The sequence below is a fragment of the Pygocentrus nattereri genome, chromosome 3, assembly GCF_015220715.1.
Source record: "Pygocentrus nattereri isolate fPygNat1 chromosome 3, fPygNat1.pri, whole genome shotgun sequence".
Lineage (NCBI taxonomy): Eukaryota > Metazoa > Chordata > Actinopteri > Characiformes > Serrasalmidae > Pygocentrus > Pygocentrus nattereri.
The window spans coordinates 30,436,232-30,691,211 of NC_051213.1; the positions used below are offsets into that span (position 1 = coordinate 30,436,232).

The window sequence follows — 254,980 nt, forward strand, 5'->3', positions numbered from 1 at the left end:
GGCAAAGAAGAACATTGTGTTTTCCTACCACTAGTTAAGACCACCCTCCTTGGACATAATTACTGCAATTAACAACTAACACTACACCAGGGAGGGTGGTGCATCCCAAGAGCCACTTTGAATGGCCACACCCACTAAGGTTCCCCTAAAACTCTACACACTGCGCATCACTCACACTTCTGAGATATCAGCTCTTCCCACACGTGGTACAACATTTCATCGTGCATCTGGAAGTTGTGCCAGCCAGTATAAAGGACCTTAGCAATGGTCCTGTGTGGCATCACAACTCAGTTTCTGGCCCACCTGGAGCCACATGCATGCTCAAGAGAGCTCTGCGTCCTCTTCCTGGGCGCGGTGGAACTCACAGCTTACAGGATCAAGTCTGCTGGGTGGAGACTTGAGTCAGATGATCACTGCTTGTGATCACTGCTTGTAAGCCAGATATCTCTCAGTGGGTGGTTGACAAATTGACAATCTGGACTGGGCTGCCAAGCCTTGCCATGTTGTTTCCTTCACCATCTTCCCCAGTCAGCCAACTTACTCTCTGCTAGCTGTATCCATCCAGGAGGGGGCAAGCACTGTGTTCAATACACCCTTCTTCCTCACCACTCCATAAGTCTTCCTCGCTACCTGCCTTGGAGTACATTGATATGCTGCTCAACTTCTTTCAGTTTGCCAGCTGTTTCCCACTTCTGACACCAGTGGTGCAGAAGAAGACATGTAAAACACTGCATGTTCAGACAAATGCTCTTTTATTTAATAGGCACTTCAACGATGAGCCACACAAGGAGGGAGTAATGGACATGACATTCAAGAAGGGTAGATACTTCCAACCACTAGTTAACTGCAAAGCCCATCCTCATTGGACATAATTACTCCAATAAACACAACTGCCACTAAACCCACAACAACAAGTTTGGTTTTTGTGTGGCACATCTCAAGAGTCACTTTGCATGGCCACATATCATAAGCTTCCCCTGGCAGTGCAGCCGTGCCAGACAGCATAATGTGATATTGCATAAGTGCTTTTTGTGCTTCTGTCTCTCAAGGATAAGAAAGGACCACATGGAGTGAAGAGAAAAAAAATGACATAGATGAAAAGCAAATTGCAAAGGAGAACATAACAGATTCCCCAATGTCATATTATTTGCCATTTAAAAATGACTTCATCCTTATAGACCTTATAGCCTTTCAGAGACACAAAATATCCTGAATTCAAATTGATTCCACAACTGAAAAATGAACAAGATTTTAATTAATGTCAGTTACAGTGCCATCTATTGGCACCATCAAAGATCCATCAAAATGTGCTCTGCCGCTAAATGCTCTTGAAATAAATTATTGGCCTATTATACAGGCTTGAAATGCAATACATTTTGTTGGAAATTTACAGTTTCCATTATGTCAGTATATCTTATTAATGAGACTATTCTGAAGATGTGGTGGCTTTGCATATTACAGCTTGTACATTCAGCTTTAAGGCAAAAAAATAATGAAGACTAACATTCAGAATAACATAATTAGGGCTGTTTGAAGTACTGCAGGGGTTCTTGTTGCCTACATTTCATCACAAGCATGATGTATTTCAGTAACCTAGTTTGTTTTAGTATGATTAAAACTGGTAAAGTTTTAATCATAAGGCAAATATGCTCTATAAAACAAAGAGGTGATACTTCATAGGCAAACATAGCAAGACTTCCCTGGTATTGTTTAAAACTGTTGTTATGGCAATATAGAAGTAGTTCTCGAAACTCTGTTGACCAATTCATGGTAAAATGCAAGCCATCTGCAAAAATCTGAAACTATAATCAGAGACTGATCTCAGCCACTTTGCGACATCCTGCAGCTCACACTAAATCAAAAATATGTGACGACCATTTCTCTGAGGTATGTGTTTCTCCACTGCCACTTATCATGGCTGCTATAACAAAACTTTAAAAGAAAAGGGAAAAAAGTTCCCTGACAGAAGAAGCCTTATAGGGAACTTTCTTCATAATTCAACTGCTGAGATGTATACAAAGTCTTTTGATTTGAAAAGGTGCTTTGTAAAAAGACTTACTGACAACAATGCTTATAGGAACCATGGGTCAATACAAATATTCCATTTTATTTACTATCCAAAACAAACCTACGCACGCCTTCAGTTCAGTATATGTGATGCTGATAATGAATAAATAGTGGTAAATCCAAGAAAAAGTTTCATTTGGGACTATTTGGCTCATAACACCCTGCTTGTACTTCTCCATTATGAATGTACTTTTAAAAAACACATTTAAGATCAAAACTTTAACTCAACTGTCTCATATCAGGCAGCATACTTGTAGGTTTTTCATATGTTGGGGACCTTTTAGAGGCATTAAATGCTTCAGATATCTGGTTTCTATCACTACCACTTTTACCACAATTCTGACATGTGAAGTTTTTTAATGACATATATGTTGTAACAATTTAAACTCCTAAATTACCTGAGATTATCAGGATATCAGTGGTCTGTAATCCTTGTTTAAGTAGTTTAAAATCATTAAGAGTAGGACCAGAATTAAAAATGTAAACCTTGCTGGAGGGTTAATCTAGAATTCAGTTTTTTTAAATGATTGATTTTATGCAACGGAGAATTAGGCAGCTAGGGTACTTATTTGTAGCCTGGAACCTACTTTCATACGGCCTTCCTCTTCTATTTTTGAATCTCTCTCCCTTGTTCTGGTATACAGAAGTTGGTGTAAAAAAAAGGTAGTGCCCAGTCCTGCTCCTGGAGATCTACTGCCCTATATAGTTCAATTCCTCCCCTAATAAACACTGCTTGAAAAAATATATTCACATGCTTAGATGCTCGTGTCTCCTGAACTGTTTAATTAGATGAGGCGGGTGTGTTAGATGTGGGTCGGTACTAATTTCTGCAGGGAGGCAGATCTTCTGGGCTGGACACAAACGCCCTGATTTCTAGGTTCTCATCCCACTCTTAAAGGGGAATTCCACTGATTTTTAAAAACAAATCTGCATAATGAAATTGTTCAAATGTAAACACAGTCATTGGGTCTCACCAACTGTTTCACCAACCATTCTTAATAAACAGTTTCTTCTGAAAATCCATTTACACGGTTTTTACGAAGATTCGCCAATATTTTCAGATTTGGAATTTGCTCTGAAGAACAGAATCAGCACACATTCAAGAGAACAGACGTGCGAATAATTCTGCAGCTTAAGAACACCCTACATCAATCTGACATAGACTTCCTCAAGAACAAATTTAAGAAAAAAACTTAGTAAGATATTGATGAATGAGGCCTACTGAGAGTAGTTTGATGTGAAATGCTCCATCCACTAAAATCAGAATTGGTCACAGCAGTGGTGATAGGAACCAGATGTTCAAAGCGTTTAATGCTTCACACAGAAAGCTATTACAGTAAACGGTCACAAATATGTTTCCTAAAGCTGGGGTAATGTTTTTGGTAAGGTTTTGGCCTAAAACCTACTTTCTCAAAAGCATTCATGGCAGAGTGATTCATAGGCCTTTGTAAGGAAAGATAGTACCCAAAGAAAACTTATTTTTCTGGTTTACTACTAATTTACTGTTATAAGTGTTGCATGTTGTCATGACCCACTACTGCCTGGTGCTGACCTCTAGAAGCCTGTGAGGCGTGGCAATGCCAGGAGGATCAGGGGATCTCTGGAAAGGGGGCTACTTGCGTTGTTTATGTTGCTCATTGATTTCAGGTATGGGTATGTGTTTACTGTGTTATTCTGGGTTGGGGGATGTGGGTTGTTAGCGTGTTTTGTGTGTGTGTGAGGGAGTGGTGACTGTAAGGGTGAAGCGTATAGCTGGTGGTGGCCTTCCCATGTGTGCAGTGCTTTGAATATTCTTTTCTGCCCTGGTGTATAATAAAGAACACTTTCTGTGGTGGACTCATGGCCTCCAGAGTCTGAATCCACACCGACGACACAATATAAAAACTCAAAGGACACGTGTCAGTTCAGGTGTTATTTTGAATAACAAATCAAATTTGTTAAAAAGTTGTGTCTATCCAGTTTGTTTCACCACCATTGTGAGTTTATAATGCAAACTTTCACATCAAACCACTCTGAATGCCTCTCATTCCATCTCAACGCCTGAATTATATCAGAACCACATTGTAGAGGGACGTGAAATGCTGCGGTGTGCTCAGTGCTGAAACTGAATAAAATGCATACTGAAGACTGCAGTGTTCAACGGTGTTATTAGTAGGTTATTAGGATACATTTTATGAGAGCTCATAAAACAGTGTACTTGTAGTGAGTTACAGAGGCCATTTCTAATATCATGAGCCAGACAGTCATAAGTCAAATTCAGTGCATCACCTGCACGCCAGCAGCTCCTCGGTCGACAGAGGGGGTTGCAGGTTCATGTTTCACTCAGCTTACAGCCTGTCTGGAAATCTGTGGAAGGCTTCTTTCTACTGGGGTCGCGAAAGCACGTTCAGTGCGCTTTTAGAACACTTTTACCACTATCACGTAATATATTTATAAGGATATTTATAAAGAAATGTATCACAGTTTGCTTTATATATTACCCAAAGTAGGATTAAGAGTTGCTATTGAATTCAGACCTTAACTACTGTATGCAGACACAGACTGTTTCTCAGTTTCCCTCAAAAACTCGCCTACAAACGGCCAACAATGCGCTAATCCCATTCAGGAAAGCATAATGAACGACTAATCGACGTCAGCGTCGTTAGACTGCGACCTGGGATACCTAAAACTGCTCTTCCACCGAGTATCGGCGCACATCCCAAACCCTTCACACGAACGCTAATCATTTAGCTAACAGCAGCTTGGCGAGTTTCAAAAATCAACACTCGCTCGATGTGACGCTAGACTAGCCTAAATGCCTGAAATCCATAAAGACGGGTCCTAGATCATACTGCGCTGTACAGTTTCAGCGCTGCATTAAATCAGAGAGCTTTCCACTAAACTAAGACGTGATTTATTTTAAAATAAACTTTTAAATGACAAAAAAACTAAGACAGCGTCTGTATGAGTCGTAAAAGACTGTTGAAAACAAATGATAGAAGGCGTTACCACGGCAGCGCTATTTTTTCTACACCCGTTTTCGAAGGAAGCCCACCTCCTTTGCGGGGATTGGCTGGAGCTTCACTCTCGCAGGCGCTCAGTCGTTCGGAGAAAGAACTACTGTCCAATCGGTAAACGGAGGGGGTGGGTCTTTCCTGAATACAGGTGCGAAAAAACAGCGCGTATGGATTTGGTTGCATTTTGGGAGAAGGTTGGCAGGGGGACTGGCAAACGTTCAATCTGCTCATAAGCGCCTGTAATAGACCGACACTCTTTTTCCCACATTTGGACTAAATTAACAGCTGTAGGCTAAAGACGACCGCGTAGAGCATTTTCGACGAAGACAACCGCTGCCCACCTCGGTTGTCAGATCACAGTCATAACTTAGCTGATGTGCCGGAGTCTGTATAATTTGGGATTTACACACAGAGGACCAATGGGACAGCTGAAGCGAAGGTAGCCTCGCCAGAGGTCTACAGCAGGCCCGGTTAATAGGGGATTTTTAGGCTTGCCTTGTGTCTTTTTTCTTCTTTTTTATTTTACTCACTGTTTTTTTTTTCTTCTTGAGCTACGATTGGATGCGCTTGAAACTGAGATTTAAACTTGCTACAGCAACTCAGCACCTCGTTTATTTGGACGGAATGAATTTCCACAGAGGGGTCCACATGCCCTTAGGCTGCTACTTCTACCGCTCAGTGGAAATGTCTGAGGTCACTCAAATATAAGGCTCGCTTTGGATGCAAAGCTCTTAATAAGAAGTTTCACACGTAAGTACCCTGATCCATTGACTCTCTCTCTCTCTCTCTCTCTCTCTCTCTCTCTCAAATCTGGAACCTTCTCTACAGAGATCATACAGACCAGGCCTGTTTAGACGAAGCTTAAGTTGTCTTCTTATTCGCCAGCTTCTCATCAAAACCTTGCTTTCCACCTTAAATGGTGCTGCATTTAAAGTGGAGCGGAGGACTCGAATAAACTTCAGCCTCGTGTTGTTTGGTGAACTGACGGTCACAAAGTTGACCCACAGGTACATCTGCGTTAGCTGGGCGGTGTGTTACTCGAAGCCAAAATTATTTTCATGGACACGTTTTTATTATTTCCTCTACTTCGGTTCTTAACTGTGTGAAATTAGACAGTGCAGTGCTGTACTGAAAGTGGACCATGGCAGAAGAGCTCTGTGCTTCACTCTGTGTGTGTGTGTGTGTAGCTCTGTGTGTGTGTGTTGTGTGTGTGTGTTGTGTGTATGTGTGTGTGTGTGTGTTGTGTGTATCTGTGTGTGTGTGTGTGGTGTGTGTGTTGTGTGTATCTGTGTGTGTGTGTGTGTGTGTGTGTGTGTTGTGTGTATCTGTGTGTGTGTGTAGCTCTATGTGTGTGTGTGTTGTGTGTGTGTGTGTTGTGTGTATCTGTGTGTGTGTAGCTCTGTGTGTGTGTGTTGTGTGTGTGTGTGTGTGTGTGTGGTGTGTGTATGTCAGTACTTCTCGCTCATGTTCACTACTAGTCTGCACAGCTGATTGTAGATGGAGTCATGTTGGCGAGGGGGGTATGTAAAGGGGGTGGGGGTGGGGGTTATACAGGTCTCGGACCCTCTCTAAAGCAGCATTTGTGTTTTGTTTTTTACTTGAATTCCCGTGTCGTCAGTGCAGGGACGCGCTCGCCACACGCGCTCGTAATTCTTCGAGCGGTTTATGTTTGTGTCGTTTTTATCGTCGCGGACGCTGGAATGAGTTTGGATGGGATTGAGTTTTAGCGCTTCATCAACAAACGAACACAACAGAACAGGTGTGGGAAGGGGGGGGGGGGGTGCAGGGTGACAGAGAAGAAGAAAGAGAGGGAGAGAGAGAAAAAAAGAGGTGGGGGGAGGGGGGGGGTCCTGTCCAAGGTCCTGAAAGCCAAGACATTGCAAGGAGTCTGTAGTGCTGTGAAAAAAACGATTTAGTCCACGATGTCAGACAAATGAGGACTTTTAAAAGAAGTCTACTAGATGTGTATGAAAGTCAGACAGACAAATATCATAATACAAAGTCGAATAAATAGGCAGAAAAGTCAGACAATAACGGTCTAAAAACTACCGACGTTTCCTTGCTTTCTTCTTCATAACAATACTGAAAAAAAACTTTACTGAAAAATAAAACGATGCACTGAATTCACTTAATTCAAGTTTGTGTTGATGCAACATATTAGATTCATGAGGAGATGATGTGCACATTTGAGTCAAGCAAATTCAGCCTATTACTTTTTTATTGAAGGTTTAAAGAACATCAGATAAAATGAGAACAATTTCACAGTGTAAAGTTAATAATAATAATAACAACAACAATAACAATAATAATAATAATAATAATAGTAATTCCTGAATATGGGAAGAGCCACAGAAGTCTGTTATGTAGTAACCCCTTTCAGTGAGTAAGCAGTATCTGTATGTTGTTGTATTCTAACCCCAGACTAACATACAGATAGAGCTTCACAGCCTTCGCAAGGGGAATGAAATCACCTGCAGGCAATACTGTAAAGGCTATGAAGTTCAGATGATATCTTGTATAACTTGTGTCTGTCTGAGACAGAGAGCGATGTGAGTATATGTAGGCTTTTATAATCTTTAGTGATATGCTGCTTTGAACACAATGAAGTGTTTTATTATTGAAGTCTTAAGTCTTGCAAGCATGCCAAGTCAATATATTCACCTAATTCACTTAATTAAGTTGGAAATAGCATCGTAAATCATAGTGGTCAATAGCTGATTTATTGACCGTAGCGATCGCTTCAGTTGTCTTTACTGTTAACTACTGCACAGATGTTGGACGCAAGGCTGGAGCTGGTTTTACAGTCATATGCAGACGTCATTACATGTTTTGTTGATACGTTAATATGTCCTCCACATGGAACACACTTAAATATTCTCTGCACATTTTAGTGCACAGTTTTATTCTTTTTGCTAAGTTTAACATATTGGAATAAAAAAATAAAAATATAAAATGTGCCATAACCTTTTCACAGGCAGAATTTGCTGTGTTATTTTGCCCCCCAGTATGTTAAATTCAGCAGATAAACAGTAACAGTGTGTGAAAATGTGTTTTCTGTATTTTCATTTAGAAAATGAATAAAGTCTAATTTGACTGAGGGCGCCCAAACTTTTGCATACAATTGTAAAACACATGTTGTGAGCACCTGGTATCAACAGAGCAGACAGCAAGGCTGGCTTTTATTAAAGATTCTTAATTTTAATGACTTCATTTTGGAATTTTGCACATATTGTTTATGATGGACGTGTCATTCGTGTAATGCTGAGCTGAATCTGAAAGCTGCTGGTCCCGACAGTGTGTGTGTGTGTGTGTGTGTGGGGGGGGGGGGGGGGTGACAGTGACAGTTGGGGTCACCTTGGAATCATTATTTGTTTTGTCACTCGTAATTTATTTATGACAACTGCCTTAATGTCACTGCCCCAATGATCCTCTCCCGAGGCAGTCTGAGACCATTTATTTTTCCTGCATGGAAACCTTCATCGTACTCTTTTAACTGTATCAGTCTCTTCATTTACCAAACAAACTACATAAGAACAATAAGAGTCTCTGAGTGTCGCCTCATGTTCATGACGCTCTACAGTCCTTATGCACAGCAGAGCATCAACGCAAGGACACATTGCCAACTTTCTCTTTCAGATTTGACATACAGCAGTGAAGTGCATGGCACAGAAATGAACCTGAAACTACATGTGTACACTGCTTTTAGTACACATGCAGATAATATACAGCAATCTGCTGCTGAAGGTCGGAGAAGATACACAAGCTGCCAGTGGACTTGCATTTTTTTAATACTGAAAATCAGTTGCTGTTGAAAATGTTTTCATGCATACATTACTTTGATGCTTTATGCGCTGAAAAAGACAGAAAGGGCAGGAAGCTTTTCATGTAGGACTGTGAGGACAGGTAATGGTAGGATGGGCAACATGATGATATGTGGTCATTATTGTGATACATTATGTCACGGTACTTTTTTGAGTATATCTTTGGCATTATCAGTACTTTTAGAACATCGAGCAGCTACATGAATGATAGAAAAATCTGATACAGACCTATTACAGAGAGTTTATAAACAACAACAACAAGTATGTAGTAACTGCTGCACTAACAAAAGATCGCTCAAGGGCTCCTTTAAATATACTTAATGTGCACATTGGCTCCACATGAACTAAATATGTTACATCAGCAGAATTACTATGTGTACGTACTTCATTTAACTTACTTTCAGTGCACATTTGAGTCATGTAAGTTCAGTTTTTCTTTACTAGATTCTAGTGGTGTCTCGTTCTATACATTTTTTTGATAGAACAGACACACAGTGTGGCCAACAATGTGTACCATGTACCAAGTATCTCCATAAAAGAACATTTCACACAATGTAAAGGACAGCTGATGTGCTTAAATGATGCAGAAACAAAAATGGAGATACTTGTTTTACAAGATGTTAATTTTAACATTTGCCATTTTCTTTTGCCATTTTTTCCTAACTGCTGTTAACTGCTGTGGACAGCTGAACACAGTAGGAGGGGAAAACTGACTGCCAACTCTGTTACATCAGCTAGCAAGATGCCCATGGTGGCTAGCATCACACTAAATTATGGGACAGATGAAGGGCCATCCTACCCACTCAGAGAAAAGCTAATTGTGTTGTCTTGGACTTTTGGCCACGGATGGCTGTGGCATCACTTGGAGTAAAACTCACAAATTAAAGTATCTCCAAACCTTCACTTTACATCAAAGGAAACTTTATTCACATTAAATTTAAGTTAATGTAAAGGAATTTTATTCCGAGCAGTTTTGGAGCATTTCTATTGGTCCATTCATTATGAAAATTCCACACAATGTAAAGGAGGTCATCTGTGCTCAAATGATGTGACAAAGGAGAAATTTAAGAAAATGGAGATACACGTTTTTCTTTGGGCAGTGACAAAATACAACATTTAAAACGAAGGCTGTGCTTTATAGTGTGTTGATCCAATGCTCTAGCCCCAAGCTAACATTCCAGTAACAAAGTAATAATACGATACACCCATCCATCCATTTTCTAAGCCGCTTCTCCGTCAGGGTCGCGGGGGGGTGCTGGAGCCTATCCCAGCGGTCATCGGGCGGAAGGCAGGATACACCCTGGACCATCGCAGGGCAGACAGACAGACACAGACAGTCACTCACACACTCACACCTAGGGGCAATTTAGCACGTCCAATTGGCCTGACTGCATGTCTTTGGACTGTGGGAGGAAACCGGAGAACCCGGAGGAAACCCACACAGACATGGGGAGAACATGCAAACTCCACACAGAGAGGACCCCAGTCACCCGGCTGGGGAATCGAACCCAGGCCCTCCTCGCTTTGAGGCGACGGTGCTCACACGATACAATACAATACAAGATAATAAGTTGCTACAATTGGTAAATATGTCAAGTGTTGATTGGATGTCTGCCTTTAATGTCATCTTTTCATAATCCTTTTAAAAATATAGCATATTTTACTCTAATGGTACTGCATCTTTATATATATTGTTTATTGTGGAAAAAACCTAATATTGCAATATTATATTTTCTCATGTCCTTAATGAGCATGAATATATTACATTTATACCTCACTGTTGACACTGCATTCATTGTTTTTGACAAACTCTTCATAGCACAGTTCAGTTGATTGTTAGTCAGTGTTGTAAACAAAGTGACTTCCCAGCAGTAAAAGCACATGTCATGCTTCTGCTGTCACAGTATTGACCACTGGCCCCAAGGTCATGCAGAAAATGATCTCTTGAAAAGGGCCTTTTTCAGTCATTCAAGGAGAGCCTTGTCCTTATACTCAAGCAAGGGTGCATGACATTTGTCTGTGCATGAGCTGAAAATGACAAATGATGGGTGACCTTGTCTCTCTCTTTAACCCGAGATGACCAGCGGTGTCTAGGGGTTTGTACCCCACTCTAAGTTTAGTTACTGTGCCATTTTGATCAGCGCACATAGAAGCTAAAAGGCAACATTAGCGAATGGCAATCCACTAATCTGGACTTTGAATGGAGCCTCAAGGGAGTGTGGATACAAGTCTCAGGCCCTCCTTTATCTTGCTTTATTGATCTGGCTTTTCCAGTACTTTTCTGCTGAGGCCCTTTTTGTTGGTGGCTGATGCACGAAACAGATGAATAACATCCCAGGTGGGAATTGGTTAAATTATAAATAACAGCATGGGACAGAACTTAACGTTTTGTACTTTTCCTCCAGTACCCGGCACAACAACATTGTATGTAATCGCTTTAGTAAGTGGATTGCTACGTCTTAGTGGTGCTGTGTTGTAGCAATTGGGACACGCTTCAAAATAAAGGTGCCAAAAAGAGCCCTTTATAGCAGCGCTTTTGGACAGTGTTCTCCCACTATGGCCCAAGAGGGCCCCCTGCCCTGCACATTTTAGTGTTTCCCTGCTCCCAACACACCTCATCCAGCTAATCAGCTCATTAACTTCCATTTGCTGGGTTAAATTGGTAAATGGAAATGCTAAAACTGGGAAAACACTAAAATATGCAGGGTAGAGAGCCTCTAGGACGAGAGAGAACCAATTTTGTTTGACCAAAGAAACTTTTAATGGATCTTCTTTTATAAACAAATTCTGCAAATGAGATGTGCGAATGCAGAACCTTTTTAAAGTGTAAAGAACCTCCACATAATGAAAATGTTCCATACTAGAGATGTATGATTGGAATCAGCCAAGATTAGACTCAGCAGATTTTTGCTCCAGACATTTAATTAGCAAGTATTTTATTTGTGTGTTAGTTGTCAGTGTCAATTAAATATAATATATATTTTTTCAGTACTTAATGTGTCTACCTTTATTACAACTTACATTCTTTTTGGAATTTTTTTTCACCTCCAAAGTTCAGTCTTAGAAGTTGGTTGCATTCTCTGCTTTTCAAGAAATCCTAAACACTTTCAATTATTTTGAGATCTGGACTTTTTTGTCTATTTCCTTTTCTCAGTAACAGCTTCTTGAGAGCTACACAACCTTTCAGACACATAGAGTTGAGCTATCCTCTCACAGTGGATGGACAGATTATGGACAGATTCTGATTCTGATTTCAGATTTGAAAAGCGGAGCTTGATTTTCTGATGGTTTTGGTGGGCTACCAGGTCTTGCACTGTTGTTAGGGGTCTCATTTTCTCTATAACTTTATTGTTTCTGAAAACTCCTGTTTTTTTATTGTTTTATATTTACTCTCCTCAGAAATTCTTAAAATCAATAACCTTGCTATTTTGAAATGGAAATTATATAAATGAAAACGTGGTCTCTGACTTTTTCGCATACTGTGAACCAAAAACCTACTAAAAAAACTGAAGCTGCATAATTATTCATGACCCAATTTGCTAAGAAGCCAACTAACAAAAAGCATCCATCAGCCAGTGTTGATATAAAGAAACTGGAATCGGAATCAGCCCTCAAAATGTATGACTGACAGGGTTTTCCTAGATCCGTATGTCCAAACCAAAAAGCATTTAGGAACCTAAGACTGCCTAAGACTGTCCTGCCTGGTCCAGTGATTTTTGATTAAGACAGCAATATTAAGATCTACAATCATCATAATCATATGGACGTATCTTGATTGTTCCTATGAAGCATGCACCTTGCATGCTATGAATTTACTGTCTACTAAATCAACAAGAAGGCTTCAGTTGATTGTTATCTAAATAGAGCAGCAGAATCATCAGCTTGGAGAGGAAAAGTGGACAGCTTCAGGTGTCACCAGCCTGCCAGGCATGTTTATCTCTGCCAAAAGCATTCTCAATGGTGCTTATAAGCTGTCCTTGAACCTTTGAAAGTGTGATTATTCTTCAGCACGCAGCCAGTTGTACAGAGCAAAGCAAAGATAACGCAAAGCTACATCGGGAAACAGAAAGGCTTTTCAATTGTGAGTCTGTCAGTCACTTGTAAAGGGCTGAACTAAAAAGAACTGTTACAGTTTGGAGTATCAAGTCTTTCTGCATGAAGTGAGAAACATGATCTCCTTTAGTTATTGTATGCGCCCACTCAGTGATGCCTCAGCTATGCTGATCGGCTCCAGACGTATGATAGACTGTGGATAGACTGTGTGGGCATTCGACAATGTCTTGCTAGGATGTTATAAGCTTGAATATATTTTATCTGTATATTACATCTATAGTGCTTTCCCTTATCTGTTAGATTCAGTGAGAAACTCTTGCATGCTTTGTCAGACATGTATTGGTGTATTGGGCATACAATGCAAGTCTTTTAACCCCTTAAATGGTCAGAGTCCACTGGCAGGCTCAAGGTTTTATTGTACACTTCTATAACCTAAGAATAGCTCAGCCAGTTTGCACTGAAGTCCCTGTAGTTACTGAATAAAAGGCCTATATGCATTGTGCTGGATTACAAACTCATATTCTGGACTCTATTCTTAGGCTTTAGCTGAGAAGGAACATTTTTATAATCCATGTTGTATAGCTTCCCAATTTGTTGTTACTGCTTTGCAGTATAATGAGATCATCAATAAGTCCATCAGCTTGAAAACAACCCGTCTTTGGGCTTTTTACACCCTTAAGGCTTATTATTCAGTAGTGTCATGGACTACAATACAAACTGCCTGAGATATTCTTATGTTATACAAGTGTGTAATAAAAAGTTTGAACTGCCTGTTCCTGCTATTCAAAGAGTTAAAATATTTCTTTTACTTTCTGTGAAGCAATTAAGGTTAAGATGCTATAGATGGAGACTAAGATTACCTAACCTCCAACTTAGGCAGCAGCATATCACATTACATATACAGTAGAAAACCCTGTATAAATTGGCTCATTTTTTTCATTGTGTTGGATGCTGTGCCATTATTGGAGAGCATTATGAATTACACACACATGGATTGATTTTGGCATCCATCGCACTCTTTGTTGGCTAACGCTCAAAGGGAATCATGGGCATCACTCTTGTAGCAGAGCTGCAATTCAGTAGTGCTTCATCGTGCTGCTTTCCAAATTTGAAAATTAGTGGCTGAAGTCGCCAAGTCCTGACTTTGTAGGAAAACCATAGAAAAAAGGCTACTGTACAATGTCTGCAACAACAAAATGATCCTGACTTTGTAAACTACTTCTTACAAAAGCTACATTCCATTTTTGTAGAAGTGAAAGAGCAAAACTGTTATTTTTAGTTGCTGGCTTTAAAGAGTATATTCCCTATTAGCTCTTTTCACATACAGAATACTGTATATATTAAATATACGTCCATATAGAGCACCCTTCATTTATTGAATTTCCAGTCATAACAACCAATAAGCACAAGTTATTAACTTTTCAGAAGATAATATGGATTAGATACATGATAATCCACTTATATAAGGAAAGGAAATAAAAACAGATGTTTCCAAAATTAGAGTTAAAAAAATATTAAAAGATATGGAGAAAATGCGGCTCCTAACAACCACACCAGACCTGGTAGACTACCAACACTGTCACCATCAGATAAACAGCACTTAAAGCTTTCATCTTTGAGAGAGAGGAGAAATCAAGCTCTACTCTTAGTTCAGATCTGATAAAATCCGTAGGTGTTTCTGTCCATCCTTCCACTGTGAGAAGACAACCCGACGCTATGTGTCTGAAAGGATGTGTAACAGCCACAGAGCTGTTACTGAGGACTACTGTGCTAGAACACGGAAACTGGACATGCAGAAAATGCAACTTCTAGCACTGAACCTTGGAGGTGTGGAAAAAAAACTGTAATAACAAACAAAGTGAAAACACTATATACTGAAAAATTATATTAATATTTCATTGTTGAAGCTTCTGTGTAATTCCCAGTTAAAAGTATGTTTTCTGCTTTTTACCTATTGCTAAAAAATGAATAACTTGTCCTTAATAGCTGATTTTACTGATAACTATTAATGGTCTGCATGGAAGAGACAGAGATTACTGAGAATTTTTCCAATATTAAGCATGTAAATGATCAGGAGCCACCAGCGGAGCCAGACTACAATTACTCATTCCTATGATTTAAGAATAACTCATTGCTATAGCTCAATATCACATTGCTTTCTGTGAAGTTACTGGATAATAAGCCTTAAGATTTACTAAGCCTGGGAATTTCACTTAATGAACAGATTCAAAGGTCTCTATGTGTTTCTGAGCTCTCTTTATTCCATTCTATTCTATTCTTCAGTAATTATTTTAAAGTTATTATGCAGTGTAATTAGTAGCTTAGGCCTTTTCACATGTTTTCAGACAAAATGCAAACAAAGCAGGTATGGAGGAGGAGGAGGAGGCAGGCAGGCAGAAAGGGGGGCAGAAGCAGCGAGAGCGTGCTGTATGACGGTGAGAAACGCACTTTACCAAAGCAATGAGTGTAATTAAAGAGGCGTGCTGTCCCTGTGCCACAGCACTGAGGGGACAGCTCAAACAAGATGAATCTAAGTGGGTCGCAGGAGCACAACACATCCCCCCCCCGCCATAGCAGGGCCACGAGCGGAGCAAATCAATGCAAGGACTATTAGAGTCATTAAGATCGTGCCATCTCAGACCAAAGCCTCGAAAAAAAGGATTGATGGCCATGTGCTTCCCCCCACCCTCATTGTGTGGCGGCCTGGCTCTGCCAACCTCTCAACTCACTTCAGTGAAGTTTATTAGCAAGTATGTGATGAGTGTTGATGGGTTTTATATCACAGGACAAATAGCTGCACTTGGAAAAATAAAGGCTCCTTAATGATTCTTGGCAGATTTAGGGACAGTTCTAGGGAAAATCTTCAGTTGGTATAGAACCTTTACATTATGTGGAGTTTCTTTAAAGTACCCACACAATGTAAATCCAAAATTTCTTTTTTCGAAATAAAGGAAAATTGAATATGCAAACATGATCAATGTTTAAAAAAAAACATTCACTACTTAATCTATAAAGTCCTTAGATGGAAACTAAGCTGCAAAACCAGCCTGTTTGAAATCGACGTCACAAAAACAAACACGGCCGACAACAGTTTAGCCCCGCCCATTCACATAGAAGTTCCAGAGAGTGCTTCTGACAGAGGTCATTTACATATTTCATTGATATGATTGGTTAATTTTCTTTTGCTCGTGCTCGTACATGGTGGTGGAGGTTTTAGAGCCCAGCAAGAGTCAATAAAGTGATGGAATATTACAAGAGAAGAAGAATTTTGTCCTTGATTTTGTCTTTGATATGAGAAATCCTGCTTAATACGACCAAGCAAAAGGACAGTTTTGACTTCACGTTGCCTTAACACTGTAAAAAGGTTCCTCACACTCGCGCTTCTGCTTTACAAATGGTCCTGTAATGGTTCCTTTTTATTGTTAATAGCGTAATCTTATATCTTAAGGCTTGTTAAGAGCTGTGATTGAATAAGACTGTGAAAATGAAAGGGACAAGATGGAATGTTTCCAAAGCCAAAAGCCTGAGGATACTGTCCAGGCCATTACTGTGATTCACAGGGCTATCATTTAATGAAGACCATAACAAATAGCCTCATAAGTGAGTTGTATTTTTCTCTATCACATTACATGAAGATAATGCCCTCTAGCACTGTGCTAGCGCATTGAGATGCTGTAGCTCAATGAACCACTGCAGCTTCATTCACAAACTTCCATTTTAACACTGACAACTGTAGCAGCCTTAAACATAATAACATATGTAGCCTACAGAACTAGTCTAGACAAGCTTGTACTGTAAAAATGGGTTCTTAGAAGAACACTTCAACCCTTTTTGATAATGAGATGTGTGTCTTTTTGAAGTTTAAAGGTTCTATAAACTGTTAGAAATAAAGGTACCATGCAGGTACATGATTCATTCATCAAGGTACAAACAAAGTAAGTGTACCCTCAAAGGTACATCAGCGGTTTTAAGATCCAATGGTGTACCTTAAATAAGTTTATCCCAGAGGAAAAGTAGACATTTTTATCTTTTTATAAACTAATGTTTTAAAACAGAACAATAAAATAAAAGCCTGAAGACGAGACGGGGTGCGTGGAGTCAGTACATCTTAGAAAATATCATTTCAATGGATTCTGGTACAGTTATGTTCCCTGGCTAAAGGTATTGAGATGTACCCCTGAGGGTACCACCACAGTGACAAGAAGGATACTGCCCCAGTGACAGTGTTGTACCTTTTTTTCTGAGAGTGTACCAGCTTTGCCCCCCTAGAGCTGTGCATTTAAGTCAAGAACCGTTTACCTTTTATTTTGAAAAGTGTACAACATTTTTGTTTAAAATGCACTGTATATCTAGTATATAATGCTCTGCTTTGTATGACTCTCAGTGATTATAAATGGGCATGTTTTAGCACTGACCATTGTGTTCAACAATGCCGGTGTTCTGTTCTAATATTCAGTATTTATGACTCATTGGCTGGCAGAATTTTTTCCCTATGACTGGCATTTTAATGTAATGACTCACATATGCCTCACTTATTTACGCTGCAGTGGTGTTGTGTGTGTGTGTGCATGTGTGAGATATACTGTATACTGTTATCTGTCACAGAAATGAGATACATCATTGCAGTTGCTTGCAAATGGTTTTCAATGCTCGGCACAGCAGTTTTAGTTTATTGGTTTATTATTTCGGACAGAACTTTTTCTACTTAAAGTGACACTCTGGCCTAAATAAAAAATGAAGCTGGCATTTCATCTGTTGTAAGCATGTCTACTTGCATGTTTGTTGCTGCAGTGGTGGTGCAGTAGTGTCTAAAGCAAGATTTTCTGGAGAGTGGGAAACCCCTTCAGATGATGTATCTTGCAGGTGCGAGGAGCTTCCCTTCCAGAAAAACACATGAATTTCACAGAGACAAATATTTTATCAAACGGAGATGAGGCATCCAGATAGCCAGCTACTTTGCAAACTGTAGCTTTTAGCTTCATTAGCTTTTAGCTTCTTTTAGCTTCAAAAGCTTTTAGCTTTTAGCTACCTCATCTGATGAGTATATCAAGCTAAAAGCTACAGTTTGCAAAGTAGCTGGCTGTCTAGATGCGTTATCTCCCTTTGTGTCACGGTTGGATCCTCCCACTGCTCCATGTGCCCCTTTGTTTTGATCTTACATGTGCATTTGTTTTGGTTTTCTAGTCCTGCCCCCTTGTTTCATTGTAAACCCCTGATTGTCTCCACCTGTGTTTGCACCTGTCCCTCATTACCCTTATGTATTTAAGCCCTGTGTTTTCCCCTCTCTGGTTAGTGGTCTTTGTTTGAATCTCTGTCTGTGTTGTTTGGTTGTTTATGCCTGTGTTCATTTTGTCATGTCTGTCTCTCCTGCTCTCCGTACTGGCTATTTGAACCTGGACCATTTAGACTATGACCCTGGATTTGCCCATATTAAAACTCACTTATCACAGCACGTGCATTCGCCTGCTCGCTCCCCGTCACACTTTGATAAAGCATTTGTCTATAAAGCATTTGTCATGGTATCTATGTTGTGCTGAATAAAAATAGAATCAAATTTTTTTATTTGATTTGGGTCTATGACTGAGGTGAGAGTTACACTAATGCTAGCATGTTGTATTAACGTGCAGCTCAGTGGCTAGGTTGATTGACACCACAGGGATTCCCAATACCTGTATGATGTTTTTGCGTAATGCATGATGTGTATTGTGGTGAGAAAAATCATGAAGAAAAAAACATAAAAACAACATAAAACTGTGAATTCTGTCAAACCAATGAGGCTGACAGATGCTTTGCTGCACTACAGAATACTACATAAAACATTAAATAAGTTATTAGACTCTAGTTTTAGGTCAGAGTGCCCCTTTACACTGTTTTAACAGCTTCACAGTTCATTATCAACATTGCTTTACAGTGCCTGTATTTTAATGGCTTGTTTTCGCTCGTTTGGACATTGTTTTACTGGTGCAATAATCTACATATTTTGCCCTGAGGGGAGGACTCTGTTATCATGCTAGTGATTCAGAAGCTCCCAACAGCAGAGGTTACTTTACTGTAATTTTGCCTTGTTATTGCTCAGGACGGTAATGGTCAGAAAGGGAAGTCCTCATCTACGGAGGCTGCGCTGGTTCGGTGGCTTTGTCAGTGATAACAAGAGCGAAGTGAGAACCAAACCTCGCATGGGCTATTAAAAGAGACAGACAGAACAATCCAAACTAGTGTGACCTCTTTGAAGTGAAATTAAAATGTGTGCCAGTGCAGTGGGAGAGCTTAATGAGAGAGCCAAGCTTAAAGGAGAGCACTCTCGCAAATTACTGAACCCCAGGCCTCTTTGAGGAGGTGGAAACGGAGCAAAAATGGGACCCTTTCCAGCCCCCTTCAACCATCTCTAACACTTCAACAGCGTGCACCCCCTTTTAATTTGCATGCTCCTAATATCACTGAAGTACAGCTTAATAACAGCATAATAGCCATAATAACTGCTAACTGCTGTTACTGCCCTGCATGTACACTTGAGGCCAGATTTTTCTAAGGTTCTTCTACTAGGGGTGCATCAATCAGGAATTTTTATTCAGATTTTTTTTTACAGTCAGTCTAATTTTTGCAGATTATTATTAACCACAGGTTTTTTTTAGCAAAATAAGACAAAAACACTGTTTATTTGCTCTTTACCCAAAGCTCACACCTTGTGGGCTGAAGGAACGTGCTTCTGTGAAACATATAGGCTAGCGGGCAGCAGGAACACATGCATGGATGCACAAGCTCTGTAGACAAATCAAATAGGAGCAGAATTCAGATGCAGAACACTTGAACACACTTTGTTTAACATTGTTTACTTCATAAAATCATAACAAATATTGGACAAAATAAAAAAATGGTTAATTGCTGTGTGTTTGGAGTGAATATTGGCCAATTGCTATCATGCAGTCCATTTATTAATTCACAAAATGTTGTGCACATGCAGTTTCAGTGGCATGGTTTCATATTTGCATGATAATAAAAAATAACAGCCACTGCTGACATTAGTTGAGTAGTCTGTATTAAGCACTACTACTAAGCACTACTAACACTGTTTACAGACCTATTTCAATATTTTTTAAGGCTTGACTGTCTCCTTTAAGACCATGGCACCTGTTAACTTCACTTGTTTTCCATTAGTACTTCCCCCTATCTAATTTAAATACTCTGTCATCATCTGGCTGTAAAAAACAACAAAATCCCCTGCTTCAGTTACTGCTGACCTGTTGCACTCATATCATTACAAAAATGCTATCACTCCCTGTCCTCCCTGCTGCCTTCTGTTTGCATATCAAGCAAGTAGATGTGTGAATGACACCATAATCATAGCTGTTCACAACAGGTTTTGTGCAATGTTGATAATGGTAAAATACTGATGAAATCTGAAAAAATTAGCTTTACCTTATAACCACTTGCATCTGTCTCTGCTACACAAGGATTTTGAAAAATGCATTTTATACTTATGACCCTACCTCAAAACTAGCCTATAGCAAAATCCCTCCTGTGAGGTAGTTTTTAGAGGCATTAAACACTTTCCATTACATTTACGGTACTTGACTGATGCTTTTAACCAGAGTGACTTACAATTTGAACACTTTACACAGGGAGGCAAAGGCTGCGTTAGGAGTCTTGCCCAAGGACTTTTATTGGTATAGTGTAGGGTGTTTGCCTAGGCAGGGGACTGAACCCCAGACTACAGTGTAGAAGGCAGAGATGTTACCCACTACACTACACCAAACACTTCAGATGTCCAGTTCACCAGTACTGTCAACAAGTCTGTTTTGGTAGAATGGAGCATTTCACATCAAACCACTCTGAATAGCTTTGTTTATATCAGAAATGTAATTTAATTTAAATTAATTTAATTTAATTTAATTTATGTGTTTGAAAAATTGGTGGAATTCCCCTTTAAAACCTATAACAACGGCAGTGTGTGAATGGATCAAAAATCCCTTAATACAGCCTAAGGCTTATTATTTAATAACTATATAGATTACAGTCTTTAAAAATGAGGTCCCACTTCATATTAAGTGTCTCTAATAACTGTGTAGTTACATGTGAACAACATGCCACGTCAACGTCACTACTAATGCATTAGTCAATGTTACAGATAAATTACAGATGTACAGCTTATGTAATTACATAAGTGCACCGTGTAGTTGGAACAGCCTATTCTCTCTCATGTAATTGCACAAGGGTAATAACACAAATCTAAATAAATTTGTAATCAGACTGGAACAGCATTTTTATTAGAAGTTTATTTTGCCCCCAGCAGTAAAAGGACATATGTAATAACTTACATTAATACATTACTGAGACTGTATCTGCCAGCTTTCATAACATTTAGCTAGTATCCTGTATGTATGTGCGACAGTACAGCAGTGTTCTGTTACCCCGCAAAGCAACGTCTATATTACCATTCCATTATTACACAGTACCTACAAAACAGCTACACAGGAACAGTCCACTTATTTTAAAGTAACCTTAACACTGCACTACAGCAAAGTTCCTGTGTAGAATATACACTTGGGTAGCTACATGAGGCAAAACTGAAGTCTATAACATGTGTAATGACATAGGCTATATGTCTGTAATCCATCTGTAACATTAAACAAATCATCAGCAGTTACACTGTTGTTGCATATGTTATTCATATGTAACTACACAGTTATTAGATACACTCAATATAAAGTGGGACCAAAAATGAACCATGAGTTGAATATAGAACCATTTCACGCTTAAATGGTTCTTTGAATGGTGAAATGGTTCTTCAGACAGATGAAGAATGTGTTGTTTATGGTTCTATAGAGAACCTTTTTGGAAATGGTTCTATATAGCACAAAAAAGGTTTCTGCTATTGTTGCCAATGCCAAACTTATAACAATAGAACCATTGTTTTATAGAACTTTATAGAACCATTTTCAAAAATTGCTTTATATAAAACTATATACAAAACAATATCAATTAAAGGTTCTATATAAAACCATATACAGTACATTCTCCATCAATCTAAAGAGCCCTTTCACCGTGCAAAAACCAGTTAAGTATGATATGGTTTCATATAGAACTCATAGGTCCTTATAGAACCTTTGATTTTCCTAAAGAACCCTTAAAGAACCGTCTTTTTGAGAGTGCACAGACAGGGTGAGTTACTCCTAGGTTGTAGAAGTGTGTAATAAATGTCTGGACCAGCTGGTGTGTCCTGGCCATTTCAGGGATTCATTCTATTTCCCTCTTTTTTTGCACCATTAGGCTTTGTGCTCTCTCCACTACTTTGGGTATTGTACTCTAATAACTGTGTCTCTCATGACCCCAAATAAAATCTTACAGTTTGCAGATGAGACCACTCTCATAGCTCATGGGTGTTAGCACAGATGTGATGTGGGACGGAGGAAGAATGTCCCATATCTTGGTGTGCCAGCCTGGAACTCAACAACATTAAAACAGCTAAATTGACAAACGACCTCCACAAGCGCCCTGAACATCCCACAAATCAGTGTCACTGAGTTCTGACGGCCAGCAGCTTTAACACTCTCAGCTCAGACTAGAATGTCTTCTCAAGCACAAAAAAACCCCACTACGCTATACTGCAGTGACTCTGTCTGTGCTAGTGCAGTCCTATAAAGCCATTGCTGGATGTGATAATCACATCCTACATCATTGTCTGAATTGTCTCTTCAACTGCAAAGGCAACCTACAGCATAATGCCAACTGCTGAGAAAGTAATTGTTTGTGGCCTCCCATTTACAGTCAGAGCAACATGGTGGGATTTAAAGTCACACTCACTTTGGAACTGCCACTTGAAAGAAAAATGAACCGTGTGCCCCGTGTACCAGTACACAAACTGCCAACTGAAAAGTGAGTAGTGATGCTCTTGTCTTATCAGTCTTGGGTCGATTATAGCACTTTTCCACTGGACAGCGTGATACGGTGCACAGCGTTTACCAGTCCAGAACTGTCCAGACCCCTGATCGAGAACCTGTGCCTATTTCCCATTGCACTACCATACCAATGAAGGTAGGCAGAGGTTGTTGTGCTGGCAACATGATTTTCCACACAATGCTAGTGTTAACAGACACCAGTAGCAAAAATAAAGGAGTTTTAAATGTGGATTTACCTTTAACACAGAATTTGGTTTGTGATTATTCCTAGCTAGTCATTTTTGATGAAATGTATAGAGCCATAACTGTAACAATATCAGGTTCAGCTCAGCTTTTTCACTATTAGATTAACATGAACGTTGTTTGTTTGGAGTGTTTCACAGCTCATCCTGTATTCTGCTCTTTATTTCCGGCAAATTTCAGTTTGTTTAGTTCCTCTGCTGTCACAGCTGGCGACTGAAAAGCTTGTTTAGGGGCAATGGAAGATTCAGAACTTGATGTAGGTTTGCTGTCACTCTACTTCAGAACTTGACTAAACTGGTCTGGTCGGTTATCTTATAAAATGATCTCATCTAATCTAATGTGTCCAATTGCTGTTTTCCTATGTGCTAAAGCAGAAACCTAGTAACTGTGTAGTTAAAAAGTACCTGATTTGGATGTCAACCCATTACACTGGCATTACTATTTTGCTATTTTAAAAACATGTAAATGCAGTTAAAATTGAGCTCAGTTTTTAAATAGCCTTTTAAAATGACACCACTGCTTTGTTGGCATGTTTTAATTGTTCTGACTTAAAATTAAAAAAAATTATATACTATCTTTGCAGTAAATGTGTTTTGCTAGTGAACACTCTATATGGCATTAGTACAAATACAAATAATAATAATGGTTTAAAATCATTACTTGTGTGTTGTTTAAAAGAATACAGTAAGAAAAACACAAGTTTAGTTCCTGATTTCTCACTGCACTATAGTCGATGGATGCACCTGATTTTTTGCATGGTGTCTGTAAAAACTGGGCTTCTTGAAAGAGAGATTGGAAAACAGTTAAGATAAACCAGACATTAAATGCCAATGAACAGTTTTATTGGTTTATTAGGGTGTATTCTACAGTGTTTTTAAATAATTAAATGCTTATTGCCCAGATAAATGGCTAAGTCTTTTGCACAGTACTATAGGCTATCTGTATGTACACTACATATGTACATAGTACGGTTCTGTATAATTTTCATATGTTTGCTGTTTTTTTTTTTACTTACACTGAAAAATGCATAAACTTATAAAATATTCAACTGCCACTTTGACTGGAAATTAAGTAAAAAACTTTTTTGCAGAGTCCTGTGTGTATTAAATCCATACCTGCAGATTGTGCACTCATGCTGGACACATTTTGTAACTTAACTTAATCTCCAACTGAACACACTGATGTGTCTGGTTAGAGACGGAATGTTGTTTTTAACACATCTGTTTTAAGAGTGTATAAATAGCAAAATAAATCCGAGATGGGATTGGCAGACTTAAACAAATCTGTTAGGACACACAGTGTCGACATACAGTGTAAATGTATCACTGCAGTGGTTGTGTCCTTGGGAAGCCAAGCAGTCAGTGGCTCAAAAGGGCTTGATGTTTATGTAAATGCATTAAATATACAGGGACATAGCTCCATACACTATGTACTCATTCATCTGATTGGTAATGCAATGCGGCTAGTTTAGGCATGTTTGTTTCGGCCTGGTGCGTTTCATGCTTCTTCTTGTTCGTGCCTGTTAAAAAGCATAAGTCGCTACCACTGAGGAAAACCGGAGGTTTTACAGAAGCTGCTAGAGGCCGAAGGGTAGACAATAGAGCAGACATTAAAGTCCTGAATAAGCCTCAGTCCAAATGACAGATGACACCTCAAAGCCAAACGGCCTTAGCAACTGTGACGAGTGTTTTCTAGCCGACTCAGCATTACTGTGTGCATTTGTGTGTGTTTGCCTTTAGCCCCAGACTAACGAGGCCTCTAATAATATCGTGAGTTTGCTTTGCCCATTGCAGAGCTCACCATGTGGCCGGTTTGGGGGGAAGGCTTAGGCCAGCATCGCGTAAGACAGGTTGAAAAAACAGCCCCTCCCGTCATGAAAATGCGTGCAAATTGCAGTGTGACCCTAATGGCAGACAGGGTAAGCTTTAGTCACCGTTATCTTACTTTGAAAGTGACATCTGAGCAGTTGCAAGCTGACACAGCCTAGAAAGAACTCCAGCCATGCAGCAGAGGTAAGCATGAGTGGCCCATGCTCTGCTCTTAAAGAGACAAAGTGAAGAGGCTGCTGTGGACCTGCCCTCTGACAGCACTGGCTTGTTAGAATCATTTTAACATACAAAGTCTTCAAAGTCGCATTCACTCACATTCCTACTCAGAAAAATCTGTGAGCGCTTAGTCTGCGTCGGCTTTCTGAGCTAATGATACACAATTACTGTAGAGGCAGATGATGCCAGTAATCTAAACTTGCTCACCAGCTGTCTTTCAAGCATAACTAATTGGATGAGCAGCACCGTCCTTAAATGAAAAATAAAAAAAGTCTGGAATTCTCATTAGAGGCACAAGTTCAGAAGGAGGAGATATATGGAAAATCTAGGTAATTCATATGAGATAAGAAAGGTGTAAATATAATAGGAATATAAAAAATATAGATCCTATAACAACAACAACAACAATAATAATGATAATTATTATTATTATAACATACATATATATAAAAATAAAAATAATAACAATAATGGTAACACATTGTATATTGTTATTAAGAAATGATAGGAAATGCAATTTTATAAAAATATATAGACCCTTCTACTGTAGTTGAAACTGCAGGCCCGCTGTAAAATAAATAAATAAATAAATAAATAAATAATGACCTATTCAGACTTTAGATATTTCAACAAATTATGTTATGATATATTTAATCCTAAGGCATCAATTAAGATAGTAATACATTAAATATTTACAAACATATCACTTATAGGGTATTTTCTATTGCAAGGTATATTAGCCCTAAATCTCAACAAAATACCCTAATGTTTTTAATTTATTTAATTAATGTTTTTTCCTGACTTCTTTTAAATTGGAGATGAAAGATGTAGATTAATCAGAAATTCTATTTTCAAATAAGCTTTATTCAAAAAAATGCTGTCCCTCATTTTCTTGTCACTAGCAAAACACAGAGTTTAATCCATAGGTGATGCCTTATTTTATCCTGTGGAGCAGGAAGTGAGACTGCATTCCTGTCCCTCATGGCCACGTAGTGAGCAGATAGATCTAGTTGTTTAAAGGGTAAAAATCTATTAATAAAATGTTGAAAAAATTGATAACACTTAATTTTACAGTCCTTTATTATAATTTTAAAATATCTGGTAAAACTCAAGTTAGGACTAAGTTCATTGTTTGGACTGAACTTTAGGGATTCCTTAGAAAAACGTTTGAAGTGTAGGATTAGATTTAATAGAGTGTTTAAGATATTATTTAATATATTCATTATTTAATATATTGCTTTCAACTTAAAGGGGAATTCCACCACTTTTTCAAAAGTTCTGCATAAATCAGCAGACGAGGTGCAAACAAAGTCATTCAGAGTGTTTTGAGATCAATGGTCAAACGGGTCATCACAGAGAAACTTACTGACTATGATTTCATGGTGGTGATAGGAACCAGGGGTTACAATTACACCTTTAGCTATTTTGTTTAACGTGCACATTTTATATTTTTAAGTAAAACTTTAAAAAAATGTTTTTAGGCCAGAAACATTAAAACTCTTAAAAGAGTGTATCAGTATGTATAACCCTTTCATACAATAACTTTCTATAATGTCGCTTTAAGAGGCATTAAGCACTAAATGGATCTTTGTTTCCTATCACCAGTTTCTGTAGAGCAGCATATTTCACGAAACACTCTGAATGACTTTCTGTACGTTTTAGTTGTTTAATTCTGCAGAAATTGTTAAAAATCTTTAGAATTCTTCTTTAGAGGACAGTTGCCTTAGATAATAATATTTAATTGAATATTTACATTTCATAGATATTGCAGTTGAATGATAAGATGAGCATCTACAATAAACTCTCTAAAAAAAGTGTTACCAATTTTATTATTACTATTACCACCAACCTAAAATGACATTTGTGAAAGGACATGAACTCCCAAATTCCAGAATTATCACTGCATGTGCAGGACTACATGATGAGCACAGTCCATCTCATCCTCTTTCTTGCTCCTATCTACCACCGAAGTACACGCAGTGGTGAACCATGACTATTTGAGCTAGGCCCTCAGTTTGGACCATAAATGTTCAAACTGTTTCTTAGTGCTAAGCTAATGCCAATTGGCATGAACATTTTTTGACCACTCTAACTTAAACACAGACATTCAAAGCTTCTAAAAGGTGTTCTATTCTTTATTTGAAGCTTGTGACAGACGTATTAGCATATGTTTTAAACTCTTTTCTCTTAGTGACTCTGACTCAGTAGAGAGTTCTGGTATAGAGCTGCCACTGCTGTTTTCCATTTCTAACAACCCACTTATTAGACTGTCAGTCATATCTGAAACGTCCAGAAGGCCTGGAGTGACAATTTTTTTTTTCTCACAAAATTGGTCCTACCTATTGGACATCAAAAAATGATTGGGTGATTCACTTTGGAATTATGCGGAAGGTTAATCTAATGCATTAGGAACAATGGTAGAGCTCACGTAGCTATATTCACCCAGATACTACGAAAAAAATTGAAACATCGAAAACTTTTGAAACAGAAGTAGCAGAGGTATATATATATATATATATATATATATATACATAATGATGGCTATGAATATTTTAGTGCCCGGAAATCATTAGGCCTTCTCTGAAGGCCTAGAAGGACCTGAGGCTCCCCCTTTGAGTACATATAGTAACCTAACATGAAAACAGCAAAACATATAAAGTTATATAGCACCACTGTAAGTCCATATGGTCAGTAAGACTTGGTGGGCTTCTGTTATAGGTCCACTGGAAATCACAGAGTGCCACTCTGTAAGACTCTGCAATCAGTGTAATCGCTGCTTAAGGTGACACCCAACGCCACCCCAAAGATTTTGAGCGCAGCAACTCACTGTAAGACCCACCTGAAGTGGCTGCTGAAACACAGATGTCAAAGCTATCAGGGAGATGATGACATGTTCCGCCCACCTCCAGCACCATGGCAACCGCTCTGCCATTCTGTAGCAGCCAGCGTTTAAATCCTAATCAGCATATTAATCACTAATTGCTTCCCCTCACATGCAGGCTTGCGGTTCCCCTGGAAGGTGAGCGAGTGTGGAGTTCTTGATTGACACTGAGTTCAGTGGGCTGCTGTAATCACAGCGTAGGCCAGCCGAGCGCTCTCCATATTCTCTCGGTTAGCATGCTAGCAATGCACTAATGACGAGGAAAAAAACGCACTGTTCTTTCAGCCGCACTGAAATCAATACACCCACTGAAATCAGACTCAAGTGACTCCTTAGCTTCAACAGCCGCCTCCTTCAACCCGAGTTCTAGCGCATGTTCTAGTCATGTCTCTCCGAAAGTCTGAAGCAGAAGAGTGAAAGCTGAAGGATTATTGTCATGATTAGTCACTTTCAAATGAAATGGAAATGAGGAAGGTCTCTCTCAGGCATCCATTTTGTGTGCCTCGGATGATCCAGATGATTTTGGCGTATCGGTCCCCTCATTGTCTGCTTTTTTTTTTTTTCTGTTAATCATCAACTGAGATGCACTCTTTTATTAAAGTCGTCATGACTGAAATGCTACCAGACTATTTGCACATGCTCAAAATAAAAGTTTCTCATCTGCAGTTTGACTCATGACGTCCTCCCACTTAAGACAGCCTAGGATTTACACAAGAAGCCCTCTGAATGGCTCCAATCAGTCTAAGCCTCACGGTTTGGTGTGCCATACTCGAAAAATGACCTAACAGTGAGGGTATATCTAAGGGGTATCCCCCTCATCATAACACCACCTCTGGTTACCTGAGCTTGTAGAAAGATTGAGATACTTACAGCTAACTGATAACAGTCTAATGAAAGCAGTCATGTCAAGGCATTTGAAAATACCACTTACCCTGTGAACATTTCATGATGAATAGGCCAATTAAAATGGTCTAAAATTGGCTTGGAATAAAATCTTATTACATTAATGTACAGTACAGTTAAACCTGGGAGCTCCACTTCTGATGCTGTGTCTTGCAGGTGAGAGGAACTGCTTTGGGGTGGAGTTTTTGTTGCTAAAAACGGCATTTAAAACAGCTCAGCCTCAAAAATCCACCCCAAAGCAATAGTCTTTCAGAAGTTCCTCCCACTTTCAAGATCTTCAGAAAGGGGTTTTCCTGGTCTGACCAGAGCGCTCCTTGAAGAATCTTCTTCATTCTATATAGAACCGTGCTTCTACATAGAACCATGAACCATGAACACTCAAAGAACCTTAAGCATGATAAAAGGGTTCTTCTGCTTGCTAAAGGCTTCTTCAGATTGATGGAGATTGTGTTGTATATAGTTCTGCTACTGTTACAAGTTTAACAATGTAATAATAGAAGCACCTTTTTAGTGCTATATATGCCCCTTTCAAATAGGTCCTATAAAGAGCCATCTTCAGCACGTTCTCCGTCAATCTGAAGAATCCTTTCATGATGGAAAGAACCCTTTAATCATGCAAAAGGGTGTTTATGTTTATGAGTGTTTATGGTTCTTCATAGTACCATTTATTAAAGAACCCTCAAAGAAGAACCTCTTTAAAGAATTCCTTTTTAGTATTATGTGGAGCCCTTTTTGGTGAGGATTTCTGTTGTCTTCACGCTAAAAAGTTGGGATTATTGATTACATTGCCACTCATGTGACCTTCCACCCACACACAGACACTCCGCTCACTCACATATCGAATAATATTAAATAAACATTGAAGCTTAATAAGTAATTATTAATTTATTTGTTTTTTTTGCCTTTTTGAAATTTGTATAAAAAGAACATGGTCTCTGCATTAGTGAGATGCTGTTGGTACGTGTTTCCCCTCCTCCAAAGATGCACACAAAAGCTATTTTCTAGCTAACAGCGCCCCCCTGTGGAGATTTTCAGCCTGCTAAATATGAGTATGTTACAAATACATTGGCTTTCCTTTATCAAAGTGGAGGAGCTACGGAATTCAGTTCAAGATAACTGTTGAAAAGCATGACGTGTTGTATTTGTACAATGATACTCATCAGCACCATCAGGATATTTGGGAAGTGCAGAGATACTGGGGAATTTGTATTGTAGAGATGCAAATGGAAGTTAAATGGAAGGTGAAAGTAGAAGCATCTAGGGTGCCTGACTCTGAATCTCAGTCTATTCAGTGAAGGTTCACTAAAGTAGCTCAGGTGCTGTGATGTCTTAAGGGAAAGCCCTGTATTTGTTTGCCATTCACCTTTACTATTATCACATTTCACTTAGCCTCGTTTTTCATGCAGTCATATCACCCGGACCCCCCCACAACCATTCACTAGACATCAGTCAGTTTGAGGAGTAAGAGGATATTAGGTTCTTGCAGATCACATAACTGCACAGGTGTGTTCCAAATCTGATGCATGAATATTAGAGTGTCGTGCTGTCGCACAGAATGTTTTCCCTGGCATTAGAGGTCACCGCAACCAATCAGATAGCACCTTGCAGCGTTGCAAAGTCAGATCACATTGGATACAGACATCACTGCAGAACTCTGGATGGCTGGAATTCAGAGTAGGTTTCCCTAAAGCTCAGTTTGCATTGCATTGACCCATTTTGGACACAGCTCAGGGTAAACTGTTACCACGTTCTTGTACTTAGCTTAGCGAAATTGCAGCACTGACCCTGAAACTCTCATAAAGAGCACATTGAAAAACAGATGAAAAAGAAAAGAAGGACAGGGAGGAACGGACTTGAAGGAAACACCTCTGAGCAAATGCGCGCCATATGTTTCTTAAAGAATTAGCAAACAGGACAACACTGACTAAAAAGAACACTGCTTAGGCTGAACACTCACCATACAAAATAGCAATTTATTTGAAATATATTTCTAACAGATATTGTTAGAATAAATGCAAATATTTGTAATTGGCCAAATAAATACATGCACAAGCATTCTGAATATAAGCAGGAGCTGTAAAATAAACAGGACGGCCGATATAAATTAGCCCTATTCTGATTGGCTGTCTTGTATTGTGCCTCATTCAAAAAACAGTCCAGGCTTAAGCTCTACTTATAACTTCAGTTTAAAGGGGTGGAGCTAAACTGCTGTAAATGGCTGAATTAATGGATGAACACAAAACATTATTTTTTCTTGACTTCACAATAACAAAAAGCTCCAATTGGGCTGTTTTTGCAGCGTAGTACTCAGACTGAATGGGGTGTTTTGAATTTTTATCAATATTCATATTGCTTTAAACTTTTTTATTGCAAAAGAGTAGCTTTCCATGATATGGGCCCTTTAATGGGTGTTCTCAGCTGTCCTTTTGGTATGTTTGGGTGCCTTTTCTTTGTCTTTACCTACTGTCAACATTTTGATGTTTCTAGAATATTATACCCAGAGTATTGTCCAGCTTTTATTGAATATACAATTTGAAGAAATTTAGGTGAATTAACTGTAGGTGTATATGTTTGAATAGCTGACAGCAGCAGACCAAAATTTGAATTCATAAAGGCTGAAGTCTACTTTTTCATGTGCCATAATACAGTAAAAAAACATACATTTTAATCTATGTTTAAAAATATACAGCGCCCTCCACAATTATTGGCACCCCTCGTTAAGATGTGTTAAAAGCCTTAAAATAAATTCAATTTTTATTTCAGAAGCATAATCTCACACTGAAAATTGTAGAAAAATGTAACGTTTAACCTTAACCTTTAACTGTAACCTGTAAGTGAATTTTTAGAAAAATATCCCTGACTAAGAAATCATTATTTTTCATAAAATCACCTGTTCCACAATTATTGGCACCCCTAATAATTCCTAGAAAATAAATGTAATTGAAGCATTTCTGTCATTTCTGCTGTAGTTTATAAAGTTGATCAGAGTATCTAGGAACCTTCAATTAGTAATTCCTCACTTCCTGTTTCCCTGGGGTATAAATATGACATGACACAGAGGCCTGTTTCTCTTATCCATCTTCAACATGGGAAAGACAAGAGAACACACCATACAAGTAAGGCAGATGTGTGTCAACCTTCATAAGTCAGGCAATGGCTACAAGAAAACAGCCACTCGCTACACCTGCTCATATCTACAGTCAGAGGAATCATCAAGAAGTTTAAAACAACTGGAACAGTGGCAAACAAGCCTGGACGGGGACGTAAGTCTATCTTGCCACCACACACAGTGAGGAGGATGGTAAGAGAAGTAAAAAGTTCTCCAAAGCTCACGGTTAGAGAACTGCATCAAAGAGTAGAATCTTGGGGTCGCAAAGTCTCCATAGCAACCATCAGGTGCTATCTACATGCGAACAAGCTGTTTGGGAGGCATGCATGGAAAAAGCCTTTTCTCACTTACAAGCATAAACGTAAACGTCTGGATTTCGCTAAGGTACTGGGCCGTGTGCTTTGGTCGGATGAGACCAAGGTACAGCTTTTTTGGCAACAAACACTCTAAGTCGGTCTGGCGTAACACAAAAGATGAGTATGCGGAAAAGCACCTCATGCCCACTGTGAAGTATGGGGGAGGATCTGTGATGCTGTGGGCCTGTTTCTCTTCCAGAGACCCCGGGAACCTTGTTAGGGTGCGTGGTATCATGAACTCTTTGAAATACCAGGACATTTTAAATCAAAATCTGGCGGCCTCGGCCCTAAAGCTGAAGATGGGTCGTCATTGGGTCTTTCGGCAAGATAATGGCTCTAAACATGTCGCCAAATCTACACAAAAATGGATCACCAGACACAAAATCAAGCTCCTCCCATGGCCATCTCAGTCACCAGACCTCAGCCCAATTGAGAACCTGTGGGGTGAGCTGAAGAGGAGAGTGCATAGGAGAGGACTCTGGATGATTTAGAGAGAAGAATCCCTCTCTCTGTATTCTCCCATCTTGTGAAATGTTATAGGAGAAGATTAAGTGCTGTCTTGGTTGTACAAATTATTAACATCAGGGGTGCCAGTAATTGTGGCACAGATGATTTCATGTAAAATAATTATTTCTTAATGTGGGATTAATGGATTTTTCTCTTTTTATTGAAAAACATTCTATATTATGTATATATATATATATATATATATATATATATATGTGTGTGTGTTAGAAGCTAAAGAACACATCTTAACGAGGGGTGCCAATAATTGTGGAGGGTGCTGTATTAAGATATAAATTGTAATTATATAGAATGTATTTTGACTGTGAATTATGTACTTTCTGTTCTCATATATTTTCTGGAAAAAACTTTTTCCACATGGGCACTCTGGAGGTTTTTTTTTTTGTAATATTATCTGCTATTATTGTATGGGTGTCGTTTACTGACATATATCATAAAAAGGAGCCACTTTTGATGTTTTTGTAAATTAAAAGTCAAACTGATTTTTTCTGGCACTGTAACATAAAATATAAGACCTAAAATGATCAGGCTAAAAAACGTATTAAATTGGGTATTTGCAGTTGTCTGTAATTGACTGTCCAGTTCAGCTCTTGGTTACAAGATTTTTTATTTGCTCATTTGTTTCATTGTAATCTGCGTGTGTGAAGCTCATTGAGGGACCTGATTGCGCCGGGTTCATTTCGAGTAAAGTTGTGGCCGTGCCCAATCCATCACGCAGGAGCCTGCGTCCAGTCACTGATGACATTATTCACGCTGGTCACTCATTAATTAAAAACACAGCACCTGAGACTTTGAGGAATCAGCAATAGCAGTCAATAACAGTCAGTCCTCAAACAGACATGTGCTAGATTAAAGCTAGTCCGTAATCCAATTGGGATTTAAGGCCATGCTAATAAATGGGTGAAAATAAAGGCCTTATCTTTTGAGATGGCACCACTGATCCCTTTTTAAACATAACTCTGAAGACTTAATCCACTTGCAGAGCCTTCATAGGCTCAAATGATGAGTGGCTTAAGGAAAGGAATGGCCCCACAGCTGTGATCGCTGACTCCTCTCTGAGCATGGTATGATATTAGATGATTTGTTGGAGAGTTAGATACAGTGTCAGAAGCCTATCAGCTCCGTCACCCGCAAGAGCCATAACAACAATCAACAGGGCCAATATTCCCTCCCTAGGCTGCTGTCACATTTCCACTGCGAGCTCCCTGGGGCCGTGTGAAGCAGCGTACACATGTGAGCAGTACTCCGAGTTATACATGACCCCAAGGATACATATGCCATATGTCAGCGATGCAGCATCTTCATCAACTAAATCACTGGGCAGACTGCCAACAGAGAACCAATGACATTCAGCAAGATATACTCTCAGTTTCTTAATTATATCAACTGAGAATGAAAGCAAAGGCCACAGTTACATATGTAGAACATTCTCAGATGCCGTTTTAAATGAGAATCTCTTTCATGGTAACCAACTAAAAGATGGTTTATAGCATTGAGTCCATGCAATGGCAGAATCCTTGAGTCTTTGAGCTAGCACCAACAAACGCACTGCATACCGGTAATACTCTCAGTGCATGTACGAAGAGTTTATTGGTAATTTCCCAGAGGAATAGACAGGTTCATTGCAGACAGAGGAGAAAAGAGGAAGAGGAACTGGGGAGGCTGATGTCAGAAAGATGAGGCACAGCTCTTTATTTATATTCTCAGCATTATTAAAATAGCAATCAGCAATCTTCTCAAATAGCTTGCATTGATAGGAAATAGCAAGTTACAGTGAATCTGAAAGTTGTAATGGACTTTTTTATACATTATTAGTATAATATGTCTCTGCTCACATTTCTTGAAGCACCACACATCATATCATTAAAAGACAAAATTCATGTCTTCCACCTTCCATCCAAAAAAAAAAAAAAAGATTTGTTGTTTTAACCTGAAAAGTTACCAGGCTACCTTTTAAAGTGAGGTAATCAAACCTCAGTCAGAAATATGTTACTGTATGGAAAGAGAATGTATTATGATTTCTGATTCATGAAGACTTTAAATAAGAATTCCATTATTTTTTCAAGCTTTCTACATAATTCAATAGTTGAGAATGACAAAGTCATTCAGAGTGATTTGAAATGGTCAATTGCAGAGAAACGTATCAATACTGATTTCTTTACAGTGGTGGTGAATGGAGCCAGGGGTTAAATAGTCTACAACTCAGATATAGCCATTTTATTTACGATCCGGAATGACCAGTGAACCTTCAACTCTTCTGAGTTTTTAGAACAGTGTAATGTTGGCAAATATGAAAAAATGAGTTCTCTTCAGGGACTATTCTCTCTTACAACCGCCTGCATGTATACCTCTACCATGAATGTGTTTTAATAAGTACACCTGAAACCTGAAAATCTTTTTCAAAACTATCATAAAACAATGTTTCAGACACCAGGCAGCTTCTTCATAACAATTTCATGTAATAGCTTTCTGTGAGAGAGATTTTAGGAGCATTAAACACTTCAGACATCTGGTTTCTATCACCACCACAGATGTGTGGTAATCAAACCACTCTGAATGACTTTGTTTACATCTTAAATGTTTAATTATAAAAACAACAATAACAACAATAATTCTAATAAGAATATGTAACTATACTACTACTACTACTGATAATACTATTATTTTTGCTTTTTTCAAACCCAAAGAGCTTCAGAGCGATCAGAGCAGTAGAACAGAACAGTACAAAAAAACCCCAAAAACTAAAAAGAACAAAATAGCAGATGATGTAATAGTACATGCAGTACAAAACAGTGTCATACAGCAGTATTAGCTGAGGTAAACAGATCAAGCAGGTCGTGGAAAATCAAAGTGCAGTAAAAGCGGAGTCCTGAGTAGAGATGCTTCTCGTAGTTTGTGGCAGGGCGTCCCGCAGTTAATGAGAAGCCTCTCTCACCTCTGCTTTAAAGTTTGCAGCGAGGCTGTTTCAGGGTGGGGGGAGAGAGAGTGGCTGTGCATGTACGGCATAACAGCTTTACAGAGGTAACCAGGGGCTTTGCTATGAACTTCTTCATGGGTATGTATATGGGCTTGTTGTGGCATAGTGAAGTTTGAGTAAGAACACGGATGGCACAATATTGCGTGTACTGGAGTTTTCTGAGGCGTTTTGCAGGTAAATGTAGGCTGGATATGCTAAAGAATGTACACAACTATTATGTTATTGTATTTTGTATTGTTAATAGCACAAAAAGTTTAAATGTAAAATATAAATGTGAGCTAATGGAATGAGTGTGGAATGTCAAAAGGCAGCAGAAGAGAGTTGTTTCTATAGAGATGGTGTAAATACACAGATTACTTTCTGCTTTTTTCTATAACAGCTGCCACGTTATGTGACTTATAAGAGAAACGGAATGAGGGTGAGGCGAAATGTTTTGGTTTATGTTCTGTCTCTTAATGGCATGTTCGTATATATTGAAACATCAAAAAAGCAAACAATACATTTATTACCAGTAACAAGGTAAGAATGAATGTTAAATTATGGCCTATTTTAATTTTGATTTTATAAAATTTTGATTTTATTTGAGACGTAAGATGCGCACAGATATTCACAGCGATGATAAATTTGGTTTGTTATTGCAGTTATACTCATGGATGGCATTCTCTCAGATGTTTGTGGGGTGCTTTAGGGTGCCATGATTTTCTTTTTTTGTTCAAAAACTTGCCATTTGATCCAGACGCGAGACCTTTTTGCTGATGTCATTTGTGATACGGCCCTGCTGGTGGTGACAATGCTGACATTTTGCCCAGGCTCTGTAACTTCTCAGTGTCAAGTGCAAAGATAAGGCCAGTGTCACCCTGCTCACTCCGAGACCTCCACAGGCTGCTAACACAGTCACCAGCCGTTAATGACAGCAAACGCCACTGCACAGGCATGTGAAGTCACCAGGCCGGGACCGGGACGTGAAGTGCAGCTAATGCAGCGCCAGTGTACATTGCAGTGCTCAGAATCTGACTGGAAGTGCTCAGCTTCAAAGTGACATTAATTGAAGTTAATTTAATTACAATATAATTTCATTTTAATTGGTGTAAATTTAATCATAACTGATGGTAAACATCCATTATGACTACATTCACACCAATTAAAGTTCAATTACTCTGAAATTAAATTTACACCACATCAGCATTATGCTTGTAAGTCCATAAACCTGCATTATGAATGTGACAATTCAACTGTAGAATGTCTGTAGAATTTTAGAATGTAATCAATTACAGTAATATTCTGTAAATTATGCCTTTATTATTTTTCTTTTCTTCCCTGCTAAAGCAACCAGTACAAACCAGCATGCATTCAATGCTGGTGTCAGTGGATCTATGCTGGTTTATGCAAGTTTAGTGCTGGTATGGTGCTAGTTTAGCATATCAGCATTCAAAACATAACATAAACTGGTTTTGCTGTTGACGAGACAACATATGCTGGTTTTTCTAGCAGGGTTTTACCCAGTTTATCCTGTTTTCTTCCCAATTTAGTTGTGGTCAGTTCCAACTGCTAACTAGTTGCCCCTTATTATGGAATGATGCTGAACTTGGAAAGTAAAGGCTGACATGAGATTCCTGTAAGATGTGTGAAATCAGCCATTCATATTTTTAAATTGCCACTAATACAATGTAATAAGACAGCTTAACATGCTCGGAGGAGAACACTAACCGCCAACAAACAGCCAGCTAACACATACACGTGTTTGCTAGCATCAGGCTAAGTGATTTAGGGAGGGGGAGGGGAGCCACCACACACCCAGAATTAGAGAAACAGTTGTGTTTTCTTGGCATCACTAGCAAATTAACCTTTAATATCTCAATGTCAGAGTAAATGCTTGGGCATTTTTTTCCTCTGAACTTTCTAAAACAAGAACTCACCCAAATTGGAACTTGTCATTTCTTCATTTCTCACCTACCTGAGAAAAAATCAGAACCATAATAATAGCAATTAACAATTTAGTTTAATTGCCTTGTATGGTCATTTTATGCCAGTCTCAAGCATCTAGTTTGGCTAATTAGCTAACTTGCTTGCTTCATTTACATAAACCTGTGTAGAATCATGCACAGCTTATATTTTGCTCTGTTGACATTGAAAATCTGAGCAGAAACACTTTTATGGAGGCTAGCGTAAATGCTAATTGAGTAAGTGTTAGGTTTTAGCTGATGCCAATAGCATCAAGAAATAGTAATCAACGCATTAAATTACCATTCTAGTTTGCATGGGCTATTGGTGATGTAAAAGTACTTGGTGACTTTACCTTAAATTGTTATTGGCTTTGGGTTGTATCAAACACAAATTTATCAGTAGCTACCAATTGTGAGCAGATACTGAAAACCCTAAAACGGAAACCTTTCTTATTGGACCTATGGCTAAACGGACTGAACAGTTCCAGTTTTCTGGTGCCAAAGGTCTTGGGATTGGGCATTGTTTTCTGAACAACTGAATAACTGAATTAAACAGTAACTATCAGTGTGATAAGCTGCTTCCCACAGACTGAATCCAGTTTAGTTTTGCAGAAATATCTTCACTATACAGATCTCTGCTGAGTGTACTGTGAGGCAGAGGCACAATTTGAATGTGTTGTCCATGCCGGGCATAACATGGCCTATATATTACACTTTTGCCTTCAGAGATGCTGGTGGCATTCAGTTATGTCACCCTGCTCCCCAACCCCACTGCCTGACCTCTGCCTCCTTCTTGCTCATCAGAGCTCATTTTATCCTGCCACATCGGCCGACTTGGCCGGAGACGTGTTTTTGTTTTGCTGTGTGGCGGCTCTGCGAGAAGCAAAAAAAAAAAAAAGAAAAAAGAAAAAGTGGAGAGAAAGGCCACACACGCGGCTCTCTGCCCTGAAACGGTCTGGCCGATTAGAACACGGAGCCGCGCTCTCAGTGACAAGCTGCTCCGCTTCATACACATCAGGAGCCACGCGCCCCACGAATAAGAGACGGAGTGAGAGAGAAAGGATAAGAGGGAGAGAGAGGACGAGAAGCAAGAGAGGGAGAATATGAGAGCAAGAGAGAGAAAATATGAGCACGAGAGAGAGACTGAGCAGCATAAGTCAAGCTGAGAGAAAGAGAGTAAAAGACTAAGCATCATGAGACAGAGCCAGAAAGAGAGTGAGAGACTGAGTTAGAGTGAGCGGGAGAGAGGGGGAGAGAGAATAAACCGACCCGAGGTAACCCTGCAGCCATCACCCAGACCAAACACTGCGCTCGTTCTTCCTTTCTTCTTTTTTCCTCTTCATGTTTTGTTCCCTCCATCTTCAATGCCTTTTCTCCAGCACTTGGGGAGCGAGACATTGCGGAGGCTTTTTCTTGATGTGCGCATTTAACATGTTCACTGCTCCTAGTGACCCATATGCTGGAGGCTCCTCAACACACAACACTATTTGTGGAGAGATACCATATGCGTAGACGTGCACCAAACAGTACAGGCTTATGCAACTGGAGAAGTAATGAGAAACGAAAGTTTATGTAGTACATATAACAAAAACATGAGTGATCATGTGTGTAGACCAAGCATGGCCGGAGTTCTGACATGGCATTGTAATTGATGTTGTTTATGCCCAGTGGTCACCAGTCCCGGTTCTGGAGATCTACTTTCCAGACTGGTTCAGCTTCTTCAGAAGTCAGTGATTGGCGGATCAGATGCATTATTGTTGGGTAAGGAGAGGGCAGCATGTAAGATTCAGATTGGACCTAAACTCTACAGGAAAGTAGATCTCCAGGAGGAGGGTTGGTGGCCACTGCTATAGCCTGCAATGAAGGCTGCATGATTTGCTACTCATTTTTAGAAAATGATAGTATTTGCAATGCTGATCGCAGAAGGTTGCAATATGCAAATGAGCCAATAACTAATCACATGATTAAACTGTGTGTTGTGAACAGCATAAACATCAATCCCAGATGGTCACGATGAGTTTTTATGGGTTTTTCGATGCATCAAGACATTCAGCTGATCCAGCAGACATCAGCCTAATTATTTTTGTGCAAAAATAGTGCAGGCCAGTCTAAGATCACATCTGGGATTCACTGAAATTGCAAGGCCTAGAATCACAGAATATAATGTAATGTAGCCCAGAATCTAAGAATATAATGTAATGTAATTACAAAATGGTATTTTGTCTTTATCGTGAAGCGATCTACTTAGAATGCAAGGTGCAGTAGTAGGAGTGAGCAGCTGTTTTCTGTGACATTAAGGCTGCTGTGGTATTTATCATTGAGGCTAAAGTGTAAGGGAAGAATTCAACACAAGCATTTCCACTGCATGTGGAAAATGCAAGGTGTTGGATTAACAGGCCAGTAAATTTGCCTATGAATTTGTCCTGAAGTGGGGCAGATTACACTAGCCATTCATCAGTGCTGTTGCCTGCAGGGTGAAAGGTGATGATGATTCTCGCCTGCATCTGTAGGGTGGCACAAAAATTCCATTAGGATGTATGAATGAATTTAATGTATACTACAGATCACGAGTGACCAAACATTTTGACTTGGGGAGCCAAAGTGATGAATTTGTGTTGGAACAAGGGCCAAAAATGAGTAAAAATACATGATGATCATAGTGTTCATAGTTAATATTCATGGAAGTAAGTTTCTAAACTATGATCTCCACTTCAAAAAATTTGGTTCAGTCCACTGATGCATCTATTTAATTAACATTTTTAACAGATCACAGAATGTGGGACCGAAAAAAAATGTCAATGAAAACACCACCAATTTCCAAATTTTCACTAAATGTTCTTAATATAACTTTAGAGGAAAGCTAGGAATGGTTCAGTCTGTAGGATGCAACTGCACTGTTTTTTAAGAAAAGTGAGTTTATCAAGCGGTTTTGTTATACAAGTTAAAGTTAATAAGCTAAAAACACCAGTGCTACTACCCATCTTACTAGCTAGCTATGCAGGTGATCAATGTAATCAATGTAATCAATGTTAGCTGGTTTTCTAAGGTGCTGTTCTGAGATCTGTTTTCTTATGCCATCATGGCAAAAAGTTTCTCATGCTCTGTTGCTAGTTTTAGTGCTTGACACAAACTTTTAATCTTACGAATGCCAAATGAAGGGATTTGTAGCTAGTTGGCAGCACAGGAGTGATTAACTCTACTAAAAAGTAGTGTAGTGTAAGTTAGCCTGTTGTTTAAATTCACAATATCAGACAACACGCAGGAATATAGCACAAGCTTTACATAATTAAGAGGAAACTTGCATCTCTTTTACCTGTTAGTGGAAAAAAATATCATTTATTCATGTGCTGTGCTACTACAAAACGCAGACACAGTAATTTAGGCCAAAGATGAAATTGAGGATGGTCATTTATTTGCTGTGAGTTTCTCATAGCATATACGCCTTTGCCTGGAAAAATACATCAAGGTAATTGGACAGAGATTTGACAACCCCACACAATGCGTGTGCTATGTTCTAAATAGTCTTGTCACCGTCCACAGTTTTGGTCTCCATGCTTTCATCTGTGCTTAGGCATTAACAAGCAGTTAGCTTCAGTACAGGAAGCGTCTGGAATATAGTCTCTTACTCAATGCAGTGACTTTCTACATAAAACTCGAAACTGTACTTTTCAACGCAAAGTATGTTTGTCCTTCGGGTTAATTGTAATCATATCAGTTAAACATGATTAATATAAATTTCAGGTTCATTAGCATGATAAATGTATTTGAGAGTAAATTTGAAAGTTCATATGTTGGTGACTGCTCTGACAAAATGTGAGGTATTTTGCATGATGTGGTCAGCCAGGCTTAAACGGATGGGGGAGTCTGAAAGCTGCAGTTTGTTTCCCCTCAGAGAAAATCCAGCAGTCAAAAATGCTGCTGCAAGACGAGCAAAACAATTCGACCATGTTTGGGTTTTTTTGTCCGGTCCAGCGGGGCTCTCAAGCTGTGAATGGCTGAAATGGTACGGAAATAAAGAGCAGGATTATGCTCCATGCTCAGGCCAAAGCAAGGTTCTGGCTTTAGTGTGGACTCATTTAACCCTGTATCTAAAATATGATGTAAAATATCATGTAATTTAATATGCTGTTACTGTCTTATCAATAAATAATAGTAACAGTTTTCACGCCTTTTAAAAACACCAGCAGCCCTTTATAACATGTAAACACTTCATAATGAAAATGATTAAAAGGGCCTGTACTGTCTCAAAATGACATTAGTGCACATTATAGTTATGAATGTTTTTAGTTTTTCATATAGCTACTGTACTTCAATGATTTAAAGATCTTACTTCAACAATTTAAATGTGGCTTGAGGTTACTGGAGCATTAAGATGGTGTTGTACTTTGTTGTAGGTGTCATTGGGTGTTGTAATGCTGTTGTAATCAGAGTGTCCCAAACATGAACACCTCACACTGCATGCAAGAACAGATGAAAAGTGATCACTTGTCCAATTATTCAGCTGAAAGATGTAACAGATGGCCTGGTCCGTATGAATTCACTCACAGACGTGGCTTTGTCCGGAAGAATACGACACAGTCAAGAAGCCCCGTTCACATTCACACTTTTTAAACGACGTAAGCAATCGTCACGTTATTGGAAATGAGGCTTCAGGTTATTTGCATACAGTGCAGGGAGGTGCAGATTTTTTTGTATATTAAAATCTTTAGTCTTCATGCCCTCAAAAGCAGGCCAGTGATCTAAATCTCTTTAGTCTAATGAACTCAAAAGGCTACACTTGATGCACTAGTAAGCTAGTCTGTAATTACTATCAGTTTCTAGTTTATGTTATAAATATTTCTAACTAACGCAATCGCTGCTTGTTATAACTGTTGGCCAATGTGTGAGCATAGTTTATTTACCCTGTAAGTCAATTTTCAAATACATAGAGGGTCGAAGAGAAGCATATTTTTGCTCTTACCAATAAAGGAGCTGTTGGTGCTTATGCTATTTTTCACATGTACTAACTTATTTTCACTTTTAAAACCAACAAAATATGCAATTTGACCTGGGCACCCAAACTTTTGCATATGACTGTATAGCACTTTACACAAAAAGATCAGTAAAACACTGAAGAGCTAAAATGTTACTTACTTAAATAACAGCACAGTTACTGATGATGGAATAAAAAGTAAAAGAACCAAAAACACTGGTCATGCGTGCATTCCTAACATTTACGGCTGCACTATTTAAGTGTGTAGGAGCCACATAAGAAAAAGATCTTCCACTGACTGAGATTGTGGTTCTTCTTGATCTTGATCTTGTTCCTCTTCTGTCCTCCTCAGCTGTGAAGTAAACATTAAGACAGGAGGCTCAGGATGAAAAGATGGCAGCCATGCTGTTTCCACCGGGTCCCGACAGCTTGCACCGGTTCACTCGTGAATCCCTGGCTGGCATCGAGCAGCGGATCACCGAAGAGCAGGCCCGGAATGCCAGGGCGTACCAGGAAGATCTGGGCGACGTGGAGATGCCCAAGCCTCGCGCTGACCTGGAGGCAGGCAAGCAGCTGCCCCGCATTTTCGGAGACATTCCATCAGGACTGGTGGGGGTGCCACTGGAGGATATCGACCCATTCTACTTCCAAAACCAGAGGGTGGGTGCTTCCATTCTACACATGCACACACAAAACTCCCACAGACACATACAGGCCAAAACTAGTGTTGGATCCTAAGAGCAGTTACATTTTGCATGTACAGTGCCTTATAAAAGCTTTGAACCCACTTCAAAATAAACAAACATTTTCTGAATTACTGAATTACTAATAATACAGTATTTGCAGACAGATTTCTGAAATTGTGTGAGCAGTAGAAAGTGAATAAAAGACTGATATTGTTTATTCAGTATCAGTTAAAGGGCCCATATCTTACAAATTTGTGGTATTTACATTTGCTAATAATATTTGTTTGGTTTCATGACACAATCAGTTCATTTTGACATAACCTCTCTTTACCCCTTAGAATACAGGTAGTTTTTATAGCTGTGCTGAAATATGCAAATGATCTGTGTTCTGATTTGCCCTATACTGCATCTTACTTAAAAAGCAATCCAGACTTTTAGATTTAAAGGGGAATTCCATCGATTTTTAAAAATTTCTATCTAATTTATGTAAACAAAGTTATTCACAGTGTTTTTTTGTGAAATGATTCATTGTAGAAAAACTTACAGGCTCCAGATTTTCTGTGGTGGTGATGAGAACCAGGGATCACAATCTTTACAACTTAAATATAATGATTTTATTTCCTGTCCAAAACAACCAGTAAACATACACCTGAGTTTTCAAATATAATGTTGTTAATGGTAAAATAGTGGTAAATCTGCTATTTTGCCTTCCAGCACCAACATGTGTCTCTCTGCCATAAATAGACGTTTTATAAAAATGTGTTTTATAAATCTTTTATTTTAAAGACATAGGGAAATCGTACTTTTCCATGATATGGGCCCTTTAGTAACTTCAGAGTATTTTTGCAAGGCACTGTATTTGCATACTGTTGGAGCAGTTTGTGGAAAGAGCATGCATGTCAAACTTATGTTTTTGTGTTTGTTTTCAGCCCTAATTAACTTTAATGAACTTCATTTGTGCCTTTAATGGAAACAATGGAAAAGTGTTTTCGACCAACTGACTCAACTATGTGTTCACTAGGAGCAATTACACAAACGTCCCACGACAAACACGAATATCATTTAATGTAAGGTAACTGTCAGCCCACACTTTGAAGTTGTTGAGCATTAGGGGTGTAGTTGATTTATTTGAGCTGATTCAGAGAAGGCTGGAAAATAGGAAATAACCGATGAAAAGGATGAGTCACTGAGCTGATGATGGGCACTAATGCTACCACTGCTGCGCTAGCGGGTGTCTCATACACACTTCCTCGTAGGCCGACCCTGCAAATCTCCATTTTCATGGATTTCAGCTATATTTTTTGCTATGAGGAGAACTTTTTTCAGTGCATTTTTTTGTGAGAAATTTTGAAGCATTTACAGTCATGCTGAGCTTCTGCAATGCCTAAAGCTAAAGGTGCAGACCACTGAATAGACACTGAGACAAAATCCTGTCCTCTGGAAATCCCCCCCCCGCGTTGCAATGTTTTTTTCTACCCTTTCCACCTGATTCACCTTGGGGGAATTTGTGAAGTATTAAGTGACTTTAATCAAGCTCAGCAATTACCTGCAAGAAGATGCAGTGCTGTTGTTTACTGTTGCGGTAGTTGTTGGAGGTGTCAGTGCCCATAATAGACCTCTTCACAGTGTTATCAACAGACTGTGTTTCCCCACGTGTCCCGCACGCGTGAAGTCCACGCTCCAGCACAAGTCACATTTGTCAGTTTAATAAGTGTTCTTGTTGACACTGACAAGGCCACTGTATGGAGGATTAAATCAGTTATCTGAGACTGAGCCCAGGAGAAACATTAGCTGTAGCAGATGAGAGGCAGCATGTTTTTTTATTCAGCCTAGAGTCTCACCTTTTATTCAGCCTAGAGTTTCCAAGACAAAAGGGTGGACAATATGACAGTTCATATATTACTATACTTGCACATAATTTGATGATGTGCAATATGAGTATAATATTCAATTTCTATATGCACCAGCAAAATAGTCATGTCACATAAAAAAGACTGCATGGGACTCCTAAGGAGATGTGAGTTTGTTCCCTGGTGATGCCATAGGTATTAGTGGCCAGGAGTCCAAGAGAGTATAACTAGCCATCACTCCCTCTGGGTGGGTACAAGGCTGGCCAGTGTGGGTGTCTGTTTGCCAATATAAGAGAATTGGCAGTTAGGTTTCTCCTCCAAGTGTGTTGAGCTGTCCAATGACAATGTGTTAGCAACAGTTTGAAAAAATGTGGTTCTGTTTTATGGCCCTTGGAAGCACATGCTAGCCTTCACCCTAACAATTTAGTTAATGGACATTGCCCATAACTAAATTAGTGGGAAAAAATTGAATGCATTGTTTTTTTTTATATTTGTCAAAATAAACATATTTAAGAAGGAACAAGAAGAAAAATCAAGAAAATAAATACATGGTATCCAGTCAGTCACTATGCAGTTTGTACATTTCCCATACAGTACTGTCTAAAAATGAGAGTACCACTTAATTTTCTGTCAAAATAGACATAATGTACAGCTTCTGGTCTTCAACAGGGATATTTTTCCATACTTCTGAAGTTTAGTCTTTGAAGTTGGTTGTACTTTCTGATTCTCACCATCTAAATAATCTCAAACACATTTAGTGATGTGGAGGTGTGGACCCCATAGTGTTGTCTTCTCAGTGGAAGGATGGACAGAAACACCTGTGGATTTTTTTCAGATCTGAAACAACAGTGGAGCTTTTTTATCTTAAAAGATGAAAACATGAAGTGCGGTTTATGTAACAGTGATAATTTGGGTGGTCTACCTTGCGTGGTTGCTGTGGGTGTCATTTTCTCTATAACTAATCACTTTTAGAACTATAGTTTAGGAAACTACAGGTTTTTTTGCTTATGCTCCATACAAGTGGATTATCTCCCATCTAATGTCCTCAGAAATGTTTCCAGATGAATGAATAACCCAAAGAGTAACTGAATTATGAAATCTCTAATTGCCATTTTGACTGGAAACAAAATAAATGAAAGGTGGTCTCTGACATTAGCATAGTACTGTACACTGGCTGTTGTTGTTTACAGTCTCTGTGTAATTGGTCTAAATGTGCTTTATGATACATGCAGTTCAGTGTTCTAGAAGTGCTGACGATACCCATAGTGTAAGCATAAAAGGGTAATTTATCACAATAATGATAACATAGCAACATATTGCCCACCCCTACAGGACTGATGAGCAAGTGATGCTGTTCTTAGAAGCTGTCCAGTTACATTAATGTGAGATCAGCTTTGTGGTTGCTTTTGAAGAAGTTGAAGAAGGTGGAGTTAGATTAATTTCAAAGGGAAAGCCAAATGGCCTAACTGAACCCAGCGAGGGCCTACTTTATCTTTTTGCCTTCTTCTCTTTTGTTATTCCCCAAATCTGCTCGTATGCACACACTATGCTTGAGTTGCAGATGATCTCCCACAGGATATCTGAGGGAGGTAGAAAATAAACAGAAGCAAGCGTGACCCAAATGTTACATAAAGATATGCAGCGTGAGCCACAAATCACTGTGTTTACAAAGGTTACAAAGGGCATGAGGCCAGAATGCTGAGAAAGGCAGCGAACATGCTGCTAACAAAGACATTGCTTTGGACAAACAGAAAAAAGGAGAGAGAGGGAGAGAGAAAGAGAGAAAGAGAGATCTGTCGCCACATCTTGCCACCGTTGCAGTGGGAAAATTCGCTGACCCTGATGTTGCCTGGTCGCAATTATTCTTCATGCGTTGACTACTCGCATTATTTATGCGATGGTGAGATGGTATAAATCCAGCCTGGTAAGGAAGCCATGAATCCTCAGCAACCGAGCAGGGCTGTTTGTGCAGCGTGAGGATACAGAGCCTCCCTGCTCCTGTCACCCATAGTGACAAACAGCGTCCCCTGATAGCACATATCCTCCCATTGAGTCCTGCAGTAATTCATTTGTGAGCTGCTTTTTTACCTCTATTGTTTTGCTCTTTGTCATCTTTGGAACTGCACAGGTTTCTGGAGGAAAGCTTCTTCTGAGAGAACGATTTGACTTTGCTCTGTGAGGGAGTCCTTGACCTCTAGTCTTAATATTTAGTAATTAATTTATTAGTAAGTAATTTAACTACAAAATGTATATTTTGACAAGTGGAACCATCTGAAATCCAGTTGATACATAAAAGATTTTTCATTTTGGGATATAAGAATATTATAACATGATGTAACTTATTTCTATTTTTTACTTGTTTTTATCTATATATTTTTTGTAATTTTAATGAATTACACTTGATAAAATTGCTTAAAACAAGTAACTAAGAAAAGAAAAGAAGACCATTTGCAAATCAAACAGAGAAGCTGTCTCGGAACAATGAACCGTCCACCCTCGAGCCCAGACCTCAACATCACTGAGTTTGCTTGAAGCAGAAAATGCAACCAACTTCTAAGACTGAACTTTGAAAGTGTGGAAAAATATCCCCGGAAATTTATTTGAAAAACTTTTAAAGAAGTATCACAAAAAGAATAGAAGCTGCAGTGAAGGCAAAAAACCTCTAACACTTAGACTTTTATTATTACATGTAGTTACTGAGGCTTCTGCGTATTTTTCTGTTCAGTGTCAGTCTTTCAAATGTTATCTGTTGGATGTCATGTGTGATGTTACTTTTGTTCTAACCTGTTGCCTGTTTTCCTTCTCTCCTTTCTTTCCAACAGACTTTTATAGTACTAAACAAAGGGAAGGCCATCTTCCGATTTAGTGCCACATCTGCACTCTATATTTTTAGCCCTTTTCATCCTATTAGAAGAGCATCGATAAAGATTTTAGTACACTCATATCCTTTCTGCTGTCCCACCATAGGGCTAAATTGTGTTGGAAAGAGTTTTAAAACTGTATTGATTGCTCTCGACACTTGTGGTGCCATCTACAGAATCCATACTGTGTAAGCGTAACCTAAAGATAAGCCTCTAAAGTCTCTCTGGCTGGCTGAATAGGTCGATCTTGTAATACTGCACCTGATAATGTTTTGTTCTGTACACTATTTGAATAATGTTTTGTCTCTGTGAATCACACATTTAAAATCAACCTCTGACTTCAAAACTGTTTACAGTGTAGGTGAATGAACAAATGGGGGTTTAACTTGATCTATAGATATTTCAATTCTTGATATACCCTGGGCGGATTCAAAAGACATAGAAATGATTCCAAATATGATTTCAAAATGAACACAACAACAAGAGCATGGCAACATTCACCCATCAACCACTCCTTTCTGGAAGTCAGGAAGTTTAGGGGTGAGTGAGCTCATCTTGCATTCTCACCAAACGGCTCAGACTCTGATATTCAAGGGCTTCTGCTATGTATGGGTGCTCCTTTGTGTGAACAACGCCAAATTTGGATGGCTTGATTCCCAGCTATGGAGCGATCAAACCTCCCAAGGCCTCAATGCCATCCCCACACCCTTCCTTTGCCAGCAGCTGCTAAAAATATCGACAAGCACAGTTAGCCATGGTTCAGGGTGTTGAGAAATATTAGGCTCATGGACGCTTTGCTCTTGTCAGGCCGATAAGCAGGTGAAAACAGTTCCTCTGGAGGCGTCACGTCCATACACCCACCCTGCCCTTCCCTCAAATTCCCTTTTAGGGTGAACAGGGCGAGCTGGATAACCCATACCCACCACAGAACGCCCACCATTACGCAAACCCCATGTTTCAGCAATATCTCAGATTTCAGAGGTACAACACAAAAGAGAAGGGCAAGACTATATGTGTGTATGTGTGAGCGTGGTAGCTAAGTGGTGAAAAGCACTCACTTCCAGGCGACGGCACAGACGCCACACGCCTGCGCTAATAGCAGATTACCCGGGGGAGTGGGCGCCAGGAAACATGTTTGATTAGCCAGTACCACAAGAGCACATTCATAACACGCAGCCTTGTGGAGAAGGCAGAACGCAGCCCCGTCGCTCTGCACTGAAGTGATTGCACTCATTAGAAAAATGCGAGAAATGCGATTCGCAAATCAGCGTGTCTGCGCCAGGCAACATAAGCAGCCTATCAGAGGGGAGAAATAACCTTAAGACAAGCTGCTGACAACACATGCTCTCCAGCATGTCTGAGATTTGACAGGCCATTCTGGAGAATTCAAAGGGCTTGGGCCGTTAGCGTACAGTGCACTGGAAGCACGGTACGTTTTGCCCTGAAGCAGATTTAGGGGTAATTGACTAATCTGACTCTTCAAAATGGAGCCTTAACAGCATTTTGGCAGCTTTTATTTGGCTACGAGGCTGAAATGGACTTTTCCCATTACGAATTTAAGCAGATGCTTAGGGTGCCTTTGTCTAGCCGCTCTGCTGTTCTCGTGCTTGTGATTCACGGTGAAGAGAGCAGGCCGGAGGCTGGCGTAACACGAGAGCCTCCACAGGCCTTTGAGAATGCAGGGTGAGGGTACTGACACCACAACCTTCAGAATCACTAATCTTTCTACGTCACAGAGAAGTTAGCATGGAATGTAGAGCTGGTACGATACCGCTTTTTCTTTTCAGGCAAAAAAAAAAAGTATCGACTGATCCAGTATTTTTTTTTAACTTACTGTGCTTTAAAATGAACTATTTTTAATAGAAGCACTTTGCTTAAGATGAGCATCTAAAAGTAGGCCTTCGTGCTCAACTATCTCACAGGAAGTAAAAATAATTATTCCCAGTGCATCCATCCTTGTTTTCGACCAAAACCACTTGTACAGATGTCACACTGTACTTACGACCTCCCAAGTCATGCTTCTTAGGAGGACTTGAAAGCAGCGTATGCTACAATACGATGTGTTGTATTGTTACAGCTCTACTGCTGTAGAGCTATCTCTAATAGAAAGTTTGCCTGTACTGATAGCTTTAGAGTAATTTTTTTTGTGAACAACGCAAAACTGAAATTCAGTCAGGAATATTTCATAAAAGAAAATATTTGTTTCCATTTGTAGTAAGTTATATTTGGCAGTACGACTCTGTTCTGGGAACTATCTGCCCTTCCATGTGCATACGTGGAAAGCCTATGGCAGGAAGAGCAGCAGAAAAACCACCTGTAGGGTACAGAAAAGAGCAGGCATCAGTGACAACAACAGGACACTGAGTAAGTCAGACACCTGAAGGAGGAGTTGGGGTGGAGGTGGGTTGCAAAGTGGCTTGCAGAGGAAGCACAAGAACAGGCAGCGTAAATAAACACCCTGATGAATCATATGTCTAGCAGGTGATCAGCTGTGCCGTCAGCTAGCAGCTGATGATTTCAGATTGGCCTGCCTGAACAAACGCTATACTCAATTAATATTAATAATGATTAATGTGAATTAATAATGGGGGGTGGCACAGTGGAGTGGTGGGTAGCGCTGTCGCCTCACAGCGAGGAGGGCCTGGGTTTGATTCCTCGGCCGGGCGGCCAGGGTCCTCTCTGTGTGGAGTTTGCATGTTCTCCCCGTGTCTGCGTGGGTTTCCTCCGGGTTCTCCGGTTTCCTCCCACAGTCCAAAGACATGCAGTCAGGCCGATTGGACGTGCTAAATTGCCCCTAGGTGTGAGTGTGTGAGTGACTGTCTGTCTCTGTCTGTCTGCCCTGCGATGGACTGGCGACCTGTCCAGGGTGTATCCTGCCTTCCGCCCGAAGACTGCTGGGATAGGCTCCAGCATCCCCCCGCGACCCTGACGGAGAAGCGGCTTTGAAAATGGATGGATGAATGGGTGGATGAATTAATAATGACTTTTCTATGTAGCTAAATAAGTTAAATTCTGATTACTAAAGTAAAGACTATGAGGGCTGTATTTTACTCCAGTTCAGTAGAGTACAGTAGAGATATGGTGTGAAAGAGAGATTTAATATTTTCATAATGAATTCATATTTAAAATAACAGATTAATTATTTATTAATAAATGATTTCTTTCAGCATGCTGGTGAGGGGTTGGAAGAAGATGTCTTGAATATTCCTTGTTGTCACAGATTGCGCAGACATATAATAAGGCCTAGATTACACTCATATGCAGAGGTTTCAAATTGCCCCTTCCAGAAGAAAATGATGAAAATAAAACAATGTAGGAGGGCCACATGCTAAGACTGTATTTACAGAAGCAGGATAGGCCCACGCCTCAATGACTGAATTATAATTTTCAGCATCATTTGGCAGAATGAGCAGATGCCAATTACTGTCAACTGGTTGCTGTGAACAATTTGATTTTAAACACCTACATTCAAACCATGCAATGGAATATCTACTACAATTAGTCTCATATACAACCTAAAAAAACATATAGAAGTTTGTTATTACTTTGTATTTACTGAGGCGAACAAGTGTTTTTGGTATTTGGTGAAATGGAATGTTATGAGATGTGCAGTAATGACAGTGGACAGTGACCCTGAATTTGTTGTTATGTCCCCCAGCAAATTGAATTTGAAATGAAACAATGAGCTTGAGCTTAATGTGTTGAATGTCATCTGTAATTTGAGGGCATTTACACTGATACTGGATGAACCACATAGGAGTCACATCCCCTCTATTCAAAGAATGCCCATTTCAGGGAAACATGAGTAATTGAAAAAATTAACATAATCTTGAAAAATAATGCCATGCTTACTGGCTAGTTTCATTTGCCATTGATGGCTGTCTAAAATCTAAAATTTGTGACCCATAGATAGCAGCAAATGTTTTTTTATTCCCTGTTGGTACTTGGCCAGAACTGTAATGCAGTAATTTGTAGTTTCTGCTTTTTTCAGGGGCTTTTTTTAAACATCATTCTTGTTTTCACTAACTGAATTGCCTGTTCAATTACATGTTGCCCCCTTTTTATTGGCCCTATATAACATAATTGTTTTAGTAGTAAAGGTTTAACAATTTCAATTTCGGGACAGTGTTTTAAAATTTAAGACTGTATTGCCGATATGGCCCTCTGTCTCTTCTGGAGGTCTCTCGTCTTTCATGGAAATCACTGGAAATGACCAAAACTAGGCCTCTGGGTACATCTAATCAGAGTAAATTTGGGGGGGGGGGGGTTAATGCTGTGAGGGGGCTTATAACAAACCCATGCTCACTGGTTGCTTGAAAATTCTAGCTAAATTGCTAAGGCTCTGAAGAATTAAGACATTTTTAACACATAAAAAACAGAAAATCTTTGCATCTTTGCAATCTTTTGCAAAGTTGCACTCTGCATGACTTTCCTTAATCCAAAAGTGTGTTAATTTTACAGGTTAAAGTTTGTCTTATCTGCTCATAAGATCTCATCCCAGAAATGTAGATGATATATATATATATATATATATATATATATATATATATATATAGTTCAGCAATTTGTAAAGCACTAGGTTTAAAGGTGAACTCCATCTATTTTTTATATAAATGTCTGCATAATTTAATTGTTAGGATGTAAAAAAAAGTTATTCAGTGTGGTTTGATGTGAGATGATTCATTGTAGAGAAATTTACTAACTCAGATTTCTTTACAGTGGTAATAGGAATCAGTGGTCATAATGTCGACAACAAAAATATAGCCATTTTATTTATTATCCAAAACAACCAGTGAACCCACACGTGTCTTCTGAGTTTTATATGTAATGGTGAAAATGGTAAAATAGTAGAGAATAGTTCTCCACCTGGGTGCTATTTTGCCTTATGACATGCCAAGCAGTTGATTTTGAATACATTTTCCTCAAGTTACACCTTATGATCACTGTTTGATTTCAAATCCAAAGTTCTGGGGTACAGAGCCAGAAAAACAAAAATACTTACAAGTTGTCCTGCATGTATGATGTTTTGAATGTGAACATTTTCCTTAACTTGTATACATTGTTCAGTCTGTTCATTATGTGCACTATTTTGACCAACTGTTGCTTCATGGCCATGTCTGAACCAGCACAGTGGGCCAAGTATGTCGAGTAAGTACCCACTCTTTCTCTGTTTATGCATTCAAGCCTCTCTGGACGTAACGGGACTCTGTCAATTCCTCTGTACCTCTTTCTTTTCTATCTCATAACCCTCTTTGACTGTATTGACCTCTGAACTGTGCCCTGTTTGTCCTAATGTAAAGCTTTGCCAGGTGTTTGTTGCCTTGCCAACCTCAATTAGCAAGTAAGTTAACAATATGACTGTGTCAAGCCCATGACTTTGCTAATTGCACCTCTGCTATGCTACATCGGAATGAAATCATGGTATGGTTGTCATATACTGTTCTGCCTACTAAATTTTCATTAAAGGGATTGATTCTTGGAAGAAACAAAAAGGAAACCCGAATGGAATATCAGGAATGGCATAGAAAATTATAGTTGAATTTGGCCAGTACAGCTGTTTCAGAAGAACATGGGTTAAATCCTGTCTATCTATCTATCTATCTATCTATCTATCTATCTATCTATCTATCTATCTATCTATCTATCTATCTATCTATCTATCTATCTATCTATCTATCTATCTATCTATCTATCTAGTTTTATTGTTGATTCTATCTTCTTGTGGTTCTCTGTCATTCTACCTACCTGTCTCTCTCCCTGCCTATGTATCAGTCAGATTGCCTGTCCATCCGTCTCCTTGTCTGTTTAATTGTCGCTGCCACAGTCCGTCCTTACAGACCATCGCTCTGTCAGCCTGTCTGTGGCTCTGCCTGTCTGTCTCTCAGTGTGTCTGTCCATCAATTCCAGCATCAGTAAGGCCCGAGCTTGCCAGCAGCAGTCAACACATGCCGTACGTGCATCAGTGTGGATAGAATGGATTTATCCCATGTTTGCGACCATGTAGCCGATGTAGTTTGCCGTATTCTGAGACCTGCCCTGCAGTGTAAGTTACTGAGGGAAGCGAGGCTTGTGCCACACTGTTCACCTTTAATGAAGACCACTGCACTTGCCTCTTTTAGTCTTTGTGCACCGTCACCCAGCATTTCCAGATTGGGCTTTAGGTCTTTCTCTATGAATAGGTGTTCATTGGCATGTAGCATGCAATGAAACCGGGACAATAACTACACTTGTTTTACCCAAGTTAAAAGTTGTACCTCTCAGCACCTTAGAACCCTACAAAGAAGTACCTAGCTCTGTACATGTGCATTCGCAGCAAATCAAATGTAAAAGGAGCAGTGGTCTTGGATCTTTCTCAGGCCAAGTAAACATGAATAATTCTAGGTGTTGATAAATGGAATTATTTGCTGCTTTTGTTTTGATGACATAAGAATATCATACCGATGAACTTTAGTTAAGTTTCAGACTTTCAGATTTTAACTTTACCTTTATGCTGTGAGCCTAAGCTTTCATGTGTTGAGAGGTATGATATTAACAGAGCAGATTTCACCAAAAAAAGAGCACTGAATCTAATTAAATGAGAGAGAGAGAGAGAGAGAGAGAGAGAGAGAGAGGGCCTGAATTATGACCGCTACTCTTCAGAATGCTGCATCCTTCATCTCAGTCACCATCCACTCTGTTATATTGTCTCTTTCTTTGACGGTCAAAGTGATGTGCTGGATTTTAATGCCCATTCTTGTCTTGATGATTGCCAACTCATCAAGCAGCAACTGTCAAAAGAGCTTGCCATTCATGCCTCAGGGGCTGCCACTGCACTGTACATGTGCTTCTCATGTCTGAGCAGATCACGCACACATTTGTTTTTTATTTAACCTCAGGATGTGGAATCATCCATGTCCCCTGTGTATTTTATATACATAACTACTTATATATGCTTCATTTTCTTAGCCTAACCTTTAAAATAAACTCAATCTTAATGTCAGTAACCAAAAGACATTTTGTAGTATTTTGGAGAATGTTCTCTTTTACAGTCTCTGAAGTTGAAGTTCTAGGTATTACCCAGGTTCCAGGTTCCCAAAGGAAGGATAGTTCTTCAAGGGTTCTTTAGGAAAGACAGTGGTTCTATAGAGCACCATGAACACTCAAAGAACCATTTGCATGCTTAAATGGTTCTTTGCATGGTGAAATGGTTCTTCAGATTGATGGAGAATGTGTTGTAGATGGTTCTACATAGAAGCTTTTTGAAAAGGGTTCTACACAGCACCAAAACAAGTTCTTCTATTGTTACAAGCTTGACTTTGTAACAACAGCAGAACCCTTTTTGGTGCCATACATGACACATTCTTCATCACTCTGAAGGACAAAGTATGCAAAAGGAGTGTTCATGATTCTATATAGAACCACTGTCTTCATGAAAAAAAAACCCTCAAAGAAGCATTTTTATAAAGAGTGTACCATTTGAGAATCATTTCTGTGCTAAGACGCTTTTGGAAAACCCAGGACAGGTAAGTCTGAGGTACAAACTTCAAAGTACTAGGCACTTACTTTGAGTAACATGATGATAGGCTCCAAAACAGCTTAACTAAATTATACTAAAACCCAGCAGATTCTAGCTAACTGTGCCAGGTGCAGTCTCTAAAGTGATGTACAAGTCTGTTCAGACAGTCTAACTAAAATTCACTATAATCTCACATAATTAAGCAGGAAAGTAAACCAAACAGTCATTTAAGTAGCAGTAATTGTATGGGTTAAAAACACATACATACAAAGACATGAGAGTCTTACATCTATAATATCTGTCTATTACCTAGAAACAAAGTGAATCTAGGCTATAAAGAAGCAAAGATTCTTTTTACAGTAAAATTAAACGTGATATCCTGATTAAACGTGATATCAGGGTGGAATTTAGCGTATTTTTGTTGTACTAATTATCATTTTAATTTTATCTTAATAGCTAGAACCTGTTAGTTACTTCCATGTAATTCAGTTAAACACTGTCTTGGTACTTACCATCACTTTAGAGTTACCACCATGCACTTATTCAGTTAATAGCTAAAAACTTTAAAGCATTTCAGTGTAATTTAGTTACGATGTTTTGGAATTTAAAATAATAGCTAGAACTTTAGAGTTTGCACCTCACACTTACCTGGTTAGTACATAGAAAGTTAGAGATGGTAAAGGAAAACGTTACCACGTTTGGTTGGCCCTGACTTGTTTTTCTCTGGCTTTCATACAAAGTATGAAATGTATGACCACACACACACACACACACACACACACAGCCCATCAGCCCACCAGCACCATGTCTGTCTTGTGTCTGTTCCCTCCCCCTTTTTAACTCCCCCTTTGTTCTTGAACTGTGTGAATTAGTCCATGCACAGGGGAGCTTTGACCCCTGTGACATTTCCTTGCTACTTATTCTTAATTGTCTGGGTTTATCTGTCCACCCCTTTTTCTGCCCCACCCCTTGCGTTCTTCACAGGTATACCTTCACGGGGATTTACACGTTTGAGTCATTAATAAAAATTCTGGCGAGGGGATTCTGCATCGGACCATTCACCTTCCTAAGGGATCCATGGAACTGGCTGGATTTCAGTGTGATTGTAATGGCGTAAGTATATCTTCCCCTGGCCTTCAGTTATCCCCAGTGACCTCTCTGACCCCTTTTATCCACCCAAGACCCCTTCCCTCTGGATTAATCGCTAAAACTAGACCCACTCATAGCATTACTTCAAGTGAGTGTAATCAGTTGCTTTCTATAGGATAAGATTAGCCTAACTCCGTCATGCAGTCAGGACACCAGAGGATTTCTAGAATATATTCACGTGTAATGTGTCATGAAGAGAAATCTTCCAGGTTGGAATGATAACCATTCACTCTGTCCATGATTCTAACCCCCCCCCAACACATGTTGCCATAGCAGCCATGATAAGAGTAGATTTCTCTGAATCATCCCAAGTGTTTGTGCGATTCAGTACTGTTTTGTTGACAAGCTTGTTGAAATCCATTTTCACCTCATGTTTTTGAGTGCTGTCTTCATTTCAGGATCACATTCTGTTGTATTTTGTCTGTATTTCTGTTGTATGTTTATTCCATTTTGAATGTGTGTATAGAGTATTGCTGAAAGACAAAACTAGTGTACTGGCGTTATCGGTGGCAAAAAATGTTCATTTACAGTAAGCTGGAGGGAAACGTACAAGAGGCACTTTCATTTTGAATCCAATTAAATTAAGTATTCAACTGAACCAAAACAGAAACATGACAAGGACATTTCAAAGTTGCAGTTTCCCAGAAATATACTCTGTTTAAGAAGTGTTGCTTTTGTACTCCAAAAATGATGCACGAATCCTCAAAACATCTATTTGGCGCGGAAAATTTAGTCTGACATGCATGAAAATGATTTGTTTAGTTTGATTGTTTTTATTCTTTTTAATGCTTTCATCACGGATTGAATCATTTTCATTTAATTAATCAACAGCCATGTGATTCAGTGTATGTGTTTCTATAAGTTTAACTTACAAACGAGAACCACTGTGGCTCATAGAAAGAGAAGCATGTGATAAGATATTTTGTTGCTTACTGAAGAAAAAAAATCTAGAGGGCAAATTCCAAGCAGCTTTGAAGCATTTTTGCTGGCCTGTTTGTCCTGAAATTGTGAATAGCAATGTAGAGGGCTGCTATGAACAAATGATGTAGAAAAATTAAATCGCAAAAATAGAAGTACATTTTTTGGACAGCAGCAATTTATACATTCAGTTCATTTTTTTTTTTAATTCTGTACAATGAAGCAGGGCCACCATTTCCTCGCCGACAATACACTGAAATAGAAGTTATAATGGAAAACAGAACCCCAAATCAAGGAATTTCTGCACCGCTATATTCCAAAAGGGGGTTGGAAGATGCCATAAAACAACCACATTTGGTTCCCTAAACAAAAATTCAGTGGATGAATGTTTAATAATAAATGAGATGTGCCAATGTGAAGAACCTTTTTAAAGTTTATAGAACCTCCACGTAAACAGCCAAGCAGCACTTTTACATCTGTATTACATGATCGTCAACCCATCCAGGCATTAAGACTGGCCGACTGTGGCCTGCTTGTGGCCTGGGTGTGGCCAGTGATGAAGTGCTTATTTCTCGTTGGCCTTTACTGCTTTATTTCTCTTCCCTGAACGGGGCAGTTGTCCTTGAACTGCATGCCTCTGCTGCTCCAGATAGATTCTTAGGCCCTACTGTAGTCAATAAGTCACTGGAGTGTCGGGACGTTGACAGGGCCGCTGGCCGCCATTCCTGGCTTTATTAAATCCAGACTGATGACTGCGAAACAGATACGAGCAGTGATAAACGATAGATACTTCCCCCCCTTTCAATCCGGGTTCCTATGGAAACAGAATAGCCGCCCTCGCGCGCTCGACTTCTGCACGTCTGAGCGATACGTCCAAACATAATCATATTCTAACACCGCCCAGGCCTTGTCACTGTCTCATCTACTGGCTCCACATGTGAGATTACCAGCGGCTCCATTATGGCCCCCCTCGCCACCACCACCCCCTCCACCCCCGGGTGACCCCCCTCTTACAGTAATTCAATCAGTGTAATGGTTAGAAGAGATGCAACTCGATACGGGACTAAAGTAAGCAGGTCCAGATGACTTGATCCTGTCTCTGAAATCAAAGCAGCCTGGTTGCACTGTGAGCATTTACAGCCATAGGAGCTTAAGTGAAATACATAAAATTACACTGTTATATTTTCCTTATTTTTCCTTACCATCTTCTTTCACTCTTGTTTCTTTCTTAGGTGGTTGTGGACTTTTTTTTCTTCAAATAATTGTAATTTGATCCTACAGGTTTCTAACCGAATTTATTAAAGTAGGCAATCTGCAAGCACTTCGAACGTTCAGAGTCCTCCGAGCTTTGAAAACTATTTCCGTAATTCCAGGTAAGAGGAAAAAAGTTATTAAAAAAATAGGCTGCAGTGTCGCTCCTTGTCCAGTCCAGCGCAAAACTCCTTCAGAGTCGAGCTGCCTCCAGCCCACTTACCCTCACCATTGTCTTCTCCAAACATCTCATGCCCATATGCCAAGAACAAGCCCTTCCCCTTCCACCTCTCCTGTGTTGTTTGCCTGTTGTTTGGTGCTGTTGTCATTGTGTGCGCTTCAATTTTCGCTTATTGCAGATATGTTACTGAGTTTGTGGACCTGGGCAATGTCTCAGCCTTACGGACCTTCAGAGTCCTACGAGCACTGAAAACTATCTCGGTCATCCCAGGTGAGACAGGCGTTAACCACTAAGGCCTGCTGTGTTGCCCGTGGGCTAAAGCCTACCAGACATTTCCTTACCTTCCAAATAGCGAGGCTCTTTTGGAAAGCTGGGAATGCTATGTGTAGGCAATGAGACTTTTGAGTTGGGAAACATAAGGTAGCATGATTGTGAGGAATGAATATTTTTCATCTCTGATTACATTATTACCAGCCCATCCAGGGCTCACTGCTTATGGCCTAAGTGCAGCCATTGATGACAGGACATTATTTCGCAACAGAATTTAGTACTAACAGTAACAGCAAGGCAGTGCCTTTATATGGGGCAATGCTTTTGCCTAGAAAACCTGGTAATACATAAGAAAGCTATGTCCACTTTCCTTTAAGAAATCCTCATTACAGATTTCAAATGACATTAAACGCTGAAATGTCAAACAAAGGACTTCCAAGTGCCAACATGTTGTACAGTACAGTGAACACAGACAAGTGAAATTAGATCAAGGCAGATGTTTCAGGTTACAGCTTGGCCTCCAGCTTGCAGGCTCAGTTGACTCACTCCAAAAGTCTCATTAGACCTTAGTGCTTAACACCTAACACAGGCATGGATAGCTTTAGAGTAACTTGCATGGTAAGCCATAAGCATTGACAGCAGACGCAATCCACAGAAAGAGGCAAGGATAAATTCTTCAAGCAATTATTCAATAGCACTGACTAGTAAACACTGCAGTTCACATTCATCACTAGAAAACTTGATTTGAGATGGTTTAAAGCATGTAGAGAAGAAAGAAAACCTCCAACATACCTGGTTTAGTCATTCCACTGTGAGATTCACAGTGTGAAAATAGGATTGAGGCATCTGTTGTCAATGATTCAAATCTGTGGAATTTTAAACACAGACATTGTATGTGTTAGCCTTTGTTGTTGTGTGGTGTGTGTGTTATGTTGTCTTGTGTTAGATGGTAGAATTTGTGTTGTTATAACTCGCCAGTGGTTTGCATTATCGTGAAATTTAGTTCACAGGTGATGGGCATGAAGACAAGCTGTCTTTGCTTTGATTTTAGTTTGCACTGTGGTGTAGTATATGCTATATAACACTGTTACCAGTGTAAACTAACTGGACAGAACTATAGACCATAGTAAAAGATGTAATACTGTAAATAAATACTATAATTTGTAGCATATCAGCACAAATGATTAGCATCTACTACAATTTCTTCAGTATTTTCCTTTCAGTTTTCACTTCTTACTTGCTTGAAACTCACAGTTAAGTGCTAATCAGATGTTGACTGTATCTTATGGCATTTCCATTCTGACTGTCTTATGTGTCTCATTCAGGCTTGAAGACTATTGTGGGCGCCCTGATTCAGTCGGTAAAGAAGCTGGCAGATGTCATGATCCTGACTGTTTTCTGTCTGAGTGTGTTCGCGCTCATCGGCCTGCAGCTCTTTATGGGTAACCTGCGTCAGAAATGCGTGCGCAGTCCGGCCCACTGCATCAACAACACCGTCCCCTCTCTTCTCTACAGCAACAGCACTTTCATCTGCAATAATAAAACCTGGTCGTCGGTGGACGAGTTCTTCACAGATGAAGGTGTGTGGCGTTGAACATGAATGAACACCCACCATGTGGCCCTTTTGTCACACTTCGGCTGTTTGTGAACACTTGAATGTGACCACAGTCTTTGATGATTCATTTGAGGCACTTCACATTTGATCTGAGTATTGATTGTGGTTCACTAGGGCAAATCACCCAGGAAAACTGTTGTGTGAAGATGCTGTTCTGACTTGCCAGTGGCAGCTCATTATCAGCGGTAATGGAGTAGTGGGTAATGGAGTAGTAGTTTTTTTTTTTTGTAATTTTAATGTTTTGTAATTGTATACAGCACTGAGCCAAAGTCAGAGACCATTTATTTCAATGCCAGTCAAAACAGCCATTAAGTGCAAATGATTCATTTTTCAGGAGGTATTTGTGAGGAGATTAGAAATAAGATACTCCACTTGGAGCTCCCAAAACTGGACTCTTAACAACCATGCAAGACCTGTTAGACCACCAGACCTGTCAGCAGTGGATAAACAGCACTTACAGCTTTCATCTTCAAGAGAGAGGAGAAAATCAAGCTCCACTCTCACTTCAGACTGAAAGCAAAAAACTGAAAGCCATGTTTAAAAAAAGAATGGAAGCTGCGATAAAAGCAAAGAGCAGATGCAATAAATACTGGAAATGTCATATAAGATTTAGTTGTTGAGGCTTCAATGTAATTCTCTGTTAATATAGGTTATCTGCTTTTTTCATAAGTGAAATGGACATAACACATGATGTGAGGAAAGATATTATTGGCTGAAAGATAGTATAGGTCTGTTCAGAATATATAATCATGTAAAATGGACCAGCAGAAATAGTATTTTCTGATTATTTTACCAGAGATGGTACACTACAGCAGTAGTGGACATATTCAGTGAGTCAGTTATGGTTACCATCCTAACACTGCAGAAGGTAGGCAGAGAAATGAGGAAATCCTATGACTCAGTGTGCTCAGGTTCCAGCCAACACAAGAGTCGACAAATTCAACTCAGACGTAGATGATGAGAGTTCCTGGAACCACAGAGAGAAATCCAATTCACAACTCTGAAAACAGATCAGAGACACTTACTAAAAGTTATACTCTTGAGAAATAAGAAAGTGTCAGTTTTCCCAGCTTGTTCAGAAGTATCAGCTTAAAGGGGCTATATAATGGAAAACCAAATTTTCCCCATTATTTGTGAAACAAGAGTTGCACAATCTAGTTTCAGAATCCACTGTTCACTCCCTAATTCAGGACAGTCCATATACATAAATGTCATAAGTGGACCTAAGAAAAAACTGAATACAAGAAAAATATAGGATATGGGCCCTTTAAAGCATGTCAATAAGATGTGTGATTTATTTTGTGACAACTGAGGTGTTGTAGGAGCTTAAAAATCCACTGAGCATGCAATTATCATGTGACCGGAAGGTCGCCGATTCGATCCCCCGAACCAAAAGTACATGACTGAGGTGTCCTTGAGCAAGACACCTAACCCCCAGCTACTCCCCAGGCGCCATGGATAGGGCTGCCTACCGCTCTGGGCAAGAGTGCTCACTGCCCCCTAATGTGTGTGTGCACACTAGTGTGTGTGTGGTGTTTCACTTCACGGATGGGTTAAATGCGGAGGTGAAATTTCCCCGTTGTGGGACTAATAAGTATCACTTAACTTAAAAGCATTACGTCTAATGTTATTCTGTTTCAACAGTATGCACTGCGGTAACTTGAGTACTAGCAACCCCATTCTTTCACTCTATAGAAGTGTGAGCAAGAGATTCATAACATTTTGTAATCAAATAGTCACATCTCCACAGTCTGATCATGTGACAAGACCTCTGGGTGAGCTTTAGGGAAGCTTTTGTTTTTAGTGTAATCTTTTCTTTGCGAATCTATCAGGGTTCTAACTGTTGCCAATGAAAATCATGAGAGGACCCATACCCTACATTCTTCTGCATTTTGCCCCTGAGGCCTGCTTATAATATTTTAATTTGTTCCAAAAACAGTAATAATTGTTTTTTATTTGACTCTTTTGTCTTTTTATCCCTTAGAATTAAACAGGCTGTTTTTGTCATGGTGCATTTAAGACTAATATATGTAAATGAGCTCTGTTCAGATTGACTGCCTGCACTGTGTCTCATTCAAAAGACAGTCTAAGCAGAAACATTTCTTATAACTTCATTCGAGTGCGCAGAACTAAGGTGCTGTAGTCTGAATAGGTGGACACAGGGAATGTGCTAGTTTTTGTGACATCACAGAAACGGTGAGTTAAAAATGGGCAATTTTTGACATATTTGGACTGTAAGGAATGGGGAGGGAAACTGTATGTTTTGAAACTTTAGCATTGTTTGTATGCTACATCAAAGTTTATTTATTTAATTACGTGAAGAAAAGTTCCTGTGATATGGACCCCATAAAAATGAAATACCTTTACTTGAGCTCCATACCAGCTTCCTTCTTTAAAATAAAACTTGATAACTTGTTTGTTTTAGATCACAACCTTATTTTTACCTTGTGACATCCAACAGAACAAAACCTAACTCAGCAGCAGCCTCTTAGTACTGCATGCAGTGTTGAACGGTGTCTTTCCAGAGGCCTGTCTACATCACTTGTACCTCTGTCCATGCTCAAACGGCTAGCCTTGTGGTCATGCTGTTAGATAACTGTTTTCAGAATAAGTTCTTTGAAATTTCCCTGTAGGTTCTTATTGTGTAAGCATGACCTTGTTTAAATGGCCTTTTTGTGGCCTACAGTTAGAACATGATCAAGGCCAATATTGTTGTTGACAGTAACACTTTGTAGCTGTATAGTAGCTTCGCTGTCACAGGAGAATATTGTTAATATTGCTCTCAATATCATCCTAAAGCTTTTCTGTAATATCTGTGATGAATTACTTTGAGGATTAACACATTAGGAGTTGTAAACTGAACTGAGATATTAGGCCTGTTGATCATCGCTTTGTCATTGAATGACAGTGCTGTTAGGTGAGCAGACGTCTATTAAAGATGAGATTTAGTATTATTTTTGGTTGGTCTCATTTCATTAGAATAGCAATTAGGGCAGTACTGGCGCTCAATAATGTGACCTGCAGTACAGAGATGTAGGACACTGACTTAAATAGATTGATATTTCTCCTGATGTGCCTTGTCATACCATGATGATGACTAAAGTGTCTTCTAGTAACCTATATGATTCTCAGTGCAATCTAGATGGTACTTCATGGAGGCAAATATCATACATGAAATATTTATGGACACATTCTCAGTTTCTTTAACTCTGCTAATTGTTCAGAGTTAGATCGATGGGACAACGAGACCCACCCAAGTGTTTAAGTGCCTTTATTTCCTGTAGCTTAGGAAATGGAGGTGATTTTTGTATCTGACACACAAGGGTGATCATTAAGCACTTTTAAAAACACAGCAGCATCCTAATGACATAAGAACCACATTTTTTTATTTAACATATACAAGATGTACAAATGATTTCTCTTGGTACAGAAGACCAACATAAATTCCAGTAACAATAAACAAAAACACAATACAGACAATCATTTAGGTTATGTAACTAGACCTGAACAATGAATTGGCTTATGAATAATTAATAATTAGTGGCCAAATCTTAGAATTAGCTATCTCATTTCCTAACTGTCAATACGTTGTATTTCCCAACTGACAACAGTAACAGCTCAAGCTCAAATAAACAAATATTACTCACCACTGCCCTCTAAAGGTGCTATAGCACTAGTCAGAATTTAGAGCTTTCTGTCTCTGTACAGGCCATTACGTCATAGCTAACACATTTTCTGATTTTGCTTATACACTGGGGTCCGAAAGTCTGAGACCACTGGCGAAAATGCTTCTATTTTGCATTCGATTAATATCACAATTAATATTATCAGCATAACAATTTGGCTAAATCTTTGAATGCCTACATGAATTTCAGAATTTCCTGCATACTTAAAAAAGATGGCTCTTCAAAAGGGTTCTTTAGTAAAGAAAATGGATCTATATAGAACCATGAACAGTCAAAGAAGCCTTTTCATGATAAAAGGGTTCTTTGCATCATGAAAGGGTTCTTCAGATTGATGTGTGTCTATGGTGTATATATAAAACCTTTTTGAAAAGGGTTCTATGTAGCACCAAAAGGGGCTTTTCTACTGTTACAAGCTTGATGTTTATTTACATGTATTCGTCTACACCAGTGGATGTAAATGTACTCGTTCTCTGTTCTCGTGTTCTGTAAGCATATGATTGTGAGAGTTACCACTGTGTAAAATTATTACAGTCAGCTAAAATAATTGACCGCTTGCAAAATTAGTCCTGACTCCCTTAGTTACTGTTGCTATGTCTGTCGAACTTCCAGCTCAGGCCACCTGGTAGCATTCGTAGCACTTGTGTTAACATACTGAAATGTTCAGTATAACAAAGGAGAGTGTACAAGTACACAGATGAGCACTCAGTTCAGTTATTAGTCAAAAATAATCTAGCGAGATTTTGAGTACAGGTGAACATGTCTGAGAACTGACAAAGTATGAATATAGCCTAACATCAAGGGGAATTCCACCGAGTTATCAAACATTTGACATAGTTCAGTGTTTGAGATGTAAACAGTGTCATTTAGAGTGGTTTGATGTAAAATGGTTCACTGTGGAAAAATGATTAACTTGGACGTCTTTACAGCGGTGATATCAGTTAGGGGCTGTAATATCTACAACACAGAGTTTTTATATGTTGATGATGGGAAAAATAGTGGTAATTTTATTTTTAAATATATGCTTTAAGCCAAAACCGTCACTCAGAACTGTCGTACAACAAGGTCTCAGGCAGCAGGCAATGTATTTGTAACCTTTAAGTGTAATATTTTTCTATGAGGCAGCTTCAAACGCACCCAAAAGCTTCAGATGTCTGGTTTCTAGGACCACCACCGTAAGCAGTTCTTACTCAGTAAGTTTCTCTAGAAAGGCACATTTCACTCTGGATGATCTTGGTTACAGTTTTAAGGATATAATTGTGCAGAACTTTTGAGAAGTCAGTAAAATAGATTCTATATATGTTCTGGAAACCATGTTTACATTAACCAAACCTTTGATTTAACCAAATCACAGCAGCAGGAGATCTTTTATTCTCTTAAGGAGGAAGTTTGAATGGCAAAGCTTTCAGATAAACCAACACCAGAGCTAATAATGCTAAAGCTAAAAGTGGAGCTGGTCGGTGGAACATTAGATGTGGAAGAAGTCTGGTTGTCTTGTACATTAGTGGCAATACAAATGATGCCATGCAAATGAGCCCACCTAATATTTCTGACTCATTTACTGTCACCATCATTTTCACTGCATTTTCATGGATTTGTTGAGGTTTTTAAGTAGTGCTTATCATGTGACTGTCAGAGAAATTTACCAAGTTATTTTGCAAAAAGTCAACTGGGATCAGGTCAAATAATTGTGACAAGCCTACATGTAACATAACTGTATGTATTTTATATAGCTATATTATTTATCAAGTCATATTAACTGCTAAGTATTGAAGTTGGCACAATTATAAAGTACATATATCATCATTGTCCAAAAAATAATAATAAAAAAAAAAAAACAAGATTTTTTTTTTCTTTTGAGAACATCAGCTACTCTACATTGTGTGAAAATTATTTCAAGGTGAATTGACCAATAGAAATGCTCTAAATAGCTTAGAATAAAATGTCTTTACATTAACTTACATTGATATTTGCCTTCGATATACTATATATACACTATGCATACGTGCAGTTGACTTAGCTTTAGTGCTTCATGCACAGTAAGACAACATGGCTTCTGCTTCATATGGGATAACAGCGTTATTGTCCAAAACAATAGCACCTGATCAGGCTGCACTCAGGCAGCGGGAGCACTGTGCAATCTGATAAGCGCAGGCGCACAGTGACTTTGTGGCTCGTGTCTGAGTCCAGGCCACACAAGAGACACATTTAAGGCCATGCTGCTGAAACCAGGAATGTTGACAGCTGGAGGCTGAGGCTGGGGCGCCCTGCCAAACGCGACCTGTTACGGATCCCCCCTCCAGCCTGCACCTTCTAAAAGCACTCCAGGCCTGGAGTGGTGGAGAGGGACTGGAAGAAAAGGGGGGATAGTGTAAAACCTGGATGAGATAAAATGGAGGGCCTGGCAGAAGGGCCACTGGTGCTCATGCCAAGGCCGTTACTCTCTTTAGCAGAGGCAGAGACATAGCTGTAGTAGAGTCAGTGTTATGGGTTTTTTTTTTGAATGATTAAAATCTTATAACTATCATAAAACAATATCTCAGACATCATAATTGCATGCATTTCATATAATAACTTTCTGTGAGGGAGAACACATTCTGACATTCTGGAGAACACATTCTGACATTCTGGAGAACACATTCTGACATTCTGGAGAACACATTCTGAGTTTCTTATTTCCAGGAGAAAAAATAACACTAATGTTCTATGTGTAACGATGAATTAAAGAGGCATAAATTATTTATGTACATAACTGATCACATCATATTTTAACATATTTTAGCTAGAAAGCAATTGTAGACATGATATAATGTTGGTGATATATTTCTTTATCATTCTCACCTCCAGATAACTTCTACAAAGTGGAAGGAGCTAAGGATGCCTTAATATGTGGAAATGCAAGTGATGCTGGGTAAGTGAAATGCAGGATCTAATGTTATCTGCTGTTGGATAAGCAGTCGCTCAGAGGAGTGCTGTGTATTTTTGAAAGCTTTGGGACTTTAGTCATGACTGCAAAATTAAATGCACCAGATTTTAAAGTCAACCTGAAATCAAAGACCTTTCTGCCTTGTTAGTTCTGGTCCTGGTCATATTAAGCACAGTTCTTTGCATTCACTGAGCACTTTATTAGGAACACCTGTACACCCACTCATTGATGCAATTGTCTAATCAGCCAATCATGTGGCAGCAGTGCAGTCCCTAAAATCATGCAGATATTAGCCAGCAGCTTCAGGTATTGTTCACATCAACCACCAGAATGGGGGAAAAAATGTGTTTTCTGTGATTTTGACTGTGGCATAGTTATTGTTGCCAGACAGGCAGTTTTGGCTATTTCTATAACTGACCTCCTGAAATTTTTACGCACATTAGTGTTTAGAGTTTATTCACTCTAGAAATCATTGAGGCTACACTGAACTCAGGCTCACCAATACCGGACAGTTGAAGGCTGGAAAAATGTAGGCTGGTTTAAGGACACAGATAATAGGGTCAGAATTTGGTGGCAGCAGCATGAATTCATGGACCTAACTTACCTTGAATCAATAGTCTAGGCTGGTGGAGGTGGTGTAATGGTGTGGCAAATGTTTTTAGGGTACATTTTGGGCCTGTAAATACCAGTCAATCCTTGCTTAAATGCCACAGCCTATTTAAGCATTGTGGCTGAGCATTTGCATTATTTCATGGCCACAATTTACCCATCTTCTAATGGCTGCATGGAGCATGGTAATGCACCATGTAACAAAGCAAAAGTCTCAAAATGGTTTCATGAACATCATGAGTCCAGTGTTCCTCAGTGGCCTCTCCAGTTTCCAACATCCAGTTTGTGGCATCTGTGCCATGAAGAATTGGGGCTATTTTGCAAAGGGAGGTAGTACCCAGTATTAGTACTGTGTTCCTAATAAAGTGCTCAGTGAGTGTATATCATTCCATTTTAAAGACAAAATTCTTGTTTTCCATTTTTCCAATAAAATGTAATAAAACATCTATATATATATAAAATATCAAACAATTATATCACGTTTCACCTCCCACTCCATCCCCCTATACTGAGCAGAAATGCTCAACCAATTCAGAGACCCTTCATGATATCATGTTTCATTGGGAAACACATCAGTATGGTACAAAAGGAAAATGCGTAAGAGTTTCTTATTCACATTGACTGTAAAATGTTAGATCACATTATATTTCAGTCTAACACTTTATCAGTTCTATGGAACACAAAAGTGTCCGATATTGTTATTATCTCCACTATTCACCGTGCTCAGAAAGGGGTAATGCATAGATATAAAATAGAAAAAAGGAAAAAAAGATGTCTATAATGAGATGAGACATGATGACTTGAGTGTGGCCAGTCTGTGGTCTAATTGGCTCTTTGAATGTACAGCAGCTCAGCAGGCCAGTGGGGGTCTGAGATTAACTTGATGGCAGTATAAGGCGCTAGATTGGGTTCCTGTCAGAGCATGACTAAAGCAAACACGGCTAGGCGGCTTTGAAGGCCTGACTCAGCACCAGTGCGTGTGTATGCGTGACTCAGTGGCCTTGAACAGCTTTCCTCAGTACTGGATGGAACAGCAACCAGTCAGCCACTAAATAAGGCTTCTGAATTATTCTTTCATGAGTAACAAGTTGGACTTGATGGCCCCTGTTTTTCTGTGCTTTTCACATTGTTTTTCTATTCTTTTTATTGAAAAAAACATACTTCAGATGACAGGAGTTTGAGTAGCTTGGCAACTACATCACACTGTTTTACTGTTTCAGTGTTCACTGAAGAGATCTGGATCTTTTTTACTGCTTTATTTGTATGTGCAGGTATTTAGTGGTGTGAATCTCTGATTCTTTAAACTAAAGCTGACAGTTCGCCTTTATTATTTTGATTAAATTATTGTGGCATGATTGGGGATTTAATATTTAAAAATACATAGAATACACTAATTTAACTGGAGGAACTCTTCAAAGGTCAAGGGCTACTATTTAATTTCTCGTCAGAACAGCCATTAAGTGTCATGGGAAAAAAGAACAATTACACAGAAGCCTCAACAATTAAATATCAACTTTTTCAGTATTTAAATTAGTACCTAATTTATTATAACTTAGCTCCCCTTTTTGTCTGATGGCTTCAGCCAGAAAAATTTATCTTAATTTAGGCCAGAAGAACAAGCAAATATTATTGTAATGAATTGTAATTGATTCAAACATTCCAAAATTGATACAGTTGAATAGGATGCATGTCTCATGCACTGATGCAATCTTATGCCCTAGTAGTATACATGTAATTTTGTCCTAACGCTGTAAGAGCATGTAATATAGTGTAAATTATGTTAATTAAACCTTTTTTCGCTGAAGCACTCTCCTGCGGCACTGCCTTTTTTAGAGCTGCATTCAGAAGAAGTCTACTAGAGTCTGCAGAGCACAATGTAGGACTTGAAAACATCAAAGCATGTTTTGTAAATGGTAATTGAATGAGGTCTTATACATGATCTCTGAGCATACTAACACAGCTGCTGGCTGTGTATTCCCGTTAAGAGATCTTGCCATAGGGGACTCGTACTGGGCTTAACATTTTACAGCATGGGTACAGCCTGTGACATATCTCAGCCTGCTTTCTGTCTCGTCTGTAATGTGTTGACACTGAACTACAAACCACAAAAGGTTCACAAACACACTAAGAAGTGATGAAATAGCCTATAATCGTATGTTAGCTGTGTTGTTCTTTTGAACTTATTGAAAGAAACCCTGCACTTTATTTGAAGCAAAAGTTCTACAGTATCAATAGCTTAACTGAAGCCTATAGAAGCCCTTTCACTGCTCTGTGTGTGTGCTTCGGAAATCATTAGCACAGGACTGACAGTTTTCCTATTCCCAGTCCACTGTTTTCAGGCTATTATAACATTTAAAATGGCTTCAAAATATCTGATACAGCATTTTGTTTAAGCTTTTATTATTGAGTCATCATTATTAGACCAAAAACAAAAAAATAAGCAGTAGCATTAGCACTGTTTTAAAGGGCCCTAGATTGTTTTCTATTTTATTTTTTCCCTTTTAAGTCCATTTGCAACATTTGCAAAGTTTTACATACCAAAAATGGTCATAATTCATTTTTACATGGTCATTTATTTGTGTGAATTTGGGATTGTAAATTCCTGAAAGGACTAGATGATGATGATGATGGTGATGGTGGTAGTTGTTGTTGCAAGCAATATTTTAAAAAAATGTTTTCTTGTTTGCGTTTTCTTAATTGATTTTACAAATTGGTTCCTACATTTTATCTCTGAGATGGTTGCCCTTTAAGAAACCCATAATGCATTACACTTTAATAGCTTTTATTGCCCTGGACCAAAAGAAAGTTCACCCAATTAATAGCATACATTGACCTGGGCTTGACTTCCCAAAGGCACCGTAGCTTAAAGATCACCGTGAGATGGACAAGTGAATATTACTCTGAATGCTCTCTCTAATGGTTCAGATGATGCTGCTATGCTTTTAGGAACCAGTACTACTGCTGTGTGATAATGTACTGACCACTATGCTCCCTGCATTGCACTCACCAGAGGAACAGGCCTTTAATGCCTCTCTCAAACTTCCAAATCGTCTCAGTGCTATCTTTCTTGTTTTTTATCCCTTCTTCTGCACCTTTTAACCTCACCCCTTTCTGCTATACATTAGAGGCTAAATAGAAGGCGAAAATCATAATGCAGGCCAAGAACACTTTTTTCCTCTGACAGCTGACATTTACAAGTCAAGCAAGTGCACATAATTGCTATCAGAGAGTTGAATAAAATAAAATAAATAAATTGAATCAAACAGTGTTGGAGAGAGAATAGGCATGTTGATGGCTTAGAAGGAATCATCAGCTCTCGGAGGCTTCTAGGGTTTCAAGCTAAGTATGTCCGCTCCCCTGGATTTTAAGTGCTGTTCGATGAGAAGTAGACAGTAATTGCTGTACGTGCTTTTTATTACTGTGTGTGCGCTGGCCTCCCACACTTTTTGGCCCAGTTGCAAATTGTTAAAACATTATCTTAAAAGCAGCCACTAATCGATAATGTGATATTTCAAATTCCAAAGCAGGTTTCTTCTTTTCTTTTTTCTTTTTTTTTGTTCTCCGAGTGGGAATGAGAATAGCAATTGAACATATAATGGAAAGTGCATGACATTCTCCTTGAGTTATTGGGTTACAGCCATGACGGCCTTGCTGCCTAATGGTCCGTTGTTGTAAATTATGGCGAGGCCTGTAAATGTTGATTGTAACATCTGCCCATTGCCAGCCTGAAACAAAGCACGTATCTGTCTGCCTCAGTCAACGATAAGAAGATTGACTCAGACCTGTGTCCGGCCGAGATTAAACAGAACCATGGAACTCAGCAAAGCTTTGGCGTTCTAAAGCTGTAGCAGGCCCTATTAAACATACGCTAGGGTCATTCACTGTTTTATGGCAGTGGATTTGCAGAAGCATGTGGGTCATTCTACCGTTTTACCATTCTATTTTATTGAACATTGACGGTGACACTGCTGACGAAATGACTAAAACTTGTGCTTTTCTGAAATAAAGACCACTTTAAATTTTAAATTGAAGTGATAAAGTCACAAAGTGATTTATGTTGTTATTTTGAATGTAAAATCACTTCTTTCATGTTTCATGAGTAACACCACTGACACAATCTTTTTGTGACACACAAGATTCCAGCCAAAGTTAACAGTAATGTAAAAAGAGATTTTACTAACTGCGGACTTCTCAGAGTTACACTTTCACCCACTGAGATACCCAAGAAGTATTTCAATCAAAAGACCTCCCTGTTTCTTTAAATTAGATTTTATGTTTCTGTAACACCAATGACAATAAAATTTGGAACAAGCTAAATTAAATTATATTTCTATATTTAAACGAAAAATTAACACAGGACACAATTACAGTTTACACTTAAAAAAAAAAAGCATCAAAATCGTTTCACATCGTTTCACAAATATCCACATGAAAATAATCTAATAAATAATAGTGTCACATAAAACATAATACACAAAAATCTACTTTCTATGGTATATTCTTATTTTGAGATCATTTGTGTAGCTTCAAAGTTGTGGGACACCATTTGCCATGGGACAAATGAACCCCATGCGATTAACTGAAGAAGTGGAATAGAAACAAAACAAAAAGTCCAAACACAATAACACGTGAAATCCCTAAAATGAAATTTGCTGACGTTTCTGTCTGCCACCTAATGTTGTTGACTCATGCTATCCAAAAGAACACAGTCACTTTCTTAGTGCGCCAAACATATCTATTTAAAATACACCCGACTGTCCAAGTGGAATGCACGAGTAATTGCATGGTGTTAGGGTATGTTCATTAAAGCAAGAGTAACTATTTATAAACTGTGATTAGGTTGTATTTTGAAACCTCTAAATATGACACTAGTGATAGTTATAGGTCACCCAAGTGGACAGATCAAGGTTTTGATTCTAAGCCAGATCAAATCCAACTCTAAATAGCTCAGCCACACTCAGCTGACTGCCTTTTTCTCAGACAAACTGTTTAATTGTTAATTAGTTGAAGCATTTTCTCAGCTAAAGCTAAAAAGCAATGCAAATTTCCACAAGTGTATCATAATTATTACCTTGAAAAAGGGCTCCCAGTAATCAGATCATTTTAAAGGTGCTTAAAAGTAAAAAGGTCCTTAATAATTTTTTTAGTTTGAGTTGCTATTTTTGTATTTATTTCCGATTCCAGGCTGGGATATTTTTTACCGACTCACTGTATTTTTTGTGTTTTGTGTACCAAGTGATCTAATCTGTGTACGGGAAGGTGGACTGTGTTTGGTCACCTTGTGGACCTCGATGGAAATCTGAGCTCAGTGCTTAGCAAGCCAGAAGGGCACAATCACCAGGCTTTGAAGCCCGCTCCCCCTCGTCCCCCTCACTCACTCCCTCTGTTGTTTCAGGGTGGACAGGGCTTCGTTAGTCCCTGCCAAAGTTCTTTTCTCTGACCCAACAGTGCGGCTGAGAGGTCAGTCACTGCTCTCCCTGTTATCTATGGCCTTTCGCCAACTATGGAAGCTCATCAGTGACTGGACCCCAAGTTATGGTAGGAGACACCCCCTGCTTTGCCTATTATGCTCCAGCTACTGTATTTACTGAGGTGTAGATCAGGAAAGGAACAGAAACATCTCAAACTTCAGGGAAACTCAGGTTTCTTCTATGGTCAAATGGCAAAAAAACAGCCCAGCCCCATTTCTCACATGCTCTCACCAACTTCAACTCATAGTGGCTACTCACTGCACAAGAAGCGGAGAGGACAGGAAGGACCACAATAGCCTCAGTGTGCTAATCATCATGCTTACTGTGAAATGGAGAACATTTTTTGAGAAGTATAGGCATAACGTACATACACTTTGTGAATAATTGCTTTGTCTGGCTGTAAACTTTGTGTAGCCGTGGTGGAATGGTGTGCCTTTCATTATGCCATTGTTAGCTGTGTAGACTTTAACTTGATTAAGCTGTAACAGCAGTCATATGTTACACATGGAGTAGTTTACAACCTAAAACCCAGCAAATCAAAAGTTATGGTTTTGAAATATTAAGCATTTTAAAATGTTTACTGCTGTAGAGTATTAACCACTTTGTCTGCCACTGCTTCTGTTTTTTAAAGGATTTTGTGACAGACACCACAAATCAAACACTAACATGGCAAATTACTGCAACAAATTCATCTGTTATTAACAGTCAGTATACAAGGTTATGTCAGTCTGAAACATGGAGGGGTGGGGGGTATTTCAGCCATGTTAAGTGACATTACCTCCATGGTGCTAACAACAAGTTTGTTGTCCATCAGACAATGTTACTGAGCACACCATTGCTCCCAACACTGAGCTTTGCCTTTATGAGGCCTTGGATTAATTTCAAATTTCACACTCAGTTTGTAGCCATCCTAATAAGCCTATATTTCCACCCATGTTAAGACCAAAATTTTTCATTGCTGCTCCCGAAGTTCTTGTTACAAAATTATGTCTGACCCCATCAAGCCTTCTACAATTACTTAGTAGAGTGTTCTTTGACAAGCGAGGTACGTGTGAGGCTGAAAGCACGAAACACCGCTTTTAAATCCAGTGATGTCACTGCACTCAGAACAGCTAGAGCAAACCTGAACCGGGCCATAAGAGTTGCAAAGCGTGCTCATGGTCAGTGCAGGACTTCTTCCAGGATCCCTCGAACACAAGACGAATGTGGCAAGGCATTCTGACAATCACAGACTATAAAGCTACTCCTCCCCCCTGTGAGAATAACAAAAACTTTTTCAACATATATAAATAAAAAAATATTTTGGAAGGTTTGAGGCACTGAGCACCACTCCTGCGGTGAAATCTTCTCCTCGCCCTGATGAGCAGATACTCTGCCTGGATACAGCAGATGTCCAAAAAACCCTGGGGAGAGTGAACACTCGGAAAGCAGCGGGCCCCGACAACATACGGGTGGTTAAGGAATGTACAGATCAGCTGACCGAGGTTCTCACGGACATCTTCAACACCTCGCTGAAACAGGCTGCCGTACCATCATAAAGACTGCCACAATCATACGGGTGCTCATAAAACCCACAATCTCCTCCCTCAATGATTACCATCCTGTAACACTCACGCCCATCATGATTGAAGTGTTTCAAGAGGCTGGTAAAAGACCACAGTACCTCCAAACTCCCTCCTACATTCGACCCGTACCAGTTCGCTTACCGCCCAAATCGCTCCACAGAGGATGCCATCTCCTCTGCACTTCACCTGAGCTTAGAACACCTGGAAGGAAAGAATACAGATGTGCGCATGCTGTTTCTGGACTTCAGTTCAGTGTTTAACACGATCATCCCACAACATCTGAGAAGCAAACTGGCCCCCCTTGGCTTCAGCACCCGCCTGGGTAACTGGCTGCTGGACTTTCTAACAAATAGACCTCAGTCACAATGACCTGCACTACAGAGAGGAGGTGAACCATTTAGTTGACTGGTGCGAAACCAACGACCTGGTCCTGAATGTTGAGAAAACCAAAGAGATCATCGTCGACTTCAGGAGGAGCCAACCCAACCACACACCACTCTTCATCAAGGACACAGCAGTGGAGATAGTCAGCAAAACTGGGGGTATAGATAATGGACACTTTGACCTGGTCCACTTACACTGAAGCTCTGGTCAAAAGAGCTCAGTAGCGCATGCACTTCCTAAGACGGATGAAAAGAGCACACCTCCCCCCTCTGATTCTGACCACCTTTTACGTAGGCGCTGTAGAAAGCATACTGACCAGTTGCCTCTCTGTCTGGGCAGGAGTCTGCAGCGCCTCTGACTGGAAGTCCCTGCAAATGGTGGTTAGGACAGCAGAGAAAATTATTGGGACCTTCATTTCATACAGGACAGTGCGACAAGTCTCTGTCTGACCAGAGCTCAGAACATAAACACAGAACCCTCCCACCCCATCATGGACTGTTCTCACTGCTGGCCTCTGGAAGGAGGTTCTGAAGTCTTCAGAGCAGAACAGCCAGGTTCAAAAACAGCTTCTTCCCACATGCCATAAGACTGCTGAACTCCAAATAACATGCTGCTCCAATTCTTTTTTGATTACTCCATACCTGGGAGCTCCAGTGCAATACACTCTCTTGTATATATACTTATTTAAAATTTATTTATCTGTTGATATACATATGTTTACATATGCACTAGACTTTGCATACACTGTATTACTTTTTTTTTCTCCCTGATATACTCTGAAATGCAACATAGTTTTGTTCTAACGTGCACTGTACAGTGTAAATTTGAATGACAATAAAGTCGGTCTAAGTCTAAGTCTTTGGAACTTGAATGCCTACACTGTAAAACTGAAAAGTCAACTCAATTACATGCCTTTTCTTCTCATCTTGAGGACCAGATTTCACCCTTCAAACTTCTTACTTTAATCAAAACTCCACCTAACTCTCATTTCAAGTTTCTAGTCAAGTAAACCAAGAGAACTATTTTTTTACTCATTTTCCCCACTTGCTGGAAGTCTTTCTATCACACAGTCCCTCCAGGAATTTTCTCTTCCTGGGCTTCCAGGTACAGCGATGAGATCACCATGGTTCAAACTCACAGCCTTCTGATGTTGGAGTGAATTCTGAGGCTATCACATAGTATCACTACTTTTCAAAGTGAAAACAGCACATTTCTTTTGAGTTTATTAAACACCTGAGTAATCTCAGGAGATTGCAAATAACCCCAGCCAGGTTTTGGGTTTGAACCTCAGTGATGCCATAGCTGTCCATAACTGACTGATGAAAAGAGTCCCAGCTAGCTGGGAAAACAGGTAAAAAACATACATTCCACATTGTTTACCTAAGATGCAGAACTAAAAACCAAGACGTTTGACTTGGGTTGAATCTAGAAAGCAGCATAATCACATTATCTTAGAATTTTAAGTTGACCTTCATTTGACAGTGTAACTTTTATCTAAGGCTACCTTTTAAAGGTCATACATTTTCCAGCAGTTCTAGTACATTATACCTGCATTAACAACACATTGTTGCACTTCTACTGCATTTTCCAGTGTTAGCACAGCAGTTGCAGTAAAAGTCTCTAATATATTACACCATCTGAGACTCCATCTGAGTGTGATGACATTGATAAGTTTACTGCACCCACTATGCCAACTGCTTTGTCCTTGCACAGTAAACTGCGACTATTAATTGCAATTTGAGCCCTCTTTCCATTGTAAGTTGCCAATTTGGTTTATACTAATTATAATCAGGCTCCTGCCAATCATGTCGATCAGTGTGGTTATTTGATCCAAGCCTGAAGCATCCTGACATGTGTGGCTGCAATCCATCGGAAGTGGCCTGTAGTACATCTTGGCACGTATCAACACGCTCTTCTGACATAACAAGCATTGAAAAAAGTCAGCCATACAGAAACAATAGTGAGCAAGAGTGTATTGGTTTACATGCAGGAGCACTGAACACAAATTCCCAGAGTCCCCTGGGAACCTGGCTTTGTCTTTGCCTCCTTCCCATTCTCTGGACCCCAGCAGGACAGAGGTACTCGCTGGCTCCTAAAATAGCCTATGTTAGAATGCCTTGTGCTTCAGTGATATGGTCCCAGCTGCCATTCCGCTGAGTGAGAGCACTTTCTTTGACAGATTCTCCAAGTGACTCCATGCTAGGCTTCGTATCACTCCTAAATGACAACGGCATTAGGATACCGCTCTATTGTGGCTCAGAACAGTATCGATTGAGATAACTGTTTGCTTGGTGCATTATCGATGCAAATAGTGTTGATAGTCTACTAATGCAAACAATGGTGTTATGCCAGGTATTGGTAAAATCTAATGGCATGGATGTAGGGATTTTCCAGTGTGTCAAGTTCTTATGTTGCAACTCAAAATGAATCATGGGATGTTTCCTGAAAAAGAGTGGAGGGAGAGAAAATCAGGATTTTAATGGGATTGGTAAAAATATACTATGTAACTCTGAGAAGTTAAGTGATAACAAAAGTAAAATTTTATATTAATTATTTCTTAATTGTAGTTCATGAAAACAAGAGGAGAGCGTACAGATTCCAATCTTTAAGTCGATGCTACATTCATGTTTGTACATATAAAAAGAGATATTTTATGTGAATTAGATGAAGACATGATGCAGACTTGTTTTGCAGAAAGAGAAAACATCCTTTACATTGTTGCCACAAATGAAAAACAAACAGAAAAGAAGCATAGACTGCAACATGACAATACAGAATGTTTATGTAATACAATACGTAGCTTGCTATGTAATTAACTATGTGATTACGTAATTGGGCTATTCTCACAAATATGACAAATACCAGGATCTAACTTGAAAAAATTAAAATAACAAAAATGTTATGCTTTCTTTACAAACAATGACATCTTGATTACATTGATTTTAGTAACATTATCAAAGTTAAATGACCAAATTTTCATTACTACAACAGTCATATTTGATAATTCTCTAAATGTTTTATTTCTTCAACCATTTTTTCCACAATATGTGTACTATTGTCTGACTAAGAATTTTAAAGCTAATTAAATATAAAGCGAATAAAATATATTTAGCAATTTATTTAATTTTGCAGTTTTATCTCATTACCACAATGTTTAACTGTCACTGGGGTTTTTCTTCTTGGTTTATATCATTAGACTATTCATACTATTCATGAAAGTGGGGACTCTTCATACACAGAATATTTGTCCAATATATGGATACTATGCTGTAAAAGCAGCTTTTTTTGAATTCATTGTTTTTGTGACATCACAAAAACCAATCTATTTACATAGATTTCGCTATTCAGTTTACATCTGTTTAATGCCACCCATTCATATTTAGGTTCTAAGGTGAGGTTTAGCTGTAGGTGCTTTTTGAATGAGGCTCAATACAAGGCATCCAATCGGAACAGAGCTCATTTATGTATATCAGTCTTAAAGGCACAGAAACAAGAACAGCATTTTTTAATTCTAAGGGATAAGGTGAGGTAGAAAAATGGCCACGTAAAAATGAATTGTGACAAATTTTGTAAATGGACCTCAGGGGAAAATATAAAGCACAAGAAAAACAACTTCACTTTAAAGTAAAGAGATTTGACAGTTAGAAGTATCACAAAATCACTTTTTTCTAATTAAAAATGAATGAGGGAATAAATGAGAAACACATATGTGGACACATTGTGGTAATGATAATTCGCATAAACATACTTAAACATACTACTCATTTTTTTGCTGTATCACATTTCTTTTGAGTTGATTATACACCTGAGTAATCTCAGGAGATTGCAAATAATCCCAGCCAGGAGGGTTTGGGTTTGAACCCTAGTGATGCCATAGCTGTCCACAACTGGGAGCCCAAGAGGAAAAAAGTACCTGGTGGGACTGACTGATGAAAAGAGTCCCAGCTAGCTGGGAAAACAGGTAAAAAACATACATTCCACATTGTTTACCTAAGATGCAGAACTAAAAACCAAGACGTTTGACTTGGGTTGACTCTAGAAAGCAGCATAATCACATTATCTTAGAATTTTAAGTTGACCTTCATTTTTGACAGTGTAACTTTTATCTAAGGCTACCTTTTAAAGAAACCTTTTAAACATACTGCTCAATTTTTTTGCTGTATGAAATAGAGCTCCAACAGACCTAAACGATATAAATATTGTTTATCCGTGAGATTCTTATGATACTCAAATATTAAGAACGACTCAAATACATTTGAGTAGTATAGAAACGTAAAGTAATATCTTTGGACTATTCAGATTGAACTGTGCCTTGGCTTTCGAGAGCCAATTTTAAATGCCAGACTGCGATACTCTAAATAGTTCCAATCAGGGGAGCATTGCTTTGATAGCACATGTTCGCGTTCTTCCTTATGTGAGAAGGGGAAACAGGGGGCGATATCAGGCGGTGGGGTACAAGGCCCCCTGTTCAACTCAAACTGAAGTGGGGCCCGTCCATTAGCACGTCCTCCACAGTGAGGTGTCTGAGAGCGATAGCGCCCATCTCCACACACCCTCACACTCTCAGCAGCCTGGCACCAGACGCCACTGCCCCAAGGACAGCAAGGCTGCTGGAAGATGGGAGAGGAGGGGGCTGGACGTCGGGGAACAGCAATGGGCACAGGCTTGTGAGGCGCCACTGGCCTCTCAGCTCATCCATGCTGACAGTCCATCGCTTCATCAGGTGACCCGTGACAGCTCAAGGTGTGAGAGGTCGTTCACCTTTGATCTTCATGTCAGAGCCCCCTGCGGACATATTACGTAGTGGGGCAGTATGATGGAGTGTTTGTGTCAACTGTATAATAAAGTTGTACACTTTAAAACACCTACTTAACCTTTAGAAGTCGGGTTCTGTTGTTGTCAGTTACATAATTAATGACATATACAGTCATGTGAAGAAGTAAGTACACTCCATGAAATGTTTAGACTTCTTCAACATTTAGAGATACAGACATCAAGTCTACATTTAAACAGTTTTAAAAGATAAAGGTAGCATAATTTAACAAGTGACACTTGTCATCATTTATACACCTGAAATAAACAGTAATGCAATTTTCTTATGTGGAATTTAAATCAGGTGCACACGATTAGGTAGTAATTATTAGAACACCTTTCAAAAATCTCATGGAGGAACTTATCTTATTTGAAACTCAGATATTTGGTCTGTTTTGCTCTTTGCTATTGGTGTGTGTGGTATCATCATACCTAGTTCAAAGGAGCTCTTTAAGGCCTTCAGAATGAAAGTTGTAGATGCTTCTAAGTTTTGGAACGGGTATAAGAAGATATCAATCCTTCCACTGTCAGGACGATCATCTACAAGTGGAAAAGATTTAAAACCACTGTCAACTTGTCCAGCCCAGCCCACCCCAGCAAGTTTAAAAGCAGTTTGGAAGCAGACCAAGATGCTAAAAGAGGTTTCTAAGGACCCAAATTTTCTCTGCATGCATCTACTATCTAATAAAATAACTGCACAAATTTGACCTACATGGGAGGTGCACCAGGGGAAGACTGTGTTGTCTAAAAGGAACAACAGGGCACTTAAAGTTTGCTAATGAATATATAGGCAAGGACCAGGACTTCTGGAACAATATGCTATAGACAGATGAGGGAAAGATAGAGTTGTTTGGCCATCGTACTAGAAGTCATGTTTGGTGAAAACTGAAGAGAGCATTTGATCAGAAAAACCTCATATCAACTGCAAAGCATGGTAGTGGAAATGTTCTGGTTTGGGGCTGCTTTTCTGCCTCAGGGCCTGGCCAAACTTCAGTCATAGAATCAACTATGAATTCTCTTTAGTATCAGAGAGTGCTTCAGGAGAATCTGTAAAAAGTTGAAAAAGCTGAAGTAGAGCTTCCAACAGGATAATGATCCCAAACATACAAAGTAAATCCATGAAGGAATGGCTCAATAGGAAGAAGTGGAGGGTTATAGAGTGGCCTAGTCAAAGCCCAGATCTGAATCCCATTGAAATGCTGTGGGTGGATTTGGAAAGGGCTGTACATGCAAGAAATCCCTCAAACATTGCACAATTGAAATAATTCAGCATGAAGGAGTGGGCAAAAAGTTCTCCCAGTAGATTCCACAAACTGGTAAACAGTTGTGGGAAACTCCTACACAAAACTATTTCTGCCAACAGAGGCAGTACCAATTACTGAAGCCAGGGATGTACTTACCTTTTCAAAAATTAGATATTAGCTAATTGTTTTTTTTAATAAATGATTGCAAATGATTGCAAATCCCATTGTTTCTGTTATATTACATAATGTTTATATATACCCACTGTTTAATTGAAGATCAAATGCTGATATGTCCACATATGTTGAAAAAAGGAGAAACAGGTGTACTTTTTTGATGTCAACAAACAACAAGAAGACAACAAAAATGTTTTTTTTTCAAGCCAAATCAGACTGCACACCCAACAATGTCAAATTAAAATGATTATAAAACAGATCTTCTACTTACAAGCACATATTTTGTATCACCTAGAAAATTTTAATCAAGCACTTTTTTTGTCATCTTTTTATTGCATTTCTGAAAAAGTTGGGGGTGGAGAGGTCGGCAGGATGGTTAAATGCAGTAGGCTGAGTGTACACACTAAAGAACCAACACAAATTATTACACAGTACAATTAAGAGACAAAGTTCCTGCCTTGAACCAAATAAATTTCCAAGTGACCAATAATTGACTGCTTTGCTTTGGTAAGCCTGGCTGCAAGATATTTCATGCCTAACTTATGCTTTTGAAAACTAGATATACAGTAATTTGTAAGTGATAGCTGGGAGGTTGTCCAAAGTAGTAAGATGATTCATTTTTGCTGACTGTAAAAAATCTGCCAAAATCTGCACAAAGGCCCAAATAATCATTCAGCACACATATGAATCAAGCACTTTTTTACAGAGTTTAACAGAGATTACTTGTTTGAATGAGCTACAGTATGAGTGAAAAATTATAATGTGAAATTACATCATGCCTTTTGTCTTCATGATACTAATTGCTCCTAATGGTCAACATGAAAGTGAAAATGAAAGTTTTAGAATGATGCTTCTTGATTCTTCTTTTTATGCAGGAAATGTCCAGATGGTTTTGAATGTATGAAGATAGGACGCAATCCAAACTATGGTTACACTAGCTTTGACACCTTCGGCTGGGCTTTTCTCTCACTCTTCAGGCTCATGACACAAGACTATTGGGAAAACCTCTACCATCAGGTCTGCATCACTGTCTGCCTAATAAGTAATGACTTCTACAGTACACCAAATCTTGAAAAGTGGCATTTTAGGGTGTTTTATAGGGGTGTATTACAACCGAAAATCTGTTGTTATCGTTTTTAAGAAAAAAAAGGATTGTTCTTCTGACCTGTTCTCATTTTCAGCTATTTGATAGTTGTCTTAGTTATTTATTTCTTAGATACAGTAAAAAGAATAAGGAAGGTGTTAGTATAGAACATGTAATGAAAGACTCTGCAATATAATTTACGATTGATCTGAATAAGCCCTAAGCTTAAAGTTCATGACAGAATATATACGTAGTAAACATGGGCACAGAAACACAGTGATCCATGATACCATCACAATCATATCAGTATCTGCAGACATTTGCTTAAATATATATATATATATATATATATATATTGCCCTGCGATGGACTGGCGACCTGTCCAGGGTGATTGTTCTGTGATTGTTCTGTAAAGCTGCTTTGTGACAACACCTGTTGTAAAAAGCGCTATATAAATAAATTTTGCTTGCTTGCTTGCTTGCCTTCCACCCGAAGACTGCTGGGATAGGCTCCAGCATCCCCCCGCAATCCTGACGGAGAAGCGGCTTAGAAAATGGATGGATGGATGGATGGATGGATATGTATATATATGAAATTGGCTAAGCCACATTAACATGTGGAAACGAGATCCTAATGCGTGGCCATGACTTAGTAAGGTGTACGATGGAGATAATTAAGTCGTGGCCAACTCTTAAGGTATGGGAACAACATTATGCCTTATTAAGCTGTGGTCAAGGCTTGATCAACTCATTCCCTACTAAGCCATGGCTACTCATTAGAAGCCTGTCTCCACACCTTACTAAGTTGTGGCCACAGCATAACTTTCTAGTTTCCATGCCTTACTAAGTTGTGGCCACACATTATTTTTACGCATTTGGGATGTCACCAGCAGGGCTCCGTATGTGTCAGCACTGGCATCAGCAGATATGTACATGGAAAATCATATCTCAGTATAGAGGCCTGTAATTCCCATATTGGTGCATCCCTATAAATATGTATAAAATGACAGTTCTCTCTTCATGTGAAAGCATATCATATTTTAATAAATAGCAGTACAACTATTTAGCTGAAGAGTATTGACATTGGGTGTAATATCCTTTACTAATAGTTTCAATGGAATAAAATGTCTACAGTTCATTAATATGCCTTTTAAACATTCCTGAAATACAGAATTAAGGAAATTTGTTCAGGAAATCTGCATAGCTTAAAATATCATTTGCAGTGTACCTATGAACTCTGTACCTACTACACCACTTTCATAGATAAATTAGCTAGATGCAATTGTCTGTCTGTCCTCTCTCTGGCCATATGGAGTGTTCAGCAATATGGCTAGGCAGTAGGCTAATGAAGAGATTCCCAAGCGTACACAAGCAGCAAGGAAAACATAACATTATTATCTAAATTGGTCTGGCCATTTCATCTCACACTACCGTTTTTTCCGCCAGACTCTGCGGTCTGCAGGGAAGACATACATGGTGTTCTTCGTGGTGGTGATCTTCCTGGGCTCATTCTATCTGGTGAATCTGATCCTGGCGGTTGTGGCCATGGCCTACGAGGAGCAGAACCAGGCCACTATCGCTGAGGCATGGCAGAAAGAAAAAGAGTTTCAGCTGGCCATGGAACAGCTGAAAAAAGAGCAGCAAGTATGCATCCTTTTCATGATGTTTAACTGACTATTGATGAAGATCTTAAAGTCAATGAAATAAAAACTGGCATTAATTAGCTCATGTCTCTGCTCATTTGAGGGGAATTCTACCTTATTATTTTTTATTATTTACCTAATTACCTTATGATCTAACTTATTCTCTGTTCTAGGGAAGCATACCGAGTCACACTGGTGGTCATAGGAACCAAACATCTAGTGCTTATTGAGTCTACAATACATTGCCTGTTACCTGATACATTATTTTATGATATTTTTGCAGAAATAGCTTGGACCTAAAACTGTTTTTTAAAATCCATTCATGGCATTCATTCATGAGTGGTACATCAGTATTTTGCATAAAAACTCATTTATGTCAGTGCTATTACAGTTTACTAAAAGTATTTCTAAAAAAAAAACTAGCAGTGATAAAAGGTCAGGAAGTGTCATAATAACAGTAACACAAAAACTAAACCAAAATATATAATGTCTACTGCAAAATTAACTAAAAGTAAACAGAATTACTAAGAAAACCTTTAGTTTTTGTTTTTTAGCCATCTTTAACTCGAGCCGAGTTCATTCTCCTGTTATTTCAGTTTTACTCTGCCTCCTATCGCAGATTTCATCATAATATTGAAAACTAAATCAATATTAATTATTACTTTACAGAAAATAAAAATACAACTAAAACTACTTTAGCACCTATAATAATAACTGAAAATAAACTGTGATCAAAAATAACTAAATAAAAATACAAACTAATGAAAATTTAGAAACTATAATAATCCTGGTGTAGGTTAATTGATCGTTATGGATCGTGAATAAAATGGTTATATTTGCAACATAGACATTACAACCCTTGATTCCCATCATCACCACTGTAAAGAAACCAGAGTCTATAAATATCCCTATAGTGTACCATTTCATAGAACCAGAGTGAATGCCTTTATTTGTCTCAACAATTAAATTATTCTCCTCTATGCATGATGTATTAAATTATTAATGACATTCATTTAATGACAGCCTTCTTTGAGTTTTATATGATTCAACAACAGTTTTTCTTACTAATTACAACTCTGCTTGTGATGAGTGGGACAGTATGCAGGTATTAATCGCAAATGACTTGGAACATAATCTTGTCAGTATTTTTCGTGCAGTACTAATTCATACATGCACTTCATAACAATCCAAGCTTTGTAAAAGAAACATGATCCTGATCTACTTTCACTTACTTGCATTTGTGTTCATACGCCTTCGCTTTCTCAATTTTGATACAAACCGACAACGATTCGCCTCCTTTTTCACCCTGTGTCTTACAGGCAGCTCAGAAAGCTCAGGAAACTGAGTCAGTTTTGGTTCCTGACCTGTCTCCCTCGGCTGCACAAGACGACAAAGAGCACAAGGGCAGGAAGAAAAGCCTGGGGCCTCTTTCAGAAGAGGCACAGAACGATAGCGATGAGAAAACACCAAAGCTAGATACCATGGAGGGAGTAAAGGTACAGTTGCCTAAGCTGATTGCTCCTATGAAAAGAAAATGTGACAAAATATTTCAGTAAAAATGGGATTTGAGTTGCAGTTTTACATATTAAACAAAAAAGATTTTTTTACTTCACTAATGTAGTTAATCAGCAACATTCTCATAGGAATAATAATTGTAATCAGTAATTGATGTAATGCATTGTATTTTATGTGGAAATGAAGTACAGAATGGAAAAAAAATGCAGATTATTCTGGATTGTTCATTTTTCCCCCAGCAAACACATGCTCTGCTGGTGCGCACTCTATCTTCACGCACCAGACGAGGAAGCCAGGTCAGTATCTTCAACTTCCGGCCGCGGAATAAGGATTCAGAAGCTGATGCTGATGACGAGTTCAGCATTTATGGGGATTCAGACAGTCGGACGGGCTCTCTCGTCATTCCCTGGCACAGACGACGGACTAGTGCTCAAAGCACAGGCAGCCATGGCTCCCAGGTCTTCTTCCCCAGCCTCAATATCAATGGCAAGCTGTTTGTGGCCATGGATCAGAATGGCATCTCAGGCCCTGGACCTCTGAGCCCTCTCCCATTACCCACATGCACCATGGAAAAGGTCAAAGAAGAAAGTGTGAGTAACTGTATGCTTTTTTACAAATGGTATAGGTGCATACACTCTCTGTACCCCAGGTGTGGTGTAAGGCCATAACCGGAAACAGACTAACATATACCTAATTACTGTTATTTTGGTTTGGCAAAAGAACTGGATAAAACATGTCAGCGTTCCACACTGTAGCTAGACATCGTTTTCCTGAAATACAGACTGGTTTATCCACCCCACTCAAACACCAAATTCTACTGACGGAAGCTTATTATACAACAGTCCTAAAACTTGATTGGCTGAGGCTTGTTTGAAGCTTGATGTGTACAGAGTGCTGTGCAAATATCAGGGACCACCCTTTATTTTTTTCAGTTTCCAGTCAAAAGTTCCAGTTTTCTATTTTTCTATATTTAATGTGTCCATCCTTTATCATAGCTTTCACTATTTTCAGGAAACTTGCTTTCAGTTTTTTTTAAAGAAATGTGCAGTGATATCTTCCCCACCTCCAAAGTTCACTCTTACAAGCTGGCTATATTTTCTGCTTCTCACAATAAGTAAACCCCAACACGTTCAGTGATGTTGAGGGCTGGACTCTCGGGTGGTCAGTCTACTGTTCTGAGAACACCAGCAGCTTTGGCAATTTTGATTGGAAAGTTACTAAATGAGGAACAGACTCTGACTTTTAGACCACACTGTATGACTTTGAGTTATTAAAAACTTTGCGCTCTTCATTAAACAGTTAACCTTCATGTTGCTTGACAAACATAGCCTACTTTTAACAAACTATACTGCTTTCAAAATAATTGTGCATTATTGGTAATAATTTCAATGCTTTAATTAACATTAACTATTTTATCATTATGTGTTTGTCTGTATTTTATAAAAACATAAATAATAAATAGAACTCCTTTATGGTCTGATGTACCCAAGAACCTTTTTCTTTCATTTAATATGCTGACTTCCTTTAGAAGAATCTGATTCTACTTCATATACAAGGATATTTACCTTTGAAATTTTTCTTGACTGTATTATGTCTATATTTTCTTTTTTTTAACAATATTCTGAGACATTTAATGTATCAAGTTGTTGAAATAATGAATGGGCTGTTATCTTTGCAAATGTACAGTATTACAGGTGTTGAAAAATAAAGTATGAACTCAATGATACCCTTAGCAAGAATGGCTGAACAGAGAGTATAACGGGTTCTTCTAGAGAAACAAGAGCTTACTTCCCTGAACCTGCTTGGTCAATGCACTCAATGACACAGTGCTTAATCACAGTGTATACAAAGCCTCCCTTGATGTATTGCGCTGTGGTGCATTCATATCCATACAGTTATTTCTATGCAACGCAGACATATGCACGGCTTATTAACAGTTAGCTTATGCAACCAACACATGTTGTGAACAGAATGAACTAATATGATTGTATATGTATGAATTCAGGTCATATAGGGGCTGGTTAATAATGTAAATATGATGCCAATCAACAAGACATGAAAGATTTTTGCTATGCTGTTTTAAAAGGTATATAGGATTTGTTGTGGGAAGCTGTAAATGCATGCAAATTTGTGCTTGCTCTAAGGGGAATGTCGTGAAAGGCTCATGGGTTAATCGGGCACTCTCAAGAGACCTGACAACCTCATCCCTATCTGACAGAAATGAGTGAGGGGGAATGGGGGAGGATACACTGTTGTCTTGGTGATGCAGCCATGGTAACGTAGCAACAGTTGAATAAGAGTCGTGGAGTCTTGTCGCACACAATCACACACATACATTGTCTTTCTCGCACACATACACAGTAGAAAGGACCACTGGTGTTTCCCTCTTGCCAAAACAGCATGCGTGGGTGTTCTCTTGAGCAGCGGCAAAGTGACTTTGCGTCATTCCTTTGATTACCTCGGGACAAATACTTATTTTAAAAATCAGAGGGTCACAACTTAAGACAAGGCCTCATATAATTGAGACCACAGCTGTAACAGTCAATAAAAGACACCCACACAGTTATTGCAGCGCTTCAGCTATAAGTGAAACAACACAGCAGTATTTTATAATGACAGTGTCATGGTTAAACTGTTTATGGATTTCTGATTTTGTGACTGAGCCATCATCCCACCAAAACACAAACACATGCATGACGTATAGGACCATGTTTCATCATTGTGAAGAATGAATTGACTGAATTGACTGTGGGACTGTGGGACTGTATTTAGTCCCAGCTTTTGAGTTTTGGTACAGTGAAGACATTTATAGATGTTTTTTAAAACCAGCCAGACAGCACTTTGATGGCTGTAGGGCTGGCACTTTTGATTAAATAAGTAATCAAGCAATCTATACATTATTTTGAGGCATAAATAAATAACCAGTTTTAAAAGAGCAAATCATAAAGAATGAATTCAAGGTCTCATATCCTACATTTGTATTCATCCAATGATCAATTCATAGAATTTGGTGGTTTTATGTACCCAAGTCATAACTCATTTTAACTTGATAATTTTCCCACCTCTCTTTATCCCTTACAATTACACAGGCTGTTTTTTGTTACTACGCCTTGAAGACTGACTCTGTTCTGATGTGCTGTATTGTACATCTGTATTTCTCTATGGTACATCATTCAAAAAGCTGTCCAGGCTGAAACAGTCCTTATAACTTTTACTTTACATTACTTTAACATTACTTTATTTTAAAAATATTTTTACATGCTTTTTTACAAGCCCTTTAACTTTACCAAACCATACATATATTTTCAAAGATTTCAAAATGGAAAAAACCTTGCCAAAAGAAGCATAATGATATGAATGAACATATAAAGTGTGTGTCCATCAGGCACTGCTTCTTACTGCAAGAGACAAATTCAAATTCCAACTAACCAATTGCCAATTCATTAAGCATGTTCAATGTTATTGCTTGTTTAACTGTAAAATAAGCAGATCAAGTGGCAGTGTCTTGGAAAGATGAATGAATTAATTATAGTAGATTATTTTAATGCCAAAGCAGGACAGAAAATCTGTAAGGTTTACGAATGAGTGTGTAATATAAATGCTGTTCATTTTACAAAACCTGAATTTACTTGAAGGTTGTCCACACAGTCCATATATTGCAGTCTAAGTTGCAAAAACAGCCTGTTTTTAATGTTTTTGTGATGTCACAAAAAACAAGGCTTTTTTTCCACCTATGTCCACCTATTCCATCTACAGCGGTTTAGCCTCACCCATTCACATTAAAGTTAGAAAGAGCATTTCAGCCCAGAGTGCTGTTTAAGAGAGGCACAGTACAGGGCAGCCAATCACAACAGAGCTCATTTAGATATATCAGTCTTAAAACCACAGTAACAAAAACAGGCTGTTTCATACTAAAGCATAGAGATAAATAAGGTCATGTAAAAATGCATTATGGCTATTTTTGGTTTGAAATGGTTGATAATTTATCTAAATGCAACTGCTGAAAGAACATTCTGGCACGGAAGAAGTTACAGTAAGATGGCACTGCCAAGCTTCTGTTGTTTACAAACTGAGCCGTTCACATGACCGCAGTCCCCTTTGTCTTCTACAGGGACCAAACTCACTGAACGAACTGAGCAGCATGCTCCTCCCCCAGGTGTCCCAGGAGGGCCGAGACAGGGCGCTAAGTGCTGCTAGCTACCTCACTGACGCCATGGAGGGTAAGACACACTGAGTGGAAATTTTACTTCTCAGAACTAGCCCCAGTAAAATTCCCTAACCAAGATCCACTTTAGATCCACTTCGAAAACACAGCCTTATGTCAGAATTTATTTGTGAGGCTTGTTAGTTTAAAAAAAGTGTAGCACATGTTAAAACTGCATTTTGATTGTCTGCTGTTTACATTTGAAGCAGTGCATGTAGTTACATATTCAGCATACCGTTTAATTTTACATCACAACACACTGTACATAACACTGAATCAGTCTCCCACATTTTTGCTCTGCAAGTCTTAACAGTAAAAATCTCTGGGTAGATTTAAAATCTCATATCATGCTTTTGTGAGCATAGAGCATGTAAGGACAGAAGGGCATCTCCATCTGTTCCACGTTAAGGTAGTCCTGTGAGAATTCACTCTCTGTTGTTTTCGAGAGAGCGGTGTTATCCTCCTTAAACCTGATTAATCATGAAACAGTCTGCTTGCAACATCATCAGGAGGTCTTTCTGTAGGTCACTTTTCCCCAACAAAGAACACTGGCTTGTCCACTTTTCCACATTATGTTAGCTTTTGCCTTTCTGTCAGATTCACCGTGTGTAAATTGTGTAGACAGTGCAGAGCGTGATTGCCTTAGCAGCACATGTTTAAACTTTTTTACCAAGTGATGTGAATTAACACCAGCTGTTCTTCTTAGTCCGTCGAAGTTTAACTGTAGTTACATTTCATTTTTAAAACCTGCGGTAAATTCAGACACAGTACTTTAAGACCTTACTTCTTCTAAACCTGAGAAAGTGCCTGTCCACCTACTCCCTGCTGAAGAAGAGGGGGTGGAGGAATGTTCCCTCTGTCACATTATTAGACAGCCAGTATTAAATGACTAATGTTCTGTGACATTAAAAACTCTTTCAAACTTTAAAATACTCTCAGAATCTAAGAAAAAGTTCTTACTGTGCTTTCATGTGTTACACTAAGCACATGGGGAAAAAAACAGTGAAAATCATAATATGGACAAAATATCTTCCACTCTGCTCTCTTGTTTTGGCAAACAGTGCTGTATCGATAGTGGCGCTCATCAGATGAGCCATCTAAAAGGTATTATATTCATGAATCAATGTGCATACACTGTAAATGTAATGGAACAAAATCCAATTTGCAAAGCCCTGATTGAGGCTTTAAGAAGCAACTTCTATTTTGGAGATGAAATCACATTTAGAATATGTCTCCCTTTTAAAACTATGGTCTCAAATTGTGAATTTGTCAGCGGAAAAGTTGCTAACAAAACAGATTTGACCACAGAGAATGCCTATTTTAGATCCGCTAGCATGAGAAAATGCCAATCCTCATTATCACAGACACAAAAGCTGACATGGCAAGACACCATGAAGCCAAGTATAGTACCATGTGTTGTGAACATGGTTTGAGTTTGACACACAACTACTTGTATTACCTTCTATGTGATTACTGCTTTTGTTGAATATTACTATTAAGAGCATTATTATTATTATTATTATCATCATCATTATTACTATTTACAATTTTACACAGTGCCATGCAAAAGACCAGCCCTTTGTTTATTTCCAGCCTTTAAGTACAAGTAATTTTGGTTTCAATATCAGAAATAAAAGCAGAAAACATTTAACAGAGAATTACAGCAAAGCTTCCAGCACTGAGTATAATATTAAATCTGTCAGTATTTAATTGATCTACTTTACTTTTGAACTTTAACTCTTTCATCCTTCCAATCTTAAAACCAACTACTTACAGCTGTGTCCTCCCAACAAAAGCTGTTCAAAAATGAGTCACTGACATTATGTTAACCTTCAAACAGACTCCAATATTCACACAAGCTACTACGCAAACACACCTCAGCTGCCTCACTCATTTCTTTCTCATGAGGAAAGCAGACATAAGATGATGCACTTTCATAAGGAGAAAGTCAAAGGAAAATAAGAGAAAAAGGAATTTTCAAAATCAGAGTTCAAAAAATGGTTAAAGGGACAGAGAAAGTGGAACTCCATTTAGCACCTGGTAGACCACCAAAACTAATACGATCAGATAAGTAGCACTTAAGGTTTTCCTCTTTGAGAGAGAGGAGAAAATCAAGCTCCACTCTTGCTTCAGAGCTGAAAAGGTCCATAGGTCTTTCTGTCCAGCCTTCCACTGTGACACTGGGAGAAGACACCTCAACACTGTGGGTCTGAAAGGATGTGTAGTTATCAAGAAGTCCTTACTGATAAAAAAAAAAATAGAAATAGGAAATTTGTATTAGCGCAGCAGGCCTGGATATGTGAGATATGGAGTAAAGATTATGGACTGGTTTATGTAATTGGGATTATTTGGATTGTGCAAATAGAATCATTTATTAATCAGCATCATTTATTGCGTTTCCAGTCAAAATAGCTGGATATGTAATTCAATGAAAGGTGGTCTCTGACTTGTGCACAGCATGCTACTATGTTGTAAGTCTGATCTACCCATCACCCCGATTATTACAATACCGCTGTTCTCTCATGCATCCTTTGAATGTTGGCAGGTAGCTACAGTTAGAGTAGTGAGGTTGAGAAGACCAGAAGAAGCAAATGTTTCTACACAGGTTTGTGTTCTAAGCAGAACTAAGATGGCCACGGTGTTCACAGGAGGTCTGTTGGTTGGTAAATTTCCCTTGGAGTGGATGAAATGAGGTCTGACAGGGTGGCTGCACTCCCAGTGGAGAATGACACTACCACAAACACATCTGAGGAGTTAGCTCGCACATTAGTCCTCCCAAGTCAAGGAAATGGACCTGCTGTCCGTCTTTATCACATTCCTCATTAGAACCGGATGCATCTGCCGAGTTCCCCTCGACACACTGCACAGCCTACTCCAGCTCACTACTTGACATATTTTGTGTCTGACTTAGGGTGGGTGGAAAAAACGAAATGCTAACCTTTTCCTTTAACCTGTCTCACATACAATTTTCTACACCATACGATTAGTTTTCATGCTAATCTGGAAGTAATGTAGAATTTTATGGCATTGTGAAAGGTGTTTTCCAACAAACAGCAGCAATGGAGAGCAAGTCATGCCTATTCTCAGTTCTGTTTGGCATGACTAACAGTAAAAACTGACGGGGTATGACTGTCCCACTTACCCAGGCTTTAAAGCCAAACATTCTCAGGGAAGGCACTTGTTGGCAAAGTAGAACAGAATGCAGCTCTGTGCCAAAGCCTTTCATTTACTTTGCCGTTTTGGCGCATGTAATCCAATAGTCCAAACTCTATGACAGAAATGATGACGTAATACCTGCTTTTGCTCCAGAAAAGTTTTCTAGACCTAGTACTGACACCATCTCTTACTTATTTACTTTTCAGTTAAAACGGTCATTAATCTGTTCTTTTTTCAGCATTAAGAACAGAGCAGACAACATATGTATATATAGTTATATATAATTATTCCACACTCATCCTTTCAGACTCATAGCGTTGAGTCGTCTTCTCACAGTGGAAGGATGGACAGAAAAACTTGTGGATTTTTTCAGATCTAAAGCAGGAGTGGAGCTTAATTTTCTCTGAAAGATGAAAGCTTTAAGTACTGTTTATCCAGTGGTAACAGTTTCAGTAGTCCATCAGGTCTTACACAGTTGTCAGGAGTCCCATTTTCTATATATCTTTTAACAATTATTTAAACCCCTGTTTAATTTTCCTGTGATACCCATCTGTCTTATGTAAGAGGATTGTTTTACTTATGTAACCACCTTAGAAATATCTCCTGAAAGATAAAAAGCTCGAATGCTTTATTAAATCACACCATGTTGTTATATGTATACAGAGTTGGAGGAAGCCCAGCAGAAATGTCATCCCTGCTGGTACGTTTTTGCCCACAAGTACTTGGTGTGGACATGCTGCCCTAGCTGGCTAAAGCTCAAAGAGTGGGTCAAGTTCATGGTGATGGATCCCTTTCTGGACCTGGCTATCACCATATGCATCGTTCTCAATACGCTCTTCATGGCCCTGGAGCATTACCCCATGACAGACGAGTTCAACAAGATGCTGTCCGTGGGCAACCTGGTGAGTGGGAGATGGTTAGCTCATTAGCATATTCACATAAACTGTATGAGGAGGAACAGTTGCAGGAACACTGCACCTGAGCAATATCTTGGTAAGCGGTTTTGTTAGACAGATTGGTGGTGAAAACACATTTTTCAGTGTCTTGCTAGTCTCCTCACTTGTCATGTCAAGGGGGCATTCCCACTTTTCCAGCAGCCTGCTCATTATGTCCTGCTCTACACTGCTTGCAACATGCAAAAGCAGCATTTCTGAAGACTGTTGTTCGTTACTGAAGACAAAGTGACTGTGAGAGACTGGCTTGTTCCCCAGGAAGGCATTTTTTGTACAGAAATACAATGTCTAGAAAGAACGGTCAGCTGAGAGAATTTCAAAAAGGTTTCCGTCTCAAACACATTTCTATTTAACAGAAATATTTAAGATTGCTAAACACTTATAAATATTTTTCTCTAATAATGAAATATGCTCTTATTCGCCTTACACTTCAGATTTTGCTGCATAGCTTGTAAAGCACATGCTGCAGAAGAATGCTTTAAGATGGTGACAAAGGTTTCACAGGAGACCTTGTGTTGAGAAATAGTTGAGTATGTTATTAAGTTGGGCTGCACTTTATGTGTGACACGTTATGCAATGCCTAGCAAACAACAACATACATTCATGTCAGCATGTTCTAAGCATCACACTCAAGCTGTGCGCCAGTGTATGTTGTGAGCAGTCAGCCTGTATTATGTCTTGGAGAGAGTCATGTCAGGACAACGGTGCTCAAATCAATATGTCTCTCTCCACTTGGTGAGCCCCGGCATTTGAACACGCTGGCTAGTGTTTATCGAGGTGTAGATGCGGCGCAGCTCACCTTCAGCAGTGGGGTCGAGGGAATGTATTGGGTGACAGAGCCCGTCTGTGAAAATACATGCCTCCTCCCACGCTCATCGTAGTGGTCGCTTTTGCATGACTGAGGCTATTATCGACTCTGTCTCACCTCCATCTCAGCACCAGCGGAAAGGCAGTGCTGGACATGGCTGCTTTGTATAAGCACAGTACTGTCAATTGCCCGCAGGCAACGACACTTCAGCGCAGAGCCGTGTCACGCAGTCGCCTTGTGTTCAGGATTTGCGGCTGTTCCACAAAATGAAGCTTTAACTCTTTGAAGTTAAAACTGTTTTGCTACACTGCTGAGCTGCTACAGATGAATAGAGTACTTTTTTTAAACAATACATATCACAATGAATCTGTACTAGTTGCATACGAATATTCTTACAAGTATTTTTTGTATGAAACATGCAAATGAGACACTATGTTATCTAAATCTTATTTTAAATACGCATACATTGTTAAAAACAAACCAAAAAAATTTTTATGGATGTTGTAGAACTAGAAAGATTCATTGTGAAGACACACTCCAGAGAAGGAATTTTACTGGACAGATTACTCTAGTCTCTTTGTTTAATTGTTAAACAAGTAATATATAAAACACTCTGCATGTTATTATGTCATTTTAAAATGACAATAATTTTGAGTCATATATAAAATATTTCAAATTTTTTCAGTAATATTCTTCAGTATAGGGTTAAAAATGGATATATACATTCCCTGGAATGCAGTGATTTTTTTAGAGAATGTAAAGATGTAGAGATTTTTGGTTCTGAATGTAGAGAAAACCTGATTTTGAGAAAATAAATGAGGCCTCAGAGCTGCACTTCCTACCGTAGGTTTCAGAAAACAGGCAAAATTTGTGAGGATGCTGTCATTAGTACAAAGACAAGAAAAATATTGAAATATTCAAGTTAGATTCTACATGAAACAAACTTTTCAGTGACTTGTTACAAGGCACGGCTGTGCCAAGTGTGGAGGAGCTAAGCCTTCATTAAAAGCGCTAAGCATCTAGAAAATGCTGATAGATATGAATGGATCTGAAGTGACTAATCACACTGAAATAAATATATTTCTCTTGAGTTTTGACTGTTTTGTTTTGTATAATTACAGTTTAAGAGAAGACAGATAGATTACAGTTACAGTTTACCCAAAAAACCTAAAAAATGATTGATATGACAAAATATTTACCTTTGATTTATCCTTTTGACTTTCTGTAAACATGCTGCTTTACTCACATTCACCGCAGAGCGAGAAACAGCCTTGCAGATCTCTGTGTATGTACAGAGAAAATTAGAAAATATAAAAGTATTATTCATCAGCTTTTTGACAAGATGCATTATGAAGTGTTTAACTACTCAGACTGATATGCTCATAAGTCATAAAATTTGTATTTTTGGTATTTCTTAAATGCTGCAGAAATGAAGATTGTTATGAAATATAGCTGTTTCAGTTGTGAGATGATCAGATTTACACATGGTTAAAGTGCCTGTGTGTTTTTGCATCACCCTAGCTTTCCCCATTTGTGGGGTTATCCTCATGCACGCCGAACTCTCCTCAAAACCCTCACATCTAGTCTGCCAGAGTGGACAACGTTGACTGTTGTAGACAGCCGTGGTGATGCCTCATGGTTGGCGGCGCACTGCATCCCACAGCGAGAATGTCACAGAGCATCTCCTCTCCTCCTCTACTGCCACTGCTTAACTCTGCACACTTCAGCCATCCTCACTCAGACTTGTTCATGTAAAGTGTGGCAGAACACCCACCCATGCTCCCTGAGTACCCTGCACTCAAAACATGGGACGCATAGAACATATCAGAGGCGGCTTCCTTTGCTGTGTGCTTATACCGTAAAGCATTTGAACAAGTCTGAGAGTCTGTGTTCTGGAAGAGAAAAGAGAGAGAGATGGGCAAGCAGCCTTTACTCAGCATTATGATGACTCATGCGTGTTATGGTTTGCACTTTGGCAGATCATCTTGTTTCACCAGCCTCTGAGACTGGAGGAACCTTCCTATGGTTGTGTCTGAGGATCTGAGGTCAGACGTTGTTATAAGCTTACCCGTTTGGAAAGCATGCTAAAATGATGCTTGTTTACAGGTCACGGATGGGAGAAGGTTTTGCAGATGCAATTATCACCTTTTTTCAACTGCCTGCTGCCCCCCCACACAGTATTTAAGATTCAGTACAAGATTTATGTGCATCGTGTTTTTTACAACAGGGCTTGTTACAAAGGAGCTTTTCTAGAAACTCCAGGTCCAAGAGCTAAATGAATAAGCCATGAGTGACAGTGACAAAGAAAAACTCCCTACAAGCAAGAAAAAGGAACCTTGAGAGGAAGCAAGACTCTCTCATACTCTGGGTCTAGGGTCATGTCTTATCAAAGAGAGGTGGTTACATCATGGGTTTTTGTAATAGACACTAGGCTGTTGTACTTTGGAATGCCCTGTGGTAACATGAAAATTCTATTAGAAATTTCTAAATAATCAGGACATCCCCCTCCATTTAGTGGAGCATTTGGCAGCAGCCTATCAAGGCTAATGAGCAGTATGCTGAGCTAATTACTCTGTGGAGATGGAAATGAGACAGCAGCTCCTTTTATTGAAAGGTGTGTGTTGACAGTGGCCCACTCGAGGTGATGGAGGACAGTGTTCCAATCCCAGTCACAGTGAATCTGTGTGCACATGCATCTTGCTTACTTAAGCACTATCCAGAGCCACTATAAGTTTCAAGTGTAGTAAGCATCAATGATGTTTACGCCCTTCAAAACAAGATGGGCGGCACAGGACCACGAGTTATGAGTGAGTGGGACAAATATGCTTTAGGGTGAATAGAGTGTCTGTATTAACAGCTTGTCCTTGGTGAAACCAAAATATTGTGTCAGTATGGTGTCTGTATTAGAACGTTATCCTTGATGAAACCAGAATATTGCATTATTTGTGTCTATATTAACATCTTGTTCTTGGTGAATCCAAAATAAAGTGTGAATATGGTGACAGCAAAGCCACGTCCTTAGTGAAACCTAAATATTCTGTGAATAGAGTGCCTATATTAACATGTCCTTGGTGAAACCAAAATATTGTGTTGTTTATGTGTATATATTGACATCTCGCCCTTGGTGAATCCAAAATAAAGTGCGAATATAGAATATGTGACCGAAAAGATGCATCCTTATCGAGCCCAAAATATTCTGTAAATAGGATGTCTATATTAACATGTTGTCCTTGAACTCTAAATATTAGGTGAATACAGTGTCTCTATTAACATATGTTCCTTGGTGGAATCAGAATATTGTGTAAATATGTATATCTGTATTAACATCTCATCCTTGCTGAAACCAAAATGAGTCATTATATACTAGAGAGGAGGATTGTTTGTGCTGTGAGGTTGGAAGAGGAAAACTGACTTCAAAGAAGTGGGAAGAGATCCCTTTGCCAGGTCTCCATGTTAATGCTCAGATTAAAGCAGTGATTACAAGATGTGAGGCACGGTAGGAACAAGCAGCTGAGCATGCACAGAGATGATATAATATCGAAGCCTGCGAAGCTTCACAGGGCTCTGACCAGTGACAGGGCTAACCAGCTTTAAAAGGGCCAGCTCCAGCTGTGATGCGCAGTGTCCAGGCCTCCCCCACTGCCTGTGTCACGTATCCCGTGTCACATCCATGAGCTTGTCCATGAGCAACAACAAGCAGAACGACACAGTCTTCGAGCCAAACAAACAGCAGACCTGTCACAGACATTGCAGCTTTCACTAATGCACCAGCCCTTCCTGGCGGTGTCCAGTGTCCCCGACTTCCATGGCTACAAAAGGCTAATCAGTTATGGCTTTTTGCAAAACTATATATCAAAATGTAAATATTTGTTGAAATAACAGTTTGGCCAAAATACACATGGACAAGGGAGATGTCCAAAACAGGCAGTAGCACAGTCTCTAGGGTAAATTCTTTTTCTTAAATATAAAATGAACATGAAGTGTGTAAATTCAATGTAACCTCAAATAAATTTATTTAACCAGAGCTTGAAGAATGTACATGACAACCATCTGAGAAAGACTTGCCTCTTTTGTTTCCATGCAGGTCTTCACAGGAATCTTCACAGCAGAGATGGTCCTCAAGATCATTGCACTGGACCCGTACTATTACTTCCAACAGGGATGGAACATCTTTGACAGCTTTATTGTTTGTCTCAGCTTGATGGAGCTTGGCCTTTCTAACGTGGAAGGCCTTTCCGTCCTGCGTTCCTTTAGACTGGTAATTTCTCTTTCTTCATGGATTTGCTTCATGGTTAGAGTACAGACAGACATATCTCCACTGATGACCTGTGCAGCCTACAGCATAAATCCCAGATAGCTGAGATTACTCAAATCGTTTTAGGGAAAATAATTACTCTGACTCATCTGACAACCAAGAACACAGAACTAGATACAGTAGTGGCTGGAACAGACCACATATTTTGTAATCTGGTAGAGTCTAGCAAAGCGTTTATATTTTTATATATTAGTTGATTCCAAAGTGTCCATAAACCATAGAATTATTAACCTAAGTTAACACTGTAAGCAATGGCAGAGTGAAGGTGGCAGCTGTAATACAAGGGGAAAAAGCAAAATGGAGTCTGTGAAGGCATCTTTAACCCAAAACTAATTTAGAGTTAGCTTAGTTATCATACACAGCTTCTCTCAGCTCAGATGATCTGTTTCCAGTCAGGATGTCGCGCTGGCTCAAAAGTACAAGCCTTAAAAATGTCTTGAATTCTCCTGTCTTGAAGTGTTTTGAATGCACGAAAAAATTTTACTTTTTAATGCTTTGCCCAGGAGTGTGAGAGCTTTTCTTCCTGCACATGTTGGCATACTGAGTTAAATTGTTTATTATTCCACAGAAATTGTAGATTCTGACTTGAATTTGTACACTCACATGTAGGAATCTTCACAGGTCCTGGAATAAAACAGTTTATTTTCTGTAGACCTATACTTAAAATGTCATGAATTTTGCTGTTTGTTTATTAAGGAGGCTTGAAAATTGGACTATTTGACAGTGTGACTGGTCGCCTTTTCTGGCAACTGCATATTGTGTTATTACTGATTATTACTGATTTACCCTTAGAATTTTACCCCTATCACCCTTTGCTCCCACAGCTGAGAGTCTTCAAGCTGGCTAAGTCATGGCCCACCCTGAACACACTGATCAAAATAATTGGGAACTCTGTGGGTGCCTTAGGAAACCTCACTCTGGTTCTGGCCATCATCGTCTTCATATTCGCTGTGGTGGGCATGCAGCTGTTCGGCAAGAATTACGAGCAGTGCGTGTGCAAGATCTCCAAGGATTGTACGCTGCCCCGGTGGCACATGAAGGACTTCTTCCACTCCTTCCTCATTGTGTTCCGGGTGCTGTGTGGAGAATGGATCGAGACCATGTGGGATTGTATGGAAGTGGCTGGACAGCCGCTCTGCATCCTGGTCTTCATGCTGGTCATGGTGATCGGGAATCTGGTGGTAAGTGTCTTTGCTGCTTTTTATTTATTTTTTTTTATTGCATCCCACTATTGAAGTTTCATTACGCTTGGAAATAGGACTGTTGCTGTTGTGCTGTACAAGCTGATAAGTTATGTGTCCAATCAGACAAACGCGATTTAAGAACAAGTTCAGGATACTGAAAGCACAAGCTTTGAAATCACAGGGTTTTAAAGTGCTACGGTACAGTAGTTTGCTTTAAGTGCTTTTAGAGCGGCAATCTTGACTGGTAGATAGATTATGTCTCCCTTAGGTCAGCTTGGCTCTGTTTGGCCTGTGCAAACATAGTCGACCCGTGTTCCCCGCTGTCAACAAACATGGCTAAGAGCTTGAACCCTGCAGGATCCCTCTAGCAGATTACCCTTGCTATACAGCTCCCATTTTCACTGTCTATCTCCCTCTGTCTCCCCCTCTTTCTTTGTGCATTGCTCCATTTCTCTGTCTGTCACTATCTCTTTTTCTCACTCTCCTTCCTGTCCTTCCTTTGCCTCCCCCCATTGTACCCATTCTTCCTCTCTTACTCATCACACGGTGCTTCTGTGTGTCCCATGGCTAAAGATTTTGGCAAAGCCCATGCTAAACTTTTCTTTCCTTTTTTTCTGTAATGGAATAAGTGTAGAAGCACTTCTCAAGGACCTCTTAAGAGTGTTGGTACCTGTACTGTACAAAAATCTGAGACTACCCTTAATTTATTTAATAACCAGTCAAATGGACATGAAGTACAAGGTTATTTTAGGAGATACTTGTTATGAGATTAGATATAAAATATAATCTGCCTACATAGGGAAGGGGAAAGTCAATGGGAAAGAACTGAAAAATAGTTGTTTCCAAAACTTTAGTGAAAAATATATTAAATGACTTAGTTAAAATGTTACTTCACCATCAAATAAACAGCACTTAAAGCTTTCATATTTGCGAGAGAGGAGAAAATCAAGCTGCACTCTTGATTCAAGCCTGAAAACATTCACAGAAGACAACTCGGCACTGTGTCTGAAAGAATTTGTAGACGTCAAGAAGTTCCTATTGAGAAGAGAAAATAAATTTAGAAATCAAACAAAGAAGCTGTTGTTGTTCTCAGAACAATGGACTGACCATCCCAGAGTACAAACCTCCACATCATTGAATGTGTTCAAGATTACTTGGATGTTAAGCAGAAAATGCAATCAACTTCTAAGACTGAACTTGGCAGGTGTGGGAAAAAAATCCCTGCACATTTCTTTGAAAATCTCAAATCATGTCTTTCCAAAAAGGAAACTGAATGGAAGCTGTAATAAATACAAATGGTGAACACATTATATACTGAAAAAGTATTATATTTATTCTGTTTAATATATATTTTCTGCTTTTTTCCTGACGCTGAAAAATGAGTAACTTGCACTTGATGGCCATTTTGGCTGGAAATGAAATAAATGAAAGGTGGTCTCTGACATTTGCACTGTACTATAGGCATGTTTATGAATTTATATGTGTTGTTTGTTGCACCATTCCTTGTTATCAACAGCACTTTTCATATTTAAATGATCAGCACTGATTATAATACATGAAAGAGTTTGCTTATGCAGAAATAATCATAAACATTTTCAACCCTGTTTGAATTTTAAAAATTTGCTGTTGGTCAAAGTATGAGGGGTACTGTATGGCTGTAGGGAGGGAGAGAACTCTGAGAACTTGGGCTAGAGTTCTGGGTGATGAACAGACAGGACAGAGAGAAAGGAGTGAGGAAAAGAGAGGAGATGAGGTGATGGGCTGAACTTTATTTTAAACGTTATTTTAAAGCTCTTATAAGCAGAAAGGTCTAACAGGATCTTTAAAACAAATAGTCATCTTCACTACTTGAATACTAATCACATATTTGATAACACTTTACAGACACTATAACACGGGATAATGAGCCTTCAGATTAATAACTAAGCTGAATACAAAAATTCCCAAGTACCATAGTGTTGTAACATCCTGGTCCTCGTCGAATGCTATAAAAGTCTGTCTATACCAGCAACAGCTAACGGGAAGGTAGGCTACTCATATAGTTAACAAAACAAAGTACAATTTTATGTACCTGCTGGTTTCTGAATTACGGTACATGATACTGTAATTTTCTTATGCTTATTGCTAACTACCATTTATTTCTCATTCTAATATAGACAGCCAAGGAGCTTGTCACATTAAATTAAACTGAGCAGCTACTGGAGCTAGACTAAAGCATGCTGATTTATCTAGCCATGTTACAAGTGGTCTAAATAAAGGGCGAGTTATGGGGTTTGCTTTTTACAGGCATAACCTGTTAATGACTCTCATAAACTCTCACATTTCTTTCATAGCTATGTTGTATGTTAGTCTATAGTAACTTATGTGTGATGCATACCTGAACATCTCCGAAGTCAGTGTCACTCTGGATAATGTTAGTGTAGCATCTTGTACAGAGATAAACATTGCGGGCATTCCAGTCTATGGCCAAACCACAGCAGTTGATTGTGTAGACTCTTTGCTGTTTCTACAACTGAGTCTCATAAAAACACTTAAGAAAATATAGAGGACCCCAGTGTCCTCCTATTGCTAGCTATGGACATAATGGGCCCTCATAACCAGTGGTGGACAGTAACTAAGTAAATGTAATCTGTTACTGTAGTTAAGTAGTTACTTTGTGTATCTGTACTTTTCCATTTTGGGTGACTTTTTTTGCTTTCACTCCACTGCATTTCAAAGTCAAATACACTCTCAGAAAAAAGGTACAACACTGTCACTGGGGCAGTACCCCTCTTGTCACTGTGGTGGTACCCTCAGGGGTACATCCCAGTACCTTCAGTCAGGAAACTTAACTGTACCAGAATCCATTGAAATTATATTTTCTAAGTTGTATTGACTCCACACACCCCACCTCGTCTCCAGGACTTTTATTTTAATGCTCTGATTTAAAACGTTTGGTTATGAAAAGGCACAAATATCTACTTTTCCACTAGAAAAAAACTCATATAAGGTACACCACTGGACCTTAAAACCACTTGTTGTACCTTACTGAACACCAATCAGGGCACAGCGGTCACTTTGATCTGAGCTTGTTTTGACCTGTTGGTCATACCGACCCAGCGCAGCAGCGTAAAATTTCGGGAGTCTTTTCAACATAAATGATAAACTAACCTAACTTTGTGTAAATAGAGCACAATATAGAAATATGTCCACATATTTTCACATATAAAAAGGACGTGTTTTTTCTGAATTTATACAAATACCATTTCATTTTATAGTAAATTAGTTTGGGCTAGTTCATGTTTATAAACAGAGACCTACAGATCAATATAGTAAAGATAACTCATACGTGATCCTGAGTTTAAAGCTAGTTTTATTAAACTTAAACTTGGAACTAAGTTGCATTAAGTTCATTAATGTTTTAGTACTTTTACTTTTGATACTTAAGTACATTTGAAGGCAAATACTTCTAGACCTCATTAGGTCTAAAGGGAGGAACTTCTACTTTTACTGGAGTAATATTTTACCTTGGGTATCTCTACTTTAACTCAAGTACATGATTTGTGTACTTTGTCCACCACTGCTGATAACACACTTAGGCTTGATGCAATGGTGAATAGAGACAGTTGCTAAGCAGTAAATGTAAGCCTGAGGAAAATAAGGTGGAGCTTGGCAGAGAGTGTAATGTTTTTGATTGGCCAGAATCCAGTGACATCTCTCACAGAGAACAAATCAGATCAATTATCTTAAAAATGTGGTGTTTTCCCCTGAGTGATTGGGTAGGCCTCACAGGCCTACCTGTGGCTTTGCCCCTGGCCTGTATGCTTTGTTTTTGTACAATATCAACATATATGGCACAGGATCGCACACATAGACCCACAGCATAATGACGTGTCCTCAAGGCTGTCAGCACTAGGGGCTTTCTGTTCTAACTGACATACAGACAGGTGCTGCCTCTGCTCCAGACATTCTCCAACTGCTGAAAGCGGACCTGTGTCACAGTACAGATGTGTGACATTGCTAAAATATTAAACTTCTGACTTAATCTATCCTGTCATAAGCACATTCATAAAAAGTAAACAAAGGTCAAATGGCTGTAATTGTCTTACAGCAGTTATTTTTGGATCATTCAGTCTAGTCACCCTAGTGACTGAGGAGCATATGCACAGTGTGCTCTTTAAGATATCAGATTAAATCTATGTTGCATGTAGCATGAATAACTAACCAAAGATCCATCTTAATTTGTATGGAGGAGCAATGCATCTTCCATTCTGTCACAGCTCCAGTGATCCCTCCTTGTGTTTTTACGGACTGGTTAGAGTTTGTAACATGAATGAGAGCTTTTATTTTTTTTAATTGAAGATGCTGCCAAAACCTGACAGTGAAAGTGAAGAAGAAAGTGGTCCAGTGTCCTCTATGTATGTTAAGGCACTCTGTAGTCTTACCTTCTATCTTACAACCTGGGTAAAGTACAAATTAAAATCTCCAGTATGTCATGACTGAATTTCATGACCTGTAGCTGGATAAAATCTAGATGTTTATGTGGATTCAAGTGGGCTTTAAATTATGTATTCTATACTAACAAACAACAGTTCATCATTTTGCTTTAACAGTCATGATGCAATGCTTTTGAGAAGCATTTCATATTTTGGCAGTTGAAAAGAGTATATTATTTTAAAGTCATGTCTTATGTTCACAACATGCTTCATGCTAAGAGTTGGAGTTATGTAGCTATAATAAAGCTAGAATTGTTGCCATATTTCAAAGTTATGACGGGTTCTGCTAAAGGAAATGATGTGAGGCAAGTTATCCTACCAGCACTCCTGGTTTTTGCCACCTAAAGCTATGTCACAGGTATAGCTTGATCAATCTAGTTTTGTTTTTGCCTATAAAATATACCTACATGATTGTCCCTTGATACCTCCTCTCCATCACTAGGCTGAGTTGTTGCAAAGCTTTGTGTATCTGCTTACGTCTTTCGTTGTCTAATTGGGTCCCACTGAAGGTGGGGCGTTCGCAAGACAACATGTGGTGTTAATAAGCCTGTGTCTTTCTCTGGCTATGGCCTTGCACTAGGTCGCACTACCTCTGTAAGGCAAGTGCAACCAGCACCAATTACCCAGACCCATGCATCAGCTAATATTATCTTTCTCAGTGGGGCCGCCTCCAGTGTACAGCATCATTTGCTTACGTACTTGTGTAATGCATGTTTTCTTCACTGCGTCCATCTCTCTCTCTCTCTCTCGCTCTCTCGCTCTCCCGCTCTCCCGCTCTCCCGCTCTCATGGACTGGTTATCATGGACTTGCAGGGATATATAACCAAGCATATTTAAATATGTCTCATTTGAAGAACTGCTACAGAAAGTTGTCAGCATATGTCAGTCTTGTCTGCAAGAACTAAAAAAAAACATTCATCTTAATTATGGCTTTCTTCTGTCGCATACTTGAACTAAAGCGAAGGTTAAAGTGAAGCGAAGCAAGTTGTAATGGCTGTCTGCAGCATGCCTGCGATGTGTGTACTAAGTACAGCCTGTTTAATTTTAGCTGCAGTTTATAATTTACAAAACTGTACGGGAGAAATGTTCTGTACTTTTAATGTCAGATACAGTTTGTTTTTTTTTTCTTCAAAATTTCTGCATAATTCAATCGTGTAGATCCTTTATAGTGGTTTGATGTGAAAGGGTTAAATGTAGAGAAACTTAACCAGATTGCTTTAGAGTGAGGGTGACAGGAACCAGAGGTGATATCTTTACTGCAAATATAGCAATTTTATTTAGTTTCCAAACTCACTAGTGAGCCTCAAAGTATCTTCGAGATGTAATGGTGAAAAAGTTTTCTTTGGGGACTGTTTTGCCTTCCAATGTTCTGCCATGAAGGCATTTAAAAAAAAATTACTTAGGCAGCATATTCATAACATTTCATGGAGTAGATTTCTGTGATCAAGTCTTTAGAGGCAACACTTTGAGTTAAACACTTCAAGTCTGGTTCCTGTCACTACCACTGTGAACGATTCTGGCCTGAGAGCCTGTTTAGACCTTGTGTTAATGTATGTTATCCGGATCGTATCTGTATAGACTTTGACCAGATTCTTTGGCAGGAACTTTGTCCTTAGTGTGACCAGTGGAAATTCAATTTGACTTTTCCTGTGTAAAAAGCACATCAACACATATATCGTTTCTGTTTTACTTTGTTTACTTTTCCCCCATTACGATACGAGTCGTCAAGCTTGGCTTGGATGCTTTCTTTGGCCCAGAGTGCAAAAACTCCAGCCTTGCATACCCTCCATCTTTCATTTTCATTGTTTATCCCATCACCTGCTACTGAAAATTCAGCAGACGTATTTCCATTCGCGTAATTATATATGGACAACAGAAACACATTAATATAAAAATGTGGTCAAGATCTGATGGTGATGATTTTGGTGGTCTATCAGGTCTATCATGGTTGTCCAGAGTCACATTTTCTCTGGTCAAGATCTGGTCAAGGTCTCTGACCACCTCCAAATGTGGTGCGAGTGATCTGATCTAAGTTCACTCACGGTGCATCCTGGGAGTGTTAAAACCTGGCTTTTCTTGAGTTCAAGTGCAATTCGAACATGACCCAATCACCAAAAATGCATATTAATGCCAGGTGTAAACAGGCCCAGAGCTCCTCTCTGTGCGCGCATTGTAGAGAAACCACTCAAATACTTTATTCCTATTTAACATGTGATTGTTCGTCCATATGCTGATGATCCAAACATGCTAGTTAGTCTCATTTAGCTAATTTTCCAAATTATTGTAAAATTCACGCTTGAGAAGTCAGGCTTTTATTTGAGCAGTCTTGAGCAGGCAGTCTATTTTTATGAGCGATTGTATGATTGTGTTAGCTTTGTAATCTAAACACCGACAGGCTTTATTCCCTGTGCCTGTCCACCACATGATGTGGATAACAGGTGTGACTGCCCCCCAAATACCAATACGAGAGCGTTGTTTCCACTTGGAACAGAGGAAGAAAGAGAATGAGGAGAGATGGAGGGCTAGCATTCCTCAAAATCCACCGAGTGTAGAGTGCACATAAACACAAAGGCATTACGCCACCGCTCACATCCAAGCAACCCTCAAAAAGTAGGAGGCTTGGGCTTCTAGAGTGAGCCATGGCAACCTGACACCAGCATATATGGGTTATTGTAGTTCAGGTGGACTTGATGCCAGCATGAGCCTCTGCCAGCGTCCACTCACTCTCGCTCTAATCTCAGTGGATGTGTTACCTGAGCGTAGAGCACGCCCTACACACCTGAACTCAGCAGCAGCCAAGGAGGGATTTTAGTGTGCTGAGGTGCTTCAAACCAGTGGTTTGCTCTGGCTACAGTACTTTGCAAAAGTCAGAGACCAACCTTCATTTATTTAATTTCCAGAGAAAATGGCCACTAAGTTTTAAATTACACAGAAACCTGGACAACTAAATATATTTTTTTTTCAGTATTTTTCAGTCCACTGCTTTTATAGCTTCTATTCGTTTCAGGACACTTGCTTTTGGGTTTTTAAAGAAATCTGCAGAGATGTTTTTCCACATCTCCAAAGCTCAGTCTTAGAAGTTGGTTGCATGTTCTGCTTCTCACAAAACAAGTAATCTTAAACAGATTCAGTGATGTTGAGATCTGGACTATGGAGTGGTCAGTTCATTGTTCTGACACCAGCAGCTTCTTTGTTTGATTTGTAAATTTCTCACCAGTGAATTTTTTCAGAGGCAAGAGTGGAGCTTGATTTTCTCCTGTCTCTCAAAGATGAAAGCTTAAAGTACTGTTTATCTGATGGTGACAGATTTGGTGGTCTATCAGGTCTTGCAGGGTTGCTAGGAGTCCCACTTTCTCTCTAGTTTCAGAAGGTTTTTCACTATTTTCCCTTTGACTTTCCCCTTCATTATGCACCTACATTATTTTATATTTAATCTCCTCAGAAAAACTCCTGAGAAATTAAAATGTCTTATTGTCTGTTTTGACTGGAAATTAAGTTAATAAAGGGTGGTCTCTAACTTTTGCATAGTACTGTAGATGCACACTTATCGCTCACTAATGTTACTTAATTTTCCCTTTACATTACAAATTTAGTTACGACCAATAAAGCTTGTGAAATGCCTTTTGGTAGCTGACACTGACAGTGAGACATCTTACAAGGATCCATGAGGGACCATTGAAGCAAGCACACACACACACACACACACACACACACACACACTCTCTATCTGCTGTAGTAGAGCAGGAAAGACGATGTTTTTCTTATGAACTTTGATATTCTGATACTGTCATGGAAATCAAGGTTCTAAATCTTGTTGTCGTCCCTTGATGCTCTGAAAGACCAGCCTTTTTTCTTCTTTTTGAGTATCAGGGTAAAAGTGTTCTCATCAGTGAGTTCTTGTAAAGCCCACAAACAACCCACCAACCCACGCTGTTGAAAAACATCTTAAGGTTTTGTTTTCAATTTGTCAGCCAGCTTGCTGAGGAGTGAGTGAGAGCTCCACAACTGAATTTCACTGTTCAATACTTTTCTGCTCTGCCTCAAACATTTCACTTACAATGGTAAGAAACAGGGCAGAGAAACTGAGATGTATGCAAAGTGCATGTGCATACGTGATAGAGAGAGAGACAGACAGAGAGAGAGAGAGAGAGAGAGAGAGAGAGAGAGAGAGAGAGAGTGAGAGAGCGAGAGCGACGGCGAGAGAGAGAGGAAGTATCAGGGCAATAAGAGTGTGTGTGCATGCGCACGTGTATGCATGTGTGTGGGTTTGCAGTCATCACTCCAGATGGGCGTGGATACGCTTCGGGTCGATGCACCTGCGTGAATAATCATAATTATTTAAAGCAGGGCTCTGTAACTGGAGAGGTGAAAGTAGCATTATCAGATGGGTGGCTTCCCATATGCCCATTAAATCTTTCAGGGTTGAAGTGGAGGCTCCATATGTGTGCAGAACAGTGTGTCAAAATCCAAAAATAAATAAATAACATTCTTTAGAAATGAGAAAAATGCTTCCAATGTAGCTTCCGGTGTGTTAAACTGAACTTGGAGATGATTTACATTCCTTTTTTGTTTAAAATTCAATTCGAAAGTAAACATCACAATAAAAAGGAAGCTAGAATAACATTCACTCCATCAGTGAACATTCAGATGGGAACCATGGCTGACCACTGACCTGTCTCAAGTGCAGCATGTGTCGCAGATGCTTGCAAGCTATGATCTCACTCAGCTGTCCTGCGTGAGAGTATGTTACAGGGAATGTGTGGTGTCTCTCCTGTATTCGTGGCCTGCGATTGGTTGTAGGCTGTGGTGGCCTCTTTAGTATGCCGCTAAGTGCTAATTCCCGCAGTAGGCCTGCTGGCAGTTAACACCTTACCGCTATCAAGTGGTATCCCTCAGCATTGTTCATTCCTCCAGCTTTTAAATGTTCAATACCTTGCTTGTAGTGTTGGAGAGTGACCTCTAGTTGCTCATATCCTTTATTTATTTCTGTTTTCTCCAGCGTTAGTCTCCCTGCAGGAACAAAAAACACACAAAGAAACACAAAAGTCTGTCATTATTACTTGCTTTGCTTAATTATTTGATTAAAAAACAGATGTAACATCAAAGAAAACGTGTCTTATCAGTGAACTGGCAGTAACTGGCTGGCAGTTTTCACATTGATAATTAGAGATGCAGGATAATCTTGAAATCATATCAGTGGCTGCAAATAATTGCTTAAAAATGATCAGACAGATGTTTAGATCTGATATATGATGATGTATTTATGGTACTGTAGAAGAGCAGGATGTTTATGTGAAGCTGGGTTAATGCGTTAAAATATCTGCACTTAGTAACTGTAGAAATGAGTGTTACATTTCTCTGAAATGCTAATCCAGATTTACCTAATCCCAATTTCTAAATTATACAAATATGTATGTATCAGCATCAGCAGATATATAGATAAATGTAAAATACAATTCCCATATTGCTGCATTCTTAATGATCATGCATGTTTTAAATTCTCTGCTCTGTCTCACAGTGAGATACAGAACCTGTTGGGTGCTCCCATTTTTATGTGTATATTGATGCCACAAAGTATTTTTCTATACAGTGGCACCGTAAAGCAACACATGAAAACCAGTAAATAAATAAGAGAAAATTTAGGAATTTTGAAATTAAAAAGCTCTTAGAATGACCCCAAATTCTGCATTATTTCTACTCAAATTTAAGCAAATCTTAATACAAAAAGGGTCAGTTTTTGAATCGTATCTCATCCATTAAAGCATGAGTTCAGAAGACTCTCAGGTGTATTTGATCTACTAATGGAAGGCTTTTGCACAAGCTTGTAGAGTTCATGCCTGCTAGAGCACGTGCTGTCGTTCAAGCAAAAGAAGGACACAACTAATACTAAGAAATTCTGAAATTCATGTTAAAACTTAAAAAAAAATACGAAATTCAGAAATAATACAAAACATGAGAATTGACCATAGTGGTCTCAAACTTTTGTACCTCAATGTATTTGTAATAAAGTCTTTATAAATGCTTCCCTGTACATCTTTTTCCAGGACAGTATTTTAGAATATTTGAAAGGCTAGTTATAGTGCTGCTACTGTCCAGTTACATCCTTTTTATTGTTTGGCTCTATAAATACATAAAGTTTAATGACTTGGTAAATGTTCTTGATTAAAGAAATGTGAAATTATTTAAATCATCAGAGGTTGATTCTGTATTTAATGACTTCCTTTTAAAAGCCAGACAGAAGCAACGCTCTTACAACCTGCAAACATTTGGCACACATTATATCCATATGTCTAGACTACAGGTGGTTGGCAGTATGTTGTGGGAGAGTCAGACTTTCAATAGGGTTATAGGTCAGGGGTTAAGCTAGCATTCCATTAAGGAATATCCTCACACGCTGCAACAGTCTCTGGATAGGCCAGGTCACTACAGACCTCTCGTACAGGGTGCAAGTATTTAGAGTAGAGGGAGGCAGCACAGCAGTGGTCTACAGGTCCTTATGGTGATAGCATACATGCCTGTTTAACCCATTTAACCCCTGCAGGCAAACAGCTCTGCAAGGAAAGGCTAGTTAACCAGAGCCTTCAGTTTAATTAGGAATTAGGAAAAGCTTCTGAGTAGCATTATGTGCATCCTGTTCCTTTCATTTATATATATATATATATATATATATATATATATATATATTGTCAAAAGTATTCAGTCACCCATCTAAATAATTGAATTCAGGTGTTCCAATCACTTCCATGGCCACAGGTGTATAAAACTAAGCCCCTAGGCCTGCAGACTGCTTCTACAAACATTAGTGAAAGAATGGGTCACTCTCAGGAGCTCAGTGAATTCCAGCGTGGTAGTGTGATTGGACGCCACCTGTGCAAGTCCAGTCGTGAAATTTCCTCGCTACTAAATATTCCACACTCAACTGTCAGTGGTATTATAAGTAGAAGCGATTGGGAATGACAGCAACTCAGCCATGAAGTGGTTGTTTTTCAGGAGTTGGGCTCGGCCCCTTAGTTCCAGTGAAAGGATCTCGTAACGTTTCAGCACCAAGAGATTTTGGACCATTTCACACTCCCAACTTTGTGGGAACAGTTTGGGGACGGCCCCTTCCTGTTCCAACATGACTGCACACCAGTGCTCAAAGCAATGTCCATAAAGACATGGATGAGCGAGTTTGGTGTGGAAGAACTTGACTGGCCTGCACAGAGTCCCGACCTCAACCCGACAGAACATCTTTGGGATGAATTAGAGTGGAGACTGCAAGCCAGGCCTTCTCGTCCAACATCAGTGTCTGACCTCACAAATGTGGTTCTGGAAGAATGGTCAAAAATTCCCATAAACGCATTCCTAAACCTTGTGGAAAGCCTTCCCAGAAGAGTTGAAGCTGTTATAGCTGCAAAGGGTCACATAAAACCCTATGGATTAAGAATGGGATGTCACGCATGTTCATATGCGTTTGAGGGCAGACAAGCGAATACTTTTGGCAACTTTTGGTAAGTCTGACATTTCTCACACAGTTAACCTTTAGGATTATACAGTTAGGAATGATGATGTTTACACCTATGGCCGCCATGGGCTGTGTACTCCCTCCCTCACTGACTGACTGAGTGACACATCCACCACCTGTTGTCTCACAAAGGTACAGTCTGATAACACCGGTCAGCTGCTTATGTTGTGTTGCATAGATAATGCTCTATTTATAGTGTGTGGTCTGTGGAGCTTGCTGGGTTTGTGGTAGGCTCTCATCTCCAGTGAAGGCATGTGAGTCGACCAACACTGGAGCTACCTGTGCTATAAAATCACAGGGCTACATAACAGGTTAAAGACTGTGTTCAAACGCATCACTCTGTGTGGTTGCTTACCTGCAGCCTCCTCATTTGTAGACAAGTGAAAGGCATACAATTAGCTTAAATCTTATAATCACTGGCAAAATTCTACACTTTAGTCAAGCATGCTCTTGTTTCTTATAGCATGTTTCATGTTTCTATACAAAGGTAGAAAGCAGTGAGTTGGAAAGGAGCTCCTTAGAGAACTGGTAACATTTCCACAGAGCCACAGTGTCCAGGGGTGGACAGTGGTCAGATGTGCTAGACAGACAGGTTGCAGAGGCACAAATCAGATTTTTTTGCCTTGATGTGATTAAAGATTTTATGTTTTCAGAGCTGTCTGGACAAATAAATCAGATCTTTTCAAATCAGATCTGAACCACTTTCGTGTGGGGTCCTTGATTGGATACGTATTTAATTTGTGGTCAAGCGACCGCAATGAAAATGGTCAAACTGGAGTTCATGTTTTCTTTTCCTGCACATGCACATCTTACTATCGTCTTCTTGTGCTTGCAGCGTAACAGCAGCTTGTAAACGCTGCGGTAATATTAAAACATTTTTAAAATCTTTAAGCATTAAAGCATATTGGAGTCTTTTTCACCTCCCCCTGATAACGTACAGCTGACAGCTGCACAGAGCTAATAGTTGTTGCACTCAAGTCGTGTGCTGCGAGTTCCTTCATTTGTTGTTGTTATGGTTGTTCATTGCACACGTGACGTTATTGATCTGCATGTGTGCATGCGGGTCATTTCAGGGTGCAGGTTCATTCACACTAAAGACAGATATAGGCCACTTACTAACACGAATATGAATGTTCAAAGGCAGTGAATTTAAGCCAAAAGAACAAAAATAAATGAACTGAACAATAAAGTGGCTCATACTGTGAAGGTACACAGCTAAATTTGCTTTATAGGTCTTAAACAAAAGGAAAAGTAAACAACTCTGATTGGAATGTAACTTAAAAAAAAGTAGAAATAGGCAATAATGCAAAAATGTAATACCGCAGTACAGCAGTGCTTAGAGACAACTACATAATAAGAAAGAGAATGAAAGATCAAATATTAGATTAAAAAACATGATAGTAGGCTTTATGGGTTGAAAACCAATCAGCTACTTGTTACAATGCAGTTTTACAGTATGACACCACTATATTTTGTGTGGTGTAAATGTTAATATTTCATTTTATTCTTTATGAACCATGCAACTGGCCAGTGCTCAAGGAATACCAACCGTACCTACAATATGGTCAGAAAATTGTAGTATGACTGAAATTCATCATGATAATGATAATGTCATACTGGCCATCTCTGACTTGGACATCTTGAGTTGTCTAGTAAAAATCCAGTACTAATGAGCAGACAACCAAAACAGAGCAGAAAAACTCCTACACACTAGGCTACTAATTTAGATTACTCATTTATACATTTTTATAAGTGTATAAACTTCTTTGTTTCCCCTTCTATGTTTTAGAGAAGGGGTTGTAGCAAAACACTTCAAAATGTGAAATTCTGTTCTGTCATTGTGTCAAACAGCATCAGAAAGACGTCGGCTGCCTGCATCACCCCGTTGTAAACCCTGGCCCTGCCTCAGTGCAGTGATTGGCTGACTAGGGTCATAGTCAAGGTTTGAACTTTCTACCTATAAATGCCAATAAAGGCCGTATACACCTAGTACTTTCTTTAGTTTGCTTTCTTTGAAGTGCTCATATCCTGCAGCTTATATTTTATTTTCCCCTGAGGTCCACTTACAAACAAAAAAGCAGGCTGTTTTTATTAGTGTGCCTTTAAGCCTGATCATCACTTTCAGAAGCAAAACTTTGCATCTCCATTTTTTTTGTCATTTTATTGATTTTTTTTTGTTTTTGTTGTTTTTACGTAACCTGAAAATCCCAGCTGTCCTTTAGCATATCTCAAACTTTCATGATGAATGGACCAATAGAAGTGCAAGCATTACTTGGACTATTTTTTTTAATTATTATAATTTTTACATTATCTTACATTGAAAGTTAAGAATGTTTTGCCCTTTCCTGTAAAGTTACAACAGCGATGATATGCAAATAAGGCTGCCTTACAAGAAGCAGTCTGTGCTGAAACACTCCTTATAACTACAGTGTGAATGTGCGCAGCTAAACTCCTATAGGCTGAATAGGTGGATATACTGTATGTAAATGTGTCAGTTTTCATGACATCACAAAAACAGTGAATTCAAAATGGGCCTAGTTTTCTATATGATGAAAGGACTGTAGTTACCTGTATGTGTTTTTTTGCTTACATTACTAAGTCAGCCTCTTTTATTTTAAAAAAGGGAAGAACAACAGATTTTCCATAACATGCACCCTTTAAATCTTTCAGAATCCCAACCTGAAGTGCTAGTTGTGATGTGTTCACGCAAGAGGTTGCTTGAGATTCTTCTGCTATAATTCTGCTGCCTGTCTGGAGGCCTTCAGCTCCAGGAGCATGCCTTCCTATCAATGGTCTCCTCCTGTGTTCCAGCTAAATGGCATCATTAGCTATCATGGGCACTTAATGTTTTCTGGAGTGCATTATTTCATTATAAAGGCCTCAAGTGGACTGGAAGACTTTATGGTTCAGTGCCCAGTTTTATTGCGCTTAGTGCCATGATGGTAGGCTGTGGAGTGTCTCAGCCTCTGTTGGGTATCGCCACTTTGATAAACATAATTCATTTTGCTCAGTCAGTGAAAGCACAATGTGTTGATAATGTAAAGGCTTAAAGACAAGGAAGGCTGCCAAGCCATCCAAAGCAAAGGCAGGAGCCTCTCGTGAAGAAACAGGGCTTTCTCAAAGGCACAATCAATATTTTATAAAAAGCATATGCTCAACTTGTTTCTTTAATGCAAATAAATTGCTCATGGTGCAGTGTAAATTAGTAAACCCCTGGAACTGCTTGTATGCATGCATGGGAAAAAGAAACTCTGTGGAAAGGTTGTGGCACATTTTATATTTTATGTTTTTTTTCCCCTTAATTTTCTGAACTCAGTAAGTAAACAGAAATTGGAAACTAAAATTGACAGAATAAGCCATATTTAAAGTCAGTGTGAAGCATCTTCCTTCCTTAATGTGACGTATTGGTGAGTGAAACGGGCTTTGCGGTCAGGAAAGAGTTGTGGGCTGGACATGTTTTTAGTACTCCGGATTATATTGGATTATGAAAAGTGGGCATTCCAAAACAAACACAGAGGCTGTGCTTAAAAGGTAATAAACACTGCCTACACTGTGCTGAGAAAGCAAAGCACCCTGTCATGTCGGAATCGAATGTTCCTGGATGGTTCCTCCATTCGGCTGTTTTTAGAGGAAGTGTAGATGTATCCTTCGCTACCTTACATGTCCCATAATCCTTTGTATCAGCACTGATGCAAATAGAAAAAAATAGCACTGACACAGTGGATATGTTGCCTTCTAAGGCACTGACTTATGAGACAGCACATGCAGCAACGTATTGACTGAAACTGCCTTCAGTTTTGGGCACAGATGGAGTCAGCAGAGCCAGTCTGTTTTGCCGAAAAGCCAAAGATGAAAGAGTTTGTACTACAAAATTTACATTCTGCATTTCTGTAGTTTGTGAAATGTGATCTATTACTTGTTAAAAGCTTGATTTTAATGTGTTTCTGTGTTTTGTGTTTTTCTTTTTTTTACTTATTAAGCATGAGGCAAAGCACTGGGCAGCCTATTAGCATCTGCATTACTTTTGCTTTTCTTACACTGTCACAGTAAAAGCAGGAGAAAAAAAGACTTAAGGAAAAACAAGTCAAGTTATCGTTTAAAAAAGCTTGTGCATGAGTGTAACTACCTAATGTGTGTGAGCAAGAGATGGACCAGCTGACTCGCCTCACAACAGCACAGCACAGCAGAAAGCTTTAGAAAACAGCACAAATACTGCCAAATATTTAAATGACCTCACTCACGTTAACATGAACATGGGTTGCCAGTGTAAACAAACCGAAATAACTGATAAGTGACTACTTTACAGCTGGTCCAAAAGGAGAAAATAAAAGTGACGGGGAAAATCAGGGGATGAGAAGAAGATTTAGCTGGCTAACCAACTGGTGTAGCTGACATACATGTACATGCAGTGGGAATGGAGGTGATGACAGGTGTTCTCCCTCAATGATTGGTCAGGGTGGTGGGAGTGGAAGCGGAAAACATGCTATATATATATTAGTTAGGAGAATTTTTCCCTGTCACTGGTACACTGTGAGGTCAGACATGGTTTAGAGGTGGGCAAAAGTCACTACACCTCTATCAAATATTACACAGAAGCAAGAATTTTGTCTTTTGACTGATATTACACAATGTTTTGTGCTTAATATGACCAAAGACTGAAACACGGTCTAAAAGGTCCATTTTGATTTAGTGCTCTCTGTAGAGGATGTGTTAACTTATCAGCTAGAAAATCAACAGTACATTTTAATTAAGTAGTTTGAGGCTTAAAAGTTGGCCTATGGTTGTCCATGTGATAGAAGTGTCTCTGAAACAGCCGGTTTGTCTGTGACTGTTTGTTACCCCTTTTATCCTTAAAGCAAATCATGTTTTATTTATTGGCATAATATTAGTGTTTAAGCACATCTCTGTTCTTTCCCCTCCATAAATTTGATTTAAAAATGCAGCAGGCAGAGACAGAAATGCATGATGACTATGGAAACCTGAAGCGGAACAGGCATGCCTTAACATCAGTGTCACTCACAGTGAAAGAGCTAAGCTTAAGGCTGTGCATGCACTAATGCCTGCTTGACAGATCTCATTTTGGGGAGGAGTACCCACAGCTCAGAGATATGCATGAAGCTCATTCCCCGCAACGCACACACGCACAAGTACGGGACGCAGGGCCTGAATACCTCTGTTCCCGGCCATGGACACAGATGCCTGGGGCATTTCAGCTGAGTCATCCCATGCTCAAGTGTTGGCATTGAGCCACAAGTGTGCCTAATGCAATAAATGTGCATGAGCGATACCAAGCCCATCCAGGCCAGGGGGAGCGAGCGCTTACGTAGGCTCCGCTGTCGTACATTTAGCATTGTCCAATTTGGGTAATGATGTAACACTGAATATCAAAATAGAGCGCAAGCCTCACAGCTTTCACTAGTGGCTTCGGATCATAAATACAAATGAACGTGTGGATCAGGGTCTTGTCTTGGAAGTGCAAGTTAATATGCATGTATTAATAGGAATGAATATATTTTGCTTCAAAAGGCCTCTATCAACACATTTTCCTCATTTATTGCTTTAATAAGAGACTGATGTGATGTGTTAATATTGTAAAAGTTTCAAAATGTGCATACAGTCCATACAATGTGAGCCTAAATAAGTTCACATAATTCTAAAAAAATAATAAATTAAGCGTTGGTGAATAAACCAGCAAGTTTAAGTTCAATGTGCTTAAGATACCAAACTCTCAAAAAAAAGTGTTTTTTTTTTGCAACTCAATTAATTATATTTTATTAGGTAACTAATAAGCCATTTCTGATTAACTGTTATTGACCACTTTGCCAAACACCAAAGGGTTAACCCTTAGTGTTAATGCAGCCATCTGCCAGCACAGACCCACCCTCAACAGCAAGATGATGTCAGATGACTGATTAATATGAATATCATATATGAAAAACATAACACCATACAAGGAAAGGTAGCCTAGGTGGAACGAAAACACGTTGATGATGAATAAAACAAAGGGAAAGAAGCACATAGTATGCAAACAGATAAAGCCATGAGCCAATGGGAAAGCTGTAAGTTTTACCCGACAAGATTATGTTAACAAAACAAACATTGTATTTCACTTCAACAGCACAACTTGCTTAGTTTTACTCAGAGACACACACTTTTGAGTAAATTTAATGAGGGAGGAACGAGACTAAATTGCAGTGAGATGATTCAACTCACAAATGTCATTTGAGTGTATGAAATCATCAAAAAGGATAACCCTCAAATTAAAGTAGTTGAGTAATATGTGAGATATATTCAGTTTTATGTACAACAGACAAAAACATGGGAATACAGTGTATATGGAGCAAAACAGCTTTAGATCCCAGGCTTATTACATACTAAGTTTCTTTATTCAGTAACTACATGGACATCAGTGCAAACTGACTGAGCTATTCTTAGGTTATAGAGGTGTGTAATAAAACTTGCCTCGCTGAGAATTTGCCAATTGACCCTTTAGTGTGTAGAACTGGAGCTTTCTGTGGGATGCCATGTTTTATATTTTAAATTGAAATTTGCAGAAAAAATGCCACATTTAAGTTCGCTTTACAGGAGAAAAAACAAGCATGTAATTTACCAAAGGAATTAAAATCTTTGCATAAAACTGTCTATCCACCTATTCAGCGTACAACAGTTTAGCTCCACCCAATCACATTGAAGTCATAAGGAGTGTTTCAGTTCAGAGTGCTTTCTGAATGAGACACCATGAAGGACAATCAGAACAGAGCTCATTTACATATATCATTCTTAAAGGCACAGAAACAAAAACAGGCTCTTTCATTTTAATGTACAAAGTTTTTGGTACATAAACCCACACAAAAGTTCTATTTGGACTTCAGGGGAAAAGATAAAACACAAAAAAGCCTAGCTTGCTCTCACTGGATGGAAGACGCTTGGCCTTTTCAGATGACCACAATTACAGTAAAAATTTAGATTATTAAATTACAACTATGATGAAGATTTATGGGGTAGATTTTTGTCATTTTCTACTTTAGTTTACATGTCTATAAAATGCACTGCAGCTCAGTTGCAGCATCATGTTGTAGTGGGCTTGCAAAGCTCAGCTGGTAACCCTCATGTGATAATTGAAATTGCAACACCATTGATCCATGAGCTCATCGGGGACCATGAATGTGGTTAGATACAGGATGAAGTGTAGAGTGGAAGTCTTGCTTCTTCCACAGTTGATTTGAATGTGAGGTCTTGGCAAGCCAGCTGCTATGAAGATGTGGACCATACCAGGGTGCCTCTCCCACAGGTTAATCACATGTAATTACACAGTGCTGCTCACCCAAGGGTAAGCCTTCCACACAGCAGGGGTTTTAGCATCTTCGCATGCCATATAGTGCTAGGGCAACTCCAGAGCTTGGGCTGAGTTTGCCTAGTGTTAACGGGAGTTGGCATTTCATGCTACTCTTACACCAGCTTTAGAAGTAATAGAAGGACCAGCTTTAGAAGGAATAGATCACCTTCAAAAAAAAGCTTGTACCTGTAACACATCATTGCTGCCGCAATGAATCCAGGTAACTTTATAAGATAACTTCTGAACTTTAATGTGCATTATTATAACAATATTTAAGCCATTTTGAACCTTTTCTGTTGATCCATTCACTATGAAAAGGGCAGCTAGAGTTTTCAAATGATGTACATCTTGATACGACAGCGATGATATACAAAGCTAATTACTCAGCCGGGTCATCTCATCCTAGAGACGCCTACAACAAACCACCCACAACTTCAGTCATCATTGCCTGACCGCCTGTCTTTTATAAATTCTGTCTTTCTCCTCGATTGGCTTTATAACTGTAGCCATGCAGTGCTGAAGTGGGTAGGGTTCACTTGAAGAATAACACTTGAAGGAAAAAGAAAGAAATTTCATTTCAATGACTCAGTTTTGAAGCTGTATACAAAAGACTGCAGGGTCAATTTATAATGAAGCATAGTTGGCATAAAGAACTTTCAAACTAAAAACCACTTATGTAAATGCATTTTGCATGTGATTAAAAAAAACACTGTTTATGCTTTCACATACAGCATATCATAGGACTTTTGTACATGTCAAAGGTAAAAACAGTTACATACTGAAAATTAAGAAGTGAATTTCAACTACTCTCGTTGAAGAGAACACAGAAAAAGTTACTGATGCACTTAGAAAGTCACTCCCAATAAGCCTACACACGTTATCTCATAGTTCCACTCAAGCACCCCCCAAGCAGTCCCTGGAGATAGAAGACTTAAGCAGTTATTTTAAGTAAGCAGTTTTGTATGTAAGTAGTAACTGTAAGTAGTCGCTCTTTTGCTGGGATGTGAACTTGAAGGGGGTCTAAGACTAAAGGGTCAGATAACTCAGATACTGTGCAGGACATCCGCATCTTTCAGGAGAATTCCAATTTTTTTTAAATGTCTGTGTGGTTGGAAGGTAAAGTCATTCAGAGCCGTCTGATGTGAAGTGATGTACTGAGGAGAAACAAAATAACTCAGATTTCTGTACAGTGGTGGTGATAGGAACCAGGGCTTGTCTGGTCTACAACATACATATAGCTTTTTATTTGTTATCAACAATAACACATGAGCCTTCACAGGTCTTCTGAGTGTTGCCGTGTAATGTTGATATTGGTGAATTAGTTATAAATATCACATATGTTTTCTTTGGGGAGCAGAGTATTTAACTGGATGGTTGAGCTGTGGGATGTATAAAGAAAGGTAGCATAAAGAATGAAATTTGCTGGCATTTACAGTTTAACGTTTAATGCATTCACAAGCACTAGTCCAACAAGATCGTTACAATCCCAAGTAAAACTTACTACAATTACAACTAAATGCTGTTAAGAAGTTTCCTTTTTGGGCTTCCAAGCACTTTGTGTGAGAGAGAAAATAATATGTTTGAGAGAAAAGGAACAGATTGTTCAAAATGCACCGGAGTTGCTGTAGGTCACTTCAATTCAGCCACTTTAATACTTGTTCAAACCTGCTCGAGCCTGTTTATTTCATACAAGATGATTCAGCTCAGGTGACTGAGAGAGAGAAAGAGAGAGACAAAAAGAGAGGGAGAGAGAGAGGGGGGGGGGGGGGTCTCTGAGGAAATGACTGTGGCTAAATAATGTCTCACTCGTTCAGGCCCTCTCTGCTTCGTCACGCCCCCCTGGCGTTTTGAACATACCTAATTTGTCTGTTTGGCTCTCCATCCCCAGATGACCTCCCCCATCTGGCCATTGCTGCAGTGGTTCGGCCTCCACCCCCGCCTCTGTGCGCCTCTCAAATCAGCCAGCCCACCACATGTGGCTGCGCTGCACTAGTTCCACTCGGCTTTAATCCCTATGCTGCCAAGGAGGGCTATCATTCACATATAGACACTATAATCACAGGCGATATTCTTCTCGGTCTGATTCACTGTGTGTTGCTGTCCTTATCTAGCTCGCTCTGCCTATTCTAGGGCTACACTGTAATGCTGTAGGCCTCATAGATCTCTTCAGGTTGTGTGTAACTCAACGAATGCAGAAGCTGCATCAAATCAAGCAGCTAACTGGCACAATTAGGTAAATGGGGTGGACTCAGGTGGAATCAAATTGGAGCGATTTTTTCCAACTGAAATGAATGAAATATATCTCACTTTTTTTAAACCAAAGGACTGAAGGCGAACTCTCTGATGTCTAATACGGTGATGCTGCTGCTGGGGGTCCAAGGCCAGTGGATGAAAAGGAGGGGAGGAGGGGAGCCATCACACATATTGAAATGCCACGCTGGTGGCCAGGCCATGATTTATTCCCCATAAGGGCCTTGGCTTTGCCGGAAAGAGGGCACTCCTTACTCCTTGGTGTTGTCGGAAGAGGAGAAAGACTGTATTCCCAGATGTTAAAAGGCATGATTTGGCTGAAATGTCATTTGAGGCAAGTGTGAGATGATTTAGGTGTGCAATGCTCTTTGACGTGGTATGAACTTCCCCCAGCTTACTTGTTAGCTACATTAGCCTTGTAGCTTCAGTTCAAAGCTAAAAAAAAAAATCTGACCCCAAATATGTCTTGGCTGATTGATTACATTATTACAAAGAACATTTGAGTTTGAAATCTGCCCTGTACTGGTACAGATGTATACAGATTTGTACAGATGTGGTTTTTCCATAACACATTTATGAGAGAGTCCAGGAAATCTATCTGCGCATGTATCTTCCTGCACCATACAATGCATCACTAAAATGTAGCCAATACAAAGTGATGCATGCAAACCCTTCTTCCTTGTTCCATACTAGGTGCAAATAGGACAATTCAGTTTAATTATGATTCTTTTTTTTGTCAATTACCATTATAGAAGTATAAAAACAGACTGTTCACTGGGGTATGATGATTAGTTGGTGGGGCATTGCTCCACACAATGACCACCCAACACCAGGCCTGCACACATATAACTGCACACATCAACCGAATTCTGTAATTTTGTAAGTAAGAATCTGCACTGCCAGGCAAGAAAATACTAAAAATATATGTGGCTTTGCACTGGAACCACAAATAGGGCCCTTAGTAATATTTCAAAAAGTCGTAACTCAGTTTTCATTTATTTTATTTACATTTCCAGTTGCCCTTCACATGTACATTATGAATATTTCATGATAATCTGACCTACAGAAATGTTAAGAATTTAAGAAATTTATGTTAAGAATGTACCACTATACCAGAATGAACGTTACCATTCAGGAGATGAAGGCTTGTGTTTGGTGCTCAATGAAATGACTGAAATATAAATCCTGTCTTCAAATGGCCATTTCTTCAGCATTCAGAATAATCCTGTATAAGAGATCAGTACTGACCATGACTGCCCTGTTCTAGACTGCCAGGCTAATCTTTGTTGAGGGATAATAAATACATTGATTGTGTGCCCATTTTGAAGCCAATGGACTTGTAGGTCAGCTGGATCAGAATGAGCTTATCGGTTACCATTACCTGCATGCCTGAACCTGACCTCCACAACACTGAATCATAAACCATGAAACACAGAACGCACAGTTGAATTGGACTGACCTTGGGTGACTTTTACTTCACTGGACAAAAAGAGTCTTAATAACGGTTAAGAAAATTTTGCAAATGCCCCAGCAGTGTTTGTGTAACTTCATGTCACAATATCCGGTATGCGATATTATTGACCCAATAGCACAGATTTTGCTTTTTCTCCAAGTTATATAATATGGTGATGCAATGGTGCTGTGTGTGTTATTCAGCAGGCAGCAGCAGTGTGCGATGTCAGCCAGTGTCCTGAGGAGCCTAGTGACTGTTGCCTGTGAACTCTCCCTGTGTGGCTTTATTGAGCAGTTCAGCCTCTGGGCCATCAGCTGTCATTACTGCGGACGTGTAGGGGGTAGCACTGCCAATCAGCTACTGTAGGATGACTAGGTTGCTTGACTCTGGGTTTGTGACACAGTATTTAGGCCCATTTTCACATTATTGTATGGGAAAAGCTGTCAAGGACATAAATGTAAAACACACTGTATTAATTTTGTGCAAAAATCAGTGTTGGATTGTTCACCAAACAAATGCACCATACAATACTGGCTGGTTTGAATTAAAAACTGTATATAATTTGTATTAAATTCCATTTATTGAGGTATATATAGAATATGATTTGTGGTATATAAAAATAATCTGAATGATATTTTCTCATTAAAAAGTCAAGATTATAGATTATATAACTTATGAATCAATGACATCGCCCTACTCCCCAGACCTCATAAACAGTACAGGGTAAAAGTCATGCTAGTCACGCTGTACACTTTTATTTGCAGAGAGATGCTTTTTAAATCATTTTAGTGGGAAAGATGCGTTTTGTACACTATTTTTATACAATGGATGCCTCTTGTTTTATTTGGCCTGTCATTTGTGCGGAGTGCTCCAGGTGGCCTAAGCTGAAAAAAGTTTGAGTCAAGCAGTTAGCAGAATATGACATGAGCATTTTTCTGTGTTGACCAATCAAACTGAAGGTAAAGTGGGCCTTCAATGACAGCACCGGTATCAGATAGATGCCTGTGCTGATACCTTAAATACTCACCCAGACTCATCCATGAAGACATCCCTGAAATGTACAGAGCCCCTAAGGTGACATGGTGATTATTTATTTAGTAAGGCGTGGCCACAAATTAATATATTAAGGCCATAATTTATTAGAGAGGCCATACTATAGAGCTTCTCATAACTTCATTTTCTTAGTATTTTCTTTTGAGGCCTCAGTATAGTAAATTGTGGCCTAAGTATAGTAATTTGTGACCTCAGTATATTAAATAATGGCCACACCTTATTAAAAATGAATGACAATGTCGTCATAGTGACTCTGTACAAATGTCTCTGTTACCACAGCAAGGAAGAAAACATAGGCCACAGCAAATACTTCTCCACACAGGATTCAAGCATCTGCCGAGTGCCAATTATGAACATGTGAACAATTAACTCCACAGGCAAGCTGATGGCCGCTGATAGCTACTTGGTCCTGAATTTCACAGTCAAATGCACATGTGGAACATGTAATATACATCTTGCAGCTTTCTTTAAAATGATTTTTTTATACATTTTTATGTCTTCTAAGAGGTTTCTCAGTTATCCCTTCAATAAGTACTGTTGTCTTATTGAATAAATTCTGGAATAAATTCTAAATAAATAAATGTCAAAGTTAGCATTTAATTTTTAATTTTATACTGTATTGTAAAATGTATTGTGTCATGATCCAAAAACAGCAATGTGTATCCTATCATAATATGTACATATCATTGCACCCCTAATTTATTCTAATGTTTCTGTTTAAAACCAAATCCATATTTACTGGTCAGATAAATAACATATATTTTCCTAAGATACAACATTGTATATAATAAACATACATTTGTGATACTTTGTACTTTCTTTTACACTTTAAATGTCTGTCTTGAAAATGACTATGAACGGGTTTTTAACCAGTATTTAAACTTCACCCGTTTATTTTCTCCCAAATTTTAGCCGTAGCTCTATATTATAACTTTATGTTCTACCTCTTCCCTACTGCACAGCGCTACCATCTGGCAAAACATGGCCTGACATTTTTTCTAAGCATTAGGTCACATAACTAGTACATTAACTGAGCTCGTCATTATTCTTAGAGGAGAACACTACGTTCATTTCCGCAATATGGACCCTTAACCGAGTAGTACTGCACTCAGTGCCAGGGAACCACTGGGGCCCATCGCCACAAACAGAAAATAGCACAGCTTGGATCTGAACCTAACTCCCAGTTGTACTCCCTCTCACTATGTTTAGTGTGTGCACTCTGGAAGAAGAAGCAGTGCTGATCTTATGCAACATAAGCAATGCTTCAGAAAAAAATCACCAGTTTGGAATATTAAAAAAAAAATGCCTTCAAAAATGGCAATTAATATCAGTGCTGAAGTGACAGGTTTTAGATGTAATCGAAGCCAGTCTTGTACTTGCTGTAAGTAAGAGGTAAGAGGATCTAGTGCAAGTCATTTACGTTTGAACCTTTTACCTGGTGTCACCTCTCCAGACTGCAGTAACCTCTGAATGTCTGGTCAAGAGCACATCAGTAACTGAGGAGTCAGCAAGAGGCCTACAAATAATTTAGCCTTTACAGCATAATGAGGTGAACTTAACACTGGACTGGAAACTGTGATCCACAAAGGAAGTGTAACTGAAGCACCAGATCACCACACAGAGACTCTGCATGTGTGTGTGTGTGCACATCTTCAAATGACACTCATGTCTGTAGACAATGTGGGAACCACTTGAATGAAGGTGTTCATGTAAAGATCTGCATCAATGTTGCAGATTGTGGGGAATAAGCACTTTCCTTTCTTGCACTTAATCCTTGCAATCACAATTGTTTTCCAAATAGTTACAGTTAAATACAAAAACAAAGCCTTGGTACGTTTAATAGAATTTTCCCAACTAAAGGTAAGCAATACAGCAAATTACAGCAGTTACAATGGCTAAATTCTGATTGATTTGTTGAGAAGTGTTCTACCTGTGATTTTTACTGTATCAGCATGTTATTACAGTATCATTCCGCTGAGCACCAGCTGCTAAGTAATGACTCCCTTTATGCTGCAACTACTAAAACTCTACTTCAGCACATACAGAAACAGAAAATTACATGACTTATAGCAGCAGGTCTACATCAGATTCTGAACCAGTTGTTGCTCATAAATAAGCTTTTACGTTGTGATGGCGGAACAACTAAGCAAACTAAAATGAACCAGAAATGAACAGAATATAATTCAGCAAACAAGATAGGCAGTGAAATGCTTTATACACTGTCTGGAACATAATGACATTCATGTTAATTTGGCAAGTATTGAAAAAGCTTAGGTCAACCTGATATTGCTGTAGGTTCATGGCCCTTTGTAAGGCAAAAGTCTGCTGCTTTACTGCAGACGGAATTTTCAATATTAAATTGTGCAAAAAAAAAAAAGCAAAATTACACTCTGGAATTTTCAGCGTGCCACATTTATCAATGTGCCACAAGGTATCAAAAACGTGTCATTCAGGAATCAGGAATATATTCTGATTGGTATTGAAAAATGTTGAACAATAACCCTAATTGTGTTACCAGTTGAATAGACAAATGGATCATATCTTAGGTAGAGGACAGCAAAAGCATGTCTGCCTGCTGCTGGTTAGAGTAAATCAAATGCAGTACGGTCAGGTAAACAAGTGTGTCCACTAGTTTGCTGCTACAGGTAAACTGCAGAGAGACCCACTCTGATCCTCAAGAGTTTCGCGCATCTGTGTTGGAAGTTCTGAGCAGTGGGGCAGAAAATAGGGGTGCAGGTTCCTAATTACTTCTGTCACTGACAGCGAAAAACTCGGCTTGAGGGGCCAGTGAGCTGGGGGAGTCCAGCCACTGTGCAGCCCCCATGACAGATGGGTCTCTGGGGAGCAGAGTGAGGGGGGGGGGGGGGGGGGGGGGCAAAGAGAAGCCAGCAGCACTGGACACCTGCTAATATCCTCTTTTTCACTTTCTTTTCATGCGTTTCCTAACTGTCTGAAAGTTGCAGAGTTGCTGTACTTGTATGTTAGTGGACGGCGCTGGAGGAAAAACAGAAAATGCCCTTGTAAGAACACACTACACTGTGGGTATGGGCTCATTAAGGCAGTCTTTTCTGTAGACAGTGAATAGTAATGGTTTTGTCAATGTAAATGTTTTTAAAATGTTTAGTTGTTCTTTCTGGGAAATGATGTGTAAAAGAAAACATGCTGAAAAAACGGACTCACTGAACTTGAAATGTGTACATCATCAGTTCCACATGAATAAAATGACATTTATATATGTTTTTCCCGTGGAAATGAATGAACTAAAATCACTGCACTTTTTCAGTGAGGACATTATTATACATTTCTGGCTCTGCGTGACTTCATCCTCACACATGTATATGCTGTGATGGAACCAATCTTAAATGAGAAGAAAGAGAACGACAGCATAGGATAATGATGTGGAGGGCTCTTTAATGCAGGTTGGTTTGAAATGAGTGCTGTTCTCCCTCCAGCAGCACATTCCCCTGGCTGCACCGATAACCTGCAACTAAAGGAGCCAGACAATGAAAGCATTGCGTGAGACCACATGACCACAGAACCCCTTTTGTGCAGGTGACCGAAACAATGCGCTGCCATGGCAACAGCTGTAGCCCTCAGATACCTGATAGGGCACCTGCGCCCACTTTCTACCGAGAGCAGAACTTTAATTAAGCTTGTTTGGCCATATGGTCTGTTACGCAGTGCCTCACTCTGCCTCTGGCTTCAAGACATGGGAAGACACTGCTTATGGAGGAGCAGATTTCTCTGAATGAGGAGCGTTTGATTTTCAGTGTTTCTTTCTCTTTTTGAATAAATTAAGGAGGAAAGTGTTACAGATCCAAAGCTCTTTTGTTGGAATTTAAATGGTCCTGTAAAGGGATACAACCTTTAGTATATACACCACTGCTCAAAGGTTTGGAATCACTAATAACTCGAACATTATAGACGAAATATAAACTAGACACCAAAACGTAAACCAATGCTTCCTTTACAGATTAAATTATTTTAGAAGGAACATAGAGTTAGGACATGTAAAAAAATATGGAAGTGTTTTTACATAATAAAGTTATTTAAATTATTGTAATTATTATGAGCTGTTTAATTAAGGAGATTTGGTTATTGCTTTTCAAAAATAAGACTTCTTTATAAGCTCATCTTCAGTGCTGTATAGATTTCTCACTTATCATGAAATCACTAACAGATCCCTTTACAGGTTCCTACAAACTGTTTGAAACTGATTATCATACTGCGCATTGTTGGGAGTGAGCTTTACACCTATTTATTAAAGAAACATGTTTTGACACTACACATTATATGTGAACTGCTATTCTTTTTATTTTGTTTTGTTACAAATATATATGTATGTGTAAGTGTGTATAATATAGTATAATATATGTTGCTTTCCAAAAAAAAAGATTTCTCCAGATTTCAGTTTTTCTTTTTCTACATCAGTTGTGCACAATATTTTATGAACATTTTGGAGTTGATTTTCTTTAACATACACAACTGTATGTTAAACAGCCTGTTCAAATGAAGTGTGTGGTCAAATTGTGCGGTTTCTATTTACTGGCTGAGTTTATTATATTAGAAAAAAATCAAAACGTAAAATGTATCATAACTTCTGCAAAGGTCCAATTTTAGGCTTTATTTTTTACAGTCTGTTAAATTCAGCAAATAAACAATAATAACACATTAAAATACGCAGGATGTGTATTTTCAATTAGACAATCAACGAAACATCTGGCCGGTGCGCCCAAACTTTTGCATTCAACTCTATAGTGGTCGTAGGTCACAGCTCATGACCATGTCTTTCCTTACAACCTCTAAAGCATCTCTCATTAATTCTCATTTATTCTGTAATGGTTTCGTTGCAGATTGCGTTTACAGTCTCACAATAGTAAGCTTTTTGTTCAATAACTGAATAATAACCCGGGGATGTAAGGGGGTAAAACTGAAATCTTATTTGGTATTTAAATGTCCTATTTGAAGAATGTTTAACATTGGAGACTTTAAGGTTTGGACTGATTTCTGAAGTCTTGAAGCTATTAACCTCTCATATCAGTAATTGGACTATCAGGCAATCCCCTGCTTTACATTGTTTGATTTAATGGTTCTTGTAGGTAGCTTTCATTCATAACTGTGCATAATTACTGAGAGGAAATTGGAACAGCATGCATAGTTATCGTTTGATTACTAAAGCAACAGCATTCCGTGATGGAGGATGCGGTTGCTGTGTTGCCTAATCAAAGTCTGCCCCCTCCATACACACACACACAGACACACACACACAAATACATGCTCATATACACACACCTACCCACACAGTTGTCTATTGAACATTTTTTTTTTTTTTACCCCCATCTGTGTGTCAAAGTTGGATGTGACATTTAAAACCAACTCATCCCACCTGCTGTTTAACAATACTAGCACTACTGCTGCCACTTAGAACCCTGCCTGAAATGCCTATTGTCACAGTAAACCCAGTCGACCTCAGCAAGGACTTCAGCTTTGCTCCATCTACAGCTTGAGTTTTGTATCCAACTCTGATGGTGGGTTGCACCAACAAGGATTAAATCAAAAAGACTAAAGATCTAATCAAGGATTTGTTAGTCTATTTTTGTTGTGTTGCAGCCCTTCAGTGAAATTTCAGTGAAAACTAGGATAGGGCTGTGTCAGAAGCAGCTCTCGTAGGCAGAGAACAAATTCAGACGTTTCACTGTGATACTGTCATTAGACCTGGAGGCTTGGCATCAGCAGGAGCCGTTTGGTCAAACCTGAGAAGACAGCTTAAGTTGCATAGAAAACCTGGTTAGTAATTTGAATGAAAATATTTTAAAAACAAACACTGTATGTTACTCTGTAAGTGGCAGTTTTTGCATCTCCAAAAATATTAAAATCTAAAGCATAACGCTGAATATTGTTAGTGCAGCCTGTAAGCCTTTTAGCCAGCTGCCAAGCTGTTCCTCCTAGACCAACTAGTTCAACAAAACCAGGTTCTTACCTGATTACCTGTATATTTAGTGTGTCTTCAGTTGTTTAGTTGCAGCATATATGCCTAAGTGAAATACTGCTGGTGTTTTTTCATTCTTTATATGCTATAAAGAATTATAGCATATAAATTATAGCATATAGCATTAGTATTATAGCTTTAAACATATATTTACAGGCATACTATATGACAGGAATGGAGAACCTTGAACATCAGGGACAAATTGTATTGATATATATCAATATTTTTAGCTAAAAAACACTGGGTGTATTATAGTGACATACTTAGTATATCTAGAACAGTTTCTGCTTCCAGCAGAGGGGGTGCTAACCTTTGAGCATCTTCACACCCCATGTGAAGATTTAAAACATTTATACACTAGCACTGCTATCTTTTAAGTCCGAGCTCATGGTGGATTCTGTAGTTTGTTATGTTAATTCCTTTTAGTGTTCAGCGCTCCTCTGAGAGTCAGTGCTTCAGAACTTTTTTTTTCCAGAATGGATTAATACCCAGTGTCTTCTGAGGCACAATAGCCTAAAGAAACAATAAATTCATCACTATCATTACCATTACTACTTGATGGATCCAGATTGGTTGTTTACTATCAAGCAGTGCATCAGACTTGATATGTTTTCAGCGTGCTAAAATCCCATGCACTGTTTTTGTCTGTAAAAAGTGACTTGGAGTGAAAAAGTCCTTGTGACAAATAAATATTAAACTAAAATTAAGAATGAAAATATGGTGTTTTCCTAATGTGGCTCATATCATAGCTCACAGGGAGCTCCAAGACAGGAGTTTTGGATAATTGATAAGAGAAAAAATCCTCTTGGCCATTAAAGCTACACTATGTAAGCTTTTGGCTGGAAAAGTGTAACTGCATGCAATGTGGGTGAATCTGAAGTTTGTGAGTATTCAAAGAGAACACCAAAACACCAAAAGAAAAATATACTATTATCATCATATCTTCATCAGTATAATGTTGCCTTTGCTTTTGAAATATAAACATTGAGTCAGACCTTCTTTCTGAGCCTGTTTGGTGATGTTAATATATAAAGGCGTATGACGAGGCCTGAAAAACTCCCACAAAATCCAACCCGACACCTCTGACTTTTAAATTAGTACTTCAGGGCAACTCACAGCAGAGCATGCACACCATATTTTAGCATATTTTGTTTACTTCTCTCTTGGCAACACTACTTTTTTCAGTTTTAAATCATAAAAACATTACGAAGACCTACTTTAACAATTATTATCAATAAACTCATTAGACATTGGTGACCACCTTGCAGCAGTTAAGTTTTAACAGAGGCAGGGTAGTGAACTGAGGTATGCATTGAAGCTCCTCATTATCAGTATTATTATCATGGGTAATGTGGTCTATTTCTTTTCTGCTCAGGTGCTGAACCTCTTCCTGGCTCTGCTGCTCAGCTCTTTCAGCGCTGACAACCTCTCTGCACCGGACGAGGATGGCGAAATGAATAATCTGCAGATCGCCATCGCTCGCATCCACAGAGGCATAGGCTGGCTACGCCGTGCCCTCTGCGACTTCTTCAACGGCAACTTCAAGCGGCGGCGGCAGAAGGCCAAGGAGGCCAAGGCCATGCTGAAGCTGAAGCGACTCAGTCAGCAGGCCCAGCGTGCCGAGGGCAACGGCACGGCCGGAGTCATCGCCCGCACCGGAGACAAGTGCACCACCACTGACGACAGCTACATGACCAACCCAAACCTCACCATCAGTGTGCCCATAGCACCCGGCGAGTCAGACGTGGAGTTCCCAGAGGAGGAAGATGATGAAGATGAAGCTAGTGATAGCTCTGATGAGGAAGAGGAGGAGGAGGAGGAAGCAGAAACCAAACCGGTGAGATGTCTGCACAATGATTCTGCACACACTCACTGCAGACAGATACAGCACTACTCAAAAGTTTGGAATCACTGTTTTCAATAACAAATAGTTACGTATACAGTATTGTGCAGAAGTCAGAGACCACCTTTCTGTTTATTTAATTTCCTGTTAAACAGCTGTTAATGACAAGTTAATGACAAGTTATTTTTTCAGTGTTTAAATAAACAGGAAAATTACACAGAAACCTCCACCACTAAGTATAATATCAAATATATCCATATTTAATATATCCACTCTTTGCTTTGCTCTCCCATGTCACCCATCATATGGATGGATGGATGGATGGATGGATGGATCCAGAAGGGAAACTGCAATCAGATAAAACAGCAGAAGCTCCATTCTTTTCTGGGGAAAAAATCAGATCTGAAAGGATCTAGAAGTCTGAAAGCCCTAGAACACCAATAGTGGACCCCTAAGATGTAGAGTAAGGTTTAATGACTTTAAGAATCTATGTTTGTACTTATGAGAACAGAAAATGCAACTTCTAAGACTGAACTTTAGAGGTGTGGAAAAATATCCATGTAGATTTCTTTGAAAAACTGAAATCAAGTCTCCCAAAAAGAATAAAAGCGGTAACAAAGACAAACAATGGACACACTAAATACTGAAAAACATGAGTATGTTCAGTTTTTGAGATGACTGTGCAGTTTTCTGTTATATACAGTACTATGTGAAAGTTTTAGGCATCTAAGCAAATTTTTAAAGAATTTACCTCAGCAGTGAGTTTATCACAATATACATTAGAATAAAGTCATATTCATAGAATAAAGTCATAAAGTCATAATTCAAATAAACATAAAAACAATAAAAAGTAAGAAGAATTATTATTATTATTATTAATCATTTTTGTTTATTCAAATATTAATACTTTTCCCAGCAAATAAACACAAACTACACAAATGAATAGATTTTGAAAATCTATTTAGTATCTATATACTTTCGCACAGTACTGTATCTTTCAGTTTTTTTCCTGATGCTGAAAACTCAATTAACTTGTATGCAAAGGTGGTTTGACTGGGAATCAATGACTGTAAGCTTGGTCTCTGACTTTCTCACATTACTGTAAATGTATAAAACAACTCATTCTAATATGATGCAAGTCAAATAATTTGTAGGAAGCTACAACAAAATTAGCAATTTCTCCTGAAAAATGAAAGAACTATAGATTATTTTATATTCATTAACAAACTGAATAACACTGAGGACTAAGTAAGACATTATTACATTATACAGATATTATTACATATACAGATATGCCTTGTATTTGTATATGTATTCATAAGTGCTGACCTCACTCAAAGAGTCTTAAAGCAGATAACTTGACATGAAACTGTAATTAAATAATTGTATTATAATTCATATCAAAATTACAGTATATTATGTGAATATTAGTGAAATATACAAAATGATGATAATAATAATACATTAATTAAATATATTAATTAAATTCATTTTTGTTGATCTCAAAATATACCTTTATTTTTTATTACGTATGCTACATTCTACATTGTTTACATCATTATTGAACAAAACAACAGCAACCATTGATAAGTGATTCCAGTCAACATTCCAGTAGGAATGTTACTTGAAATGATGGCCATATGTATACATCCCTTCCTGATGTTCCTATCAGTTATTTCCTGTTTGATACTTTCAGGAATCTGCTGTACATTAGGTTGCCTGGGTTTGTTGGTACAGTGCTAATGGAAAAATACATGTTGCTCTTACTGTAAGCACTCAGACTACATATGCTTCCATGTCTAGACTTTCATTTATCAGATGGCATTTCATCTGAGCATCTGAATGCATGTATAATGAGACACTCAAAGTGCTTAGTGAAATGACTAGAGGTATTAACCCCAGCATTTTGGTAAACATCTCACCCTAGTGCTCTCTCTGCTGGACGAATGCCAAACCTTAAACAGGGTCATTCATTAGTCACCTCTTCACTGTGTGGCTTGTGCATGCTGAGTGCACTTGACACACTGGAATCTACTACAGCACACAGGTGAGAGCGGCTCCCCATCACACCTGCAAAGCACTACAAGGTGTGATGCCGATTTGAAGGAGAATCATTGGCTTTTAATTATTTATAGAGATTTGAGGTTTGAATGCCCTGATGGAATTTGTTATTATCATTGTCATCATTTTTTTTTTTCTAGCTGCACTCCATTAGAGTACAACTACTGCGTAACAGTACCACCAGACTGAGAAAGACCATACACAATACTGTTTAATCTACTCCCAATTTAACACTGCTCTTTAATCCCTAGTCAAAAATACTTCATGTTTGTATATTATGCAAAGAAAATTAGGTGATAACATATATAAAATGACGTATTACAGTTAAATTCAAACTTAGATTCTGAATCATCAGGTCCGAGTCCGTACTTCTGACTTATTTGATGTCAAGAGATGACAAAACACAGTAAGAGGAGACTCCCAATTAACTGTAGAAAGAGCTTGAGTTTGACTCCCTGTGATGCCACAGCCATACACGGCCAGGAGTCCAATATAGCACAGCTGTTCTCATTCTCTCTGGGTGGATAGATGAGATGATGGCCAATGAGGACATCTGTTAGCTGATGTAACATAATTAGCACTTAGCATTAGCATTCTCCACCAAGCATGTTGAGCTGTCCAACGTTAGATTAGCAGCAGTTCAGAAAGATACAGAGGCGCTTCATGTGTCTTGGAGGAAGTGGGATCATTTTGGAGGTCATGGGATGATGATCAAAAAAATACACAGAGATGGAAAAGCTGTCAAATGCAGTTCAACTGATTCTGAATAAACCTGAAATAGGTCATTACTTTGTTAGTTACAAAAGAAAGAAGCACTACCCGCCCTGGAATTATTTTCAACACTTCTGTATTATGATTGTTTGTTGACTTAACAGCCATAACAGTTAATAACAGTTCTTCCTTCTTCTACTTAATTATCATGTTTATCATTATTTGGGGATTTTGCAAAAAATATTTATAGCAACATTCAAATCAGACAGAGATATTTGTGACACAATTGGGAAATAAAAGTAACTGTAATAGGCAACAGAATGAATCTCTATCTATCTTTCTATCTATCTATCTATCTATCTATCTATCTATATCATAAGATATCAATATGATAAGTGTAATTACAGGTGTATTATGTTTATACAGTTTATATGCAAGCAGTCTCCTAACAAACCCCCCCCCCCCTGCCTCCCCCCAACTTGTCTAAGCAAATTTGCATCCCTGAATCAAGTTTTACAATAGACTTTTCCTCCTTTTCTACTGTCAGGCCCGCTAGCAGCAAATAAACCATACATCCCCACTTGACATTCGTTTGCCTTACATGCTATTGAGTGATGCGCTATCAACAGGTCAGGTTTCTGTGATATGACTGTGCCTCTTTACGGCCACCTGCTCGGTGGACAATAAGCAGCTCATGAAATAGGATAGCGCCTTGTTGTTGCCTCTGTTAGTTCTCTTAATGATCTCTTCAACACAAAAGCTAAGCATGTGTTTCCCATGTAATCTATCTGCATACAAGTTTTAGAAAAAGCTATTCATTGTGTAGATCTTTCTCATTTATCAACCAAGGCCTAAATCTCTGCTAGATATATTACTCTAATGTTCCCATTCATAGTTTATGAGACTTGACTGAGTTTAGACTTTAAGAGAGCATTCTGTGGATGCCCCACATAATGACAGTTATGCAGTAAAGTAAAAATTACAGCTAGCCCAGGGCAGCTGAGGCAGGTAGCTCTATAAAAAAGAGGTATCCTATGTCTGTCTTCATAGTATTACAAATATTTGTGGTGATTGAAAGAGTAATGCAGCAGTTACAATGATGGATTCATGAATCATGTTCACGGTGAAGGTGCCTCACTAAAGTGAGACGTGCATATAGGACAATAGTGGCCTCACACAGCTGTGAGGAAGCAATAAAGCACCCAAGCTGCCTAGTAATCCATTAAGAGCAAGCATGTGGGACCACCGAGATGTGTACTTGAATCCAGACTGGCCCACAATCTACCTTCTGCTGCACTACAGATTTAAAAAGAAGCAGCAGTCTCTCCCTAGGCCAACTCTGTCTGTCTTCTCCTTCTTTTTCTCTCTTTTCTCCTTTCTCTCCCACTCTTTACCTCCAGGGCAGTGCAGGGCTTTCTCCTCTCCTGGTCAGAGAGGCCCAAGCATAGAGAGGCTAATAAGTGGCTATCAGCCGGGCTGGAGCTTTCTCTCCACATGAATTGCAATTCCGAACACCCACGCAGAAAGGCTATTTTCTCCTCTGTTTTGTTTTTGAATCCTCCAGAGCCATTTCACTTTGAGCAGACACTGCACCCAACTCCTCAAAATGTATAATAAATAAAATTATTATCATTAAAATGTAATTAAATATATAAAAACAATGCACATATAAAAACAATATATATATCACATGTTTTCAGTTAGAAGTTGGGTGCATTTTCCACTTCTCATGATCCAAGTAATCCCAAACACATTCAGTGATGTTGAGGTCTGGACTCTGGGGTGGTCAGGCTATTCTTCTTAGACTACCAGGAGCTATTTCATTTACTTTGCTTGTTTTGTTTTCCTTTTTTCCCACTAATGGCTTCTTGACAGCTAGACATCCTTTCAGATTCACAGTGCTAAGTTGTCTTCTCACAGTGGAAGGATGGACAGAAACACCTTTTTCAGATCTGAAGCAAGAGTGGAGCTTGATTTTCTCCTCTCTCTCATAGATTAAAGCTATAAGTACTGTGCTCTGCATCTTGTGTAGTTGTTAGAAGTCACGTTTTCTCTATAGCTTTACATTATTATTGAACTCAACACTTGTTATTAATGTTTTTGACCCATTAATATTAATAACCTTTGTAACAACAACAACAACAAAAAGAAGAAGAACAATAATAATAATAATAATAATAATTTATTTTTATTATTATTATTATTATTATTATTAGATAATAATTACTGACAGTCATGGGCAGGTCAGAGTGCAGATTTAAATTCTGTAGAGAATATTTGATCTCATATTGCAAACCAAGTAGCTTGACAATGTTTTTAGACTGGAACCATCAATGCCTAATGATCTTTCTTTCTGTAAAAGACTTCAACATTTAAAGAAAGTGAAAAGCCTTCCCATACTTAGTTACTTTATCCTTAACACTGTTAAAAGCTCATTTTTTGAATAGAAATATGTGTGTGTGTGTCTGTGTGTGTGTATGTATGTGTGTGTATATATTAAAAAAAAAAAAAAAAAAAAAAATATATATATATATATATACACACACACACACACACACACACACACACACACACACACACACGAAGAACGTAAAAAGATTTTCCATTTATTTAACCATTAATTTATTTGATTAAGCAGCTGTATTACAGCTCTGGAACATAAAACCAATGGGTTAGTCTTGTCAGTTTTTGTGTCGGACATTATTATCATCCGGCACTGTTTTGAACTGCAGCCAGTGGATCTAACATATCGCTGCTGTCGGAAGAAAACCTCGTAACTCCATTTTTGCCGTTTTCAGTTTTTGACATAGTTTGAAAATGTCTGTTGTCCTGTACATTGTGTGTAAATTTCATGAAAATTGGACCTAACAAAATGGCCCAAAATTACTTGGAAAAAATTCTGGTTCCATTTATTTACATTAAAAGTAAAGTATTTTTTTCCTTCTCCTATAAAGTTTTGTTCTAACAACAGCGATATTTAAAGCACCTATAGAAAAGACTTACACCTTTTGTTTTTCAGTCTTTAAATGGAAAGCGTGATCATGGGAGCTGGTCTCTATGGAACTGTCCAACACGGCTCTGATAACGTACACACTCCCTTCTTATAGATATCAGCAGATCAGAGGCACATTGGCCCCTGGCTGCCCCAGGCTCATGCCGGCCCTCACATCAGCCTGTCAGTGCTGGCTTGTGTGTGGTGTCAGCGGTGTGCTGGCGGTGCGTTTGGAGTTTTCCCTCATGCAGACCCCCCATGTGACCCAGTTGTGTAAGCAGACGGCCCTTGCCAGGGCCGCACTCTTTCATAATGGTCACGTTGCTCACGGAGCAGTGCTGAGGAGTCCAAACAGAATGAAGACAAACAGAGACCCCCGATCTACTGAACCTACACTCACATGCTCACATTTACATGACTGCACATTAACATAGCCAGCGGTGAGAACGGCCAGGTGTTGCACAGCAAACCCTACTTTACTATAATATAGAATTTTTTTCTCTACAGTTGACCTCTTTTTTCTAGAAGCTTAACGTTTCTTTATTTTTCCTATAGAGAGAAAAAAGCTCAGGGAACATAACTGAACTGCTTTACAACTAAGAGTTATCTCCATTTTCTAAAAGCTAAATAACAGTGCCATATTAAACATCTCCTAAGGGTTAACAGAACTTTCATTACAACTACCAAACAAGCCTCTTATCAAATCAAAGTGCAAGGACTCAGGAAAAACATCAGATATTTGACAAAACAACTACTGTTTCGACAAAAATACCATTTTGCTCATATATTATATGATGTACTTAGCTAAAGGGTAATAGAGGTCCAGTGTCCATGGTGACAGTTTTTATATATTTAGATATTTAGCTGGAATTTACTTGTAGTTTAATATTTAATCACCAACATATTTCCACCAATTAATCTGCCTATTTTAGAACAACATCTCCTCTGTTTCAGCTTTTAGTTCATGTTGGTTCATGCACATGCTTTAGCAGTAATGCTTATGTGGATTTGCCTGTAAAAACAATTGCCCAAATTTTTAAATGCATCTCAACTTTTCTTCTGAAATGATGTTGTGGGACGTTCCAGCCCATTTCCACCTCTGAACATAGCTATGATCTCTCCCTCTCTCTGCCTTGGTTGACCAGATGCTCATATGCAAAGGGCCAAATAAGCAAACTCACATGCACCTTCAGTGTTAATTACCAACACGCTGGTGCAAAAGTAGGAGGAATAACTAAATAATGGCCAAAAATGCACTCCATATTGACTGATTAATTGATTATTTAATAGCCCGCTCTAATTAGATACTGAGGCCTATCGCATTAGTGAGTGACATTTCTCTGTAGTCCATTACTTTGAAAGCTTAATTTAGGGAATGCAATCGCAGAACCATGTTAGAATGCAAATACACTTAGGCCTATGATGAAAATATGATGAAAAACTGGCCCTGTGGAGCTCTAAATGCTAAATATAATTTAGCAAGTATAAACTACTGAATTCATTAATTAAACTTAAAATTAAAAAGTAACAATTATAAGTACTGGTAATACCAAACATACATTTCTAGAGTAGGTTGTACTGGAGTCTGAAATCACACATTATTAATTAACAATTTTATTCAAAACCTTAATTCAAGTATAATGTATAGAGTGTAGACAGAATTAATATAAGCTAGGCCTTAGAAGGTATTTCAAGACATTTTAATCCTATAAATGAGTTGAAATGTACAAAGTTAAGTAGTAGCATCATAATACCCTCATTTAATATATGAACCTGCAACAAAATTATTTGACATTTTATTGAACACAGTAACTGCAAATGTTTGACTGCTAGTGTATGTACAGTGTTATGACAGGGTTTTGTTCCCTTCAGCAATTCAAAATGTCAAATGTATTCCAATCCACCTTTTGATTTATGAAAGTCAACATTATATCATGGTTCTGTAAAAACGCTGGAAGATTCACTGTCTAACTTGTCATGGATGTTCAATCCATAAATATGTTTTTGCTCTGCTGTATGAAAGTAAGTATAGAGCGAGCAAACTTCGACACTTTTTCAAACCATGATTCATTCTTTATTAAAACTCATTTCACCTCCTTAAAATCCCAGATTACATCCTAAGTCTTATTATTCAGTAACTTCAGGGACTTCAGTGCAAACTGGCTGAGCCATTCTTAGTTTTTAAGAAGTGTAATAAAGCTTTGGGCCTGCCAGTGAGGCCTGGCCATGTAAGGGGTTAAGCACAGTAATAGATACTCTAATATTAATAGATACAAATACAAATTTGTATTTTAGATGGATTTTACTTGTGGTCTAATATTTAATCACAAACATAGTTCCACCAATTAATCTGCACATTTTAGAACATGTTGTTCATGTTGGTGAGACTCTCAAACAGAGACAAAACTACAGTTCTTAGCTGTTTTTGATTGATCTTTAAATCTTACTCATTTCATAATTACCTATTCATTGCTGACCACAAAGACAAGGGCTGTTTCCAGATTTTAGAAACTAAAAAGAATTTGGCTTTTGATTTTGCAGTAATAAACTACTTATCTAGTTGTACACATACGCACCTCAGGACTGAGGCAAGCCTTGGGAACAAGATCAGAAAATCCCCTTACAAGAGATCTTTTGGAGAATCATGCAAGGACTTTGTTTGGTGGAACATAAAACGACAGATGGCCAAACAATGCTTTATCAAGAGGCCAGTTTAGAGTTTTTGTGGCTGTAAAAGTCCGTGGTTCACATTGCAATGGTAGGAGCTGCATATCCCACAGCAAGATTTCTCTATCTCTGCTGTATCAATACCAGTGTTATGTCTCACCAGCAGCCTTTTGAACATTTCATGATGAGTGTACAATCTGAAATGGTACAAAATTACTAATATCTTGCACATCAGTGTGAACTGAAACACTAGTTCTTTCTCTTTTAAAGTTACTGTTTCAGAGATAATGAGGTTCTGTCACCACAGCGGCGAAGTATCTGCGAAGGCTGAGAAACATTACCGAGAAACAGCTCTAACAGCAGTGCATTTTGCTGATCTTATGAAAAGTCATCCTTGGCGAAACAGGGAGCCTAATCTAGGCCATCCTCCACAGCTCACCTCCCAGCTGGAGCACGTGATCACACTCCTCCTGCACACCTGTGACTAGACAGGTTTCCGAGCCAGCTGATATTTGTTCTCTCACTTTAATCTTTCTCTACACCTGTTCTGCCTCATTCTGTCTGCCTCTACATCTTTTATCTTTTCGTTTACCTGTCCTCCACCCCCCACTCTCTCTTTTATCTTTCACTGCACCTGCAACACCGCCCCCCCCACCACCACCACCAATGCTCAACTGCTTGTGTCTCTCTGTCCCGTCTGCCCTTTTTACTTTTCACTCTGTACTCTAAGCCACTGTGCCTGTACCCAACTCTTCCTGGGTTATTTGGGTTTCCCCAAACTGAACACGCTGCCGCAGTCTCAGGAATAAACATGTAAAGCCTTGCAGAACTTCAACTGCATTCCATTTGCCAATGCTGGAGCTCTTTATCTCTCTCACTCACTCACATTCTCTCTCTCTCTCTCTCTCTCTCTCTCTCTCTCTCTCACTTTCATAATCACCAGGGATATGAATGACAGAATGGAAAGCGCTACCAAGTCAGGTCACATGAGCATGTGTGCATTTATGGGCACGCACATGCGCACACACTCGCGCACATGCGCACACACACACACACACACACACACACACACACACATACTTAAATTTCTTACTGCAATACTGAGAATCAAATTATAACATGTCCCTCCATACAATACATTAGAAGTTGGACTACCCTTAATGTATTTCATTTCCAGTCAAAATAGCCATTTAATACTAGTTATTCATTTTTCCTGAGATATTTCTGAGGAGATTAGATACAAGATAATCCAGTGGCCTAAGGAAGAGGAAAGTTAAAGGAAAATAAGTGGGAAAGAAACAGAAGATACAGAGAAAATGGGACTTCTAACAACCATGTAAGACATGGTAGACCACCATGGAGCAACAGCAAAAACAACAGACTGGCCACCCCAGAGTCCAGACCTCAACATCACTGAACGTGTTTGGGATTATGTGAATTGTCAGAAGCAGAAACTGCAACTTCTAAGACTGAACTTTGTAGTTGAGGAAAAATATCCCTGCAGATTTATTTGAAAACTGAAAGCTTCCAGAAAAGCATGAACGCTAATAGTAAAGGATGGATACTAAATACTGAACAATCAGTACAGTTGGTTGTTGAGTGGTCTGTGTAAATTTCTGTTAAATATATGTTTATATATTAATATATGCATTACTTTGTTGCACTAATCCTTAGTTATAATCAATACTCTATTATAATGGGCTACTTTCAAATATAACAATGTTTTTACATTCCACTACTTTTTAAAGAATTCCTATAAAATGCTAAATCTAATTGCCATAAAATCTGAGATTCTTCATTGAATCTTTTCCTAAAGAATCATAATCAAACCATTATGAGGTCAGAGATTTGTACCTCTCCTGAAAGAGTATGACTGTAGATACAAGCCTACATAGCTGTATTTATTTATTTTGTAGGTCGCAGACAGAGCTTAGTTCAGACAGTCCAAGCAAGGAAAACACTGTCTCGTCCTAATGTCAAAGCATGACAGCCAGACAGAGCTCATACACCTGAACTACATTATTACATCCTGGCCACAGCTTCAGATAAGAGAGAGGCAGAGAGAGAAATCATGACAGTCAGAGTCAAGACTCATCTGCATCTTACAAACAGGCATGCCCCACAGTATTTGTTCAGTCAAGCCTTTCACTAGACCCCACTGCATTTTACAAACTGCATGCACAAAACTCACACACAGAGAGGAATAAGGTTGTTTTCAGATTACTCTTGTTTTTCCAATGAGTTTTTATGGTAATGCCGGATGGTACATGCTGAATAACTGAACCCCCAGTTACCCTGCAGCTGCCTCTGGCTTGGACCATCCCCTTCTGACTCCGTAACATACAACCGGAGTGATGTAGCTGGACACTTTTTCAAGCTTTCTTCTCAGGCAGGAATCAAAGAAGCCTAATTGGAGCTCATGTTGTCAAAAGGAGAGGCAAGAGACCGGAAAGCATATGGCAACATGTTTGGGTCTGCCCTGGAGGTTTTGTTTGTCTGCAGAGTCATAAAAAGCAGCTGAGTCGCTTGCCATTGTTTTTCCCTCTATTGTCTGTGTCCTTATTGTGTCTGGTAATTCTTTCCAGAATAGCAGGCAGAATTCCCAGAAAAAGCCACACAATTCAAATTCAGATGATCTATAATTTGAATCAGATATAGTTTGTTATTCTGCTCAGACAATAATTATTTTGCTTGGCTCAGGTGTGATTATCTGCTTAGACACTGACGCTGATGATCAAGTTATTTTGACAGATGCATGGGAGCTGTTTTCACCTGCGCCTTGCACTGGTAAAGTGAATACAGCACCGGGCAGAAGACCAGTCAGAGACCACCCTTTATTTACCTTATTTCCACACAGAATGGTCATTAAGTTATATTTTTCAGCATCCGGAAAAAAAGCTAAAAACATTATTAATCAAAAACTAAATATTTTCTTTTCAAGAGACTTGCTTACAGTTTCTTCAAAAAAAATCTGACGGAATGAAGCGAGGTCTCTGATTTTGCACAGTACTGTAGGTTGATGCCTTAATGTGGTTACTATATGTTTGAACACTAAAATAGTAATTGTTTTTAATTAGATTCATTAGTACCAGTTAACAGTGCTGGTGTACATGTGTATAAAGGACTTCAGATATTATGTACATACCAGTATGGCAATGAGATATGCAGTCAAAGTCCTAAGTCCCAAGTGCCCCTTGCATTAAGATTTATGCAATAATCAAGGTATGAAAGCTACATTAACCACCACTGTAGAGTGGTATTGTGCTAGATGCACCATGGCGCCATGAGTAGAAGTCTCTGCAAATTAGATCAGAGGTATGTTCCATAAACAAGTCCAATGGATATGTCCTATACAGGATTTGCTGACTGTAATTCTGCCCGCAATGTTTGGATACTCTAAAGAATGGCTTTAGTTTCAGATAACCTGATGGCACCATCGGATTTGATTGTATTATTGATGCAGTACTTTGCAGTCTATCAGTCGCCCTGTGACGCATGTTGTCTAGTGTTTGCATGGCTCCTCAATACAATCTAGACTTTTAATGTCTTATAAAATGGGGCTATATGGGCTCTGACAAATAACCCGCTGACAAATTTCTTGCAGGTCAAGGTAGATCAGCGTTAAGCAGATGGATTTTTCCTTGGGCTCTTTTGCTGCTTGTTGTTCTTTGTTGTCTTTAGCCATCCCAGGCAGCCCAGCGGTAAACCTCTCTGAGGGTGCACCCCGAATACTGCGTTCGTAAGCCCTGATCCAGCATGGCAGAGAGCCTGGCCATCGACACAGCCAACTATATATTGTCTGGAGGTCTGATTTCACTGGGTTCCAGTGGTGAATGCCACATTGCAGGCCCTCACCCCTCTGGGAGGATATTTATAGGGTTTTTGTGATGGTCAGTGGTGTTGGAATGTGCAACTCTACCACGCTCAACATTGGGATTCCACGCATGCATATCCTGCCAAAGAGAATGGGCCATAAACTGGAGGCTGCTCTCGGATGTGAGTAAGGGCTGTATGTGTATGAGCTGGGCTATACGCTAACAGGCTGTCACAGCCCTCATATAAGGATGAGGTAAGCCTAGCGTCATTGACTTCTCTTGTGCTGACCTACACTAAGGACTACCTGAAAGCCCTCATGTGTGACGAGCATTGATATCTTCAGGTGCTCTGCTCTGTATTATTCCAACTCTATTGAGTTCACTGTGTTGTATTACAATTCAATCACATTAAATCATACAATGGGAAAGTTTTCATTTATCTCTCTGCATCTAGTGAGCCAGTTGGAAAACCTGATCCCCAAAGCCTCCAGTATGTGCATGTAATTGGAATAAAGGTTGGCTTGGTTGGCTCTGTTTATTGTTCAAGGAGTATGCCTGAGTATGCCTGCGGCCTGAGTGGACAGGTAAATGCATCACGAGATGGTGTGAAGTCTCAGCTCCTCTCAGCTGGGCTTTCATGCACCTCAGGTTTGGAGGTGGGGTGATGCCAAGCGTGTAGTTTTGTGCTCCCTGATAAAAGATATAGAGGAAGGCACAGCTTGCTATCCTAGAATGGTGAAGAATTTAAAAATAGATGAGATGATTATTTGATTGCCTGATTACTGTACAGACTGTACAGTTTACTGTGGTCTCTATGTACTCAGGCATCCTCTTTACAGCAACTGTTTCCATGTGTTTGATGCTTAGAATACCTGATTACTGGAGACTTTTCAGTAGTTCTCTTAGACTTTCTTTGGTAGCATGTTATTGGACACTTCCAGTTGAAGATGATTCTAAGAAGCACTTATAAAAGATATGAAGACTTCATTGCTTTGTATATAAATTCTTTTGTGCTGCACAATATGGACAAAACACCATACTGTGATTATAAAGCTGCATATTGAAAAAATGCATTGCTGCAAAAGTCAGAGACCAAACTTCCATTCAAAACAGCCATTAAGCCATTTTTGCAAGTTTTCATTCTTTTCTATAGACTTCCATGTAGTTTTTCAAAGAAATCTGCAGGGTTATTTTTCACACCTCACTATTTCAGCCTTGAAAGGTCTTGGTTGCATCTTCTGCTTCTCAGGATACCAGTTACAAATTTGGACTCATCAGTCCATTAAACCTTACTCCACATAAGATGTCCAGTTTCCCCGTTTTAGTGCAAATTCCCTTCTTTTTGTCTATTTCCTCAAGAACAGCTTCTTGATGACTACACATCATTTTGCACATGACTATACCTTGCAATTTATCATTAGCGTTGTAATAAAAAAATGTTTTGTTTTTTTATTATTCCTAGTAATGTTAGATTGTTTTTGCTGGCTCATTCATCATAGAATATTCACACAATGTAAAGAGCAACTTCCATTTCAAATGCTGTATAAAATATTAACAAAGTATTGGAGTTACAATGTGACAGCAACAATATTAAAACTATGTTGGTGAACATAGCCATAAGACTAGCCTGCAAAGTCCACTATTGTGAAAGAATAACATGATATATTGTGCAGCCCTCTGTTACATTTATATGGATGATTTCTAGAGACACAAAGGAGCTCAAATTTAACACGTCTGGGTTATTCTTCCGATCTTGCACTGCAGTGACCCTACTTCATTTCCGGCCCTGCTTGGTCGGTGCAGATTCAGGCCTATTCTCACCTCCTCCACAGTGCCGAGGCACTGCCACGCCACATTTCCCTCTGCTTTAATGCGAAGCCGAGACACAGCAGCCTCGTGTCAGGAGTGATGCACATCATTTCCACAACTGCCAAGTCCCCTCCTCTCTTTGTTCTTTCTCTTTCTGTTCTCTCCCCAAACCTACAACATCTTTCCTCATCAGAGACTGCCTTGTGAAGAGCTGAGCACCGGAGATGTGCAGCAAAATAATTTGTTCTTCTAAATTTCGCTGCAGCTGGATTTGTCATTTTTCTGTGCACTTCATTATAAAGTTGTGTAAACGGCATAAAATTTCAAAATGTTTGGAAAGAAATTTTTTTTTTTAATTCTTAACTCATGGCACCAGTTTCTTAGTCATGGATGAAGTCTAGTCTGTGGCTAAACTGCAGTTCTGAAAATCCTTCTCTAGATTTTGAGCACACTTAAATTGTCTAAGAAATCAGCCATTCATGTAAGTTAATGTAATGAGGAATTTGACAATATGCACAGCACATAATAGGTTTCTCTCGTCTACCGTCACGAGCTATATCCCGTGTGCAGCACGGCGCTGGTTAGTCATGCTGTCATGGTGTCAGCTTTTTATGGTGCCAGGGAAGCCAGGGGGCAGAACTGTCACCCTAAGGGTCTCACAAACAAAGGAAGGCAAGGGGTGTATTAGGTTTCATCAGACCAGACATTCACGTCAGCAGTCCCGCACTGCCACACTACAGCCCGAACAGCTTTCGCCTCCATTTAGCATGCAAATTCCAGTCGTTCAAGCAGGCAGGGGTATGACGATGAGGCAGAATTGATGCTTGATTAGGACCCACAGAGGTCCCAAAGGTGCACCTGGACATGTGCTAACCCCATCCCAAATAAATATCAGCCATGAGTGCTACCCCTAGGCTCTGTGTGAAATGTCAACACTGCAAGTGCTCAGAAAAAAGGCAGCTGCTGTGCTTACAAAGTCATGTTCGTATGTGGCAAATTTAGAGCCCTGTGCAGCCATGCAGTCTTTGAAACCAGACCAGCTTCAGCAGAATTAGTCAGAATGGCTATGTTGGCACATACAGCAATTACTCTCCACAGCTGTAAATTAGTTTAGTCTTTTTAATATTTTTAGACTGATGAAGGCTTATGTGACTGTCTTATGAGTCTAAATAGCATTAGCGATCTGAAATAATATTTACCCCAGCCTCAGAATGTTATCAGATCATTTACACAAGACTAGATAAAAGGGATTTTAACTGAGCATATAAAACAATATTTAAAATAAAGATAATATTTTACATTTATTCTTATTTATTTTCTTATTGTTTGGTCCTACACACTTAAAAAGATGGACCTTCAAGGGTTCTTTAGTGAAGTAAATGGTTCTATATAGAACACCAAAAGAACTCTTTGCATGACTAAAGGGTTCCTCGTGCCATGAAAGGGTTCTTGACACCATGAAAGGGTTTTTCAGAATGATGGAGAATGTGCTGTGGATGGTTTTATGTAGAACATTTTGAAAAGGGTTCTTCTATTGTTACAATGTCAAGTTTGTAATATATAACACAATCTGAAAAACCTTCTCTATCACTCTGAAAAAGCTTTTCACAATGTAATCTGATTCTTATAAGATCTTATAGAGCCTTATAAACACGCAAAGGTTCTATGAATGTTCATGATTCTATATAGAACCATTTTCTTTACTAAGAACCTCTTGAACCATCTTATTAAGTGTGTCATTTAAGGGGTTTTATTATGTCATTATGTCAATTTGGCGACAATTTTGGAGAACTTTTGAGAAGACAGACTACTGTCCCAGTACTTTTTTGTTTTGAACTATACATGACTAATTGTTCAGCTCTGGCACCAGAATAACTTTGTACGATGGGCTATTTGTTGTATGAATTTCCAAACGTCCCACAACATACTGATATCAGGCTACAGCCTATTACTGACAGCAGTGCAGTCTTCATCCTTCCTAATCCAGATCTACAATGCAATGTCTGCTTATGATAGGCACAACTTATATCCTAGCGAAGACCACATAACCAAGCAAAAATCAGAGATCTGATATGTAAGTTACATGGTAAATTTGAGTGAGAATAGCACTACCAAACTTCAAAAATCTGAACAGTCAAGCCTCCTAAACGGAAAAATGTTTATGGACCATTTATATCTTTCCTTTGATTACCTGATGCAAGGATACAGACATTTGCTTTGATAATATAATATAACCTATTTAAAGTTACTTTAAAAATAGCCTTTTAGGTAATCCACTGTCCACAATGACAACTGACACTGTGATGCAGCAACATTTGTTTTAATATATGCTAACGTTTTATTCGTACTTAACTTTGGATAGAAAAACTCTACTCTGTTAGGATATTGGATCTCCCTTTCACAGCTAAGCCCAGCCACCACCCCCCTCCCCCAAATGTGATGCGAAGCTTCTGACTGTTGTATTGCAAACTACAGAGCTTTTAGAACTTTCAGACACCACTTTAACCCTTTTTAAACTTAAAGGCATATAAACATTTTGATGATGTGCGTAGAAATGTCTAAATCTTGCTATTTAGAGAAGCTCCACCAGTTTGCCATAGATGATAAATGCATTTATACTAGCCAGGGCTGATCTGGATGACTTTATTGCCTTAGAATCCCAGCAGCTCACCCTAATTATGCCTATAATTGGGCTGTGTTCGTCTGCAGGATCAATTACTTTTTCACACTGACGATGGAACATGTAATCGTCTTAGACACCAAACAAATAATAGAAACACAAAAACTTGGAGCTGAATATCAGAGAACGGACAAGTGCTTTTCCACACCACTGCGGTAACACAAGGTCATGTAGACAGAAGGTCAGATATAGGCCCTATTATTTTAAGCCTTCACTGGGACTGTGTAACCCTTGAGTTTAAATCAAGTGTTGCTGGCTAGTGTACTCTAAACCTCAAATGGACTTCTCACTTATTAGCAAAACTCCTTGCAAAGGACACAGTGGAATGTTCAGCTCTTCACTTTGGTCTGTGTAAAATAAAGGGAATAAACTCAGAGCTTGTTAGACATCATTGCTGTATTTTTGCCTCTCTGCAGAAGTGTCATGCAAGAGGCGTCATTTAGAAGTGCTACGGAAGCAATCAGTAGACTGATTGGTTCTCTTGGCTTTCAGAGTGATGACATCAGCCTATCAGAGGGCAGCACAGTTGACCTGAGGAAGCCTGGAGAAGAGGAAGATGAATACTCAGAAATGGCCGAGGAGGACATGGATCCCGACAATTGCTTCCCTGATGGTGGGTATATTTTATAGTGACAGAAAAACTTGCAGACTATGTTTATTGTGATGGAAGTTGGATGTTCACTGAAACATCTGCCTTCATGGAATCGTTTATTTCATTCAAATTTAGATTTCTCATCATGTGAATCATCACTGACCATTTGCAACACTTATAACGCTTAAAGTCTATATCTTTTGTTATGGCTGGGTGAGTGGATAAAATAAGCCTTGTTGAATGTATGCAGTACTTTCAATAATCCAAAGTCATTACTTTCATCATGTAAAGGCACTTCACATAGTTCACATGCACTTCAACATAAAAAATCATGTGATCGCCATAGACCGAACATATTCTCCACTTTTCATGACTGATGTCCACTGAGAACAACAGTAGTCAGAACCTATTTAAACACAGAGGGTGGCAGCTGCAGATTCTATTAAAGCAATCCAAGTAATTTTGGATCATTTTTATTGGTCATGAAGTGTTCACATAACATGAAGAGCACTTATACAGTGAAACGTTCAAATCATCACAGACGTAGTCTCAGCAGAGTTGCTAGAGTTTGCTCAGCTTGGTTTAATTAGAAATCCATTACTTGAAGTGAACAATGCAGGATGTATTAATGTATGTTGAAAGAAATACCAGTGGCAGTTGTTGAAGATCACTACATACAGTACATGGTAGAGGGTCACATCAGACTGCTCATGTTGTTGACTGTCATCATCAAGTAGAGGCTGTTTAATATAACATATTAAACAATTAACTGACATTTAAAAGAGCAATGGGGCATTAAATTGAGTGTCCTGCGTTAGAAAATATCTGAAAATGCCTGTCAGGAATGAAACAAGCCTCTAATCTGATGATGACTGATGCTCCATATTCATTGATCCACTAATCATATCCAATGCACTCAAAAATGTTGAGCAAATCAGCTGTCACAGCATCCTTTAAGATGGCTGTTAGGGTTGTTTTAGTGTAAATCAATGAGGAGCAGATTCCAGTGAAAAGAGTTTATCTTAATGTTCACATCTCTTCATTTTTAGTCAGGTGCTCAGACAAACACTGCTATCATTTATTTTATTCTGAAAGTTGTAGTTATCTATATAAAGCTTCTATAAATTCTTATCTTGTTGGCAAAAAATATTAAGTACTAAAACATAAAACAGACAAAGCCTAAATAGCTTGACACTGACAGTCATTACAACACATTGTTGTTGAAGCTTATAACTGATTCCAAGACAAACTGATGAAAAAAATGTTTACCATACAATAAATTACAACCCAATAGCACACCAATAGTTTGATTTCATAACTGGTGCAAAAGGCCAATAGTATGTTGTGGGATAGCTGTTTACACAGCGTTTAACTCCATATTCTCTCAGTGTAGTCAATTAGTAAGCTCAATGTCTGGACAGACAAAGCTTAATAGTTCAAGGAACATTCACCTTTAGACACTTAATATATTAAATATTTAGAATGAGTTTGAATTGAATTCAAAGCACAGCCTTATGAAACACTTCCTTCTCTTCCAAGAGAAAAAAGCAGACATTATTTTGCTAACTATCCTTAATGTCTTTAGTAAAGATTTATTCTATGTAATTGTTCTGCAAAGGACACATTTCTCAGGATAAGAAATAAGATGAAAGACTAAGATTTGGCAGAAAGAGGTAGGGCGAAAGCGTACACTTTGACAAAGGTTAAAATGGCCTGTACATGCGTCAAACCATTTGAAAGAAAGTCTGATGACGAGGGAGGAAGTCATGCCGTTCAAATATGCTGCCATGTACTTTACTCCGCAGTTCTCAAATGACAGGATGGATCACCCCTTCCAGTGAGAACAGAGTGGAGCATTATAGGAAGAAACATGTCATAAAAAGCTGTCCACAAAAAGTTAGATATGTTTTAAATGGAGAAATCTGTGGGCATTTTTTAAACCAACTTTACCCCTTAAACTGTAGACTTATTATTTAGTTATTAATAGTAAAAAGATTCTATATAGAACAGATTCACTCCTGGTCAAATCACTATTATTTCTAAAGTACTAAAATTTCAATGTGTTAAATTTAGCAAATAAACAGTTGTTGTGCCTTAAAATGTATAGAAGTGTGTTCTCTGTAGCAGTTTGTGAAAATCTACAAGATGCTATTTGATGAAGGGCACCCAAATGTTTGCATACAATTGAAAACATTTAAAATATAAAAGTTGGGACTGCATGGATTAGCATAACGGAAAAACTTATTTCTTACAAATGCAGTAAAAGAATAAAGAGCAGATATTTCAGCGCAGTAGCTCAGCGTCGCCTAAACGTTGTCTTTATCCCAGGTGCAATAAATATATCATCAAATATCAGTTTAAAATATCAGTCAAATCTAAACATAAGACATATTTCTAAGCATTTATTTGCTGATAACGATATGATTAACATCATGTGATGTAGTGATGAGATCAGACCACATTTGCTGGTACACTCCCAATTCAACATATTGTGCATCTCTCCAAGCCTCACATACTTTCATGTTAGTGAACAGAAAAAAAATGCTCCGTGTAACATTTATAAATAGTGCGGCATAAGTGCTGAGACATGCTCTTAAGGCAGTCTGTGTTCTTGGTATGTTCACTGCCAAATCAGATCAGCGCTTGTGTTAATGCAAAGTAGCTTCCTGGGAGATATAGACTCTGTTGTAATTCTGAGGCTTGGCTGTAAAACTTGGGCTTCTTGATTTTGCTTTGATGGCTGTTAATTGCTTGACAAATGATGATGCCGGGGTGCTAAAATGTCTAAGGCTTCCAATAGAGAGCCTGAGCGTCAGTACAAATTGAGTTGAGAGGACCCTGTTACCATAATCCCGTTATTAAGTTTACAGGCAATAAGTTAATTTGGAGAAGCTCGAATACCGGTAATGGAGCTGCTTTGACGCCCATGGGAGGCTCAAATGTGATTTCATGGCAGGGACCTATTGTTATAGATGGAGGGCTTTTAAAGAGTCATTGATGCTACTTGGGATCATGTCGTGTAACAGTCACATCTCAGTGGCCGAGGGTGTGTAATTGCTGAAGACATGCACCTTTGTCCGAGCCCAAACGCTTGATCAGCACGGCTCAGCAATGCTCGCTTCACAGTGTATTGCTTCTCTGGTTTTCACAGGCAGGAATTCATTTGTTTCAAACGCTGAAGTGTGGACATAATTTATAGTGAGCTGATGTTGTGTTTTCTCCTTTTTCTCTTTGTTGTTAGTGTGCGTCCGACATTTCCAGTGCTGCGAAATCAACACTAACGAGGGGCTGGGCAGGATATGGTGGCGGCTGAGGAAGACCTGCTTTCAGATAGTGGAGCACAGCTGGTTCGAAACCTTCATCATCTTTATGATCCTGATCAGCAGTGGTGCTCTGGTGAGCATCACAAAACTCCACCAACACAACCTAAACATTGATTACGCAATTACAGTTAATGTAGTGAATCTGAATCTGCACTTGTAACTTTTTTGCATTCATCTCAGTCCAAAAACAGCACAAATATGAAGAATGTTTTGCTTTGTAGAAAGAAAAAAATCTTTATATCTGATCGACATCTATATGTATATCTTATATCTGTGTATTTCTCAAAAGTTTGCTTGCTTCAATGAGATATGAGTGAGAATTCATTCTAAAAAGAAACCATGTTTTTAGGGATGCACACATACGGGGGTTTCAGGCTGATGCCAATATTATTCATGCACATACGTATCTGCCGATGCTGATACAGATGTAATGTAAAAGATGGATATTTAAACGTTTATTATATGTAGAAATTGGGACTCAATCAACTTGGATTAAGATTCCATATAAATGTAACACATATTTGCACTGCATAACAAATGCAGTAAACTAATTAAAATGCAGGTATTTTAGCACAGTCACCCATCACCTAAACATTCTGGTCTTCTAGGGTACAATAAATATGTCATCAAATATCAGACTGAAGTATCAATCAAATTTCAACATGTCCAATGCTGACATTTATAATGATGGTATCACTGCTCATCTCTACAGTTCTCAGGATTATTCTCAGCCTTGCACCTAAAAAAAGACCCAAATATTAAACCCAACTGCTGTAATGTTTACACCCAAATAATAGTCAGAAAAAAATCTGTTTACAGAAGTATTCGTCCCATTTGGTGCTGTGTAGTTGGTAGGTCTTCAGGGGAGAGCAGAAATAGGAAGGTCTATCCTGCACTCATACTGGCTCAATGAATGCTATTCCCTGCTGAATTGCCCCAATCTCAGTGACTACAAAATACATAATCAGGCTGACCCTGGAACAGTTTACAAGGGCACAGTCAGCAGGCTCTATGTTTTGCTGGCTAGGGGTGCCAGACTGCCTGCTGGCTGGTCAACTTCCAGGACCAGGCGTCTCCATGGGAGAGCTGTGGCAGGGCAACAAAAGCACAGCTTTCAGCTGACATTAATCACTTTTAACAGATGCTGCAGGCCCCTAGAGATGCTGCAAAATAATCTCCTCCATAGTTATACTTTTTTGCAAACCGGCTTTTTCCTCTACGTTGCCAGAAGTGATCGATTTACCACAGGAGATTTTAGGAATTCTGGAGATGGTGGGAGAGAGGATTCTGCAGTGAAACAAAGGCCAAGCGTTGAAAGCGCTGCCAGGAGCCGACTGATCTATACAACCCACGAACATTCAGTATTTTACTACCAACTGTGGCCCTTTTAAGGAGTGCTCTGCGAAGGAGTCAACAAATGTCAGAGCGAAAAAGTTCACGGCTACTGTGTAATGCTTCAAAACCTTTAACTTTCTTACTGTATAGAGCCTTCTTAACAGCACAGGAGAGCCTTTTGTTGTTGAGTGACTCACAAAGAGAGGCTAATGTCACTGGTCTGTCGGAAGGCCTGGATGCCAGGTGTGAACTAGACTGGCTGGTATTTTGGTGGCATTTACCAACACCTCCTCAGCAAACAGCTGCTCTTTCAGACATGGAGTTGAATGATCACACGTGAAAAGCAGAAGTAAGCGAAAAAAATCATGAAGGAAAAAAAAAAAAAGAACCAAAAACAGCCAAGTCGGCTGAAAGCAATGGAGAGGCAAATGGCCACAGATGCTTAGCGCCGACTTTCTTAATGACTCCATATATAAACTGTACTGTGCATTAGTGCATGCAAGGTCTCACATTAGCAGCTTAGAAACATACTGTAGTATGAGGGTGTTCTAAATCCTGAAGCTCACTGTGGGCAGCCCTGCTTTAGAAAGGGCCATGCTAGAGAAGAGGCAGGTCAATGGTTGAACAGGCCCCTTTACACAGTGATGATAATTAGCAGGGGGTTTGGCGCAGAGCCTCGGGTGTGTGGAAGGCATTGGAGACTCAGCTGCGTGCTGGCCACTACGGGTTCCTCCGTGCCTCTGTCTCTGCCCATCAACGCAGAACACATTGGGCTGAACACAGTGTCATGGGATATGGAGCATGTATATTTAGCTTAACACAGGCAGTCACCTTAGCCAATAATACAAACAGGTTAGCAGAAGATCATGAAACTAATCTCATCAACAATATGTGTTATTGTCATGATGCACACATGCACTCTCACTGAAATACATCAGGAACTATTACCTCCTGACCTCACCCTCCACCCTGTCCCTTCTACTCTGTTGATAGGCATTTGAAGACATTTACATTGAACAAAGAAAAGTGATCAAAATTGTGCTCGAGTACGCGGACAAGATTTTCACCTACATCTTCATCTTGGAAATGACACTGAAGTGGATCGCTTACGGCTTTAAGAAGTACTTCACCAATTACTGGTGCTGGCTAGACTTTCTAATCGTTGATGTAAGTGAAATTTAATTTCCTCCTTACATGTCAATACAGTTTGCAATGTTGTGGCTTAATCATAGGATTCACAGAATGTTGACTTCTTTAAATATCAAGAAAGAATGGTGCAAATCAGTTTGTTGTTTGCAAGCATGAAGGTAAACACGGACTTCACAAAGTATGTGCATCTTGGAATAATATAAGAGAAATGACTTTATATAGTATGTCATATAGTACTGTGCAAAGTAAGTGACCACTCTTCATTTATTTCATTTCCAATCAAAATGGTTATTTATTTTTCAGTACATTTTTTAACAGAAAATTACTCAAAAGCCTCGACAACTAAATATTAAATTTTGCAGTGCTTACTGTGTCCACCCTTTATTACAACTTCCATTTTTTCATTTTTTCAGTTCAGTCATAGAAGTTGGTTGCATTTTCTGCTTTTCAGACACAGTCCAAGTAATCACAGACACATTTAGTGATGCTGAGGTCAGGACTCTGGGGTGACCAGTCCACAGATCTAAGGACACCTGCAGGTTTTTTATTGATTTGCAGATTTTCTTCTTTATTTGTCTATATGCTTTTCTCAGTAATGGCTTCTTGACAGCTACACATCCTTTAGACTCAAGTTGTTCTCACAGTGGAAGGATGAACAGAAACACTTGTGGAATTGATCAGATCTTAAGTAAAAGTGGAGCCTGAATTTCTCCTCTCTCTCAAATTTGGTTCTTTAAAGGCTCTTTAGTAAAGGCAAATGTCCTTATAGAACCCTTTGTATGCTTTGGTTCTTCGCATGGTGAAATGTTTTTTTCAGATGGATGGAATTTGTGGTACAGTGCAGTGAAGAAGTATTTGCCCTTTCCCAATTTCTTTTTGCATATTTCTCACACTTGAGTGTTTCAGGTCAAGTTATTGGACAAAGAAATAAACAAACACAAAATACTGTTTAAATGAAAGTAGCAGAAATAGAAGAAATTGGGTGAATGGAAAATTCTTTTTCACAGCACTATATATGCTTCTATATAGAACCATTTTCAAAATGGGGTCCTTGTACTGTGGTAAGCTTAACATCATAACAATAGAAGAACCCTTGTTCCTGTACTATATGGAACCATTTTCAAAAAGCTTCCATATAGAACCATATACAACACAATCTCCATCAACTATGCAAAGAACAATTTAATCATGCAGATGGTTATAAATAGCGCCCTTGTCTTTACTAACGAACCCTATACGTTTTGGTGGTTTATCAGGTCTTGCATGGTTGTTAGGAGCCGCTGTATCTTTCAATAACTTTTTGAACTCCAGTTTTAGAAAGTCCAGTTTTTTCACTTAATTTCCCCTCGACTTTCTTCTTCCTTATGCAAACACACACACACACCACACACACACACACACACACACACACACACACACATTTTCTAAGCCGCTTCTCCTTCTGGGTCGCGGTGGGGTGCTGGAACCTATCCCAGCGGTCATCAGGTGGAAGGCAGGATACACCCTGAACAGGTCGCTAGTCCATCACAGGGCAGACAGACAGACATACACACTCACACCTAGGGGTAATGTAGCAAGTCTAACTGGCCTGACTGCGTGTCTTTGGACTGTGGGAGGAAACCGGAGAACCCAGAGGAAACCCACACAGACACGGGGAGAACATGCAAACTCCACACAGAGAGGACCCCGGTCGCCCCGGCCAGGGAATCGAACCCAGGCCCTCCTCGCTGTGAGGCGACAGCGCTACCCAATGTACAATAATTTGTACATAATGACTGTTTTGCCTAGAAATCAAATAAAGAAGGTCTCAGACTTTGCACAATACTGTACATGCATACAAATATACTGATATTACAATCATGCCTAGTCAAAGTGCCAGTGTTTATGAAACGCTCTTCCATTTGGTTTTTCTGTGTTTTATTTCATTTATAGTGCAAAATGATGTAAATTAAAAGTGGTCATTCTTATTAAAGCTGTAAAAGAAACAATTAGAGTAATCAATTATGGTCACCACCACCAAGCACTGACAGCAAAGTTCACCAGTGCAGATAAGCAACGGAGACAGTAATAGTAGTAGTAATAATAATAATAATAATAATAATAATAATAGTAGTAGTAGTAGTAGTAGTAGTAAAAACAAAGTCTGAGTAGTCAGTTTAAGATATATGAGCACAAAGTGATGGGTTTAATTGTTTGATAGCTCTCAACAATGTTTTAATGTCTCCACAAATATTATGCATGAGACTACATGCCTCTCCAGTGCTTACTGTTTAAGTCTCTATGGTGAAGAGATAACTTGAGGGTTTACTCCCTCAGTCCCAAAGCAGGCTGCCTGTACTGTTCACAAATCATTATGAATGTAATCTAAGCAGTTTTAGTGATTGTTCCCTATGGACTCAAAGACCTGCTGCCCTTATCTTAATAAAATTCATTAACACAATGCGACAAACCACAAGTGCTCTCCTTAATTTTATGGCTTGGTTTAATCTTGAAAGGTGAAAACAAAGGTTTCCTGTATCTTAGATTGAGAAAAGTTGGTGATGACAATTATAGATAAACATGTTTTTTTTTACAAAGTCTAGCTGATTAAATAATGCGGTATAAGACTTCACAAACATCTTGAGATGGAAACGGTAATCTTGACATTAACTGAACAAACTATAATTCAATTCACACAGATTTCACTGATTGGCCTGTTGGCGCGTGCCCTCAGTTTTGACCAAATTGGCACCGTGCGAGTCCTAAGGACCCTCCGGGCACTGAGGCCACTACGGGCCGTTTCTCGCTTTGCTGGCATGAGGGTAAGGACCGCTCTGACCGACATATCCCACTAGTGGCCACTGTTAGTAACGACTTCAGCTGATAAGTGATTATTTGGCCACTGAATAAACGTTTTCATCCTCCAGGTTCACCCAGAGCTCGGTTGGTTTCTCCATGGCTTTTCAACATTAATGACTTTCTCTTTCTGCAGGACTGATCTTTCTTTGGGAAAGGAATCAGCAAACAGAACCGAATCAACCTCAATCAAACTAAAGGACTGACCCGCTTCCGTTTTTTTTAACCAAACTACCTTTTCTTTTTCACTCTAGCAAGACTGAGGCATGAGCGAGGGAGGACTCCCCTTTTACTTTCACAGGAAGTGCACAAGCCCTTTGCCTGGCAGGTATTGTCAGCTTGCTAACACTGCGTCTCTATCTTTTCTGTCTCCTCCACTCTCTATCCCCTTTTAGGTGTCTTTAGTAAGCCTCGTAGCCAACACACTAGGCTACTCTGACTTCGCTGCCATCAAAACACTTAGGACCCTCAGGGCTCTCAGGCCTCTAAGAGCTCTATCCAGATTTGAAGGCATGAGGGTAAGAGTTTCTCCTCTCTCTGTCTGTCTGTGTCTCCATCTGCCACTCCGTCGTCTGAAGCCATTTCCTCACTTTCAGTGCAGTTTTGCAAAGGCTCAGAATTTTAATTCATCTCATTAAGCTGAGATACAATCAGACTTGCCCAAGTTATTCCATGAAGTTTATAAGGTCTTAGTTTATTCATTGAGCTCAATTCATATTATTCAGATAATCTACTCACAGTTAAGCTCACTTCAACCCTCAAGCCATCTTTTCTCTCGTTCCTCCAGCAAACTGCATTGTCATATTAAAAAACATGTTTATTCACCTCATTCCCAGTACATGTCATGCACACTCTCCTTTGGACTGAACTGCAGTACAATCAGCAGTAATTTGATTTAAAAGCCTGCACTGTCTGCATGTCATTTTAACTGTTCTTTTAGGTTTTAATCATGTTTCATCTATTTAATCCACAGCCTGACTAATCTGGCACTACTACATATTTCATATTTCATATATTAAAGGGAGTTCTCCAGACAGAACTGAAACATCTTGCCAGTATTACATTTCATAATTACTGTGTTATGATATTATCATGTATATTACTGCATAATTTCATACTGTCCATTGCTCATAAAAATGTCTCATATGCAGCATTCTAATATGAGCTCTAGGATACAGAGCATTTGAAGCGATTTCCCTGTGAACTTCACCTGTATTAGATTCTTATAAAACATTAATATTGTTAATCATTTTTTTCTTCATCTCCTGCCAGTATTAAAAAGCAGTTGTGATGTCATGTTAACCTTTAATAACATAACCAGGGGTCAGGACATTAAATGTCAAAGGGGAAAAAGCAAGATATGATACAGGATTGCCTAAAAGTAGTTTATATGGTGCGCGGTGCCATCAGTATTCTATAAACTGAGTGTCAAACATGGACATTTTGTATATTGAAGCCATTTTCCCTTTATTTTCCTTCAGTCATATAGCCAGTATTAGCTATTCATCAATTTTTTAAACCTGTTTACAAAAATGCAATGCTGCCTCAGTTTGTCCTTTAAATCTAAATAACATGAGGCTGATCCTGATCCAGCTTTTGTTTATTCCGCCTTAAATCAATGATAATCAACAATATGTAACCCGTGTCTGTTGACAACCCACAGACTGAGGAGAAAATTGAATTCTAGTGCATTAGATTTGCATGCTGTGTAACAGTGAGGCTGAGGCGCACGGAATTCCCCCTCCGTCGCTGTAAATCTGGCAAATACGATTAGACGTCACAGCGCTTTAACAGCTGCTGCCAGAGGCACATTGCTTTCTTTACATGGGTAAAGAAAGTGCAGTCTCATTCTCTGAAGATCAGCTGGGTGGCAGATTCCTTTGTGACACTTTTCTTTATCTGACAATTTGGCCAAACTTGTATCGCTGAGGCTCTTTTAAAATTAGACATCAACAGCCAGCCTCTGCACTTTTAGCAGCTTTCATTGTTCATGTTTAAAAGGAGAGCTTATTTATTCTGATTCAAAAATAAAACTCCTAAGAAGTTGTATGTCTCAAGGCTCTCAGAATTAAAGTATTCTTCTAGGAATGGCCTTCAGCACTGTTGCTGTCAGATGCTAATAAAGGGGTCTATATTTGCCAGATTTCTCTGCTCACTTTGTGCAGTGATGTTCTATCGCTCTCCTGTTGTTGTTCCATAATGCCATCTACCTAACAGCCAGTATTACCAAAGTGCTATTAAGATGATCCTATATATCTGTTCACAAAGGCTTAAAAATAAATAAAAAAATAAAAAAATACATTTTTCACTGTGCTGTGCTGAAAGCTTTTATTTTGGTCCTTTGGTTGGTTAGACTTTGGTTTTTCCAAATATGGATGCACATGACCATCAATGTTATTTTTCATTCTTATCGTATCATCTTTGTTAATTTTGAGAAATGGCTGGTAGAATTAGAATGAAATATCTGTAAATGTGTAGATGTTGAAACAGGTGAATAGATGGGTAGCAGTGAATGTCTCAAGTCTCTAATAGCTGTTTGTATCCATGGGAACCAGGTGGTGGTGAATGCTCTGATCGGGGCCATCCCCTCAATCATGAATGTCCTGCTGGTCTGTCTCATCTTCTGGCTCATCTTCAGCATCATGGGAGTGAACCTGTTCGCTGGAAAATTCGGTCGCTGCATCAACCGCACAGGCTTCATCTACAACACCTCGCACATTAACAACAAGACGGAGTGCCTGGCGATGAACGACACGCAGTACTACTGGACCAAAGTAAAAGTCAACTTCGACAACGTGGGCGCAGGCTACCTTGCACTGCTTCAAGTGGTGAGTGTGACTGCCCTCACAACCCCAAACCCCCCCCACCCCCCCCAGTGCTCAATATGAAACTTTTCTTTTTTTTCTTCCTTCTTTCCGTTTCCTACTTTTTTCTGCTGCCCACCTCTGCCTGTCCATGAGTACAAATCAATCAACAAGTCAGCGGGAACTTTATTTTTAGCTGCCGCTGGGGCCATTATACAGAATTTTGTTCTCAGCGAGAGTGCATGCACTTCGTTCTTCATTTTAACTTAGTTGGTGCAGTAGCCTAGCAACAAGTCACTTAGCTCCTTTCCATCACCTTCTTCTGACTTCACTCAATACAAACCTTCCATTTGCATCTAGAAATAGTCAGCCCTGGACCATTCACAAAAGGCCTGTAATTACTGATAACCAAGGCAAAAAAAGGACCAACTGTAGTGATTTTTGAAAGAGGGCTCCCCTTATTCATTTCTTCCCTTCTGCATTTAAAAAATACATGCATTCAAAGGAAGCCCATATTCATCCATCACCACGTCATTCACAGGGGCCTGTTCACGATCAGGATTAACAGTCAACACCTAATTTATTGAATTATGGACATTACGTTGTCCATTACTGAGAAAACGAGCCAGGACAGATAAGTGATTTCAGTTTCACAGCTGTGAAGCTCTGAAAGGAAGGACCAGTGGTGATGTCCTGTAATACAATCCTGATATTAATAAAGTCTGTTAATAAATACAGTTACACAGATACAGTACAAGAGCCAGACATGCCTATGGTATCATAGTTTGCATCACAAAAAAAAAAAAAAAGTCTACATATTCTAGTCCATGTTTCATGATTAAAGTGCACATGGAAACTGTGAAAAGATATTTAATTGGATTGTTTTTCTGCTCAGGCTACATTTAAAGGCTGGATGGAAATCATGTACGCAGCAGTGGACTCGAGAGCTGTAAGTGTAGAATTTCTTAATGAATATTTCTGTCTCTTAATATTATTATTTTATATAGTAGGGGATCCTACTTATGGATAATAAATGTACAGTACAATCCCAATGGCATTTCACCTAGTGGATAAATAAAATAAACAATATAAATTACATTAAATACTAAATTATGAATTACATAAGAAGGTATATTATAAATAACAGCTGTTACCAGACATACTTTATGGCAAGTTCATTTTAAAATGAATTCCCAGGGATCACTATGAAATTTCTTGCTTTTCTCAATGAATTACAAATATTACAGATTTCCAGAGTAAACATATAACATAAGTAACATAAGTGTTAATATCTTAGTAGATAATAAAACTGCCTTGTCTCTGTCTAATGCAACAGGTGGAGGAGCAGCCAATTAAGGAGATCAACCTATATATGTACCTGTATTTTGTTATTTTCATCATCTTTGGGTCATTCTTCACCCTAAACCTGTTCATTGGTGTGATCATTGACAACTTCAACCAACAGAAACGAAAGATAAGTATATAAACGGAGAGTTTTTCTGTTCTGATTAAGGCTTTCAAGTATGAATTTTGGTCCAACATGTGATTTGAATACAGATTAATACTATTGAATAGTTAGAAACTGTTATAACACTAGATATCAATAATCAATAACAGTGGAGTTCTTCTGTACTTAGGTGGGCAGGACATCTTCATGACTGAAGAACAGAAAAAGTATTACAATGCCATGAAGAAGCTCGGATCTAAAAAACCTCAGAAGCCTATTCCTAGGCCTTTGGTGAGTTATTCTGATACATCTGGCCCAAAATAATGCTGTTAATATATTGTGACTCACCAGCCACTTTATTAGGTACTAAAAGGTAGTAAAGGTTGGACCCCCTAGAACTGCCTTAATTCTTCGTGGCATACTTTCAACAAGGTGTTGGAAAAATTCCTCACAGATTTTGGTTGGTTATTTGAGTTACTGTTGCCTTTCTATCATCTGGAACCAGTCTGCCCATTCTCCTCTGACCTCTCACATCTCACAACTGCCGCTCACTGGATATTTTCTTTTTTTCAGACCATTCTCTGTAAACCCTAGAGATGGTTGTGCGTGAAAATCCCAGTAGATCAGCAGTTTCTCAGACCAGCCCGTCTGGCACCAACAACCATGACATGTTCAAAGTCACTTAAATCACCTTTCCTCACCATTCTGATGCTCGGTCTGCACTTCAGCAAATTGTCTTGACCACCACTACATGCCTAAATGCCTTGAGTTGCTGCCATGTGATTGGCTGATTAGCTATTTGTGTTAACAAGCAACTGAACAACTGTAGCAACTGTACCTAATAAAGTGGCCAGTGAGTGTATGTCTCCATATTAAATACTCAATTAAATAATGTCAGCGTATGAACTGGGGTTGCATATAAATAAGCTCCAATTTACACAGGTTTTCCTGAAAGACTCAATACATCTCATTTTTTCAGTGAAGGCACACAGCTTTGGCTAATGTCTAAATCTGGTTTTCAGAACTAAAAGTAGACCCAAGTTCAGTGTTTGCCTGTTATATGTTAATGAATACAGTCAGAGGGGAGCTGATCATAGATACAAGCTTATGTAACTGTGAGGACGTATCTTTCTCCCATCCAGAACTCAGTGCAAGGATTCTTCTTTGACTTGGTGTCAAAACAAGCCTTCGACATCATGATCATGCTGCTTATCCTCCTCAACATGGTGACCATGATGGTGGAGACAGATGAACAGTCCCCTCGCATGGAGTCCATCCTGTACAACATCAACCTGGCCTTCATTGTCATCTTCACCACTGAGTGCATCATCAAGCTCATCGCCCTCCGCTGCTATTTCTTCACCGTCAGTTGGAACATCTTTGACTTTGTGGTGGTCATCCTTTCCATAGTGGGTACGTAAACATAGCAATACTGTACGACTCTCAATGAAAGTTAGTATAAAACGGACATGGTCACTACTGATCAGTACAGAACCGACTTTCACAATTAAATCCAGTATAAAGGTCTTGGAACAGCTTCTATATTGGACTGAAAGGATTTCAAAAATCCATTACAAGTAAGAGCAGGCTTGGCCTGAGTTCTGGAATGCCTGAGAATGAAAAAGGAAAATAAAATAGGAAAGCCAATGTTGTATTCCTGCACAGTAAGCTGAACTTTATGTCCCGGTCCTCATCAATCACAACAACCTACGTCAATCACTGCTATGTGCTGCAGCGCCATGAGAGCTGACTCAAAAGGCACACTTACATGCAGAATGGTCGCTTAGGGTGTGTAGACGGGTGGGGTGCTTTATTAGAAATGTTTCAGCCAATCACATTACGTACCTTTTAAGTGGCTGTGCTAACAACACCGGAGGATCATTGAAAATAGCTCATTTACTGAGGCACTACCAAGAAAGCTTCATCACTGAGGAAGTCAAGGGGCCAAACAGCAGAACAAAACAATTAACCCCTAGAACAAGTCACACAAGGTGTGAGGTATAACATATGGCTATGAAGCCAATCTTTCTTGTACTTTTTGTACCTCTATTTAAAAGGCAATCTGGAGAGGCAACATATGAGGGGAAAATGTCCTACTTCATGAAGTTATAAAGTAAAAGAAAATCTCAGGTAAAGAAAAAAAGGACTGAAAAAATATCAGTGGCAAAACTGAGCGCTCAAAGCTCACTGGGCTGTTTATTTAGTCTGTCTCACAAACTACTATTTTGAATAACAAAATACACAAATATGAATTTCAGTGAAACATCAGCTGCGCTTTATCATTATTCTGATTAAACCAACCAATAATAATGACTTACTGATCTGAATTCTGTTCTGAATAAGCTCACAAGTTCAGAATAAAAACATCCAACAATAAATGGAAATGACAAGCATATTTTATATTAAGTTATACACTAATCCTAGAGACCTGGTAGCACATACAAAGCTCTAGTCCTACACAAACACTGAAATTGATAAAAATTATCCTACTGTTCCTTGCAGGGATGTGCACATGCAGTAACACCTCCAGCAGCAGATTTAAACAGCCTTCCTTTTCCTCACCTCATCATGCACTACTGTATACTACTGCACACCAATTTGCCTAAATAAACAGTGAAAAGTCAAAGATACAAATATGTTGCACCACTGCAAAAAGTCCCTGCACACCCAGAGCTACAGCATATAGTGTAATTCATTTTGCTTGGTCATTTTAAATAGCTGCAGAATCAAGGAATCCCCCAGGAGTGGAAAACCTCTTCATTAGCCACATGGAGAAGATTTACAGTGAAGCCAACATACCCTTGGCTTGACTTATCAAGGTCTACCTTCAATGCAACTGTGCAGCACTATATCTAACAAGAAAAGGGCAGACCATGCTTAAGTAATAAGCCCTGGCCAGCTTTTAGAGTGGATACTCCACATGTCCCTGATGAGGGAATGAACAAAGCCAAAGGGTTAGCAGCAGATGGAGTGACCATCCCTGAAAAAGGGGTGCCTCAGTTAAGGTGAAGGTAATTGCAGCAATCAAGCCTGTCAGCTCAGGTGATTGGGGAGTGATTGAGGTTTGAGCCATCTGACGGTTGTTAGCCGGGGAGCCAGAAGGTTGATGTATGGTTGTGTAGCCCAGTGCCTTCCTTGACCATATTTCAAGTAGGCGGGTCAAGCTAAACACCTCCACCCACGTTTAGTCTATGGAGAGAGGATCACAAATCAGAAAAGGTGCAGTTTAACACTTGGGGAACGGTAAACAGCATGAGCACCTTGTAAATCATCATTTGTTGGACAAAAGTGATTACATGTTTGGCTACAGTTGGACGGTTTGAGTAGTTTATAATATGTTTGGGAATTATATATTATGTACACAGACAGCTGAGGAAACACCTTTTTAACTCAGATACACTTTTACACACATTTGTTCACATTAATGAAGAATCTTATATGATTTCACTGTTATACAGTTCTGTGCAAAAGTCAGAGACCACCTTTTAATTTATTTAATTTGCAGCCATTAAGTACAAGATATACTTTTTACGCTTAAAAAAACACATTTAACAGAAAATTGTATAAAAGTCCATAAAAACCCACACTCATTCAGTGATGTTGACGTCTTGACTTTAAGATGGCCATTCCATTGTTTCATTTGCTATTTTTCCTTTCTTTTTTCCTCTTTCCTGCTTCTTGACAGCTACACAACCTTTCAGACTCTGATCTGAAGCAAGACTGGAGCTTTTTCTCAAAAGATTTATCCGATGGTGACAGTTTTGGTGGTTCATCCAGTCTTGTATGGTTATTAGGAGTGCCATTTTCTCTGTATCTTCAGTTTTCAAAACTTGTTTTTTCACTTCTTTTCCTTTGACCTTCCACTTCCTAATGCAATTGGATTATCTTATATCTTACCTGCTCAGAAGTGTCTCCTGAAAAATGAATAACTTGTACTTAATGGCCATTTTGACTGGAAATTAAATAAACAATTGCAGTACTGTAGATATGCTTCTTATAACACATCCTTTATCAAATGACTGATTTATTTCATTCTTCTTGCAGGTATTGTCCTTGCGGATATCATCGAGAAATACTTTGTGTCACCCACTCTTTTCCGAGTGATCCGGCTGGCCAGAATAGGACGTATCCTCCGCCTCATTCGTGGAGCTAAGGGAATCAGAACGTTACTCTTTGCCTTAATGATGTCTTTACCTGCACTATTCAACATAGGTCTCCTACTGTTCTTGGTCATGTTCATCTATGCCATTTTTGGCATGGCAAACTTTGCCTATGTGAAGAAACAAGGTGGAATCGATGACATGTTCAACTTCGAGACATTTGGCAACAGCATGATTTGCCTCTTCCAGATAACGACATCAGCTGGCTGGGACAGTCTGCTCAGTCCCATTCTGAACAACTCCCCTGAGGAGTGTGACCCCAACATCCCACACACTGGCACAAATGCACGGGGCAACTGTGGGAACCCATCAGTGGGCATCACCTTCTTTGTAACTTACATCATTATTTCCTTTCTCATTGTGGTGAACATGTACATTGCCATTATCTTGGAGAACTTCAGTGTGGCCACAGAGGAGAGCACCGAGCCACTAAGCGAGGATGATTTCGAGATGTTCTATGAGGTCTGGGAGAAGTTTGACCCAGAGGCCACGCAGTTCATCGAGTATGCCAAGCTTTCGGATTTTGCTGATACACTGTCAGAGCCACTGAGGATCGCCAAGCCCAACAAAATCAAGCTGATTTCCATGGACCTGCCCATGGTGAGCGGTGACAAGATTCACTGCTTGGACATCTTGTTCGCCTTCACCAAGCGAGTGCTGGGCGAGTCAGGGGAAATGGATGCTCTTAAGCAGCAGATGGAGGAGAAGTTCATGATGGCGAACCCATCCAAAATCTCCTATGAACCCATCACCACAACACTACGGCGTAAGCAGGAGGAGGTATCGGCCGTGGTTATACAGAGGGCCTTCAGAAGGCATCTAGTGCGGAGGCAGCTGAAACAAGCCTCGTTTCTGTATCGCCAGATCAACTTAGAGGGAGCTGCCAAAGTGGACGAAAGTCCACCAGAGAAGGAAGGACTCATAGCTTCCATGATGAAGGAGAATTATGGACCCGAGGCAGAGGACCTGTCCTCCACCTCCTCACCGCCGTCTTACGACAGCGTGACGAGAGCTACTAGTGAAATTTTCCAAACTCTAATAGCTGAGCCCAGGAATAGCGACCTGAGCAAATCTTATCCTGAACCTGACAGAGACCGTGAGACATTTCTGTAACGTTAAGTGAGAAATGTTCTCAGACTTTAAATCTTTAATATTACTTTTTTTTTCTTTGTTTACAGAATGTAACATAGCTCAAACACACAAAACTCAATCTTGATACGTGTGTGACATATGTGACATCAAGACTGCAACGTTTTTGTAGGACAAGTTGATGTTTTTAATTCTCCTGTGGTTCACGTTTTGTTTGAATATACAAGGGGGAAGTGTAAATCACGTAGACAGCTCACATCAACTTTGCTTCACAGTTCATATGCATGAGCGAGATTCTGCAGCAGTCACTGCAGTTATATCACAGATGTAATAATAATATGTTAGACTGAAAGAAATACAGTTTATCAACATTTACAAAGTATGCCTGACCGTCTGAGTTCATTAAAGGTCTTACTTAAATTGGTGTGATTTCCTTCTGACAATAGCTTTTGCGTTATGTAGAAGAGGCAAGAGTATGACAATAGTGGTATATAGCCTTGTTAATGTTATCAGTCTATCATATTTTTAAAACCATTTTTGATACAGCTAAGTATGAAAATTACCTCTGTCCAGGTTGTGTCACTAGCGATGAGAAGGGGAGCAGGAGGAGGATAGGGGGGAATGTTTGACATTTTTTTGATTTCAGCTTCTTTTTTTATGTTCCCATTTATATAAACAAGTCTATCACGCATAGTCTGGTCTTTTTATAGGATGCTGTAATCAAGACTAGAAGAAAGACAATCAAACATGCCTCAGCAACAGTCTCTTGTGAATAACATCTGTCTTCATCGATGGCAACCAAAAGACTGTAAACGCTTCTTTTCAAACTATCAAATGTGCTACATATTTACACCTTTAGTAGAGTTATTTCAATTGTGAAGTATTTATTTTGCATGTTGAAATGGCATCATTTACAGATGTAATGACCACTTTCTTTGTATGGCTGAAAAAGACTTATTTTGCACATACTGAGTTCAGCAATAATTTGCTACTTTTTAGGTCAAATTAGAACATTGATTTAGGTGTATATTCAAAACTAAAAGCGAGTAATTTCTACTATGTCGGCCTCATCTCTAAGGGAAACCTCTCGCTGTCTCCATGGCTTATACTTTATTACAAAACACCACAGCACATTTGTTTTGTTTGGTATCTCAGACTCATTAAGCGAGTAAACCACTTGAGTATGTTTTTCAGGTCAGGTGAACAGGTTCGTTGAAGGGCTGTTTTTGTAGCAATAGACCCCAACTGTGCCTGGTAGAACTTCAGTCCCGTCCCGTCCCCCCAACCACAGCAAAAGACTCTTCACCATCAAAAGGCACAGTAAACCTGTTTAATGCTTGATGATTATATTTGTTAGCATTTATAGCAGTGAACTAAATTTGCTGTCAGCAAGAATAGTTTAGTCCCTGACTTTTATTCGCTTTACCATCAAATGTGTAGTACAAGCAACCCTCGTGGAAAAAAGGGCATACATTTCAATACCTGATTTATACAAAAAAAAAAAATTAAAAATACAATAAAACATTTACTAAGTGCATTTATATGTTTATCATAACAGGAACATTGTTTGCAATTCTAATAAGGACCAATAGAGCCCTATATGTTTAAAAGATGTTTCAAAAGAAGCATACAGTACCTGTATACAGTACTGGGCAAAAGCCAGAGACCACGATTGAATTTCCAGTCAAAATGGTCTTTAATTTCAATTTATTCATTTTTCAGTTTCTATTTTTTTTGGTAGTTGTGCTTTCTGGTTTTCAGAAATCTGCAGGGATATTTTTCTACACCTCCAAAGTTCCGCCTAAGAAGTAGTTTGTATACAAGTTCTGCTACTAATGATCCAAGTAATCCATGATCCTAGTGGTCAGTCCACTGTCCCAGCAGTTTTTTAAATTATTTTTATTATTATTATTTGAGTTCCTTTTTGTCAGTAATGGCTTCTTGACAGCTACACATCCTTTCAGACTGAGAGCACTGAGTTGTCTTCTCAGATGAAAACTTTATAGTGTTTATCTGATAGTGACAGTGTAGGTGATAGTGACACGGTCGTTGCCGTCCATAGAAAAACAAGCATCTCCAAAATGGTCACTTTACAGGAGAAGGTATAAACTTTCTTTACTTTTAATGTAAGTTAACGTAAAGGGATTTTATTTTTGCAGCATTTCTACTGGTCCATTCATTACGAAATGTCCACACAACGTAAAGAACAGTTGCTGAAATGATGAAGTTTCATGAAAAAAAAAAAAGGTTTTTTACTTTTGGACAGTGACAACATGAGGGTTGCTTGCATTACATTTGTAGACAAAGACTTTTTTGCCAGATTTGAATAAAATGAACTTCAATTTACAAATTTACAAACTCACTATTTTAAATCAATTTCACTCAAGAAACACTTTCACACCCTGGACTGAATGTCTCTACAATTTCTATCCTTTAGAATAAATCAGTTTGTGTGGTGGACTTTGTAGTGGGTTAATGTGAGTACTGCTGTAGGCACTTCCTGTGCTTAGACCTGTACACTACAGCATACAGCGTTACATACAAGCAGTCATAACAACATTGGTCCACTGTTTGTTTGTTTTTTTTTTTTTTTGTCTTTTGTCTTGAACCTAAAAAAACAAAAACAATAGCAACTGGAATTCTTATGATGAACTGCCTTTGGTGAAATTACTTTTGCACAGGAGAGGAGCCATATATACACAGAAAAAGTTGTATGTTTGCCTGTAAAGTGTGCGCGTCAATTTGCCTGCAAGTTCACGCGTGTGCATACGTGTATACCGTTCTTCAACATACCATGCAGTGCTGCTTCTATGTCAGGGGACGAGACAGAGGCCGTTGCTGTTAGTTGCTTGATTTAATAACTGCAGATGGGTTCTATGCGGTGGAAGCAGAGCAAATTTGGTTTGACGTTCAGAAGGGGGGGGGGGGGGGCAATTGGGTGGATTTTAAGGCCCCCTTCTTTCGAGTGCTTAGCATCTCTCTCAACCTGCTTACAAAACCAAAGAGTCTAGTCCAATTACTTTAGGCAGAGGAGCACAGAAAGTACAAAATACTGTATTTGGACAAAGAAATACACACACATAAAAAATATATAGTATAATGGTACAGCAACAGCTGAGTCATACAGCACTAATAGCCCAAACTCACATGATGACAAGGACAACTTTAGAAAATACTCAAAATCACAAAGCTTAAATAGTTGGAATCCCTAGAAATTCTATTTACGTCCATGTACGCACACAATCTACCTGGCATTCACAATATCCACAGCAGGTTATAAGAGTGCGTTCACCGAACTCCCTACAGTATGAAGTCAGACTGATGGTGGAAAAGTTGGCATCAAGTTTCTTGCAAGGAATCTGCTGTATCTGGATGTTGACACAAATTCACAAGCCCCTCAGCACATGTACATAGAATGTACCAAATGACTCTGTCCACATTCAATATTTTTGCCTTGAAACCCAAAATACTGATCAATAGGGGTTCATTATAATGTGTATTCTATCACCCGTGAATTAAGCACAGGGACACTTTTCTATCTACTGTATGTTTTCAAAAGATATCCATTTGTGCAATACAAGAGCAGATACAGGAACTAAAAGGCATATTTTGTCTATGCTTTGCATATATAATGTACAAATACATTATACAGTGTATTTTATAAATGGTAGAATTTCCTATATTTACTTGTTTTGTTTGTTTTTGTTTTTTGTTTTTTAGATTTTTTTCTATGAAAATTCAATGAGCAAATTCTAGATTTATGCTGCCGGTTAAGGGTGCAAAAAAAAAAAAAATGTGTGTCTGATGAAACATTGAGGAACTGGTCTAGGATCAGTCTCCTAAGTCTAAAAATGTTAGCCATTAGCCAATAGAGATGACCAAACAGGGCCAGAGTCAGCATTTGAAGTTCTAGAGACATATTTCTGGAGTGTCCTTGAGGCAAGAGAACGTTGAGGCATCAGATATTTGCCCCTCAAATCATTTTGTGCCTGTTTATTTATTTACTTATTTATTTTTTACACTGTTAGGATGTTGCATGCTGCAATATGAGATTTTTTTTAAGCAAGGTTTCACATTTGTAAATCTCAATTGTGTGACCGCCCTTTTGATTGTTAGTTTGAAATAAAAAGAAATGCAAAATCAGAACATATTCAGACAAGGGGGGTTGAGTTGTGGAGGAAAAAAAAAAGACATCCAAGTTTTTGGAAAAGCACTGTTGCCAATTAGAACATGTATATCTATAGTAAAATAAACAATAGGACTAATTTCCTTTGTGAGCATTGTCTCATTTGAATGATTTATCCCATCAATGACTATTCCATCATGTAGCTCCTTTGGCACACTATAGTTACTTTGTTCATCACCTCAGTTCAGCTGTTCTGTTTGTTCATTTACAAAAGAAGGTAGAAAACTTGTAACTGAAGCCTCTGCTGGTGTTCAATAATGTGATAATTCAGTCACTGTGCTGGAAGCAGTATGTGGAGAAGAAAGTGACAGTTCTTGTACTGTGAATGTGTACTAAAGTAGCTAAATAGGTTCCGGTGCCAGCTATGAAGAAAAGCTGCTCAGGTCGTCTACATAAAGCCGACTCACCATTTACAGTAGAGCAGGAAGGCGTTCTCTAAAGGTGAACAGTAACCCCTGAAACGGAGACAAAACACAGAACTGAGTTAGATATTCAGTACAGTGGTTAAGTAAGAGATTCTGAGATGAATCATGCATCCAGCAACAAACCCAGCAATAACATTCAAAATTAGAAATGTACTGACACAGGAATTGCGGCCAGATATTCAACATTTTTCACATACATACAGTTGTGTGCAAAACCGGAAATAAATTACAATTTCAAATGTGGTGTTTAATTAATTACAGGTCACATTTTATGTTTAATTTTATTTTTCCAACATGTTAAATGCAGCAAATACACAGTTTTGTGCGTTTAAATTATGCAGACATTCTCTGTTCCTTATTTTCACTCAGTACCCAAACTTGTGCATATACTTGTATCTGTCACTGCTGATGTATACACATATATAAAACAAAACGAGGACTAGATACATTTGGATTAGCATTACAGAGAAATGTAAAAGTAAAGTAAAATCAATAAAAAGCAGTAACCCAACATCACATTCATGCTATTCTGCTCTTTTAGAACCTAAAATAATGTCTCATATTTATCTTCAAAATACTGATATTTAAACAGCATTTTTTGGCTACTGTAAAAAGGGTTAAGTACTAACATTTCTTGTATTTAGAGTGATCAACACAGCAACTGAAATTTTAGGCTACTCCAATATTTTAATAAAGCACTCTTAATTGAACAGAGTTATATGTCTAATGAGCCAGTACAATCAGATATCACCCCAAATCTGACTGGGTCTTGTAAACAAACTAGCAAAAGAAGTTGAAGCAAACAAACTCAATTATCTCTCACTGTTCTGCACTCGCTGGGTAGAAAAATGAACTTATTATTGTGCAGTTTTACACACCTCCAGTCAACCATAAGGGTGCCATAAGGGTTTTTACAGCATAGGATGCAGCTGTGTTGCATAACTTTAGCCACATCAGGCTAAACGCAGGCACTCACGATGCACCCCGTGCCTGTCGGCTTGCTCCATGTCAAAGCAGCATGACTGGGGCTATCATTTTAATTAGGAAATGGACAGAGACACACGGCTAACTTATGAGACTAATCTCCCGTGGCAGGAGAGGTTAACAGAAAGGGCTTAGTTCTCTTAAAGAATAAGGGTGTGTGTTAGAGTGAGAGATGCTGCAGAGAGAACACTGGGTAGGGAATAAGGTGAGCAATCTACAGGACAATTCCCAATTAAGATCTTTGCTTGTAATAAGCACATATCCCCACAGGCAAACCAGCTCACGGCCCTGGTGTTACAAAAGGTGCTCTATGATGATGGATTATAACTAAGTCAATGCATCACATAAGCAATACAACATGGTAGAGCTGCACAATATAGCCAAAATACTAGCTATTATATGGACATACACTATGATGGTAATGCACCTTAACAGATATGGGAATTGTGGATCAACGCTGATACTTACAAAGCTGTGCCGTGACACTCCCCTTCATTTATTTAATTTTCAGTCAAAACCGTCAAGAAAAAAGCGATTTTACAAATACTTTATCATTTTTCATATTTTTTAGAAAAATCATTTAAAAATTTAACCATCTTCTAATACTGAACTTTGGAGATTATTGTGAATATGTATGGAAGGATGGATGGAAGGAACTTTATTGATCCCTTAGGGAAATTGCAGGGTTGCAGTAGCAAGGCATAATTGCACATAAACCTCTTTATATTAGGCAGAAATAAACACATAAGTATGAGAAAGATTATCCCTGCATATTTCTTTTAATAACTGCAGGCAAAAATGAGAATGGAAGGAATAACTGAATAAGCTTCAGTGTAATTTTTTGCTAAATGCTTTTTTTTTGTTTGTTTGTTTTCTTTATGATGAAAAAATGAATAAGGGTGGTCTCTGACTTTGCCTGGTACTGTATAAAATGTAGACATGGGGTCTATATCTCCCTAGATCTGCATTATGGGGAAATATAGTATGTAAATATACATAGTGCTACAAATGCAGGAAAATAAAATGCAGATATTTTAGCATCACCTAAAATTCTGCTCTTCTGGAATACAATAAATAGCTCATCAAATAACTACTGAAATACTAGTCACATATAAATATATGTCTGAAGTCAACTTTGCAATATATTAAATATGTTGAAAACGTGCTGATTAATCAATAACAAAACATAGTTAAACTGGTCTGCTAAATCACAATAGCTTGATCAAAATAATTGACTTTTGGTCAACTACAGGAATACTTTGATTAATCAAAACACTCACAGAAGCAGCCGTCTGGAGCTGCGATTCGTCAAGATGCTTCATGAAAAAAATTATGATTGCTTAGAGGATTCATTTGCATATTGTGGCCTTCTGTGATTTCAGTATTGCGATTATGATGAACAACATTCTCTAGTCCTACAACAGGGACAGTAGGGGACCTTTACACTGTCAGCTAAGCCACGTAGTCTACAGTTGTCATTGTGTTCACAAACCTATAAAGTCACAAAGGCAGTCTGGCTTGTAACATACGATAAAGATGGCGTCCCACTGCAGTGAAACTCTGGACAAATGACAAGTAAATCTGTGTGACGACTGGCTCAGATGCCGCAACTCCTCAAGCAAGTCACCCAGAAGAGCCGTGTGCATACATGCGTGGCATTTGTACCGAGACACAGACTCTTGCCTCAGTGTGTCAACACTGCACTCATTTGACTCTTTAGAGGAGCTTGGTAAGTTTGCCAGGTCAGTTGAAGCCTCCAGAGATTTGTGATTAAGCATCCTGCAAATGTGCAGGAGACGGCGTCGGGCGGGATCAGCTGCTGTACTGTATGGGTCACATCTTTCTGAAGTTTTGGACCTATCTAACGTCATTCTGAGGGTCTGCACCCTCATATTTTGGCAGCAAAGAAAAAAAATGAAATCACAAATAAACTTAAAATGGAAATTGTACAAAATAAAAGTATTGTTCTAGAATATTCTAAAGTCTAGTCTGAGGGTATAGAACATTCCCCTATGAGCACTCAGCTCCTGAAGTAGAGGTGGGCAATATGATATTTACCATTACTGTGATGGACATATCGCCGTTGTCTGAAGAAAATCTTGTATCTATACTATAAAACTATAAAACTGTAACATTACATGAGAAGGAAAAACCTTACCTTACCTTTAGTGTACGTAAAAGGAACCAGTACTTTTTCCAAGTAATTTTAGGCCATTTCTTTTGGTCCGTTCTTCATTAAATTTACATTTAAATTTAAATCTTCAAAAACTGAAAAACGACAAAAATGGAGATACGAGGTCTTCTTCCCACAGCAGTGATATACATCATAATATGCTTTTCTGAGCACATTGTGGGCATCATAAGCACTTCACCCTTTAAGGCTGACACAAAAAAAGTAGTTATTTATACCTTATTGGGCTACTTTTTTTATGTAAAATGAAATCTCTCAATGCTGTGACATTTGATATGTAAAGAACGTGATCTGTGTTGAAAATTCTGAGATTTTATTCAGTTATCACAACCTATTATTTTTAACAAGAAAACACATGAACAGGACTACAAGTGACATCAGTTATAACAATTATAAGCACTTACCAATCCAAATTCTGTCCTGAATGAGCTCGCTTGGAATAAAATGCAATCTGCATCTGATCCAACAATAAAAGAAGCATCCTGCATACTGTATATAGTAATGGAAACAAAGCAGCACACAGAAAACAGCTATTCTATACACAGAAATCGATCAAATTACAAGATGTGATCCAATTCCTGTGGTGACAGACTTAAATGGCCAACTTACTTTCTTGTACTTTTTCGGTTCCAGTACCAGGCCCACCAGATTCATGTGGTTAGAGAACACTAATCAGCTGAATATTTCATTAGAGAGTATAATAAGTTCCATTTCATTAGACTTAGTGCAGTGTATTACGTGAAACGCTGAATAAACATCACTGTATTTTTTTATGTGGCACAACTGGTGCTTTTTTGTCTGTTCCAAGTAAATATTGTGAGATCAACATATATATCAAAGTGTGACTTTCACGATACCACAAATGCTTAAACAGTCCATAGCAGTGACCTTTACATTGTTTCAGCATTGTTGGACCAGTGTAACATGGAGCCACAAAGAACAGACTGTAGTTACAATCTGGAAAGATTACTCAGTGATCAGCCCTGTGTCATGCTGCTCCTGCTCTGTGATAAAGATCTGGCTTAAAGCAGATGCAGAGATGTTTATCTCACAACCGTGTTTTGGCCCGGCTGGTACAACACCCTTCCCACGAGCACGGGGCCTATAAGGCCACTTGACAGAGAGTCATACAGAAGACGTCTCTGAGGGAGTAGGCTAGATATTGAGGGAGTTGTTAGGGGTTGTTTGTTACCAACAACAACTGCACAACTCCATTTCACCATGAATGGACAAATATGCAAAGCAACGACACAGATTTGTGCTCTGAGGAAATGATGAGGCCTCTCTCAAGCACTTCTGAACCATACGGTTCCTAGAGATGGGAACTCCAGCCAACATCTTTTCTCTCACAGCTTGCTGCAGCTTAGGTTTCAATATGACTTCAAACAACAAGGTTTTTATTATAGAAATCATTCGCTCTGATGGACAGAATTAAGTGTTACATGCCATAAATATGGTGTTTAATGTAAAAAGGTCAAACAACTTAAAACAATTCAAACTAAGTTTGGATATAAAGTATGCTTTTAGCTGCTTCTCAGCTAATCTATCTTATATTTCAATAAGTTACAGATCACGTTCCTTTAAAACTCACTAAAACTTCAGTTGGATTAGCTGTTACACCAGCTAGCTATCTTACATGCAATAGAAACAACAGCCTAATCAACTGTTTCGAGTCGTTGTGCCTCTTTCCTTCAAAAGTATGGTTTTTCTATTATGAAAGGCTAATTATCTGAAGCCATGCTAAATCTGACCGGTTTTAGTAAAGATTTATGTTTGTAAAATGCAAAGTCTCCAGGTAATAAGACTAAACTAAAAGTCTCTTCTAAAGACTCGAGACTAAAATGGCAGGGGCACACCAGAGACTCAAGACCTGACTCGGGCACACATTATGCACTTGAACCTACACTTCACTCTCTACTCACAAAATGGCAGCACAGATGTTTTACCTTAGTACGCTGCAAGTGCGAATACATAAGCAAGGCCAGCAATGGCTCTGAGCATTAGATTCAATATAGCACACTGTAAATTAAGGTACCACCTAGTGTCATCGATTGTGGGGGGTGTTTCTGAAGCAGGAATGAGCAAACACAGTACTTCTCTTCATTCACCATTTCTCTTTTTTCATTCCACACTTTCTAGCCTCTCCATCTCTCGACCATAGTCCATCTCTCCTCTCTCCCTCCCTCGTTCTCCGGCTCTTCGTAAGTAGACGGATAAGTGTGGGCCCGGGAGTGTGTTGTTTGCTGTATGGGGTTGCCATGACAGCAAAGTCCTGATGAGGTCCCTGGACGGTGCTGGAGGATGAGTGTGTTCTCCCTGTGGGGAGCAGTGACCCTGCTCTCTAGAGGCTAATCCTCCAGTTTCTCTAAGCCTGTGCGCCTGCACATACACACACAAACATCAATCATACACACCTACGAGAATACACTCACACATATGTCCGTTTCCTACGCAACACATACACACACAAAGAGGCCCATGACATGCTAGTATTAGAAGACAAATACAGGCAAATACAAACAGCCACTGCAGGGTTTTGGTATGTAATGAATACACCATAATCCCTTTATCATTCGAGTCTTACCAGAATTCAGGGAAACAAGAGGAAGTGCTGACACATATATACACACACACTTTAATGTATGGAGAATGCCTATGACATCACAAATTACGCAGGCTCAGAGAACATCTTCATAGATCAATTTAATTGTTGTGAAAATACTGTGCACACAGCAAAAAGAAAAGTCTGCAGGGGACAGCAATTTTCCCAACACAGGCAACCACCCCCCTTCCACTTAATAACCTACATAACAAAGCGCGTATACGCCAGAAAACATACAAACGGACTGTGACAAATGACTTTTTTCTGGGTGGGATGTTCCCCATGAAGTTCTTGCCAGATGCAAAATCGGCAAATAGTAGCTCAACAAAGAAAAGTTTGGATTGTTGACATTGACCCTAATTCATTATAAGTTTCCTACAGTCAAACAATTGTGGTACACATTATGTTCATCTTTGGTGTATCTGTACAAACTCATGTCTGGTAGGAGTGTGTATAAATTGAACAACTTCAAAAAAATGCTTGATTACAGTTGATTTACAGCAATTTTATCTATAATACCAATAATAATAAAAATAGAAAACAACAATAACAATTTGTACATATGGCAGTCCAGTACAAAAGTGAATACACCTATAAATGCACACTGTTCCACATTCCATTTAAAAAACATATTACACCGTGTCTTTGTGTTATACAAGTGACCTCAATCCAAAAATATACAATGCAAAACACAGCTAGTGCAGAAAACACCCCATACACTGCAATAACATATACACTTCACCATCACATCATTCTACCATCCTAAAACTAAGAAGTTTTGATAATTTCACATTTTATTCTTTCCAGTAGGTGTAATTTTATCACTATAACATTTTGGTTCGATTCATCATTGTGATTGTTTCCACTTTGTACAAAAGTTTCATGAAAATGATGCAGAGCACTTATATCATTCCATATGGTCAATTTTAGGCTATCTAAAGCCTCTAATCAGACTCCGATAAGTGAGGAACTACAGTGCACAGATGTGACCTGTCCAGACCTTTCTCAGAGCTTAGTGTTATCAGTTTGACTTATTATTCTATTACCACACAGCAAAATGGTTTGTGGAATGCCACAAAAAACAAAAAGGCGAATGCTTTGGTAAAAAACTTTATTCCTCTCATCAATGAACAGAATGAATAAACAGCTTCACTCCATTCGCTATTATTTTTTCTGACGCTAACCAACTGCCTATGTACCAGGGTACTGCTGAAATTAGGAAATCAAACTTTGCATGCAATCTTCCCTTATAGACACTCCTTCTCAGAGTTAAAGAAAGAGAAAAAAAAGCTAAATGATTTACTAGGTAGAAATTAATACCTATATTCTCAATTATTTAACTTAGCTTTTCAAAACAACATACTATACGGAAATTTTGACTCTCTCAATATCTATTCTCAAAATAAGAGCTTACAACGTCAAAATATTGCTGCCAGAAATGGGAGATAAACACTTTCTCTCTCCTCTACTTGGTGGGAGTGGGCTTTAATATTCCCTAAAGTAATTCATAAACACTGCGGCAGCATTTCATATATTCTACAGATCAACTGCGAGTGGTATTACTGAAAAGGAAGCATTTACGAATCAGCCATGAAATGTCAGCCCATGTAAAGTTACAGAGCGGGGTTGCAGAGTGTTGAGGCACATAGTGCATAAAAGTCACCAACACTCTGCTGACTCAATAACTGCAGAGCTCCAAACCTCAGGCTTTAACATCAGCACAAAAACTGTGTGACAGGAGCTTTATGGCTTGATTTCCCATTGCCGAACAGCTGCATACAAGCCTCACACCACTAAGCACAATGTCAAGTGTCGGATGGAGTGGTGTAAAGCAAGCCACCACTGGACTCTGGAACAGTGGAAATGTATTCTTTGGGAGTGACAAATCACACTTCTCTATCTGAGAGTTTGATTAATGAGTCCTAGTTTGGCAAATGCCAGGAGAACATTACCTGCCTGACTGCACTGTGCCAACTGCAAAGTTTGGTGGAGGAGGGATAATGCCTTGGGTTGTTCATCAGGGGTTGGTCTAGACCCCTTAGTTCCACTGAGGGGAAATCTTAATGCTTGAGCAGACCAAGACGTTTTGGACACCTGTATTTTTCCAACTTGGTGGGAACAGTTTGGGGAAGACCCTTTTCTGTTCCAGCATGACTGTGCCCCTGTACACAAAGCAAGGTCCATAAAGGCATGGCTGGGTGAGTGTGGCGTGGGCGAGTGTGGCGTGGGGGAACTTGACTGGCCCACACAGAGCTCTGACCTCAACCCTGTCAAACAGCTTTGCGATAAACTAGGACAAAGACTACGAGCTGGGCCCTCTCATCCAACATCAGTGTCTGACCTCACCAATGCTCTTCTGGATGAATGGGCAAACATTCCCACAGACACACTCGCAGATTTTCATCCCAGAAAGAGTGGAAGCCGTTATAGCTGCAAAGGGGGACCAACTCCATATTAATGCCTATGGATTTAGAATGGGATGTCATAAGAGCTGTAGGTGTAGTAACGTGTAGGTGTCCCAATACTTTTGTCTACATAGTGTGTGTACACACATGTATATACATAAATGTTAGTTTTATTAAAATGGTTTAACAACTGATATGGTTAAAGCAATTGCGTGACTACAAGAGAGAGACTAAGCTCTGATATCCATCTGGTGCACTGCACAATTTTAGTTTATAACCTACATAACTGGGGTCACACTGTGAGGTGCCAATCCTCAACTTCTATTACGTATATAACTGCTACTTGCCGCCGTCATCAGAGAAGGGCTTACATAACTGACCTCAATCGTGGAGGAAATAACATTTTACTCTACAGAACTTTAACTCTTATACTTTTATGACCACTGCATGAATATCTAATGATGTGGCACCTGGGTGACGTTTTTTCAAACCTGAACACTGAACAGGTTATTGTTAATAAGTCCTATACACGTGACTTCCGCTGACATGAACAAAAACCAAAGCAATGATGTAGGACAAGGCTCTCAGAGGAGGCTTAGGAAGAGCAACAACAACCAACAAAAGCCAATCAGACACTTCCTCTCTCTCTCACATTAAGGCAAGGTCCTTCGAGGATGTAGGACTGTCCCCAAAGACGCACAAGCTCAGAGGCCCCCCCTCCCCCATCTCTTCTTACAGGGTGGCAAACTCAGGCTAATTCAACGAGGCAGCTCACGAAAAGACAACTCAGGGATTCTCACTGCCCCCCCAAGCGGACTGCACACGGAGCCAGTTAGACGCAGAACATCATGACCAGTGCACTTTTATAACGTCTTATTTCAACAGCACGTTACACTGGACAAAGGGCTAGCATGAACCACAGGCACAGGTCATAACAGAGGATTAAAGGTGATCAGAGTTCAAAACGGTTCATATGGTTTTTGTTTTAGCTTGACCACTCCGATAGGATCGGACAAGCCAACGGAAAACTCGCTACTGAATCCTAAAGCCCTGCAAGATGTCAGCATGTTTTATTGCAGAGACCAGATGAGACTGACATTGTGACTTAATGTCTTCCTCAGTCCAGTTCCTGCAGTTACACATGCAGGCACCATGCTAGAAGTGCTTCAGTCTTTTACCATGGACAGTGTCACTGTACTGAATCCTTCAGGAGTGATCACGTCCTACAGATTTCAATGTCAACTTGCATCTTCAAAATGTGAGCAATCATCTGGCTACAGCCCTTATAACAGAGCTGTCCAAAGTGAGTTTGATTTGGCCCACCAGAACAGTGCACTGACCACAGTCCATCACTCAGAGAACAAACAAGTTTTTACACTATATTTAACTCTTAAATTCTTACTTACCTTTAAATGTTGTACTTTTAAAGTGTCACAGAAACACAACTTGGTGCCATATTAGAATATAAAGTCAATTTGTTTTATTAGCTTTTTAAATGTAGTCTTTTTGGCTCTCAGCCAACCCCAAAAGTTCAGGAACCCCTGCTTTATACATCAACAACATGATTGTTATTTTAGGTGTGTTCCATAGCACATTGGAGTTAAAATTAAGTAATGATAGTAAGTAATAAGAGCTTAAAGCTCAGATGGCAATTTGAGGCTTTTACATCCAAATTGGTTGAACAGTGCAGGAATCTTGGGGGCTCAAAAGTAACTGGACAGTTGGCTGCTCAGCTCCATGGCCAGCTGTGCTATTCCCTCATTATTACAGTTTCATTTACACAGATAAAACATCGAGTTTAAATTTTCATTGTGCCGTTTGTATTTGTAATCTGTTGCTGTTTAAGTGTCAATACGAAGTCCAAAGAGATGTCTGCTAGAAAAGCAAGCATTCAGTAGGCTGACCTATTAAAAGCCCACCAGAAAGAAAGCAAAAACATAGGTGTGGTGCAAAGTTCCTTTGCAAAATGTTAAAAGTGGATTTAAAGTTATTAATCCGGAAAGCATTTATTTACTTAGAAAAAAAACAATAATATTAGAATAAATACAACATTAATAACAATAATACACTAAGTAGTGATTTTCTGTGCGTTAATGTTTGCTTAACAATTTTCAAACTTAACTTTGTAGCAGCCCAATATTATCTGTAGTTATAATCCAATACCTGATTTGGCCATTAAATGTATTATTCAGCTCAGGCAAGCTGGTAATGAATTTGCTGGTGGTGAAGCCAAAGGGGGCATCACTGATAAATCTGGAACCAAACATGCTCCTCTAACCAGCTCACAACTACTTTTTTTTTGCAAACAATTCTTACTTTTTAACACATATGTTTATTTGTACACCTTATAATGATGTATAGTGGTTTAAAAGGCAGGAACACAGTACAATCATATTCTGGTGTTTATTTCAGAGAGACATTTCACCACAATGAGTTTTAAGGTAGCAGATCTCCATCTGCTGGTTCCAACGGTGTGCAAAACAGGCTTGTCTGATTAATAATGCTGGTTAAAGATAGATCTAAGGCCAACTGTTTCCATGGACAGAGATTCTTTGCTCAGAAACATCTGTTATAAAACGTGCGTGAGCTTGAGGACATTTAGATACGCACTGATGAGAAGATGCAAACTCAGTGGGATTCCTGATGACTTAAATAAGGCAACACAAACAGAACACTTTCCAGGACTAGTTGTGAGGACAGAGAGCACATACTGTGTGAGCAGGTGTAGATCAGTAGCACTGTTATTTAAAAGCTGCTGTGACTCAGACTCATCTGACTTCTTAATACCCTTTAGTCTTACGCCTGTTAGTTTTCATAGTGCAAATTAGGGCATTTTTCAAACTTGTTTAAAGCTTTGGTAAAATTTAACGATATAGTACTAGAGTGGTAATTTGGTCATTTAAAGACACACTAAGGCAAAAAAGAAGACTGTAGCCATCGCTATATCTGTTCTAAATGTGCTTCCTAGCATCCTTCAGGAGAGCCTCAGTAGTTTTAAGAGTTGGATTTTCTGGTTTGAATACTAAGCAAACTTTCGTCTTCTGATGTCCTTTTAAAAAATAACTGCTTTGGGGATTTAGATTTAGATTTCTGGATGGTGGGCTATTTTCCTTTTTGGTTGGGCGGTGAATACAGAAAACAGGGAGGTAGCTAATGCTACTGCTAGAAAGCGGCATTGCAGCCGTATAGCTGTGTAGATTTAGCTAAACAAAGTTAGCAAGGAAGCTGCCTCGCTATCTAAATGATATATTACCTCAACTTGGTTTTTCTTTGATTGAAAGGATAAAGAAATTGTCTCTAGTGTTCGTTTTGTTCTGAATTAACACAGAATCAATGATTTACAGTTTTGTTTGACATCCAAGGTAATATATCGCTAATGGTAGCACGGTTGTAATAAAGACTAGGCTAGCTGTCAAGGCTGGTTGACACCACAGGGATTCCCAATGACTGCATAGCCTATTTGAGTGCACTAAAGTATGAAAACAATATAAAATAGTGAATCCTATCAAACCAAAAAGAGATACAGTACACCGAATACTGCATCACAGCAATTTACATACTAAACGTTTAGCCCAGAACGTCCATTTAATGGAACCTAATATAACGGAACATATAATGCAGAACTACAGCTCAAAAAATCATGGAAAAATAAATAAATAAGTAAATAAATAAATATCTATCTACCACACAACCTAGTCATTTTTCCCCACTTAACTACAACTGAAGTGTTCAATAAGGTCTTCCAAAGACCTGGAAGGTAACAGACTAATTGGGTTGCCTTTGGCTGGTTGCCTAGCTTCTTGTTTTGCGCTTTGAGAATGTGCAAGGACATGGCAGCACACACAGGCTGCCTAATTACAGCTAGGTTTTGAGCTCTGCACCTGTTCTGCATCAGCAGATGTATTCAGGTGGACAGAGCAGGACCTTGCCCAAAAACCTAAAATGCAACACAATTCCACTATTAGTACTTACAGGTATGCAAACCTCATTGGTCCAGTACTTTCCTCAAACGGCATCAGTTCCAATTCAGGTTTCAATACAACATAATTCAATACAATGACCTTTCAAAGAACACCATTCCTTCATTTCAGAACTGCTTCCAAATTTGTATTTATTTTTAAAGATCGGAAAATAATTGACATTTGGAGAAATGATGACAGAGAGCATGTACCCACTGCAATACTCACCTTCAACATGCTGACTCACTCTTGTTCCTTCAACCTTGACTCGCTTTACTTCAGATAGGTGACCTATAGAAAAATCTACCATCTTTAAAAAAAAATAAAAAGATTTTCATAGGAGAAAGAATCTTGCAGAAATTGCAATGTTGGCAAACAAACTTCTGAATGTGACTCGCTTGCAAAAAAAATGCTCAGTGCTTGATCACTGTCTCAGAGGTAAAACATGCTGAGGCAGCACAGCCAGTGGAGAAGTCACGGGAGCGCACCGTGAAAATAGTACACCGTAATCATGGCAACTGCACTTCTCTCTTACTGGGACAGCTTAACAATAACTGAGATTATATCCAGATTTTTAATGGCTATAATAAAGTATGCAGTAAAGAGTTAATTTGCTTACAAGTTATTTCAACGCCAAATCAAGACAAGCGGCTCAAAATTTAATTTAACAGGAAAAGGCGTAAGAGAAAGGCAGATTTAATTTTCTTTATGGTGAATACTGCCGCCCTCTCTCAAACCTTTTTTTTTGAGCCATCCTGCCATTATGCCATCCTTTTTATGGCTAGAGGTCAACTAAAGTCAACTTCAATCTCTGAGTAAAGGGCATTGACAGATTTATTGAATTTATCATGTTATCCATTGTTTCGCTTTAATTATATTATGTTCACATGTAGCCAGAATTACGACCCGACCCATATGTAACCTCACCATACAGTCACTTACTATAACAGGCACTTGACTCGACCTTTCTATGCTCACAACCTTTAAAATAGAATGGGCCAATTCTTTCACCACACAGACCAGATCTTGATTGCAATAAACAACCACATACTCAACAAAGACGTATACACAAGTTTGAAGAGATGAATAAACTCTGAAACAAGGATCTAGCAGAATGCATCAAGAGTTTAATGGTATGATTAACTGCTTCTCTCTATTACATATGCATAGGTTTAGATTTTTTAAGGCCCTATTTTCTATTCTATTTTATTCGGTTCTTACTCTGATGGCAGTTTCTGATGTTTGTGTGGATTTATGTACCAAAAGCAGTTACGACTTCAAACCTCTGGTTAGCCCTTAGAATTAAACGGGGTTTTTGTTACAGGGCATTTAAGAAACACAGCTGTATGGAAATGAACATCCCGAGTCAGATTACATGAGTAAAGTGAAAATAAGTTAACACTACAGAGCACAAACTCAACTCTGCATTTTTGTTTTGCACATTTTGGCACACAATTTCTATTTTTGTTGAGTTTAACCTCTTCATCTCCTTAAGACCACGGGTGGATCCAAAACACACTTCATCATATTCACAACTTTCATATTTCATAAGCTACATTCAAAAAAGTGGGCGTCTTATGAGAGCTGTAACTATCTTCTTTAAAGCCAAATAGATGGGTAATATAATTTTGAACCCTTATAATAAAAGGTGATTTTTTTTTTTAAACAGGTCTTCAGTGATGAACTCCGTTAAAAATGTAAAAATTATTTATAAAATACAAAGAGCATCTAAGATTTTTGGCTTTCAGCAGTAAACTGGAAGCATACAGCGATGTGTATGATCATAAAAAGCATTTTCTTTTCATTTGAGGGGAGCTTTTAAAATTAATTTTAAAAATTAAATTTACAATTATTTCATGCGCTTACTGAATAATTTGCCTTACGATTTGGTCATGCAAATTCAGACGGAAAAAACCAACATACACCCTGGAGAGCGAGAAGTTAACATGTTGGGAAAAATAAAATAAAATAGATAAATATGTATTATGTATATGTATAGACCAGAGGTGTTCAGCCTTATCCACAAAGGGCCAGACTAGCTGGAGCTTATCTGATTCTATGTTTTTTTTTGTTTGTTTTTTTTTTAATCAATTAGTATCAGTCTTAGGATCTCATCACGTGTGCTCCTTTACTGTTGAAATGAAAACCTGCAGCCACACTGGCCCTTTGCGGATAAGTATGGGCAGACAAATGTGTTTCCATATATGGACTGGACAGACTAGGCAGTAACTACATGCTACATTAAACTCTCATTTAAAAAAAAAAAGCTAGGAATTTTTTAAATCAGTGATATTGGCCCTGTAAATGATTATATGTTCGCAATAGGGACGGTGAACACTCACTGCTCTTTCAAGGCCGTTATGGTAAGGACAAGGGCCAAGAGAGACAATATGTGCTTCGCTGAAGGGCACAATAGCAGTATTCAGAACAACGGTCGTCTGACCCTCCAGCAAGCCAGCATCCCTCTACACCTCATTTGAGATTTAAAACCTAATAACCTGATTCCAAGTGCAAATCCCCTACCTAGATTTCAGCTGGAATGAAAAAGCACTTTACTGTACCAAACAATTCAGCCAATAAAACTAACAATTGTGGTTTCCTGACAAGTTGAATGGGTTCCAGCATTTTCTTTGCTTTCCTATAGAACAAGCTAAACATCAGATGCAATGACATTCGACTTGTGTCAGGGTGTACATTGGGGTTCATGCCAGATTAGCATACTCGCCTGGTGTAAAGAGCCTGTGATAAGCAGATTGAGTTACACGCAGCCCTTTATCAGACAACACCACAACACTGTGCGCTCTGACCCCATTGATTTTAAGCTGAAATCCAATCCGTCAAACAAAATTGATGCAAGGCCACTAAGAAGAGTCCAAAGAAATTATGCTACAACCTAGTCATGTTTAACCCCTGCCATATAAGGCAAAAGGCTGGAGCATTTAATATGTGCCTCAAATAATCATTCTAAAACACTTGTTCTGGTATGCAAACAGCTGGACAATCTCAGATAACTTGACCTTGAAAACAACTGTCCAACATACCAGGTCAGAGAATTTACCATAAACCAGTCAGAACTAAAACAAATGCAAGAGTAAAGTGAATGATTTTTAAAAACATGTAAGGCATTACTATAAAACTGTATTTACATATAGTTTCAGGACTTTGGTATACATTACCTTTAAAACATGATCAAAAAGGAAACAATTGTAGAAGGTGCGACAAAGAATGCAATACAAAAACACCACATGACCTGATCACAAAGCAGTCACACAGCCGTACAGCTTTTAGTTATCCTGACTTGTTCTCTGGGTTTTCCTTTTGCAAGAGTTCCTGTTTTTTCTCCAGGTACAGTTTAACCAAGTAATCATCAGGTGTGATTCCTGCTTCCTTCAGCTCCACCATTATCTTATCGAGCTTTGCCAAAGTTTTAGCACCACCTACTTTACGGCCAGTGATGTATAGCGTGAAACGCTTGAAGTCCATGAGCTCACAGGAGTCCACTGTGCAGAGATTTTTCAGGCTCTGAGTTTCCACTTTAGGGAAGAAGGTCAGACCGGATATCCTCTCCAATTCAGTCAGCCTCACCTGGTATTCCCTCAGGTGATGATCGAAGCCTATAGGGGCATTAGGAACCACAAAGGCACCCAGAGCCAGGACCTTAGCTGAAGGATCTTTCTGTGCAAGGATGACCTTGTAGAGATGAGTGGGAACGGCGACGTCATCTTTTCCGATCAGCTGATTGAGCCACATAAAGACATTAAGAGTAGATTCAGTCATGAATGTGCATAAGTTCATATTGCCCAAGTTACACTACGTCTCAGTCACACAGACACACAAAACACTGATCTGTTTGATGCCGTCTTCTTACAGCAAACATGTGGCTGACTTATAGTGCAACATGATCAAGCATCTGGCAAACTGAGCATCTGCTGGAGCACACCAGCAACTCAACCTCTTCCACTGATGTTCTGAACTGTTCTCGCTTTCAATCAAAGAAAAATCATCAAAAGGTTCATAACATGCTGTAACAATAGGAATAACAGTAATACCCCTAACAGTAGGGATTCAGAAACCAATTTTTTTATCTGAAAATGGTTAAAAACAGTTTAGGATAACAGCAGAAAGGAAAAAAAAAAGGCTGGCTGTTAGTTTCAACACCCAAGAACGTCTCTGTTACAAGCTTAATACCTCTTACTACTATCACACCAACAGCATCTGCACACTGTGAGTAAGTCAGCTTGCCTTAAAATTGAGTCAACTGAACTTGAAATTAGTTGACAGGGTGCAAGACACAGATTATTGTTCCATTAACTTACTACGTGAAGTTCAGTTACCTCAATTTTCTTTTCTTTTTTTTGCAGTTTTTAATACAATAAAAAAAAAAGCCAAAAGAACAAAGTATAACTAATAAATAATGAAATTAATTTTACACAATGCCCAACTGTTCTCTTGTCAAGGATATTGAGATGTCATGGCACATACTGTGGCCTAAAATCATTTATAATAATTACTTTACAAATAACATTTGCATAAATTATTTTATATAAACCATTTTTATTTCTTGCTTTGCCCTTCAGCCCAGTGTCTCATGAATTGTGAAAATATTTTTTTCACTTCAGTGCAGCAACAACAACAACAACAACAACAACAACAACATTATTAGTAGTAGTAGTAGTAGTATTCACTTGATTAGATTAGACATATTGTATAGAAATTCTATATTTTTAAGTGCTGACAGAACTTTTAAAGGAACTGAGTTGTTAAGACCAACATCCTGGCTGTATTTCTGTAAACAACAAAACATTTCATAGACCTTGCCACAATCGATATTTTTATATTACTTGAGAAAAGTGTAACGAGTTACTTTCTGTAGTTTAACATTCACAAGTGAATCACAAAGAGGCTCTGATTGCAATCTACATAAACCAAACACCGACAGCTTTCTTAGGTAGCCATCAGAACTCAGATGCCCTGGAGGCACCACAATGGCACAAGTGCCTCATTCCATAGAAGCACAAAGGAAATGAGAGAGGTATCTAAGCTACAGTCTCTCCTAGGGCCAGTGTGTGTACAGATCGAGGTAACATGGCTCCTGTCGCTGCCAATTTGTGATACATACAAGCCCTGGGGGCGGCTGTCTATGTCGATTTAGCCCTAACGGAAAACCAACTCTTTCCCTGTGAGGCCAGCTGGAGCTCTGCTTTGGCTACATACATATCAGGGCACACAGACGGGAGACACCGCAGGCCAGCGTTGGTGCTCTTTCAACCTGGCGATGTGTCAGTTAATCTACAGTGAGCTATACTATTAGCTTTATCTACTGATTGATTTTTTTTTTGGCAACAGTAAGTCTCTGCTAATAGCAAGTCAACAGCACACAGTCACACACGTGATCATAAAGATTTATCAAAGAACTCGTCCATGCCCATCCAGTTTGTAAGGACATTTTTGCCCTGGTGTTTATGGAGTCGATCTAAGAGTCTCTAAAATAATTACTTTGTTTACAACTGCATGGAGTTTATGCTGGAGTCATGTTGGGCCCGCAGGGCAGATTATACAAACTCATCTTTACTAGAGTAAAACACAACTTGCCACAGGCGAAAGATGGTGATGCTATGGTTACACTTTTAAAGGCACAGAGCAAGAAACAGTGCAACACTGACATCTACTGGTCATGACAGTCATTTGCCAAAGTTTGCCTGGGTCAAGTTATATATTAACACATCCTTTACAGGAAACACAGTTCTCCACATTTTAATACATAGTTACTGTTTATTTGGTGAATTTAACATGAGCGTAAAAAATAAATTCAATTGTGTTTGTATGTTATACACAACAAATAAATATGAACCGGGCTCTGAAATTTGCATAAGCTTGCTCATTTAGAAAATCAACAAAATAATTCATTTGACTGAACATGATCGAACTTTTGCATAAGGCTGTATATTCAGGCTACAGATGAAAAGTAAGGGCTGACTACTTTCTGATGTTTGACAGTGTCAGTCTTTTGGCCTTCTTCACTAGAACAGTGGTTCCCAAACCAGTCCTCAAGGACCCCCAGAGGGTCCACATTTTTGCTCTATTGGTATGAGCTGTGAGTGAGGCTGGTGCAAAAATATGAACCATCTACGGGGCCCCCCGAGGCCCATTTTGAAAACCATTGCACTAGAGCATTCAGTACATGCAAAACTCAGCTCTCACAGCACTGCAATTACAAGTGCAGGAAAAATAAGTACTTACCATGTTAGCAATACAAAACAAACTGAATGGTGCACAACTAACTGAAGAACTGGGACCTTTGCCGGCCCTCAATAAAATAACACTAGTGAGATCACTTTCCACTCATAATATTATAAACAAAGAAACAACCAGCCCCTATAATGGACCCTGGATTCCTAACAACAGGGCCTTATTTGGGGGTTTAATGAAATGTAAAAGAAGGTCAAAAAAGGAAAAAGGAGGATAACAATAAAGACAACGCTGCTCATTCTCTGATTAGCACTGTGTACAGAGTTATAACTGTGAAAAGTGAAGATAAGACAGCGCACTATGTTCAGGTACCTGATATGAGACTGTTTTCTTCCCATCCTCTCCTACTTGTGGCAGAGTAAGTGGTCCTGAGATGACCCACACATCACTGAACCTCTCTGTCAGCTCTCTGCAGTACATCTCTAATCTTAAAAAAATAATAAGCTGTTAATAAGAAAAGTGCGCAAAAAATGGACAGCTTTTATCGGTTCTCTCTACTGACCTGTTCCAGAAGCCCGCGTTGTTTTCATAATTCTGCGGGACAATATTGGAGAGATAGAAGGTTTCCACCATTGATTGCTGTTGAAAAAGTGTAAAGGTTAGACGGTCAGGGGTGGGCCACTACCTTTTTTCTTTCATTTTGGTTTTATTTAGTTTTTTTTTTTTAAGTAGATACATTTGAGGTCATTATACTTGCACAGTACAACAAAACACATTTCTTTGCATATTCCAGTGTCGGAGCACAGGGTCAGCCATGATTTACTAGACTATGCTATTCATAATACTAAATAACAACACACTTCTGTGTACATGCTTAAAGTGCTCGGAGCTGAATTTTGGTGTGTAATAAAAAAAAACTGCAAAATAAATGCATTATCTAATCTAAGCTACGTTTTAGACCTGATAATACAGTTTAGGAGAGAAAAAAATGCCTTGCCTGGGAAAATTTATTGTCTGCAGCTGGTGCCATGTGTCCTCGAGACCAGCCACTGCCGAGGTAATCTTCGTTGTGTGCAGTGAAAAGCTCGGGAACACCAGGGTCAGGCTTGAACTTGCAGTGCCTTCTATCAGCTCTTCCTGACAAGGTTAAATGAATTCACTCTTAAGAAGTCCCTAGAAATGAAGTGCTAACAGACGTCTCACCGAGGAACGTACACCCATAACTTACCAAGAAGTTTTTCGGTTGACAGATGCTCTGCCACCCACTTTGGTGTCCTTCGGCCCTGGTCATAAGACAGGATGTGGTTGGTGTAGCTTCTCGTTTCTGCTCCGGTCAGAGGGAGGCCGTAGCGCTTAATGAGACTCTGCACTGGACTCTCTGAACAAACACACAAAGTTTACATTAACCAGCAAGAATAAAGCAGCCCTTCAGACAGAGGTCAGCCCTGGGAAGGCCGTGACCTGCACGTTTTTGGGTTTCCCCTTCTTTAAGACACTGACCAGCACACGAGGAGGTTAACGAGCTAACCCACTAGTCAGCTGTATTCTGCTGCCTCCTGGTGCTGTCCAGTGCTTTTATGGTATTATTATGGAATATTTTCCCGGTGGGCTTCACAGGTGTCCTAGGATTGGTTCCAGATACATCTGGTTCCCTAATGGGATCTAATGATGTTCTTTCTGTAGGAGGAAGGCGCACAAACGTGCAGTGCTGTGTTAGAAGCGAGATCAGGAGCACTACGAGCTCTGTGGAAATCCCGAGGCAGCCTGTTAAACCAATGGGTGAACTTGCCTCGCTGTCCGACTGTTTCCACTTAGAAAGCTACTAGTTATTTACAAGACTGACACAGCAAAAACACCCGAAGCTGTGAAAGAGGCTCAGTGCTTAAAACACAGCTCTGAACGTCCTTCTCTCCTTCTCAGCTCAGCTGAAGTTAAAGCAGCCGGTCAGCGGAGTTATTACCTCTCTCTTCCCCCGAGTCGTCGCGCTGCTGCTCGGGCAGGTAGAGTCTGAGCGCCGCCACACAGGCACCAGTGCTGAGAGTCACTCCGCACACAAAACCGCCGAAAAACCTCACAAACTTAAGACGAGGAAGAGCCATTTCTGACAAAGCGTAGCTCAAACCGCCTCTCCTCTCTGAGCAGGTGATGCCAAATGAACCAAGGAAGTCCGGCGAAGACTGGCGCTGAAATCCTGCACAGCGCCACCTGCTGAGCAGACTACAAAACCGCCAGGAGACACAGCGCTACCAGCACAATTCACAGGGAGATTTCAGCAGGTCTGGTTTCATTCGGGTCTTTATACATCTTCTATATCGACTACAGTCATAACTAAATTTTACACGGCCTTTCCCCAGTGGCTTCCGTTTAAAACTGGACCAAGTTTCCCAAAACAGTCTTAGCGTTAAGATCACCTGAAGTGGTAGAGAGAGCGTTGAGTGCGATGCTCGCTCCACCTCTTGAGATTCATCTTTGTTCTGAGATGTTTTCGCGAAATGCACATGGAGTTCATTTTTGTGCCGTAAGTTTCAAATAATAAAATCCGTGAGCAAAAAATCGAGATCAGTGCAAAATCAAACGATGAGTTAAACCGAACTTTAAAAACATATTACTAATCATTTTCATCCATCCTGATGTAAGTTTTTACTCATTCTGTTACTGTCTGTGCTTCATTTTTTGTTCTATTTGCTGATTTAATGGTTTGGTTTAGACTTTGAAATGGGGCGTTCACCTACTTTCTATTGGTCAACTGATTTGGAGTGACAGGTCTTCTGAACAGGTAGCCCCGCCCAAGTGAGCTGTGAGCTGCCTCGGACATGGTGTAGCACTTTGTGCTGAGTGTAGTACTGGGCAACACTATGAGCTATACACACACACACACACACACACACACACACACAACACACACACACACACTACTCACAAAAAGTTAGGGATATTTGGCTTTCGGGTGAAATTTATGGAAAATGTAAAAAGTTCACACTAGTGATCTATCATGAAAGTAGGGCATTTAAGTAGAAGCATATGGTGATTTTCTCATCTCAAACAATTTACTGAAACGAAAGCCAACAACAGTGATGGGTATACCCCAACAAAAAAATGTCAATGTCTCAATAACTTGTCATGTGCCCTTGAGCATCAATTACAACGACGTCTCATGCTGTTCACAAGTCGACTTACTGAGGCATGGCATCCCACTCTTCTTGAAGGGCGGCCCTCAGGTCATTGAGGTTCGGAGGTACAGAGTTACGAGCCTCTACATGGTGATTCAGCTGATCCCATAGGTTTTCTATGGGATTCAGGTCTGGAGAAAGTGCAGACCACCCTATCTGAGGTACCCCAGTCTACCGCAGCCGTCCCCTAACTATGCAACCTCAATGAGCTGGAGCATTGTCGTCCATGAAGATGAAATGAGGCCTGTGTTGTTCATGCAGAGGCACAATGACTGGATTAATGATGTTAATCAAGTAGTATGGGCTTGTCACTGTACCATTCACAAAGTGAAGGGCAGTTCTATATTGACAAGACACACCTGCCCACACTGTAACACCACCACCACCGCCTTGCCGTTAAGCTCTTTGTTAGTGCGCATTTCAGGTTCATCCTGAAATTTCACCCAAAGGCCAGATATCCCTAACTTTCTGTGAGTAGTGTATATGTATTATATATATATGTATATATAGCAGCTCCACATGGTTTTAACTATTCCTTACCTTAAACCACCCGATTCAGCCCATCAACTGATTACAAAGCCCTCCATTGGCTGACCAGGTGTGTTCAGCACTGTAGTAGTAGCACTAGCATCACCACACTGAACAGTGGAAAATAATCACTGATACTGCCAGCTATGACTTACTGCTGCCATAAGATGGTGGACGGTAATGGTTAATCACTACAAAAGGACTAGAACTGGTCTGTCCTGGTTGGCTCTTCTGCTCTGGGGTTAAATGCTGTTTCTTTCAGTGTTTTCTTGTTTCTACTGACAGAATCCCTCCATGTCAGTCAATGAAAAAAGCTTTCTATCTCAGCAAACCATCTTCACATTAATACAGTGAACTGAGGTGTAGTGTCATTCCCAGCATGGCTCGCCTAGTTAGCACTATAGTGGACACTGCTAAGCTAGTTAGCACTGGCAGCTGAAAACATGAAAGGTGTTGGTTGTTTATGTATAAACAAAACCAAGTTTATTCAACCCCAATTCCAATGAAGTGGGGACATTGTGTAAAACAGAATACGATTATTTGCAAATCCTTTTCAACCTATATTCAATTGAATACACTACAAAGACCAGATGTTTAATGTTCAGACAGATAAACTTTGTTTTTTTGCAAATATTCACTCGTTTTGAATTTGATACCTGCAACATATTCCAAAGAAGTTGGGACAGGGGCATGTTTACCACTGTGTTACATCACCTTTCCTTTTAACAACACTCAATAAGCGTTTGGGAACTGAGGACTCTAATTGTTGAAGCTTTGTAGGTGGAATTCTTTCCCATTCTTGCTTGATGTACAACTTCAGTTGCTCAACAGTCCGGGGGCTCCGTTGTTGTATTTTGCACTTCATAATGTGCCACACATTTCCAATGGGGGACAGGTCTGGACTGCAGGCAGGCCAGTCTAGTACCCACACTCTTTTACTGTGAAGCCACGCTGTTGTAACACGTGCAGAATGTGGCTTGGCATTGTCTTGCTGAAATAAGCAGGACGTCCCTGAAAAAGACGTTGCTTGGATGGCAGCATATGTTGCTCCAAAACCTGTATGTACCATTCAGCATTAATGGTGCCTTCACAGATGTGCAAGTTACCCATGCCATGGGTACGAACACACCCCCATACCATCAGAGATGCTGCCTTTTGAACTTTGCACTGATAACAATCCGGACAGTCCTTTTCCTCTTTGGCCCAGTTTGAAATGTGGACTCGTCAGACCACAGGACACTTTTCCACTTTGCGTCAGTCCATCTCAGATTAGCTCGGGCCCAGAGAAGCCGGCGGCGTTTCTGGGTGGTGTTGATATATGGCTTTCACTTTGCATGTCAGAGTTTTAACTTGCACTTGTAGATGGAGCGACAAACTGTGTTCACTGACAGTTGTTTTCTGAAGTGTTCCCATCCTTGCTTGTGAACAACTGAGCCTTTCAGGGATGCTCCCTTTATATCCAATCATGACACTCACCTGTTTCCAATTAACCTGTTCACCTGTGGAATGTTCCAAACAGGTGTTTCTTGAGCATTCCTCAACTTTCCCAGTCTTTTGTTGCCCCTATCCCAACTTGTGTGAATATTTGCAAAAAACAAAGTTTATCTGTCTGAACATTAAACATCTGGTCTTTGTAGTGTATTCAATTGAATATAGGTTGAAAAGGATTTGCAAATCATCGTATTCTGTTTTACACAACGTCTCCACTTCATTGGAATTGGGGTTGTATAAATTTGGTTTTGTTTATACATAAACAACCAACACCTTTCATGTTTTCAGCTGCCAGTGCTAACCAGCCTAGCAGTGTCCACTAAAGTGCGAACTAGGCGAGCCATGCTGGTAATGACACTACACCTTTGGCAAAAATAAGTTATATAGTTTCACCAAAGTCAACACAGCATCTATTAACATGTTACAATAAGAACTTGAGAGGAATATTGCTCATAATGTCCGCTGTGCCACTACAGCAGCACTTGGTGCGAGCTGTTGAGCATCTACCTGTTCAGAGGACCTATCACTCCAAAACAGTTGACCAATACAAAGTGCAGATGAACGGCCCATTCCAAGACCTGCCCCCTGCTGAAAAGCACAAGCCGAAAGCAAAAGAAAAATTTCATAAGTGAAAAAAAATGTACCAGCAAAATCAGAAAAGACAATAAAAAATGTCAAAACTAGTGAAAATGAGTAAAAATGTTTAAAAAAAAATACCAATTCTTATTCTTTGTATTTGCAACACATTTTGATCAATATTTTGCTTGTGGGTTTTATCATTTTATGATAAAATACTCTGTAGAGTAGCCTAAACCCACACTCATGTCCAAGTATTAATTCTGTGAAACAATGACTCAAGTAAGAGTTAAAGTGCCTTTCCAAAACACCGCTTCAGAAGAAAGTGTCCCATCGAAAACATACTGCATAACTTATGAAACTGCAGTGGAGCTTGTTAATCCATAGATCATCCATCAGCAGATCAATACACAAACAAGTTTTTCGGTGCTGTTCTTCACCTATTGGAGCACTCTTGGTCTAAAATACAGCTTTAACCTGGCAACTGAATATTAATGCAAAGGAGTTAAAATACATGTAACTGAGTAAAAGTACAATTTGAAGATTCGCACCGCAACAATAAACAAGTGGCTTTCCATCATGGTGAAGATCCATTTGACCACGCAAAGAGCTATTCATGTTCTTTGAGTGTTCGTACAAAGAACCACTGCATTTAGTAAACAACCTTTTTTCTTTTGGAAGAATGTAGGCCTAACAGAACACAAACATGCACATAATTACATTCACGAGGCAAAGCGGAGACATTAAAGGGCTAAAAATCCACAGACAAACTGTTTTGTCAGTATTTTATTGTTTACTTTCATATACAAAAAGATAAAATTGAAATAATCCTTTCTAGTACTTTTTTTTCTCTAACAGTCAGGGTGTAGTTGTTTCACACTGGTCAAATACTACATTCATACTGGTTTATTCTGGCACCAATGAAAAGCAGAAACAACCACATCCCAACCTCTAGGCGATTCTAGTCCAAACTCTGGATACGGAGTTCTAAATTACCACAGTAAAAAGGAACAATGATTCACTGCAAATTAAAGAACTATGTTACAATGATCATCCAAAAAAAAAAAAAAAAAAAAAAAAAGTCCTCAGTTCATTACGGCAATACAATGGATGTCTGACTTTCCCAGGGCATTTAATATATATAAAAACTTTAACATACTTTTCAATCCAAAAGAGGGGTTACAGCAACAAGCTCAACTCTCTGTATACATCTCGTCTTATACAGATTTTTAGTATATTTGTTAAAATCAGTAGTACAAGCCATCTCTGTTCTACAATTTTAGCTACAATAGTGAAACATAACCTACAACATGTACATTTCACATATTCTGATATAGAAACAGCACTTAAAGTGTGACCCCTTGACAAGACAAGTGAGAACGCCTTCTTTCATCTCCCGTGTGCCAACTCGATCTTCAATTCTTCTGTCGTGGAGATATAAAGGGCGTATTGTAGAGCGTATAATAGAGCCATTCACTACTCCGGTACTGTATATTGAGCTTATTCGTGTTTTAAACTTCAAAAGGATGGGCAAAAACAAATCATCTCAATCTATTAAGATGCTATTAAAGGCAGAGTGGTTTTACTGTCATTATGGATAAAGCAGAAAATATATATTTTAAAAATATATATATTAAAAAAAAACAAAAAAAAAGTTCCCCTGAGGGAAATGTTCTAATACTTGAGCGTTTACAACATCCTGACTTATAGCTCTGCTACACTTTGACCTGAACGTTTATCTTGGAAAACATGAGGTAACAAAACACCAAAACCAGCGATCGGATTCATCCTGCCTTACAAAAATGACAGCAATGAAAAAATAGAGTCAAAAACCATGAACAGCAAAATGCACCTGGTTTAATGTGGGGTGGTCACACCATGTCCGGCATCGTGAAGGAGGGGGAATTGTAGGAAGCACTCGAGTTTCCCTGTACAGTACCATTTATTTGCTTTTCTGCGAGTGGCGAGAGGCTCGAGAAGAAAGAGGTTTTTGAGTTGTCAAGGGGTGCATCATACATGTTACACCAGTACAAAAGAGGTTCTCCTGTTTGTGTTTATGATAGTGTACATTTTCTCTGTAGTGTCAACGACTAATCCAGCTAGCAACACTGATTCACATGAGCTCTGAGGTAATCGGTTCCTGAAAACCTGGATCTAAGACTGCATCCAGAGTTACAGCTGGTCACGTATTTAGAGATTTTATATTACATATTATATATATATATATATATATATATATATATATATATATATATATATATACTTCTGAAAAGTATTAGCACAGAAGCAGAGAGAGAGAAAGAGAAAGAGAAAAACAGAGTCAGCGGTTGCTTCAGCAAGTAAAACAGTAAGCAGGCACATCAGAATGCCTCCGAATATTAGAGGCTTGCAACGTTCCTGATATTAGAAATGTAAATTAGTTCTTTCTGTGAGGCCATCTTTGTTAACATGAACAATTGAGCCAGTTCTGCACGCAAACGAACCCACACTGGACGATCTAAAGCTAAAAGACTTAAAGAAATTCAAGACCGATTTAAACTCCAAGGATGCTGGTCCACACCAGGCACACAGCTGAAAGATTCACAAGGAGAAAATCTCTCATTTAATTGGCACGATAGCTAAGATGATGAAACACGCAGGAAATACTCGTTACTCTCTGTGTCAGTAAATTCTGTACTCATGGTATTGCATTAACAATATTCAGGCTGATCATATAAAATGACCCAGACATAAGCGCTTTGAAATGTACAGAGTCCAATTAAAAGCTCTGTTTAAATGTAGTCAGTCAAATTAAAAGCTCCTCTTAAATCATTAACCTGCTCCAGTTCACCCGAAATGCAGTTTAGTTGTACTAAAATGCCTAAAACCACACCATTTTTGGGAATCCACTAGTGTTCCACAATACTCATCAACCAGACACCGTGACGGTTTAACCAAACGAACGGCTGACATCGTAGAAACAAACTAGGAATAGTGGAAAAAACTGATCTTGAGCACTGGAGATTCAACATCGTCAACCATTACAGTTCATGCATCCAGGTAAGAGGGTGCTAAACTGTTTTCTTATGGAATCACGGACAGTAGTAATGAAAAACAACAAAACTTTGGTTGCCCTCTTGCAGATAAAAAAATGCAAGGAATTTGGCTACATACTGTTATTTCTATTTAAAGTTAATTGATGGACATCTTCACTAAACGTTACTGATCAACAGCAGCTGACAGAACATTATGAGGACAGTGATTTTGGTAAGATGCTTGGGGATCTGTAACTGTCCACAAGGTCTAAACCATCAGAGGAACTATACTATTGCTGTGGATATTGCTTGCTACATTGTCTGAGCTCATTAAAAAAAAAAAAAAGCCACCACAGTTCATTTAGTCACTGAAGTCAGTGAATAACCTGAAAAGAGGTGACGCTCCTGAAGGTGTTGGTGTCTGAGAGCCCAACAGACAAATGTTAAGTAAATGATGCCCCATGATCTGCACAGCATTAGCATTTTTAGTTCAACCAATGCCTAAACCCCACCAGCTTGTTTTCCCTAAACAGGAACGGAACACACAGGTGTTGCTTTGGCTGAGGGCCTGCCTCCATCTCTGGTTTGGCAATAGGCAAATGTATTGGTGAAAAAGTGGTCCCTGAAGAGCTGCATTCATAAGGCTACATGATGCCTACATAAGCCCTGAACTACCATTACCTACACACTACCTACCATTTTGCTGTTTTCACCTCGATCAGTGCTATGACAGTTAACGCCTGTTTGGAATAAGCCTTTTTAAATGCTTATGTAGGTTTATGTCAGTTGTCATGAGAGTTATGTAGGTGATGTTGCCTTATGAACTCTGCATTACAGTAAAATCTTCAGTTTGCCAAAAGAGGCCAAGAGGCCCTAAATGCCATGCACACCTGCAACAATAAAGCTAGACAGCCACATTACATTGGTTCAATCTTCAACATCTGAAGGGGATATTAAAAAATAATAATAAAAATATGCTTATTGGGGGCACAAAGTCCATGAGTGCAAAGATGGCCTCAAACATTCTCTCTATTCACAGGCTGCAGATTCAGCACACGCGTCCAAGTTATACCCACATCTAGGATTGCAAAATGGAGGTGAATATCCCGGAGATAATATCTTATATATGGCACAGTGAAATGAAAATAAAAAACACAATCGCAACTTAAAGCTCTGGTCAGGGTGTAGAGAGGAAGTAGAAGCAACCGCTGCAAAGCCTCATGAGTGAGTGAGAGGACAGAGAGGAAAACTGCACAGAAGGTAGGGACACCAAACCTTTTATTTTTCTGCCCTGAAAAAAAAGAAAAGCTCCATCAGTGTAATTCTTGCAGAATTAAATAATATGATCATCATAATATGACCAGGAATTGGAATCAGCCAAAATATTTAGATTTGGAAAGAAGTAATTTGGTAAAGTCGCCTTGAGTGAAACGGCTGGCAAGACGTCTAGCTATAATGCCACCTAAGTTTGCTTTGCGATGGACAGACAGAAGCATTCTGACAGGATCAGAGTGGGGACGATGACTTTTAGACCTCAGATAAACATCACTTGAAGGTTAAAGGTTTAATGTCCCTTTAAGCAACAGAGAGGAAAGAGAAGTGGTGGGAACAGCCAGCACAAAAAAAGAATAATGCCCTGGTCTCGTAGATCGGCAGAATTCTACAACTGTTTACAACTATTTACATGGGGTTTTTTTCTATTTATACAACATAACTTGGTAGCACTTCTTACAAGATTTTGGACTTTTTTTTTTTCTCCAAAACTCCCTAATCTTAAAAGCCAACTTACATCAAAATATACTTACTACAAGTCAACACAACTAACAGAATATATAACAGAAGTCATACACATAGAAAAATCTGAGGTATTTCTGGTTTGAGGTGGTCTGTGGTTCAATGAATAATATTTTTTTTCTTCTTTAAACCTTTCTGTTTCTTTTTGTCCTCTCATTACTAAATTTATTGTTTAGAGTTGCTCTCGTTCACCTAGGACGCCTCATCATTTTTTGTGATGTTTGAAAATGCATTTCAGAATGAATTCTACTGAGAAGTTGCATGTGTAACGCACAGAAGAAACGGAAAAAAATACAGAAAATACATCTTTGAGTTGAAACAGCAGCATTGTGGACATTCACTGTTACATTGTGGCATACAGAAAAAGTGAACTCTTGCCTGCCACTTTTAAGACCAACACAAATAAAATAAAATAATAATAATCAAATGTCCGTTTCTTCCTTTTCTCTCTATGAAATGAATGCACCAGCCACTTTTAAATTAAGATTAATCCGGTGGTCGAATAAGGACCAGCGAAGGCCCAATCTCAAGGTTGGTCCCTCAGAGCAACAGATAATATGCAAAAGGGACTCGGCTGCAATGCACGTATTAAAACCCTTCCTACGGTCTGCTCCCGTTCACGTGAGAACAGGCTTTATAAATGATGAATCTGGTCTCTGCGGTTTCAGTCTAGGTCCTTAAATCCAGATATCCAGTATGTGCATGGACTTAAAGGAAATACAAAATAAACACACTTCTTTTGAGAGCCGCTGGGGCCAAACTTTCCTCATGGTCCATTTTAGCATGCTCAGCAAACTTAATGCGCATACTTCTCGAACACTTGCTGTCTCACACTGACTCACTTGCTCGCTCACTCACTCACCCGTCCGCTCACACTCGCACGCACACTTTCACTGCGGTCTTGCATGTAATGTTTAGTGTTAAAATTCATTAGGGCACCCTTTGACGTTTCTTCTTCTAGCAATTTCTAGGGATAAATGGCAGTCACCCCAAACACCACCCCCTCCCTCCCCCAATGGAACTGGTTACCTGAGAAATAATTCCATACCAAGCAAAATGCATTATCCAAATTCGTAACTCGTCGCTGCTAGCTCTAAACGCAAGCCAATTTCTATTATCTACATTTTGAAATTCTCATATCCACACAATAAAATTCTGTACCAACCCCTCTTCACAGTCTCCAACTTCAACACCACAAAATCATATGGGGGGGAAAGAAAGTAAAAAAAAAAAAAAAAAAAGTAAAAAAAAAAAAAAAAAAAAAAAGTCCAGTTGCCTTCCACCATTTGTTGTGTTCTCGTGACACCCGTTAGTTCCGTAAAAGACACGTTTTCCGTAATTTTGAATAGCACACAGTTAGAGAGGGGAAAAAAAAGAAAAGAAAAAAACAAACAGAACTAAAAATCCCTTGAGGAAGGTTAGTTGTGTGTAACAGTCATAATGTTCCTCTCAGGTTTTGCAGCATTGTTGTATTATCCAACATGGTGAATGGTCAGTTGATGTTGGTTGGTTTTGCCTCAGGAAGTCCTGTCCAGAAGACAGAAAACTAGGAATATAAAGAGGGAAAAAAAAATACTGAAATGAAAAAAAGTTGAGGTACCTGCACCTTGTCAGCATTCATAAGTCGGCACCTGAATGCGCTTTGAGATGTCCTTTCACTTTTTTGTTTTTTTTTGTTGTTTTGTTTCTTTTTTTTTGTTTAACTTTTGTGTTTTCCTCTCTTGATAAAAATACAGTAGAGAAGTGTGCTGGTAGAATTGATCCGATCAGAATAATAATAATAATAATAATAATAATAATAATAATAATAATAATAATAATGATAATTAATTTAAAAAATGTCAGGATAAAATAGCAGCTGCATTCATGTTGTTGTCTGAGATCCGCTGAGCCTGGAAAGACGAGAGTTGTTTCGTTTGCTTGTTTGCTTCAGATTTGTGAGCACTGCAGTAGGACTCAGATACTGGACTCTTTGGGTGGCAAGTCCACGTTGGTGACAGAGGTCACCATGGATACGAGGCAGTCCGAGGTAGGGGCGCTGGTGAGGCGGCGGATCTGTGAGATGCGCTCCTCTACACAGCCTGCCGACAGTCGTGCCTCGGCGTCATGGTCCCAGCACTCCTCTATCGTCTCACACATCTGCTCCAGGCCCTGCTCCACAAAACAAACACATCAGAATTTAATTGCTGCACCATTTAAGATGAAATAGCAAATGTGAATAAAAAGCTGGTGAGTAACTTTTGCTTCATTTGCTTAATTATTTCCAGCCACGGCCACTGTGAGTTTAGTCTGTCGAGCTGGAAGTATTAAACTACAAGCAAAACTCCCTGCTGATGCCAGTAATCTCAATAATACCAGTAACATTAGCACTGGAGGATGTTTTCAGCAAACTACACTGGACAGTACTGGAGGAAGAACCACGGATAAATCAACCAGCTGCAAACTAAATCAAAGTGGGAAAACTCCAAAAACTAGATGTAGCACACTGCTATGAGAGGTGCTGGGACAGGCAGCCACCGTTGCTCTCACTGGACGTTGGTGAGGAAAATTGGAAACTGCTCATCTTATATTCATGTTCACCCTGCGTTCATGTTCATATCATGTGAACAGTTCTTTTACATAATGAAAACAATTTTGTTGAATTATTGTGATTAATCACAATTATGAGTAACTACACCAAGTAATGCAATTAATTACTTTAATCACTTGAAAGCGCAAAGAATAAAGAAAACAATTTAGATAGACTGCAAGGAAATCACTATACTGGACTTACAGTATGCTTCAGCCAGCAGTCCTTCAACACCGGCCGCAGCTTTTTGTGTACTACAACGTCCTGCAGGTCCTCCAGGGACGGGTGCTGCCCAATCTCCTCCTCAAATGGCAACATATACTCATCCACAGGACCTGGAAATACAACAGACAACTCATAGAATCAGCCAATCATCTGTTTCAATTCAGCAAAACAAAAAAATTAAGTCACACATACAAGTTCATATTTATGATACTAGAGATCAACGTACTTTCTATCAAAAATATGACACCCAAACATCACATCCATATGTGCTTGGTCAACATCTACTCTTCTGGGAAAGTATTACAAGTATTATTTTCAAACATTTTGAGGATTCAGTTCCATTCCGTCATAAGAGAATTTGGGCACTGTGTTGGACTGCAAGGCCTGGTTCACAGTCTCAGGTCCAATTCCCAAGTCTTAATGTCACTGTATGCTACAGAATTATGATTTCCTGTCCCTGGATCTAAGGAGCCCAAATTATGAAAAACAGCCCAGATTATTATTCCTCCTCTATCAAACTGTTGGCACTAAGCATATACAGGCAGAAAAGTGCACACCTGTCATCCACCAAATGCAGATTCATCCAGCAAACTGCCAGACTGTGAGGCACAGTTCATTATATGAGCATGCAATTCTAGTTTGTAATAGAAGAACGCTTTTAGTTGCTATTTAGAACCCTTTTCAAAAAGGTTCTATACAGAACCATATGCAGTAAATTCTCTATCAACCTGAAGAACCATTTCAAGATGCAAAGAACCCTTTTATCATGTAAAGGGTTCTTTAAGTGTTCTTAGTTCTACACAGAACCATTGTCTTTACTAAAGAACCATCTTTTAAAGTGTGTAGCAATATACTAATGACTGCTCCAAAATAACAGGACTTACAGATGACCAAGGCAGCTCAAGCAGATATTAGACAAACTGACTCGGAAAGATGGCATTTTATGACTGTGATGCACTGAAAATCAAATCATCTCTTATGTATGACCCATTCTATTCCTAGTGTTTGTCTATGTAATTGCATGGCTGTATGTTTGATTTGATGTACCTAAAAATCCCACTAATTCCAAAAAGTGTGCACAGACCTCAGGCCATATAGCATATATATTATAACTGCCAGTTTATTGTGGTATGTAGCCCATTTACGTGCTTTAGCATTTTCAGTTTCAGCTTTTACAGCCTTTTCAGTGCTTAAAGTATGGCCGGCCAACTTGGCGCATAGCAACGGGGTTGCAAGCATGGCCCCATGTTCTCCATGTGCTTCCCATGTGCTCACTAATGCATGTTCTTAGTGCTCTTGTGGCAAACCTAACATGAGTCAGCCCACACAAACATTTAATTAAAGCACATCACGTAAGTGATCTAGCACAAAAATGCATCTCACTGGAAATGTTTTGCCACACTGTGGCTAAGCAAATGCCACATATTTTCTTGTATACTGTCACCAGCTACAACGGCTACATATTTACCCTCCAGCATGTCCACATAATTAATCGGGTGAATGACTTCAAGAACGTATCACAGAGATTCAGTTGGTACATGAAAAACACCTACGAAGAGGTTTTTAAATTAGATTGAAGTCTAGGAGACATTATATTTCTGAATACTTACCCAAGGGTTATACTGTGTTATGCACAGAGTGCTTGCTTTTTATGGAGTCAATGTTGTAAGCACTTTGAGTCATCTCTTTAAAACAGCATTCCTGCAGAATTTACCCAATGAATTTACCCAGAATTTACACAAATCTCTTCTGTGATACCTTCAACAGTTTAGGTTGTATAGACAGCATCTGACCTGCAAATGTGCTTCTTGTGGTGAAACCTGTATTGGTAGGCTCCTAAAGGAGGTGTGTGTAACCTCTAGTGGATGAGGTTATAGATTCCAACCAACTGAACCACCTCCCGTCACCCCCACTTTCCAAAATCTATACTGGCCGTCAGGTTTTCTGCCGTCGCCTGTGCCAAGTTTGTTTAGCTTCTACATGTTTTTGCTTGTTTGACGGTGAGGGTTCAGTCTCCCTTGCTTTTCTTGTGATAAATAATAAGTGTGATCCTCTGTTTGACAAAATTGAAGTAAAATTTTAATACAAAACTGTTAGTCAGCATTAGGGTTCTAACAATTTATCCTACTGAGCTTACGCATATCTTAGTACAGCTTAGTAACTCAGTGTTTGAATGTTATTTTAGTCCAGACTTGATTAAATATTGTTAGTTACAACCCCGATAAGCTGATTTAGGCTATATAATTATTCTTTTAACGCTGGCGATATTTTCTAAGAACATTCGCCAGCTTTTTGTTCAAACTTTCCCATTGCACCTTAGACGGTCCAGCAGTTACAATCTAACATCTGAGGCTTTAAAATAATTGCTGCACCATTTAGGGTGGAATGGAAAATCATGCTCCTATGTACATCTGTCTCTCTCTTTACAAAGTCACATCAGATTAAGATTAAGATTGAGACCCTTATTAGTCCTACAACAGGGAAATTTCACCTCCGCATTTAACCCATCCGTGAAGTGAAATACCACATACACTCTAGTGAGCACGCACACACTAAGGGTCAGTGAGCACACTAGCTCGGAGCGGTGGGCAGCCCAATCCGCAGTGCCCAGGGAGCAATTGGGGGTTAGGTGTCTTGCTCAAGGACACCTCAGTCATGTGCTGTCGGCTCTGGGGATCGAACTGGCGACCTTCGTGTCACGAGGCTGGTTTCCATGACTGTTCCCATGACTGCCCCCATCAGCTGTCAGTTTGTAGTAAAACATCTCTAGCTCTTGATGTGACATATATTCTCAACCAAATTTTAATCCCCCTGTATGTGCTTTCACTATGCATAAAAGCACAAATAGGTCTGGCCCAGTACAGTTGGCTTCGTTTATGTCATTTGACATCTGAGCAGATCTGGGATTTTGAGTTCTTACTTCTAGCCTGTAAGTTATTATGTGTGTTTTTTGCCTTGTCCTTTAATATGAGCGCCCTCACAACATAAAGACAAGAAATTCTGTGACAAACTGATGTGAAGTTTCTGATGCTCTTTGCTTTAGAAATCTGTTTTGATTTTAAAGTCGTGTAGTGGACGCCAGAGGTCCTAAGTCTTCTTTAATCTTTTTCTTCCTTCTTTTCTAAATCAAACTTTTTTTAGGGGTTCTTGTGGTTATCTTTCAAGACTACAGGTAGCTTTCATCTTTCGAGGCCTGACTGTAGTGGAGTTATGAGAACGTTTGAGTGCTCACCATCAGCAGCTGTACAGCGGGACACCAGCTCCCACAGCACGAGCCCCATGGCATACATATCTATTCTCAGGAATGCATCTCTCTGGAAGTTGATGGCTCCCTCCAGCACCTCGGGAGCCATGTACCTTCGTGTGCCAACCTGACAGAAGGATGAAATGGTTTAGTTTGCTCATTATGAAACCCGCAGTAAAACCAAGGCAATGTTCTAGCTAAAAATATCGAAAATGTTCAAACTACTTGATCATTTGGCCATTACCAAATGAGAATTGCAGTGTCAACATCTAATCTGCATAACTACTGTGCTCCAGCTTTTCTCAAAAACAAAGATGAACACTCCAGTGGCACCAGGTGAATGTAAATTCAGCTGTAGCCTAGTTTGAACATTAACTGCCCTTACGTTTGCGTTTACGAGATACTAAAAATCAAGCGCGCCAAGTTGCAGTTTCAATGTAATTAGGTTTACACCGAGCCACTATAAGGTAAAACCTAAATAAATAAAAATAATAATAATGATAATTTCACATGGCTGTTCAATTTGAGAACTTTGTGTTCAGCAAATTCAAAAGCAAAAGTTAAATTTGTTGCATGACAATTCCCATTTAAATTCTCCACACCAAAAACCCCAGCAGAACAAAACAAGTCAATATCAAGTCCAAATACCAGAAATGATGAATACCTTTGAAAGTACCACTTCACTGTAAAGCAGTTTATTTGAATTTGTACATTTGCCTACAATATATATATAAGGAATGGGAACGAATAATCGACTACTCACATAAATTCTAGCCTGTGCAGTCTTGTAAGTCAGCTCTCTGCAAATCTGTTATCGTCTGTGATTTGACTGAATTTGCATCCAACCTTACTAGCTACAGTACTTTGATGGTCATCACTGGTCATGTTCACATTCTCACCTGGCCATGTGTGTCTCCTGGTGGTTTTCCTGGCTCAAACTTCACCGCCAACCCAAAATCACCAATGACAGCAGTGAGGTCATTCTTCAGCATCACATTTTTACTCTTGAAGTCCCTGTAGGTTAACAGAGTAAATGTTTAGATGAGAGCTAAAATAGTGAAATGAGAGTCACTATTTTCAAGTTCATCAGGAATCTTGCAATGTAGCAGTAACATCATGTATCTTGTGAATCTTAATAAGAAAAAAAGAACAGCTCTGAAAGTGTCTTATTTGCAGTACCTGTGAGCAATAGCAGGTTTTGGGCCTTCTCCTTTGTACCGCTGTACATCCTCATGGAGGTAAGCCAGTCCACGAGCCATAGTTTCAGCAATGTGACATAAGTCATTCCAGCTTACCACATTGCCTTTCAGATAATCAGTCAAAGAACCCTGTAGACCAGAGACTCATGGTTATTATTAATGACTTCTCTCTCATACCTTTTTAATACCTGTTAATGTACTCTAGCAATAATAAGCCCTGCTGTAATGTATAGTAGCAGTAAGTCAAAGACTGTATTTGTGGTATTATGAAGACGTTTCACCGCTTCAAGGGGCTTCATCCATTCAAATGAGTGGTAAAAACATTCCCCAGCATTTCAATTATTCTGTCCATATTCATTTTAAGCCTTAGAGTATTAAACCACAAGACTGAATAACTGAAGTGCAGGCGTACATATGAGTGGTTTTAAAAAGCATATGAGAGTGAATGTACATTGAAAGTACATCAGACCAGCATAAAACAGTTATGGACTTTGTCCACTGACCTTCTCATGGAACTCTGTGATGAGCCACAGCTCCATTTCCAGGCTGGTCCCCCGTTTCTCCGCAGCGATGTAGCGCAGCAAGTTCTCGTGCTTCATCCCGGGCGTGGAGAACATGTCTCGCTCGTTCTGCCATGACTGCTTGTCCTGAAACGCAGGGGGAACAAAAGGCAATGAAGTTCAGTGGTAGCACTAGGGGTGATACAGTTTGACACTAAGTATGATAACCTAGTCCAAAATTACCAATGCATCATGGTAGAAATGGTGGGAGATGGTGAAAAAAATGACAGGAAAAATAAAATATGATCACTGCATTTAATGCATGATTACACTGACAGTATCATTGAACAATTTGTTTATCCTGTAAACAAAACTATTTTTTAAAAAATTGGTGAATTATTGTGGAAAATCTCTCTGTATAAAACGAGGATACAAAGAGATTTAATCCCTTACTGCATTTTTACTTTACCCTTACTCGTTCACTCAGCATGCACCTTCATGTAGTCAATGTGAGAGCTAAAACAGAACCCTGAGGTTATAAAATAGGCGTTGAAGTTTATCAACTAGCTGGCATCCATCACTTTTGGCCAATTTTACAGGTGTTTAAAACTCAATGAATATTTGTACTGCTTGCTTTCCATTGTTCGAATGTTCACTTCAACCCTCCACAATGATGTTTTGACTTCATCATTAAACTCATTTTTCCAATAAACCAAGACCACTTTAAAACATTATTACAACTAAACAGACTTCCTTGGTGAAAGTGTGTGCTGTGCAGCTCTGAGCTTACTCCACTAACTTTGTGCATCAATCTTTTGTGATTAGCTAATTACGCAACAAATAAATAAATAAATAAATACATAAAATGTACCCTTCACTTTGTTAAGAATGATCGAGCTGCAAAAGAGTTGTCAGAGGTCTGTCAAAGGTAATTTATGGCCGATAACACCATATTTTCCATTTATTTGGTAGCTGCTGTATGTGATATTAATGCAGCATGTGTTTATCACTGATGTGCGAAATGCACTGCTACTGTTAAGTTCACATGCTTTGTGCACACCAGAATCTAAAAAGGTAGCTGCTTTGGAGTGACTCAGGGTGAAATAAACGGGTCTTAGCTAAAATAAGCTTCAACCCACTGTTAAGCACAAACCTGAATTGGAAAGATCTTCACAGCTACATATTCATTCATCATCTGGGCCTTCCACACACACCCAAAGCGCCCCCTAGCTTTAATCTCCAGCAACTGCAGGGGTTTCAGCCCTACTAAAGGAGATGGTGGGGCTGGACCCAGATCCTGACCAAAGAGAAAATAGTTTAGACACGGCATTCAAAATACAATATCGCAATATGAATAACAAATGAGGGAAAACAACCTATATATGAGAGCACCTCACTGTTTAATTTATCACAATTTCTGTATTAGCAAAAAGCAGTAAGCACTGAATTAACAGCACAAATCTTATGTTTTGTATTATTTTTACCACTCAATTAGTCATTAACAAAGATCTACAGCTGCACAAGCAAATTTGACTTATATTTGGCCAAACAACCACTAGATGGAGACAAGCATAAGGGAAGAGATACTGAACAAGGCATCAGTACAGGTGGAGTAAAATACGACAGGCAGGACAATTAGAAAACCGTTGCGGATGCATAACTGGGCTAAAAGAGAAACTGTATACTACCAGAGGCTAATAAACAGAAAAGCAAGAGAGAGCGAGCGAGCAATTTTCACTGGGTGGAGGACACAGCAAATAACAGCAACAAGGGCTTGAGGTAAAGAAATAAGAAGGGGTTATATAAGTAGTGGTGTAACCTCGTTGATGTCCACGTGGCCGTAGGGTGGCTTGCGGTGCCGGTACATCCAGAACGCCAGCAGCATGGCCATGGAAAGCATGATGACGGGCAGGAGGGAGTAGACCAGCACGTTCAACAGAGAAAGAGTGGCGGGAGGCGGCTCGATAACTGAGGAGACAATATTACACATCAGAGAGAGAGAGAGAGAGAGAGAGAGAGAGAGTGTGAGAGAGAGTGAGAGTGTGAGAGAGAGTGAGAGTGTGAGAGAGAGTGAGAGAGTGAGAGTGAGAGTGAGAGTGAGAGAGAGAGAGAGAGAGAGAGAGAGAGAGTGAGAGTGAGAGTGAGAGAGAGAGAGAGAGAGAGAGAGAGAGAGAGAGAGAGAGAGAGAGAGAGAGAGAGTGAGAGTGAGAGTGAGAGTGAGAGTGAGAGTGAGAGTGAGAGTGAGAGTGAGAGTGAGTGTGAGTGAGAGAGAGAGAGAGAGAGAGAGAGAGAATACTATGGATAAAACCCACAGCAACTGGGTAGTGGTGGTATGGGGCTGATAAATGCATATTAAATCCTCCTTCCATTAAACTGGCAAGGACAGCATTGGCTATAGAGACTCTAGAGCGCACGTAGCGTGGCAACCAAAGGGTGAGTGGGCTCAAAGTAAGCTATACAATATACACTCTATTCTCCTGAAAGAGAAAAGAGGGTTCATCTCCCCGAGTCTGTACATAAAGAGTAAGCCAACTAGTTTGCGTATAACGGTGTGAATCTCCATTCATGGGTTTCCAATCTAATGTAAAGACATTCAGCTGCGACCATGAACCAGCAATGTATGCCTTAAACAGCGCAGTGCTTTTAAAGCTGAGGGACGGCCAACATTTATAGTGCTTAATACCTAACATTATGGAACAGAAGAGATGAAAACCAACAGTGAAATGTAAAGGCTTGTCGTGTATTATATAGAGCATACATCTGTTTGAATGAGCTGGACGTTTTGTGCCCAGATCTGTGATGTGAAAATAGGCAGAGGAAAGCATATATAAATGTATAAAGCAGTCTTAAGGGAGGAGGCAAAGAATTAGTGTAACTGAGTGCACTGCTGCTCCGCATTTTAATAATTTAGTCTGATAACTTTCATACTAACAAGAAGCAACAAGCACAAGCTGAATGCTCAGGGCATTAGAGTGTAACCACTGTTGTAAATACAGGTGTGCAGAAAAAGTGCAGGATCATTTGCTCACCTGGTCCGCTGACGTCAGGTAAGTGTGTGAACCTCTCGTTGCAGAAGCTGCCCTCACAGCAGCAGAAGAACACCTGTGGGTTCTCCTCAGTGGCCACACACTCTTGCCTTAAGTTTGGGGAAAGGGGGGGGGGGGACCTGTTAAAACATAGCCTCGAACGCACGGCACTGCAATTGCAAACATTTTTTTTAATAAAGCAACATAGTGTAACCTGTAGAGGCCATGCCTACTCTGCTCTGACACCACTGGATGCAGAAGCTATGTTTAAAAAGTGCTGTATGAATGCATCATGATGAGCTGATCACCACAATTGGATCAAAGTGACCAGATGCCAATACCAAGTGTAAGCAAGTAATTATTCATAAGAGCAGTGAATCCTGTCCATAACCCTGAAGGAATACTCCAGCATGCTTCAACCTAATCTCGATCTGCTGCATAAGTATCATCTGGTCAAGACCTGAGACAGTAACGGATGCGTTGCACTACACTTGGAAAAGAACCACAAAAAAAACACAAATTTGAACAACATTGCACATATAGAAAACATCCCACATCCCTACACTGGTAAGGTATTACCACCAGTTATCCACTCTGTAAAACTCCCATTTCTGAAAGAATCAACACTGATCTAAGCTTACTTCACAAATAATCATACTAAAGAATTCATGTACGAGTTCTTTGTAAGTACAGGCTTCACATAATGATGACTGATAGAACTGAGCAAGTGCACACCGGCATCTATTATAATAAAGAGCGTTTTGTGTCAGTGAGCTTTTATTTCTTTTCCAAGGTACAAAACGCTACAGATGCAGACAGAGATTATGTTGAAAAATGCTAAAGCGTTTCTTTAAGGAGCTCAAATAGGGAAAACTTCCCCAAAAAACATATTTTGGTTTTCAACTGGCTCAAAAAAAGATTAAATAGGACTAAAAGTGTCAAAACCTAACACTTAACAAAGCATTCTGATCGACCATTAAAACAAGAAATAGTAATTAAAAACACTGCCTTTTTCCCTTTGTTTTCCTGTGCTAGTCAGCAAAGACGGATAAAAAACAGCAGAACATCAACAAAGGGGGAAAAAAGTTTTCTGCACGGAGCCAATCCACAGCTTTTATGAGGGACAATAGACAATTTACAATGATGATCATGTGAAGTATCAAGAGGACGTATGACACTTCCATTACAGGTTCCATTACGCCACTTGAAAACAGGACACTTCATACAGAGAATACAACAAAACAAAAGCAGAAAGGAAAGTCCCTGCAAGCAGTACTAGCCTTGGTTTTTAAAGGGACAAAAACATCAGCATAACTTAAAAAAGAAGAGAATTCATTGTCTTGGACCTTTCAAGGCACTGTTCTGTGTACTGTAGCCTACATATTGCAGTCATTTTAGTAAAAGTGTATTCCCTTTATTACCTTGCAGTTTTGCTGTGTAGCACATTTATTCAAAAGCACAAACAAAACTGCATATTCAATTAAAAATACAGATTTTAAAAAAGGGTTTTGGGTTTTGATCAAGTGTCTTTCATTTTATTTTTGGTTTTTTGGTTCAGGCATTTCAGTTTTTTTTCAGTGCATCACTAATCTCAGAGTGTGGCACATTTAGATACTAAGTACTTCTACTCCAAGAAACTCCTCATGCCCAGGCTCTAGTCCACAGAATGAAGCAGAAGAATGGCCGCTGACCAGATATGGCAGGAGTGCCTTACTGACCTCAGCATCGGGGACAAGAGGGAGAGATCTAGCACTAGTGTGATGATTCTGCTGATGGGGCACACTCTAACTAACGCTCAGTCAGCGCTCTGTGGCACATGGCCCGTTATTCAGCACTGCCCTCTTTGTAAGGCCGGGACAGGCCACAGGCCTTTGCCCTCATTGCAGGGGCATGAGAGGTGAGCTGAACGGCCTAAAGGAGACCACTTACCCCAAAGGGGCCTAACCCAACAGCCCAGGCTCAAAGCTCACTGACACCCACTCCTTTAGTCATAATTTTTTGTAGGAATTATATTGGGACTGTATTGGTATTGGCAGTTAATTATTAGCATTGGGCAGATGATTTGACATGAAAAATCACTCAAATTTATGTTTGATGAAACAATGATATTCTCAAAGAGCTGAGCAGATCAAACACTAGAATTCAGCTTAAATTTCTCATATTTAAGCATTTCATTGGTGTGTCTCTCTAAAACGGCACATTATGCAGGATGCACATTATGCAGGATGCATAATGTAGAAATCATGTAGCTATAGTGGATAATTGCTTTGGCAAACAATGATCAATATCTGACAGATGTCTAAAACTGACCAATATTTCAAACTGATAACTGAGTGCATATTTTAGAAGATAATGCTGGGATTCTGTGCTAAAAAAAATCTGGCATTTTACTGCATTTGTAACCCAACTGAAATAATTGTTTATTTCTCCATAATGCTAATGCAGATTGATTTACAAGGTCAAAAAGTTTCAGAATACATTCATTTGCCTGCATCAAGTTTTACTTTGGGCATCATCTCATCTGTTGATTCTACAGCCAAATAAATGAACAAGTGAGGGTGAGTGAACATGGATCTGACCAGTCTTAACTTGCAGGGGAGGCAGTAGGAGCAAACAAGTGCAACACTGAGCAGCTAGACTCCACCTGCAGCAGCGTGCTTTAATACCCTGGAGGTGTGCGGTTATCCACTGACAACCCACACCATGGCGAACAGTATTGCTTTCTAACACCACACCACTCCGCGTGAGCGGCATAATCCAACACCAAGGGTGATGCCCCGAAGATTAAGCAACCTGGGATTGCTGGAGTAATCTTTTTTAAGCAGCAGTTTTGGTGACTGGCCCACTTTCATTGTAATACAGTTGCAGGGAAATTGTTTCCCCAATACTCCCACAGTGAGGAACTACCCAAGCTAAGCATCAGGAGTTATGATGAAATAATTCCCCTTTATATGATGAATCCCTGAACATAAAGTAAAAATTTTCATTTGGATGAGACCAGGTACCTTCTGGTTCCCAACTGATTCATTCAGCAGCGCATTTAGCTCCCTGTGTAACTCACTCATATTCAACAGGAAGCTTTTTATTAAAGGGACCATATCAAGGAAAAACACATTTTCATCACGGTTTTGGAATGAAATGAACTGATACAAAATGTAAACTGAAACTAAGCTGAACCAGGTATATTGAAACTAAGCTGTAACTAAGCTGTCTGTTTTCTATGATGTCAAGAAAAAAATCATTTACATGTATTTAGCTATTCAGCCTACAGACGTTTTCACAATTCACAATTTTGAGGTTCGATACAGGGCAGCCAATCAGAAGAGGTTCTTTACATATTTCAACAAACAATATTTGTAACAAAAACAGCCTGTTTAATTTCAAGGGATAAAGTAGACTTTGGAAAATGTTATTTGTATGTTATTGGTATGTAAAAGCATACTACAAATGCCCTCAGTGTACCTCAGGGGGAACAACAAATACAAGCAAAAGAACAGAATATGGTCCCTCTAAGGCTCTGTAAACCCTTAAAGTGGCAGCACTATGAATTGTATTAGCAATCAAATCATCTACCAATTATTGTGTTGATTAAAAACAATCTTCAAATAATTAACTGTACAAGGGAAAAAAAATGTATATAGCCCAAAACACTTTATTGGAAATGTTGAAAAAATGTAAAACACTATTAAAGAGAGCGTAAAAAAGTTTGTGGCAAAATAATGAATATAAATGATGGAGTCCATCAGACTGGTTACAGCTCATTCTTCGAGAGGGTACATGTTAAATTATATTAACCGAGTAAGCGAGTGTAATCGAGTAATTGTGACCCTAAAATAAAGAGCCTAAAGAGTTCACAGGCTCAACTCAGGTACCAGGAGCCAAGCAACTTGACTTGAAAAGCAATAGCACATTTCTGAAAGTCTCTTTTGTGCTAGTGCACAGTCTCAAAAGTAGGTCACTGGTGAGCACAGGATAAAAAAAAAAAAATACATGTGCTCAGGACAAAGGAAAACGTGAGATTAAATAACAATTGGATAGTATTATTAATAAAAACTGCATACATTTCACTGCTTATTAAATGACAACAATTCCAGACATTTGGTGTATCTTTAGAACTCCTCCCTGTGAAACTCTTGTCAAATAGCTTCTAAAAATACCACTTCTGAATGCAAGCAGGTCTTATCTAACTTGATATGTCTTAAAACAGACAACTTTTAGGGCCAAAACTGTCACCATTTGTTGGAATGGGCTGGGCTGGTGTCTCACAAAGTAGGATTTCTTGCTTAGCCAGCTAACTTTGAACTTAGTTCAATCCAAGCCTGGACTTTCTCTCTCATGACGGATTATTGAATTTTAACAAGATACATCGCCATGGCAACTTATGGTGCACAACTTACATGCTCTGGGGCTGGTTAACCCCTTAGCCCAGGCTTGTCATATACTAAATCTAATTATTCAGTAACTATATGGACCACAACACAACATATAGCGTGAGCTATTTTTAAGGTGATAGAAGTGTAGTAACACTTTGGGCCCAACCAGGGTGCTGGCCATTTAAAGGGTTAAGTATGGGATTTTTGGATCATAATGTGCTCTTGGACCTATCAGGGCATAGCTTCTGACCAATAAGTGCAGACTGGAGGCGTATGCTTTTTAGACCACATGTTTTTGTAAGTCTTTTATAATGCATATGCAACTAACTCACTAAAAACGCTGTAGCAAACACTGGCTGAAGCGACTGGACTCCTTAAGTGACTAGCTCTTTGCCATAAACACTACAATTTCATGTGCACAATTTGGGGGTTTGGAAATGTGTAACTGCACACAATGTACAGAACATTCTGAAACATGCATTGTGCTTCAGACTCCTACCTGGAGTGGATGAACCTGATGACTGCAAGTGTGTCATAAGAGTATTCAAAGAGATCTCAGTCCAAACTTGGTGAAGGAAGTGGCTTCTAAGGACATAACTGAAGTGTCTACTATTGTAATCATATCTTCATTAGCATAAAGTTGATTTTGCATTTGAGACCTGAACCTTGAGCCGAACCTTCTTTTTGAGCCTGCGTATATGGTGTTTTTCAGTGATGCTACCTCTTTCCATTTTAATAAACAAAAAATGTTAACCACACCTGCCTGTGTTCCAACTATATCCTGTTTATATATATATATATATATATATATATATATATATATATATATATATATATATATATATATATATATATATATAAGCAGTTTTGTGGAACACTACACGGGGCATAATTCAAAACTTGGCAGCACCATTGCATAGGATTAAAAACAAATTCATTAAACGTTCATTCATTCAGACTCTCTACAATACATGATTAATGGCAACTTACGAAGGTCAGTAATTTGTTTAATATCTCCATATCTGACTACAGCAGGGAAAAACTGAATTCTTGCCAACAGTGTACACTATTAGTTTAACAGATCATCTCTATCAGAGCATTTCTCATATAGTAAGAAATCCGTTCACTTCATTTCTTGAGTGACAAATGATGCCTTTTCACCTCAACCAAGATTTACATAACATTTTTGTTATTTTCCCCCCTCTATACAAATTAAAGTAGCTCAAGAGTCTCTAGTCACATTTGTCTACTGCTGTACTATATCGTGTATGTGTGCTGTGGCTGACCTGTCATAGCAGTTGAAGTCATCCAGCCAGCAGCCTTTCTTCACCAGCTCGATGGTTCCCGAGTTGTTGCGCCAGGAAGCATAGCAGTGCGAGCGCTTGTCCTTCTCGCCTTCACATCGCTCCACGCCGCTCTGGTTGGTCTTCTCGATCTCCCAGTTGATGTTGTAGTATAAACACTCGCGTGTCTCCACCTCTCCATGGCTGGGTCCTACACACAAACACATTACTATCAGTAAGTCCACACTACAGACTGCACTTTGTTGGAATGTGTTTGAGAAATACTATGCATTTTATTACAAATATGATGAATAATAGAGTGCACACTGCCTGGCCTGTCAAAGTCATGAAATTTTAGGTGACAATTAATCGCCACCAGCTTTAAGAATTATAGGCGATTATGTAATAATGGTGACAGACCCAGCACAGCCTTCGTTGATCAGATACTCAGGGCTGACTGCTGAAAGTTATGTCATAAGAGAATTCAGACAACTTATAACACCGTTCAACATACATGAGAAAAATGAAACATACTCCATTATTCTTACTAAGGAAGTGGATGATATGACAAAAATATATAACACTTCAAGACATTTTCTTGACAAAACATGCATCAAAAAATTTAATATCTCTGATGCTTGATAACTGCGAAATAAAATACTCTCAAAAATTATGAATACAATTGTATGTATTCAACCTCTGTAGCTGCACTGCACCAAACCGAATTAATCAAGTCAATTCTTAAGAAGAAATTTCTTTTTACAACCCACCTGTCAGATCCTGACATTCAGCAATGTTCTCTTACTTGGGATTTGTTCTTTGGTAAAAAAGAGAATCTACACATACTCAAGAGCACAAAGGTGAGAACAATGCTGTGGTTTATGAATCTGACTTTTTCTTAGGATCTTTCTCAAGAAGAAAATTTGGAAGATTAGTGAATGATGTCCAATCATTTTTAGAGGGTCCACTTCTCAAATCACTAAACTGCAATTTTAATTACAACCCCTATCCCAATGAAGTTGGGACGTTGTGTAAGACAAATAAAAGCAGAATATGATGATTTGCAAATTCTTTTCAACCTATATTCAATTGAATACACTACAAAGACCAGATATTTAATGTTCAAATGGATAAACTTTATTGTTTTTTGAAAATATTCACTCATTTTGAGTTTGATGCTTGCAACACGTTCCAAAGAAGTTGGGACAGGGGCAACAAAAGACTGGGAAGGTTGAGGAATGCTCAAAAAACACCTGTTTGGAACATTCCACAGGTGAACAGGTTAACTGGAAACAGGTGAGTGTCATGATTGAGTATGAAGGGAGCATCCCTGAAAGGCTCAGTCATTCACAGGCAAGGATTGTTTCTCAATGTGCAATTGCAAGGAATTTAGGGATTTCATCATCTACAGTCCATAATATCATCAAAAGGTTCAGAGAATCTGGAGAAATTTCTGCAAGTAAGCGGCAAGGCAGAAAAACAACATTGAATGCCTGTGACCTTCGATCCCTCAGGCAGCACTGCATTAAAAACCGACATCATTCTGTAATGGATATTCCCACATGGGCTCAGGAACACTTCAGAAAACCACTGTCAGTGAACACAGTTCGTCAGGGCCAAAGAGGAAATTGTTATCAGCGCAAAGTTCAAAAGCCAGCATCTCTGATGGTGTGGGGGTGTGTTAGTGCCCATGGCATGGGTAACTTGCACATCTGTGAAGGCACCATTAATGCTGAAATGTACATACAGGTTTTGGAGCAACATATGCTGCCATCCAAGCAACGTCTTTTTCAGGGATGTCCTGCTTATTTCAGCAAGACAATGCCAAGCCACATTCTGCACGTGTTACAACAGCGTGGCGTCGTAGCAAAAGAGTGCGGGTACTAGACTGGCCAGCCTGCAGTCCAGACCTGTCTCCCATTGAAAACGTGTGGCTCATTATGAAGCTCAAAATACGACAACGGAGACCCCGGACTGTTGAGCAACTGAAGTTGTACATCAAGCAAGAATGGGAAAGAATTCCACCTACAAAGCTTCAACAATTAGTGTCCTCAGTTCCCAAACGCTTATTGAGTGTTGTTAAAAGGAAAGGTGATGTAACACAGTGGTAAACATGCCCCTGTCCCAACTTCTGTGGAACGTGTTGCAGGCATCAAATTCAAAATGAGTGATAAAAACAATAAAGTTTATCTGTTTGAATCGTATATCTTGTCATTGTAGTGTATTCAACTGAATATAGGTTGAAAAGGATTTGCAAATCATCGTATTCTGTTTTTATTTGTTTTACACCATGTCCCAACTTCATTGGAATTGGGGTTGTATGTATATGTACTTATTTAATTCTATCGTTCATTATCAACAATGTTGCCCTAAGTTTTAAGTAGGGAAAACTTGGTGGACGATATGGCAAAAACAAAATTGTTACACTTCAATTGGAATGGAGACAGTGGTGCTACATTTAAAAATCAATGTGCGTGATGATTATTCAATATTTGGCATACTGTGTTCAACTAAATCCAGTTAAACTGGAATATTTTTGCTCTCTTTATAAATAAAACATGAAGCCCAGCCCTAGGAAAACAACCTACTCACTCTGAGCTTGTAAACTGCCTGTAGATTATTTGGACCAATCAGAAGCATTGGACCACGGGGAAAAAAAAAAAAGGGCTGGTGAAAAAAAGGTCCTCAAGAATGAGCAATTCTTGTCACATTAGCAATATCTGTTCATCATTATGTCCTTATTATTAGCTGCTTGAACATTTCAATGCTTTTGTCCTGAGGACTCTGGATCTTGTCTGTAGTTGAACTGTTCAGTTCTTGCAAAGGGTCAGTGAGGTGTTATAAACCTACAGTTCAGCTGAGAACCAAGAGCCTAGACATTCCATGCACAGCTTGCAGGGTCTTCAGAATTACTGTGCACTCTCCTCCAAAACCATTCTCTGCCACAGCCTGCACTTGGCAATGTGCCACAAAAAGGAATAGCGAGAGACCTCCTGCCATAATGGAAAGCCATCTCAGTTTCCTTTTTTGTCAAAACAGCATTTTAGACACCACTAAAATGAAAGTTGATCATGTTAACAAATGCTAAAAGTTTGATAGTGTGAACAGACTCACAGTTCACTCAAGCAATACAAAAGAACAGTGTCAGAGACAGCTCAGTGCAGGCTGAATGAACAGAAAATGAATACCAGCAGTGCTCCTGTAGTAAGTGTGAAGGTTTTTTTTTTCCAAGAACAAATCTAAAAGCAGGTGGACCACTTCTGCAATGCAAGCCAAGGCGAAAGCAAAGTTTGGATCAAGCCCATATTAATCTCACAATTCAGAATGTCTGGAAATCTTACACTCAGCTCAATTAAAATTCTGTGAGCAAGCCACTTGTACCGTAAGTTGGGAACCATGCCAGCAACCGCACCCCTCCTCTTCAAATCTCTTCCCTTTCCAAATACTCATTGGTGCCCACAACCAGACCCTGCACTGCTAGTGCTTTCACCCTGCTCTCAGTAAAACTGGACTGTGATATTTCAAACATCAGGGCACATCATTTCTTCAGCACAGAGTCCGTCAGACTCTTGGTCTCTCTTCACGGAGGTGTGATACTGGGACTGAGCCGTCCTCAAACCATCACTCAAGGCCAAATTCTCAGAGGAAGGCAGTGCGGCCTATCTATAATGAAGCAAATGACCTAGGGTAGCACATACGCTAACGCTGCGGAGCCTTTCCAGCAGGACGACAGAGGGTTGCATCACCCTTACGAGCGAGGCTACGTTTATCAGAAAGCAAAGCTCAAGGGCATCCAGGAGGACTGTGTGCTAGAGTTGACGTCCTTTAGGAAGAACGCTATATCGCCCCAAAGCACAATCAGGCCATTAAAGCCTCAGGACAGGGAGCATATCTATCTGTCAAAAACAACCAGAAACAGCCTTAGCATCTTTATTATGTGAGCAGCCCTTACTCCGTCATGTAGTAGTGAACAAGATGGCCATTTTATACAACTATTTTTTTGACAGGTTTGATATCACACTCTAGTGTGGGTATATAGTCGCATGCTTTCTTGATTATCTAAGTAATAACAGCATCTCTACAGGGAACAATTGTAATTTTCTGCAATTTAGTGTTTACACAATTTCTGTTTACATGCTGTATTTAATATATTAGATAGAAAAAACAGAAAATGTGACAACCATAAACACAGGCCACATTGTTTATTTTTCTGTAGAGTATGTGTACTTAATTTAACTGTTCATACATTTCCATATGCCCATATAATCATTTTAGATGCTTAAGTAAATGCATTAGTTTATTTTTGTAAGCTCTTTAGTCAAACATTTGTTGTGCAAAATGTAAAAAACAGCACTGAACAATATATAGTTAACTAATTAATATATAAGTTATCCTATTAATAGGGCATTAATATTAATAACCCTGATTAATAACCCTAATTAATATTAACCTTAACCCTACAGATACCTTCACATCCAAATTGTTTCATGTGTAACCCACACACTTGCACCTACATCTACGACAGCCAGACACTGCTAAACATTGCAGGTCATTCACACCATCAGTAGCAGGTCGGCCCTGAGACCACCTGAGGCAGCTACAGAGGGAGGTGGCACCGCAGATAGTGTAAGAAGAAACAGAAGTGGCTGGTGTCCAAGTTTGGCTAATGGCTAAATCCAACCAGGTCTTCTTTTTACATCATTCTCTTAAGCTGGTCTGTCTTAAGAGAAAAAATTGACAACTTATGACTACGCAGCAGGATGTGATAGAGGGGCAACTTTTATTTTTATTTGAAACATGACAACCATCCCTGACTTGGCCATTCAGCTAAATGGTCTAACTATTTTGCACTGTATGTCTTTGCATCATCTGCACTCACTTGTGGATTAACAGTATAAAGGGCAAACAAAGAAAAAAATAAATAACACTATAGGAGGAAATACTGCTATATCGGATAATCCAGCACACTGCCCACATAAAGTACAGTAACTGCAAACTGACAATTAAAAGGTGCACTGAAGATGCTTCTGGCTGCTGACAGGAAGAAGCAGTGAGGAAAATCTGTGTAACGTCTTAAGATGTTGTCCAGTCTGAGAATGAATTTCACCCCTGACTCTGTCAGCCCTGTATAGAATAATGAACTGTGCTGGGAATGGATGATTACAGAGTATAAAAACTGTCAGCACAAATTCCCCACATAAGGCACAGTGGTCTACAATCTGTCGGCCTGAGCTGAGTGAACAGCCAGACAAGGGCAGCCTGTCCTTGTGCGAGCCCAGAAAAGGTGAGGTCAGAGCAAGGATGATGACACCTCATATGCACCCACAGATCCAGAGAGGAAATGCCTCTTCATACTGATCCAAGATCAACAACCTTCAGGCAGAAGCTTGTAGGGATTTATTATTTCAGAGATTAAAAACATCAAAAGGTTTGTCTTTTTGGATCTGTAGAGTTGTGGTTTCTGTGTTGTTCAGAATGTATGAAACAACAACAGCATCAGAAAGGCCAATCTCAGAACAAAGGAGGGATGTGATTAAAAAAATTAACTATTAACCAACAAATAAACAACTGTTTAACCAATGCTTCCTATTCATGTCGGGCAGTCTTTGCAACATTAGATTGGGCTACTAAACTATAAAGCATGTAGCTAAAAACAGTTATGTTCAAGAGAAAACAAAACAAATGCTGAGGTACCAGCCAAAATCTGCAAGGAATAAGACAAAAAAAAAAAACACACACACACACTCATTTACTGTCCATGGGAGAAAATGTGATCCATGGCAGAGTGAGTAAAGTCACACCGGTGTGCAAAATCATAGAGAAGGACCTGGTGGACGAAGAGCTACTGAGGAACACTAAGCCAAAGCTAGTGCTGATTATATTTGTTTGCTTTTACTTGCTAATGAGTGGTAATCTTCACTTAAAAAGAATTTCTGCAGCTTAACATGAAATTCCAGTATAATCATGAACATATTCTACCCATCAGCCCCTGGTTGTGTCTCAATTTTTATTCATGCTTGTCTTTCCCCTCCCACCATTACTACATTCTAGGGCTCATACAGGGGAACACGTTTCTAATATCTCTGTATTAAATAACAGAATTCAGCTAATGTGTGCTCTCCTAAGTATGTTTCGCATGTATTTTACAATGACTTTGATTGTGGCTCAGCCAGTCAGCTTTTAGACCAGGGCGGCTTGTATCATTACTGAGTTTTACATGGGTTGTATCCATGATTTTAAGCTTGCTGGTTAATGATTAACCGCTGACAAATTACAGTTTGTGGTCAGTCAAAAGAATGTGAAAAAGAATCACACTAATGTTGCTTCGGATTAAATTCAAAGTGGTGTAACGATGCACAATTTTCTTGATACGACATGTGCTTGACTGGACTACTCTACCAGACTGAGACACCTCACTATTTAAAAAAAACTTGGCTAATTAACCATCCAAAGTAGGCAAACCAAACTTTTTTTTCCCTATTTCATAGTAAGAAATCTATCTGTAGTCAATTCACAGCATAAATCATCTGGCAATTTCCGATTAAATCTTTTTTCTTTTTTTTTTTAATTTAACGAGCATTGTGACGCATAGCGTTTCTTATCCAACTCATTATGAAATCATGAAACAGTCTATTTGGCAAGTAAACAGGCCAAACATATATTTCCAAACTGTCCTGTCTGAAGCTTTCTACATTTAAAGTTAAAGCTCTCGGCTGATCTCGGATAAGCATGTAAAAGGTGAGCAGTGTAAAGGCCTTGGAGTATTTGAGAAAGCGTGAGTAAGGGAGCAGAAAGAACAGTAGGCCAGTGAGCTGTTCATCCCCTGCCTGGCAGGAACCTGCGTGTGTGGAGCCCGTGTTTACTATACAACGCAAATTTGGCAGCGGCCGCGACGGCAGATGTTCTCGCCAATCTGTGCGTTGCGGTTGCTAGGTAACACCGAATATCGGAGTAGCACCGTCGCCTCACCCCCACTAGACAAAGACCTTTTTCAGTGAATCGCACATGCGCACACACACACCATACATATCCGTACACAAACACTGCTGGGCTGTAAATGAGGACAGCCAATGCCAATGTGCTGTTTGAGTTGCTGTACTACTAGGGGCGCATACTAAAACCCCCGCTGCCTCAGCAATGAACCCTCTTCAACATTCAGGGCCTGAATTTATGAGCTTCCAAGGGGACACTGAGGCTAATGGCGATAGCAGATGTCAGCAGCACAAAAGGAAGCATGTCCTAAAAACATTAGTTGTGGGACTGGACCCTTTGAGATGCATCTTACTGCCACTGGTCTGCCTGTACATTATGTGGGCAATATAATTTTAGTGTAACCAGGCGTTTTCTCTTAGCCATTTACATCAGTTGGCAGAACGCCTCACTAGTTCCCCCTCCTTCCCCAACTTCTCACTCTTCCTCTCTCACTCTCTGTAACATGTTCCCTTCCAGGCGCATCAACAAAAATGACCAACTCTAAAACGCCGAGAGCTAAATCTGTTAATGTGTCAGTCAAGCTAAGGTAGTAATCTGATTAATCCAGCAATCAGTTCTGTTCTTCTTAAAGGCCAAACAATAAGAATTCACTTAATTGAACAACATAACATGCAGTCTTTCATATTACAAAATATATTCCATCCATCCATCCTACTAGGAAAAAAAGATAAACAACAAAGCTTTAAAAACACTTCATTAAAAAAAATATTGAATCATCTAGTAAAAAAGAAAAAGAACAATGTGCCTGGTCCCATGCCTATAAATAATGCAGTAATTCCCAAACCTGGACCTGAATTGAAATGAAGGTGTTCAAGCTGGAAAACACTAAAATGGGCAGGACATGCCTATCAATCATGCCTACTTGTAGTGGAGTAAAAAAGACTGGGCTAGTATGACAGAGTGCATGCGAATGATATGGCCAGCTAGTTAGCACATGAAGCATTTAGTGGTCATTGGTTCCACTGCAAAACATGGCCAACGCAACAAATTCATGCCCAGTGTTCACATATCCACACTCATTTTCACAGGAATGGCCCAGAACTGTGTTCACTACTGCAGACTAAACAGCGACAATTGTAATGGAACATAACAGCAGTAAAGGGTGAAAAGAAATCTTGATTCTGTGTCCACTGGCGGCCACCAATAGAAAAGAGTACGAGAAATTTCGAAATTTTAAAGGGAAAATAAACTGGGATTGTGGTTGGGATAGTGTAGTGGGTAACACCTCTGCCTTCTACATTGTAGACTGGGGTTCAATCCCCCACCTGGGCAAACACCCTACACTATACCAATAAGAGTCCTTGGGCAAGACTCCTAACACTGCCTTCGCCTGCCTGTGTAAAATGATCAAATTGTAAGTCGCTCTGGATAAGAGCGTCAGCCAAATGCTGTAAACGTAACTTTGTTTCTAAAGCTTCACTATGTAAGATTTTGGGATTTGGAGACCTCTCTGGAGGAAATGTTTAATTGCATGCAATGTGCCATAGAACATTTTGTGAATTCTGTGAATGACGCGTCTTTACATGTGAGAGAATGTTCTACACTGTAAAAAGCGGTACGTCAGATCTATTTTAAAAAATTATGTATTTATTTAGGTTGGATAAAACTAGTTAATTTACTTGTTACCACAGGAAGTCATATTTTAAGTAGATTTGACTAACTATTGTCATCTTATCTTCTTCAGTCTGATGTTTTTATATCTGAGACCTACACATCAAGCTGTAGCTTATTTTTCTGTCTCTGTGAAGGTGACGTGAAAAGACGTGTGACGTTTTTTTTTTGTTTTGTTTTTTTTCAGATGTGTGACGTTTGAAAATCTCCCACAAAATCCGTCCCAACACCTCTGGCTTTTAAATGGATATTTCAGGCTTTACAGGGTGACTCGCAGCAGCACATGCGCAACCTATTTTACCACGTTTTCTCTCTTCTGACTCAGTAATGCTACTCCTTTTACTTTTAACCAAAATATCTCACACGCTGCTGCTTTAAATAGGACGGAGATTAAACAGGTCTACCATAACGTGTCAAAATAACACTTATAAACCATTTCAAAAACACTAAGATTATTTTTGCTCTGCTGCACCAGTTATTGCTGCCGCGTTAAAACTATGTCAAACAACAAGATGCAGCAGAGATGCATGATAACCACATCGGTACGAGGAGATAATTGTTGGGAAAAATAAAATAAAAATAAAAATACCAGCATCGGACACACGATGATTTGCTTTTGACTGACATTTGAAACCAATATTTGATGTAATGATAAGATATAGCATAGTAGCCCAGCATTGCATTAAAATCATCTGCATTTCACCATTAGATTGTACTTCTGAATCTTTACTAATTAGTAAAATCAACGTTGTCATGCTTTTTTATTCTGTTTTATACATATATAATAGACCCCCCCCCACTGTATTGTGTCCACTTTAATGATGGACAGACCAGTAGAACTGATCCAAAATTATGTGGAAACAAATATTGCTCCATTAAGTTCCTTAAAAAGTAAAGAAAGTTTTTTCACTGTCTCTGTAAGTTATTATTTTAGAGAATGCAGTTTTGTTCTAACAGCGATGAAAAGCTATATTACTCTATTATGCTGACATGCAGATGAACTTTGTACAAACTTCTAGATTTTACAAATGTTTATATATCAGCAGTGGCAGATATGTACACGAAAAATATCTGGCTCAGAATTCCTATTTCAGTGAATCACTACAAGTTAATATAGTTTATAAAAATAGTATAAAAGGAGGGGGAAAACATCAATTACTCCGTTGTGTGTAATATCTGCCTTAGCCAGGCATTTTCATTTCAGTGCATTAATAAATGTTCAAAAAGTGCGAACATGATCAGAGAGAAATAAAGCAGAACAGAGGCATAAGAAGGTGAGAAAGCGAAGGAGAAAGACAGAGCAAGAACAAGAGGGGGAAAAAAAGCTAAGTGTCCATTCTTTTCAGTGGGAGCTGCTTTATGTTACTGACAGGGACAGGACCAGCAGAGTAAGTCAACATCTGTTTCTGCTGTTACTGCTACTCAGGAGCTTAGCCACTTCCAAACCGCAGAGCCCATTTCAACCGCCGCGCACTTCAACCTCAGCACAGCTCACTCGCGCACCGTAACCACACACACACACACACACACACACACACACACACACACACACACACACACACACACACACACACACACACACACATGCCACAATATCCATGTTAACAGCTGAAGGGAGGCACATTCTCTCCAATTTACAAACGCTAAACAGTTACAGAAATAGCTTGCTTCCTTGAAAGTGAGCCAAGGCACCCTGCTGGGAGCTGTCATTCAAAAGATTTCTGTTAAACATTACATTAAGTAATGCACTGCACATTTATTTAAGGATGACACTGAGTACCGCCTCATAATAAAAGTCAGACGATCAGGGTTTCTGTCCACAGTGACAAAACAAAATCATACTGAGGACCATTCACTGCTTCTCAATCCATTTAGGCCAAGTTTGGATGAAAAGACAATCTAAAATAGCATTTGCAACTAAAAATATACCCTGCCATCTAAAAAATGGCTTCAAACCTCAGAGCTTTTTCCTAGGATCAAAGCAATGCTGAACACCGCGCCAGCCGTTCTGTGCGAGAGCAAGAGAGTGAGTGAGTCTCGGAGTGAGCGAGTGAGAGAGATCTGGAACTCATTTTCTGTGGCCCATAAAGACTGTCACTCTACAGCACAGAGAGCATGAAGGCCTTGAAAACACACCAGCACAAAACCTCAAATGCCACTGACATTCCTGATAAGACCTTGCGTTGTAATTGGAAACAGAGACAGCAAACCACAAAACAAAACACAGCAGCCGCTTCATCGAACCAAACAAATTGAAGTTTTCAGCCAAGTCCCTCCTAGATTGTTAGTTCACAAAGAGAAACTCAATCTGTGTGTGTGTGTGTGTGTGTGTGTGTGTGTGTGTGTGTGTGTGTGTGTGTGTGTGTGTGTGTGTGTGTACTGAAATGAGTTAAATAAGGAAAGACATGAAGAAAAAAAAAAAAAAAAAAACTTTGTGCATCATGTAAGTAATAAATTGAATGTTTTATAAAATTGTTTGCAAACTTTGCTACCAGCAACTCACTTCCACCAAACTAGCAATGATTAAAACAGTATTTTCCCATTACTTCCTGCAAAAAAACTGCATAAGCTCAAACAGAAATGCCCGATTTCATCAAGCATGTCATGGATACTGCAGACATATTTGCTGCCTTCCTGGCATTTCCGTAATCTACAGATAAGGGTGACAAAAACCGACAGAACATACAGAGAACTAATTAACATTAGGTGGGCTGTTAGAGTTACAAGGTCAGTTTCCTGAAAGATTTAAGTGAAAATGGATTCATGCTTTAAAATATTTATAGATTATACAGTACTGAGCAGAACTCGGAGACGACCTTTTTTGTTGACTTAATTTGCAGTCAAAGCTTATTCATTTATACACAGACGTCCCCAGCACCAAGTATAACTGAAGATGAAATCTATCAGTAATTAATTCGTTTTACTTTTGTGCTCTAATGACACCTCAACTCTTCCTTCCTTCCAAACATACAGCTGTGTCTCCAACAAAAGCTGTTGGCAAAGCTCTCACTGACACTTCCACTTCCAAAGACACAACATTCATGCAAGCAACTACCTAAACTCACCTCAGCTGCCTTGCACACTTCTTGCTCATGAGCACCTAAATGGGCTAAGAGATCAGAGATAATATATACACTCCACCTGCATAATAAAGGTGAAATTCAAATGAAAATGGGTGATGGGAAAACCGGAGACGATTTAGAAAAAAAAAAGGGACTCAAATAAACCGTGCAAGACCTGGTAGATGACCAAAACTGTGACCATCAAGAAAAATTGTACTTTAAGCTTTCATATTTGAATGGAAGCTCCACTAATACTTCAGATCTGAAAAAATCCATAGATGTTTATGGCCATCCTTCCACCGTGAGAAAACAACTCCACACAGAATCTGATAGAATGCGTAGCTGTCAAGAGGCCATTACTGAGAAAAGGTAAAAGACCTTAGATAATTAATAAAATGTTTCCACTAGAACATTGAATTCTGATATCGGAGATGTGGAGTCTAAATTTGAGATCTCTGGAATTAACAGAAGGCTATTTGTACGCAACGAAAAGCTCTTCCAACTATGTCTACAACCATTAGTGAAGCACGGTGGAGAATCAGTGCATTTTCGGGCATATACAACATCTGGAGTTGGTGATCTGATTGAAGGCATAATGAATGCAGATAAGTATAAACAAATTTGAATACAACAATGCAGTACCCCCTGGAAAATGTTTGGTTCGGAGGAAGTAAATTCTACAAGACAGAGACCTCAATCACACCGCTGAGAAGATCAAAACATACTTAAAGAAACTGCTGGTTTTCTCTGGAGATGTGGAAAATTATCCATGTAGATTTCTTCGAAAACTGAAAGCGTCGTGAAAAGAACGGAAGCTGTAATAAAGGCAAAGATTGGACCCATTAAACACTGAGCAACTCAATACTGTATGTGGTTAAGGCATCTTTGTAATCTTGTATTACACACATTTTCTGCTTTTCCCCCCTTTGATGCTGAATAATTAATAACATGGACTTAATGGGAGTAGAAATTAAATAAACGAAAGGGAGGTCTCTAACTTTTGCACAGTACAGTAAGTTTATATATAATTAGACGTCATAATGACCACAACGACTTCTATTCAGTAAATCTAATACTCCATTAAACCACCTTGAAAAGGTCACAACCTCCTGTCCACAGTGCACATTAGCTTCACCATCATGAACAGTTTATAGTGTACCTACAGTCATCAGCCCCCTAATGTTGGTGTCCCATTGAAATCTTATGCACAGTATAGTTTAGGTCATTACCTTCAGCTCCGCTGCTCTAATTGCTTCCCCCTGGCTAATTACAAGAGCCATATGTAATCTTTACTTTGGAACGAGAGCGAGTTGGAGAGATTACGGCGGATAAACAAGCTGTCAGCGCCTCTACTCAAAGATTGGGGTTTGGCACAGAGGCTCAGACCGCATGAAAAGCTTGTGGTTCACCAGCATGGTCATGATTCACTGCTGGCTGAATACAGTTACAGGAGTTTGTAGCCATCATTGTAAATTTCCCTTTGACCAAACACAAACATTAGAACATCGCTGAGGAAGAAAAGCAGCGCTTTGTTGTAGATTATGTCAGTATGTATGTGTCGTCTATGCAAACCTTTTACTGAATAGAAGCAAAACCATACCAAAGGAATGGTGCAGAGAAGGTTTCTGCGTTCAAAATGGAACAGGGATTCATTGAAAAGGGACGCACTGATAACCTCATACTGAGTGTGAGTACAAGAACATTTCATTTTGTACTTGCAGAGACAAAAGTCCAATAGTGTAATGAATTACAAACATATAATCAAGTCGACTTTGGCACCGTAACAACTAAATTAAAATCTAGCTTAATTTAAATAACGTGCATTAGCTAGCTATGCAATTATAGTTACCTTGGATCGAGAAGCACTGCACTGAAGAGCGGGTTTTGTTCTACAGGAGAAAAACGCCTCTGTAAACCCGTTTCATGTCTTTTTCTGTCTTTTTCAACGGTCACTGCATCACAGTCAGAGCGGGAATCACATCCAAGGATCATCCGAAAAGCTCATACATGGAGTGTTATGGCTAGCTGAGCTGTCGTTGAATGTCCTCTAAAGCCAAACAATGTTCTTCTTTGGTGACTCACACTTTGTTTCAATAGACCATTGTGTACAGACTACGCCTTTATATACTCCCATTGTACGAAAACACTTCGTCCACGCGAAACACGGGCTCTACAGACAGCTCTGTCTACAGATATTTTACAGTAAAATCCTTTATATTAAAATATAACACACTGTACACTGATAGTGAGCAAGCACACTGAGAAACTAAGCTACAGGAGCTCGGCTAACCAGCCTGTGAACTGACGTATACACAATACTATAAAGAAAAGTAAAATCAATGTATTAACATTTATACCTCGTAATTCTATTCAGTCAAACAGAGCTGATATAATATCATACGATATCATATGTTAACTTTTTGTTAGTGTCAGTGCATTTTTATGAGGTTGTGTATGGGTAAATGAGCATGATTCCATATACCCAAGACCAATATTAGCAAATTGGTAAAAATTTGAATATTGCAATACTTAAGACATTTTCAAGTACGATATGCATCATGATATTTGCTGTTTAAGAAGCTCGAGCAGACAGAAAAGAAACAGCAATGCCACATGAAAAAAGAAAGCATTTCACATAATGCACTGCACACATTCCAGTTTAACAACTAAATTATACTCTTTGTAATAAAACGTGTGGTTCAACGGCGTTCTTTAACTACTGAGCATATCAACAACATGCTCAAAAAAGCATTACTGTAACACGATAAAATATGGTCACACTGCCCACCTGAAATACCAGCAACGGCCTTTTAAACTCATTCGCTTTAGAATGGTTAACAATACAAAAAGGACCTTTACGGATGGAAAACTGACAAGTAAAAATGTATATATTTATGGAAATAATCATTTGAGAACGTCCCTTTTAGCCATGGTAGACTAAAAAACACTAAGGATTCAGAACTGAGGTGTCTACAGAGATTTTGCATTAAAGAAAAAAATTCCACAACTTCTGCACAGAAAATGAAGTGGTCATAAATACGCCACCTGATGCCAGAGTCCCTGTTGTAAGAGAGTCTTAAGATACGTTTTTAATCTAATTTTTTTCCCTTTCTTTTAAAACACATTCACAGTAGAGAGGAACACATCACATTGTTTTACGATTAGGTTTTGGCTTGTTCTTAATCCATTTATTTTAATCCATTCATAGCAGAGGGGTAACGTAGTCTATTGTAAGGCAAAATCGTGACCAAAGAAAACATTTTTTTAAACATTATCTTCACCACATATAAAGCTCAAAAATAAATAAATAAATAAATAAATAAATAAATAAATAAATAACTAACACGTAACTTCATTGGTGGGTTTGGATAGTAAATAAAATTGTAGTATTTCCCTCTTTTCTATCACTACCACTGTAAAGACATTTTAGTAAGTTTCTTTACAAAGCACCATTTCACATCAAACAATTGAAATGACTTGGTTTACATCTCAACAATCATGCAGATATAAGAAAAAAGAGGACGTCCTCTTTAATTACATGCCTAATCACAAATAATAATCACCCCTTTGAGGGTTGGGTTTATTCCATGTAATTAATTTTTACATGACGGCACGTGCTATGAAATATTATCGAGGAATTACAGTAATTCAGTTTAATTTTGACTTCTGAACTTCAGATTGTTGCTTTATTTGGTGTAAAAGCTTTTAAGCTAAGTGAAGCGTTAATGAAGGTGAAAAAATGTAGATATAAATATTACATAAACAGTTAGAGGTTTGCAGAGAGAGATTAAGATGTAGCCTTTAATAAATAAGTAATAATATGAGTAATAATATCAAATGCTGTTTCTATACTGTACTATTTATGCCAGTGTGGTAGAGTCATATTGTGAAGTGCACTTTCAAAAGTTAAAAACAACTTGCAATAACTGCAGTGAGTGTCCACCTTTAGCCTAAACACTCGCACATAAAATGTGAGCGTGTGTTTTTTCCAGTTCAAGTGCTTTTCTGCCACTTACCGCAAGCAGCATCAACTTCCTGTCAGAAACAAAAAGTGCTCCCGTGATCTTTCACTTACGAGTTTACATGCAAAGATTTTTGCCAATCCGATTTGTTTTCAATCGGATTACCGACTCAGACTGAGGGGTTTATCTGCTCACTACTCAGTCTGACGGAAATCTTCGTTTACCTGCTCGCTACAAGTGATCCGATGCAAAATGACGCGCATGCGTGGAGCAGCGCTGAGTGAACGTTACCATGACAGCGAACATCACGTGAGGTCCAGTCGGCGTGAGCTGAGTTTCCAGTCGGCGCGCTTGTGTTTTAATGGCTTTAAACTGATGTCAGGCTCAGAAAAACGTCCTTCACATGCACTTATAAAGGAAGACGTCGTGCTCTGAGACACATAAGCTGGACATCCGTCCCGCCGCCGTCTTTTAAAGCTCAGAGTATGAACTTCGTCTCCTCTGCTGACCAGTTTCAGCTCCGCCATGTTGAATGGTATAAACCTTTCGCTGTGACGCGCATGCGCAGAACGTTCTTCCCCCTTCCGATTGGAGTGTAATCGGATTCAGGCGTTTACACGGATATTATTCTTCTATTTAACGGATTATTTAGAGGTTTACCCACCTCGTTCAATCGGATAGAAATTGTATTCCGATTGGTCTCAATCGGATTACTCTACTCCGATTGAGGTGTTTACATGGACGTGTTCTATTCCGATTGAGCTATTAGTTCGATTATTAACAGATTATCAAGCTGCATGTAAACGTGGATAGTGAAACCAAAACAGAAAAGGCATGTTTAAAACCAAAAGAAAGAACCAGGCTACCACACACACTTTCACTATAAAAAGGTTCTCTAACATTATTTTTTTTTTTAAGAGATGGCGCAACCGTACACTCTTATGGCTCCTTAAGGGCTCTTTGGTAAAGAAAATGGTTCTATATAGAACCATGAACACTCAACGACCCCTTTGCATGTAGGGTCTTTGCATTGCTGTTGATGGTTCTATATAAAATCTTTTTGAAAATGGTTCTATATAGCACCAAAAATGTTCATATAGTTACAAAGTCACGCCTGTAACAACAGAAGAACCCATTTTGGTGCTATCTACAACCATTTTCAAAAAAGTTTGATAGAGAAGCATATAAAGCAAGTTCTCCATCAATCTGAAGAACCTTTGCATGGTGAAAGGGTTCTTCAAATTGATGGAGAGCGTGTTTTATGTAAAGAACCCTTTTATCATGCAAAGGGTTCATTGAGTGTTCATGGCTCTATATAGAACCATTTTCTTTACTACTTTTTAAGTGTGTTTAAGCATTTGCTGTATTGTCAGGAGTATGAAAGTTCAATGCCACAGCCATCTGTGATCTGGAGCCCAAGAAAGCATAATTGGTCTTGCTTTCTCTGGGTGGGCAGTACGACCCTCCCTCTTCCCATTATTCAGAATGATACTAGCCAGTGCGAGTGCCCGTTAACTGATGTAACAGAATGAGCCGCAAGTGTTCTTCTCCAAGCTTGTTCAGCTGATGCATCAATGACAGTCTGAAAGATGCAGCGCTGCTACTTAAACAGAGCTCTTAGTCTACCCCCTCCCAGCTAGGCAGCAATATGTGATGGGGGGAGACCTGGCTTTCAAAAAGTAACTAGTAGCTAAATCATTAGATTCTAGACACACTATAAAACTGTCCATTAAAGTAAAAAAACATGCCAATGATAAGTGATAAATTGAGGCATTATACTGTATCTTCTCTCTAAATAATCCAGCTGCAATACCAATCAAAACAAAAATCTGATCAGAATTGTCAAAGTACTCACATCAGATCAACAATTGATCTAGACATCCCTACACAATATACAATATTCAGGTTTCTGAGGCTTCCAAAAAAGAACCAACCAGCAAAACCAAAAATGTACTATTTTAAAGGGCCTATATAAATAAGTCAAGCAAATAAAATACACTACTAAAATGTAACAGTGACATAATCCCATCTGCTACTAGTACTGTTACCATGCAGTTTATATATAAACTCACTGTGCCAACTCCTACCTTCACCTTGAAGAGGATGTAAATAAACTCCACTTGTAAGCCAGGATTGCCCTGCCCTACCATGCAGTGCCAGATCACTGGCTTTTTTTAGGCTTCGTGTTGATTTCCTGCCAGAGTCTCTGCCCCTGCTGGCTTGGGGACCCTCTTTGGGCCCAGCCCTGTCACAGCACTGGAGCACTGCACTCTTGTTCTTGGCAGACAGCTTACCTGAGCAGCGGAACTTGACCGCAAGCTAGCCACCCCCAGTGGAGCCATCCAAGCTGCTGAGTGCTCGAGGTAAGAGTGCTGTCCAAGTGCTCCGGTTTATTCTCCCTTTCTCTCTCGCCGCTCAGCAGAACGAGCCAGCTAAGTCAGAGCGCTAGCGCTCATAACGAGGCTGACAACTGAACAAAAATATCCCAATTAGCAAGGCAGGCTTTCTGCTACACTGCCTTAAGCATCCAGAGGGTCATGCGAGGACAGAGGCTTTTGGGGATTTTACCAGCAGTGCACACTGGATATTTTGCACAGTTAGACTTTTCTGTGATGACTAGCATTCAAACCTTATTACCACTGAATATGTCTAACTAACTGCTAACAACGTGGGTGATCTCCGTAGTCGTGTGCTTTGATGGCATATTTTTGCACTGCGCTCGCTGTAGCATGTTGAAAACTAGAAGGGATATTCCATCATTTGTGCACTGAAACATATTTTTTTAAAACTCCCACGCCTACTATACGCCTGAGGGAGGGGCCTCCTCTGAAATTATGCAACATACTTAAAATGATCAAGAAAGAGCTCGGGGTTAAATAATAGTAGTCTCTCTGCCAGCGTGATGGTATATGCCTTTAAGATGGCAATATCAATAAATGATATCCTCCTGGGAGAAGTCTCAGAGTATAGTGTTACACTCACACGTGACTCCATATAAGGCATAAGCAGGCAGGAGAAGAGTAAAGGGAATGAACACAAAGGCTACACAGGAACTTTTCCATAGCTGTGAGCTTTTCAAGCCCTGTAACTGTCCTTACTCTTAAACCCAATAAATTAATTTCACAACAGCTGTCCAACATCCAGAAGCACATGAGAAGTTAATTATCAACATCTGCCTTTGAGACAAAGAAGTAAAACGAACAAATATGAGCCCAATAAGAGCGAGAGCAAGTGAGAGAGTGGCAGAGCGAGAGAGAGCCTGCATTGTTAGTGAAGAAGAAAAAGGACTGGCATTGTTACTCTGGTGCTGAGTCCATTAATGCATTCATAGCGGACATAATACAAAAAGGACCGCCTCGGAAAAGAGATTCTACCATCCATTCTGCTCCAGCGACAAACTCCGGACAAAACGAACACGAGAAATATTTTAACCCTTTTACTCTGCTGTAGGGCTGACCTAGCATGCATGTTGTAGGGCTGCACAAATTGGATAAAACACCAGCATCTCAGTTAACCTGACACACTGAATTCAATCTGCATTACAATTTATTAAAAGCATGGCAGAGAATCATTAAAGTGATGTTAAACTCATATTTATTTCAGTTATTCATCTTAATAAAAGACGCACAATTACACAGGAATCATACTGGTATCAGTTTGAGCTGGGCAACGTGATAATATTTGTGTTATGTTTATAATGTTTAATTGGGTTTAGTGGGACACGTTCAACAAAACTTCCTTTTACTATTGTTTTCTTGTTATTTTTAATGTAGCACCACTTTTTCTTTTCTTACCTGAGGTCTGTTGTGTCAAAAAAATAAATATTGTGACATACTGGGCAAAAAAGGTCTGGGAATATTATGATATTACACTTTTGCTGTATCACTCTCCACTAGTTAAAAGTTTTTTTGTTTTAAAATAAATAAAACTCATCAGAAAAATATTCTAAACCAATATTTAAATGATGTATTTATGGTACTCCAGAAGAGCAGAATATTGGCTGGCTACACTAAACCATCTGCACTTTATTCGCTTTACTGCATTTGTAATGCTACAGAACAAACAAAAAATCTAGCACTCGCATCAGCCCACAGGCCCCATATCTGCACACCCCCAATCTGTTGTGATATCAATATGCAAGTTATGTAGTTCTCTGAGTGGGAATCATTTTGGTATGAGCAGACATGCATTTTTTAAAATAAACAATATTGGCTTTGGACAGATGTTCAGATTTCACCGACATGTCAAACTGAGATGTGAATATATATTTATTGTACTCCAAGAGAGCAAAATGTTTAGGTGATGTTGGGTGACTGCGCCAAAATACCTGTACTGTACTAATTTTAATACATTTGTAACCCTACAGAAATGTAAGGCCTGTAATCCAGGTGGGTTTAGACCCCATATCTACATTTTAGCTATGCTTATATCATAATATCGGCACTGGCAGATGTGTACATGAAAAATACTGGATATCAGCATCAGCACACAATTCCCATATCTTTTAAAACCCTAGTTATAGGAATCAAGGTGAGCTTGAGCCCATTAGGGGTTAAAGGCTTAAACTGCATATAAAGCAGAAATAAATGTGATCCGAGTTTGTCATGTGACAGAAATAATAAAAAAAAAAAAGGTACATAAAATAGATTTCAAAATTGTGAAAGAACAAACAGTATTCTCTGCTCTTAAACCACGGCCACTCAGACAATGTCTTCAGCTTCGCGTTGCCAGAATGGAACTGCTGCACTAAAAGGGGGACAGGAACGTTTAAAAAAGAAGCTTGTGTACAGGAAAGCTGACTTTAGCTTCATACTAACATTAGCATATCTGTTAGCTCACTAGGTTAGACAGTAAAGCCTCTCTTGGATTGAAATAACTAAATAAAATAATGGACTGTGAAGCCGGACATGTTTGAGCCAGAATCCAACACTGAGCCGGAGGACACAGACCTACCAGAGAAATCACGCCCGTTCCTCTCAGTCTGCAACAGAACGATAATTTTTCGCTATTTAAGCAAGTCAGCAACAGATATACAGATACAGATGAATTATAATATTAGCAGAACCAAGGCCAAGGAAAGTTAGGCTTGGAGAACCACTGCTGCTAATGCGCTGTAGTTCTAATAAGGTTACACTGTTAGGGGAGGGGTCAGGTTAATTGTGGCCATGATTTCAAGCCTGCCCAAAATGTCCTGAACAAAGAAATGATAAACTGCTTAAAAGGTCTCCACAATTCAGTGCTAAACAGTTAACAGTCTTTTTCACATGTTTTTACAATTATTTCCTAAACAAATCTCTGAATTTACTTTACAGAGACTTCAAAGACTGGCCTGTATTACTCTGACCAAAACAATTCACTTTTGCTGATTATGGCAATTGATTTAACACCTTGATTAAAAGACCTACAGAAATTCTGCCCTGGAGCTGTGATTGGTTCAGAGACTAACAGCATGAGAAAAAAAAAAAGAAAAATCTGCATATGTCAGACAGTTTAACAATCAGACCCTTTATAATACTTAATAATTTCTCCACTTAACTTCCTTCACAGCGCCAGTCCTATTCCCATACTGATCTCAGTCTAGTTGGAGCTACATTTAAAACATAAAATTACGGAACTGTAATCTTAGAACAGATAAATACTTCTCCATAGGGGGTTCTGTTTAAATGTTCTAGGAGAAAAACTGCGAGGAACACATTTCCCCAAGTGTAAGAGAAAATGTGAAGAAACACTAATAAAGTACGATACTGCAACGGAAACTGGCATCTCCACAGTGATCGAGGAGCAGAATTTCTGCTTAAAATCGTTTTGTATACATGAACGGAACCTGTATCAGGGCAACTCTTCACCTTGGAATGTGTTTTGGTTTGTTTTACGTACATCAGATTGATGTAGGATATATTGTGCCTCACCACAGACCAGGAGATACAGAAGCCCTATATACACTACAATTTATATTGCAATGTTTATCTGTAATGTTCCTGTTCAATGAATAAACAAACAAACAAACGTCCCTACGCTGCCATAGTACTGTCATGTGTTATTCCACTGTGATGCTGCTCAACCCTACAATGCAAGCTATTTATATTTGAAAGAGTGAGGAAAAGAGAAAAGGGAAAAAGAGAAAAAAAATCTCCAATGTGACATCACACAGAAAAACCTGTCACTATCAAACATAGTAATGAGATCCTGAGAGGAAAACTATAGATTCACCAATGTCAGTTAAATAACACAAAAGAGGACAAAAAAGCCAGATATACTTGTTGTATATACATAACACAGCAGGGTTCCTGATAGGAATTCTGGATAAGAGCAGGTACTTTGGCCCATTTTGCCTTTCTTAAATTTACCTGTCACTATTCTAGCCTTGAGGAGCTCTGAATGCCAGCGTGCTGCTGCACAGTGTAGGCTATAGTATCACCTGGAAACTGAAACCTGCCACTGAAACCACTCTATTACATATATAATGTGAGAGAGGGCATCAGAGGGCACTACGTGTAATGATGCATTTAGGTCAAGGATGAATTTACCCCTCAGAAATTCCAGCAAAAAAACATTAAGGGAGATTTTCACTCATTTAAAAGAGGAGTTGGCTACTTAATTACAGGCAGATGATTACAATGAGATAATACATGTGCCAGGAGTAGTGAACTGATAGAGATCTTGCCAGTACCAGTACAAGGTTTGGTATCACAGTATCTCAGTATTAAGTGTTCATTAAATTTGCACTATGCAAGATGTTTTTTGTTAAAATTGAAAGATTGGAAGAAAAACAAAAATCATGTTCAAATATTTTGTGCGTGCACTGCTGCAGGTCACCCCGTAAAGCCTGTTATAATAATTTAAAAGTTAGACGTGGGGTCGGATTTCGCAGGACTTTCAGACCACACTGTACAGGCTCAAAAAGAAGGTCGGGCTCAATGCGTAGGTTTCATATACAACAAAAAAAAATTATACTGCTGAAGAAACAATGACAACAGTAGATAATTCATTTACATCCTCAAGACATGTCCTTCAAGTTTTAACTGAGCACTCTGAATACTCTTAAAATCACCCACATGCCAATCCACCTTTGGCCAAAACTTTGGTCAGTCTTTGTCAATCTCCAGCCAAATAAACCTTGAGAGTTCACAACCTCCTGTAATATTACTCTACTCTTGTAGGTTGACATGATTCTCTCTTTTCTGATGCCATCTCTGCCGGTGTTGTGCAGAATTCCAGCTTCTTGGCAGAGTCTGTCACCGCTTCGCATGCAAGTGTCACGCAGGCCTATGGACGCCATAGACTACACTTGCGATTTCAGATGTTTCCACATAAAAATCAACATTGCAAGTTTAATCTGTAGCGTCCACATGCCTGCATGATGCACATGCACACAAAAGGGAGGCAGACTGTGTATCCAGCTCGTCAAAAACGCACGTGTACAGCTGTCCATGACGGGGGCTCACAACGCGATTTGAATTTACAACAGTGGTGTAAAAGTGAAACAAACAGTCCTAAACTGTAAAGGAAACACAGGAGAAAAACCAACGCCAAAGCAACAGGAGATACTGCTGCTGTACATTTGACTACAATGACGTATTGAAGTCAGCGCTATCTTTGTGATATACTGCAACCTGCCATTCAACACTGATTTCAGAAGGATGTAACTACTGAAATAACCACCTGGATATGTTTAATAGCCCTGGATTCAACCTTTCAATATATTAATAGCTGCAAAATGAAATACATTTGTCCAAACACTGCAGCACTCTGCTGGTCTTTCCGTAGATAATTGCTCATCTTGTCTAGTTTATAAAGTTAACTTACTGCATAAATAACGTGGTTAAAACAGCAACTTTGGATAATAAAGTTGGTCTCAGCCAATTAGTCCACTAAGCATCGGCTTTCCAGGCTGATGTGTGGAGTCATGCTGCTTATTATTCAGTCAAACTAGCTCACATTACCAACTGTGACTGGATGAAAACAAGTGTGTTTGGAAACCACATTGGATTTGTCTGTGTTGTAAACCCAAGTTGACATTTCATAATTTACTAGTGGCTTTGGAGAAAAAACACTGTCCTCCCCTCCGTCACTGTATGGGGTGTCTTTTCAAAGTTACAAAGCCTCATCTCTTGACTAAAATATAAATGTACATGCTGTAAAGCAGCTAGCAATGACTGCCAAGCAATGATTGGAGAGCTAAGGAAAATGGGGTGGGTCCTGAGACTGTCTTAGAGGCACAGTGCCTGATGTTGACAGTCTAGTCCTGCCCTTCCCTGAAGTACAGCACATGGCTTGTTTTATGTGCTGGAGACTGTTCAGTGTACTACTGATGAATAGTAGCATGCAGTATACAGTATATACACTGATGCCGTATACAGTAAACAGCATGCTATTTCAAACACAGCCCATCTTTCTACTTGTGGTGTTAAAGTTAATTTTCCTAGTTTGAAGCTTTCCAGTAGTTCCACAGTGAATCTCAGCTCCTTGTGCACTATATTCTGCTATGACAGAATTTGCAGTTGAAGTCCTCTCTTTTAAATGCAAAGTTCTTTTGATGGCTCTCTTGGTGGAAGCAGTGTTATTTCTAACTATAGCCAGGATGAATTTATCACACAAATTCTATTTTTTTCTAAAATGTGTTTATCAGGTTCACAGAGTCGGGAGCATCATTTACTAGCAAAACACAGATCTGATGTGTTTATATCAGTAATATCAGTAACGTTAGTTCAAGTTCCTCAAAACTAGATGCAATATAGTGACAGGATATGATCATGGAGAGGCCACTGGACGTCTGTTATGCAAAGCAGCATTTCTGTGGAAATGATGTGATTTTCATGTTCAGGTTCATGTGAACCCTGCTTTCTTTTGAAAATAATGTAACTGAATTACTGGAAGTAATGAATACATTCTGATGAAGCTTTCTGCCCACTAAAATGGAAAAATCCCTCTTTAAGGTCAAATTTGAGCAAAACATACCAGTATGACAACTTACAATTAAATACACAAGATAATGCAGTTAACTAACATTTGTTCCACCCCACTCGCTATGAAACTCTTTCCATTCAACAACAAATGAAAGAATACAATGTACTTCTAGCCTTATGTGATTTATCACATCCAAACCTGCCCTAAAATGTACTCAGGATCTAAATATCTTGAGAAGCATCGAGCCACATGGAGTAATAAAACAGATACTAGCCACATAATCAAATATCCTTAATGGCCATTTGACCTACCAGCAAAGCATTATTATATGTAACGCAACACCCATTCATCTTAACATTCCTTTCAGTGTGTTGTGAAATGAAATCCTGAGATACAGAATAAACCCTTCCACAGTACATGATCTCACACAGCAGTGGAGAAGTCAGGACATCCATCATCCCTTCTGAACTTTTATATCTGTTTTTCTTGCCTGCTGCTTACAAAAGGTGGCAGAAGCAGAGAGATGTATGGTGGTGCAAAAGTGGTCTTTTTTCACAAATTATGATCAAACCATGCTCTTATTTTACAAAAAGGTCAAAAGAAAACTGATTTTCTATCTGTTTTCACAGCATGTTAAAAAGGTACAGTGCACTGCAAAGTCAGAAATAATAAACACGCCTTTCACAACAGCGACACAGTGAAAAGGTTCATTGCAAAGGTGAGAACTGTATTTATGAATGAAGAACATTGAAAACGAGAAGCTGTAAAAGTGCCTACTTCATGAGAGAGGGGAAAACTAATCAGACAGCTAAAAACTAAGTTGATTTTTCTAAACACATGGCAGTGGTTTACAGGATACACTCTCTTGTGGTCTCTAATGACATCTAGAAGCACATCTAGATCTCTTCATAGAGATCATGCATACAGGAAGAAGCCGGTAAATCCCTTGTCACATCCCTGCCATGATTTGATAAGAAGAGGAGAAAATGACTGACTTGTATCCAAAGCATGCTTTCCCTTCCCCAGATTCCCCTGCTGTGCTGCTATCTGTCCACTTCATAGAGTTGTCTAGAAACTGAGGCTGTACAGGGAGCAGTTCCAGTCTGGGAATTCTCAAGTCTAATACAGAGTGCTGTGCACAGGCAGTGAACTGTTGGACTGCTGTCTCATGCTTTAAGCCTCCCAATGTCTGGAATTCTTCTCCTTCAATTAGACATGTATAAGTACACAGGCTAGCTTTGGATCAAATATCTACAAGTACCTGCATATGCATTCTGGTGCCCACAACATATGCTCATTATTAGGGATGCACACATGTAGTCGAGTACATCATTAACCATTTCAGGTGCCAGTACCTGAACAGCAAAACTACTAATAACTACACTTTCACAGTTGCAATAAATAAAGTATATTAAGTCGTACTTTGCTACCAAACAAGTGCCTCAACATGAACATGCTCTTGGACTTGTCTAGGATCTGACTGAGAAGTCAGAGATTGTGACTATATTGCTAACTAGGCTAATGATGCTAGCTGGCAGAAAATAGAAAAGGAAAAAAAAAAAAAAAAAACATTTCTCTGCTCTCAAGGTTCTCTCAACAAATTAATAGGTTGGCACTGAAGAAAATGTAGCAGGCCCCAGGTTAGCACAGTCTATAGCTGCACTGATTAGGTCTAGTGTCAGCTCATCGGTTCATCTGAAGGGGCAGATTCTTCAATTTATCTGACAAAAGATTTTCTTTGGCTATTCTTTACATAATAAACCACTGCTTTAAATGCATGTGGTTAACCAAACAGCCCCTAACTAACTAATTAACTAACTAACATATCTAATCAGACAGACTGATGAAAGGCCTTTGCCCATCAGGCAAGGACAAAGTTGAGGTTGTACCTTTTGGTACCATGCAGAACCCTGCTTTATATAATTTAACAAATCATGCCAAGTGTACAGGAAGCACAAAACTTCACACAGACATTTTCTGGTAAACATAATTATCTATACCCTCATGTCTATAATGTCATGATCCATATGAAAATTAAGCACTGGAAACAGCAATCACTGCCTAAAGCCCCAGTAAATCATTTGCTTGAAACTGCTGTCAGCATTAAAATAAATAGCCTGGCATGCTAGAACGGTTAAACATAAGCTATGAAAACTGTCCTAATATGGCCTGTTAGTTTTAATAATCTAGTAAGCAGATAAATCATTCTACACTAAACTAAATAGCTATATTTAGCTATATTTTTATACTAATAGTTATATTTTAGAGCAGCTTGGCAAAATGGGCGAAACACCTCCTGACAATATGAAACTGTTTCGTCCAAGGAGCTTATACAGCAGTAGTAGCCCTGAAGCACAGCGGAGATTCTGGGAGTCGATCACTGCTACTACAGCACAGTAACTACATGGCTAGCTCTGCTTTTGCAAACAAATTATGACTACAGCTAACAATTACTTCAATACCTGGATAAGCTATTAGTCGCAATGATTCTGTTTCAGTGAGAAATTTAAACAGTCTCACAAGAAACTTCAATATGACACTTCACCACATTCACATCAATTTTTCTAGAAAAGTAACATAGCAACAACTATACAAGAGCTAAAAAATAAAATAAATACTTAATACTTAAATAAATACTTAAATAAAAAGTCTTTCTAAAAGAAAAAAAAAACCCAGCAAATTAGGATTTTCAGCATTAACTTGTTTCTGTGTGTGAGGTGATGGAGTTATCCACTATACTATACAGCCAATGTAAGTCAGAAAGACACCATTCATTGCTCAAGATGCATTCTCTTGCAAGAAAGTGACAGATGTAAGTCAAGAAGTATCAACTCACATGTAACATTCTCAAGGATGTTTCACAGCTAGGCAAAAGAAGTTCCCTTCGTTTCCTTGCGTGGACATGTATTACCCAAAGTTGCAGTAAAAAAAAAGTATAAAAGCAAATCCAGCCACAACTTTAAAATTCAGATAAACATGAACCCCCTCAGAAACTAAGGCTACTTGCCTTTCCATGCATTACCAGATCCATATGATCACACGCCACCATTTGCATTTGTATGGAAGTGTGTCTGTTGACCACAAAGGCTAGTAATGATATGGCCATGTGCAGTTTGCATGATAATGCAGAGTCCCAGACACATATACATCTGGCCAACCCACCATATGCTACGGTCTACGCTATATTTCACACAACATGCATACCAGTGGTAGCATGTTCTCTAACTTGGAATACAATAAGAATATGCCTTAGAATAATGTGTGCAGCAAGACACAGACAACATACAACATTGTTACATGCTGCTATAACAATATATGTTATTGTACTAAACTAAACACAAATTAGTGAAACCTTGATGGGACATTAAAGACTTGCCTGCATTATTGCCTGGATGATTGAAACGCCTTGTTTTAGCTCAGAGAGCTCTGGTTTTGGAACTCAGGACCCTAAAAACACTCAAAAAATCTCAATATCTTGTGTAGCCACAGCACATATAAAGTTAATTTGATAGACTCACCTACACCTTCTGATTAACAATTCAATAGTATTCAATTAAATTATATTATTCCAATAGGATATTTACTATTACACAAGAGGGCTGCACAACTGTTAACTGTTCACAGTATTGGCCTCATTGTCATGATACTGTTGTACTGACCTGTGCAACCTAAACAGAAGGCTGTATAGGTATTGCCCATGTCAATAACAATGATACATAAACGTTTAATAAAATGTAAAAAATTGGGACGAAATCCTCCTGAATAATATTAGAGGAAATACACACACACACACACACACACACACACACACACACACGTGTGTATTATATATATATATATATATATATATATATATATATATATATATATATATATATATATATATATATATATATATATATATATATACACACATACACACACACACACACACGTGTGTGTGTATGTATGTGTGTGTGTGTGTGTGTGTGTGTGTGTGTGTGTGTGTGTGTACACATCATCGATTTGAAAATGCCTGTTGCTCTGTACATTGTGCATAAATTTCATTAAGAATGGAACAAAAGAAGTGACCCAAAATGACTTGTAAATAAGTCCACTGGTCCCATTGACTTACATTATAAGTAAAGTATGTTTTTCCTTCTCCTGTAAAGTTATGCAGATACAAGGCTTTCTTCCGACAACACATTAGTTGGGTCAAAATAATGCAGGCCAATCGCAAACCACATCACATTTTTGATTCACCAGTGCCTGTTTAAAATACAGCAAGACACAAAAACATGCAGCAACATAATCACAATACTAGTACAACCCTACCACAATACCACTTTGGTTCATATCATGCACCCCTAGCACATGACTAATGAGAACCCAAATTAGCAAGATTTCTCATGTGGAAAACCCAAAATTTCCATTCCATCACAAATGTGAGATCATAATGAACAGCTGCTTACTCACAAATGAGAGTGAATGAATGACATGATAACAATCACAGTATCACCCTATTCAACTGGGCTGGAGAGGCACTGACAGATGATAAAACACCAATACTCTTCTCATTCACACAGCCTTTTATTTCACACACACACCCACCCACCCAAAAAGCAAGCTCTTCACTCCTCTTTACTCGATCACCTCCAAAAACACTTGGTGGCTCAGCTCCACTCAGCCAGTGTTTGGCAGGCAGCCAGCTGGATGCCAAAAAGGGTTTTTCCTTCTCTGCCGCTCCCCCTCATTCAGATGCTAACTCTGACACAAATCTATTTATAGCTGCTGGCAAGACACCAACCACAACTCAACCGCATAACCACCGTGCAAGAAAAAAAAAAAAAATAATAATAATAATCGAGGGTACAAGACGAGCACATGCAGACGAGAGAGAGAGAGAGAGCGTGAGTGAGTAGGAGAAGTAGGCCTAATGGACGAGCGTTGGTGATTCAGTGGGTGTGATGCGGACATTCTGAAGGCAAGAAGGATTCTGAGGTCAGCCAGGCTTTGGGAGGTAAAAGTAACAAGGCCAACTGGAGTTTGGCAGGGAGAGAAAATCCCTTTCCATCAAAAAGTGAACATGCTCTGGATCTTAAGAAGGCCTCATTTCAACCCAGACAGTGGTATTTCTCCTGTGTGCATGAGAAGAGTTCTTAAGTGGGTCACGCCAGTGCCTGGCACACATTGTGAACATGTACTGCTTTATACATCTCATCCTGAAATGTCCTCAAATGAACCGCAGAAAACTGATGAGAATGAAACACTCTGGCAAGTACTGCCCGAAGGCCAGTGCTTCCCTGACAAAAAGGTTTAACAAGCACTTATTTGATGCCTGTCGAATATGCAAAGAAGTCAACATGTTAAAATAACCTCCCCTGCCTCCTCACGGTACCCTACCTAAGTTTGTTTCAGACTTGTGGGAAACACCGTAGTCTGATACCCTGCTAGTTTGAAATATTCTTATAATGACCAAATCTTGTCACAGTGAATTGTAAATGAGGATGAGTCTCATTAAAAAAATCAAAATGCAAGGGCCAAAATGAAATGCTATGGTCTGCCAAAAAAATAAATAAATGCAAATCTAACCACTCTGGTTAAATAATAGGTGTGAATACACCAATTACCACCAGTAACTGACAATTTGGAATAGCAGCAGTTGAAAATTTCAGCAAAACACATTTAAATTCACTAACTTGGAATGCACATTTATTCCAAGTCAACAAGGTGCTAACAGACAGTGGAATAAGCAATTACACTTTCACAGGAAGGTAGAAGGGTTTAAGGAATTAATTAAATTCTATAATTTCTTCAATAGAAAGTAATCAAAACATTGCTGCTTATGTGAATGAGAAGTTCCATAACCAGTTTAGAATAAACAAGGCAACTGTGTAAACTGGCTCATGTAAAGAAATATTCAAAAATATCCAACTGAGTTTTACTAATTTATTCTACTCATTCCTCAGTTCTCATTATATTCTTCACCTAAGAGTTCTCATGAACTGCTACAATGTCGAGCTTGGTTTTATTTAGAACCATATAGAACACATTGTCCAGCAATCTAAAGAACTATTTCACCATGCAAAGAACCACTGAAGCATAAAATGGTTCTAAACAGAACCTCTGCCTTTACTAATAAACCCTTGTACCATCTTAACTGCGTAGGCTGAATCCTTATTCTTCTCAACAGGAATTTGAAAAACTCCAGCCCTTCCTCCATGTTTATGTTGCAACGAACAATGAGAATTGGATGCGTTCATCAGTTGAACTGAAGCATTTGAGTTGCTAAAACAAGCACAAACACATTTACATACAATTAAAAACAATTAAAGAGCTGATCGCAATCACTTGTATGTCAATTAGTTGTCACCCAAAATCTCAATTGTGAAAGGCCTACTTACCAATCAGAGTTTCACCAGACAAACTACAACAATTTAGCCCACTGTGGTGGCTAGACATTGAATGTTTACGTTAAAAGGAGAGAGCATCTATAGCAGAGCCCAACCAATATGCTGTTTGGGCCAGTAAAATCTCTGAAATTAAGGTGCAACGGATTCATCAGTTTTGGTGAAAATCCACTAAAACAATTTATAATGTCTCTTTACACTCTTTACACAAAAGGTTCCAAAAAGGCTTTTCTGAGTAATGCCATGCAAAAAAGACCTCTGGTTCCTTAAAAGAACCACGATTGTTTTCCAAACCATGATTCAAAGAACCTTTGCACAGTATATAGGTTGCATATCAATTTTAAAGTTCTTCCAAAAGCCCCATCACTACACTGATGTCCTTTTCAAAAAATTTTTTTTAAAGATTTTTAAAGAAGTTCCTTCACACTGACAAAAATAACCACTGAAAGTTTTTGGAGAACGTAGGTGTAATAATAAAACCACATAACCACATTGAATAATGTGATGCCATTTGAACAACCAAACACTTGTTAGCTCATGCCTGGTTATATTAAGCAAAACTCTTCATATAATTTCAAAAACAAAATTCTTGTTTTCCACTTTTCTTTGATAAAATATAGTGACCTGACTGCCTCTAAAGCGTGTTCTGATTTCTGGTTACGTTGCTGTGCACCAAGAAGCAGGGAAAAATAATATTAACCAATATCATGTTTCACCTTCCCCTCAGCACACTAAAAAGCTCAGAGCCCCTCGCTAATACCATTTGTCACACTGAAATGTGCCATAGTATGGAAGGAAAATGTGTTATAAATTCTGATTAAGGTTAAGTTTAAGACTGTAAGACCAGGTTTCTGCTACTTATTCAAGCTTAAGAAATTTGACAACTGAGAACTGAATCATACTGAAAGAACTAATATCCACTAAGGCACTGTTAAACTGTGATTTTCCCACTGCACAGTGCTGTTTAGCACAGTAATGATTGCTCATTTATGTCATCGTTTTCCACAGTCAAGTGACCTGTACCACACTTGAGTATCCGTGCTTTGGTAACGAGGTACCAAGTGTACCGAGTGTACCAAGCCAGAATGTATGGGTGGTGCTAGTAACCACGCAAACCACTGATCAGTCAAATGTAATTATCACAGAATTATTACACAGCATCACTTATTTTAAATAAATAAATTAAATTAAATAAATAAGACAAATAAATGTGAATACATCACTAGCTAGAGTCACTGCATGTGATTTCACTTCAAACCAAAAGGCAGAGTAAAAGGTGAATAGGAGCTTGATACCTTGCCATCCTCCACTGTTGTTTGTGGTTACTGTTAATGCTTCATTTGTGTGAGAAACCATGTGATGTGACCACACAAGCTAAAGAGAGCTATTCCTACATTCACATTTCTATTATGCAGTTTTAAATAAACACAGGTACTTGACCACAGTACGGACAGCTCTGGGTTTGAAACTAAATGTGCCGCGCTGTATCATGCTGCCCAGCGGGGTTTCAAGTAAAGTTATACTGGTTCATAACAGGTACTGAAATTCCTAGTTCCTTAAAATGGATATTGGAGACAATTTTACATTGTTCAGGACCTAACCTATAGTGCAGTTTTCCCCAAACAGGTCCACACAGCACCCAGATGGTCATTTCTGCTACAACTTAACCTAACCTACCATATAGGCTTAAAACTAAAAATTTTGACCATCTGGGGGGCCTGAGGACTGAGATGGGAAACCCTGCTAGTTAATCTATTTAAATTAAAAAAAATAAACCCTACATGTCCTACACATGGTATTTTCCATCAATCTTTTTTCCCCATGTGGAAAAGCAAGACCATGTTCACTGCACACTACACCTCTACACCAGTCCTTACTAAAAGCACATTTAAAAGATAAAAGCATACTGTGCGCAAGGCCAAAGAGGGGTCTCTTGTTGAAATCAGGCAATTATTACAATACACAAAAAGGTCCCTCAAGATGGGGATTTCCTGCAAGCTTCCACAAAACTGCATTCTGGATTTGAGAACAGATTGTATCCCCTGAGGAAGACCAGATCATCAGGCTCACCCACGGACTCAAGCTGCAACAGAATCCACTCTCTCAAGATGAAAAGTCTCAGGACGTTTCCAACGCATTTCAGGGTGTGTAAGAGAGTTCCTCTCCAGATTCCCATGTATCTGCAGGCAGCCATTGTTGGGTTCTCTTCATAGCAGGTGGTCAAGTCCGGGTTTACCATGACAAAGGAGAGCCCTCTGCACCATTCTCCTGCCATCACTGCACATATCCACATAGGGAAAGTCTTATTAGACCATGTGCCCTTCCACCACTCTGCGCACAATAGCCCTTGGACAATAACCACGAACTCCATTGAAACCCAGAAAAGTATCTTTAACTAACACTGCAGTCTGAAAAGATAAGCTCGCCTAGGTGAGATTCTAGTGACAAATGAAACATGTTCAATGTGATTAAAGCTACACAAAAGGGAATATTAAGGGTTCTTTTTCAATGATGTAGGTAGAGCCGTGTTGTTACATAAAGTACCACCTGTGTAAACTTTATTAGATTATTTCATGGTTGCTACAGGCAAAACTAATCAGAGGAAACCAAATGTCCGGACAGATGAAGGCCTGCTGATGTCCTGCGACAGCTGGACATCGAGAACAACATGGAGGGGTCACCAAAGGAGCCTGGGAGTCAAGATTACACACTGCATACCTCCATCTGGAGCTGGGAGGGAAGGGGAACGGGACAAGCATCTGCCACATCTCCATCTCAACAACCCCCCCACCCTCAAGTTCAAGCAGAAGGGAGGCAGTCAGAATAATGAGGCGACCTCACACAGTGGCAGGGCCAGCTTAAAACCCCTTCAAAAAGGGCTGGTTCCCACAGGAGCACAATGACTGCTGATAGAGCTCTACGGTTAGCTTATCGACCTCTCTCAAGCATTAACACAGTTTACAAATTTCACAGCAAAGCACTGCAGGTTCTGAAAGATCTACCAACTGGACCGCTGTGAGGGAAGTATAGAGTTTTGTGCCCACATATGCCTCCGTAGGTTTCTATAATGCTCTAACTGTCTACACATAAAGAGCCCACAGTTCAAACACCTGCATTATTTGACGTTTAAGAAAGACACAGTTCAAAAGAACCAAAAAAGAAACAAAAAATAGACTTTTAGCTGGAAAATCTGTACTTTGGAGGCTTCATTAAAAAAAATTAGAGTATTATTCACAGGAATCTTCGCTTAATGGAAAAATGACACCCTGTGTATCTGGAGTTGTGGTGTACAAAGCCTGATTATAGAGCTGCAAAAAAAAGACACTCGAATGACAAGGCTGGGTATTAGCAGGTATTAGCTGGATGACAATACAAATGACAGCATATGGCTTTGAAACGATAAGATATGAGAGAAAATGAAATTTTATATTAAAAACAAATCTGATCCAATTTTGAAGGTGTTTGCATACAAATGTAGGGTTTTGAGCACAAAACAGATACAGGGGCAGAGAAGGACAACAAAAACAGGAAAACAATGTTTTTCGACAACAGAAAAACACATTGACAGACAATGTTAGTGCAATTATACATTATCTTGATTACATGTTTTATTTGATTAACTTGAGATTAACTGATACCCATTTATAATGTTTTTTGCCACTCTTTTTAAAGGCTTCTTGGTTTCACCCCCCCCCCCCCCCCCAAAAAGTGTTTTGCGAAATTATAATGAATAGTTGGTTACTATCCAGTTGAGTACATTTTTTGTGGGTCCTATTTCTTCTGTATTGGCTCAACTACATTGTAAATGAGAGTCTTCCTCTGTGAAGTCAGAGTTTAAATAAAGGTTGACTGATTTTTCATTTTTTGGCCTTTTGTTTGAAAAAAAAAAAAAGGTCAAAATAATCAGCATATTGCTCAATTAAGCATAACTGATAGTGACAGCTATCATATATAACCGTCTCACCATGTCTCTTCTAAGAAGAAAAACACGTGGATCAGGGGGAGAGGGTGTCAATAGGGAGTAAAGGTGTCCAGCAGCCCCTCTACCTCTGCCCCACCCCCACCAAAGGCCTCAGCATGGGGCCAGGGCTCAACAATCAGCCCCTCTGCTGCCTGACATCTCAGCACAGACGGAGTGACACAAAAGCAGAGGGGGGCCTCCACAGGGGCTAGGCCTACTCCACCAGACAGGGCCCCAGCCTTGTAGACAAATGGCTTCCAAAGGGGAGGCACGCACACACACACACACACACACACACACACACACACGAAAAGTGCATGAGAGCCATCAATCCCATGGTGAAAAGGCCTGGGCAAAACCCAACCCGCCCCCCTTTTTCTTTGCCGTTCTCTCCCGGCAAGAAAGAAACTTCTGCGACAAGCGAGGTCCACCACAACAGAGCCGGCAGAGGGACCGCTCCATTAAGCAATCAGCTCAGTGTCAGTGTGAAATGGAGAGATCCACAATAACACCCTCAACGCCCGCTCTGCTTTGCTCAGCCTGGAGGCAGAGGATTTCATTAAAAATCTGAGAATGATAAGCAGTGAAAAGCCCTTGAGTTGACAATTGATTAAAACGAATCAAAATTCTGAACTCAGGTATTACTATAAAGTCCATTAACAAAAAACAATTAGTGCCTAACCAGAATCCACGTCGTGCAACTATAAACATCCCGTCCGCAGTAATTTCACAAAGCGCAGTGCAGTTCCACTCGAGCTAAACAAACGCTCGGCTAATCCCGTCCCTCAGCATGCTCACGAGGACTTTGAAAGCTGCGTGTGATGTACGATGCGGCCTACGCCAGATAAGGCCTGCAGAATATCATTGTTAATGTACTGCATTCCACCCATGCAGCTCAACCCCAGATAAGCGCTATCGGTGAAGGTAAACAAACGCGAGGGCGAGAACAGTGTGCCTTCTCGGCAGCACGCGACTGCACCGTGAGAAGCGTTCACAATCTCTCACACTCTCACGCTCTCCACTTCAAACACTGCTGTCTCATTTAAGAAAATAATGGAGTTGGGAAAAAAAACAAGATGAAGAAACCTGGGAAATTATCCAAGGCTTCGCAAGCATGTGCCTTTGCAATCATAAAACACTTCCAAAGTATGCAACGAAAGAAAACGCATGACAAGGAAGCCTATAGGGGACCGTGTGATTGAAAAGCTATACCCAGCAAACAGCACCTCTGAGAACATACATGCAACGTGACAAATAGTTTGTGCATGTAAATCTAACCTCACTGCCATCACCCGATCTGGGCAAGGATCCAGCTATAACTTAATGGGTAAATCATGTTCATGCAGAGTCACTGCAGTGTAATACTTCCATTTTTGGATATTATAAACTCTTTTGCATCACTACTAGAGATGTAAAGCTTTGCCATGACAATAACCCCATTCCATACAAACACTGTGTTCTCTCTCAAGTTCCATGACATGAGAGTTCAACGGTGCGAAATGACATGGTCCGTCCTTGAGCTATCCCTAGTGGATATACAAGCTCAAGGCCAGCAGCCGAACAGAACGGTCAGTATTCAGTAATACGAGGGTAGCGCTACAATAAATTCAGAATCATTAAATTAGCCTAAACCTTTATCTTGGGAGACCAAACAGTAAAGTTTGTGGTGTGTCAATGACCAACAATGCACAGAAAGGTAGGTAGGTTTCAAATTGGGTCACATCACATTATACTTTTTTCCTTTAAACAAAGTTTGGAAAGGAAAATAATAAGCATGTTTTGTACAGTAATAAGTTGTAAAGTCCAGTGTTAAAATGTTTCAGTACACTAAATCATCCTCCTCATGAGCCATGCTTTGAGAAGCCCTGTAAAAGACAATCAGCTTTGAAAGCCTTGCTGAACGGAGGACAAAGGCAGCAAACAGTTTCTGTACAAGACACAATCTTATTAATAAGAGTTATTCCAGTGCACATTTAAAAAGAAACACTGACCCAAACA

General features: G+C 39.1%; 3 protein-coding genes across 7 annotated transcripts in view; 1 reads left to right on the forward strand and 2 right to left on the reverse strand.

Annotated features, from left to right (window-relative positions):
* Positions 1 to 5,266: 5,266 nt before the first annotated feature.
* Positions 5,267 to 172,441, forward strand: scn5lab (sodium channel, voltage gated, type V-like, alpha b). 5 transcript variants are annotated; one of them, XM_017712309.2, is made up of 27 exons: positions 5,267 to 5,813; positions 43,140 to 43,447; positions 48,146 to 48,264; positions 53,243 to 53,332; positions 56,664 to 56,792; positions 59,357 to 59,448; positions 60,774 to 61,028; positions 67,594 to 67,657; positions 82,807 to 82,948; positions 84,461 to 84,658; positions 85,977 to 86,153; positions 86,412 to 86,762; positions 90,284 to 90,392; positions 94,196 to 94,434; positions 99,378 to 99,551; positions 100,433 to 100,789; positions 132,228 to 132,689; positions 149,923 to 150,043; positions 153,264 to 153,418; positions 155,674 to 155,847; positions 159,060 to 159,182; positions 161,220 to 161,492; positions 162,364 to 162,417; positions 162,805 to 162,942; positions 163,102 to 163,206; positions 164,058 to 164,328; positions 166,960 to 172,441. In XM_017712309.2, the coding sequence occupies exons 2-27, from the start codon at positions 43,181 to 43,183 to the stop codon at positions 168,186 to 168,188; spliced, it is 5,868 nt and encodes a 1,955-aa protein (XP_017567798.1). In that variant the 5' UTR covers positions 5,267 to 5,813; positions 43,140 to 43,180; the 3' UTR covers positions 168,189 to 172,441. The 5 variants fall into 5 exon arrangements, with proteins under 5 accessions (XP_017567798.1, XP_017567799.1, XP_017567801.1 ...); XM_017712310.2 differs by lacking the exon at positions 5,267 to 5,813 and adding an exon at positions 35,792 to 35,916; XM_017712312.2 differs by lacking the exon at positions 5,267 to 5,813 and adding an exon at positions 35,932 to 35,950.
* Positions 172,442 to 187,813: 15,372 nt separating this feature from the next.
* LOC108436083 (exo/endonuclease G) lies at positions 187,814 to 193,301 on the reverse strand. Its single transcript, XM_017712314.2, has 6 exons — positions 193,066 to 193,301; positions 192,334 to 192,483; positions 192,103 to 192,242; positions 191,668 to 191,744; positions 191,478 to 191,592; positions 187,814 to 188,651 (listed from the first exon to the last, which is right to left on the reverse strand). Exons 1-6 carry the CDS (start codon positions 193,202 to 193,204, stop codon positions 188,205 to 188,207), a joined length of 1,068 nt encoding a protein of 355 aa, XP_017567803.1. The 5' UTR covers positions 193,205 to 193,301; the 3' UTR covers positions 187,814 to 188,204.
* A 10,222-nt stretch (positions 193,302 to 203,523) lies between these two features.
* The window catches only part of acvr2ba (activin A receptor type 2Ba), a 63,350-nt gene continuing 11,893 nt past the window's right edge, over positions 203,524 to 254,980 (reverse strand). The window contains exons 2-11 of the mRNA XM_017712299.2: positions 218,101 to 218,308; positions 212,445 to 212,551; positions 211,235 to 211,383; positions 210,569 to 210,712; positions 209,419 to 209,562; positions 208,896 to 209,044; positions 208,616 to 208,730; positions 207,705 to 207,843; positions 204,452 to 204,582; positions 203,524 to 203,829 (exon numbers count right to left, since the gene is read on the reverse strand). Of these exons, the coding sequence (XP_017567788.1) occupies positions 203,635 to 203,829; positions 204,452 to 204,582; positions 207,705 to 207,843; positions 208,616 to 208,730; positions 208,896 to 209,044; positions 209,419 to 209,562; positions 210,569 to 210,712; positions 211,235 to 211,383; positions 212,445 to 212,551; positions 218,101 to 218,308 (1,481 nt within the window). The 3' untranslated portion in view covers positions 203,524 to 203,634. The remainder of the gene's footprint in view (positions 203,830 to 204,451; positions 204,583 to 207,704; positions 207,844 to 208,615; positions 208,731 to 208,895; positions 209,045 to 209,418; positions 209,563 to 210,568; positions 210,713 to 211,234; positions 211,384 to 212,444; positions 212,552 to 218,100; positions 218,309 to 254,980) is intronic.

Bases quoted from the DNA above. Each gene is read 5' to 3' on its own strand.
- scn5lab (XM_017712309.2), top strand. From the start codon at position 43,181: ATGGCAGCCATGCTGTTTCCACCGGGTCCCGACAGCTTGCACCGGTTC. The intron at 132,690-149,922 runs GTGAGATGTCTG...CTTGGCTTTCAG, and splicing joins AGGAAGCAGAAACCAAACCG to AGTGATGACATCAGCCTATC. The intron at 164,329-166,959 runs GTACGTAAACAT...TTCTTCTTGCAG, and splicing joins GGTCATCCTTTCCATAGTGG to GTATTGTCCTTGCGGATATC.
- LOC108436083 (XM_017712314.2), bottom strand. From the start codon at position 193,204: ATGGCTCTTCCTCGTCTTAAGTTTGTGAGGTTTTTCGGCGGTTTTGTG. The intron at 192,484-193,065 runs GTAATAACTCCG...GTGTTTGTTCAG, and splicing joins CGACTCGGGGGAAGAGAGAG to AGAGTCCAGTGCAGAGTCTC. The intron at 191,745-192,102 runs GCAAGGCATTTT...CTTTTTCAACAG, and splicing joins CAGACAATAAATTTTCCCAG to CAATCAATGGTGGAAACCTT.